Source organism: Ostrinia furnacalis, unplaced genomic scaffold (assembly GCF_004193835.3).
Source record: "Ostrinia furnacalis isolate ACB-3 unplaced genomic scaffold, ASM419383v2 OfSCF2514, whole genome shotgun sequence".
Lineage (NCBI taxonomy): Eukaryota > Metazoa > Arthropoda > Insecta > Lepidoptera > Crambidae > Ostrinia > Ostrinia furnacalis.
Window position 1 is genome coordinate 1 of NW_021132753.1, and position 248,858 is coordinate 248,858.

General features: G+C 36.8%; 5 protein-coding genes across 9 annotated transcripts; 1 reads left to right on the forward strand and 4 right to left on the reverse strand.

Annotated features, from left to right (window-relative positions):
• Nucleotides 1–1,958: 1,958 nt before the first annotated feature.
• LOC114355794 (protein D2-like) lies at nucleotides 1,959–12,186 on the reverse strand. 4 transcript variants are annotated; one of them, XM_028308814.1, is made up of 5 exons: nucleotides 12,068–12,186; nucleotides 10,282–10,378; nucleotides 7,676–7,799; nucleotides 5,553–5,766; nucleotides 1,959–2,439 (listed from the first exon to the last, which is right to left on the reverse strand). In XM_028308814.1, exons 2-5 carry the CDS (start codon nucleotides 10,360–10,362, stop codon nucleotides 2,301–2,303), a joined length of 558 nt encoding a protein of 185 aa, XP_028164615.1. In that variant the 5' UTR covers nucleotides 10,363–10,378; nucleotides 12,068–12,186; the 3' UTR covers nucleotides 1,959–2,300. The 4 variants fall into 4 exon arrangements, with proteins under 4 accessions (XP_028164615.1, XP_028164613.1, XP_028164612.1 ...); XM_028308812.1 differs by having other exon boundaries at nucleotides 10,282–10,400; XM_028308811.1 differs by having other exon boundaries at nucleotides 10,282–10,403.
• Nucleotides 12,187–15,215: 3,029 nt separating this feature from the next.
• On the reverse strand, nucleotides 15,216–21,792 carry LOC114355797 (uncharacterized). Of its 2 annotated transcripts, none has more exons than XM_028308818.1 (5): nucleotides 21,418–21,792; nucleotides 18,670–18,796; nucleotides 18,129–18,236; nucleotides 15,760–17,687; nucleotides 15,216–15,463 (listed from the first exon to the last, which is right to left on the reverse strand). In XM_028308818.1, exons 1-4 carry the CDS (start codon nucleotides 21,583–21,585, stop codon nucleotides 15,910–15,912), a joined length of 2,181 nt encoding a protein of 726 aa, XP_028164619.1. In that variant the 5' UTR covers nucleotides 21,586–21,792; the 3' UTR covers nucleotides 15,216–15,463; nucleotides 15,760–15,909. The 2 variants fall into 2 exon arrangements, with proteins under 2 accessions (XP_028164619.1, XP_028164618.1); XM_028308817.1 differs by lacking the exon at nucleotides 21,418–21,792 and adding an exon at nucleotides 19,706–20,003.
• A 1,377-nt stretch (nucleotides 21,793–23,169) lies between these two features.
• On the forward strand, nucleotides 23,170–28,596 carry HDAC3 (histone deacetylase 3). Its single transcript, XM_028308809.1, has 5 exons — nucleotides 23,170–23,705; nucleotides 24,117–24,305; nucleotides 24,880–25,154; nucleotides 27,059–27,246; nucleotides 28,452–28,596. The coding sequence occupies exons 1-5, from the start codon at nucleotides 23,465–23,467 to the stop codon at nucleotides 28,594–28,596; spliced, it is 1,038 nt and encodes a 345-aa protein (XP_028164610.1). The 5' UTR covers nucleotides 23,170–23,464.
• A 4,614-nt stretch (nucleotides 28,597–33,210) lies between these two features.
• LOC114355796 (uncharacterized) lies at nucleotides 33,211–36,482 on the reverse strand. Its single transcript, XM_028308816.1, has 2 exons — nucleotides 36,128–36,482; nucleotides 33,211–35,452 (listed from the first exon to the last, which is right to left on the reverse strand). Exons 1-2 carry the CDS (start codon nucleotides 36,301–36,303, stop codon nucleotides 34,183–34,185), a joined length of 1,446 nt encoding a protein of 481 aa, XP_028164617.1. The 5' UTR covers nucleotides 36,304–36,482; the 3' UTR covers nucleotides 33,211–34,182.
• A 2,838-nt stretch (nucleotides 36,483–39,320) lies between these two features.
• Cngl (Cyclic nucleotide-gated ion channel-like) lies at nucleotides 39,321–223,354 on the reverse strand. Its single transcript, XM_028308815.1, is given in 27 exon segments — nucleotides 39,321–40,381; nucleotides 40,758–40,958; nucleotides 41,351–41,469; nucleotides 41,891–42,021; nucleotides 42,278–42,413; nucleotides 42,889–43,079; nucleotides 43,452–43,852; nucleotides 44,021–44,243; nucleotides 44,323–44,422; nucleotides 44,497–46,369; nucleotides 46,456–46,566; nucleotides 46,841–47,008; nucleotides 48,432–48,508; nucleotides 49,090–49,256; nucleotides 49,653–49,791; nucleotides 49,980–50,079; nucleotides 50,428–50,589; nucleotides 51,200–51,353; nucleotides 66,037–66,122; nucleotides 75,623–75,757; nucleotides 84,411–84,563; nucleotides 95,545–95,685; nucleotides 96,105–96,212; nucleotides 106,342–106,539; nucleotides 106,973–107,114; nucleotides 137,642–137,802; nucleotides 223,220–223,354. Coding segments are annotated over 27 exon segments (5,859 nt in total). The 3' UTR covers nucleotides 39,321–40,234.
• Nucleotides 223,355–248,858: the final 25,504 nt, after the last annotated feature.

A 248,858-nucleotide genomic window follows, 5' to 3' on the forward strand; every position in this document is an offset into this window, starting at 1 on the left:
CTTGTTTACAGTGCCGTATTATCCATAAGGCACTTTAGGCCAGTGCCTAGGGGCCCACTATGGCCAGGGGCCCACTATAAAAAAATGAAAAAAAAAATGTTAAAGATTTTATTTTTATGCAACAAAACTCAAACCACCTCAAAAATTCGCCATAATTTGGTTTACACATTCAATCGTCATATTTCGATATTGTGGAACATAATTCATTTTCGTGACGTTGGCATTACTGCTTTGGTTTACATGACAGGTCGACGGTCGACGCCCTTCAGAGGCTAAAAAGCCTCACTGCGGAGGCTAGGAAGAGGGCTGAGGGTGTGTTGGCTGTATCATTCGATATAGCCAACGCTTTTAATACCATCCCTCATTCCACCATACTCTAGGCTGGGATGGCGAACCATTGGCACGCGTGCCATCGATGGCACGCGCCACCATATTTAGGGCACGCCACCAATCACAAGATTTAATTTGTACTATACCTCTCATTGAGAGCATTAGATGTTATTTGATGGCACGTCTATGTCTACATCAAACGTTTTTTTTTTTTCGGAAAAGTGGCACGTTGATACCTAAAGGTTCGCCATTCATGTAGGCACTTCAACATCACAGAGTGCCTCAGTACCTTCGAGCGCTGCTGGCCGATTACTTACGGGACCGCGAAGTCCTGTATGTTAACAGAGACGGCCAGCACAAACGGCGCGGTGTAGCCAGCAGGGTTCCGCAGGGTTTGGTGCTCGGTCCCGTCTTGTGGAACCTAGGCTTCAACTGGCTCCTCTGGGGCGTCCTTCTCGCGGGCATTAGTGTCATATTATGCTATGCGGATGACACTCTGGTCACTGCCCGGGGAAGACATTTGGGGCCGCGGCATGGCTGGCGTTGGCGGGCGGCATATTAGTTGCTCGCAGAATACGACGCCTCTGCCTGAAAGTCGCGCTGGAGAAGACTGAGGCCCTTTTCTTTCCGGGGCCTCGCCAGCGCGCCCCTCCCGACGCGTTGAGGACATTAGGATTGACGTCAAAGGCCAAATGATATATCTGGGCCTCACGCTTTACGGGAGGTGGCATTTTAGCCCGCACTAGCGCCACGCCTCCTCAAGGCTGCCGGCGCACTGAGTTGGCTCCTCCCGAATTTGGGAGGGCCACAAACGAGGTGGGTGCCGTCGACTTTATGCCTGCGTTCTGAGGAGCATGGCGCTGTATGGCGCCCCAGTCTGGGTGGACGCACTCAACAAGAGGGAGAATGCTTCCCTTCTGCGCAGACCCCAGCGGGCCATAGCGCAGAGGGTCGCAAGGACCTACCGCACGGTAGGGCACTCTGCGGCGTGCGTCCTCGCTGGTACTCCTCCTTAGGAGCTAGAAGCTGGGGTCTCCGGATACTCGCGACACCCCCACTCGGCCTACGACGGAACGCCGCGGAGGTTTTAGTGGGTATACCCCGTCCTTTTCCCTTTTTAGGGCGCCGGGAGTCCCACATACCACCCTGTCCCCCGGCAGTGGTGACGGTGCGCAAAGCATTTCCTCCGCGACAAAAAAAAGGGGGCCCGAAACGAGCTGTGCCTAGGGGCCCCGAGATGGTTAATCCGGCCCTGTAAGTAACACAGGTTAACAATGTTGATAAAATATAGTGAGGAAATTAAACGAACAACCTGTGCCGGGTTTTAATGCTACCAGCGCCCTGGGCTTGACTTCTTTCTATGGCGCCCCCTAATAGTCATCTTCGTCAATCGACATTAAAATATGTAGCAAAGCATGATGCATTAAGAAGCAGTTCTGGTTCTTTGATACGGTAGACTAAATAGTTAGTTTAGAATCAGTCAAATGGTTTTTTTATCTAGGGGCATGTATCAAAACCACTTTCCTGATTTTTGCAGTTAAAGTTGTTTTGACCTGTGTTATGAGGTTTGACTATAACATAAACAATCGACCGGATAAGGTTTTAGATGTCAATAAAACAAGCTGTAGGTTTGATGCATTTTTATTTAACATACGAATTTCACTTACAAATCTAGATTATTGACTGGTCACACCAGATGACACGGTTGTTTACAACCAGATATTGCGTGGAAGTGTGTTTGGTTCTTTATTACAATCTAACAGTCTTTGCGTTGGAAACTACAGCTTTATAAATGCTACTGCCCAACATTAGTTACACACGTGACAAATTCCTTCAAGAAAAAAAATTACAGCTGGAAGAATTCAAGTTTGAGCAGAAATGTGTAAACAGCCAATCTAAACCTTAACCCGCTGGGTTAAGTCACAATTCGCGCCAAACACACAACGCCAAAGCCAAGTTACGATGCCAAGTTACGCGCCAAGTTGCTTGTAGAGCAGGGGCACATAGTCGTCGTACTTGGCCTGGTAGAAGTTCCCGGCGATCGGATCGCCAAGGTTGTACTTCTTGGCGAACTTGGCGATGGCGAAGTTAGCGCGGTTGTCACCGGACCTGCAAACGATATTAGAGTTGAATGGATTGGTGTAAGGTTTTAATTGTCAGCGTAAAGTGAGCTCTATGACGTCGCAATACAGTAGACTCAAATGTACGTTAGGCGGGGCTCTTCGAAGCTCAGAGCGTATAGGTATTAGGTGTGACCATTGCATAGTTGTTGTAGGTCAAAAGCTGTATCGTCTAAATGTTAGAGTAAAATTAAGTCTGAAGACAGCCTAAGTTCCTCGAAGGCTATTGCTCAAACGCTGCTTATATTTTTGCAGACAGTTGTCATCAACAGGCAGCGTATCAATCAATGCATTATCAGCAGGCCCCTCTTTCCCACTGGGCACTTTGGGCACGTGCCCTGGGGCCCCGCGAACGAAGGGCCCCTCGTCTACTCAATATACCTTTCTCAAGATGATATGGCCCCCCCTTGATCCTTAAGTGCCCAGGCCCCCTAGTAAGTTAAGGACGGCCCTGATTATCAGCTTTGCGCCGACGCTATAAAGATGAAACTTACCTATTAGTGAGGCAAGGCTCGCCACGTTTTCGCCAGGCAGCATATCAACGGATAATACATATTAACTTACGTGTTGGTCAGGCGGGGCTCATCAAAGTTCAGCTTTCCGGGCTGCTGGTACACCAGGAAGACATATCGGTGGAGACCAGTGTCTGGTGGAGGACCAGAGCCGACGTAGGCAGAGAGCGTCTCGCCGCTTGCTACGTTCGCTCCGGGCAGAACATCAATGAATAATGAGCTCTGCACGTGTGCAATAGGGGTGAGACTCGCGTGTCAGTGCCGGTGTCTAGGTCAACGCATAATGAACTCTACTCCTACGCTATAAGGGTGAGACTCACGTGTTAGTGAGGCGGGCCTCGTCAAAGTTCAGTTTTCCGGGCTGCTGGTACCCAAGGAAGACGTAACAGTGGAGACTGGTATCGCCAGCGCATAATGAGCTCTGCGCCGGCGCAATAAGGATGAGACTCACGTATTGTTAAGACGGGGTTTGTCGAAGGCAAGTTTGTCGAATTATAGCAAGACGTAGTGATGCAGAAAGGTATCACCAGCGCAGTGTATAATGAGCTCTGTGCCGGCGTAATAGGGGCTATGATGTCTACTTACGTATTAGTAAGGCGGGGCTCGTCAAAGTTCAGCTTTCCGGGCTGCTGGTACACCAGGAAGACATATCGGTGGAGACCAGTGTCTGGTGGAGGACCGGAGCCGACGTAGGCAGAGAGCGTCTCGCCGCTCGCTACGTTCGCTCCAGGCAACATATCAACAGAGGGTGAGACTCACATGTTGGTAAAACGGGGCTTGTCGAAGGCAAGTTTGTCGAATTATAGCAAGACGTAGCGATGCAGAATGGTATCACCAGCGCAGTGTATAATGAGCTCTGCGCCGGCGCAATAGAGTCTAGACTCACGTGTTGGTGAGGCGGGGCCCGTCAAAAGTGACATTGCCGAGTGTTAGTACAGCAAGACTTAGCGATGTCACCAGCGCAACGCATAACGAGCTCTGCGCCGGCGCTATAAGGATGAGACTCACGTGTTGGTCAAGCGGGAATAGAGGTCAAACTTACGTATTAGTCAGGCGGGGCTCGTCAAAGTTTAACTTTCCGGGCTGCTGATACACCAGTAGGCCTAAGATGCGCGCCGCGATAAGCGGTTATCACGCCATTTTATCGATTTTGCCCATACATTTTGGCGTCGATAAAAGTTATCACGGCGCGCATCTTAGGCCTACAGGAAGACATAACGATGCAGGCCGGTGTCGCCAGCGCATAATGAGCTCTGCGTCGGCGCAATAAAGATGAAACTCACCTATTAGTGAGGCAGGGCTCGCCACGTTTTCGCCAGGCAGCATATCAACGGATAATGAACTTTACTCCTGCGCTATAAGAGTGAAAACTCACGTGTTGGTCAGGCGGGGCTCGTCAAAGTTCAGCTTGCCAGGCTGCTGGTACACCAGGAAGACATATCGGTGGAGACCAGTGTCTGGCGGAGGACCGGAGCCGACGTAGGCAGAGAGCGTCTCGCCGCTCGCTACGTGTTTCCCTTCAGGCAGCATATCAAATCAACGGATAATGAGCTCTGCGCGTGGGCAATAGGGGTGAGACTCGTGTCAGTGCCGGTGTCTAGGTCAACGCATAACAAACTAACTCCTGCGCTATAAGAGTGAAACTCACGTGTTGGTGAGGCGGGGCTCGTCAAAGTTCAGCTTTCCGGGCTGCTGGTACACCAGGAAGACATATCGGTGAAGACCTGTGTCGCCAGCGCATAATGAGCTCTGCGTCGGCGCAATAAACATGAAACTCACCTATTAGTGAGGCAGGGCTCGCCACGTTTTCGCCAGGCAGCATATCAACGGATAATAAACTTTACTCCTGCGCTATAAGAGTGAAAACTCACGTGTTGGTCAGGCGGGGCTCATCAAAGTTCAGTTTGCCAGGCTGCTGGTACACCAGGAAGACATATCGGTGGAGACCAATGTCTAATGGAGGACCGGAGCCGACGTAGGCAGAGAGCGTCTCGCCGCTCGCTACGTTCGCTCCAGGCAACATATCAACAGAGGGTGAGACTCACATGTTGGTAAAACGGGGCTTGTCGAAGGCAAGTTTGTCGAATTATAGCAAGACGTAGCGATGCAGAATGGTATCACCAGCGCAGTGTATAATGAGCTCTGCGCCGGCGCAATAGAGGCTAGACTCCCGTGTTGGTGAGGCGGAGCTCATCAAAAGTGACATTGCCGAGTGTTAGTACAGCAAGACTTAGCGATGTCACCAGTGCAACGCATAATGAGCTCTGCGCCGGCGCTATAAGGATGAGACTCGCGTGTTGGTCAAGCGGGAATAGAGGTCACACTTACGTATTAGTCAGGCGGGGCTCGTCAAAGTTCAGTTTGCCAGGCTGCTGGTACACCAGGAAGACAAATCGGTATAAACTAGTGTCGCATATTGAGCTCTGCGCGGGCGCTATAAGGGTGAGACTGACATGTTGGTAAAACGGGGCTTGTCGAAGGCAAGTTTGCCGAACTGTTGGTATAGCAAGACGTAGCGATGCTATCACCAGCGCAGCGCGTAATGATCTGTATGCCGACGCGACGCGAAAGAAAATCTATTTATACTTACGTATTAGTGAGGCGGGGCTCATCAAAGTTCAGTTTGCCAGGCTGCTGGTACACCAGGAAGACATATCGGTGGAGACCAGTGTCTGGTGGAGGGCCGGAGCCGACGTAGGCAGAGAGCGTCTCGCCACTCGCTACGTTTGCTCCGGGAATGTTCGCTACAAGCCAGTGGTGCCATTCGCGGGCTTTGGGCTCAGTGCGGGACGGCGCGTCTGGATCTGAAGAGTGGAAGATTTTAGAGATGATTATTGTTAAAAAAAATACATAGGTACTGTCGCAGATTGCATTTTACAGACAGCAAGTCGAGTGTAGCATCTTATTCAGTTGCAATAGAGGCGATTTTACAACAACTATGAAGTCTGATGCTGTCGTCTGTAGTTCCTCTACATCCAACCATTTAATCTCCTTTTTTCTCAGACGCGTCACATGTATGCAAAGTGAGTGAGTAGGTTTCTTTACGAACGTAAATGTAGACAGAACCTTGACCGGAATGGGCATTATGATATCAAAAATGTAAGTGATAAGTTTTAGATTCACTTTCTTATCACTTACATAAATTATTTCATTCGAGTAGGTATTTGTAGTTTTACAATACGAAAACAATTTTTCGACTCGATTTTGTACAGCATTAAAAGGACCTATGAAATCATCGGTTTGCAAACTCAATTGACTATTTTTATTAATTATATTTTGGATGCGGATAGCGCAGGACCGGTCGCGTCGTTGTGAAAACCCTTAGGGCTATATTCTATAGCAACTCTATAGAGTTACCCGGTGTCCGTTTGGTTGCGCAAAGCTGCATACATTTTGTTGGTAGCCGGCGATTGGTTGAGCCGCCATGGTGTCCCGGTGAAACATAGCCCTTAGGGGAAGTCTTGGTCCAGCAGTGTCGTAATTTAAAACGAACCACTGGTCATTGTGAAAATCCTTGGAGAAGGCCTTTGTCAGCAATGAACTTAGCGAACCCAATTTTATTCAGGTTCGTGGGTTATGCCTTCGAAGTGGACGCCTCCGATTTCGTTCTACTGCGATAAAATGTATCAGGTACAAATTACTTTTATTTCAAGGAAATCAATCGAGAGGGTCCACCACTGGGGCAAAATACATCGGGGGCATAACCCACGGATTCTTTTATTACAGTTCTTACCAGTCATAGTCAGTGTATAAAACTTGTCGTCACAAGCATCCCACGAAACAGTGTTGTCCTTAGAAACGAATGACCGGTCATTGTAGAAATCCTTGAGGGAAGGCCTTTGTCCAGAAATGAACTTAGCTGAAAGAAACGAACGAACCCAAATCTAATTCTTACCAGTCATAGCCAGTGTGTAGAACTTGTCATCGCTAGCAACCCACGAGACAGTGTTGTCCCTTAGAAACGAACGATCATTGTGGAAATCCTTGAGGGAAGGCCTTTGTCCAGCTATGAACTTAGCTGAAAGAAACGAACGAACCCAAATCTAGTTCTTACCAGTCATAGCCAGTGTATAAAACTTGTCGTCACTAGCATCCCACGAAACAGTGTTGTCCCTTTGAAACGAAGGACCGGTCGTTGTGGAAACCCTTGGGGGAGGACTTTGTCCAGCAGTGAACTTAGCTGAAAGAAACGAACGAACCCAAATCTAGTTCTTACCAGTCATAGCCAGTGTATAAAACTTGTCATCACTAAAGCCTGGTCGGTGAGCACGTAGAATCCTGTCCAATGACCCCAAGCTACCCATCTCTATCGCTCGCGTGCAATTATATTGCTGTCGCGACTGTGCGACGGGCGCCCGCAGTGAGTGTGCGAGCGCGACAGCAACATAATTACGCGCGAGTGACAAGGATGGGTAGCTCGGGGTCACCGGACAAAGTTCTACGTGCTCACGGACCAGGCTTTAGCATCCCACGAAACAGTGTTGTCCCTTTGAAACGAAGGACCGGTCGTTGTGGAAACCCTTGGTGAAGGCCTTTGTCCAGCAATGAACTTAGCTGAAATGAACGAACCCAAATCTAGTTCTTTACCAGTCATAGCCAGTGTATAAAACTTGTCGTCACTAGCATCCCACGAAACAGTGTTGTCCTTAGAAACGAATGACCGGTGAACTTGGCTGAAATAAACGAAGTAACGAACCCAAATCTAGTTCTTACCAGTCATAGCCAGTGTGTAGAACTTGTCATCGCTGGCATCCCACGAGACAGTCGGCACATCCTTCACCTGAGTCGGGGTGAGCTCGTTGCCTTCCTCCACCACCACGCCGCTGGGGTATTTCACCTGCGAAGGGTACAGATAAGTATAGTTATTGTACACCATATGCGTCAAGATGACATTATGTTTATTATACTTTAGGCTGCTCAGATATTTGAAATCTTTACGAACTCCTCGTATATTTATTTATTTATTTATACTTTCGCACATAAAACTGTACAGTGGCGGACTTTATGCCAAGTGGCAAGTGGCAGTGGTATATTCTTCTGATTAAATTCACTGTTCGAAGACAGTAAGCTATCCCCCGGAAGTCCGGGACTCAACGGCCTCAAGGCCTATCTAGATCCTGGCTAGACAGGAGTTGGAAACAGCTTGTTTAAAATAAAAGGTTAAGGGCAAGTATCGATCGATTACAGTATACATCCATGAATTATTTGTCTTACTAGAGATAGAATTTGAATTTGTTTTTGCGCGTATGTAGACCGTTAATCAACCTGTTTCAGCGTCACATTTCAAGGCCCGAAATAATGTATTAATCGCTTTTTTCTGTGGGTACCTATAAGCAGGAGTACTAAACTAACTAATGATCATTACAGTCAATCATATAGCGAAGTAAAAATTACACGTTAATCAGTTGTTTTGATCACATGTCACATGTTGGTAATGATACATCCTGCGACAATCGTCGGTTAACGCGACATAATTCCGTGATTGTGTGTTATTCAGCTGTAGTTACGTCTATTTCCATTGCTAACAAGCAATTTTATTCTCGATTAATGTATCTTGTTAAGTAACCACCCATAAATTTTCTAATATCGAATACCAACGATAATGTGTTTTATCAACTTACTTATTATCCCAGTTTAATTAAGGAAGGTAAATGATGATCTAAGATATTTATAACTATCAACACGCTTTTGGTATTTTATAAAGAGCACCCCAAAACCTAGACTCTTGGCTTGTGTTGTATCAATGTGTTTTATCAACTTACTTATTCTTTCTTTTCTTTCTTTTCAGCCAAATGACGTCCACTGCTGGACAAAGGCCTCCCCCAAGGTTTTCCACAATGAACGGTCCTGCGCTGCCCGCATCCGCATCAACTTACTTATTACCCTAGTTTAATTAAAAAGGGTAAATGATGATCTAAGATCTTTATAACTATCAACACGCTTTTAGTATTTTTTAAAGAGCGCCGCAAAATTTAGACTCTTGGCTTAGAAAAGTTTGTATTTACTCTGCTCTTGGCTTCGACTCCTCCCTAAGAAAATGTATATTATAAGGAAAGATGTTGATAATGCTCATTGCACATGATTTTTCCCCATAAATAACCATGCCAGAACCAATGGTTTAAAGTTGAGTTTAAAGTAACCTACAATACAAGACAGATTCTTCTCAAATGAGAGACAATAAATCTGCGACGTTTTATATAGAAAAAATTATCACGGAAGTGTAGAGACAATATCCAAGTTTTTACTTGGATATTTAAAGTTCTTGTTCGTTAACAATGGCTAATTGGGAAAAAAAACCTTCAGTTGTATTGAATGAGAAATACCTATAATGGCTATTCGTTTATCGTTTAGTTTTTTATTGATACAAGATTTGAGTAGGTTTAACACGAAACATTTTAAATATAGGCACGTATGGACCTATAAGTTTCTTCAGTTATTTTCGAACCCCAGGACGAGTTCAATTCTCAGTGGGAATATTCATTGAAAAATCACTGCGAAATTGGTCCCGTTTTGACTATGCCACTGCCTAGGCCTATACGTTGGAAGCAATGTATCTTTCCGATAATAATTCTGTGCATGTCAAGGGTCAGATAAAGGTCGACAGAACGCAAGTAGAACTAAACAAAATGCCTAAATAATATTTTGATCCTTCGTGCCGGGTCGCGCGAAGCGCAGTTGAGACTTGAGAGCCTTCTAACTAAAGCAAGAATGGCCGCTGGCACAAAAAGTTTTCGAGTGACGTGTGGGCAGGCCCATTCGGTGAACCAACGATCTGGTGAAGTAAATTAATTAGAAGTGAAGGCTGTTGGGGCAAAAAGTTCTCAAGCGGGCGAGGCGTGGCGTGTGGGCAGACCTATGGACCAACGATCCTTTGAAGGTCATGGGAAGCACCTAGACCGACGGAGCAGGACCGATCGTCGTGGAAATCCTTTATCCAGCAGTGGATATCCTTTAGGTGAAACGGTAATAGTAATTACAGTATTACAAAGTGAATAGTAATTACATTATTAAAATAGCTCGCAGAATTGCTAAAATCAAGTGGCAGTGGGCGGGACACATAGCTCGTAGAGACGATGGCCGTTGGGGCAGAAAAGTTCTCGAGTGGCAACCACGGGCCGGAAGACGTAGCAAGGGCAGGCCTCCTACTAGGTGGACCGACGATCTGGTGAAGGTCGCGGGATGACCCTGGATGTGGACAGTGCAACGTTATAAGGCTAAGGTTAAGGTTTTCCATAAACCATTTGGGGAGATCTTAGTCATCAAGCAGCAGTGGACATCCTTTAGCTGAAACGGTAATAGTAATCACAATATGCACTCACCTGAGCCAAAGCCGCCGGCGCCTTAGCCACCACATCGGGCACCACTTGGTGCGTCTCGAACGCCTTCGCCACGGTCGACATCGCTCTCGCTAGCACCCTAAAATTGACCATAGTGCTGTCTGCTATTAACAAAACGAGCGCACATCTCAATATTGTCTTCACTCTCAACATTTTTAATCAATAACGCGTCAGCTACGACCAGCGTATGTTGAGTAACTGAGGTATAAGCCTCGCTGGACCGGTTGGCGCGTTATTTAGAAGTACATGTGTGTAGAGAAGTGTTTTAAGTGCTTTTATCTCGCACTTTTTTGCGCTAAGTTGATTTATCTCAATGTTGTGTTCAACTGTTGCTAGCTTGTTTGTAGTGATATGATAGTCAATGCAAAAGTAACTAAACTAAAGCTGATAATGTTGATGCTAATTGCAATATCTTGTCTAGATAATAACTAATGTATGTTGTGTAATCATAATGTCCACTTGACGTTACATATGGAGCGAAACTTCAAAAAACATTGTTTATGTTCAGCAAAAAATATTAACATTAAAAAGGAATAAAGCATTCAACAAGTAGCTATAGTATTATTTTAAAACATGAATAATGTTTAGTGCAATTTCTAACATAGAAAAATCTTTCAGTAATTTCATAAAACCACTTTTCTACATACAAGTACTGGATAATGACAACACATGAACAAGTTTAAGCCAGTGAAGGTAGACATAAGAGAGGTGGGCTCGGTCACACACACAAGGAATAAAAAAAACAAATGAATAAACATTTCACACTTAGACAAAGTTTGTTTTGATTTTTAGCGACTGATTATGTAACTTTGGAAAGTTTTTATAGCTAAAGAACATTATTTGCATGTATTATGTTGCCTAGTATTGAAACTGGATATGATTCTTGACACATTCAGCAGCAAAAAGGTGACCCAAAATATGTATTTTTCAAGAAGGATTACAAAAAGTATCAATGGTTGAATTTAAATTATTAAAAAGTAGCAGTATATTTCTGAATATGGCACCTATTTTTACATTAGATAAAGATAAACCATTTTGCTTAACTGCTGTTTAAAAAATAGTTCCTAAACTACTGAAACATCTTCTATTACAGTTTTACAGTGTCATCCATATGTGAAACCAATTTCTTTATCATTTATTCAGTTCTGATAAACATGGATTGTTTTGTAAATAGGCATCATTATGAAAAGTACTCATGTGACTTTTTCTTGGTTATGGTACACACAATAAAGATAATTAACAAGATTATAGTGTAGCAATTGACATACAAAATCATAGCAAGGATGAAACTGAATTTTTCTAAAGTTTTAATGGGGTATATAAAACTAGAATAGCAACTTAAACTTTCATACATACTAAAACAAATCCATATGGATATAGTATAATATAGCGCAAAGGACTCATCTAAGTTGCAATTTAATATCCCAAAATAATTTATTTACGGGACATACTGTTGTCCTGATTTCTAATTTAAATTCTGTGTTGTTTTGTTTACCTACGTGGTTCATCAGTTTCGAGCCAATTTCAAAAACTTTTTAAGGTTTTCTTGTCTAGATAGCAATGGCAGCGAATGCAATAAATTATCTTCATGGAAACATCGATAAAGAACCTACAAATTACATAATGCAGACGCGAACAAATACAACAGAAGGTAAGGTTAGTCATCATGAGGTTAGTATTGAAAAGGGACATTCGTTCGACTTAGTTGGTTGTAGTTGTGGCACAATTTTATTGCGATTTTAAAAACACTTTGGTAAAAAAAACTCACCGATTCGATAGTGATGAATTAACAGAAGAAGCAGCTGTTTATTTGGCAATTTTTATCAACTTTTAATCGCCACACAAAACGTCGAGAAAATCGGCCGGCAATTTTTGACGTTTTACTTTTTTTTAATACCGTCACGCGTCACGACGTCTTGTTATTCAGTTGTTTGAACACTTTTTTTTTTTTTCTGGCACGCACGGCTTGTTTGAACACACAGATATGGATTAGAGTTTGAACATATAATTTTACATTTTTTTGTCGACATCTTTCTCTTTTACACCTTTACTGTAAGTTGTAACAAGGAGAAAAAGAGAGACATTCTGTCATGGAGGTGTGCCACAGGGTATTTCGCCAAAAATGGTCAATTTTGTCTAATTTCCTTGGCACGAATTTTATTTTTGTTTTTAACTATTTTTTGTTTCCCAATGCATTAAGTAGTAAAAATTAAGCTAATATATCTAGAAGGGGTGTCATAATTCGTTTTAGAAACAAAGTTATGAGGTCATAAATTTTTGGTAGCCAAGGAAATTATTATAAATATTTTTTTTTCTAAATTTTCTTCTGTGGTTTGCTTTTTTTTTCGACCCATTTTTGTGTACTTTCGCAAGCAAACATGCCAATGAATATTATATCATTACGACCTTTTTACACAACTAAGGAAGATAAATGCAGTTGATTGAGTTAAGAGTTAAAAAAACAGTTTTTCTGTATCTATTCTGATACCTATTTCTTAAAATGTAAATTTTAAACTTATTTCAATAAAGAAATACTCAAAATTTGACTTTACGCCGAATTATTAAAGGTCTTTTATAATTTCCCAGGTCATTTTATGCCACGGAAAACAAGGAAATTAGGACCAAAGAAATTAGATTTATGCCTAAAAGACACCACAGACAAAAACCTATTTACCCTATGCATTTACTATTTAAAAATCATGGGTTTACCCCTACAGACACTACATTTGTGTAAATAAACAATAAAATTAATCCATTGTTTAGCTGCAAAAAGCCGTCCAAAGAAATTGACTTTTTAGTAAACAAAAACCCAAGGAGGGACCTATTTATGCGATTTGTCGCGAAACTGATCAACGACGTACTGTCCTGCCTCAATGGCCTCTTGGGATGAAATGGCCGAGTGTAGTGGTGCAGTGCGTTACATTCTAAGTTTTTTCGTTTCGTTACAACAATGGTCGAAACGAAGACCCAGGGAAATTATACTTTTGACCTGGACAAGAACTTAACTTGGGACCTTACTTATCTAATTTTGCATAATGTTTTCTACGGCCGTTTACTGTAATCAATCCATATCCAAATCCGTCTGTCAACTGCCAAATTAAAATCTGTTTTCTATCAAATATCCACAGTTTTCGATGCCTTTACACTTTCTTAATGTTGTAATTCATCTTAAAACAAAAACATCGAAAACCTTTTTTCATAATCATATTAAGTGCACTTTATCAAGACACACTGTTTAAACGTAAATCAGTCTTTGTCGTCCTGAGAAAAATAAATAAAAGGTTACCCTACTTAGAAAGAGAGAGCCTGCCCACAGAGAGCGAGATAGTGATACATAGGTTGTGCTTCAAGTAGGTATTCTAAGTCTGGCCTCCATTTTTATCTTTAGCTTCATGGTGCGCGCACACCTTAATTAACTTTTAGTTAGAAAAGTAGAGCCCCGATTACGGTAACTTTTAACGTTTCCAATCCAGACGCGTTTCTGATTCTGCAATACGATTGGTCAAAACAGCTGACGTACGCTGTTGAACGACCAATCGTATCGCAGAATCGAGAAGCGTGTCTGGATTGGAAACGTTAAAAGCATTAAAAGTTACCGTAATCGGGGCTCAAGCAGCCACGCATGGTGAGCGTCACTTATGGTGGGGCAACTTTTCAAATTAATTGTACCCTGAATGTGCCCTGACCCTGAGGCAGTAGTCAAAGCCTGAGGCATAGAATTATTACTCCTCTATATTATTGTTTAAGCGACAAAAATAAGTAAAACAACTTCGAATATCACAGTATTTTTATTATTATTCAAATTGTTTAACACATTAGTATTCTTTGATTGATAGATCAACAATATTTTACACAGAATAACTTAATTTCAGTGCCTTCAATACAAAATCATGGTTTTAAACCAATTAATTAATCAATAGAAACAAATTGAGAAGATCGATAGAATCGCTCGCTTGCTGGTAGCTGGAGCATTCATTGAATCATATCGCTTGTATCAGCAATGATAGGTTTCATAATTTTAGTAAAACCTGGTGCCCCGCATCGGATACTTTTTCTCTTAAAACTATAATTATTTTTAATTTAAATAGTATTTTGTAAAGTAGGTAAAAAAGTTGGCCCCTTTTCTCTCGTTATCTGAAAAAAAAAAAGTTTATTTTCAACAACTTTAATAAACACATCAGATTTATGAAATAGACTTCAGGATTTTTTGTCTAATTTATAAAATTAAAATGTAATAGGTATGTACAACCCAGTCGAGTTAACTGCGCAACAGGCTGCCGTGACGTCACATCGACGTTTTTTTTTTTTTTTTTTTTTTTTAAAAAGATTATTAGTAATTTGTTATTACACAAATTACTAATATTCCCGTTAGCCCCTCGTACTAAGCTAAATATGCTTGTGTCACGAGTGAGCTCACCACAATAGTCGAGCGGCGGCGGGGACCGAACCCGCGTTCCCCGGATCACGAGTTGGCCAGTCCGACCCCTTCACCGTTCGGCTATCGTGGCTNCGGACAGACGGACATGACGAAACTATAAGGGTTCCGTTTTTGCCATTTTGGCTACGGAACCCTAAAAAGAGAGACATTCTGTCATAGAGTTGTGCCACAGTGACAAGTTATCACATATATATAGAAAAGCAGGCAGCCACGCATGGTGAGCGTCACTTATGGTGGGGCAACTTTTCAAATTAATTGTACCCTGAGTTTGCCCTGACCCTGAGGCAGTAGTCAAAGCCTGAGGCATAGAATTATTACTCCTCTATATTATTGTTTAAGCGACAAAAATAAGTAAAACAACTTCGAATATCACAGTATTTTTATTATTATTCAAATTGTTTAACACATTAGTATTCTTTGATTGATAGATCAACAATATTTTACACAGAATAACTTAATTTCAGTGCCTTCAATACAAAATCATGGTTTTAAACCAATTAATTAATCAATAGAAACAAATTGAGAAGATCGATAGAATCGCTCACTTGCTGGTAGCTGGAGCATTCATTGAATCATATCGCTTGTATCAGCAATGATAGGTTTCATAATTTTAGTAAAACCTGGTGCCCCGCATCGGGTACTTTTTCTCTTAAAACTATAATTATTTTTAATTTAAATAGTATTTTGTAAAGTAGGTAAAAAAGTTGGCCCCTTTTCTCTCGTTATCTGAAAAAAAAAAAGAGTTTATTTGCAACAACTTTAATAAACACATCAGATTAGTGAAATAGACTCAGGATATTTTGTATTCATAAAATGTAATAGGTATGTACAACCCAGTCGAGTTAACTGCGCAACAGGATGCCGTGACGTCACATCGACGTTATGGTACTGACGGGGCGAACGCGGTGACGTGTGTGGATAAGAGGGAGGCAATCGCATTCCAGCGAGGTGCGCAGTTACTCGATCGGTTTGTAAATTAAAATTACATTTTAATAATGTTGTTTTATAAAAAAAGTACCAACCTGAATATGCCTCTAAGGCAAGTAAATGTTCAGATGATTATCATTCTCACAGTAGATGTTATATTTAGCTCAGTTTATTGCTGAATCTGATTTTTCCCCCAATGCTAGCTCTGCGACCCATGCACTGTGCTCGATTTCCAATTATTCTGCCTATACCCATCGTATTGGTAAATTGTCGTAGTTTAGCAAGGTGATAGGTGAACCGTCAGGATTATTCGCAACTGTGTTCTGTGTATGCTGATGCACCACCTCAGATGGCCCACCAAAACCTGGACCACTCGCGACTTCATTAGTTTTCGGGGCATATGGATAACCAGATCTTTCTTCAGGAAGCTCCATTTGCCGTCTCAGTTTGCCCCCTCGCGAGAAAAATTCTCGATTAGCGTTATCTATACTAGAAACATTTTCAGATTGTTCGTGCGTGTGCTTACATCCTCCTAATAAATACGGGCTGTCACACACGTGCAATTCCTTAGTCGATTTCCCAGGCATGATATGAAAATCTGAAATCGTTCCTCTCATAACTGTCCCACTTAATGACATCGGTGAAGTGGGCTCATTGCATGGCTCTAGTATTTTAGGACGTCGCTTTTTTCCATGGCTTGGACGAGACTCAGTTCGATTCTGAGGTACAATTTCCCTCTCGAGGGTAGAATGAACTCTTTCATCATTCTCCTGTATATTAGAATCTCCTCCCAGTGAGAGAAGGTTCTGGCACGCGTCCCAAAGCAAAGGCATGCTAGGGCCCTGGGCACCTTTGGTAGTTTTTTGTCTTTTCTTTGGTCTTGGCTCGTGGTGCGGATCCGTATAAAGCGACCCTCTGCTCTCTCTGTTGTGTCCAGTTGAACCATTTTGAGATGGAGCGTTACTATGATCTAATGGAACACTGACTTTATTATGGCTATCGGTGGTTTTATGTAGCTTTTTAATAACGCCAGGCTTCCTCTTAATATTGACAACATACTGTATCTTTTGACAATGACTTATAGGCGGAGGATTGTTCGTTTCAACGTCGTCCTGTGTAGGCGGATTGTTGCTGTAAAATATAGTTTCACCTAACAGTTTGTCTTTATCTGAAGTTTGCGAGCCTGTATCTTTCTTTTTAACTTTATTTGCTGTAGAAATACCTTCTAATTCGTTAGTGTTAGCCTGAACTGCTTTCGAAGCTTTTCTTATTTTTTTTTGTGTAACTTGTGCAGCCTTATCTGATTTTTTAGGTAAAATATTAACCTGTATACCTCTATCATTTTTTTTCTGTCTTTTTTTCGTTTTAAAAACTTGGCCCAGGGTCGTATCTTGCAGTACATTTTTAAGATCATCATCTTTAAATAGAAGATTTGAGGTATACGGTATGTTGTTTAAGGTTTCTTTAAACTTTGGATCTATTGTTTTCTTAGCAAAATATTCTTTGCGCATTTCAGTGTTTTTGGCTCGATATTTGCACACTATTTGCAATATTTTAAAAGTGGTTTTCATAAAATTTCCATGGGAAAATATTTCTTCAATCTTTTCTGGTATACCTTCGATATCATAATATGTTTTATTTGCCCATTCAACGAAATTATGAATACATTCCTCAAGCAAAGCCTGTTGTTTTAGAATGCAGAATGTTATCGCAGCATATGCTCTTTCAGGGTACATTAGATATTCTAAAGCATCAACTCGCTTCAGTTCTTTATTTGTATAGATGATATTTGAAGAGAAATTATATGATTCAAGAGTATCTTTGAAAGATTCATTTGTTAAAACTACATCTTCTAGGGGTGGGTCCTCATCTCCTTGTTGAATTTGTTTAGCAAATTCATCAATGTATTGTTGAATTTCGTTTAATGTTTTACTTTTGTTCCTTTTCTCGTCTATTGGGTCATCAGGATCATCAAAATTGGTTTCTTCATAATTTGCTATATCATCCATTAAGTTTACGAATTCTGTAAAAAAGCACCATTAGTTATTTAAATATCCTTATGCGGACATAATTATTATTACACTGCTGCATCCAGTCCCGGCCCGTTTCCACCAAAGCAGAGCGGAAAATGTTTTGAATAACCAATCAGGTCATTCTGTCAAATTTTATTCTGCATTCATTCATTTATTGGAGAATAAAATCTGATTGGTTACTCAAAACATTTCTCTGCTTCACCTTGGTGGAAATCGGGTCTTAGACAAAGGGAAGGCATGGCAAGGGATTTTTAAGTGAGAAGTAAATTGCAATGAAGGCTGCCGATTTGGTATTCCTAAGCATTCCGTGCTTCCTTCGAGAAACATTGCAATTTCATCCATAGCACTAAAATTTTAAGGCACTTTATTATAGTCATCTAAAATTCCCTTGCCATAAAGTCCCATTAATGTGCACACAGTCTGTAACATACCTTTTAATTGTTCTTGATCATCTGGTTTACAGTAATTATGTTCAGCATAAAAATTTACGTCAGGACCAACTGAGTAGTTATGTTCACTATACAGTATTTTAGGCAATTCTGAAATTTATAAGAAAAATATGTTTAGTCACAGTACAGGAGACAGTATAGGGGTTAATCTCTTCAGAAGAATCATCTTAAGAATCAATAAAATAAAAAAAGTGATAATGAACTGAGTAGTGTTGTGGACATCATGATACCCATTGCAATGGTGAATGGGTGAAGTTAATGTGAAATGGATGATAACTAAGTAAACATTTACAAAACAACAGAGGAGTAATGTTTGCAGAATGTAGTTGTGGATTGTATTTTTGCAGCCAGGGTTCGAACCGATAATTATCCATCTGTTATTGATAATTATCCTTTCAAACCCTGTTTCCAGCAGATTTGACATTTTATGCTATATTTTTACTTCAATCACCACTTTTCCACCTGTCTCTGCACTTGTTGACAGGATTATACATACAGATATACTTGTTGTACATGTACTTACTACTAGGCAAAGGGGTTGTTGGTATTCCAGTTCTCATTTCTTCTTCGGTAAATAATGTCGGAGCACAGTCCATAGCTCTTCTATTATCTTTATTTATGTATTGGGCCTCAAAATGACGCACACAGACCTGAAACAAAGAATAAAAGTAAGTCGTCTATCCAAACTTTTTTTAACAAAGTTTACAGGGGATAGTATAATTTATGTAACCATTACTAAATATTTTGACTAGGCCATTGTATGGTATGTAATAAAAATCACCAAGTACATATTGATAGATGTAAGGATTTTGCAATGAAATAAATACTGTTAATGAGATATTGTTTCTATGGAAAAGTGGGAAAGAGCATAATCAGTGTAATGTACAGGTAATAATAAGAAAATTAGTTTAATTTACATTTTAACTTAGTAGTGTTACCTAACACAATTTGCCAACAGTTATCGGCAATGATGAAGGGTACTAAATTAAATCTAAAACATCTGCAACACTGGCGTTAAGCACAGATATGCATTTAGGTACCGATTTATACCCATAACTATGGACACTAACCATCTAGAACAGGAGTCTAAACTACCGGCCTGCCCGCAGGCCATATCCAGCCCACCACTGTCATCAATCCGGCCCGCGACAGCTTAAGACTTAAGCCTATGTTTGCATAGGTGGGCAGAAAATTTTAAATTATGGCACTTGCTACATACCGAAAAAAATATTATGGCCCCAAGGCTTCAAAGTTTACGTTTGGAGACACCTGATCTAGAAGAAAGTAAGAGCACCTTCAAATTAGAGGCGAGAAGACGCGCTGCAATGGCATATTGGCATCATTTGAAGGTGCCATAAAACTTGGAAATTATCATAACAATCACTGTAATTTTTTTATACAAACCAGGTCCACCTTCCTAAGGGAGGACCCTTAGAGGAGGGTGGAACGCCCTCCCCCTGAGTTCTCCTAGTCACTCATTCCTACACTGACTGGGTTACTACGACTAGTGAATAAAACGCTGTCTTGAGGTCAACAGTAGTATATATAAATAAAATTACCTTTCTTTGACATAATTGTTCTGGTGTCTGTGATTTTAGCTGCGGATTATATGGGAGAATATACTTTAACCATAGTAACTGCATATTAAATTTAGTGGGGAATTTGTGTAACATAGTGGTCTCCCGCGTCGACGGGCAACCGGGTATGATACACCTCGAAATAGGCATAATTCGTTTTTAAATTAATATTGTTTCAAACTCTTTATTTGGTTATAACAATAAAACCAAATTTTAAACAACAAACCAACCAAAAACCCCGTGCACAAAAAGAATCCAATGAAAATAACATGACAACTATGACAAGCCAACAAGTGCAATGACAGTGTTTTTTTTTTGGTTCGATTTGGCCTCGTGCGGTTTGCACGTAAAGCCACGAATATAGGTACCAATAACGCCATCTATTGAGACTATTCAAAACTTGATGTAATTTTAGTTAGTGAAATATTCCGCTAGGGGGCACTCCAAAAGCACTCCACAACAGCAGTTCACAGCAGCTCCACAAAATAATGTGAATTTTTTTTGCATACTTTTTGTATGTAAGATTATCTCCATTAAACAACTAGCAAATGTTCAAGTTTTTATATAATTTTACCTATATCTTTCCATTTAAAGGATCTGTTCCCATAACAAACATAGGACTTCTCAACTTCTGTAGACAAGGGCTAGTTGGTTTATACATTTATAGACCCTATTCACATTTTTAGGGTTGTTATTGCACTCAAATCTGAAAAATCTAGTGATAACCTCTTCTCCTGTGTCTTTTTTTTAAACAATAATAGGACCACAAGGAACAAATTNAAAAACACTCCACTCCACCACAGCACAGCAGTTCACAGCACTCCACAAAATAATGTGGATTTTTTTTCCATACTTTTTGTATGTAAGATTATCTCCATTAAACAACCAGCAAATGTTCAAGTTTTTATACAATTTTACTTATATCTTTCCATTTATTCCCATAACAAACATAGGATTTCTCCACTTCTGTAGACAAGGGCTAGTTGGTTATAATACATTTATAGACCCTGTTGATATTTAGGGTTTTATTGCACTCAAATCTGAAGAATCTAGTGATAACCTCTTCTCCTATGCTTTTTTTTAAAACAATAATAGGACCACAAGGAACTAGCCTTCCTGGTGGTCTTACTAGTAGGACAAATTAGTAGGACCATGAGGAAACAAGGATCTTAAAGGGGTGTGAATACAAGAATTATTATGTCTCTCATGAAAGATTTAAGTGGCATTATTGCTTTTATTAGCTAGATCTATTTAGTGTGCTAAACAATAACATCATCTGGGGTGATTCACCTCAAATAAAGGTATTAAAAAGAAAATGTTATCCATTTTAAAGTTTTGCAACACCTTCACGGGGCGTCACAATGAAAAAATAATAAATATTATGTTCTGTCAACCCTTACCCATGCCATATGATAATTGCAATAAAATAATTTGAATTAGAAAATGAATGTTGAGGGTTGGAATGATATGGCAAGGGAGTCCGGCAGACATTTGAAATTAATATGCAATAATATAGTGTCAGCTATTTTAATTGACTATTACAATGACCAAGATGTACAATCCGACTGCGACACATACATAACCTAAGCATTTGTTTTGATTTTGTATTATGCTCATTAATTATTTTAATTTATTATGTTAATGTTAAATTAGCTCTACAATCGCAGATTATGGAGGGATAGTGTAAAAATTACCTTTGACTGTCTGAGTTGCCTTGGTGTCCGTGATTTTAGGTGCGGTTCTACTGGGATAAGATATTGTAGCCATGTTTTCAACACACTATGTGACCTTGGGAAGTTGTATAACCTGGTGGTACTCAACGTTGAAGAGCAACCGGTCACAATGCACTTTTTAACAGGCATATTGTTGTTAAATGCTTGTGGAACTCTTAAAGTGCTTGCCAAAGATTTCTTTGGCCTACTTTTAACAAAGTTATGATTCCTTTTAAGCTGCTGTTTGTTATTTTGTATGATAATCTATTTAATGTAATTCACGGCTTATTACAAACACAACTTAGAGATTAATACAAAAATTATGAAAGAAGAAAACACAACAAAAACATTTTACAATTCTAATGACATCTGTGAATGACATTGACATTTTTTTTCAGGTGAAGAAACTTCCATACAACGGTCATCGAAGTGAAACTTGCTTCCAAACAGCGACATCGGTGAATAAATTCAAATACTTTTTAACTACCCTAAAACGCTCTAGATGTCGCTGCTCCTGTTTCCTTCATATTTTCTCTAATCCATATCTGTGGGTGGGGATGAAAAATGAATGAATTTCATCCTCACTCCACTGTTTTTTTGACTTGACTTGTCTAATTTCCGCGCAGTGTAAAAGCGGCATAAAGTAAAAGCGGCATATAGTTCCAAAATACTGGACTGTCCTATCGATGACATTGACAGTGGGGCGCCACCGTCAATACCGGATCGCTGGTTCCGACTTTTGACATGTTGGAAACCATATAGTTGAACGATGGTAGCGCCCCCCTGTCATTGAGTTTGGCGGGACAGTTCAGCGTGGGTCATCTATAATCATGAAGCTAAAGATAAAAATGGAGGGCAGAGTTGGAACAAAAACTTGAGTCAAATACCTACTTATATCTATCTCGCTCTCTGCGGCCCTACCTCTCTTTTTAGTGTGAACTGTAGTATTGCTATCTTCTGATTTAAATCTACTTGTAAATTCTTCGAAATAGCCAATACACTAACCAAATCAGAAGTTAAACAAATAAATAATTAATATTTGAAACTAAGATTTCCTAGTTAAATAAAAAATCATAAAATTGTCGGCCATTTAGGATTAATGTGTTGGCGAATCAGGGAATTACAATCCCAATTCCTGGGTAATCGGTACCATGTGGCAACATCGGCCCAATCCGGCCCATCATGGTTCATGGCGGTTGTTTACTATTTTGTTTATTAAGCAGTTAATTTCGTTTGAGATTGTTTACAGGAAATAATCATTGTTTTATCACAAGAATCAATTGGTACAAAATTTTGTAGTACGTGGTTGCGGTAGTACGTGGTGTCCTGGAAGTGACATAAGATTCCACGCGTAAGTGTTTATTTCGTGATTTCCGACATTGGATCATTGTAAACATTTTTCACATTTTTTACAGTAATTTCTTCCTAAAACGTTTTACCAGTAATTACACTTATCATTTTTAATGATACCTATGTCAAGAAATAAAGATTTTACATTGGTTTCATTGAATTTGAGCAATTATATATTTTTTGTTTATTTAGAACGAGCGAGTCTGCCCACAGAGAGCGAGATAGTGTTACTTTAGTTTGTGCTTCAAGTAGGTATTCGGAGTGTGGCCTCCATTTTTATCTGTAGCTTCATGTGCATAATGTAAAAGCGGCATGAGAGTGATTCTTGTCACTGACACATTAAGTTTTCCTTATCTGTGGTTTTTTTCTTTCAAATCTGTGATTTTGATTTTATAATCTGTGATTTTGTGTTTGTTGGTTGGTGCTGCACTGCATTTTCCATGCATTTTCACAGTTTTCTTCAGAATTTTTGTGCGTTGAAGTATTTTTTTCGGGTTTTAGGCAACTTACAAAGTACAATAGTTATTCCCACATTGTGTTAGTGTTTCGTGATTTCAATATAAAAGAATGGAGTAGCTGCTATGTTAGGTGACATTCAACTAACTAAACGTTTGATAGTGATTGCTTTAATTCTTGGTATTATTTACATTTTGAAGGAATACGTGTTTGTTTATCCGATATGAGTCAGCATCGGGTTGCTTATTTTTATAACGCGGACGTGGGGAATTTTCATTATGGGCCAGGGCACCCTATGAAACCTCACAGGTTATCCGTGACGCATAGTTTGGTCCTCAACTATGGTCTGCATAAAAAGATGCAGATCTACAAGCCTTACCGAGCCAGTGCCCACGATATGTGTCGCTTCCACAGTGAAGACTACATCGAGTTCTTGCAGAATGTCACCCCACAAAATATACAAAGTAAGCCACTTGAATTTTTTAGTTCACTGCTAAAGTATTATGAGTATTGTGAAATTATAGATTTGCTATGCATTACCTACCTAATTACAAACATAATACCTTGTTATTTCTTGAACTTACTCTATAAAAAGTAATGTTCCGTTTTAATCCTACTTAGGGCTGATTTTTCAATCGTCGGATAACTTTTAACTGAAGAATAAGTTTGGCACGTTGACAGTTTCAATATGGAAAATATGTCAAAGTGACAAGTTTATTCTCCAGTTAAAAGTTATCTGACGATTGAAAAATCGGCCCTTAATAACATATTAGACCCACGTAAACATTAAAAGATGCGTTTGTCACTTTTTTGTGCTAGGTCCTTGCTTCAAATATTTTTAAAGTATCATTACATCAAATTAATTTCTGTGTAAGGTTATTCAAAAGACTTGCTGCATTACAACGTAGGCGATGATTGTCCTGTGTTCGAGGGTCTTTTTGATTTCTGTTCGATGTACACCGGCGCTTCGTTGGAAGGTGCCATGAAGTTAAACAACAACTCGTGTGATATTGCTATCAACTGGTCAGGAGGACTGCACCATGCTAAAAAATTTGAACCTTCAGGTAAGTAGTAGAGTAGAATATTTTTTTGTAATATTGTTCACATTTTAAAAACCATTAAATGCAGGATGCCCTTTGGGAAAATCCCATTTAGGAGACTATATTTTTATTTACTTACATTACATCTACTTGATAAAGAGGAAACCTGAAGTTTTTGTGAGGACTGTGAACTCACTGTGGTTCGAAAATATCCGATATTTATTATAAATATCAAAATATCGGATATTTATGATATATATCAAGTTTGTATGAAAGCCATAATTATTTTATTGTATTATTCATGAATACTAATGCATTGTGTTACTCTAGTGTTACTCTTAAACATTTTTTTAATGTTTTTAAAACTTAAAATCAGACAAATAAAGCAAAAACATAAAATATTCTTTTAAATACGGCAAAAACGACTAAAAAAATAAAAATCTTTGTCAAAAAGTACAAATACAGTAACAATTTTTAAAAGTTGATATATATCATCAAAACCGGCTTGATATATATCGGATATATATCCGATATATATCTTGATATATATCCCTTGATATATATCCTCGAACCCTGCTGTGAACTTTATATTTTTCAGGATTCTGTTACGTAAACGACATTGTGATAGCAATACTAGAGCTGCTTAAATACCACCCTCGAGTTCTGTACATAGACATTGACGTGCATCACGGAGACGGCGTTCAAGAGGCTTTTTATCTGACGGATAGAGTAATGACCGTCAGTTTCCACAAATACGGCAATTACTTCTTCCCTGGTACAGGAGATATGTATGAAATTGGCGCTGAAAGTGGTAGATACTACTCTGTGAATGTGCCACTTAAGGAAGGCATTGATGACCAAAGCTATGTGCAGGTAAGATCATATTTATTAATCACTAGCTTTTGCCTGCGGCTTCACCTGCGTGAAATTTAGTTTCTCACAGATCATCATAAATTATAGCCTATATGTTATTCTGGGTTATAAACAATAATACTGTAAAGTTTCATCATAATCCGTTCAGTAGTTTTTGCGAGAAAGAGTAACAAACATGTTGACATCCCGACATCCATACAAACTTTCGCATTTATAATATTAGTAGGACGTAGGATAGGAGTACAATAACTTACATTTTTCTTTATGTGGTCCCGAACTAGAATAGCTTTCACTATCATATGAATAGTCATAGACCAAACTAATACTTTTTTTGAAAACTCCCAAACCAATTTTATTTATTTTTTATTTTTATTTTACAAGGAAAACAATACAGTGTAGAAACTATGTAGACTAACATTTTAGAAAACTTATAACTATTAACATGTTTTCACATTTAGAGCCTGAGTAATGCTTGTTTATCAATAAACAAAAATAGAAAAGAAGTTACCAAGCCAAAGTTACCTACTACTAATTAAATTAAAGCTTAATACAAAAAGAAAAGCACCTTTCAAGAATGCACATCAAACCAGTCTTTGAAGAGATTTCGTTTAACACTATTTATGCTGGAATTGATACATGCAGTTTGCCACTACAGTGATAAGCACGACGCGTCGCGACGTGCATTGTGCTTTTAGAAATTGTATGAAGTATTAGTGGCGCCACTGCAGTTCTTCCTTACGCCTCTAATTTGAAGGCGCCTAAGTCTGGCAGCTTTTAGGTAAAGATAGTCTATTTTCGAGATTCCACCAGCTTGCACTAAGCGTTTTGTTCTTTTATAATGCGCACAGCTAGGAACTGGAAATCGCTGCCTGCTTCTGTCTTTCGTTCACTATAATTCGGGCCTCTTCAAGGCGACTGAATAGGCACTACGTACCATTCTGGACTTCTTCTCAATAAACATTAGGTGTGGATTATGGTCAAATCCCTGTCACATGGTGACCACGAGCCGGAAGACGTAGTGTGGGCAGGCCTCCCACTAGCTAGATGGTGGACCGACAATCTGTGAAGGTCGCGGGAGGTGTCTGGATGCGGGCGGCCCAGGACCGGTCTTTGTGGAAAACCTTGAGAGAGGCAGGTGCAGCAGTGGACGTCTTTCGACTGAAACAAACGAACCTGTCACATACTGATTTAAAAAAAGTTTATTAAAAAGACAATGCCGGAAACTGGCGTCTTTTTTTTTTCGCGCGTCCATCGACCAAACCTTGTTTTTTGATTACAAAATAGTGTAATAAACCAAACTTACTATGACATGTAAACCTTTAAACTCAGTCTGAACTGAGTTACGAGCATTAGAAGTTTGATGATTTTACATACTAGATTTGCTTTTTGCGCGCAAGTTTTGTAAGAAATTGCAACAAAATAGTGACATTGTATGTGTAAACAAACAATACCATCCGTTAAAGGCTCCAGACATCAGTATGAAGTAGAATCAGCGCAATAAAAAAATAGCNTACTAGATTTGCTTTTTGCGCGCAAGTTTTGTAAGAAATTGTAACAAAATAGTGACATTGTATGTGTAAACAAACAATACCATCCGTTAAAGGCTCCAGACATCAGTATGAAGTAGAATCAGCGCAATAAAAAAATAGCGCAATATTTTGTTGCAATTTCTTACAAAACTTGCGCGCAAAAAGCAAATCTAGTATGTAAAATCATCAAACTTCTAATGCTTGTAACTCAGTTCAGACTGAGTTTAGAGGTATATATGCTATACTAATTTTGGTTTATTGCACTATTTTGTAATAAAAAAACAAACTTTGGTCGAGGGCCGCGCGAAAAAAAAAAGACGACACCTTCTATACAAAACCTGGCATTGCCATTTAAATCGAGCCCTCAATTTCCAGGTGTTCAAGCCGGTGATATCGAACGTTATGGAGTTCTACCGTCCGACTGCTATAGTGCTGCAGTGCGGCGCGGACTCGCTAGCGGGCGACCGGCTCGGGTGCTTCGCCCTGTCCACCCGCGGCCACGGGGAGTGCGTCAAGTTTGTCAAGAACCTTAACGTGCCTACGCTCGTGGTTGGGGGCGGAGGGTGAGATAAATTTATTTATTTATGTCATATAATTGGTACATAAGGCGAACTTAATGGACATTTCTTATTGGGCATTTTCTGCCAGTTAACCTTTATTACTATTGTTTACTAGCTTTCCGCCCGCGGCTTCGCACGGGGTTTTCCCGGAAATTATTCGAATTTTTCTCGCCGTAAAAACCATCCTTCTTCAACCATCCGACTTCAACAAACATTAAAAAAAAAGGAATTGGGAAAATTGGTCCAGACGTTGTTGAGTTTGTGCGCTTACCAGCACATATTGCGATTCAGTTTTTTTAGTCTTCATATTTACAAGTATTTAGTTTCTAAGGATGCGACGTAATGAAATAAACTGCAAAACTGATGGTCATTAGGGCAGAAATGTTCTCGAATGGCGAACACGGATTCTGATCCGTGACGTAATATAGGCAGAGCACCCACTCCCTCTTGGTAGACTGACGATCTAGTCGATAGCTAGGTCGCGGGAAGTGCAGGAGGCTTTTGTGCAGTAGTGGATGTCCTTTGGTCGAAATGAAAATCGGCAAAATAAACAAGCATTGTCAAGGTCGACGACGAAAAGATAGCTGGCAGTGGCATTGTGGCTCGTCACCGATTCGTGCAATAAAATACAGGGTGTAATTTTAACAGATTTTAGTCTGTGTAATTTTAACAGATTTTAGAAGGTTCGATTCCCGAGCGAGCGTGGCAAGCGAATTTTCGGAAATCTTTGGATGCAGTTTTCAAAAATAAAGTAATGTTTCCTTTTCTATCATACTGTGGTAAGGCTGGGTTGCACCATCATACTTTCCATGCCAAACGTCAAAAATTTGTCAAACTCCATACAAAAAACCTGGTTATCGTTATAGTTACAGTCAAAGTTAGGCGGTGCAACTCAGCCTAAGTGTACGTACTGTCCGTGACTCCCACTCGGCATGGGGCACACTGAAAACCAGCGTCGTGGCCTCCCTCATCGGGGGCCACGGCATATGCTGAGTGGGGTCCCATTGCGATGGGCATCGCTGTGCGACAGGGTGGCACTGCTTAGTTTACTTGCTCTTTCATTGTATGTTTTATGTCACCTCTGTCTTATTTGCTTTTTTTTTATTTTACTTCTTTTGTCTTTTGTGATGTCCATGGCAATAAATGTTTCTTTCTTTCTTTCTTTTTTTACTTTCTACTTAATTAAAGTTTACTGGTTTTCCTCACAGGTACACCTTACGAAACGTCGCGCGTTGCTGGACGTACGAGACGTCCCTTTTAGTTGACGACAACATATCCAACGAGTTACCTTACACCGAGTATTTGGAGTTCTTCGCGCCAGACTTCCAGCTGCATCCAGAGGTTGGCAAGTAAGTTCGTTTGTGGCGTCTGCTTCTTTGTTTTTTTTATTTGAGCTTAACGCCATAAGGAATTCTGTGCCAGTTAACATTTGGACTAAACAGAGTAAATTTGTTTTTGCATGTTTTATGACACTTATTTCTAGAGATGAAACGGATATCCGGTAACTATCCGGTAGGCCGGATATCCGGCCTAAATTTACTATCCGGCCGGATACCGGATAGTAACTCACTATCCGGCCGGATACCGGATATTAAAAAACTACAACAATTTCCATTAGGAAATTGTTGTAGTTTTTTATTGTTGTAGTATTAATTATAATAAAATGAAATACATTAATCTTTAAGCTAAACATCAACAAAATGGCTTATAATAATGACGGCTTTTATTTAAAGTCCAAAAAGTTACAAAAAGTCATATTAAGGCCTTTAAAAAAATATTCTTTTTCTGGATTATTCACTCTAATGTCGAATACATAAATAGTAAATATCTGATAAGGGGCCGTTCAAGTATTACGTAAGCACCAAGGGGGGGTGGGGGGGTCTCTGTTTTGCTTATTTTGGATGACATGGGGGGGTAGGGGGTCTAGATGATGATTACGTCATCGTTAGTTATTTACGTTTTTTCGGGGATTCTCGCAAATAATACATATGCGTAGGCACTCGCTTTGAGAACTGATTAGGAGAATTACCGCACATTAGGGAAATTACCGTGCGCTATTCANCCCACCACTAGCGGGTTGTAAACTTGCACAGAAAGAAATATACTTTATGTTACGTTAAATGGGGTATTCGTTAGATATTCAGCGAAAGTGGTGCCGACCTGTGGCCCGGACACGGGGGCGCCCAACCCGGACACCGACGTCACAGTGGTGCCCGTGCCGGACACGAGTGAGAGTGAACCTGTGCCCACCACTAGCGGGTTAAAATCTTTAGGCAGTTATGTACATTTACGTTAAATTGGGTATTTGCTAGACATAGTGAGATCGGTGCCGACGCGTCCGGTGGCCCGGACACGGAAGCGCCCGTCCCGGACACCGACGTCACAGTGGTGCCCGTGCCGGACTCGAGTGAGAGTGAACCAGTGCCCACCACTAGCGGGTTGTAAACTTGAGACAGAAAGAAAAAGACTATGTGAGATCGGTGCCGACGCTTCCGTAGACCGGACACGGGAGAAGCCATCCCGGACACTGACGTCACAGGTAGATAGGAAATTACTCTAAAATAGACTTAAGTAGTTAACTAACAGATATGCAATGAGGACATTATAGTGTTGCCAGTGTACCTGGACAGTGGACACACAAAATGAGAGTGAATTTAGTTATAGAAATAGTGATAAAGAGAAATTAGGTTTAGGTTTAAAGAACATTTATTTCTCATTAAAAACATTAGTCACATGAGAAATTAACAAATTTTATGTAGGTAGATAATTTACAAGTTGTCCAATAGCCAGAACAAGCAGATGTACTTCTTTAGAGATGACTCTTATTAGTAATTTATTAAAGATCTCATATTTAGGATATTATATTGGATAGAACTTGTCATAATTTGTGTTCGTTCGTTTCAGCCAAATGACGTCCATTTCTGGACAAAGATAGTGTACAATATTGTATTTTTTTCAACTTATTGCCATTATGAAATTACAATAGATTCTGGCCAGGAAAGCGCCAAATATTGAAGTTATACTAATGTCAAGCTTGAAATGTATAAATGACATTGGGAACTTTTTGCCCCACTTTTCGAAAAGTAGCGGACACAAACGAAACCTATCACAGATGAAACATACTAATATCCAATGAATTTCCGTGCATTTTTTTTTCTCTCTTATATGGAAATATTGAGAAAATGAAGTTTTAATATTTTATTTTATTTTACATTTAGGTAACATTTTTGACGACCTACGTGGCGGAGAGACGCACACACCGGTTTTCAAGGTGTGCCGGGCCAATCCTGAGGTCCCGGGTTCGATTTCCGGCCGGGACAATATAGAAAACGATCTTATCACATTGTCTCTGGTTTGGGTGTGTTGTGGTTCGTCGTTCCCAATTTCCATAACACAAATGCCTTAGCTACTTATTTTGGGTTGGAGTAATATATGTTGTCTAATATTAATTTAAGTATTTATTTTATAATATTTTATTTATTTATATTATTTTATTTACTTTTATTGGTTACTCTGCAATGCCAAACAACATAACGTGTAAAAATATCAAATCATTTTAGACAAATATATTTTCAACTTAGACTCGTCATATCTCAGAATTCCCATATAAATTTAATATCCTTAGACATTTTACACTGCGCTTCTAGTCCCAAACTAAGCAAAGCTTGTACTATGGGTACTAGCCAACGGATATAGACGTAATTAAAATACTTTTTTTTTGTAAATACATATTATACATAGAAAACACCCAGTCCAATACAAACAAATATGTTCATGCACACAAATGTTTGTACTGTGCGGGAATCGAACCCGCTACCTCCGTAATAGTAGTCCGTTTTCGAACCACTACACCAAACGGCCGACGTAATATCTCACAACATAGCGCTTCAAGTGAATATACCTACAAGTATAAAGCTTTGAAATAAAATACGTTTCATCTTTGTCCGCCGTGGGGCATTTTCTCATATTAAAGTTCCCAATGTCCTTTAGGGTTTAATTTCACGATTCGATCCTTTTTTTAAGAGTATGTATTATGAAAGATAAGTTTTTTAACAGTTAAGTTAGGAATGTTGGCTGTGTAAAGAAATATTCTGCTCCATTAGCTAATCTAATGCGTTTTCACCCTAATTTTTAAGTGACTCCTTTGAAAACAAAATTTCATAGGGGTCACTTAAAAATTTGAGGTTGATGGTTAAAACGGACATAATAATATTATATTATAAGGCTGCGTTTACACGCGCGTGTCAGTACTGACTTCTTGTAAGTGTAATTAACTGTGTCCATCTGTGACCTGTAAAATCGTGTTGTCTCTTTTCGCGTCAAGTTGTTATTATTAGAATCTTAATAAATTATAGTCTTGTAGTGCAAATAGAAATAATATTAATGTTGTTTGTTTACATTTCTGCAAATGTATCAAATGTTTGGGATTAGGGACTAGTTACACTTTTAATTTTTTCATTGGATAAAAAGTCCTAGAGTTTAACTACATTACCTACAGTCTACTAATCTACTTAANTGGACCGGACACGGGGGCGCCCATCCCGGACACCGACGTCACAGCGGTGCCCGTGCCGGACACGAGTGAGAGTGAACCTGTGCCCACCACTAGCGGGTTGTAAACTTGAGACAGAAAGAAATAGACTTTATGTTACGTTAAATTGGGTATTCGCTAGACATAGTGAGATCGGCGCCGACGCGTCCGGTGGACCGGACACGGGGGCGCCCATCCCGGACACCGACGTCACAGTGGTGCCCGTGCCGGACACGAGTGAGAGTGAACCTGTGCCCACCACTAGCGGGTTGTAAACTTGCACAGAAAGAAATATACTTTATGTTACGTTAAATTGGGTATTCGTTAGATATTCAGCGAAAGTGGTGCCGACCTGTGGCCCGGACACGGGGGCGCCCATCCCGGACACCGACGTCACAGTGGTGCCCGTGCCGGACACGAGTGAGAGTGAAACTGTGCCCACCACTAGCGGGTTGTAAACTTGAGACAGAAAGAAAAAGACTTTATGTGAGATCGGCGCCGACGCGTCCGGTGGCTCGGACACGCGGGCGGCCATCCCGGACACTGACGTTACAACGGTGTCCGTGTCGGACACGAGTGAGAGTGAACCATTACCGACCACTAGCGGGTTGTAAACTTTAGATAGAAATAGTTTTCTTAGGAATCATAATCCTCAGGTAGGTAGATAGGAAATTAAAATAGACTTAACTAACAGATATGCAAAGTGAGGATATTATAGTGTTGCCAGTGTACTGGACACACAAAATGAGAGTGAATTTAGTTAGAAATAGTGACAAAAAGAAATTAGAGATGACTCTTATTAGTAATTTATTAGAGATCTCATATTTAGGATATTATATTGGATAGGACGACTTGTCATAATTTGTGTTCGTTCGTTTCAGCCAAATGACGTCCATTTCTGGACAAAGATAGTGTACAATATTGTATTTTTTTCAACTTATTGCCATTATGAAGTTACAATAGATTCTGGCCTGTGAAAGCGCCAAATATTGAAATTAAACTAATGTCAAGCTTGAAATGTATAAATTTTGGGTTTCATTTCATGATTCGATCCTTTTTCTAAGAGTATGTATTATGAAAGATAAGTTTTTTAACAGTTAAGTTAGGAATGTTGGCTGTGTAAAGAAATATTCTGCTCCATTAGCTGATCTAATGGGTTTTCACCCCAATTTTTAAGTGACCCCTTTGAAAACAAAATTCATATTATAAGTGTATACCATAGAGCAGCGGTTCCCGAAAGGTGGTCCGCGGAACCCTGGGGTTCCGTGGAAAGGCCGCAAGGGTTCCGTAAAAAATATTATCCCACGTTTCGTGACTGACGTTGTTCGCGCGCACCGACTTGTTTACGCTCAAGGGAGGGGCAGGGCGTGCGGGCGGAGTAGTACCTACGGGGGTTCCGCTAGGAAAAGTATAATCAATTAGGGTTCCTTGGCAAAAAAAAATTGGGAAACCCTGCCATAGAGGTCACTTAAAAATTAGAGATTGATGGTGAAAACGGGCATAATTGTAACATTATAAGGCTGCGTTTACACACGCGTGTCAGTACTGACTTCTTGTAAGCGTAATTAACTGTGTCCATCTGTGACCTGTAAAACGTGTTGTCCCTTTTCGCGTCAAGTTTGTTATTATTATGGTGCGTCCACATTGGGCGAACGGGCTCGCTGGTCATCCTGCTCACCCTGCTTTTGAGTGAGCCAGGTTGTCGAGTTTGCCGCGCGAGCCCGTTCGCCCAGTGTGGACGCACCATAAGAATCATAATAAATTATAGTCTTGTAGTGCAAATAGAAATAATATTAAGTTGTTTGCATTTCTGCAAATGTATCAAATGTTTGGGATTAGGGACTAGGTACACTTTATATTCAATTTTTTTCATTGGATAAAATGTCCTAGAGTTAAACTGCATTACCTACAGTCTACTTAATTATAAAGAAGTCTTCTTCCTATTAAAAACAACGTGCAAGCCTAGTGTAAGTTACGATTTTATGTAAGTGCATTTAGCTTTAGGCAACAATTAGCAACTGTAAATGTTTTATGTATTATTGAATAATGTGTTCTTATGATATTGATCAATTAAAAATGCCTATCATTTGTGTATATAATTGTTTATTAAAATTACTGATGCTGCTGAGAAGCTGCTTTATTCCTATGAACGAAACTTTACTATTAAATCAATAATGACAATCATTTTTTATACATAAATTCAATGATTATGTTTAAAATAATAATATGTAACTTATTGCTTTAATCACAGATGTAAATATTCATTAATAAGTTAAGTAAAATTATATTTCTATACAAAACTTAGTCTTTTTATTTCTAAAGGTGAAAAATGACACAACCGTTGAGTAAAAAATAATAAAATATTTATTTCTAAATTATTTTACATTGAAATATACAAACAGTGAATGCTAATAGCTACCTAGCTTCAAATCCAAATTATTCTCATTAATATATTTAATTACATCTGTCATTTCTTCCGTAAAGTCCACGGTGAACATCTGTAACTTTTCGCATGTGTGAATCACATGTTTCACAACCTCTTTGGACACCTCCAGAGTGCAGTCCAACCATAGAAAATTTATGTTCTTGAAACTACCTTTCTCTAACAAATGCATTAACGTAGAATCTAAATTAGTAATCGTCTGATACTTCAAGACCAGTTTCTCTAAGTTCTGAGTACAATCGAGAAAGAATGTCAGTATTTGATCTATGTTAAAATTCTCATTCCCTATTGTTAAACTTTTGAGCTTAGAGAATATTTTTTCTGGTCGCTTGAAATACCTAGGTATAGCAAGACACTTTGACTGAGTCATAAGACACAAGGTACTTATATTAGGACAAAACTGTCCTATGGATAACACGGCATCCAATGTCAATGAATGGTCAATCTCCCAAAGAGAGAAGTGAGTTAAATAGTTGCCTTTTATACTTAAAAGTCGCTGCATTGAATCCGTATAGGAGAAGAATGATAAATCCAACCTGTTTAGCCGTAAATCACTCAATGATATCTGATCCAATATTGCATCTTTGTTGTGTTCTGACAGATGTGTGACTGATAATTCCCTTAAAAATGGGCAAATTTTTATAAGCTTTCTGATGCCATCTGCCGAAGCAAAATGGCTGTTAATTTTCCTGAGACTCAAAGGTCCAATGTCCATGACGGTACCTATCAACGTCGACCCAATATCACACGACTCTATCCTCAACTCCTCTAAAAATGGAAGCTCGCTGATTAACATTATGATGCCAGCTTGAGATACACAGCGACCGACGCGATTTGCTCTCTCATTCCGCGGCGGGTCCATAGCCAGAACTCGTAGATGTTTCAAATGTGCAATAGAACAAAGACCAGCATCGGAGACATTTCTAACTAGAACAGAAGCGTTGAAGAGATATTTACAGATGTCTACTCTAGAGACAATGTTGATTTCTTCGAGTAGGGGACAGCTAACGCCGATAACTTGGAGTATTTCATCGGTACAGATGAATTTGAGATCTAAGACAACTAAACGGCTGAAGTTAGACAAGGTCTCGATCCAGAAATGTTGTGGTATGCCGTTGTCAAGGTCGCATTTGCGGAAGACGGTCATGTTGGGATGCGTGAGGACATGGAGCTGGACTCGAGGGTCTCCTCGGTATTGGCAGCATGTTCTTTCCGAACAGAGGACATCAAATAACCTGGAAAATTAAAAATGCATTAGCTTATGTTATTAAAGTTATCAAAAAATAAGTTGGAAGTTATTAAATTGTAGTAGTGTACATTGAAATTGAAAAAATATCTAAATAAGCAAAGTTACTATTTCATTACCTACTTCATTTTCTACTAAGCACAGTTTAAAGTCAGCTGCGTAATAGGTAATGAAATGTGTACATTTCTTTTAGATTTAACTACAATATCTGCTGGGCTAAAGTTCAACTTTTATCAAAATATATACAGAGCCCCGATTACGGTAATTTTTAACGTCAACAATCCAGACACGCTTCTCGATTCTGCGATACGATTGGTCGTTCAACAGCGTACGTCAGCTGTTTTGACCAATCGTATTGCAGAATCAGAAACGCGTCTGGATTGTAGACGTTAAAAGTTACCGTAATCGGGGCTCTGTTTTGAGACTGCTATAAGTGTAACAACTATCCAAACAACTAGATTAAAATGTTCACTTCTTATTAGAAGTGAAATCAATGGATGACTGGAATGTTTTAAGGTTTCATACTTTATAATAAAGGATGGTTTCTTAGGTTGTTGCACTAGAGCAGTACAATAAATTAGTTAAATATGTTCGCACATTTCACAATGTTAAATTGGAAAATAAGTTTAGCAAACAGATGATAAAAACAACAAGTGTTAGATACCTGACTGGCAGCATTGACATCAGATGGCACTTCAAATCCAAGAAATGACTCTCATATTCGTCAAACATATTCTCTGGATAACTTTTCTCAATAACATAGCAAGCAGAATTAATTAAATTGACGCAGCTTTTGATGCACAACTTGAATAAACTACATGGCTGTTTACGAGGCGACATTTTGAGGACCGAGACTCATACAAGGGAAATAGAAATAAGGTTAATTCAATTAATATCACTAAGTATTGCAGCTGTAGAAGACAACAATCAAAATTCTTTGTTACATTTTCTTTCTGAAATGAGCATTTCAAGTTACACTGCAATCCACTGTTTTGATTCCATTTGCATAATTATATCGATTTGGCCTATGACATTTTGTTTTTTTTTTATTTTGATTAACTTTTTTTTTCTTGGCTTTCGCAGTTTGCGTTTGGTAGTTTCGCCAATGTCTTAAGGATGCGTTCACGTTCACGATTTTCATTTTACATTGATGTGGTCCTCCAAGAGTCATGGTCCGTCTTGATTTGTTGCCTGTTTATCTAATGACCTTTGGTTCAGCTAAAAAAACGTGCAAGTAGACTAGAGCTAGAGTCCAGACTACAGTCTTTTTACAGGCCGATAGTTATCGTTTAATCGGACTGTTAATTAGGGACGTAATGTGCGCACATTTGGTCGACACCGAATACACCGATTTGGTCATAAAGAACTAGAATTTGAATCAGACCGACCACGCCACCACGCCGCGTGTGTGCGTTATGAAGACTTTTTATGGAGGGTAGGTAGGGTACCAGGTAGAGTTCCTACGCTAACCATAAAAGTCATATTTTATATGAGGCACCTAGTCTACTCGACCCCACCAATTATAATATAAGTAAGAGAGGATAATAAAAACAAAAATTTTCTATTATGGAGTTTGATTCGTTAGTTTGTGTTAACAGTTTTCTACTGGGTCCTGGGCCAGGTGTTATAGGGTAGGTAGGTGGGTATTTTAAATAATGGACACGACTTAGATAATTATGAATTAATAAAAACAAAGTGAATTATCCTTTAAATTAATTTATTTTTCATTCTCCTCAGATGAGTTTTACACCTAAAACTAAATTTTGTAATGAAAAATGTTACATTTGTCATAGTAAGTATCTATCTCACTAAAGTGCTCTGTATCTTTATATTTATTTAATATAATATCATGCCTTAAATTAATTGGACTTTATTAAAGTCTAAAAGGTAATTTAGTTGAAATAATAATATTACATTACCTTGTGCTAAATTACAAGTTACTTACTACGTTATAAAATATAAAATTGTACCCAGTTATTTCTATTTTACATTATGATCATTATTAAAATTCGGTTTTTGTAGGTAGTGGAAATTTCAGAAGGGTTCTAGAACTTGTACGACTTTAATTTTATTAAAAGGACTTTTTTCCGGTGAGTAAGTAGGTAGGTGGCACAACGCTATACCTACCCTACCTTTTATTAATAGGTAAATATTAGAAATTTTGGCAAATATGATTTGGCATTTGTATGCTTTGACGAAAATATGAAAATTAAATAACTTCAACGAGCTTTTATGTTTCAGCACAGTCTTTCAGACCGAAAAAATTAGACAAAAAAAAACATACAGACCTACACTCGAATTGAGAACCTCCTTCTTTTTTTGGAGTTGGTTAAAAAGTAGTGAAATTTCTTCCTGAAACGTGAAAGAAAAAAGAAATTGTAGTTTTTCGTATCATTCACTTAATTTTGATGATCGATTCGGCGTAGTAGATAGAGCTTTTAAAATGCTGAAAGTCACATTGTTTTCGCCTTTAGCTTTCCGCCTGATTATTACTTTTTATCAGGTTTAATGTTAGGCCAAGAGCTGTAGCTTAAAAAAGTCTGTAAAGGATTTTATACTTGATCCTGAAAAGCCTGTTAGACCTCTGAAAGACTGAAATCCAGATAGGCGATAGGAGAGACGCTAGTTCATTATAAAAAGTAAAGGAAATGCATTTAATTTTTTTTCAGAAGTAGTTAAAATGAATCTAAATAATGCGTACCTACAACTACTTATAGTTAGTTACGCATTATAAATATCTCACTAGTTTATTTATATAGATAATAGTCGTTATTTTTTCAATAAAATTACGTTTTATGTGCCTTAAACTACATATTATTTACATAGTAACATCTTTTTTATCGTAACATCTATTAGAATTCGAAAAATTTCTACAGAATAATAATTTGTTTGGCACTAAAATCACTAAAATGGACATTAAATGCAGTTATTTTATATTTTCATAGAAATATACCTACCTATCTAAATTTTATGTTGTAAATTAAATTTTCAATATTTATTTGACATTTAATATAAATAACTGGAACAATATTTTCATGTTTTTAAGTTGTGCTTTTTACAGAAAATAAATTTGAAGTTCATAAAAAACTAATTTATGGATAAGTAAAAGGTAGAATCTGACTTTAATTTCCTGGTGAATTTAATTTATAATTTAGTTCCAAAATTTTTGTATTCATCGAATAAAGTATGATTCTACCAGAACGTATTTTTTTATCTTTTTAATAGTTTATTTTACTGTAGGGATTAAAAAAATAATCGACGAACATCCAAATTTCATCAATGGCATTATTTTTATTTGACAGCTTTTGGGAGCACCCTGGATTTTTGATAAAAGAGCCACTTTAGTTCAATATACCACTGAGACAATAACAATAAATATGATTATGTGTACGATAATTAATTATTTATCTAATTAATGTAAGTACTTATTACAATAACAAAATTCGAAAGTAGAAAGGAACTGACACATTTATAAACTTTATTAAATAAAATAATATTAAAATTCGTGACTTGGATAATAAGTAAGTAACATTATTAATTATATTTTAATTTAGTTAACATTTAACTGTTTTACAATTTAAATAGAAACATACAGATTTTTATGTTAATGCTATTATAATAAAAACTGGACTACACTGTTTTTTTGTGCTTTACCGCCCAGAAAGTATATTTGTAATACAAAACATATCAACAATATTCGTTCGTCTCTAACATAAGAAGTTAAACTTCTAAATTAATTACCTAAGGACGAACTAAGAATATCTATATTCGATAGTATTATTCGTTCAGCTAAATTATACTTAGAAGAGTCGAAAACTACGTTTACAGTCTAGATTTTAACTTAAATAGTTTTAGAGATTAAAAATAAGTATCCAGTGAGCTATTCTACAAACGTAACAAATATTATGTACGACGTTTCTTCGTAGAACAAAATGATCACCATTGATAATTGACCCACACCCAAATTCCCAGCGTTGGAAGTTATATTACCATTTCTTTCGTTACTTACAACCCTCAAATCTTGTCCGTTATTATCAATTTCATAATCACTAACGATAGAATCCCTTCTATTCATTGCATTTGGTCTGCGTTCACGATTTTCATCACTTTCAGATCTTTGATTCTTTACATGGACTTTAAATTTACCGAGTTTTCTTTGTCTAGTACGTTCGCTATGACAAGGTGGGGTAGGATCATTATTATAAGATTTTGGTTCTTTAAACGATTGTATTTTAACATGTCCTCTATTAGTCGAAATATTGCTAGATTCTGGCTGCAAATTATTACTTTTGTTAGCTTGGACCAAATGTTTATAATCCCTGTTCATATTGAAAGAATAAGTATTAAGACTTGAGCCACTGTCACAATTTCTTTTATTCTTTTCATATGGATTAAGCAAAACATCACGTTTTAGATGTTGTTTTTTATTACTATTGATCGTAACTTCTCTTCTGTCACATCTAATTTCCTTACTTTTATCTCCACTTAACCCTTGATGTATTTCTTCTCTTCTCAGACTGTCCTCAACATTTCTCTCTAAACAATTATCATTACTTAAACTAAAAGAGTATTTCGATTTCTTACGATTATTTTTGATAGTATCCTCTACGCTACAAGATGGCTCTTCGCCTTTAATGCGACTATACTGATCGTCTAGATGATTTTCAAAATCACGCGATATAGTGGTCAGTCTTGGCTCGACTGATTTGGAGTTATTAACTATACTTTTGTGACCATCGGGCCTGTGAGTTGGCCCGTGAGTGTGAGTGGATCAGAGCCTCTTATGAGAATCGGTGGATGAGCTCTTCAGGGATCCGAACCGGCGAGTTTGGGAGGGTGCAGGAGTGGTTTCCCGGTCGAGGCTGGCGGCTCGGAGGATCAGCCCTCTTGACTGGCGAAGAGTTAAATCTGGACGACTCTGAAGACAAAAAAACGGACGACATCGTAAAAATGACATTTTGCAATCACCTTGCTTATCAATACGTTCAAATTCCCAATGTAATTCCAACCCTAACACTGATTCAAGACAATAATGTGGGTCAGTGCTGAGGAGAATAGCGCAAGAAACTCAGTCACTATTGTGAGCCCCTTTCCAAAGGTTTACAAAATTATTTAGATCCAAGTTATAGACAGTTACCTACATTTTAAACATTTCTATCTTGTGAAAAAATAAATGACCTACAATAAAATTCTAGTCTAAACTCAATGCCATATCTCTTTCAATATACTTATCATTTTTACGACAAAGAGACCAAGAGAAGTGCTTTAAAACGATCATGTGTGAAACTTCATACCTGTTCCACCAGAGATCCACCCCGCTGCTGCCTGGTTTCCCTCCCAGATCTACTGCTGGCTTCCGTGAAGGAGGTCTCCATGGACCGCTGTGAGGGGTCGCTGATGGACTGAGAGAGAAGGTGCGTGGTGGATGAGGAGTTGGAGTCTTCGATGTTGGAGAATTCGTCCGCGCTGTCATCTCTTTGGAGCGTGTCGGATTCCTGTAAGGTCATAACTAGTTTTGTCATTTTTAATATTTACAACTTTAAGAACTTCCATACAAATTATGAAAGTTGTATAGCTAAGAAGTCTGAAAAGAGTTTAAGACTTCGACTCTCCTTCATATTTATTGAAACTGTCAATACATGATTTCATATTATACAATCTGAACCTCAGTTGAGTAGGTATTAAAGGTTTTTTTCAAGGGAAGGGAATATCCAGTCAATGTAACTTTAAAGCTAAAACCCAAACGGAGGAAGACTGCAGAAGTTTTGTTATAATTTTTCAGAATTGTCACAATAGATCGTTGGATATCCAATAAAATTTGAATGGTGTCGAAAAACCAGACTAAAAATAATACTCTAGCTACACAGTTTTCCTTTAATATCCTGACCTCCTCCTCCCGAAGCGTGGATGGGAAGTGGTGTCTCCTTACATCATCCCTCTCCTTTTCCCTCTCTCGCTTTTCCAACTCGTCTGCCAGCATCATTACCTCCCAGTCACCACCGCTACCTGCAAAAACAAAATGGTGGAACATTTTACTTACTATCTTACCTACTAAACTTTTAAATTTTCCAATATGAAATTCTTCAATTGTGGTTTACTTTACACATTTCTCTGAGAATAGAAACCATGACATCTGAGTGGAAGGAGTCCAAAATCAAAAAATCAAAATCAAAATCATTTATTCAGTTTAGACCACAAGTGGCACTTATGAACGTCAAAAAATAAGAAAAGGTAGCCCTTATGGGGCATTTTACATGTCTCTTTATCTTTTGGGCCCTACCAGCGCTTCGAGAAAAACATAATTGGCAAGTGCTGAGAAGAAACGCCGGAACAAACTCAGTCACCACTTATTGCCAGTATTGGTACGTCCACCTTGCTAACCATTGGAACACGATAAGTGGAAAACGAAATAACAGTAATTTATTACCTCTGATTGGAGAGACACTGCTGTGACTCGAACTGCTGGCACGACCTCTTCGCGAGCTGTTCTCAACGAACTCTTCGAACATTGGCGTGCGAGGCAAAGACTCCGAGTCACTGCTTGAAGATGTGGAGGTACTGTAAAGAAAGAANCAGTTATTTATAGAAGAATTTATTAGTAATTTAAGTAAACATACATATTATGTAGCTTACATCACACAATTCGAGGAATACGGACTTTAGGCGGATGAAGTTACAGGGAGTGACGTCCCATCTCTGTACCTATTTTTATATAAACTGATTCTATGGAACATGGTTTTGAAAGATCATAAAAAGGACTTTTATGCAAAATATAACTTTATCCAATATTTAAATGCCAAACTGTGTTACTTACGTGTCACTCCAGCTGTAATCGCTGCCCATATCGAGGACCACCTCGTTGCAGTTAGCTGGTGTCTTGTGCGACGCGCCGCGGTAGCCGAAGAACGAGCCCAGACTGAACTTGCGGTGTTGACGCTGCCCACTGGATTCTGTGATGGTGGATAGACAGGACTTATGTTTATTGTTACTCATAACTGGCATAAACTGCTTTTAGTTTATTGTTTGCTAAAAAAATAATGCTTTAGAGCCTGAGCTAAGCCTACTTAGCTCCAGGCTAAAAATTGTTTTCTGCAGGCTTAAAAAAACTTTTTCATCAGCACTCGTTCTTTCATGACTTAACTTCTCTACTCAACCACAACCACAAGTTTTATTGTAATATTTTTTAGTTTAGAGATGGCGAATGAGTTTCACCAGATACCTTTGGATGAGTAATCAACATGATTCTTCCAGTATGTCAAAGATGTTATGTGTTCGTGCATGATCTTCATCAATTGACTATAAAAGCACCAGTCTGATTAAAACAAAGTAAATATCACCTTGAATGAAGAAAAATAATGCCTAAATTATATTAATGTACCTTGACGATAGCTTATGATCCACAAAGGTACACGAAGAACAACTTACTTTTATCATTTCTCCCAGTGTGATGCATCCCAGTATCGACGGATAGCGTCTTCTTGATCTTCGACTTGGTGGTGTCGAGGTGGCTGCCGAAGAAGTGGAACGGGTGGATGCCGCGCCTGCTGCTGCGGAGACTGGACTGCTCTGGGCTGAGGAGGGAGCGGTCTTCGGAGGTCATTTGCGGGGAAATTGGCCTGGAGAAAATGTGTTGATAGATCCCTCTGGTATATTTTGGTAGTATGTCTTTATGTGTATGTGCAGTATAGTTGCATAGCATTAGTGTACCCTAAGTGCATTCTAAATCTAAGTCGTGTGCCATGTGAGGTCTAGATAATATTGATATAGTGTTTTTAAAATTTTATTAGTGATATGTGAGTAGTTGAGCTGTTGAGCATGAGTTTGCTATTTCTAATAATTTATTAATAGACACGCTTAACTAGAATATAGTTTTCTATGATTGTGTCTCTAAAGCGAATCTGATAATAATATCTACTAATAAACTGTAAATGAAACGGGACTAGCCTAATTTTTTGAGGTATTTAAATCTACTTTTAAAATGAATTTACCTTGTCAAATCCTGCATCTCCATGCTCTCTTGATCACTCTGGTCTTCCCAAGACTTCCTCTGCCGCAGCTTCGCCGCTCGTTTCCGCGAATACGTTCCCGCCTTCCCATCTAGATTTAAATCTAGCCTCTTTGCTTTACTTAGCGTCCATTCCTCCTTGCTGGAACTTGTTTTATCAGGTCTACTCGACAGAGATTCAGCTAAGCTTTGCAATTCTGAATATGAAAGCTTCCCTAGTTCAATGCCTCCTGTCAACTCTGATAACTTGTCATCTGTTAAGTCTACCGGTCCATAAGTTTCCTCTATTTCGGTTTCTTTCGCTTCAGTATTTTCTTTTTCTTCCTCATCTGCACTTGCTGTTGGGGGTGATGTGGCAAAAACTGTGTCCAGGGAATCTCCTCTCTGAAAAAGAAATTCTTTTCTGAGATCCATAAGACCTCACGTTTAAGAAAGACATTATACATGGTGCAAATTTAGCTCTACTTTAAATCAAGTGGCATAAATATTGTGCCCTTGTATTTACAAGTACTTAACGGTCTTCATCTCATCCATAAACAAAAAAGAAATTACCATAAAGCCTTCCTCAGCACCAGATATGTCTTCGCTGCCAGAGCTACCATTTTTAGACAATGGTTGGCTCACAACAGTGTCCGGGGTAGCTAATGGTGATACCTCTTCAGTAGGCAGAATAGGAGCCCCTGGGAGACCCAATCTTTCCAACTCTTGAATTCTTTTTTGCAGCTGGCTTATTATCTCATCGCGCTTTTTTACTTCATTTTCTAGGCTGTTAAATCTAGAACAATAAATAAGGATGTAATTATGGTAAGTTTAGTCAAAGAGTTATTGTTATTAGAGCAGTTATAATCAAGTACCTTTCTTGAAATTTTCCCTGCACATCATGTAGATGCCCTTGTATGACTTGTTTAATCCCGAGTAACACCTCTCCAAAGTACTCTTGTTCTTCTAGCGAACCTGAAACAGTAAATTAATCAATTTCCAATTTAAACAATTTTTTTTTATATTAAACAGTGAAATTGCTATCTTACCTCTCAGTAGTTTTCTTTGATTAGCCACGGCTGATATTATAGTAAGCTTAGGTTTTTCCGAAGGGACTTTGATTTCCTCAGGCCTTAATGATTTCAGGTCATACATTGGGTCTATATTTTGGGGCAAATCATATTCTGGTCTAATGTTTAATCCATATTCTTGTTGATTACTAGGAACAGTTTCACTTGGTGGCTTTGAGGGTGGATTGTCAAGGAAAACTGAATCGCTGTCCGGATCTGTCATTGATAACGGAGATAATTGCGGTTCGTCCGGTATTCTAAACATATCAGCATTACTATCAACGGGCGCACTTCCTGGGGGAGATGGTAACGTATGCCGATGAAACGTAACACTTTTGGCAAATTTCGAATGTCTAGCAGCATATCCTTCTAAAGTAGGTGCTCGTATTAACCTCCGTAGTTCATTAGTTCTTTCAGGGCTTTCACTTGGAGTCACATCTTCTGATAACTTCTTCAAAATAGACTTCAGGGTTCGCCTTTCTAAAGTTTCATTCGATTCATGGCATCCTATTGCATCACTCGATTTTCTTTTGAATTTCCTCTTATACATTGTGCTACCTTCAGAATGGCTCCTAGTTAGAGTATCGCAAAGCAAATCTTCAGACGAACTTGTACAGTCTAGACTTGAGCTGCGAAACTTTACGACTTGTTCTAGTTCAGCCAATTTTTGTCTCTCATTTAATATTTTCAGCTTTTTCACAAATGGTAGCCCTCCGTATTCGGGCGATAAATCGTCTATTGATCTGTATTTTTTTACTCTAGGTAGCAACATTCCTCCTGGTACATTTTTTGGGTCAGCTGTTTTCGTCGCGTTATTCTTTTTTGGGGATAAAGTTAATAAATCTAAAGACTTTTCTTGGACGGGTTCCAAAGGGCCTGTTAAGCAAATCTTAGGTTTATCTTGCTTAACGTTATCACTATCACTTTCAAGATTATTATTGTCTATTTTAACAAGCTCTGCCGTAGTAACTAGAGGCACACTAATATTTACAATCGCTTCAGTTTTACATTCCTCACTACCATCTTTAGTTTCGGTATCTTTCTTTTCTTCTAAACTAGATTTGCTTTGGCTCTTAGACTCCCCTAAAATAGCGGCCTTTTTTAGTTTTGTCCAAGGTTTCTTAGTTTTAACTTCCTCTTTACTCTCAGTGGTTTGTAAAGGTGTTATTTCAATGGAAGCTTTATCTATTGGAATTGGTTTGCTTCGTTCTACTGTAGCACTGTCATTGTCTTTTTGAACTCCAAGTAATTTCAGCTTATCTCTAAAAGTTGATCCTACAGCTTTAGCTGGTGATTTAATTTTGCTTACTACTGAATGAGGAATAGATATTAGGTTACTTTCTGTTTTAGGAGTGGGTTCAACCACTGCTGCGGGTTTTTCACTAACATCTTTATTTAGGGGCTGACATACAGCAGTGCCGTCACTTTGCACTTGTAATATCTTATCTTTAAAACTAACTTTAGGTCGAGAAGCACCATCGCTAGAGCCAGACGAATTCTTCCTGGAAGTTTTTGTTGTGGGACTATGTAATTTTCCTGGGCTACTTGATTCTGAACTTTTTCTGATAGGACTGAGGGTTTTAATCGTTGGACTTAGGGGACTTTTTATTGAACTGGGGCTGATGGTATCTGAGCTTGAAGGTTGATTGCTGGTTGATGGTGTCAGCTGATTCTTCTCTCTCTCTTCCTTGGCCTTCAGGAGTAATAATCTTTGAAGGAGAGGAAGGCCAGCTCCTATGACTTCTGCTTCTCCGTCAGGAGCAGAGCTGGTTGAGGGAGTGGGTTGTGCTGGAGGTGGAGATATGACAGAAGATGTTGAATGCCTTTGTTTCGCTACTTTTTCTTCACGATCCTGTCAAAAAATATCAGTATAAGTAATTGATATAGCATGATCAAAACTTTTATCACTATTTTATAAGAATGAAGTTGGATTTGTACCTGTTTTTCTTTGAGCAGTTTCAGTCGCGACAGCAAAGGTAGTCCAGCTCCAATTGGCGAGATGCACTTTTCTCCATCTTTACTGCCTGATGTGGTTTCCCCATTGATATCCTGTAACGTGAAAAACTAATTAGACCAGCTCAAATGTTTGACTGATAATTTATTGGTCTGTTGGGACAGAAAAGTTCTGGATTGGCAACCATAGGCCGGAAGATGTAGTGTGCAGGTCTCGCACTAGGTGGACCAACCAACGATCTGGTGCAGGTCGTGGGAAACACCTGGATGCCTGCAGCGCAGTACCAGTCGTGGAAATCCTTGAGGAAGGCCTGTGTCCAGCAGTGGACATTATTTGGCTGAAACGAACGAATTATTAGCTTTCGCCTACCTCATGGTTGTGAGGTTGTGAGTCGTCACTCTCAACTCTCGGCATCCTCCTGAGGACCTTGGCGTCGGAGGTACCAGTCCTTTCGGTCCCGGCTAGGGCTTGCAGTTCTAGGGATTCCCCGGAACGGCGGGTAGCTCGGGACCTACTACGGATCGCGTTGCGGATACCCTACGAATGACAGAACAGGTGAGGGGTCAGGTTGTACAATCATAATACTAAAAGGGTGAATGCAGTATCAGTAGGTAAGTTAGTAAAAAATATGGTAACTGTTTAGTTAGTTTGAGTACGATTTTCAGTTCTTATCATAAATGACTGAATTTTTTTAGGTTTGGATCATGCTGTAGTAATGAGTTTCTAATTTAGGTACTGCAAACAATATTAATGCAAACATTTGTCGATAGAATAATATTTAAGACTATCAATATTGATCATGGATAAACCTAGAAAATCTACCATATTTAAATAATGGTAGGTACCTAGTAAGTTCATAAAGTTTAAAAAAAAAACAGAAGACTACACAAGAAAATGGAAAACTGTTCTTGTTCGTTCTGTTCAGCAAATAAATAATTTATATCATCACCTTTTTACTAGCATTGTAAACAATACACGAAGGCAAGTCTTTCGAGACAATTCATTAATCTGTTTCGTTTCACCGAAGGGCGATTAATCTTGGCGCGGAAAGCGCTTAAGAGCGGTTTCAGACTAGCGTTTTACATGCGCGTTTAAGCTCGTTTTTGGAATGGGACTATTCCCACCTCTCATTCCCACTGCTGCAACTTCTGTGTAGCCAGAATCAAAACCCAACAAGTGAAGGTCAAGTTTGTCCCAGGGGAAAGTTAGGTAAATTGTCATTGGATCGGCAACGAAATTAGTGGGCATAGGAGGAGTTCGAAATTCAGGTTCGACTTCGAAATCAAAGGTAAATTTACTTAAGAGCGAGAGACCACTTTCGGTTCGAGCGAACACGCTGAAATATGCATGTGTAGGTACCTTTTTTTTTTTCGGGGGGCCGATAGGATTAGCCGGGACCATGTGTAGGTACCTACGCTAGTACAGTTTTTTGTAGCGCGTTGTAGCACGCGTGTAAACGCGTATGCAACGACCGTAGTAGGTATACGCGCAGAAAAAAACTCTAGTCTGAAACCGCCCTAAACTTGAGGGTAAACGAATTGTGTAAGATGGCCGCTGTAAATTGTAATCCCTCTCAAGTCGGATAAATGTAGGGTGTTTTAATTTACGGCCCAAAATGAAGTTTTGTTTTATAATGTATTTTTAATTTAATTAGAAGCGATGACCGAGATTTTTCGCACATGTGCTTTTGTGAATTTTGGTCAGTTTAAAAGTGCTCTATTAAAGCGAACTTTTTGAGAAAAAAAATTTTTTTTTAGTGGTAAGTTCAGAATATCAGACTCACGTCAGTGTTCCGAGTTTTCAATAGGTACACTCTAAGTATAATCTTTAAAATAGTTCTTTAAACTAAGATTTTAATTAAAAAAAAGTTTTGCTTGTCCTACAGATAATTTTGTAACTAACTGATATAACTGTTCTAAGTAACGTTTCCCAAGAGTATTAGAAATATTCTATTACAAACCTTAACATCGCTCCTTATTTTATGCACAATACGTTTTGGGCCGCTGTCGTCCCCGGCTATCTTGTCCGGGCTTAGGTCTCCTGAAAATCAATTTACTAGGGTAAAATACTAAGCAAAATAATAGAAATTTATGAGGAACTTGTAGATAAAACTGGCCTTTATTTTTAACTGACTTCTTTTAAAGTAAAATTATCCATTCTGTTAGCTCTAATAACGAAGAAACTAAAGCCATGTGTGCTTGTATTTTTGAAAAACATAGAAATAACAGATTTTGTATAGGTAATATTAGGCAGCAGTTACCACTAAGAAGAGTTACCCCAATTTATTTTGTACTTTGTTATCATCATCCACTGCAAGAAACGTCCTCTGCGATTTACCAAAAGCAAATGAAGGATTTGGTCTGCACTCCCCACAAAGGCGAGACGGATTGGGGAGGCTTTCGTGCTGTATAACTTTATAAAAAAACCCTCCTTTTGGCGCAGTCGGCTAAAAAGTGTTCAAAATCTATTTCGTTGTATTGTGTGGTGATTTTACGCGACTCTACAGTCTACGGCATATCAGACTATTAATTTTTGTTTTAAAATGGAACTTATTGCAACTGTATAAGATACCACGGTGCTTATGTTGATGTGCTGTTGTCTATACATCAATGACTCACTTTTCGCATGTTTCCGAGACATGTTCTTCGCCTCTTGCAGCCTCTTTCTGCCCAGGGTCTGGAGTATGTCCTGAGCTTCGGGGTAGTCCTTCATGGCTGCTAGGACATCTTCCCGGGACAGGGAAAACAGTTCCGAGTACCCTACAGATCGCACGTCTGCTGTTCGCCTGTGGACATGGAAGAAATGATAAAAATCAAGGTTTCGAGACCCTTATAATGGAGCCTCAAAGTTGTAGAACAAATCTCTCCTACCACTTTGAGAATTAAAGATGGAATGGTAATGAACAGATTTGAAATACAGACGGAGTGGTAGAGAAGAGAGAGATTGGTGCTATTGTAGTTGAATTCAGATTTAAGCACAGTACAGGTATGGCTTGAATTCTGTTAAGTTTATTGAAATATTGAAACTATAGTAGTGGGATTTCTTCAACATGTGAATATTTCAAATAAGTAGTGTGCGGTAAATTCAGAGATAGCTGATCTTCTAACAGGACACAATAGAAAGATCAGCCGAAGAGGAGAGAAAGGTCTTGAAATAGTTCGATTAAAAATTATGTTCTTACTTGTTAAGTCCATCCAGGTTCAGTATTCCTATTTCCCCGAAGAAGTCTCCAGCCTTCATAGTCGTCAGAACTCGTCCCGTTTCTGATATAACTTCTAGAATTCCGTCTGCTATTATGAACATCTCCCTGGCCACTTCCCCTGCAATTATAATGGTCTTAAAATAGAGCCCTGTAGGAGTCCTAGCATATATGAGTAAGTTAGTTGGTTATTTTCTTAAATGATACGTTAAATAACTGAAACACAATACGTTACGTTATAAGTAATTATACGAGGATATACAAAAAAAATCTAGTTTTACTTTCCAAATAGTTTGTTAGTTTACTCACCTTTCCTACATATTGAGTCTCCTGGCGTAAATATGTAGGCTTTCATTTTTAATACTAGATCATGAAGGAACTCTGGTTGACACTCTTGGAAAATAGTCACCTGTGAATGAGAAAGAGTTGACCATTTAGCTTTTAGGTCATATACGTCGTGACATTTTATCAAATCACAAATAAGATTCAAAAGCAATTTGAGATGAAATTACTTTCATGATCTGTAGTAGGGTTGACTGGTACGTACATAGGTATTTTTTGAGCCAATGGACTTTAGTTAATTTGTACACAAGTTTATGACTGAATTGTTACTTATCGATCTCAACTAATTACAATGTTCAGAGTGAATGTTAGTCTTATTCTGGTTTGCAAGAATGCCGAAGTCTTTTGGCGAGTACCACAACTTCTTTACCATAAAGGTAGAGTTGTACCAAACCTGGATATATTCTAACATTACCTTCTTCAGCACGCTCAAATTGACATGCAAAGCCAGCTCAGTCTTCAGCTTGTCAGGCAGCAGGCCTAGGGCGGTGTTGATGTCGCCGCCTCCCTGGATGCGCCCGCGCGACCACGAGTAGTCGTACCAGCGGAGGACCCTGCGCTTCATCCCTCCAGGGACCTGAGGAATTGAAGGGCGTCTTAGAAATTCCTTCGATTTCAAATAGTGAGCATCCTAGTAGTACCACAGGTTTTCGCAGGATATATCAGGGAACTGATGAGCTGAGAGCAAGCAGGATTAGGTTGGATACATCTGCCACCTGAGGAGTTGAGCGTTTTATAGAAGCATCCAAATTAGTGAAAAGCACATACTTAGGAGGAGTTTGAAAAAGGATTTCCTTGCGGATCCCAAGACTGTCAACAACAACAGTCAAACTTTCCTCCGGCCGGGACAAAGTTGGCCTTCATTGGTTGGGTCCTTATTGGCGGTCAAAGTGTAGATCCTGGCTACACAGGAGTAGCAGTGGTGGGAAAGAAAGTCCCATAGGTTTTGTTGGATATCCTAGAGACCTGAGGAGTTGAGTCCAAACTCTAATAGAGAGCAGCTAGGTTGGATGCACCTAGAATCTGCAGAGTTTAGTGTTTTATGAAGCATCCGAATTCTAATAGCAAGATTGGATTGTAATCGCAAATTGAGAGCAGGATTTGGTTGGATACATTTTTGGGTAAAACAAACTTGTTAATTTCCAGACTTGCAATATCCTTCGCTTCAGCCTCAACTTTCTACTTACCTTATGGTGTCTCATGTACGTTTTGGCGCCATCCAACAGCCGTTCGAACTCCAGCCGGTTGGCGTTCCTGTTCGTGATGACGTTGCCCACCTGCCCGACTATGGTCGCGAATATGAACACGCCGATCAGGTAGCTCACGATTGTGAACACGTATCTGTCGGAGAGCGAAATTTTGAGAGCCATAAGTTGATCTTCTGACGGCGAATAACAATGTAAATCGTCGTGGCCAGTAAGAATCGAAGATTTTTAAGCAAAGAATTACGTCTAATGCTGCTTTAAATTCACGCAAATCTTGGGCCTCTTATGAACAGTCCTTTGGCATGGTAATTTATGGCAAAAATCTCCGATGCCTACTTAATCGCCAAAACGATTTACATGCAGTTCATTTTATGAAGGTCTAAAAAAAGAAGAGCAGGAGAGTGAAATTTGTATGCCATTACTTTTTATTAAGTCTTCCTGTTAAAAGGATATTGATAGACAAATGTTATTCGTATCATTTCATGGCAAACGACATAAATGAAAATTAACACACAAGACACACAGATATTTTATGTTCTGTATTTTTCCTAAATTGAGATTTTAGATTTACTTGTAAAATAATTTTGAATGTAATTGCAATTAATTGTAAGTTAAGTAAGTGGGTAGATACACTTGTATTAAAATCACCTGAAAATCAGTTATAATAATAATCAATATTATGGCTAATAAGTAAGTTACCTAGATAAAATTCTTACAAACTATTTAACTTTAATAAATGTGTTGCAAATAAAACTTAGGACTCCACAATAAAAATCTTCAAAGATTTATTACTAAAAAAATATTTAAAGAGCATCAATGACAAAAATAAATCGACTAAATTAAAACAAAATAAAGAGTGCAAAGTTTTCGAACAGTTGCGGTAAGACAAAACACCCCAAAAAACAATTGAACGACGAGCGACTGACAAAAATGGCGGTTTCAACAAATGAAGGCTGTTCGAAAACTTTCGGAAATCCCGTCGATCCATCGATGAGTAACAAATAAAATGAACAAATAAAAAAACAGTTTCATGGTCAAGAACTTTTGTATTGTTGTTACCCTCAAGTCGCTGCGAGCGAACAGCCTCCAAATTTCTGCCGCCAATTTTATATCGGCTGTTTTCGTTCCACAGATATTGATTGTGAGTAGATAAAGTTTACAATGGTGTCATATAACTTTTGTTTTTTGTGCCTTCGCTTTCACGGTTTGCTTTCAGCCACAGCGGAATATAAGCTTTATTGGGACAGAATACAGTATTATGAAATTTTGCGTGAGATTCCATTTATGAAATTGCTTTTTCTCTTTTTTTTTTCAGCCAGGAGTAGTAGAGCACGCATTGTGCCAGGAGGGAAATCATTCTAATAAAATTATTGTTTATCCCCTTTATAATCTGTGATAATAAGGTCTATAACTCATCAATTATTAAACCCTGAAAAATATGTGTGGAAAGAAAACAGTATTCGTATAATGGAGTAAATAAATTAAGTACTTATAAATTGCGATTGGTCAGATCAATTCGCTATTGGACTGTAGGTGATTCCGAGTAAAATAGTGGGTAGATATCGAATCGGCGTCAGTTTTCCTTGACCTACTTTAGTTAGGTCTGTCTATGATTAATTCTGTCTTTTGTTTTGTATATTGCATGGGCAAGTTTGGTCGTTCATAGGCCTTATTGACGTGGTGTAATATTAAATACCTAATTAATAAATTAATACGTTATTAGTTCCAATGAATTAGGTCATCTTTACGAAAGTTTATCAACCTGTAAGAAATATTATTGGTAATTAATCCCTTATTGGTTTTAATAAATTAAATGTAAACGGACCACTTCGTTATAATAATATCTAAACCATTAATTTGGCTGTCAATTTGTCAAATACCCATCAAAACTCTTTGAAGCTACCAATCAAGGCTGTTTTAAATTCAAAACCACTTCGCAAGTTTAAACGAAGTGCCTAAATTGCTGATTTGGATGAAAAAGGTATCAATTCGACTTGTTATTTTTAAAACGGAGTACTAATAAAAAGGGTTTTAATGGTAAAAAATGCTTTTAATTAACTGTGTAGGTTTTCAATATCCTATATCATTTTCATGTGAGTAAAAAATAAAAGTGGTCGAAATAAAGTTCAAGTTCAAAGTTATACAATTAGGTAGACTGTGTTTGTCCTATTTGGGAATTGAACCCAGAACCTTACAAGCCGGGAGAGTATCTCCTTCATTAAACTAGACCTTAGATTGAGTCTAAGGCACCTGAAATTCTCTAACACAAGTTTTAACCCAAAAAATTACTTAAAATTTCGTTGTTGCCAATTTTTGTAAAATGAATATACCTACATTTTCTGTTATGTTCTGCGAGGTTTCGCATGCATGAAAAAAAATGGAATGACTGCGAACGTGATAGCGTTTCAAAAAAGGCATCCTTTCCGCACGTGCTTTCATGGCCATATCGAAAATTATTTTAACGCAGAATAAAAATATTTTTTTTTGTTTCTCATGGGAATATGGATTTACCGAGTTACCGTTATTCGTTATTCTAGCATTGACGTCTTGAGCTATATCGCCTTGTAGACCTTGTCTATTGCCTTCAATCCCGGATTAAGATTTATTACTGCTCAACTGGGGATGGATTACAGGTAATAACGATATTGATGGCTGGCCTCGAAGATTGGAGCTGTGTTTACTATTACTACCGAAACAAAATGTAGTACATAGGTACACACGTGAGTAAATACGATCCTTTATTAGACGTAGGCAATCTTGTAACTCAATAAGGGCAACTAACATTAACGTAGTAGNTGTAGAACTCTCTACGGTCAAAACAATTTGAGATAACCTAACTATATTTGACGACATAGTTAAAATATGAGATGAAAATTCAGACTACGAGTATAATAGAATTTTTTGTATTGTCTTATGTACAAAATTGAAATCTCAGTAGTTGTGTTCAATGGTTTAATGCGAATATCAAAGTTCCTCAATCCGTCTGGACAGGTAAATCTTCCATTTACCCTTATCAGGGAGATCAGAGGAGACTATGCCTGTTTTTACCGATAATCCTTAAATTTTAAGTGACCTCTATAAAAACAAAATTCCTGTGATGTGTTATCATAGGAATCGCTTAAAATTTGGTATTGATGGTAAAAGCGGACATAAATAACCAGAAAAAGTTGAAGCAGTTAGTGACTTTCAACCACTGATGTTTAGTTTCAGAACCCAGCTCAGACCCATTCGGTAAAAGCATTTCTTCAGGAATCATTACGAGTATCATATTGCTAAACTTTTCTACTGTTCCTACAGACAAATATTTAAGCATCAGTGAGTAAGTGCAGTCATGTGCAAGTCACAAGCTCAAAACTTCATCGATACGGTCGTTAATGGACCAACTTGTGATAGGTTCCACTTGTAAGTTCTTGTACTGGAAAATTGTCCACGATCACTAAAACCGTAGCTTCATTAGCGATGTATTTGTAATTAATCCAATGACCGCACTTTTGTAAAGTTTTAATTGATTGTGTTTCAAATTACAGTGTTGCAAAGTTTTAGGCTTTGTTTTGTTTAGGTGTTTGAAAGCTTTGAACAGAAAAACTTATTTAATCGATTAATATTATTTTTCGAGACTTTGCTATACTTAGTTAAGTTGTTAATTTGTTTATGTGGTAATTTGAGAAAATTTTAAAAGGAAGAATTATTAATTCTAATTATAACCCAAAATAAATCAGGTTTTAGGTAACTTTTACTTATCATTTACGTTACTAGAGAGCAAAAAAGTAAACTACATACATAGGATAAGTAAACAATAATATAGGTTTTTGTTTCCAAATACGATAACTAGCTAGCTAAGTCTAATTTGTAATCTCAGTGTTTAATTTGTGACCATCATCTATTCTTACATTTTATTTAGACAGCTTTTAAAGTACCTTCACTTTCCAAGAAAAATCCTGTAATCTTATTTACCGTCCTTTCCCAAGGAACAGTGTCTCTGAGATTAGGTTGTAAATTGAATTTTATTTGCACTAAGAAGGCTTTAAAGGAGTTTTAGTATTGTCCCCACACTCACTTTGTTGGTACACGGAACATTTAAAAGTAGTTAATACTATCGTCGGATGCGGCAGCACTTTGCTCTTAAAGCTCAGACCACACTGTGGTCGTAACTACAGTATAAAGTTTATTTAACTCTGTAAAACAAATTAACAGATATATTAGAGGTTGGAATAAACAACAACATAGCACACTTCTATAGTTTACATTTAATGAGAACTAGTAGTGACTAATAAGTAATNTTCATTATTGAAAATCATACAAACTTTTTCTTTTAATTTAAAGCGCGTTACCGACCAAAAATGCTGTGTTTATAAAAAATAAAATTTTATATCGCTAATAATATGAGAAATAGTGGGCATTTCATCCAAACTTCTGTGTTTATAAAAAAATAAAATTTCATATCGCTAATAATATGAGAAATAGTGGGCATTTCATCCAAACTTACATAAGTAAATACTCACTCTATTTTACAGCCTATAATATTGATACATATTTTCCAGCTTTCAGTATCTTTCTTTTTATAAAAATGCATGGTTCAGCGATTTGAACGTGATTGTAACTGTCAGATATAATATAGTTAATTTCGAATTTAAAGTATTTGCTTAAAAGCATCCAATTTCCGGGACAAACTTGACCTTCACTGGTTGGGTTTTATTTGGGACGCCGTTTGTAAAATGCGGAGTCATACAATTTGCCTGGGACAGATACACAGGAGTTGCAGCGGTGGGAACGAGAGGTGGGAATAATCCGGGGTTCCAATTCATTGGCGCTTCTTTTCCAGCTGCGTTTCGTTTTTCATTCCAGCTGAGGTGTAAATGCGCGCAAGCCGCAAACAAAGACAAAACAATGGATTTAATCACTTTCCATTAAAAGTCCGAAAACCTTATTTTTTCACTAAAACACAGCAAATGTTAGTATAGCCTGACCAGGAACATAAAACCCTGGCATNTAAGTAATTCATTTCATGAAAATCACACAAACTTTTTCTTTTAATTTAAAGCGCGTTACCGATCAAAAATGCTAATTTATTAAAAAATATTTCATATCGCTAACATGAGAAATGATGGGCAGTTCATCCAAACTTACATAAATACTCTTTGTTATTGATACATAATTATTTGTTACTTTTTGTATCTTTTTTCTTTCTTTTTATAAAAATGCTTGGTTCAGCGATTAAAACGCGTAAACGTGACTATGTAGGTACTCGTTAACTGTCAGATAAACCATTCATTAATATATTTCCGGGACAAACTTGACCTTCACTGGTTGGGTTTTATTGACGGTCAAGCTGTAGCTCACACGTGTTGCAGCAGTGGGAACGAAAGGTGGGAATAATCCTGTAATAGCATACACTCTGCCCCATCTAGGGGACATAGGACCATAAGTCAAGCATACACTAGTGTGGTCCCCCCCTTAGAAATTTATCGAGACGTGCACACGCTTTAACGACGTTAAGAGTTTAATAAAATTCCCTCACTAGGCTTCCGCTTACGTGATGGAGCCATTGTCAAGAAAGTAGACATCAGACTATACATTTTTGTAGCATAATAGCACTTATTGCCACTGTTTAAGATGGTCTAGTGTTTACCATCATGACATGTGCTAAGTATACTTACGCATGTATTCACATCTTGGACGGATTCACATACATTACTATGAGGTCTCACAGTGCGCGTGGACGCACAGGGTGACACACGAACCAATCACAGAGCTCTATTCAACGCTGTGTATGTAAAACATAGTAGTTAATTAGGTAAGAATAAGAGTTGAACTTGGGATAGATAATCATGAAACCTTTTTGGGTTTATAGTAATCGTTTTAGGTAAGCTATCGTTACGTAAATATCACTTGCGAGGAATTACGGTATCATGTCCTTTCAAACATATTTTTCCAGCCTTTTAAATCAGCAAACAAAGGTCAAAGTTTTAAACTTTAATCGGCTTATACAAGACCATTGATGGACGTAATATAGGGTTTTCCTTATTGTTGGCCTCCAGGGGATCGCCATAGCCTTAAATAGGTCATCGGTCCACTGGGTTTACTATCTCTCTATCTACCCGTGACACTTTTTTTGCATTTTTATTATTCATCTTCGGATATTCGATATTTGTGCTCTCTAGTGACTTTTTTCTTTTGCTCAATACATTTTTAACGAAGGTGAAATGTGATAAAAACGAGAAAAGAAAATTGGATTATTTTCTTCATAAAATAGTAATCTTGTAACGTCATGTTACTATGATAGTTTGACGATATTAGTTTTTACCAAAATCTTTTTTGTTTCGTTCTCAATACTCGCTATAAATTGAGTATCTTCTATATATAAAAGAAAGTCGTGTTAGTTACTTCACTTATAACTCAAGAACGGCTGAACCGATTTAGCTGAAAATTGTCAGGGATGTAGTTTAGAGCCAGGAGAAGGACATAGGATACCTACTTTTTATCCCGTTCGAAATTAAAAAAAAGTCTGCTTATTTATTGCCATTAAGGCGGAACAAAGTTCGCCGGGTCAGCTAGTTGTTTATAAAAACAATAATGTAAAAGTGGTATGATAAAATCAAGTAAAATGTTTCAATCGATACTGTCAAAAGTTATAAAATATCGTTCCCAAGTTACCGTTCCCAATCAGCCTGTGCCTGAGCAATGATATAGCCATTACCGATATAATCTTTTGTCTTTTACTTAACTTGGAGGGGCGCTAATGCGCCATTAAACAAGTTGTTTGAATTTCATTAAAATTCATTTTAATGAGAGGCCCGTGGCGCCATCTGTTGGCGCTTTTCCACGGTTTGCGGAGCGTGGAAGAAGGAAACACACAGGGACGTATTTGTTTCGAACTTTCTAATTATTTAGGCCCGATTCGACCAAACTTTTAACCAAGAATAACTTCTGGTATAACTGGAACATGGACAGTTTCAGTATGGGAAATATGGCAAAAAGACAAGTTTATTCTGAGATTATTATTTACTCTTATTTGGTCGAATTCACCCTTAGAGTGAGAATATTGTGCCTGTACCAATTTACATATAACGAAGTAGATATTAGGCTTGAATTTTTAAAAGCATGGTTGACGATTCCATGTGAAATTCGTTTATATAACATTTAGCCTGATCACGACTTTCCATCAAGTGCGATGCAGGCCAAAAGCTTCTAAAAGAAAAGATTTATTACTCAGTTTTCTCTGTCATAGTGAACCCAAGTATTTTTGTAACATTATCAAGAAAAAAAATTCTTGATATCTTATAAAGAATGATCAAACGAATGCCCGTATACATGCGTTCCAGTGAAGATTCCTATGTGTTTTATCACTCAGCCCGTTTAGGTTTTCTTAAAGGTCAAAGGGTCCCGTTTCAGTAACATTCCTCAATCCTCGTTCTTTTCATCCTTTCGCATTATTTGGGTCGCTTGTTTTCTCTTCATGTGGCCAATTAGTTACAATTATTCTATATCGAATACGAATTGACGAAAGCTTTACGTAAAAACTAAAAATAACCAGAATCGTGATATACAGTCAGCGTCATATAGTTCGTGATACTCATAGCAGCCAAAAAGTTCGCAACACGTCTTTGTTACAATTGGAATAAGGTCGCTGACTTTACCTAAGGCGGCAGCAACGTATACGTATTTTGTGTAGAAAAATCGGCTCTATTACAAATACATAAAGTACTGGAGTTCTTAGCATGATGTATGTACCGTCATCTGTACAGTCTTCACCTCATCAGACTGTTCATTTTTGCTCAAAATAGCATCATTCTATTACAACCAATATTAATGCCAAATTGTTCATCACGATCTGTTCCTATTCGGTACGATCGGTTTTTCCTGTCCCCCTAACTAGTATCATCAATCATTAATTACATATTCTATGGATGTCCACAGAATATAGGGTTTTTCATTCATGTATAGATGTCCCATCGATCACCTTCTGCGATTCATAGCGTTTTGTGGTATTTGAATTCTTTATCGTGTCATATGGCCAGTCAGGCAATCGGTATACATTCAATTCTAATTGATAAAGTTACGTAATAAATGGCATTTGGTAGTTAATATATTTTTTTACAATTAATTTCATTGAATCGAGGTCATGATTTAATATAACAACAAGATGGCTTTGACCGAGAAACACAACAGCTGCGACAGCTGAATACCTAACAGATCAACAATTTTTGTAATGAAAATATTTTAGAACGTAAAATTTCACATACATAGTTTTTTTACTTCTCTCTCTCCAACCTTTCTATTCATAATACGATATAAACAACAATAATTGAATACTTATTGGTCAAGTATTTTACCTAAGAAGCGCAGCATTAGACGTCCGTAACAACACTCGTATAAAATTCTTTCAAACTTTCGGTTCAATGCTTTGATCTCCTGCACCGCGCAAATGAAAAACCGATGGATTCAGCCAACTGACCCCATGTCCGACCCTGGTTAATGGTCTGTGGATCAATGTGAAACCCTGTTTTACATTTCCTATTCTTTTTCGTCTTCTTTTTGTTACGGTTTCTTGTAATATCTTTTCATATAACTATTTGGGACTTGATTCCTCGGGGGTTTCTTCATTAATCTTATAATTTTTAAAATTTTGAGCAAAACGGCCACTGATGATTGTTTATTTTGAAACATAATGTTTTTATAATATTAGTATGAGTATATGAAAACTTCAGGACCAATAACACAAAGTTTTATTCAGTTAAAACGGCTGAAAAACTTTGCTACAACTTAATAAAACTTTTGATAGATAGTCTCAAACGATCGACTCATTTTTCCTTTAATAGTTAATGCATTTTGCGATCCCCTTTCATTAATATTGAAAGTTAAGCTTATAAGTATTATTGAGTTAAAACGGTTGAACAAATTACTAGTTATTAAAACTTATAATTAGAGAGCCTCGAACGCATATCGACTCTGTTTTTTAAATAGTTACTTCATTTTGTGATTCTCTTTCATTATTATTAAAAGGATATTATGTCTTTATGGAATTTATTCGGTTAAAACTTTTGAAAATACATGCTTTTTAATGAGCCTCAAACTAATATCAACTCTCTTTTTTAATAGTTTATGAATATTACGATCCCCTTTCATTCTTAATTAATTGAAAGGGTAATTTATTTCGTTAAAACTATAGAAAAAATGCTACGAGTATAATAGAGAGCCCAATGCCCGTTTTCACCATCAATACCTAATTTTTAAGTGACCCTTATGAAAACAAAATTCCTGTTATGTGTTACCATAGAGGCCACTTAAAATTAGCGATTGATGGTGAAAACGCGGGCATAACTAATATCGACTTCGAACTCTTCGACCCTCTTTCATTAATAATGGAATATTATGTCTAAACTATAAGTACTGTCGGGGTTTCCCGTCCCGTTACTTTTCCCAGTGACCCCGCGTTTGACCTCCGATGGTTTATGACGACAGGGGTCCTGGCCGTAACTTACAGACGAGTATAGAGGATAGTCCAGACTCCATGATGTTATTTATTGAGCCCCTCCCACCCTTATATTGCCAGGGACAGGTGACGGCCGTTTATCATCTAACAATCGGAGATAGGCCTTTAAGCATTGTCTGTTTATTTTCCGTGCTTTTTAACAGAGAAAAATGTCCGATGTTTTTCGAAAGCCACCGCCAATTTTTGTTCAGATTTCCTTCCTTTAAAATAGGCCATTTTTAAGCCATTTGAGGTCACTTGATTAAACTTTCAAGATAGCTTGACTCATCACCATTTGCTTGGTTAGTAAGTGATGAATAGTCAATGATCTTCGTCGTGCTTAAAGTTGACTGATCAGATTAATCGGGTCAGTTATTAATGGATGCTATAATATCGAATATCTAATTATTCGGAATTAGGTAAATGTAAAATAACGTCTTATGATCTGCAAACTGATGAACTTTCTTGACAAAATATTATGCCATTGTTGCCGAGAACTTAAATTCCAAACTTCATCTTTTCAGCTTTCAAAGTACATGTTTGTATTTCACGCTCCAATACAAGCAAACATTAAACTGCTACCCAAGACTGCTACCCATACCCGAGTGTTTACAAAATCTTGTTCCTTGTTTTCTCATATTTGCTTGTTGTTTCCTTGTTCGGATAAAGGACGTAGCACACTTACCCACCGGGAAAGGGATCGTAACCGCATCAACTCGAGGCGGTCAGTATTCTTTGAATGATACTCCATACTGCAACGCACACTTACCCGCACAGTAACGTTTATTTATTTTATTTATTTATTAATGCAAAACACTTGTAAGCTTACAGAGCAGGTCCAAAGCGCTTACAAGCTTAAAAATAAAATAAACATATCATAGGTACACTTAGGCCACAAATAAAATAGGTACATGCAGTTTATAAATTAAATGGCCCATAATGTTCTAATTTTAAGAACATAATGGATGCAATAAAATACGACGTAACGTTGATGCCTCGAGGTGACAGCGCGCGAAGGGCGATGACAGCTCGCGAAAAGCGATACGGTGTTGATCCCTTTCCGAGTTGATAAGTCTGCTATGACCTTAAGTCGGTCAGCGACTGAAGGAAAAATTCAACAAACTCCATCGGTCCAGTTATGCGCTCAAGAGATAAAAGATGAAAATTTTGGTATAAACGAAACGTAACATCGATTTTGAAGAGGGTATCTTCTAGTTACAGCTTCACACTCAGTGGCGTGAGTTTTGCTTCTGACGTCTCATTTGATGCGTGAAATTCTAAGAAACAAGTATCGGGTGTCTGGAACAAAGGTTCTCAAACTGTTCGTGTTGAAAGATTTCTCACAGAGATGCCACACGAGCGTTGACATTGCATTTTGACGGCGCTGCGGCGACTGTTCTACAAATGTATTTTTTATGCAGAAAAAGGCAGGTATTTGACCGCAATCACACCTGATGTTAGGTAAGATGCAGTCTAGAATGGTAGGTATAGATGACCCACGCTAAAATGTCCCACAAAACTCAATGACAGGGGGGCGCTACCATCGTTCAACTGTATGGTTTCCAACATCACAAAAATCGGAACCAGCGATCCGGTATTGACGGTGGCGCCTCACTGTCAATGTCATGCATAGGACAGTTCAGTATTTTGGAACTATACGTACCTATAGTTCCAAAATACTGGACTGTCCTGTCGATGACATTGACAGTGGGGCGCCACCGTCAATACCGGATCGCTGGTTGGTTCAGATTTTTGCCATGTTGGAAACCATATAGTTGAACGATGGTAGCGCCCCCCTGTCATTGAGTTTGGCGGGACAGTTCAGCGTGGGTCATCTATATAAATCTGAACGACATGCTACACGATCCTTCAAAATGACGTGCAGTACGTCGTAGAATTTTTTTTAATAACGAAGGTGCCAGCTGTCAGTGTCAAAGACTGACATACCATTTACCAACGCTGCGACGTCGGAGTGGAGAGCAAATGTGTTGAAATCGCGCTGCGTCTTCGCAGCGAAGAAGCCCGTATGGCATCTCTTTTAGACTACCGTCTATAAAAATTCTAACGCAATTTTATTACCCAACGCAAACACGTTTTATTTCGCTTTGAAAATGAAATACTGCTCAAAGCGTTTTCCTTGTAAATAAATTGCTTGGTTAATGCTTTTGAAGTAAGTAAATAAAGCATGTTGTAGAGAACGGTTGACAATATTTGGGTTTAGTGTCGTGTTGTATAACAATTTTACAGGTTTAAAGGATTGTTACCGAAATAAAGGACCTCAGTTTTATTTCAAGAGACTATTAATTGTATTTTATGTAGAAATACCTGAAAAGTGAAAATACTAGACTATTTTATAAACTTTGGACATCGGTGACTCAATTATACCTACTTTTTTATTTGGATAACGAGAAATAACTTAGTTACATAACTTGTTAGATATTTCTTCAGGTACAGTCACGGAATGAAAAGGTTCGTCAGTTTTCAAAATGATTCCTTCAACGAATCGCGAGCACATATTACCTTTTGAAACTATGTTACAGAATTATCTCGAGTTAGAGAAAATCATCTTTAACTGTTCGTCAGTAAAGTTCAAAATTATTCAGATCAAAGTTGTTTGACGATTTATCTTGTCAAGAAGATTATTATGATTGATAAACTAAAACCTTCTTGTTGGTTCAAACTGCCATTATTATTTCTTATAGATAAAAAAAAAATATTGTCAATTGGTCAATGTCATCATTGCATTGCACTGATGGGATAGAAAAATAAACAAGTAAAACCTTATTCGTTAGCAAACGTCATATTTATTTAAATGTTAGCAGCACTGTTTCTTGCACTGTTATGTTGGCAGGTTTGACTCTCACAGTACCTAGTGCAAGCGAAAACCGACACTAAGGTGACGAACCTTTTCATTCCGCGACTGTACATTTTATTATGTTAAGTAGTTAGATATACCTAATACGATACGTGATAGAATTTCGATTAAGAGGATCGATAATACATCTACTGACTATTTCAGTTTTTAGATGGTTTCATAATTTTATTGTGGTATTTTTTTATTGTCTAACGAACCAAGTAAAAGTAGAAGAGGGTTTACCAATTGATGACTTTAGCTTCAAACGAGAAAAGTGAAAGTGACCCCTATGTCCTCCAACGAAACGCTTTAAAGTATGTCCCCTAAAAGCACCCAAAGTCATTTCACGAGCTTTCCCCTGAATTTGCAAATGCAAGGCTTTGAAAACTCATAATTTGGCTGTTTAAACTTCGGAACCCAATAACGTTCCACCACAATCTTCGTTTCAGACACTTGCGAACTGCTGCCGTATAAATCTCTGGCCATTAGTGATGTGCCAAGTTGAGTTGAAGGGCTTATCGATATTCAGGGTCTCGATACAATCGAGTGTTCTTATGTTGAAGAGTTTCTTTTTTGGAGAAAGTGAAGCACAATTTCTGAGACTGTTTCAGAGTGCTAAGTACGATTGTATTAAATGAAAATGGGGGCGGTTTTTTTATATTCCTCAAAGAGGAAGCTCTGTCAGAGTGTCTCTGTCTGAACCTGTCAGAGTTTCTCTTCACATATTTATATTTTATAAATGATTTGGTATTACAGTTGAGATCGTTTTCATAAGCAAGTCATTTTCGCTGTTGATCGTAAAAATGTACTATGCTTTATGCCTTGTGTTTGTACGGCACATCGTGTATAGTACGGCGTTTCACACGATGTAAAAATGTTGTTACGACTACTCAATTTAGTACTCTTCAGTCAATGATGATGATGAATGACGTTATTATAGACAGAGTCATCCTATGATCCGACCAATCATAATTGATTTCATCAAGCGTTGAAATAATACTCAAACGTATAAAACCGACCTACTTTTTAAACAAACTGGATGTTCAATTTAATCGAATAGAATCGAATGAACAGTCAAATGGAGCGATAGCACATCGCTACCGGCCATTTAATTAAAACAGATTTCGTACACAATTCTGCGAGATTACCATTTTATCTGCTATAATGCTGCCTGTTCTCGGTAAATTCAGTGCGCTCGGACATCTTCTAAGGCAGATTTAAATAAATTAGCATTTTTTATTTCAATCCATTCATCATTTCAATCCATAAACGACTCTTATTGATCATAATTTTGATTAGTTCGTCTCTCCTTTGGGCAGGAAAAGTATTACCAATAAAGCATTAAACCAATCGTCTTGTACTATTTAGCGCTTTTGTTCTGTTGGTAGTTAAGTAATAATAAAGAGTTATTTTATAGGGAGTACGATATGTTTGTGATAAATATTAATTTAAAATGATGATAGGTACCATCGGCAACAGTGTTAACTATCCATTGCCTGTCATGTCGTCTCGTTCTATCGCAAAGAATCACCATTTGATGAGAGTGAGAGCAAAAACGGAAATGGATAGTTGACAGTGTAGCCGTGTGTACGTCTAATGAGGAGGTACGAGAGCAATGATAAGTGTTAAAATTATAAACGTATTTATGAATACGTGTTAACATGCTTATTTTTGATTAAACACCAACACAAAAACTATAAACGTACCTACAGAAAAAGTTAGCAAGGATTATAATAAAATGATTGAGAGTTGATGACGTAATCCTCTCGTTCCCTCATCGATTTGTATCGTGTCAGCTTTAAAAAGCTCCCTGTTCCAGATCTATACAGAAATATTTACTTTGTACGAAAAAACAGATCACACGCGAGGTGAACTCAAACTGTCGGGTATCTCAATATACAGGTTATTGGATGTCAAACTTCTTGTGAATATTGAAAAACCCACATCTTGCGTGCGGTATTTGATATTTCTTATTATACCCTCCAGAGACTTATCGGCGCTTCACAGAGGTTTGATGGGTTAAGAATAATTTTAGGAGATACAATACAAGCTAAAGTAGGTCACGGTCCGTTTTACCAGTAAGATTAAGTTCGGTTCAGCAATTTTCAATTTTGTACAAAAATCAAAGTGTAGTGTGAAGAAAACCATATTATGTGCTCCTAAAATATAAAACACTTGTGACATTGGTGTCTAAGAAAAAAAGAACGAGACATAATACCTACTAGTGTTCTTTAATTTTACCTAAACTTACAAAAAGACTAAAAATAGATGACCACAGATCATTCCTTTGCCTTTTTTAACTTTAAAAAGTAACGACCATCGCCATCCTTCGCCCTGAAGCCTTATAATTATTAAAAAAGTAAACCACCCTGTTATCTGTGCCATAAAAGGCCTTGTGAGAAAATTAAAAAGTGAACCACCTACATTATCTGTGCCATTCGAATTTCAAAAAGTAAAACGTCATTGATCTGACCAATCGCGTTGCGAACGTACCCTCGGTTGGATCGGAACTGTAGTAGGCGCGACTTGAGTCCGCGGCGCGGCAGAAATTTGGGGCCTCCGTGTGTGCTAACAACAACCTTATTGTTAATACTACACTCGCGAGCAAAAATATGGAATCACCCTATTTAATCCGAGCGATCATAAGAACTAAATGACTAATAGAAGATCAATAAAAATGATACCATTTTAAAGGAGATATTATAAACTTAAAATTGATACCATAGATACATACAATACATAGTCATTCAGTTCTCAAGATCGCTTGGAACACAAAGGGGTGATTCCATACTTTTGCTCGTAAGTATAGTATGACCATTACAAAATATATCTTATATTATGTATTTGAGGTACTTGTATCAGAGTAAATACAAATGAGTAGGTCATCTTCATAGAAACGCACCGAGCGCGGTTTGTTTTTCGGCGCAACCACGACTGGCTCCCCGCTAATACCCGCTAAATTTTGTCAGTGCGTGCGTGCCGCATACGTGTTGGCGCGCTCACATACAAACCGCGCCCGTGCGTTTCTATGAAGATGACCTACTCATTTGTATTTACTCTGTTTGTATGATAAAAATTGCTACAACATAGAGAAATGTCGACTTGGCGTGACTTGGCGAAAGATATTTACTTAATTTTTAAACTAATCGCGTCGTACGTCTACATAATCGAAAATGACATACTTTTTATGATGTGTCAAAACAATGTTTTAGAAAGATGTAATATGACGTCATCCTTTATGTTAGTTATCAAAAAGCTTAGTCAAAAAGGTTGTAGAAATTGTTGAGTTCTTGAAGCAAAATATTCGAAGACATATTACTTACAGACTCGCCTTTTTATAGCATTTATTTAAAACGAAGATATTATTACAAAGTTTAATTCGTTACAATATTGCTAGTTTCTATGGACAAAGTAATCCTATAAGTTTAATTAAATAAATTGAGATAGACGGACGTCTACTGAATTTCTCGTGAAGTTTATGATTCAAGCTCAAGTTGTCAAACTTTGTAATGTAGGCAATGTAGAGAGGTTAGCATTGTTTGTAAGACACACGGGAATCTTGTAATTATATTTAATTTGAAATACTTGCTCAAGTAAATGTTTTTTCACAAAAATACGCCACACTGCGTGAAGTTTCCAGCTTGGTGGCCTATTTATAAAACAAATAATTACATTTGAAGGAGTTCTTCGACTACAACTTTATAAGAAAACTCAAATAAAAAGACTCAAACTCAAAGAAAAACGTTAGAGGATTCAAGACTAAATTGACTCAATAGTCAATACCTTATAAATATCAGTAGATTTCTAGTAAGAATAAAAAAAAGAGTTTATTGGGTATTTATTTTATTTTTGACGATGAACTTTTTTTAAATTTAATTATTGTTCTTATGTAATGATTGACATCTAATAGGTATTAATGAGAATAAATAAAAAATAACTTTTGTGAAAAGAAGTTTCTAGTAGTACGAGTATAGTTGTTTCGTAGCTGTAATTCGTAGTCGTAGACTACGTCGTAGCGCTATGCCGTAGTCACAGTCGTAGTCGTAGTTGATTGTAGCATTTCGTAGTATGGAAATTATTTTGATTATTGGTTATCTATGATTTTGCTATCGAAATCTTTGATAACAGTTGAAACCATGACAGTCAAAACCTTTTAATAAATTGATTTTAATACGTCTTCATTTAATTCTATTCTTCACTCATCCAGCCACAACCCGTTTGCGTTTCACAATGACATAACTAAATGACCATTTTTCATAAGGGCTTTCGAAAGGGTTTCGAAGCTCTTCTAATAGCAAGTCGTTAACAAACTTCTGTATTCGGGGTTTTAAATGATCCGCGGTTTTATTAATCATTAGGAAATACCAATTGGATTTCGCACCCGACTTAATGAGACAATTTCTCATTAAAACGAGCAAGCTTCGCCTGGAATTCTCATGATGGATGTAATGTACAACGAAGGACCAGACGGCTCACGTTATAAGAAAGATCGTTTATTAGTTTTGCTCGTCACAAAGGTATGGACTACAATAGCTAGTGGCGTATCGTGCCTGTATAAAAATTTGTTATACCATCCCATCTAACAAAAGTATAGATCATGAGACCCTTTTCATCTAAAAAAGGTCATTGTAAAATTATAGAACTTTCCTCGTTGCCTACATATCTAAAAAACCGGTAACCCGGGGGCCCCGTATCATTGATATAGATTGTTTCATCCACGAAGACGCGCCCCACCATTCTTCCGCTAATGTTTGAGTGTTATCGGTACACGCTAAATTATCCATTAGTGCGCACGCACACTACAATAATGACGCTCGGATTGCTCGGAGCCAACTTCCCGCACTCCGCGCTTCCCTCGACCAAATATTGGTGGGACGCGTCTTCGTGGATGAAACGATCTATGCCTACCATTGATACGACGATAACTACGTCCCTAATAATAGCATGAGTAGGTATTTGAATAACAATTGATAAAAACTCAATGCAAAGATGAACAAAGAAACGTAACGATTCGCACGTTGGCCCCCTTACAAAAATTGTGAATTTGAGAAAATACATTTTTGGCTGTCACATCTTTCAAGTCAATAAATGTACTCGGTGTTTCGTTATTAGAAGTAGAAGTAGAATATTGTATGTTATTAAAATTGATCATATTTTCTTTTGAGTAACATTATGTTACCTTTTGTGATAAAGGCTCAGTTGCTTATTGAAATCCTACGTAAGTACTTATGAAAGTAAAGAAATAAATTTTATTTAGCATTCATGTAATTACCTAATGTAAATTTTGAGGTTTTACCTCAATTTTTGATTTAAATAATATAAACATTTTATTTTATCAATACACATCATAATTTTCTACTGGATTCGTCATATTATTATTATCTTCAATGAAAAGTGAGAAAATGTTTGTGATAAGTAGTTAGTGTCTTTTTCCGTTCATCTGTAAAGTGCTACGCTATTATAATATTATGGCTTAACTTAATAATAAAATTGTAACTTCTAAAGCACCTACAATCCAAAATTAGACATTTAAAATTAACGGTGCCTGCTCGTAACTCCAGACACATGAAATCAAAACGAATTAGCCCGAGGAAAGACAAACTTTTTCGCAGAGTAATCGCGGGTAATCTTCTTAATTGAAAAAGCTCTGGCTCTAAACAGTTAGACTTAGAGCTAGTAAATGCCAGACGTACGCTATTTTATACAAGCTGTGTCTGCGCATGCTCCCAACATAGGTAAGATCGTGGTGCACCATGAAGGTTGGGTGCACGATGATGCACAGAAAAAAATGTTAGGTTACGCCGAACACTTATGAGGAACAAAATATTGTGTAAATTAAATAAACAATTTAGTAGTGAGCTAAACTTGTTTTGGTTATAGTTAACACTTAGTTCGCCAGTCACTTTTTTGTGTAAGCAATAACCAAACATTTTTTTAGTGTGGCTTTGGCAGCTACTTGTCTGGCAAAGGGTTGGAACGCTCAAAACTCTCAGGCTGATGAGGAAACAACTTCTAATTATTGCCCAACCTATTTTGGGAGCACGCGCTGAAAAAAATTTAGCTTTTATAAAATGACGTAGGTATGGCGTTCACTAGCTCTTGGTCTAAGTTTGATAGTAAACAGAGATGCTCAGACGGGTGTATTAACGGAATTGATACTTGGTTCGTCTGAGAGAGATAAGAAATAGACGAAACTTCAAATCTTGGACTAATTACTTTGCTTTTATGTTTTTTCTTTTGTTTTTGTTATATTCCTTTTGATCGCTGGTAGGTAGTAGCTTACTATCCGTTCGCTTTAAGTTTGCCGCCGGCGATATGACGTCACTCTAAGGGAAGCGTCTTTATCTATAACAAGTTTGTTAAATATATGTTTGTAAAATATTTTAAATATAGTTATATTTAAAATATTTTTTATTATTGATAATAATCGTGTATTTGCGTAAAATAAGACACATTAATTGCGTTTAATCGAGGTTGGGGGAGGGGACGCGTATTCCACAGACCGGAAAACATAGCGCGAACGGGTAGTATATTATTTTTCTATTTATATTATAGTTTTTTCCTATTATAGTAATAAACAATAAGGTCTGTTTTATTTATTTTGTGACTGAAAACAGTAGTTTATTATAAAATAAACCACAGCAATTAATCAATTTACACACAATTTGATTAGTGTTCTCCTTTAAATAAGTTCATGTAAAATACGAGTGAAACCTACCTACTTATTACCCACTAAAATAATAAAATGTTTTCTGAAAAGAGCTAGTAGCTGATAAATATCCAAATTCAATTAACACTACTTAAATAAAACTTGTGAGGATTCATCATAATATTATCTTTCTAGCAAAATTAAAAAGTAATAATTTGAATACGAAATTAGTGTCCTAATTTTGTATTTCATACAAACTCCAAAATTAAGCTATAGTATGAATATTTCAATCCTAACTAAAACATGAACTTTGAGCGTGTTAATTTGATTTCACTGTAAGCTCGGAAATGTTCAGTTCGAGCTTTAAGCTCTGTTTTTATTTCAATTTTAATATATTTCCATCGCAATTCAGTTCTAGAATTCTGCGTAGAATAATGAGTTCAGTGTTTTTCAATATAGTCTAATATAAACTTTTATAAAATGGTAATATTTATTATAATTTTCACTGGTTATAGTTTTACAACTAGTTTTAGATATTCAATTTTGGAAACAACTAGGTAAAATAAATTTCGTTTCCTTTGATTGATTACTTTAATGAAAATATATTTCACGATACGTATTATAAGGGCTCTCGCGGAAGACCAGTTTCTTGACAAGCCCTTACGAGCATGTCATGATAAATACAGAGCGGGGCCTATTGACATAGTGGTCCACTATTTTCTATATTCGTTTTGTGTTGTTATTGTTTATAATTTGTGCTTACTGTGATCAATAAAGTCTACTCTATTCTATTCTATTATGATTCTCTGTAACTGAAAAATATTTAACATTTATTTACAACACAACATGATGAATTATAATCTAATTTATTGATATTTCTATCTTTGTCACGAATACATGGTATGTTATATTATTCTCTCACTAATTTAAGGTAAATACAATAATAATTTAGACAGTAAAAAAATTCAAAATAATAAAGTTGCCTAAGTTTTGATGTACCTATTTTTATTTTGTTTTAGCACTTATCACGTAAATGAGCGTAATAAAGGCCGATGGTAATATGCCTCTAAATCATATCAGACATCATTATTTGTACATGTAGCGTATTCTTCGTGTACGTGCTTTGTGTCCGTAATACAAGAAATTCTCAAATACAGTCAAATACATCAATCTACCACAATGTTGTATGTTCAATTTGCTTTGCACTTTATTTGCAGGACCAGTACCTCTAGTACGAAAAACTTTCGAGTTCGTTTCGTTGCGTATTCAAAGTGTCATCGAAAAATTTTGTATGAAAAATTAAACAGCGCCCCCTATATTATAGCCGCCCTAGGGGGCGCTGTTTAATTTTTCATACAAAATTTTTCGATGACACTTTGAATACGCAACGAAACGAACTCGAAAGTTTTTCGTACTAGAGGTACTGAAGATCAAAATGAATTTTTATTTTGTGATAGGCTGATGTGTTCTCGAATATTTAAAGTAAGGATGGTTTAGAAAGTGACGTCATAGCTCGTTGTACCTTCACGTTTTGACAGATCAAAGTATCTCAATTGATTAGAATAGAAGAGAGTTTTCGGATATGAATCTAAAATTAAACGAAGAAATGCTTATTATAATAATACCTGTGACCCTGACCACCGGTAGCTTGGGCCCTGCTCCGCTACCAGCGGATTAACTATTTTTAAGTTTTTTTTTATAATGTATTTTTAGTTTTTTTATAATTTACATTGTAAAAAAAAATATTAAAAATAAGAAGGAAAATGAATAAAGAGATAATAATGTATAACAGAAGAAAAGGAACACACAAGGTACAATTAGGCGGTCTTATCGCTATGAAGCGATTATTTTAATATTATTTTAATATTTAGACATGGCTTAAAATTTTATTTTGTTTTTAATGTATTTTCAGCCCTAATTTGAAAATGTAATGTAATCAGGCCTCGTGTCACAGTAGTAGAAATACAATTTACAGCCAGTTTTATTTGTTTGTCTGGGACATGCGAATTTTCAGTCGTATGAGCAACAAAATAGCCGTTAAAATGACAAACTGCTTTATAAAAACGGTACATGAGCATGAAATTATTTTAATATTCGGTTATAACTATAAGTTTGTTTACGCGCAATTAAGGAGACTACATAAAAATATCGTAAAAGAGTCGCAATGTTTAATTAAAACAACGCATTCCAAAGAGTATTGCGATACAAGAGCCATCAACTTTCATTTGTCCTTGTATGTACAAGAAATTGTGTTAACAAAGGTCATAGTCACTTTAACCGAAAATATTTGGTGAAAATGAACTGGAAGTCGTTTATAATATTTGAAGCTCTTTATTTAGCGTGACAAAAATAAATGTCTGTAATTTTTTTCCTTTCTCTAATAAGGTTTCATAAACTGGGAATTCAAACTCTCAGAGGTTCACCAGTACGAAACACCAGGGTACATGGAACGATTATAGTGACTCGTTAGTTCTTGAGTGTGACAAATTCCATTATGTAACACACGTCATATTAGCTAACACCTAACATAAATATTTTTTTTTCTTACTATTGCGTTTCTAAAAACGTTATTTTATTTGAAAATTTGACTTTCTATCTAATTGGGTAGTTGACACCATTAACCTAAAACACAAATTGTTAAAAAAAAGTCAAAACCTGGCTAGTTTTTGATTCTGAAAAGTTCAAATTCAATTTTGAGTAGTTTTGAAATTAATTATTGAGGTCATTATACAACTTTTATTTGAAGTCACGATTTTACAGTTCATAAAAAGTATATCAAATGACTAGCACTGGTGTCAACTACCCATATTGAATTTTACTCTGGAATATTACGTGGTACATAAAATAATAAGTCTAAAGAACCTTAATCTATAAGACTACTCACTCAGCGTTGGTTTCTGGAGTCGGCAGGTCGCCGATGGTGGTGAGAGTCAGGGTCGACCAGTAGAGGGAGCCGAGGTACTTCCTGGTGAGGGTTGCGTAGTCACCAGGACGGTGGGGGTATGCCCAGTCACCCTGGAAGTATAACGCCTTTTAGTTCTTGGGGTTCTGTTCGTCAAAAGGAAAGGGACATGACAGGTTGACCAGGAAAGATAGTGAATTTGAGTTTTTAATGTTAGGTAGGTCAAAAAGGAAAATAGATACATTCATAGGATTACTCCGTTGTCTGTCTGTCAAAGCAAATAAGGGAATCAAAACCTAAAGGGAGTATATGGCCTATTTACAATGATGATGGTAAGAAGATAAGTAAAGGGAACCAGTTAGTGTTGTTATTTGTTTTTGTTTGTGGGCAAATAAAGATGAATTCTATATTATTTTACTCAGTATTTCTGCGCATATACTGAATCAGTGCCAAAGTTATGAGTTTGTTTACAGACTTTCATTTGTAATCCAGTGATTTGATTACACATCTTTATTCTGTGGTAGAGAAAGGTTAGAAGAATAGTGATATTTACCCGACTGTGCCAGAAGGAGGATTATGTTTTTCGAGTGTATGTATGTATGTGGGTATGTATGTATGTATATTTCTTTGGCACGGCCTACAGCCTAAACGGCTTGACCGATTTTAGCGTGAGTGGTATCGTTAGAATCGTCTTAACCGTGAGAGTGACACTGGCTATATTAAAGTTGGAAAAAAAAATCATAATGGCGGATTTTAGGCGCCATAATGTCTTAAAAATAGTAGGGCTTTTTAAGTAGTTTACAAAAACGCACGTTATTAGTTTTTTCGTTCATTTTTCATTTTAAATTCAAATTCTTTATTCCTCCATGTTGATATACAAAGGTTCATACTTAATTAACATAGACTCATAACATGAACCCTGCTAGGGTATTGCAACATGAGATTAATTACATTTAGCCCCTGCCTAAACTTTTTATCCAACAAATAGGGCTGGCTACCGTAAATCTAATTACTGCATAAAATAGAGCATCACCCGAGGGCTCTTAAATTAATTACGCTTTATAATTTGCAACTTTAATTATTTCTTATCTCACTGTGTTGCCAAGATAAGGTATTGTTGAGTGTCAGCTCTCGAGAAGCTGGGCGACAAACAGAGTCTTTTGTTTTCTTAGAATTAACACCGAAACTTAATAAAGTTAATAAAGACGCGCTGTTTTGATTAGCAAATAAATAGTTTCAGGAATTTGACGACAATTTTACATCTTAGAGATAATTGAATGAGCTTTAATAATACAGGTTGTCACAAAAAGTAGTGTCAAGCCGAAGCCCAAAGGTAGCCTGCCTGATAACATGCCTGATTTTTTTATTATATTGTAGCGNTATAGTAAAATGTATTCAAAACTACACTTTTTTGAAGACTTTCTTGTTCATTTACCACAAATTGCATTTTTTGGATTCGGTCACTTTCATTCTAAGGGTGCGATTTGTACATGTAGCGTATTCTTCGTGTACGTGCTTTGTGTCCGTAATACAAGAAATTCTCAAATACAGTCAGATACATCAATCTACCACAATGTTGTATGTTCAATTTGCTTTGCACTTTATTTGCAGGACCTGAAGATCAAAATGAATTTTTATTTTGTGATAGGTTGATGTGTTCTCGAATATTTAAAGTAAGGATGATTTAGAAAGTGACGTCATAGCTCGTTGTACCTTCACGTTTTGACAGATCATAAAAAGTATCTCAATTGATTAGAATAGAAGAGAGTTTTCGGATACGAATCTAAAATTTAACGAAGGAATGCTTATTATCTTAATATTTAGACGTGGCTTAAAAACGTATTTTATTTTTAAATGGTATTTAATTTAAAAATGTAATATTATAGCATTCGTAATCAGGCCTCGTGTCACAATACTACTGTGAAAGAAATATACTTTACAGCCGGTTTTATTTCTTTGTCTGGGACATGCGAATTTTCAGTCGTATAAGAGCAACAAAATAGCCGTTAAAATGACAAACTGCTTTATAAAAACGGTACATGAGCATGAAATTATTTTAATATTCGGTCATAACTATAAGTTTGTACGCGCAATTAAAAAGACAATACGAAAATATCGTAAAAGAGTCGCAATGTTCAATTAAAACAACGCATCCCAAAGAGTATTGCGATTACAAGAACAATCAACTTTCTTTTGCCCTTGTACAAAAAATTGTGTTAATAAACCAAAAATATTTGGTGAAAATGAACTGGAAGTCGTTTATAAAACACAAATTTAAAAAAAAAAGTCAAATCTGGCTAGTTTTCAATGCTGAAAAGTTCAAATTAAATTTTGAGTAGTTTTGAAATTAATTATTGAGGTCATTATACAACTTTTATTTGAAGTCACGATTTTACAGTTCATAAAAAATATATCAAATGACTAGCACTGGTGTCAACTACCCATTAGTACCCATATTGAATTTTACTTTGGAATATTACGTGGTACATAAAATAACAAGTTTAAAGAACCATAATCTATAAGACTACTCACTCAGCGTTGGTTTCTGGAGTCGGCAGGTCGCCGATGGTGGTGAGAGTCAGGGTCGACCAGTAGAGGGAGCCGAGGTACTTCCTGGTGAGGGTTGCGTAGTCACCAGGACGGTGGGGGTACGCCCAGTCACCCTGGAAATATAAATGCCTTTTAGTTTAAGATCTAAATGCGCAGATCGCCGTCGCCGGGTGCCGCCGCCGTCAATGACAGGTCGCGCGAACTGTCATGGGTCGCGCGGACTGTCATGGGTCGCGTGACCTGTCATTGGCCTATGGCCGCGCCGTCGATGGCGATCTGCACGCGTTGGTGTAGTTGAAACTTTAGGGTTCTGTTTGTCAAAAGGAAAGGGACATGACAGGTTGACCAGGAAAGATAGTGAATTTGAGTTTTTAATGTTAGGTAGGTCAAAAAGGAAAATAGATACATTGATAGGATTACTCCGTTGTCTTTCTGTCAAAGCAAATAAGGGAATCAAAACCTAAAGGGAGTATTTGTCCTATTTACAATGATGATGGTAAGAAGATAAGTAAAGGGAAGGGAAGCCCTATGTGCATAATTAAGAGTGATTACTTACTAGTATACAGTTGTACAGAAACCAGTTAATTTAGGGTTCAAGATCGATTGTACCAATTTAGGACTAGTACACAACTAGTTAGTGTTGTTATTTGTTTTTGTTTGTGGACAAATAAAGATGAATTCTATATTATTTTACTCAGTGTTTCTGCGCATACACTGAATCAGTGCCAAAGTTATGAGTTTGTTTACAGACTTCATTTGTAATCCAGCGATTTGATTACACATCTTTATTCTGTGGTAGAGAAAGGTTAGAAGAATAGTGATATTTACCCGACTGTGCCAGAAGGAGGGTTATGTTTTTCGAGTGTATGTATGTATGTGGCTATGTATGTATTTATATTTCTTTGGCACGGCCTACAGCCTAAACGGCTTGACCGATTTTAGCGTGAGTGGTGTCGTTAGATTCGTCTTAACCGTGAGAGTGACACTGGCTATATTAAAGTTGGAAAAAAAAAACAAAATGGCGGATTTTAGGCGCCATAGTGTCTTTAAAAAAGTAGGGCTTTTTAAGTAGTTTACAAAAATGCACGTTATTTGTTTTTTCGTTCATTTTTCATTTCAAATTCAAATTCTTTATTGCTCTATGTTGATATACAAAGGTTCTTACTTAATTAACATAGACCCGTAACATGAACCCTGTCCTATATTGCAACTTGAGATTAATTACATTTAGCCCCTGCCTAAACTTTTTATCCAACAAATAGGGCTGGCTACCGTAAATCTAATAACTGCATAAAATAGAGCATCACTCTTAAATTAATTACGCTATATAATTTGCAACTTTAATTATTTCTTATCTCACTGTGTTGCCAAGATAAGGTATTGTTAAGTGTCAGCTCTGGAGAAACTTGGCGACAAACAGAGTCTTTTGTTTTCTTAGAATTAACACCGAAACTTAATAAAGTTAATAAAGACGCGCTGTTTTGATTAGCAAATAAATAGTTTCAGGAATTTGACGACAATTTTACGTCTTAGAGATAATTGAATGAGCTTTAGTTATACAGGGTGTCCCAAAAAGAGTGTCAAGCCGAAGCCCAAAGGTAGAGCATCACTAGGGAGGGCTACCCGAATCACTCCATGTATGTTCCGTGATTTTTGATAGTTTTCGAGTTATGATTGTTTTAAATTTCTGTGCGTAGACACTTTTTTGGTCACTGTGGCGCGAATTGTTAAGGTACATGTCTGATTTGATGTGTACTAGGCCTAGCTGATTTAGAAGTATTTACATCCATAACACGAATGTAAACTAAAGAAAGTTAACACATACAGAATATGTTTTAAAAAAATCATAACTCGAAAACAATCAAAAGTCACGGTGATTCGGGTAGCCCTAGAGATGCTCTACCTCTGGGCTTCGGCTTGACACTACTTTTTGGGACAACCTGTATAATTGGTTACGAAATGATTGAGAATTCACCAATTGTGTGAGGGATAAACAAAGTTAACCTTTTTAGCATACAGCGGTAGGTATAATAATTATTATCACAAAAAGAAGTTACTTCACTCAGACTGATTCCATGAAACCTCTAGGAAAGTGACAATGTATGAAATTCAAGAAGCAGAGTAGAAAGGAAGTTACTCAAGTTACGTAAAAACTAGGGAATGAAGCAATTTTGAAATTAAAATTGAAAATTTTCATGAATGTTACCTTTATGCAACAGAATATTATGTTATTGATTTCGGTTTGATAAAATTTTATTAGTACATTTCTGTTTTGTGCCCAAACGGAGTTTGTAGCGAAGAGATCTTGATATCGAATCAGCAATGATTGATATTATCAAAAGGCCCTCATATGAGAATGGGCATGAAGATTTGTGCGTATATTGCGGCTGTTTTTACCGCATCATTTAGTTTTGTATGGTAAAACAGCAATGTCTCTAAATACTACTGTATATTATTTTGCTATCTGTGTAAACATCTTTACTCGTTCTATATTATGTACAACTCGCAACCTTTTTAAGCTGTCCATTTTTTAATTAGGAAAGCATTGTGAAAAGTAATAAAGTTGAAGATTGTATTTCAAATTTTGTGCTCGACTGAGATGGTTTGTTATTTTGTACAGAATACAACAGAACGACATAAATGTCATCTAAGGACTAACGCCCGTATTCACAAACATTACTATGAGGTCTTACAGTGCGTGCACGCACAGGGTGACACGAACCAATCACAGAGCTCTATTCAACGCTGTGCGTTCGATTCGCAGCTTCACTTAAGCAAGCATCGTTTGTGAATAGAATACGAGCGTAAGTGTGTTACACCGAACCAAAATATACTTTGCATTATAAATGCCAAAAGCGCAATCAACGTTGTAATTAATCACAGATGGAACGTAACAAGATGTAATTAAGGTCCAAATTGGCAGCTATTCGGTTTCCTCGCACTCTCATACTCAGATGCTAGTCACGTCCGTCAGTATTCACTCCCTAGAGTGGTTTTACGGTCATATAAAAGGGATACGAAAGGTCACGCCCTGTACTAGGGTTTGATTTCAGCTTTGATTTCATCGCTGAATTATCCTTAATGTTGTAAGAGTAATTGTTAACGGCTTGCCTGAGGTTTATTGCTATGTTCTTTTGTTTTTGTGTAAAAGTTAGTAGCTGACGGCATCTTATCATTACAAAGATCCAAGATTTTTGGGGGACATTACCTAAATAACCATAAAGGTAGCAGGAAAGCGCTAGACGCAGGCCGCTACCAACCCGGTAGCATGGAAAGCATTGGGGGAGGCCTATGTTCAGCAATGGACGTCCTATGGCTGAGATGATGATGACCTAAATAACCGTTTGAGGTTTGTTTATGTTTGAAGCTAATTTTTATCTTGCAAATCTCAACACATGAGCCAAATTTGACGTGTTAATGTGTAGTTTTTGAGTGATGAAGGGTCAAAGTGGCTCCAAGTGGTTCATCTAAATATACAAACGGTGTACTTTCCCTCGCTGGAACTTCGCTTAACACGCTCCCGAATGTGTAGAATGTTTGCTCAGTGTTGATTTAGTCGATTTCCTCATGATGTGAATATGTGAGACAAATTAACATGTTTTTTTCCAAATTACAGACAGACCTTCTGGAGCAGATGTTTCGAAACGATACAAGATATAGAAAAACTTGACTAGCTCAAGTGTAACAAATGTAATCAGCTTTTTTTGGTTCATAGTGGTCATATCTCTAGGTCGCATAGTTTGTAAGAATTAAGCGAAAAACCGAATAAAGGCACTTTCGAACCCCGCCGACTCAAAGGCTAAGGGCGGGGACTTTTGATATGTTCACCTCCTAACTAGTCTAATAAATAAAGTCAAGAAGTCAGAAATTGTGTTCCACACATTTCCCTCTAAATAATTTATTGACTGGACTAAAAAGGCACGTCACACATATTATTTTTCAGTATTATCAGAACAGTTTTATATAGCCAACAAAACTTGACCCTAGGCCAATATGAGAGTGATTTAAGCTCGCTACTTTTTTTTTATCCACAACGAGGAAGCTCTTGGCCTATATCTCACCTGATGGTAAGTGATGATCAGGCCGAAGGTGGAAGCGAGCTTCACTCGGAATCCTCAACCACGGAGGAACTGGCTATCTTACCTCACATGCTGCCTGCCTCAATGCTGTTAACATTGTTGTTATGGCGACAGACTTAGGTAAGATGGTGGTAGCTAGCCAGGCGGGCTTAGAACAAGCCCTACCACCAACCAAACCGAACAGAAAAATCTGCCCCCACTGGGAATCGAACCCGGGACCTCTGCGTCTGAAGCAGGTGGTCTTACCAATAGACCACAGAGGCGGTTAATCCCCACTTCATGCCCCATTTAAGGAATCAAATCCCGAACCCACACAATAATGTCAACGGTCCTACCCATTGACCATTGATCACTAACTGTTCATACTGATGCATAAAAGCAAGTCCTCATTAAAGACCCTTACCGTAATTACAGTTACAGATTACAAATTGAGTCTTGAGTGTAATTAATTACGATTGAAATTAAACTGGACTTTAGCGCCAATAAATGTGGAATAATGAGGGAACTTTACGAGGGTTAGAACATCTAGATAGGTACATGATCGTTTTTTAATTGTAATTCCTGGTATTATGGGAAGGTACGATTTTCCCACTCAATCTTTTATACGGCGTGTGCAATAAAGTGCGTTTTATCTTTTGACCAATCAGCCGTTAGAATGTAGAGAGGAGTGGTATCACGAGATTTAGATCCCATATAAAAGATATGTAGATAGTATTGGAGAATCACTCCTTTCAGATTAAATTCGCTTTTTTTCAAACTGTGTGAAGACAGATTCGTAGTAATTTTCATAAGTACTGAGAATAGGTAAAGTCAGAAGGTACTATCGTTCGTTCGTTCGTTTCAGCTAAATGACGTCCACTGCTGGACAAAGGCTTACCCTAAGGATTTCCATAACGACCGGTCCTGTACTGCCCACATCCAGGCTCTTCCCGCAGAAGGATATACCATCATCATCATCATCATCATCATCATCATCATCATCATCATCATCATCATCATTTCAGCCATAGGATCATTCGTCCATTGCTGAACATAGGCCTCCCCCAATGCTTTCCACGTTGATCGATTGGTAGCAGCCTACGTCCAGCGCTTCCCTGCTACCTTTACGATGTCGTCGGTCCACGTTGTAGGTGGACCGTATATACCATAGGATACAATAAATAAAGACACAATTTAAGTTTGCAGCCACAAAGACGCGTTGCATCTAAAAGGAAACGAAGAATAATGCTTCAACACTTAAGTTTCTTATGCACTGCTGCCTTAGTTTTTGAGCGAGTCTATTATAAAAGTGATATATTTTGAAAAATATAAAATATTTTCTCCATGAACAACATTTGAATTTTATTTTTTAGTTTTTCCAACATTTGCCAGGATTTGCCATCATCAAAAGAAAAAACTTCGTAAACTCCCGATATTTCAGCGAAATTGAGTTTCTTCCCGGACATCTCCGGAAAAATATTTTTTCAACAAAATAGAAATGTCTTTTTATTGGGGGTTACCAGGAATCTCAGTCTGCTCTCAGATGCCCCTTCAAACTAGACGAAATCCTAGTTTTTTGTAAGACTTTTACGTGTATGACTAAGAATTTCGCAGTCTCACCTACAGAAAAATTTTAATATGAAAATAAATAATAAATCCTCGCCAGAAAATAAATATTTAGATTGTAGTTGTTTTAAATTATTAATTTCGACCACTCCTGTTGAATGAAATCTGAGTAATGTTACCTCCGAAAACGTAATAAACGCTAAATGGGTCATATTACGCGGGTAGTTGGATAATGTAATGAACCTAACTGGCTGACATTTGTCTGGGGCATTTAGGAAAGGCCAAATCGGCTGTAGGCTTTTTTATTTGAGCCTACGTCTAGATGTGAGTAATGTGTACAATTGTACATGGATGCAGACATAAATCCAGTGAATTGTGCTCGGATTTGCGAATAAGTGGTATTAGTCAGACAGAATCTAAACTTTTCTTTCTTCTTTCTTCTTTCGAGTGTTGTGTTAATAATAATCTTTTTAAAACTGTCATAACAAGATTCTCCCACAGATTTTGTATGGCAATTACTACTAGCCAGTTATGTCACTATTTTGTCAACTCAATTAAACTACTTTTTTCAATTACAATGCAACCAAAAATCTTAATTTGCAGGTAATTTAAAATTTATTTAGTTTTTAAGACCAGAATGAAGTGCCTATTTAAAAAAAAAAGATATTTAGAATTATTGGAGAGTGGTGGCAAATACCCAATTTGGTCGTATAGCCCTGAAGTCTGGGATGGACAGGAAGACGCAGTGTAGACAGGCGTGCTATTCGGTAGACCGAGGATCTGGCGAAGCGCCTGGACCCCGGCAGCGTAGGGTCGGTCTTTGTCCTAAATTCCTAATCCTATCGCTCGTATTCACAAACATTACTATGAGGTCTCACAGTGCGCGTGGACGCACAGGGTGACACACGAAACAATCTCATATCAACGCTGCCGCGCTGTGCGTTTGATTTTCTGTTTGTGAATACGGGCGTATTATCTAGCATAGAATATTTTTGGTTTAAACGAAAGCTTCCATGCGTCTGATTTGACTCGAAGCACAGAATCGTATTTTATATCAGAAAATCAGATAAAAATTAAGCCTTCATGTATCATTTCATTCATAAAAATTTCGGACTTATAAATAATTTGAGCATGTCACTTTTAACTTTATAGAATTTCTTTCTCAGTCTGATTATTCCGGGGTTAACACACCCAAATTACGTTCTATTATTAAATGCACATACATAAAAATAGGCCCGTCCAACCTCACCGCGGTAACCTCTCGTCTGCGCGATTTAGCACACCTCCCGAGTAGGGTGACCATGTTTCTTATTTAAACATGGATTCGACTTTGTTTACCTACTTCTCTTCTTCATTACTTTAAAATTGATTTGTCTCATTCATCTCCGCCTTGATGATTTTGAATTCATACAGTAGGTACATTAAAATAGTAAGACACGGGTCTTAACGCGACGTATATTATTAATGAGTTACATTATGTACTCACGGCTTGGCGTCGCGTTAAGACCCGTGTCTTACCTACTATTTTAGTTGAAATGGAACGCGAAAGTTTAAAATCATACAGTACAGTGAAGCCTAAAGAGTAAAATTTTGCTATAAATTACAACAATTCTTCGAGTGAGACTATTACTCATTATTGTACAGTCACGGAATGAAAAGGTTCGTCAGTTTTCAAATTGATTCCTTCAACGAATCGCGAGCACATATTACCTTTTGAAACTATGTTACAGAATAATCTCGAGTTAGAGAAAATAATCTTTAACTGTTCGTCAGTAAAGTTCAAAATTTTTTTTCGATTTATCTTGTCAAGAAGATTATTATGATTGGTAAACTAAAACCTTCTTGTTGGTTCAAACTGCCATTATTATTTCTTTTAAATAAAAAAAAAACTATTGTCAATTGGTCAATGTCACCATTGCATTGCACTGATGGGATAGAAAAATAAACAAGCAAAACCTTATTCGTTACAGCACTGTTTCTTGCACTGTTATGATGTTGGCAGGTTTGACTCTCACAGTACCTAGTGCAAGCGAAAACCGACACTAAGGTGACCAACCTTTTCATTCCGCGACTGTACTATGGTGAGACGAAGATCAAAATCCCAATAAAAATAAATTATTAGTTCCTTCTTTTAACTATCCCACATGCGTAAATTGAATAATATTTTTAACATTCTTCTGGAACACCCAATGGCACTTAGTACACACAAATGTACGAATAGCTCGCTCGATCGATATGAAATGCCTAAAGTACATATTTTCTACTACAAGTATTAGACTATCGGATTGATTTATCTCTACAATATCGATAGATATTAGTTTTAGCAGTATTGTAATTATAGAGGTCCAGAAACTCAGCGTTTCCAAACTTTTGGTGTCCCTACTCGCGCTCTATTTTCGGGCGCCATTTGTCCCGGAACCCACGTTTATGTCCCTGCATACGAATGTGCAGCTTATATCGCTATCAACTTCTCCGTCTACCCCCCTTTTTGTTCGTAGCGTGATATCGATACGTATTTTGGCACTATCTATTATCTACAGTGTTTGGTGTTGATCCAGATAGGGTATGACGGTAAATCATACTTCCTTGGTAATGACGTTACTCATAAATTGAATTTGCAATGATGGAAAATTCAGAATTCAATTTACATTTTCAATTTGAAGTATAATTTATTATAACAAGGGGTGTTCCAAGTTTGAATGTTTTAAAAAAAAAAGAACCGTACCAGTATAGACTGTAGTNTCTATACTGGTACGGTTCTTTTTTTTTTACTCTCTCCTTTATTTTTTTTGGTCCTTCAAGCCGGATTGAACCAACGACCACTGGATACAAATAAATGTAAAGTACGGATGACAGCACATCAAGCTAAATAGATAGAGTTGTGTTTTATTATCTCGTTGTAATTTACGTCATTTTGATATAGATTCTAGTTGTCGTCTTGTTTCTTTTATTCACGTAGAGTTAATTAAAATTTAATTTAAAGAATCTTACGCCCGTATTCACAAACGAACGCTTGCTTCAAACGCATAGCTTTGATTAGAGCTCTTGTGTCACCCTGTACGACTGTACGTCCACGCGCACTGTGAGACCTCATGGTTTGTCAATACGAAGGTTAGTTTAAAGAATAAAACACAGTACAAACCTGGAAGCCCTCAGCCTCCGACAGCAAGAAGTAGAAGCAGCCGAACCAGTGCGCCAGGATCAGCAGGATATGGATCAGGTTGATGACCCGCCAGAAGTTGGGGTACACCGTCCGCGACTCCACGATGTAGTAGAAGTTCACCGCTCTGTACACCTGCAAGACAATTTGGATTTTAATACATTAGCACATTGGGTGCGAACTTGACCTTCACTGGTTGGGTTTTTATGGCGGTCAAGCTGTAGATCCTGGCTACACAGGAGTTGCAGTGGTGGGAACGAGAAGTGGGAATAGTCCCGTATTGGATGCAAGCTTGACCTTCACTGGTTGGGTTTTTAATGGCGATCAAGCTGCTGTAGGAGTTGCAGCTTGCAGCAGTGGGAACGAGATGTGGGAATAGTGCACATTAGTACCCGTGAGTTCTCCGGTAACCCTCAAACAGTTAGGTTTCTTCTCTCATCATCATACTTTAATTTCAGGAAAACCGATTCTCTCTAATTTATCAGAGACAAATGAAAGATTTGGCCTACAAGTCCCATACAAGTCCCATGGGTTAGAAAGGTTTTTCCGGTTTTCTATATTGATTATCATTCGCAATCTTCGATGAAGAATGTAAAGTCGTATAAAAAATGTTTATTTGCCGCAGTAGAAGATGAATGAATCAATAGTCAATTAATTTTACAATTTATTTTGGACACACGAATTCTAAAACGTATATTCATAAGCGATTTGGAAATGGGCATGACATCACAAAGGCCCTTAAAAGGCTGGCAAACACAAAGCTTAAAAGCTATTCTATTGTGGTTTGCTTTTACCTTATTCAATTATTTGCTCAATTATAACTGAAAGTTGTCTTTGTTCTGTTGAAATAGATCATAAATATATTTATTATGATACTGTTGTCTTAGGTTATAAAATATAATTGATAAAGGTAGTAAGGTACTAAGTGAAATTATGCTTGAGTCAGAAGTGAGGTCACCAAAATAGCGGTCCACCACCACCCCAGCGGTCGTTGGGGTTCGAAGTTCGAACCATAGGTTAGAGTTATGTTACTTTTGGTTGTCTATTTGAAGTTTTAATTTGAAAGAAAAAAATATTTGGTACCAAAACAAAAAACAATAAGTACAAATCATCATCATCATCATCATTTCAGCCATAGGACGTCCACTGCTGAACATAGGCCTCCCCCAATGCTTTCCATGTTGATCGATTGGCAGCGGTCTGCGTCCAGCGCTTCCCTGCTACCTTTACGATGTCGTCGGTCCACCTTGTAGGTGTACAAATCAACTATAAATAATTTCATGTTTGTTTGACCTGTAGAGTTCGCAGGAGTGAAACTAAGTTACTGATTTTATGTACCTAAGTCTAAATTACAGAACGAAGCGCATTTTCCTCAATCTGTTTTTCGCTACGAACTAAATTCAAGAGCGGCACAGATCTAATAGACATGTTGACACCACCAATCAATTGACGTACTTTTTAAATCTGTCAAAACGAAACTCTCCCATAGATTTTGTATGGCACTACAAGCAAGTGACGTCACTATTTTGTCAACTCAATTTAACTACTTTTTTCAATTACAATGCGAACATAAATCGTAATTTACAGGTAATTTAAAATTAATTAAGTTTTTAAGACCAGAATGAAGGGTATTTTAAAAAAAGTTATGGTTTCGAATTATTGGGGTATGGTGTCAAACTGTCTATTGTGGTCAAGCTATAGCGTTCCTCAAATCTCAAATCTAAGGACGCTATTGTCGCATTATATTTTTGTGAAAGTGTTTTCATATAGACCGAGACTTTCACAAAGCCTGTCCACAATTACACTGACCTCTCCCAAACGTGATAAGTGGATAGAATATCAATTTCACTGAAAAAGCAGCAGTAATAACATCATTTTCCGTTATTTTTTCACGACAAAAGCCTCATTGTGGCGATTGTAAAGGCATTATTCCGCTTTGAACATACCTAATACACGGTATATGTGTCTTCAAGGGGATCGAAAGGTGCCAGGAAATAGGCTGTGGATTTATTGGCTAAGGTTAAAACCACACTACGGTTACTTTGAACTTTTGCGTTGTATTTTTTAACTAACTTGGTGCTTTGACTTTAGGCTAGTCGCACATGACATGATGTTCAATTAGGCCATGTTGAAACCCAACTGTTACATACGATGTTATATAATTATGTTGGATGTCATATTATCACAATAATTGATTTTTGTAATAGGTATGTGGGTCACTTAATAAATAGGTGATAACCACCAACCATTGCCAAAAACGTTTGGACATTCTTTCCATTGAACACAACAGTGACATCGCGGCATCGTTAAAAAACATTGATTCTTTTTGCGATTTTCATCATTCATTCACTGTCTTAAATTAAACGTAATAGGAATTGGATAGATTGATCATTTATTTAATCGCTAAGCCTGAATCTAGCATGGTATAGTTGTTCCAATTCACGAAGGCGAGTCAGCTTTACATGGCTCGCTACTGTTAGTTTTTCAAAAATTTTGATAGACATTACACTATCGTTATGTGCATGTACACGTACGTACACACACAAGATACATAATTTGATAACTTCATCTTGTATTGTAAATATTCGTGAAATTCATAGATACATTTTGACTGAATTTAAACGGGTTTCAATTTTAATGAATTGATTGATTTATTTATGAGATAATGTGTGCGTCACCTTTGAGCACGGCACCGAAGTGTGGCTTCCGCGAAACGCCGAGAGGGAAACGTGTATCGTATCGATTTGTTATCTAAGGCAAATCCAGAAAAAGACGGGATGAGAACGTTTCAACATAAAAGTAAGTGTGTGGTAAGTAAAAAAACTTTTACTGTGAACAGACGATCTTATCTGCAGTCTTCGAAAAAGTATCGTAAGTACCAAATCTATGTAAGACCACTTATGTACCTGGAATTACGCAAATAAAGGAATTTCAAACTCCATACAAAAACATCGGTTATCGTTATGGTTACTGTTAAAGTTAGGTGGTGCAACTCAGCCTTAGTGTGCAAATAAATTATGAATATCTGTCTCACAGGAAAACTAAAACGCACGTGCCCAATCCCCTTCAAAAACCGGAATAATAAACTTTCCTATGCTTTTCTCTGGGTTTTACGGTTTAAGACATTTATTTCTCAAAATCAGAAAATACATTCACTTACATAGAGAAACACTGGTTTTTATTTTTACTGGTAGTTATTTATCAAATTATTCATCATGGAGTGGATATGTTGCAGCTTATAACAATATCAGATTAATTACACAGGTACAGTTTAATCACATACACTTCAACCAAGAACACATTCACAATTCATTTAATACACATACACATTACACTTTGTCGAGTGAAATAAATGTTGTTAGTTTAAGTTTTAAACTGTCTCTATAATTTTATTACAATTAGCCTAGTGGTTTAAACTTCACAAGATAACAGACAGATAATTACTTTCGTATTTACAAAATAGTAAGTACCTATTTTGAAAGGAAGTATATTAATGGAAATAAGCCTAAACAAATCATGGTAATAATGGTATTCCCGTTAAGAATAAGGCTTTTTCAGTATGTCTTCACGAGTTTCAATATTTCTTACTCAACCACGCATGAAAAGGGACAGCTCTGGGACTTTTTCATATGTTAAATGATTCTTGTGATGAAATCTACTCCCCAAAGTCGTTTGATACTTGTTCACGAACCTAACATAAAATGACAAGTTGTTTTATTATATTTTCAATTTTATACGAAAGGTTTTATAGTCTATATCAGGGGTTTCCAAACTTATTTGAGACGCGCCCCCTTTCGACCATACAAAAATTCCGCGCCGCCTCTCCTCCAGTCAAGATTATTCATTGGTCGTATCGAGCAGTCTGTGATGCATTACATACATTACATTACATACGTACACAGATGGCCCGCGCCCCCCTTTAAAGGTCTTTGCGCCTCCCCTGCGACTTTGGGAACCAATGGTCTATAATATTCAATATTCGAGATTTCAATCATATTGGCGACGAGATTTCAAGCTAAATAATACTGCGGTCGCGGAGTTGTATCTACACTCTCTGTTTTTAAATAAAAAACTGGCCAAGTGCGTGTCGTGCCACGCGCAGTGTAGGGTTCCGTAGTTGCCCAGTATTTATTCTATGTGCTGGCGACGGTAAAAGAGTAGTAGTTACAAGTTGTTAATCTAAACAAATATTATAAAGCTGAAGAGTTTGTTTGTTTGTTTACTTGAACGCGCTAATCTCAGGAACTGCCGGTCCGATTTGAAAAATTATTTCAGTGTTAGATAGCCCATTTATTGAGGAAGGCTATAGGCTATAAACCATCACGCTACAAGTAAAAGGTGCAGAGCAAAAATGAAAAATGTTGCGAAAACGGGTTTTTACGCGTACGAAGTCGCGGGCACAGCTAGTTTCCAATAATAGTAACATAGATTGTATTAAAATTACATCAACTAGGTTCCAGTTTGTACAAGCATCTAATTTGATCCCTAGAATAGCCCCAAGGGAGCGAGCAAAAGCTTTTAAGAGCAGAATGACATGCATAACGCTTGCCACAAGTGTATGGAGGGTCGAGTAAATCCCAAATTATAGTTGAATACAAATTATACACGGTTTACTAAGTGTTGATTCTGAATATACTCTTAGGTCATATTTATAGAGGTGTTATATTTGATGTGGGGATTTGGAAATGATTTTGCGTGTATCATCGCTCTATTTCGAAGAAAGTTTACCCTTCCGATGAATAATAAAATAATACTAGTCAACTCTACACTAAAGGTCCACTATTATTTGATTGTTTGTATTGAATAGGCTCCGAAACTACTGGATAGATTTAAAAAAAAATCACCTATAGAATCCTATATTATCCAAGATGAACATAGGCGGTACACAGTTCGCCGGGTCAGCTAGTATTACCTAGCGAAAGTAACTCGGTTTTGTCTCTACGTTAGCTAAGTTTGCATACTTATCCGTGTTTTCTATGAATAGTTAATAGTGATTTTATTGTGCCAAATAAACTTTTACATCATTATAGAGTTACATACAAATATAGACTGTTTGCCAGTCTGAAATAGATAGCCGAAAGTGGGGATTGTCCACTGATCGGCCACATGCTCAGCAGGACGAGGTCGGTTTTAGAAATAAGATACTAATATTAGCCTAAGTTTTTACAATCATTTATGGATCTCTGTTATCTGAATTAAATACTTTTTATTTATTTATTTAAACCTAAAACGGTAAAAGTACGCAGACAGTAATCTAATACCAAGTAAATACAGTGTGAGTAGATATTGGAGAGCACATTTAACTTCGTATTTGCGCAAATTGAATCCAATACTATTCAACCCCGCTTTACCTATGCATAGAGAACTATCTTACCCTCAAGTTTGCCGATAAATGAACGTCCTTCTAATTTACACGCTCTCGTTCTAAGTATTTAGGTATACAGTAAAAAAAGAATTGTAGTAATGCATTTCAATTAAGATAAATTATTCGTAAATGGATTGAAACTAATGTAAAGTAATAACAGTTGAAAGAAATTTCATGCGATGCGAAACGATAAATATAGGTACTTAGTTTTGAAATATTATGTTGGTTATGAAATATTTTTCTATTTATTCATTTTCATGAAATATTTTGCTTATGACAGAAGTTAGTAGTAGAATTAATATAATTAGTTACTTCGTTTTTTTGTTTATTAATAAATAGTGAAACAACTCCGAACATCCTGTATTAATTATGGGTTTGCTCCGTTGTAAAGTTCATTTATCAAGTCAATTAACGCTGGCGTTTACAGTTATACAAAAATTAAAAGTAGATACTGTCATTATACGGTAATCGCTACTCACGTGATGTTGGTCAAATAAATAAATAAATTGTCGAAAAACAGATTACCATAATTAAGATTTTAAACTTTCGCTTTCCATTTCAACTAAAAGAGAAAGAAACGCGATGTCTGTTAGTAGTTTGCCTGTGACTATGGCCTGCAGCATAACAGCTGAAACGTCAAGCCGTGAGTACATAATGCAACTCATTAATAAACGTCCCATTAAGACCCGTGTCTTTCTATTTTAACAGATTGCCATCGTTTAAAAAAAAAAGAAAACATGAAGACTGGTTGTGTAAAGCAGGTATCCAATTATGCCTTCATTTAATAATCTTACTGTCTTCTTTGACTATGTCCAGCACCTCGTGATTGTGAGATCGGTCGACGCTCGCATTCGACTGATGCATCTCAATGCTCTGAATCGGAGATTGGATTGACTTCAATCGGGTTCCAATGAGATTTGTGAAGGCAATGCTTACAAATAAGATGCATTTCGTTTTTTGGGAGCTGAGGGAATGGAATTAGGTTCAAATTAATTGAACTCTCTGGGCATTTCAAATAAGTTGTTTTTTGTTTAGAGTTAAGTTTGCGTTAGTTATAAAAATGTGTTTATTGTAAATAAAGAAAACCAAAGGCATTTTTAAACAGTTGTTACTTACTAGCTGACCCGGCGAGTATCGTATCGTTTAATGTTACAGTTCGACTTATACCATACTAGCGACCCGCCCTGCTGACTTCGTATCTGTGCTATGTTTTATACATTTACACCTTCCTTTTTCTCTTGAATCATACTATCATGTAAACATAAAGATTATATTGATTGATTTGTATTTCTGTATGTTTGTAAGATAAACTCAAAAACTACTGGAGCTATTTCAAAAATTCTTTCACCGTTAGAATGCTACATTGTCTTTAGGTAACATAGGCTACAGCAGGTCAAAATTCACGCGAGCGAATCCGCGGGCAAAAACTACTACACTAATCCAATTACAGCGTTCAAGTTTATCATAACAGGATGACAACTATTTACCATCAAGTTGTCTAATAAAAGGAGAACGACCTACAAACGACAGACAAACTAAGCCCTCAAGTAATGTGGGCGAATTCATTTCAGTGTACTATTTCTACTGCTTCACCGCTGTGCCATAGTGTAGGTGGAAGGAGTAGCCTCGCTTCTATAGTCCGGTCGAGGAGTACATAGAATTTCGTCATTATATTGCTGTCGCGACTGTGCGACCTGTTGAGTGTACGGCCGCGATAACAACACAACTACGCGCGAGCGGTAAGGATGGGTAGCTTGGGGTCATTGAACAAAATTCTACATGTTCGGCGACCGGGCTTTAATAATGCTCTACTTTAAAAAAAGAGAGTTTTACGTTAGATTTGGCATGTATTTTGTTTTATCACCTTATGGAAAGTGATAGTCAGGCAGAAGATGGAAGCAAGCTTCACCTAGAATCCTCAACCACTGATTATCGCTTACCTCTAAGTGTCGGAACATAACAATGCTGTTATCATTGTTGTTATAGCGACAGACTTAGGTAGGATAGTGGCAGCTAGCCAGGCGGATTTAGAATAAGCCCTACCCCCAACCAAAACCGGGCAGAAAATTCTGCCCCCACTGGGAATCGAATCCGGGACCTCTAGTTCAGAAAGCTGGTGTTCTACCATGTTTCCAACTTTCCATGCTTTATGTTATAATGGAAAAGTGGACCTACTGTATTCGCCCCTACCTCGGAAGCGTGTTGTGCTGTTCGTAATTGAACAATGTAAATACGGTGTAAACATCTACCTATATGTGCGTTATGCGAGGAATGGAATATATGTGCGTTATGCGAGGAATGGAAAAATTGGAGTAAGCAGTTTGCTTAGAAGCCTACCGATTGTAATCGAAAAAGTTATGTAGGTAGGTAACGAGTAACTTTAATTTCGGCTTCAAGTTATGATGCTTCCCGTTTCGTTTTTTGTACTAAAAGAGTATGTTTTGGTCTTAGAAACCTTTATCACCAATCCAACGAAGCACTTCAAAACAATATTTTACTCTGCCATACGTATCATTGAATTTAGCTTAGAACTTACTAGCTGTGCCCGCGACTTCGCGTGAAAATAATTTGAATAATATTTCCCGTTTTTGCTACATTTTTCTTTACTGTTCCTCTTTTATTGGCTGTTGGATGATGAATATAGCCTTCCTCTATAAATGGACTATCCAACACAAAAATATTTTTTCCAATCGAACCAGTAGCTCCTGAGATTAGTGCGTTTAAGCAAACAAACAAACTCTTCAGCTTTTTAATATACGAGTAAGTTTGTAGAGATAGTAGTGATGATGTACAGTCAGCAGGTAGCATAATAATTGTTGCTAATATACAAATTATAATCTTTCGCCCTTCTCTATCTGTACACTAATCTGACACCAGAGACTTTGATGCCTTTGGTGTCTAAATAGATAGACCGGCAAAACATCAATTACTTAGCACCAACTTAGACAAGGGGCTGTTAAAAACATACGCAATTAGGGGTCTATCCATCTTCGAGTACTAATAGGATCCTTTCGTGTTGAACAATGAACCTAGTAGCTTTATATTGTTGTTCTTTCCAGCTAACTCTGGCGATTTTTAAGTAAAATTTGGTGATTGATACCATTAAAAAATTTAAAAAGCTTTATAGTGCTGATGTCCTTTTTGCGTTTCTCAATTCAATAAGAGGTTGTTCGATACAGATAAACACTAATGGAGGCTTAAAAGAAAAAGTAAATTGCATACTTAACTACTTTTCCTTCAGTTATGACCATGGAATGACCTAATAATTACTTATAACACAAAAGTAAGTCTTTTGGTTTGCCTATAATGGATTTTGTTAGAGATAGGAAAACATTCTGTCGAAAAAATAATCTTAGATATAGATTGAACATTTATTTATAGAGTTAAACATAACTAATTAATTCATATTGATATTTTGAAAGGTTTTGGATGTAAAAAATAGCATTTTCTTAACATCCGAAAATAAGGAATAATTTTAATTTATCTACTCACTATAAAAATGCTAGCGTGGGGAGGGACTTCCCCAGACACACTTTATAGTCTTTTTCACCTAAGATGATCCGTATGACACTTCAAGGTTATCCATATTACGCATACTGCATATGCAGAATATTTTTGAAAAAATATTTGTATTTTATAAGCAATATAATAAAAAAAAATTAACTACTTGTCTTGAAATATTTAGTAAAATCTGAGTCTATTGATTATATTTTAATTAAATACGATGTAAAAATATTTTTTATTTAATGTACGCAATGTGTGAAACGGAATAGATTTAGTGCTGGGGTATTTGTTGTATAACAAAATCGATTATTTCCGCGGTTCATTAATCGATTGCAGTGAATATTTAGTTATTAAAAACATCACAAAAATCAACTATATTATTCGATTGTTGACTTTAATAAACGCATTGAAAATAAATTAATAATTTTTAATTTAAATAAATAGAACCAGTACTTTTTAGGAATCGTTTTTTTGAACACGAAGTCCATGGAATTTGAATATTATCAACAAAAAATTGTTACATTAATATTTGTAATTAAATAAAACATGTTTTTTGTTAAATAACACCTATACAAAATATTTCTCTGAAAGTAGGTTTTACTAACTCTTAGAAAAAAATCGAGAGATAAATCGCTATGGTTTAGTTATGTGACATCTCTATTTTCAAACTCGAAACGTCATACGAATCATCTTACGTGAAAAAGACTATAGGAATAAAGGGGTAAGCCACGAATAGGAAAAGAATAAAGTTACCATTTCAGTACCTTTGAACATTTCTGTTGCCTTATTGAATAATGTATCTATTAGGTACTTCCAAAGGCCTCTTTAGGCAAATGTGATTTTTACGTGCCTTTTTTACGAGCGTGTAGCCAAAACGTTTGGGCAGATAGGTAATAATATGATAATGTTTGAAACAATATTACATGCAGGGTTAACCGTCTTACTTGAAATTTGTACTAAAACATTAAAGGTATTGTGTTGGAGCATTTTTGATAGTCATAACTTGCTTGGCATTTATGTAAGTCTATATTCAAGAATATTATCTAAGACTTCAAAAAGTTTTTCGTCTTCGAAGATCGACTTCTCCAAAGATTCTTACTGTAGATTTGTAGGGCAAGGAGTAGCTAAGTATGACTGCAATTTATTGTTATCAATATTATTAAAACGTTTGTCATGTCAATCAATTGGATTTACTGGAGCTGGAATGTTGTGATAATCTCTAGATTTATTGGTTAACAGTCTCAACTTATTATTAGTTTAAGTATCTACTATAATAATACATATTAGTGATATATTGTTTGAAGTAATCACAGCATTACTTGTCTGTGGGAGTCAGCAAAGATACACCCGCAAGATAATGGACGCGGGCGCGAATGATTTAGTGCCGCCATCTTGGGGAAATGAGGGTATTTCCGGAAATTGTGATGTAATTGCTCGCGTACTTAGCTTTGATATCTGGGCTTGGTGATTGGGTAGATGACACCATTAAACTTATTAATCAAAACACTATTTAGCTTGCAAATTGAATAACTACAAAGTTTTCAATTTACTGTAAAGTAGCTTTGATAAGCTGTTATTATTTTTTGCTCTGTAGAAGTGATATTCTATTAACTGTTAAAGAACCTAACCTAATCTCTGTACAATCAAATCAATTGTTGTACTGTGGGATAAGTCAGTACCATTTATACCACCAATACCTACTGTCTAATGTTACACGTAGTCCGGCCATGACTGGTATCAACTAGAGAGCCAATATAGCGCCGAATGTTGGCAGAAAGTGCTTAAAAAAAAGGTTTTTTTAGAACAATCTTTTCCTCTTATTTCAGAGAAAAAACACTTTTATTACGTCTTCTGTGTGAAAGATGCTTTTGCATTATTCAAGTGATCCGGCATGAAAATATAAAGATATCGCCGGATCGGAATCTAATCTATTGCCAAAACCCCTGAATGATATTCAGGGGGTTTGGCATTCAAATACAAGTGTCGGTATAAAAAGGTGTAGTTTTTAGTTTATATTACTTTCTTAATGACGGTATTTAGCTCTTTTCAAAGAAGGAAACAAAATGTCTACAATCATCGGTCGGCTTTGCCAGTGACAAAAACCCACAAGGTTGGCAGATGACCTCATAAAGTTTGCGGGAAGGCATTGAATGCGGGCCGCTACCAACCGGCCAATCTGGGAACCATTGCGGTAGGCATAGTGGACGTTCCATGGCTGAAATGATTATGAAAAGATGGTGGGCGTACCTTAAGGAACCTGGGGAACCTGATGATGGGGTTGGTGCCGATCTTGAGCTGCAGCAGGTCTAACGGCGTCAGCGAGGCGATGTCCAGCAGAAACGGCCGCGAGGTGAGGTAGTGCTTGGCCAGCTTCTTCGAGTCGTATACCTGGTGGAAGAAAAGCGAAAGTATGGTTGAAAGTAGGTACATAATAATACATAATAATAGTCTTTATTTTATGATCAGCATCAAATCAGCGTCAAGGTGTTTTAGTTACTTAACTAAAGCTATAACTATAGTATACCTACCTAATTATCAGCATTTTTTAAACCAAACCAAAATGGACTGTAAATGGAAAAGGACGACGTAAATCAACTAGTTTTTTCGATCGAACGCACAGCGTTGAATAGAGCTATGTGATTGGTTCGTATGTGGGTGTGACCCTGTGCGTCCACGCACACTGTGAGATCTCATAGTAATGTTTGTAAATACGGGCGTAAGTGTTTAAAAAAATGAATCAATGTGCAAGTTAACAGTCACGTAACAAGCTTCCATCATCATAACAATAATATGTCCATGTTACCCACCATCAAACCCTGCTCCAGGTAGCCCGTCCGCAGCTGAACCACCAGGTCCAGCGCGAACACCACGTCGCTGATCCCGTCGCACGTCAGCCAGAAGTAGTGGCACATGATCTGGTGGCAAGAAAAAGAAGGCATATAGCACACGTCAACCAGAAATAATGGCACATGATCTGGTGGGAAGAAGAATTGATGAAATAAACGCGGCCGCAACACTTGAAAATTTCGACGGGTTCATCCAGTGTCTTAGTAGCTCAGATAAAAAATCCGTCGCCCGGCAAGTGAAAGGTCGTGTGTTCGATTCCCGCCTTAGGCAGATCAATCTTTTTAAGTTGCTTATTTAAAATTTAGTTTGAGAAGCGACTCTAATCACTTAGAAATTTTAATAAGCAGAAGTTTATTATATTCATAGAGTTCCTGGTTCCATAATTATTATGGTACACGTCAACCAAAAGTAGTAACAAATTCTGGTAAGAAGAAGAAAGAGTTTCTACTTCCTCGTTAAATACGGTTCTAAAATATCAAAACATATTTATTTGTGTGGAATAATTGAATTAATTCTTACTGGTTCTTAGATATCGTTAAATTAATCTTGCTCTTATGAGGTAAACGAAATACATAACCGACACTACGAGAGTTTTAAATAATAAATATTGCATTAGAATAGTATTGGTTAACTCGTAAGTTCAAGTAGAAAAGAAGAAAACAACAGACAATCGAAATAGAACAAATCAATTGAAAAGAAGTTTCTCGCCAGCCATGCGAGCGGCCAAGAAGTTTGGTCATATGCAACCTTTACAATTTTCATAGGCTATCATCTGATAGATCTGTACAAGAATATTCGCTCTTACTTTTCCAATTTTTCTTTGAAAACCTTCGTCGGACTTCAAAAATTGTTTAAAAATAATTTAGAATATGGCCAGACATTCGAATTTTGCTCCCAGCTTCACATCAAATGATTGATTTTTATGAATAGATGATGGATGGATATCTACTTTGTCTGTAAAATATATTCCTTTCAAGTCTTAAAGAATATAACATCTTTTCACCGGCGCACTGACTTAAGAATGGTAACCCTCTCCCAACGGAAAGAATACTTTTAATGAACGTTTATTAAAAGTTTCAAAGGAAAATAAGTTCTGCAAGTTATAAATGATACTTTAAAAGAAAAGAAAGACAATGTCTAGGATATAAAGACTGAATCTAGTGATTTTAAATGATATAAACATAACATTTAAGATTTTGGAGATATTTGAAACTATGATTTTTGTGGATATTATAATAGCTGCCTTGTGGGACGTCCACCCACAAGGTGGACTGACGACATCGTAAAGGTAGCAGGGACGCGCTGGACGCAGGCCGCTACCAATTGATCAAGATGTAAAGCATTGGGGGAGGCCTAAGTTCAGCAGTAGACGTATTATGGCTGAAATAATGATGATGATGATGAATGGCTACCTTTATCAAATAGCAACAAAACACTATGGCAGTGACATCTTCTTGATATAATTTTAAATCTGTGTACGTAATGTATATGTTAGGCTGGTAGTGTTCATCAACGATTTTGTGCAGTTACGCGTTGATGATATTAGGTATATTGATCTGTACAACAAACTTACTATTGAATGCATTGTGGACAGTTTGAAATATTAAAGTTTTGAGGCAAGCGTTTCTTTTTGTAATTAGGTGTCTAGGAATGCAATAAGTATTCGGGAATATTTCAACCAGTCTACTTTTGCTAGCCTTAATGTACGACACGATCTGTCAAGCCTGGACTTAACTTAACTTATTGTGTCTTGGATTAGTCTTTAAGACAGTTCTAAATCTTTCGTATTCTTGAGAAATGGTATTCATTTCGCGATCGTTGAACCTTTATGTAAGTCCTAAAGCCGTACATAATTTAACGTTATGTTTTTTTATACTAAAATTATTAAATATCTTTCATACCTGCATTATAGCAACTTTTTTGGATAAATTCTATCAACAAAGAAACATCGTCAGTCGTACCTTTTACTTCCTTAATTTGCTGCTAATGAGAACTAATTAACAGAGTTCCTTTGTACCTAACGTCGAAACTTACTTCGTATTTGTTGTTTCAATTAACTCCTAATTCTTCACTTAGATAGTTGTAATAGCTTCCGTCTACGCCACCGAGTGAAGTTTACTTCCATTTACTAAGAAAACAGGTTCCTCCCGTTCGATCCACGGAGGAATCTTGTAGAACACTTCTGCTTTGAAAATACATCTAAAGTTTATTTAGTGTGAAATAACTGCACTTGCAAGGACAACCTTTATTTCCCAAGAGGTTTACAGGGTAAATACGAAGAAAAAGGTTGGGCCCAAAATGCTCCCTTGGGCGACCCCCGTAATGAATTGACACGCGTGGTGCAATGATACTGATGGAACCGGACTCTAAAGGAAACTCTTGAGCCGAAAAAGGTGAACGATTCGAATTTTGCCGAAGAAAAATACTTAGATAAAATAAAAAAGCACAATAGGATTATGGTTTTCTGTGTTACATGCATCGAAAGATTCAGCCGATTTGTTGGTTTATGTATATTGTAATTAATTTGTACTCTTTGAGTGTGAAGGTCATGCAAAGAAGGGCTACCAAAATAGATTTTTTTCAATAATGTCCTGGATTTATTATTCTTTCAATTTTTTTTCTTACAATAGTCACTAGTTCCTAAAAAAAGTAATTTTATTAAGCCAACTGGTCAAGCCCAATAAAAGCATATCACTGATAAAGGATCTATAGATTACACAAAATTGCGTCCCTGCAGAAGATGAAATCCACGAAATATATTCGCAGCCAAATGTTGTGGAAATCTACTACAAAAACTTGCCGTACCCTTGAGATTGGCAATAACATAATTACTGCGTAACATCCGTTATTGGTCAGCCCCAGTTATTTCGCTTGGAAGGTTATCCGAGACGTATTAATATTGGGAAAAATCCAATACTTGGTCAAATAGCGTGTTACTGTGAACCTACATATATTACTTACCTATAAGACTAGTATAATACAACTCTTCTATTTATTACATTACGTGAATTCAAAATTTATGAAGAAGCTTATACCGTATACATATTTCAGTGATCATAAGCAGCTTTTGCGTTGGAAAACGTGAAAGTGAGACTTTTAATTTAATTTTAGTTAATGTAAAGTATAAGCAATTAGTCCAATTTACTGGTAATCTGGTACAGTTGACAGTTGTGAACATGCTTTTTAATTAATACAGTTTTGACTGACTTTTTTGGCACCGTTTAGTTTGAAAAATAGGATTTCCTCAAGTATCAATAAATTAAACCTTTACAGTTTTTGAAAGGTTGGCTTGCTTGTTATCTTTACTTATTTCCAGATTCTTATAAAATTTTATGAGGAATATTTCTTCCATCTAATATTAGCATGCTTTATTTGTAAAAAAATGGATTTTACGTTTTCCTGCGCATTTTTTCTCTTCACTTTCTTTGGACTTCATTGAATAATGGAAAAACCCCAACAATGAAGATTAGTATATAGACTACATATTGACCCCCACCTCATTATAAGCTTTGTAACTCAATATGCTTGAACTAAAATTGTGTAAGTCGCAGTTAACATGTCTCTTGGCTCGTTTATAACGAGTAAGTATGTTTTTTTAAAATCTGATTTTGTTTTTTCCTTTGCTAAATGCGAGTGAAATTGTATTTTTTATAACAAAAATCGATTACACAGATATTCAATTAAGGGACTTGTTGGCATTAGAGTAGTGCCAAGAGCAATACCAATGAACCATCTTCTGCATATTGTTATGGTAAATACAAATCTTCATTGGAAGCCTTTTTTATATTTCACACAAATTAGGATCATTACTGATACTATTATTTGTGTACGTACCTACTATTAGGCATTAATGCATCAATTCATTATTATGTTGCAGTTTTTAAAATTAAGTGANGATAAACAGACAAAGTGAGTGAGTGATATCATTAGATTTAAAATAAATATCTGTCACAAAAATGCCGATTTATAATGAAGCTGCAAGCCAAAGGTACTGAGATTTTTTTTTACGTTTAGGCACTTGTACTTATGTGTAAATACCTAAAGAGTGGAAAATTTACTGTGTCATAGGTATCTTCTTAAAATAACTGACGGGTGAACCCACTGAATCAAGTTTTACAAATCAATAGTTATTTCAATAACCCAATCAAATAACTGATACATATCGCCAATCCGTGCGTTATCCGATCTCACGGCTGGGTGGTTCTAAATTTTAGATAGCATCGATTCGCTCTGTTGGTGAGTGACTGAGATAGAAACATTGTAGGTACAAGTAAATTATATAGGGTGCAAAAAGATACATTTGCCAAGTGGAAATTTTAATATAGACTAATTATGGATTTCCGCAAAGAAACGCCTGATACTATATAGCAGTGGTTTTCAACCTTTTTCATGACACGACCCCCCTAGTATGAAAAAATGTTTGGCGACCCCCCCGACCGTTCGCTTATTTTTTCATGCATTTTATAATGTTACAAATGTTTGTAGGGACCGAATACTTCAATCCATACACCAGCATCTGTCTTTATAACTAATGTTTATTTTACTGAGGTAGTTTTTACGACCTCTCGCGACCCCCCTGTAGAGGCTTCGCGATCCACAGGTTGAAAAACACTGCTATACATAGGATGGTTTTACCTGAAATATCAACTTTAATAATCAACTTTATGTAGAAATCTTTGTAATTTAGCTTACGGATGATCTAGATTGCTAAACAGTAAAATACCTAATTATGGGTAGAAGTCCATGTATGTAAAATCTTTTAAGGCAAGCTACTTATTTTAGATTATTTCAAATATATTATGTTATAGCACCGAAAAGGTTTCCGAAAAGGTTATAGTACCATAGACCACATCCATACGCTGCGGCAGGTTATACAGAAGACTGAGGAGTATAACTTGCCACTATGCTTGGCGTTCGTGGACTATGAGAAGGCCTTCGATTCGATTGAGACTTGGGCAGTGTTACAATCTCTCCAGCGGTGCCGTATTGACTATCGGTATATCGAGGTGCTGAAGTGCTTGTACAAAAACGCCACCATGTCGGTCCGAGTACAGGAGCAGAGCACGAGGGCGATTCCACTGCAGCGAGGCGTTAGGCAGGGAGATGTTATATCTCCGAAACTGTTCACCGCTGCATTGGAAGACGCTTTCAAACTCCTGGAATGGAAAGGATTCGGCATAAACATTAATGGCGAGTACATCACTCACCTTCGGTTTGCCGACGATATTGTGGTCATGGCAGAATCGTTGGAAGATCTTGGCACAATGCTCGAAGACCTTAATCGAGTTTCCCAACAGGTAGGCCTGAGGATGAACATGGACAAAACGAAGCTTATGTCGAATGTCCATGTTACGCCCTACCCAGTTTCAGTTGGGAGCTCAATTCTCGAGATTGTCGACAAGTATGTCTACCTCGGACAAACGATTCAGCTAGGTAGGTCCAATTTCGAGAAGGAGGTCAATCGTCGAATCCAACTCGGCTGGGCAGCGTTCGGGAAACTACGCAACATCTTTTCGTCCAAATTACCTCAATGCCTGAAGACTAGAGTGTATAACCAATGTGTGTTACCAGTGATAACTTATGGCTCGGAAACGTGGCCTCTCACTATAGGCCTTATACAGAAGCTCAAAGTTGCACAGCGTGCTATGGAGAGGGCTATGCTTGGTGTTTCTTTGCGAGATCGAATCAGAAATGAGGAGATCCGTAAACGAACCAAAGTCGCTGACATAGCCCGACGTATTAGCAAGCTGAAGTGGCAATGGGCAGGGCACATAGTACGCAGAACTGACGGCCGATGGGGCAGAAAGGTTCTGGAATGGAGGCCCCGTACCGGAAAACGCAGCGTGGGACGTCCACCTACAAGGTGGACCGACGACATCGTAAAGGTAGCAGGGAAGCGCTGGACGCAGGCCGCTACCAATCGATCAACATGGAAAGCATTGGGGGAGGCCTATGTTCAGCAGTGGACGTCCTGTGGCTGAAATGATGATGATGATGATGATAGCACAGAATAAGTACTTAATAGTTATACTTTCTGGGACGTGTATAAGCGCTTTTAAAATGTATTTTTTAAAATTTGTAGATGTAGCATCGTTTTATTTTATTAAGATTCAGACATTTGGGCACAGAATAAATTGTAAAAGCACACTGAAAAAAATCCTTAAAACTCATTTTTGCCGAATTTCAGCACTGCTCAATAAAGTTCTTTTTCCTACATACAAACTTTATACCACACCCTGTATTTGCTTTTTCTATAAACTTCACCCTGTATAAAAAACAGAGAGAGTAAAAAACAAAAGCCTGCGTCTGTCGAGCACTTATTGGAACCGTGTCAGTGTCAATCACTCGAGATCCTCCGGAGACAATAATACACAAAGGAATATTTTATTTTATTTTGTTCGGAAAACATACAGAAAATAAAGAATATTGTTTTACTTCTAAAATCACTTTTGTCATCCTAAACAGTTATTTATTCCACTATCACTAGGCACTTTATTTTCTATTGAAGCGATAAAAAGCAGCCGTTGCGTTACCTACGGCATCTGTTTTCTTTTCGAATTTACGAGCGTAAAATAATGAACTAAATTATCACAATATCATTTTGAGTGGCTTTATTTGTGTCGTACTTAAAAAATTAAGGTCGTCGGTACATTGAGCAGGCAGGAGGGGTTAACCTACACTATGTGTGCTAATAAGACAAATGCCGATTTTTTTACCGTAATATTTGTGAAAAAGTAAGTACACTGTTTGTTATTAATACGTGATTCTTAATTCCGAACCCAAGACATGCAGGATACATGATATTTCCTTGTACGGTCATCTCGTACCTTTGTCATAATTAATTACTGGATGAAATCGACTCCCGTTCTTGTCTATTTAGTAAAAATATAGTAGGTCCTTTATAGTACATAATATCTTTCTTTATATCTAAAAACCGGCCAAGTGCGAGTCGGGCTCGCACACCGAGGGTTCCGCCGTACAAACGTAGCGGTTTACAATTTATGACGTATTAAATCAAATTACTTACTTGATTCCGTTGCGAGTAGTGGCGAATTTCAAAATATGCGGTATGATTATTTTTCCTATATTTGCATTATAGGTAGGTACCTACCTCAGCGTTTTGAATTTTTGCGTTGATTTAGAATTTCTCACAGTTTAGAGGCAATTATTGATATGAANCCTTTAATAAAGACTAATTATGGATTTCCGCAAAGAAACGCCTGATACTAATAGGATGGTTTTACCTGAAATATCAACTTTAATAATCAACTTTATGTAGAAATCTTTGTAATTTAACTTACGGATGATCTAGATTGCTAAACGGTAAAATAGTAGGTACCTAATTATGGGTAGAAGTCCATGAATGTAAAATATTTTAAGGCAAGCTACTTATTTTAGATTATTTCAAATATATTATGTTATAGTTTCTGGGATGTGTATAAGCGCTTTTAAAAGGTATTTTTTTAAATTTGTAGATGAAGCATCGTTTTATTTTATCAAGATTCAGACTTTGGGATTCAGACACTGAAAAAAAATCCTTAAAACTCATTTTTGCCGAATTTCAGCACTGCTCAATAAAGTTCTTTTTCCTACAATACAAACTTTATACCACACCCTGTATTTGCTTTTTCTATAAACTTCACCCTGTATAAAAAACAGAGATAGTGAAAAACAAAAGCCTGCGTCTTTCGAGCACTTATTGGAACCGTGTCAATGTCAATCACTCGAGGTCCTCCGGAGACAATAACACACAAAGGAATATTTTATTTTATATTGTTCGGAAAACATACAGAAAATAAAGAATATTGTTTTACTTGTAAAATCACTTTTTTCATCCTAAACAGCTATTTATTTTACTATCACTAGGCACTTTATTTTCTATTGAAGCGATAAAAAGCAGCCGTTGCGTTACCTTATCTGCTTTCTTTTCGTATTTACAAACATTATAATAATGAAGAATTGTCACAATATCATTTTAAGAACTCTACACACCAAGCCAAGCAAGTGGCTTTATTTGTGTCGTATTTAAAAAACTTAAGGTTTTTAGTACATCGAGCAGGGGTCAACCTACACTGTCGCCCGTATTCACAAACATTACTATGAGGTCTCACAGTGCGCGTGGACGCACAGGGTCACACACTTACCAATCACAGAGCTCTATTCAACGCTGTGCGTTCGATTTGCTGCTTCACTTATGCAAGCATCGTTTGTGAATTACGGGTGTAAGTTTGCTAACAAGATGCCCGTTCACTCCATTTATTGAGGGATTTTTGTACCGTAATATTTGTGATAGTGAATTAAGTACATTGTTTGTTATTAATACGTGATTCTTAATTCTGACTCCAAGACATTCAGGATACATGATATTTCCTTGTACGGTCATCTCGTACCTTTGTCATAATTAATTACTGGATGAAATCGATTCCTGTTCTTGTCTATTTAGTAAAAATGTAGTAAGACCTTTATTGTACATTTATTATTTTTCTTTATATCTAAAAAAGATAAGACACATTATGGATATATATCTCATCTTTACAGACAATCTACGACATTTTTCCAGCTTTTGTAGTTTGAGTGTACTCTAATAAGTCGTCACTAATGCTTACGGTACCAATGTAGATGTAGCAGGTACCTTATGTGTCATTTAATAATGCATTTTGGTGTTACTTGTTGGATATTAATGTTTATTATATTTACGAATGAAATCGCAAGAGAACAAATTGGTTATGACTTATAAATATGTAACGAATCCTATTGGGAGGGAAGAGGGTCGGCACAGGTGTCGTTATTCCTAATAATATGAATATCAAAGCCCATCTGTGATACTTGTGAATTATTAAATACAATCAACCAATGTTGAAAATGATTTATATTGAAAACTTTGAACATAATATTGTAGACGAAATTAATTTGATAAACGCGATAGGTACGATATTCGTGTAAAAACAAACTTATTCGGTGTAATTTTTGTTGGTTGATTTATTCAGAAATGTTACCTTTTTAAATCTCTGACTGATAAAAACTGATATTGATGTTGAATTGCATAGAAAATCGCTGTCGTGGTATATAAAAGACATCACTACACATAGGCTTCTAATAACGTCCATTATCTGGTGGTTGGACTATGGTCCGACTATAACTATTTCTATAGAAAGACCCTTCTTATTTGCAGACGACCTCTATTTAAGTTTCGTACGACGTTTATTTTGTAAGTTACGTGATTCGTTTCTTTCTCTCTTTCAAAATAAGTATTCTAAATAAAACCGGCGAATAAACCACGGAAAAAATCTGGACACCGCGGTACAGCTTTTCGCACCTCAAAGAACAGTGCCATCTATTGGCAACTAACACAAACAAGTTTCATGGAAGATTTATACAACCGGTCCACTCGTAATATTCGCGAAACAAGTATCGATTGCCATTACAGAAAACACAGACCCTGAGTCGTAACTGAGTTATGGTTCAGGGTAAACAATTTTCTCAACGGAAAAAGGCATCCCTTATGAGGGTCATAGAGATAAGAGCTGTCATAAAAATATTAACCGCATAAAACGTGTATTACGATAAAATTGAGAGCGCGAAGACGACGGGCCATCGAGGAAAAATATAACTGATATAACACCAACAAAGGCTCCAGGTAGACATACTGTAATGATTTATTAAGAACAGGAAAATAATATGTTCCGAGATAACAGGTGAGTTCTTTCGGATGAAATACGGGATGGTATTGCCTTGAACTATTGTTTGTATTGGTATCATTACAGTCGGTTCCTTTGCCACTCCGTTTGCGAGTGAAAACATCGTTTTCAGTTCTTATCTTTTCGTTAGAGCTTTTCTATAGGAACGCCTACAGGCTGTAAGGACCTTACTTGAAGAATAGAGTGTCTGTGGAATATAATTTTGGATGTAAATTACTCGCATTAGAAATACACACTACAGCGCATTCTGTCAGAATATTACGAATTTCCTCATCGACCCTTAATAAAATAACCTTCTAGTTAGGGAAATTCATCATAATATTGTTCTGCTGACGATTTGTTTACACGGAGTCATACTTATTTTCTGGACAGTGAATTTGGTGCAAGCCTATCTATACATGGGACAAATAGATGCACAGTTATCTTGGTATTCGTTCCCAACCTTCAAACTCCCTTACCACTTCTAAAGGAATAAAAACTGTAAAAAATAACCTCTCACCTGCAGCTCCGGGAAGCTCTGCCGTACAATCAGGGTCCACAGGTTATACAGAACGAAGATGGTGATCAGCCACAGCCAATAAAAGTAGAAATTCTCGTCAGGATTGACGACTGTCCTTGGGGCTCTGACTTTTCTTCTCCTCGTCCGGTTCGTAGTTCTGTGTTCTCCCGTCGCTCCTTCTGACCCTGTGTCCTCTACCTGCAAAATGAAGAATGGTTACTGCTTCTGTTTTACTATGAAAGTGTTCCTTTGTTCTGTTCGTGGGAACACACAGATGGTATGGTGAAAGGGTCTTAACTACTGTTACATAGCATTCCGCCTGTCTCTTAAGGGCTTTTAGTGTTTCGTAGATTAACAAGAATTTGCATTTTATTAACATAATGCGTAGATGATTTGAATTTTTCTAATATTTCAAGTAATTTTTAGAAGTTGAAGTGGAATATTTTATTTACATTTCAAAATCAGTTTTATGGTAATTTGAAGTACCTACTTAAATAGCTCATCAGACTTATTTCTGAGAGTTGCTGAGGGTGAATGTGATATACTTGTACCTTGATATACACCATGCAAAAAAACTAATTAGCTACTAGGAAAATGATCACAACGGTAACCAAACAGTTTGTATTCTCACAGTTTCCTGCGTGGCCGGCGTCTGCCTAGTCGAAAACCTCTTCAAGAACGAATCTTCCCTTTTCAACGGCGGCTTCTTTTGTATCGCGGAGCTCAGCTGCACGGTGGTTCGAAGCTTCATCCATCTTTGGTTCGATTTTGTTCTGGACATTTACAGATACTGGTAAAGATACACACTTTAAAATAACTATAGCGTTGAAGGGATAAGCAAAGGAGCCATGCTTCCAGAAAGTTAAGTCAAAGGTAGATAGTCTTAAAAAAGTGTTTCTCAAATTTAATAAAAAATATTTACTATTTTATTCAAAGCTAGATAATTTACTGGGAAATATATTTCAAGATATTTTTAGATTTAGAACTTTATAAAAACTATTTTTAAGAAAGAAAAGGCAAAGTAATTCAAGTCTCACAGATGCTTCTATTTAATTTAGTGCTTTTCACACATTTGATCGTGAACTTAAATGTTTTAATAACGTGCAAACAAATAATCTACCTTTATCTACATGCGGCATGGCAGTTTATTCTAAAACTAAAAATTCAATTCCATAATATAAAAAGTATGTTTGTATAGTGAGATATCAGTGAGTCGAATCTAACGCATCTAAAACTAATTCTAATAATCTAAGAGTTAGGAGTTCAAATCTAAATAGTCAAATCTATCAGTAATATTAGAAACGTTCATACAAATGCAAGGAACGAATAACATTGAACACGTGATCTCCCAAGTGATAGTAGGAAAGTAGAATGTCGTCAAGGTGAGCTAGTAAAGACACAATATTCACAAGAAAACACACAAAATCCAGTGAGTAAAGTACCATTCCCGAAGACCTATACACAGACGAAGGTAGCACATAAGTGGGAAATCATAAACAAATAATGAATAAAACAATTGACAACGATAGGCAGTTTACCGTTGTCCGCGTCATGTGTCGAACCTTTTAATTTTCCTGAGTGCCTGGTAGTATGCCATGACTGCCTGGACGTGTCTCCACTTACGGCCTGGTTTGTCTGAGTCAGAGCCGGGCCTCTCAGTGTCCTGGACGGACCTGCGAGAGCTTGACGAGCTCGATGCAATGATCGGTCGCCTACAAAGGATGCGAGTGTTACATGGAGACGGTGTGTGTTGGTGGAAGCCCCGGCATCGTGAGTTTCATTGCTCGCTTGATCATGTCTTGTTCAAACTAGTTATTAGTTATTAACTTTACTACCGAAGAGAATCAAGAAATAGAAGATAGTGACGCTAATTCAGATCCAAACGATCTAACGACTGTTACTATTGAGTATGGCAAAGATGTTGATGATAAAAATGCAACAGTTTTGTTTGTGAATGATGGCACAGATGATCATAGCGAACAAATGCAAACTCCCGGCCTCGTGAAACATACTCGAGACTCCACAAAGAATAACATGCAATAAAAAATTAATCATTATTTCACTAGTGTCGTTCACGGACAATATAACAGAATTAAGTGTTTCTCTTAGCATTACTGTGACTCTATGGTCTTCAGGCTGTGCAGGGACGTGATCTAATTGCAGTAACTATAGATTATGCACAAATTTCTCGTATGAGGCATTGGGTTACAGATTACGCATTGCTGATTTGTGGTCAAGTAGCGTACAGAATGATATATTATTTGCTTTCAATCCTCGTATTCATTGCTAAAATGCCGGCATTCTACTTTTTGATTCATGGATTTATAAACTACATTTTATTTTATTAATTTGAGTGGAGACTTGACTCCGTAAAAAAATTTCCATAATCCTCCAAAACATAGCTACTTAACATCTTCAATTTGGAGAGTAATATTCTCATCTTCAATTTGGAATTCTATTTCAATATGGTAATCTTGGAATTGAATGGAATCAATCTTGGTTCACACATGAAAAATCGACTGCTTAGGTGAAACTTAAATCCAAGATCTTTTAGTATCTTTTCAATAATTTATCGCAATTGAATTTCAACGCAGCGATTAATAAGTATCTCATTAACTCAGTGATAAGACCTGTCACTTAAAAAGTGGAAGATGGTTTACAGTTTCCTCAAAGTTATTGAATATTTGACCAGAAAATGATATAGGTAGATAGATATGGAGTGGATATCGTAATAGCAACTAACCATTCTGTACGTCACTTGTCACGCGTGTCTACGTATACGTAATCGCACAGGCGGGTCGTGCGGGCTAAGCATCCTCGAGCCATGGCTACTGCCATCTTTGGTCATAAGAGTTACTGATTACGCATTGCGGATTTGTGGTCAAGTAGCGTACAGAATGACATTTGCTTTCACTCCCTCATATTCATTGCTGAAATGCTGATTTTTATACTACATTATATTTTATTATGTGGAGACTTGACTCCGTAAAAAAAATTCCATAACACTCCAAAACATAGCTACTTAACATCTTCAATTTGGAGAGTTATCACCTTACTGGAATTCTATTTCAATATGGTAATCTTAGAATTGAGTGGAATCAATCTTGGTTCACGCATGAAAAATCGACTGCTTAGGTAAAACTTAAATGCACGATCTTTTAGCATCTTTTCAATAATTAATCGCAATTGAATTTCAACGCAGCGATTAATAAGTATCTCATTAACTCAGTGATAAGACCTGTCACTTAAAAAGTGGAAGTTGGTTTACCGTTTCCACAAAATGATTGAATTTTTGACTAGAAAATCATGCTAGTCGTGGTAGTGGATATCGTAATAGCAATTAACCATTCTGTACGTCACTTGTCACGCGTGTCTACGTATACGTAATCGCACAGGCGGGTCGTGCGGGCTAAGCATCCTCGAGCCATGGCTACTGCCATCTTCGGTCATAAGCGTGTCTACGCTCAAACTTACACGTCCTCCGGCCGCTCATTCGCGGTGAATGGAGACAGCTTGCTCAACAATCTAGACAATTTGGGAAAATACAGTTCAGTTCTCTGGTATTTATAAGGATGCGCCAGTATTTGTCCTTTTTAGGCGTTTGGGGGCACTATAAATTTATTATACAGGCAATTAGGTATTCATAAATCTGTGGTGATATAAAATATGTTCTGAAGTCAGTATTTATGTATGAGGATGCGCCTTTTGTTAGTGCTTTTGTGGCGTTTCAAGCAGCATTATCAACAATCTAGACAATTTGGGAAAATTCAGTTCAGTTCGCTGGTATTTACAAGGATGCGCCAGTGTTTGTCCTTTTTAGGCGTTTATGGGGACACTATAAGATCATTGTACAGGCAATAATAAAAATTGAAAAATAATTAATTTGTGGTAATTTTAAAGTCGTATAAGGTAACCCTAGGGGACACATTAAGTTATTATCCAGATAATTAAGTACCTAGTCATTCATCTATGGCAATTATTATGAAGCAGTATATTCCTAAGTCATTAGTTGAAATAACGTGCCTTTAGTTAGTGCTTTTGTTTCGTTTACTTTAAGGTAACTCTATTAACAATCTAGACAATTTGGGACACTATAAGATAATTATACAGGCAATTAATCAATCTCTGGTAATATGAAGTATGTTCTGAAGTCAGTATATGAAATGATGCGCTTTTTTTTGCTAGTGCTTTTGTGGCGTTTAAGGAAGCACTATCAACAATCTAGACAATTTGGGAAAATACAGTTCAGTTCGCTGGTATTTACAAGGATGAGCCAGTGTTTGTCCTTTTAAAGGCGTATAAGGTAACTCTAGGGGACATTATTAAGTTATTATACAGATTTAATAGAATTAAGTACCTAGTCATTCATCTAAGGCAATTAATTATGAAGTAGTATATTCTTAAGTCATTAGTTGAAATAACGCGCCTTTAGTTAGTGCTTTTGTTTGGTGTATAAGGTAGACCAGTGTTTCAACAATCTAGACCAGTGGCTTCCAAAGTTTTCTGGGCTACGAGTACGACTCATCTAATACAAGTTCCCAAACTCGGGACCCACCTACAGGAAATTTCGCCCGCTGCCCAGCGGTTGTATCGGTAGGGTGGTGTGTCGTTCTATAGGCAGGGCCCACTCAATGTTCGCTCGCGACCCATAGTTTGGGAAACCCTGATCTAGACAATTTGGAAAGTTCGCTGGTACAAATACAAGGATGCGCCAGTGTTTGTCCTACTGAGGCTAGGGGATACTATACGGTTTATATTAAACAGGCAATAGTATTCAAGTAGACGAAGAATTAATTTAAAAGGAAGTATTTTCCCTCGCTTATTGGATCAGCTAAGGTAATATCAATGGTATTTTTCAATATAAAGATTTATGATAGAATTTTCCTCAGATTTATAACGAACATTATGATTTAAAATTACGTACGACTGCGGGTTCATGTTGTATGTACATAAGAGTATTATGCTGTTATTGGTTATTAGTAACCAATAACCAAAAGCGCTAAAATATGACATTAAATAATGTAAAATAATATTTATCTCATTGTAAGTGAACTATGTATAATGTTCTTATGAGAATAACGTCTTTAAACCTATTGGTTATTGTCGGAAATAGTTATTGCGGCTTCTGATAAAAGCTCTTCAAACATGAACATGACCGAGGAAACTCTGTGCAGATTCTGCCATACAGAAGAACAAACGGCCATGCATGTTCTTTGCTCATGCGGCCCGCTTATGAGCAAAAGAAGTATCCATCTCGGGCGACACATCATGCACCCGGATGAGATAGCAGATTAAATTTCCAGATTCTTTGGAGCGTGATAATATCACGCTGAATAGAATCTGGAAATTTATAGACTCAACGGGACTAAGCAGTGAACTCTAAAGACAAGGGCTGCCACAATAGATCAAACCTGGTCGAGCTGGCGCAAATAAAGGCCCAAAAACCAATAATAATAATACTGATAAAATGTTTGGTGCGATTCCGACTAAATTAATTGAGTTATTTAATAAACAGATTCCACTGTCGAAGAGTAGCTAGGTAATATAAGATTTTAATAGCTATTTAATTAACTAAGTAAATTTAATTAAGCTTTATTAATTCCGATGGTTTTGATATTTTACAAGTATCAGTAGATCCTACGCATGTTTACAATTATACTAAACTTAGTATTTATATTTTGCAATAGCAATAGACACCAGTCGGTCGCCACCGGAAAATTCTATGTATAAAAAACATTTCTCGCGTTTTTACGGCGATCGCATAAAACAAACAAAATAAAAGTAATGAAACTAAAAAGAATTGGAAAACAAAACCCAAGGTTTGGAAGTGGAATACAATACCGTGCCTTGTGAATGATTGTCATGATGTCTATTACTGAATCAATGTGTTCTAGAAAGATTAGTTGTTCATAAGGCTACGGTCTTCTATAAACGCTATACAGGGCGTTCGACGTCAGCATCAAAAGTTCCAATAGACGTCTGAAACCTGACGTCAACGTCTGAAGGAGACCACAGCAGTACATTTCCATAGTAAACCTTGTGATGCGGCCAACGGCGTTACGCTGTACGTGGCCTACGGTGTTACACTGTACGACCATCATCGGGGAACCAGACGCAGGTTAGCGTACCATCCCTATATTCTTGACATTCCACCAGCTCGCACTAAGCGTTTCGATGACTCTTTTATAATGCGAACTGCTAGGGACTGGAATTCGTTGCCTGCTGCTGTCTTTCCCGAAAACTATAATCCGGGCCTCTTCAAGGCGAGAGTGAATAGGCACTTACAGGGCAGATATGTACCATCCTAAACTGCATCCCACTTAACATCAGGTGCGATTGTGGTCAAATACCTGCCTTGTTATGCATAAAAAAAAACCTTGTCCAGACGGGCGAATTCGTCCCGAATCCTACCCGCGTAGAATCATACGCGCATTGGCGAGATACTAGCAGCCAATACATTGCGTCCACAAGATACGCGAGTTGTTAATTCGACTTGCGCGTGTCTTGTGGACGTGGACAAGGTCTACAACCTACGGCGTTACGACATACGCGGTCTACCGCGGTTGGGTTTTGTACATAAAACTGCGAATCACCGCGATACGAATAATTCGCAACGCAAAAAACTGGGACCAAATTGCATTGGGAGTTTATAGTTTTTTTACGTGACGTCACATCATAGTTTTGAGTACATGCCCTTTGTAGGAGACCATAGCCTTACGTTCAATCGCAAAATACAACTTTTTTAGAAAGCTTAATATCTGATGTTGTTAAATACCTTCGGGAGCTTTTATAATCTCAGCTTACTAAAACAATTTAAATTTGAGCCTGAAAATTGGAAACTCATGTTTTATTTATAAATAGTTAGCTTGTATTGTATTTAACTGAAATTAAGTAATACAGCCTTATAATTGAGCGCTCGTTTTGATTGCTTAAAGTTCAATAACCTTGCTTAAGATAATTATTTTTATCAAAATTACCTATTCCTACTTATACAGGATGTATGGAAAAGAGTTAGATAAACTTCATGGGTGTATAGTAGAGATGAAACGGATATCCGGTAACTATCCGGTAGGCCGGATATCCGGCCTAAATTTACTATCCGGCCGGATACCGGATAGTAACTCACTATCCGGCCGGATACCGGATATTAAAAAACTACGACAATTTCCTATTAATAAAATGAAATACATTAAATCTTTGGGGTAAATAAATATCAATAAAATGGCTTATAATAATGACGGCTTTTATTAAAAGTCCAAAAAGTTACAAAAAAGCCATATTAAGGCCTTTCAAAAAACTAATTTCTTTTTCTGGGCTATTATCTCTAATGACGAATACATAAATGGTAAATATCTGTTAATGTCAAAATATTGCCAAATAAATTTTCGCTATTCAATCACACACTCACGATGGCAACCAAAATCGCCCGAATTAATCTGCCCCCTAGACAAGTGGCAAAATCTGACATTCTATTCGGATGAATTCGATTTTCGAAAAGTGACTAGTCTAGTCTACTAATAGACCCACTGATCGCGTTCGAAACACCTGTGCGGCGCTAAACTCGTCACGACATGCAACGAGACAATGGGCCAACTATCCGGCCGCCGGATATCCGGCTATCCGGCCTAGCAGCTAACGGATAGTTGTTTGGCCGGATACCGGATACCGGATATCCGGCCAAACAACTATCCGTTTCATCACTAGTGTATAGTAGAGTCGAATATCTGATATTTCAACTATAACTATTACTAAAAGTATACCTAAAGTCCGGTCGCCGAGACCGATATAATTTCGTCGCTCCTAGCGCTCGCACAGTCACTGCGGCCACCCGTCGCACAGTCGCGACAGCAATAATTATAATTACACGCGAGCGATAAGGATGGGTAGCTTGGGGTCATTGGACAAAATTCTATCTGCTCGGCGACCGGACTTTAATATGCTTTCTTCAATTCTTTCTTTGGTCTGTATTACTAAAAGTATAGTGGCAAATGCCCTAAAAAGGTTACATTGATTCCATTTTTATATTGATTTATAAAGATTTTATTAAATATCACTAGAACATATCTCTAAGGAAAATCCATAAATGTTACTACCTATACATACTGTATAAACAATGTATATTGAAATAACAAGATGGCTCTCTGATGGATCCCTAGCCTAATTAAACACCAAACGTGGCATTAAAATTGTTATTTCAGTCACAGCTTTCGTTAATTAACCAAATAATACATCATTAAGAGTGTCACAAACTCGGGGAGGCATGTTTATATTGACAATACATCTGATAAAGTTACTCACACAACTTCTTGTCAATCCCTAATTGTTGTTTGAAGTTTGACTTCTTAGGCTGGCCACACATGTTGCCCCAACATTGGTCCCAACGCCACTCGTTCAAGCGTTTAGTATTGGCACTAATATTGGGACCACCTTTTTCTAGGATCCATTTAATATGTTGGAGGGACGACGGATTAACAAGCTGAAGAGGCAATGGGCAGGGAACATAGTACGCAGAACTGACGGTAAATGGGGCAGTAAGGTTCTGGAGTGGAGGCCACGTATCGAAAAAAAAGCGTGGGATATCCACCAACAAGGTGGAGTATCTCATAAAGGTAGCAGGAAGGCGCTAGATGCAGGCCGCTACCAACCGCGCTATATGGAAATCGTTAGGGAAGGCCTATGTTCAGCAGTCGACATCCTGTGACTGAAATGATGATGATGATAATTATGTTGATTTCAATAATAACCTTAGGACCAATGTTGGAGCTAACGTGTGAAGCCGGCCTTACACGTGACGCCAACGTTTGAACTCATTATATGAAATCTGTTTATTAGGAGATTTGGGTAAAGTTTCTTGAAGATATCTGTAGGTAACAAACTGCTAATTATTGACGTCGTTAGATTGATATTCCAAGAAAGTTAAAATAAACTTACACTGATGGAAAAGAGGCGATATTTTTCTAAATATTTTGACCTTATAAAATTCCTAATTGTGTTTTTTTTTTGTCAGTCCAAAACTGTCTAATAGCCTAAAAGTAAACAAACTTATTTAAAGACGCTGAGTTGCGTTGTTTTGTTATCAGCATAAGCCCATGGCTATATTATCTTGAAGTTTATAACGATATAAAAAACTTCAATAAAGTAGAGTCAACAATTTCTAGGCAATCATCACTTCTTATTTACACCGACCAAAAGCTTTCAACATCTAAAACTTGTCTCCAATTTCGAATAATCAAACAGTAATATAGATTTATCACCGTTAATTTATTCGGCACTTCAAATTCGAAACTGTTGGTCTAACAAACTTTCTTGTTTGACCGAAACTAATTAATTCCATCAGGTAATCCAATTAGCTAAACAATTCGGCGGCATTTACGTGGGTCCGATGCATTTGAATAAGCAATTGAATAAAGGGTCCCTAACGAATAAACAACGATCAAAACTCGATTCAATGTCAGCCACCTGAGATCTTGATTGATCTAAATGTTTAAGTTCAACTAAATAAAAGTCTTAGGTACGCCCGTATTCACAAACGATACTTGCTTTAGTGAAGCAGCAAATCGAACGCACATCGTTGAATAGAGCTCTGTGATTGGCTCGTGTGTGACTCTGTGCGTCCACGCGCACTGTGCGACTTCATAGTAATGTTTGTGAATATGGGCGTTAAAGTATTGTAGGGCAAAACATAAATCCCCTTATTACAAAAAGTTAAACTCGCGTTGATCACTAGTATATAATTGACATGTGTGAAAATTCATTTAACCAGTGATCATTGCGCGTTTTTTGTAAAAATATGCACAATGAGACATGAAAAGGCTCTAAAGATCAAGTCACGATTTGCAAGGACTAATTTAATTAGTCCAGACAAATGAAGTCATTTTTGATTTGATATTCTTGAAAATGAATTTAACTAACTATAGTCCGATTTTTAATTCGACGGAATTCTGACAGCTGTCATTTTTTGACAATTCAGATGTAATAAGCCTTTTTTGCTTTGAATTATTAATAAATAATATGAAATGAAAGGACATCATTCTTTTTGGGCCTTTTCTAAAAGTGCCGGCCAACAAAAAATTATGGTACGTATTGTTAGAACTAGCTATTTGGAGCAATAGTTAATATGGCACAAAAGTTGTAGGACCACTCAGAACAAAGTCATACAAGTTCGATGATTCATCATTTTCATACATTTATTGACTTTTAAAGTGTTGGCAAACTTGAAAATAATTACATATATATATGTTTTGTTAGAAACTCATGATCCAAAACAATTATCAACCGACCGCTCTAAGTTAGCGATCAAATGACGCGATGACGAAACGAAAAAGATACATCCGTGGCCCGCGCTAGCAGTGTCGCTGTGGCCGGGAAGAAACGAGCAAACATGCCAGCCAATAGGATGGCTCGGAGCATACCCGTCAGTGAATGAGACGGGGACATTGAAAACTGAAGTGAAGGTCATCCAGTTATCCATGCGACTCGCGTTACATCAAACGGCTACCTGCTTGCGTTATCGTTAAACATCATTGTTAAAGCCCGGTCGCCGAGTACGTAGAATTTCGTCCAATGACCCCAAGCTATCCATCTTTTTCGCTCGCACGAATCTATGTTGCTGTCGCGCTCGCACACTCACTGCGGCCGCCCGTCGCACAATCGCGACAGCAATAGGTATAATTACGTGCGAGCGATAAGGATGGGTAGCTTGGGGTCATTGGCCAAACTTCTACGTGCTCGGCGACCGGACTATATGTGAATATTCGACTCAGATTCCGTTTGTTGTGTGAAGTGGCTAATCATTTGTGTATAAGCTGTCGTGGAGATATTGGTACACGGCGTAGATACACCTGGGCTTCGTGAGAGGAAGGTTTTATAAATATTGCTCAGATTATAATGGATGAACTGGTGGAAAATGAAGTAACATGAAAACTACTTTTTTGTCACTTAAATAACTGAACAGACAATGAACCCACACTTTCGCACTATAATGACAGATGCTTCAAATAACTAGTTCTATCAATATCAATAATCATTATATGATTCTCTGCACTTTCAAAAATCAATAAATGCATGAAAATGATGAATCATCGAACNGAGATAAAGGGTCTTGACAGACGGACGGACGGACAACAAAGTGATCCTATAAGGGTTCCGTTTTTTCCTTATGAGGTACGGAACCCTAAAAAGACTCAAGCATCTCTACGTTCGCTACCCCACTTTAACAACGTTTCGAAATGAAGTCCGAATTAATGTGTATTTAAGAAATAAAATATTTAGATCGTAAAACACGTTATAAAGACTAATCTGACAGACGTCCACGTAGCAGCTAAAGTTTAATATAATCTTCTAATTATTTAAATGTATAAGTATTTGATAAAATAGATTCCGCAGAGTGGGCCTGGTGACCTGTAATACAGATTTTCTTAAAATCTACAATAGGCACCAGCTCTCACAATGCAATCTATAGTTTAACGGATATATTATAAGAAATGTTTTTCATAATTTATGTTGTGAGAGAAATAAATAAATTATTATTATTATTATTATTAATAACCAAGTCATATTTATTTTACTACACTCCCCCAAGACTCTATCCAAATGAGATTTTGCTTTAACTACGTCAATTGCGGTTTAGGCCCGGTTTTCACCAAGGCGGAGCCGAGGGGAGATGTGCGACGAAGTTGGCAGGCTATTTTCACCAAAGCGGAGCAGAAAAGAGGAGCGTATAAGAGCGCAGAAGAGCGGAGAAAAGCGGAGAGGTGCGGAAACGAGATGAGATGTGTGAGCTGTGGGTCTAGACAAAGTGCAAATTTTAATCGCAAACCAGTCGAAAAGTGGTCGAAAAGCCCCTTTTTTGTATAGAGTGTTGACGGATTCGATTTTCGATTCGATCAAAAAGTGCGTTTTGTCTAGGGGGGCTGTGCGTAGCTGTCAGTCTATTGGTGTCTTTGAAACATCGCACCGCTCGAGCTCCGCATATCTCCGCATCACTCCACTCTTCTCCGCACCGCACCGTCACCGCTGTCAAATCTATAGAAAAACAAGAGCGCCCGACACTTCTCCGCTCTTCTCCGCTCGATCCATTTCCGCCGAAGCGGAGCGGAATGGAGCTGTGATTAATGGAATCTGGTTGGTTATTCAAAAAACTTTTCTGCTCTGCTCCGCTTTGGTGAAAACCGAGCCTTACTGAAATAACTGAAAAACTCAGTGTCTCTAAGGAGTTACGTTTTTATTCAGAATAAAAAGTAGCTTATTTCTAAGGAGTGTAACTTTCAATCAGTGAAATAAGTTAATATTCAGAACACAGCCTCATAGCAGTCATTTGACATTTTGGTAACTTAATATTTCAGGGGTAAAAGTGACTCAGCTCGCTTGGGAAAAATGAGTGGTGTTCATACATAATAAACATGATTTATAGTGGCAAAGAGTGCTACAGATTTTCACGTGTTGAGGTCATGAGTAGTAAGAGTAGTAAGAGATAAATACTACAGTGTGACTTGTAATGAGGGAACATTTTTGTAAGGAATTATAGTGCCGGTCATTTGCAACCAATTTAGTAATGTATTTTAGTAGGCGCACACCGTTGATTTTTCGTCGGCCGATAGTTTAGTCGGGCAGTTGATCAGTATGGGCATGTATGGGAGTGCGCACACTACGCCGATTCGATTTGCCCGATTCTTCATACAATTTAAAATCGGGCACAGCTATCGGCCAACTAAAAATCAATAATTCTGCACCTGCATCAAATAAATGTTATTTTTAGTAAAACTTTAGTACTTATCTAAAGTAAAGTTTGTTGAGACTTTGCATCTTTCAGAGAACTCATTTTATTCATTGATTCTACAAATGACACTACCACTTTTCTTCCTACTTTTACGAGCTCTTTGTACCTCACGATGATAATAATTGAATTATTTATATTCCAAAATATTCACCCTCCAGATAATATTACACGCCCGTAAATTTCAAACGGCTTGAGCGTTTTATTTCACTTGTATTTCTACAAAAGAGTTGGCTCTATATCTCAGACACAAGTGCAATATTCGCAATGAATCTCAATAAGAAACATTAAAGTGGTAGATATAGACGTTAGCAGTATTTAGATGGAGATAAAATACTTTGGACACTTAGAGGGGTTTACAATAATATTTTATTTTGCGAAAGCAGTGTGTGATTTTAAAGTTAAAAATTTAGCTTTTCTTCGCTTTATTTTCGATCTACTATAGCTTAATATGTTACTCAGGGATAGTCTAGCATTTTAACAGTAAAAGAAGTTTTGATACCGATTTTGAATTTATTCGTAATAAACATACAAACTTTCTTCTCTATAATATTACTATTCATGAAGTATGACTAGCGTCCCATCCCTTCTACACCCGGGTAAAATCCAGTAATACACAAAAGGTTCTATTGTTTAGTTTGTAACAGACATAACGTAGGTTTTACAACTCCCTATAATGCTTCTGACATGACTGGTCTCTCTGCAATGAAACGGCTGCAAAATGTGTCAAATGGAGATATCCAGGCGCCAGGTTTTCGCTTGCACCCCCTATTTATCCGGGGGAATGTATTATGGTGGCTCGGTAAAATAAACAGGCCATAAAACTTGCAATATCTCCACAACTCCACATGCACATGCAGTAACGGAAAGGCCACATAAAATCCTTAGATCCAGGTCACAATACGTTTTAAGCTGGATACACAATATACTGGATAAAACACAGACTTGTCTTGGCAGGTAGAACGTGACAAAATACATTTTGTAAGTCTGTACTTAAGGCATTAACAAAAGGCCTGTGCCTTTTGTCAATTCTAGTTTGTGTGCATCAACTTTGTGTAGCCAGGATCTACAGCTTAACCGCTTAGAAATCCTACTGGATAATGTTAATAATAATACCCGCAACGAAATTAGGAAGAGTTTAAAGCTATACTTCTTGGAAGTAATAAACTCAATGGAGACTAATGAGTCTACGTCATCATCTTAAGTTGTACTAGAAGCTCTAACTAACCTCGAGGACCCGATAGAGAGTAAACTAACTGTTCAATGGAGTGTAAATTAACCATTGTCAGAGTTGGCGCTCTGACAATATCAAGAGTTCCGATAATAAAGGTTTTTTTGGAAAAACACTAGAATTGTTCGACATAAAACTGTAAAATCACGCGGAAGAAGGGAGAGAGAAAATGACCCACTACGCTTGTTCAGCATAAAACGGAACAAAATCACTCGGAGGAAGGGAGAGAGATGACCCAACAATGAGGGGTGTGAGAGACAAATTAAAGGCAGTAAAACTCATTCGTTACGTATTGGTGCATATACCTACGTTTATTTAATAAACTGGAGATCGTAATGGAATGAATTCTGACCCGTATCGTAACCATTCCGTATTTGGTTCGATTCTGGAACTAACCCAATGTGTCCTCGTCCTTATTTTTTGTATCGACACGCAGCTTGAGGTTGAATCTTCCTCTATTATAACAGTTCTTATGGAGTGAAAGGAAATATGTAATAACATCTTTTGATGGCGGTTTTCCTTAAGATTGACATCTTGATGGGATATGAAAAGGAAGCCTTGGTGATTTTAAAATACGAGACCGATTACGGACTCTATCTGTAACTGTAATGGATTTTACTTTTTATTTCAAGGCTCTTGATTTTCTTGTTTTCTGTGGGTAATTCAGGGACAGATATGCAAACATCGGTCTCCTCAATCCGTCTGGTCAGCGTGGGTAGTGTTGGTAGTGTATTTTTGTTAAATCCCGTCTTAGTGAGCACCTAAGTTCTAAAAGAAGAAAGAAAGAACCCTCATGCAATATTTGAGACTACGCACTTGTAGTTTCTGAGATTTCGTGATGAGTGAGTGAGTCAGTCAGTCAATTAGTGACTTTAAGCTTTTATAAATATAGATATCCCTTGACACATCAAACAACTTCTGAGTTTGTATGGTCCTCCTTAATGTCAAGGGTCTTATAATTACATAGAATGAGACACCAACGACTCTCTTAGCATTTTTCAAGTTGTTTGGCTCTTCGTTTCACAGACAGCTATTATGCACAGATAAAAAGACAGCATCAAGAAATTTTATGTCGTGTCCAGAAATCGTAATGTTTTTTTTACAAATCTTGATGCAAGGAAACTGGCAATGAAGGTAATCTTGGTATTATATTTGACTTTAACTGACCTATAGTTAAATAAGCATATTCATATTAGTTTTACAATCAGATTGGGGCATAAAAGCTGTTTTTATGGATATGGCACCTATGTTTCTTGTTTGACACTAAAAAATCTTAAAAGAGAAGAAAAAAAGAGACAATATAAAATAGTCAAGGCATGTCTTACTTCGTTAACGATAATAACAACTTTAATTAAAAAATACTCTAGTAAGACCGAGGGCCAAGCTGTCAAAGGAATTTATTCAAAAATTACTGAGCTTTGTCTCCAACAATTTACCTCTTTGTTTTAATTATCCAGTCATTTATTTCAATTAAAAGGGTTTAGGTGGTCTTTAAGAGAGTACTTTGATGAAGATAATCTTGGTTTTTATAAGCTAACTGCCTTTTATTGTCTGACGGCTGAAACGAAGAAGCACCGTTTAATTTAATGAACAAATAAATACCCTTGATTATTTTACACAGCGCTAAGGTGACTGACTGACTGACATAGTGATCTATCAACGCACAGCCCAAACCACTGGACGGATCGGGCTGAAATTTGGCATGCAGGTAGATATTATTATAACGTAGGCATCCGCTAAGAAAGGATTTTAACAAACTCCACCCCTCAGGGGGTAAAACGGGATCCACGTGTACGAAGTCGCGGGCGGCCGCTAGTTTATTTATAAATTAAGCAAAGCTTTGGCCTATGGGTATCAGACGAATGTAAACATAAGATCCTTTCCTTGTAATTTATAGTTAGATAGATAATTAGTTAGCTATTTTATAGTTAGGTCTAGAGGCATAACATAACCTAACTTATTAGATGGTATGTATAAATAAATACCTAAGTGTTTCTTGAACAAAAAATATTGTGTTTTCCGTCGATTGTACATACTTGCGAATTCTGGCATAGTAATCGGGTAAGGTAGGCTGTTGTTAATTTCATAAGAACCCCGATATAATGGGCTTGACCTGTCCTTGGAAATCAATATAGACTTTTCAGTGTCAGCCTGAATCGTCAATTAGATTGCCTTTTAGTGTAGACATATTTGTATTTATTTCGATAAAATATTTACTTTTTCATCTGTGACTCCATTTGGTATATAATTAACCTCTCTCTTTTAAGTTGTCCTAAAATAAACTCTACCTTTTCCAATGTACAGCTCAAAATTCTTCACAACCTTTTGTTTTCTTATTTCGTAGAGGCGGAAAGCATCCTGAATTTTTGATGTATCGAATCTTGGGGTATCGATTCATATTTAATTCACTCGAAAAGTGAGAAAGCATAAGTAGGTCATGATAATACCGCCTTGACATTATAAGCTGATACTTCAATGTCATCTAGCGCCCCTTTTCCAAGAATAAAGCAATCGATAAAGTCACTGACTCGATAAAAAGCATCTGGATGTATCGATAGTGTTATGCTTGATCGAGTTGCATTTTATTTTTATACCTATTAAATTGTGTCTACAATATATTTTAAATTGAGAATTGAGTAGGTAATTCGTATCAATTTCTATATCTACAGGCAGGTTTGGCATTTAAACCAATTTATACATGTGGATCGATGATTTTTGTTATTCCTTCTCGCAAATATTGACTGATCTATTATTGTCATCTATACTTGTAATAAATCTGTAGAGATGTCAATTCTGTACATGAAATATATTATTTGTCAGGGGGTGATTAGTGATCGATACTGATGCCAAAAATGAAATCAGTAAAATTTTTGTCTGTCTGTCTGTCTGTCTGTCCGTCTGTATGTTCCTTATAGAAACAAAAACTACTAGACGGATTTTAACGAAACTTGGTACAATTATTCTTCATACTCCTGGGCAGGTTATAGTATACTTAGGAATTCCCACGGGAATGGGAATTAGCGGGAAAATCCTTTAGTATGAAAAATCTAAACCGCTTAAGTTAGACGCTTGAAATTTGGCATGCAGGTACCTTAGTAAACTTAAAGCTTGGTTACAACAGGATATTGCAAAATTCCCACGGGAACGGGAGTTAGCGGGAAAAAACATTTGTATGAAAAAAATCTAAACCGCGTAAGATAGATGAAGGGGGTAAAACGGGATCCACGCGTACGATATCGCGGGCGGCCGCTAGTTTATAATAATTATGGATCTTCACAAAAGCAAATTAGCGGCCGCCTCCGACTTCGTATGCGTACGAAACTTCGTTGTACCCCCTTAGGGGTTTAATTTTGCAAAATCCCGTCTTAGTAAGCACTACCTTGTAAAAGGAAACTCATGAAAAATTTGAAAGTCCCTAGCGCTTGTAGTTTCTGAGATTTCGTGATGAGTGAGTCAGTCAGTGACATTTCGCTTTTATTTACCAGTTTACATCAGAATAAAACATAAGCTACAATTTATTGAAATACACGCAGATAAGCTGCGATATTATGAAAATGCGCTTAATAGTTCTTGCGTGAACGAGTAATAGGTAAACAAACACCATCCATCTTTACCAAGTTTAGCAAGTGTAATAAGTAATAATATCAGTATAGAGAATAAATGCTTTTAACTTACTACTATTTTGAACCTTCTACAAAGAAGGTAAAGTCCAAAATCGATTAGGGAAGCCGGTCAATTTGTGATAAGTAAATGCTAGCTGTACCCTATATACTGTATCAATAAAAGCCTACATTGAAATTGCAACTGTATTTTTTTTGTTTATAGAAAACGAATTTCTGGGAAGCCTTTATAATGTCCCCGGAAAATTACTGCTATTTGGTTCCCGGAAAATATTAATTCGTTCAATGAACGATGAACGAAAATTGTTGGAAACGAATATTTTTAGAATAAATTTTAATGTTCGTGTATGTTTACGCAATGTTCTTTTTGAAATATTGGTACTTTTGAATTCGAATAATTCTGGTGCAATTTATCGATTAATCGAATGTTTTCTAGGCATATTTTATTTAATTTGAAAGATATTAATTATTTGTTACAGTTTATTTATGTACAAAAACACGCGGTTAAGTGATTTTTACTAACTAGATTTTGCGGTTTTGTCCCAGCATTTTTCTTCTTATGTTTGTACGCTTTGGAGCTCACGGGGCAATTCTTCTTATTATTTTTTTTTTATGTGATAGGAGGCAAACGAGCAGACGGATATTAGATCCGCTCATGGCTGAGCAATCTTGGTCACGTTGAGGCCTAGTATTAGAAGCTACGCCCGTATTCACAAACAATGCGTGCTTTAAGTGAAGCATCAAACCGAACGCTCAGCGTTATACATAATATGTATAGAGCTCTGTGATTGGTTCGTGTGTCGTCTGTCCTGTGCGTCCACGCGTACTGTGAGACATCATAGTAATGTTTGTTTATACGGGCGTTAGAGCTTGAGCGACGATTATCCCATTATAATAATCGCAAATCCTTAATGTTATAAGTTTCACGTGCAAGCTTATTGCATAAAGACACTTGCAAGTCAAAGGTCACCAGGTCATGACAATAAAATTGGGAACTTTCATTTTCAGTTGTAAGACTGTTGAATAATTTAGCCGTTCCCGACGCTGAGGGCTTTGAAGCTGGGGTCTATGATAATGACGTTGCATTTCATCAAGTATTGTATAATAATAGACTTCTTTAAACTACTAGAGATGCTGTTTGCTTAATACAGAACCGTCTCAGTATCCGCTGTGGTCTTGTCTTGAAGTAGTTGTAGGGTCAGCTATATTTGAGTCAGTATAGGTATCCTGAAATGGGCTTACATAATTAATTAAATAATGCACTAATCAGACTTCTTGGCATCAACCGCTATGTTAACCCGTCTCAAGGTATTTGTCGGATAAGTACGAGTATAAAAGCTCTAAAATAGGCTTACACACTTATTAATAATTCGAATTTGAAGAAGCTGTAAGATAAGAGAAATTGTTGAGACTCAAAAATTCTGTAGGTACTTGACAAATTTTACCTGCGTGACAGCACTGACAGCGCTGTAACACGATTTAATTCTGGAAAATATTTGACAATAAGTACCTACATCTTTTTGTACCACTGGGCGGGTAGTTAACCCAGCTAAAAAGTGGGTGGTTGGATAGGTGACATCAGTCTATTCATGTCATTCGCCAAAAGAGTCACATAACCTGTCGCTTCTCCAAGACGACAGTTCTGTAATATTACCTAACGTTACATTTCCTACGAAAAGTATTTAAATAAAAGTGTAATATCCTAACCGAGCAGATTTAATTTTGAAGATTACCATTTGCGAATATCAAAATACCATTTGCGTTTCAAAGAGAATATCCGTTTTATTGTGTAAGAAAAGATAATCATTTAGAATACAATGCAAAGTGGCAAGAATTATTTATTTTCAAGACTGGCTCAGCCCCTCTTTGGTAAATGACCGGCTTTGGTTAAGTGAGGTCTTAGACTTAAGTATACGTACTTATTATGCGAAGCAGTGATATATGCGAGGAGGAGATCAGTATTTTATAGGATACTTGCGGCCGCCCGTGACTTCGTACGCGTGGATCCCGTTTTACCCCCTTAGGGGTTGAATTTTGCAAAATCCCGTCTTAGTGAGCACCTACGTTCTAAAAGAAATCCCCATGCAAAAATTGAGACTCCTAGCACTTGTAGTTTCTGAGATTTCGGGATGAGTGAGTGAGTGAGTCAGAAGTTTCGTTTTGTATATTAGATTTTTGCGAGTGAGGGATTCGTACGAAACGATCGATCATCTCTTGACAAGTTGTTTTTGACAATGAAGTGATCAGTATTAGTTCAGCACGTCTTAAATTGTTAGTATATTGGAGCGCACTACATCTCTGAAGTCTACCTATTGAATTCTGACAAAATTTATTCGACATCCAACCTAATACTATTGACATAAAGTCCACAATCTGTTGCGGGAATATGTTATTTTGTGGTGGGCTTATGTGCTGTTAATAGTACGTCGCCGGCACTATTGTGATGTAACTCCCGACATCGAATTTTGCATTGTAGCAGCAACGAACACTGGTCATTGAGGCATTGATCGGGACTCGAGTGATCGTCTAAAGCTTCGACCACACCAACGCGTGCAGATCGCCATCGCCGGCGCGATCATAGAGAGAAATGACAGGTCGAGAAGTGTCATAGGACGCGGGACCTGTCATTTTCCATTGACAGTGACCGCGCCGGCGATGGCAATCTACACGCGTTGGTATGGTTGAAGCATAATACTCTAGCTAGTTGTACAGTCAGCGTCAAATAGTGACACCGAACGAGGCCAAAACGTTGACTACACAACCTTATTTTAATAGTAACAAAGACGTGTTGCGAACTTTTTAGCTACTTTGGGTGTCACGATCTATTTGATGCTGACTGTACCTACATGCCAGGTCAAGTTAATCAGCGGGATTCTATGCTGTTGTAATTGGAGCGATTTTGCAGCGAAAATTCTGAATTGGTGACGTCTGTGCTTGACCCAGACTGCAAAACTGAATCCGCGAGTTCAAATCCCAAAATACACTCCGCGGCCATTTTTCATTTTTAATTAAAACGGGGGCAAATCCAGCTGTGATATCTTTCTTATGTATTTGTAATTAGAGCGTAATTTGTCTACAGGTATTATGTTTATCTTACTATTGAATTGAGTCAAGTTATTTTATAAATTCAACACTGAGGAACACGGTATTTTAAATTTAGGGAAATACAACAAAATGTAACAAAGGAATTAGTATATTTTTTACAAAAAATGTGGTTACATTTTTAAATAAATATTAGTATATAAATATTCGTGTACTGCAGCAAGCTTTGCTTAGTTCGGGACTAGATACCGTTATTTAAAAATGCCCGAGGATATAAAATACATTTTTATGATAGAGACGACGAGGAAATGCAAACAAAAGCTTTCCATCAAAGTTTTCGGATGTCGAAACGGAAAGTAGCATGTTATTTAAGTAAAAAAAGCAATATTAAGAGAACGCCAGATGCAAGCTATCGACCGACATCGGCTTATGTTCGTAGGGCTGCCTTTTACTCTTTAGGTATTTAGGGTAAATAAATAATGTAAAGCCCGGTTTTTTGATTCGTAGTTAAAGTAACCAATGGTCAAATGGCAATGCCAGATTTTGTATGGAAGGTGGCGTCTTTTTTTTTTCGCGCGGCCATCGACTAAACTTTGTTTTTTGATTACAAAATAGTGTAATAAACCAAACTTACTATGACATGTATACCTCTAAACTCAGTCTGAACTGAGTTACGAGCGTTAGAAGTTTGATGATTTACATACTAGATTTGCTTTTTGCGCGCAAGTTTTGTAAGAAATTGCAACAAAATATTCCGCTATTTTTTTATTGCGCTGATTCTACTCCACACTGATGTCTGGAGCCTTTAATTGATGGTATTGTTNAATTGCAACAAAATATTCCGCTATTTTTTTATTGCGCTGATTCTACTCCACACTGATGTCTGGAGCCTTTAATTGATGGTATTGTTTGTTTACACATACAATGTCACTATTTTGTTGCAATTTCATACAAAACTTGTGCGCAAAAAGCAAATCTAGTACCTATGCAGAATCATCAAACTTCTAATGCTCGTAACTCAGTTCAGACTGAGTTTAGAGGTATACATGTCATAGTAAGTTTGGTTTATTACACTATTTTGTAATAAAAAAACAAGGTTTGGTCGATGGCCGCGCGAAAAAAAAAAGACGCCAATTTCCGGCATTGTCTTTTGACATATGTCAAATGCCTGTCAGATTGTGGAAAAAATATTGTAAAATATGTCAGTATGTAGGTATTTCTTATCAATTGTCATAGATTGAACTAGTTTGATAAATCAATTAAGAAACCAAATTATTAATACAAAAAAAAACTTTTATGGCTTTATTTGCTTGCAAAATGAGGCGTCCACGCATAGCGGTTTTTTAATGTTCTGTATTATGTTCAAAAGGATGCTGTTGACGGTTAAATAAAACTAAATATCATCATCATTATCATAAGGTTTCCACTAGGAAAGGTAGGAGCACGATCCTCTCCAATTTACCCAAGCAAATGGATGATTTGACCTAAACTTTCCACGTTGGTTACACAGTTTAGACTTTTAGAGCATTGGTTCCCAAAGTGGGGGGCAAAGACCTTTAAAGGGGGCCATCTGTGTACAAGTATAAAAATCCTGCGACCGCTGAGAGAATGCATTCCAGGTTGCTCGATACGACCAATAAATAATCTTGACTGGAGGAGGGAGGGCGCGGAATTTTTTTCATGGTCGAAAGGGGGCGCGTCTCAAATAAGTTTGGGAACCAATGGTTTAGAGAGACGGAACTAAAAATTAGAGATTTTTTTGCATAACAAGACACTATTTATTATTTGATCACAATCCAAGTTGCCAACCCTATTTAGCTACGAACACTGAATTGTTTATCCATATACACACACCGGCAGATTTAGCGGAACGCAAAAAAAAGTATGAAAATAAGGAAAATTACTACTGATCTATGAAATATTTATTATACAAAATAAAGAGATAATTAAAATAAAATAAAATAACATATATTTTTTAAATATTTAGTCGTTTTTATTTAATAAAAAATCATCGAAACGAAATTTCAATTTTTCAGTTTTGAACAAAATTAGAAATTGTGGCCAGATTAAAAATTAGGGTAGCTCATCACTATCCAAATGAATGAATTAATGATGGGTATTTCCCCCTCTTGCTCTGATGATGGTTTCCATTCATCTGAGCATGCTGCAGTTAATGATATGAAGGGTATTTTGGGGCAATGTCTGCCATTCCTCTAGTANATAGATTAAGATATTTATGATAAAGAGGAAAGGAGAAAATACACTGATAAAAATAATATAAAAATAAAAATTATGCAAATTATGCCAGGGTTCAACAAAACAACCACGCATGAAACCACTGGACCAGATCAGAAACCACTACCAAGGCGCAATCAGGTTACAGGTTTTTGCGACTCCAATAATGCAGATTTAAGCAGAGTCTTAAATGCATGCTTTGATTTGGCTGCTCTTATTGGAGGTGGTATATTGTTCCAACACTTAGTAGCCTGGTAATAATATAATAAATACAACTTATGTAACAAAACTAACAAAGCAAATTATAATATTTTCACAACTACAGCAAGCTTTGCTTAGTTCGGGACTAGTACCGTTATGTAAAAGTGCCCAAGGATATAAAAATACATTTTTATGATAGAGACGACGAGGAAATGCAAACAAAAGCTTTCCATCAAAGTTTTCGGATGTCGAAACAGAAAATAGCATGTTATTTAAGTAAAAAAAGCAATATAAGAGAACGACAGATGCAAGCTATCGACCGACATCGCTTTATGTTCGTAGGGCTGCCATTTACTCTTTAGGTATTTAGGGTAAATAAATAATGTAGTTAACATGTTGATTGAGGCATGGACTAATGTCTGGAATGATGTTGAAATTGTGGAAATAAATATTGTAAAATATCTCAGTAAAAAGTAGGTATACTTATTAATTGTTATGGATTGAACCAGTTTGATAAATCAATTAAGAAACCAAATTAAAAAAATACTGCTATGGCTTTATTTGTTTGCAAAATAGGGCGTCCATGCATAACGGTTTTTCAGTGTTTTGTATTATGGTCAAAAGGATGCTGTTGACAGATAAATAAAACAAAATATCATCATCATTATTGATGGAAACCTGATGAGGTTTCCACTAGGAAATGTAAGAGCATGATCGTCTCCAATTTACCCAAGTAAATGGATGATTCACCTAAACTTTCCACGTTGGTTACACAGTTTAGAGAGACGGAACTAAAAATTAGAGTTCTTTTTTGTCGCGGAGAAAATGTTTTGCGCACCGTCACCACTGCCGGGGGACAGGGTGGTGTGTGGGATTCCCGGTGCCCTGAAAAGGCGCTGCTCCATCCTGAAAATGACGGGGTAGGGTATACCTACTAAAACCTCCGCGGCGTTAGGTCATCGCCCGAGTGGGGGTGTCGCGAGTATCCGGCCGTAGCCTTTGCCAACCCTATTTAGGTACGAATACTGAATTGTTTATCCATATAGCTTTTTGTTGCGTTTTCCGATGAAAAGATACTGGTTTATTTGCTATGCCGGATTGACATGGACAGATTTGCTTTTGGACACGTGAATATCGACTTTTTAAAGGCAGTTTGATATGTGATATTTTAGACTTGTTGACGACTGACAGTTGAATACTTTGGTAGTTGAATATCCGTGTCCCGTTGGTCTTTTTCTTCTTTTGTTTAGATAAAAAGGGACTGTATTGGCTGTTATTCAATATACAGCTTCAAACTACTGATCGGATTACGCTGAAAGGTATACAGATGGTTATTAAAGACTTAGGAATCCTTTAAGAAAGGATTTAATGGGATTTAAAACTATAGAGTCGGGGCTCAGAAGTTTTTTAAAGAATCCTGTGGTTAGGTAANTCAGGTAACCGTTCGTGGTCCGTTCGCTTGCTTGCATGCTTGTGTTATAATATGAGTGGTCTCCCGTGCGTGTGGACGTACAGGGTGACACACGAACCAACCACAGAGCTCCATTCAACGCTGTGCGTTCGATTTGATGATTCAATTAAGTATCGTTTGTAAGCGTTAATCACAATAGTCCGGTGGGGATCTAACTCCATTCCTCGGATCACGAATAGGCCTTCACGGTTCGGCAAAAGCAAGTCCTGTAATATAATGGATCCACAAGCGTTCTAATCACAAGGTGCATTCGAGTCGACCGCCGATAGCTACGCCTTCTATTGATTTGCAGTCAAACTGGCCATGGCTATCTATACTTTGAAGATCTTTAAAACACAATAAGACTTCCATTGTAGTTGTATTAGAATATTCGAGCCTTCGTTAAGAAATGACAGTCAAAACTCTATAATGTAGATAGTTTCAAGCCTTTAAAATTAGTTACACTAGTTGAAAGACTTAAATCTTTACTTGGATGTGAATCTATACTTTTTTACTGTTATTCTACATTTCAGGGACTTAGTGCGATCAGTTCAGACCTGCAAAAAACGGGATATCTCCATGGGGACAAGTCCTAAGTTTACCAAAAAAACTTATCACTTCCGATTTTCAGGAATAGAATAGACAGCATTGGTCTTGAAGTTAATATTTGGTAATATAGTTGACAGATACTTAGTTGTCAAGACTATTTATGTATTTTGAAGCTTGAGTGGGTTGGGCTGACATGCTAGCCCATAGCTTAAAGTGACCCAGCAATCAATTCCCCTCTCGTTTGGCAGGCACTCGGCTCGATTAAACCATTACTTCTAATGGCCTAACCTATAATAATAGATCCTGACCATACCGAAAATGTTGGTTATAATGGCTACTGTATCATTATGATATTAAAGTAGATTGAGATTTAAATAAACATTAATGAGTTCATTATAATAATCATCAGATTATTTATTTAATTCAGTCTCTACTTTTTTATTTGTAATTTTGTCAACAATATGTACCTACCACATCTCATTTTTTGGAAATAAACAATAAAAAAAATATTTAGATTTAACAGTAGGGTAGTGCAAACCCTAGCTAGTCAATTGACATACTTTTGTGAGCTGTCAAAAAGCGACTCTACCATAGATTTATAGAGCAATGGGGACTATGACGTCATTAGGTCACGAACTCGATTGACTGTCAATAATTTATTGATTTCAAATCTACTAAAAATAGAATTTTACAGTTAAATTAAAGCTAACTCGGTTTTCAAGGGTAGAATGGAGAGTTTTATTAAGACATTTTGTCTTGGTTTTACTTTAGTTTGCCCTTATTAATTAAACAATAATCAAAATTGTAATTAATGTATAATTACTTTCTCATATTGTGTCTCAAAATTTGTTTATATGCCGCAAGTTTACATTGGGGCTACGGAGTTAGTAAGTGATTAAACTTTGTCAGAAGTTACATTTTGCGAAGTTTCGAAAACGCGTCAATATTTGTGCCTAATGTCAACAACGACATCAAAGTATGAGTACCGACAACATCAAGTTAAGCAAAGTGATATTTTATGTAGTTGTTTTAAAGTAGATTTTGCAACAAATGTATTTAGATTATGTGCTGCACAAAATAAATGAGTAAATATGTCTGGATGTTAACATGTTTGTTACTCTTTCACGCAAAAATGATTGAACGGATTTTGATGAAACTTTACAGTATCATTGGTTATAACCCAGAATAACATATAGGCTATAAATTATGTAATACTAATATTACAGTAAATAATGAACGCATTGAAATGATAAACTCTACTGTCTTTCTAGGTATTACCCTAGACTGTAAATTACAATGGGGCCCCCATATTGCTGCCTTGGCGGGAAGACTTAGTTCAGCTGCCTTTGCGGTGAGAAAGATCAGAAACTTGACTGATGTTGAAACAGCAAGGCTTGTATATTTTAGTTATTTTCATAGTATTATGTCTTATGGTCTTTTACTGTGGGGCTCAACAGCAGACATAGAATCAATTTTCATTTTACAGAAAAGAGCTGTTCGGGCAATATACGGTCTTAAACCAAATGTATTACCATATTTAACAAAATACCACACAACCTTGTCGAATTGCCAATAAACAAATTTAAGATACATATAAAAAATACCCTTATGTCCAAAGGGTACTACAAGGTTCGAGACTATATTGATGACAAGGATGCGTGGTCAGTTCAGTCTGCACATATTTGATGTACTTAAATTTGACTATTCTTACCGTTAGATAATTCCTGGCAATAAGTGGTGACTGAGTTTGTTCCGGCGTTTCTTCTCAGCACTTGCCATATGTTTGTCTCGAAGCGCTGGTAGGGCCCAAAAGATAAGGAGACATGTAAAGTGCCCCATAAGGGCTACCTTTTTCTTTTTTTATTATTTTCTATTGACGTTCATAAGTGCCACTTGTGGTCTAAACTGAATAAATATTTTTGATTTTGATTTTGATTTTGATTTTATGAGATTATGTGCTGTGACAAAATAAATTTCACGCGGGTGAAGCCGCGGGCAAAAGCTAGTTATAAATAAATAAAACTTTAGACAATTTCACACAGCGAAAGCTAGCCCCACAGTAAGAAACTTATATGCTTGTGATAAGGGTAAATAAATAAGTAGTCAAAGGACCACACGACGTAAATAACAGTTTTACAAGACAGCAGTTTTTATTTTAAGTAAAAACCATTTCATTCACATTTCAAAGAAATTAATATTGTCTTCGATATAGAAGTCCTCTGTCAAAGGTAGACACATCAAATATTTGTTAATTCTCTTTTATTACTTTCGTAAGTAAACATAAAACATAATTTATTTCCTTAATAAATAAATAAATTGCCAAGTCGTAGATCTGCTTGTCTCGAAAATAGAATTTTGATTTGTTTGATGCTAAGTATATAACTTTATATACAAAGTTGTGTATATGTCGCAGCCACATAGCTTAATTAGCCGTTCAGTAAACAGTCTATCCTCATCACTAAATACCGTTGTTCAACTAGCAGCCTGAATGATATTCAGCTATTTGATCAAACGGCTAAAGAAATGACTTGGATTGATGAATTTATATTTTTTAATGCATAACAAGCATACACAATTTGACCGCATTCGCACCAGGCGTTAAGTGAGCAACTAATAACTATGTATAAGTAACATTATTTCATATAGAATGCCGAAGTAGAATAACTGGAATACCCTATGGAGTATTTAAATAGGTAACTGTATAAAGCAAATTACATTGTATAACATTGAAGGCTTTGAAGGATCGCGTTTCAAGTGTATATTGTATAACCGAATAACAGTCGAGTGAGAGTACACTTTGAAACCAAATATTTCCGTCGTGAATAACAAAGTAAGTGTTAAGGTAAGTATAGACTAGAGCAGTGTATTTCAACCNTTTCAACCTTTTTCATGACACAACCCCCCTATACTTATGACAAAAATATTTGGCGACCCCCCGACCGTTCGTTTTTTTCATGCATTTTATAATGTTACAAAAATGTTGTAGGGACCGAATACTTGAATCCATACAACATTTACGCATTTGTATAATTAGATTTCAGATAAATCTATCTTTAAAACTTTACTATTTTTTTACTGAGGTAGTTTTTACTACCTCTCGCGACTCTCCAGGCTGACTTTACTTGTAACAAGGCAACGAGCCGCTCTACGATACGTTTTATTCATTTATACTAATTGGGAACATGTGGTCGTGGCCTAACAACTACACACTGGAAGATGAATAAAATTGATGAATGCTACTGACAACGCCACTCTTGTAGCGGAGTTTTGGGCTGACATTGTATAGGTTTGTTGTCGACACGACAAGAAAAAGTATTGGGAAATATACAGTTTTGTACAATATAATTTTAATTAGGTGCAGAAAAATAATGTTCTAATGTATCACCTTCAACTAACAAAATGTCGTACATTTTAACTATATNGCACGCCGCGATGGAAGATTAATAAAATTGATGAATGCTACTGACAACGCCACTCTTGTAGCGGAGTTTTGGCCTTACATTGTATAGGTTTGTTGTCGACACGACAAGAAGAAGTATTGGGAAATATACAGTTATGTACAATATAATTTCAATTAGGTGCAGAAAAATAATGTACTGGTGTATCACTCTTTCACGAATCAAATGTCGTACATTTTACCCATATTGTACCATTCGTAAGAACGTTACATTAAAAAGAAATGCTCGAGAAAATGCTCTACTAGTCTATACTCACCTTTACGTACTGACATTTACTGAGCTTGCTCGTGGAAAGTTTTCAAGCACTTGCCTATTTTTTTGTATTTCACTATCTTGTTTTTTTTTTCATGAAATAGGCCAAGAAGAATAGACTGTTCTGTAGTTAATTGAAGATTGAAATCATATTTTTCTTTCTTTAATCCATAATGTAAGGACATAACTAACAATGATATTTTGTTTTTGTGAGTTATAGCACAGAATACTGAAGTATTGTTATAGGCATTTGACATGCATCAATCGACCTATAGCTTATTAGGTAAGGGTTGTATTATATTGCCCTTTCAAATAGAAGATAGTCATATAATTTCTGTTACCAGGGTTGTAGTCTTAAGAGTTTTTTTTAAAGATTATTAGTAATTAGTTAGCATGCTAAGCTAAATATGCTTGTGTTACGAGTGGGCTCACCACAATAGTCAAGCGGCGATATTGGGATACGAACCCCCGTTCGGCTATCGTGGCTTCTTTACAAGGTTTAAGATAGAAGAAGATTAATTTGATGACACATTTTCAATTTAAGGACTAAATCCTATTTGTATACTCGTAGATGTTACTACCTACGCACTTCATGTATGATCATCATGAGTAAAGTTGTAGAAATATGAATCAGTCAAGGGTAAGTAGGTCTTATTGCAGTGTGTGCATTTAAAGCAGGGTACTCATCTAGCCGTGTAGCATGTAATGTATCAGATCAGATACTGTATCAAGTGAGTACACATATGCATGAGCCCGCTACTCGCGCGTGGTTCGCAGGGAGATCGTAGCGATCCGCCGAGTGGCGGTATCACTGCGAGCATAAAGGCGGATTCAGGAGCTCGCAGCCAGATACGCGATGACCGTGGACGAGCTGTACTCACTTGAAGGTTGGTTACGTTACATGCTACGTTACGTGCTACATGGCAGGTGAGTACCTTGCCTAAGATATCGTTTACATTAATCGTTCAAACATCTGAACTTAAATCCCTACCATAAAATGATAGAAGATTTAAAAAGATGTCACGACTCTTGATGCAAAAGGACGTATCTGAGATTAGCTTGAATAGCGCTAGTGCACTAGCTCTTTAGTGATCACTTAGAATTCTAGAACAGATTACTATTGTGTTATAAGTTGTATGTACAATTATTGCACATTTTGGTAAGGTTACTTTAATACATTATTTATAATTTTCAGTTATATCTACTAAAGGATAGATGAGTGTCGTATTTGAAATGAAAATAACGCATTTTGTGAGTCTACGCTGTCTTATATTTTCAAACTCTATGATATTTTTTGATTTGAGATATATTTTGAGTGACAGTCATAATTCCTTTAGTAGCTTAATCTACATGTTTTAAAAACGAGGTCCTAAGAAATTTTTAAAGTAATAACTCTGCTATAGGTATTTAATTTGACCTAGATCATTTCAAAATTAAAAACTCGTTTTTAAAACGATAAAGCCAACCCTAAATCCATTTTTTGTTCTAGTAAATATGAACCATTTTGTACATTTGTATAAGTATTTATTGTTCAAGTTCTTTAACAAAATAAGTTAAGTTTAACTCATTTACCTTGCGGGCTGTATATAGGGTTACTTTGCAAACATTTGCCAAATTAGGAGCGACTCAGAATCAGTAATACGCCCGTATTCTTAAACGATGCGTGCTTAAGTGAAGCAGCAAATCGAACGCACAGCGTTGAATAGAGCTCTGTGAAAGGTTCGTGTGTCACCCTGTGCGTCCACGCACACTGTGAGACCTCATAGTAATGTTTGTGAATACGGGCGTCAGAATCAGTAACTTAATTAATTTCGGTAGTGAAAAAAAAAATCTAAGCCACTACTGTGGATCCCAATCTCGTTCAAAGAACCCGCCCTTTAAACATATTTCACTTTGCAGGCCCCTGGAGATCACAATCGAGCACCAAGGCGTTACAAATGTCAGTAATATTATGTAATGTTTATTTCCTAAACTTCTCCTGTATTATTGCTGTGTCTTAAGAAGTTGTAATCAAAGTTGTGTGAACAAAAGCAATTTTGGGAATAATGGATATTTTTATACTTAAATAAACCATAAACTTAAAAAAGATCGCCATAAATCATCATATTTTTTATGCGAAAGAAGTAATATTAAATTTTTCTTGCAAAAGAAACATTGCATTTTATTTTATCACGTACGAAATGAAGACGTTACTCATATTTTCCTGCCAGTAGGTACATATTAATGAAAATAAACAGTAGTTACATTATCTATTGAATTTTTCTAGCGTTAAAAGTCGCATCTCGTTTTTTTCATTTTATCGTATTTATTCAAGTTACTTCCAAACAGCTACACATTTTTTTTTGTTTTTGGCTTGAATTTGAGATACTAAAGACTAAGAGGTTTTGAATCTATTCTCGAATAATACTTTTGTTCATGGATTTAGAGAAGGCATTTACAGACTAGCGTTTAGTCTAAAATACTGTTCTAAAAGTTAAGGACACTGACCTTTGCCCAGGGCTTTTGCTTTCGCTGCTGGCATTGTTGCTAGAGTCCTCATCGTCTTCCCTAGACGTGGCAGCGGAGAGCACCCTGGATGACCCCGCGTTGACCTCACTACCATCGTTGTCCTCGACCTCGGAATTGCGACGACTTGTGCCTTCTTCTGCCTGAAGAAAAAGAGGTATACGATGTTAATTCAGAGGTATAGGGTGTAATTTAAGAGGTATAAGATGTAATTTAAGAGGTATACGATGTAATTTAAGATGTGAATAAAGTGATGAGTGGGTATACGATGTTAAAAAAAGTATTTTTTTGTAATAAAGATGTCTATGTTGGAATTACGAGGTCTGTATTTTGTTTGAGAGAACTTTAAAGTACTTAATATAAGGTTTTTGTACTTAGAAACAATTAATTAACTGTCGAAATGATTTGAAGAATGTGAATTTCATCGTTTTTAACACGGCTGAAAATTACAGATTAGCAAACATATTTCCCGCGCAAATGCTGCCCCGGATTCCATTTTTTTTATGCAGAAAAGTTTTACAGTGACTAAACAGGTTAAATATCTGTCGTAGGCATATCCACATTAACTGTAGTTCAATTATTATCTGTAATGAATGCAGTTAGGTTCCACATTATGTTGCATTATGTGAGTGTCGTGCAAGTAATTTGCCATGATTGGTACATTTGTATGTACATTATATTAATTTACATTTAATTTTCATGCGTGCAAGGGATTTTGGCGGTTTTCGTGGTCATCATGCATTAGGGGGTTGAATGACACATAAAAACGTGCAGCATTTAAATGACTTGTTTAATCTAATTTATTAATGGGATTTTAATTAAGTAGGAACATTTTATGAAGAGTTATCAAAAAAAGAAAGTAACTTTAATTAGAATGAAAACTTAAACTAAAAAAAATGCAATACTTACTTGTATTGTTATAAGTGGAATAGTTTCTTCGATATTTTTGTACATAATACAAAAAGTGTGTTTTGATTTTTATGTGCACTTTTATACAAAAATCGTGTTGTCTGCCTTGTCTATTGTTTTTACAGGAATTTACATAATGTCATTAGATATGCTTTTTTTTAAAGCTTTGTGAAACTACAATGGTAAGCGAGGTTTCCTTTTTTATGAAGGTTTCTAATAATGTAATAATAAACTATTAAACTATTTTTTACTGTTTTACTAGTTATGTACCTATGATATAAATAACTAGTTAAAGACATGGGCAGTGATTACATTGAAAAAAAAAAACTATTAAAATATATTTTATTGTTTTTTTTAGAGCTTCCTCGTTGTGGATAAAAAAAAAAAATCTAATTATATTTACGAATTACAAGCTAAAGGAAATTTAAGCATAAGTAAGTAAAAACTACAAAAGAAACAAAAGCTGTAATAGATAAAAGATAAACTAGAAGCATAAATATAAAATTTAAATTTGCACACGTGACAAAGGAGATAGGTATAAGCATAATTTTTCTCTACTAATTTATCTGTTATTAAAAAAAATAGCGAAATACTTTAAATAAAGTAATAAATAGGAGACCTTTTTAAAGTCTAGATCGACATTCCCAGCTTTTCCTAACCGAAGCTCTTCAAGCGTCCAATCTTTGAGTTCCACTCTGTAGGTATATGGGAAATTGACTTCCCATACTTCATCGCCTTGCCGGGAAGGACGGAAACCCCCACTCTTTTGTAATTACCCTCCCATCCGCAATTTTCCCGGCGACACGATCCTCAATATCATGAGTGGAGTGGCAGTCAGTATGCATGTATTGTAGGGTGGTAGTCCTTTGCTTTAGCTGTGCTAATGAGAAAAACTATTCGAGTAAGACACCCCAAAGTAACGGACAGACATGACGTATGAGTAACATTAAAGCCATGTATTCATTAGCCAACATTTTTGATAAACTGTTTATGACTAGACTAGTTTACCATAAACACAGGTTTCTGAAACTTGGCCGTCCACACTTGCTCTCCACTCATAGCGGGGAGCACTGCAACATGTATCTTAAACAATGTTTCATCACCTATGTTTATGGACTGTTTATAAACTGTTTACAGAGATAATAAAACATTATGAAACATTGTTTATAAACAGTGTCTATCATCTTATCAGTGGCTTTATTCTTTTACGCCCGTATTCTCAAATATTACTATGAGGTCTCTAAGTGCGCGTGAACGCACAGGGTGACACATGAACCAATCACAGAGCTTTATTCAAGCTGTGTGTTCGATTTGCTGGTTCACTTAAGCAAGCATCGTTTGTGAATACGGGCGTAAGACTCTCATCTAGGAACCTTACCAAAGAAATTGTTGGACGAATAAACAAAAGTCATATTTGAGACCTAGCTAAGACAGTCGGTTTTTACAAATAAACGAATTTTGTAAATACGTCTACGTATCTACTATTTCTCGCTGTAGTCGGTGGACGCAAAGCTTTAAAGCGATTGGCAGCATGCATTCTCGACTCTCTCACCTAGTATTCTCTCTCACTAACTACATAGTATTGGTTAATTTTGACCGAAGAAAATACACAAAAACAGTCAATAAAGCAATCATTCGTTCCCAATTTGCCTTGTCGAATACAGATAGAAAGGATAGTTACTACGTTTTTGCATTGAGCTAGGTTGTGGGTCTGCTCAATAACACCTAGATAGTTAGTCTTCATACAGCTAAGTAGCTTAGTCGTCAAGTTAGGCAATAATCATTTTTGTTATCCAATATCCACTTACATAGGTTTTCACTAGTGTGTTACTTGGTCATGTTAGAATGTATGGGGTAAAAGCTAGTGGTCTAGTTTGAAGTGTTGCTGTCCTTGAATTAAGCTTTTAATAAGCATGTTGAAATCATTCACAAATTATTCCTAAATAGACAATTTGTGAGGGATCTACGACTTTTTTTACTCATACGTAAGACTACGGTTCTTGGGTCAGCAGTTTGGCTATATTTTTCAGTTCAGCAAATTTCTACTGGCCATTACTAAGAAAACTGTAATCCAGTTATACTACGACCTTATTAATGGATTCCTTCCAGTTCCAGAAAAAAATCGTGTGTCACGGGATACTGTATCAGATTTATGTAAAGCAGAAGCAGTCATAAAAACAATAAAATGACATTTTCGGTGACTAACGAACAAAAAATGACAAATTGTGCGAATCTAAATAAAATATTCGTGGAAACAAATTGAATAATGCAAGGGGAGGCTTTTTCGTGATACGGTATCCGTAGGTGTATTCTTCTCTGTCATTTACTCTGGTATGGTGTGGTGTGCGAAAGAGATAGAGCAGTGCCGGTATACAAGGTAAAAATACTTCGAAAATTTTCGACCCTAAATCGGAAACTACCTACGAGTAACAGGCTAGCATCTGACTGTACTACTACAGCAAAATTACGAATGTCCCTATGTGTTTGGAATATTATGTCCTTCGAGTCAGAGAGAATCTGACACATGGTGGTGGTGGTAAGTTGATTTGCTGTCAACTGTGCAATTCCTTTCCAAGTCACATCATCTACAGAAGTCTGGAACACAAATTGAATCCACTTGAAATACCTACTTACATTGTCTAACAAGTGCTGGAAGGGAAGATACATTTTGCGTATAATTTTTCACTGTCACTAAATTCCCCGAGGTAGATAGGTACTTTGTACCTAATAATATGTAAAAAGGCTCATCTACTTCATATCGTTTTCCCGGAAATTGAATTTTTATCTTCGGAATCTTTCAGAAGTTACTGATACGTAAAAAGCACCAACATTCGTTTATTTATAACGTATATACTTAACTAGCGGCTGCTCGCGACTTCGTATGCGTGGATCCCGTTTTACCCCCTTTGGGGTGGAATTTTGCAAAATCCCGTCTTAGTGAGACTGAGCACCTACGTTCTAAAAGGAACCCCCATGCAAAATTTGAGACCCATAGCACTTGTAGTTTCTGAGATTTCGTGATGAGTCAGTGAGACAGTCAGTCAGTCAGTGACCTTTCGCTTTGATAGATAAAAGATAGATAAATAAACGAATGTTGGTGTTACGCGTATCCACATCAGCAAGCAACACACAAATGTTTTTATAGCATCGCAATTACAACCTTTTGTTAAAGTACTCAGTTAAATATCCAGCAATTAAACCTTTTTCTTAAAGTACTTAGTTAAATGTCCAGCCATCGTTACATTATTCGCTAAAATGTAAAAGATTTTCACCAAGCTGCAGTGTAGTTAAGTGTAGGGAACCCTAATGAGTGGGCTAGGGGCAGCCCCTAGAGTACCTCTTGTGGACGAGTAGCTTATTGCTACACAGAATTGCAGATTTAAACTGGTGCTCTTAAGTTCTCGGGAAATTTTTATTCATGAATTTGCTTTAGTGAAATCTTTCGGGACTTGGTTGATGTATATTTAACGACTGATTTGGCCATGTTGAGTTGCACCACAATATTTTAACCGTACCATAACCATATACGGTGTTTTTTGTGTGGAGTTTGATAGACTTTTGACGTTTGTTAAAATTAAAGTGGTGCAACCCAGCCTTAGTGTGTAAGAAATAATATGAAGTACAGCCGAGGGTAAAAGTCTTGTATAGTAGGTATTTACACGAACTTTTTGGAGCTACAACTTATCTTACATGGTTCCTATTTATTTCGATACGAACCATTAAATCCATAACAGCCCTATCTATTACATCACTATGTATGTATTTTATTACTTTATCCTTTATTCTATCTCATGTAGATTGAATCAGCTTTACGAAAACTATGAGATTTGGTACTCGCTACAATGTAACCGAGTATAGCTTTCAACGTTTGCAAAGTCATTTTATACCCATCTCAAGTTTGTGTGGCCCAGAAATGTTTTATTGCATGTCATAATAAAAGCTTGAAGTATAATAATAGGACAGGATTACTTAGTATTCTCTTAAAAGTATTTTGTTAGCATCAAAGATTATAGCAGTCACTTGTAAATGTAATAATGTACGAACTTATTTTTAAGCAGCTAGGAAACTCTTTAATTGGCTCAGATTTAATGCTCATCAAACTAACATGAATATTGTAAGACAGCTGTTGAGTTTCTGAATAAATAAATAAATATTTACAATGGTAGAGAAATTACAATGACTCTACATAGTAAGTAAGTGCTAGTAATTTAAATAAATACATAGATAATTATTTTTGATTGCAAAGTGAAATAAGGCAATTCAGTCAAAGTATCCTATTTTTATTATGTTAAAATACAGATGAAGCGAAAGAAGTCAAACACTGTGACATCTTAATACAGTAGCCATTTTAGAAGAAAAATAACTTTGAGAATTCTAATTATTATGTCATAAAAACAATTGCCTCAGCAAACGCCAATAAAACTCCGTTGTTCCGTCAAAATAAGGAAAATTTTAACCACTTTTATCACGAGTCAACTTTCCCTGATAGTCCGATTTTGATCCTTAAGCCTAAGAAGATAAGGCGGCAACGTTCACCAGACTTCAAAAAGTAACTATTGGATTACGCTTAGAAGGGCTTTGAGGGCTGTGCACAACACAACACGAAAACTGGGTCAGGTTTGTAACCAAAGTTTGTGGAGGATAAAAAATAGACAACTGCCTTCTTATTAAAAGTTGGACAAGTAGATGGTACAATCTTTCTACTTATAAAAATCATGCTACATACAACACAAAGTAAATTTTTACTTTATCCTTTTTAAACCGCGTTTTAATGTGCCCCTTTTAGAGGGTCGTAATCCCAGTTTTTTTTGTTCTGCAAAGAAATTACAGGATGGAAACGATAAGTGATCTCACTCGATTATATCTAAACTATACAAGATATCGAAAAACTGGTTATTGATCCTGAAAGTGCTTCATGAGCTCTATGAAACAATGTCAATAATACAGTTACAGAATAAACTGAATCTATCTGAAAATTCAATGTCTCTATACATTTTTTTTATTTTTATTTATTTAACAAGTTAAAGACAGTTACATTGAGACAATTACATTTAGATAGCTTTAAAAACCACTAGGGTTTGATGTAAAGCTAACGAGTTTGCAGTGGGTACATGTTGCTTCCATACCTACAAGTTGCGGGTATTAGTAGTTTATCTGGTTTTTCTTGTAGGGGGTTTAATTACCAGATGAACACTGGAATATTTTTTATGACTGTTAACACTAATCAGTATTAGTGTCTGCTCAAAAACGAAACTGCAAATGCAACAACCAACTCGCATTAAGCGTTTCGATGACTCTTTTATAATGCGAACAGCTGCTGTCTTTCCCAAAAATATACTTAATCCGAGCCTTTTCAAGGTGAGAGTGAATAGGCACCTACAGGTCAGATATGAACCATTTATGTACCATCCTAGACTGCATCCTACTTTACACCAGGTGCGATTGTGGTCAAATACCTGCCTTGTTGTGCATAAAAAAGACTTTCATGATAATTTTCCCAATTGCATGGTCACTGTTTAAGTCAGAACAGCAGTCTAAGACTTGCCCAGTCAGCGCTTAGAGACAAGATACTATACCAAGCTCAACTGTTTTGATCTAGCTCCTTGATTCTCAGTGCCAAGTTCAAAGGTGAATGTTCGACCGCGAATGTTCGGTAGCATTCGCCGAATGCTCGCTAAAAATATCTTTAAATTATTAAGAAGTTCGTAGGATTTGTAGATTCCATGCAGAAAGTTTTTTTTATGCATAACAAGGCAGATATTTGACCACAATCGCACCTGATGTAAAGTGGGATGCAGTCTAGGATGGTAGGTACATATCTGCCCTGTAAGTGCCTATTCACTCTCGCATTGAAAACGCCCGGATTATAGTCTTCGGGAAAGACAGCAGCAGACAACGAATTCCAGTCCCTAGCTGTTCGCATTATAAGTCATCGAAACTATTACGAAAGTAAGTCAAGTGATACATCATAATAATCAAATCGATAGAATAGTCGAGTAACTATGCGCCCTTGCCTTTATCGTAGCAAGTGAACCTTTCCGATGCTAAATTTTAAAAGCCTAGGAGGCACATTAGAACGAGACAATCAATCAATCATAAGTTGTAATCTATCTATCTATACTTCTATACTATCTACTATACAGTGTGAGTCACGTTAAAGTGTACATATGAAAATATGTGAAACTAGACCTATTTTTATCGACAAAAAAGAGGTCAAAAAATTTTTGAGATTTTTTTTAAATTTTTTATAGAATTTTATTTCTTCCAAGGTATATCCTGATAAAATAAAAACAGTAATAATGCTAAATAACAGGCAATACTAAAAACATACATAAAATACCCAGAATATGCCAACAAATAATAAAAAATGATACTTTTTGAAAAAAATCTGCTTAAAAATTCGTATTTTTTTGGTTATTTGATAAATTTCTCAAAAAAATGCCCCTATAATAGGTGGTTTTTATTACTTTGTATTATTCTCTATCGTATTATCTTTGTAAAACCAAAAATCACATGTCTCTATCCCTATCACAACATTTGCTTCGATCGTTCGAAAAGTGATGACCACGGCGGTCTTTCTTTTTAGTTCTTAAATTGTTCGTACATTTAAACAATACGAAGAGGCTGCGCTCGTGTAATGCGTAGATAAGACCAATTGTTACCTGTCAAAATGATTATTTTGTTTTTCAACATTTACCGTGCCATTAATGTAAATCCTAAGATTTACCAAAGAAATGGTGGTAAGAGTTCGAATCGCAAACCTTTTGGGACATTTACCATTAGGAATTGGTAGATCTTAGGTTTTACTGGAATATCATAGGATTTACTGCAATTCGAGCTTTTACAGTAACATGTACACTTTAACGTGACTCACACTGTATAAAAATAAGTCGGGTTTTCCTCCCTGACGCTATAGCTCCAGAACGCACGAACCGATTTCCACGGTTTTGCATTCGTTGGAAAGGTCTCGGGCTCCGTCAGGTTTAGGTATAGCAAAGAAAATTCGGGAAAAGGGGGTAAAACGGGATCCACGCGTACGAAGTCGCGGGCGGCCGCTAGTTAATATTATAAATGCGAAAGTAACTCTGTCTATCTGTCTGTCGTCTTACTTTCACGCCTGACCACTGAACCGATTTTGATGAAATTTGGCATAGAGATAGTTTGAGTCCCGAGAAAGGACATAGGATAGTTTTTGACCCGGTTTTTGAAACAAGGACGCGCGCGATAAAGTTTTTCTCTGACAGACAAAATTCCATGCGGGCGAAGCCGCGGGCGGAAAGCTAGTAAAACTATACATGGACAATACGGACATCCAATTTTAAGTCATTAATCACATTATTGTTATTTGTTTTTGGGTTAATAGTCGCTCGTTTGTCCACTCAGAGCTCGACGAGACGTGGTCTCCACTCGAGAACTCGTCGACCCCATCAGTCACAGATTACGAGGTGCAGTCCTGTTGTCCCCCCTGGCTAGGGGAGACAACAGGACTAGATTTTTAATCAATAATTTGAAGACTGTTGTCCCCCCTGGCCAACATTAATTTAAAAGCCATTTAGTTTTATAACATAATTTATTAAAGACTGAAGTACTTGACTGAATGCCAAATTGCCAAACTGAATTAGATTATGTTTGTCAAATAATACTTACCATTTTGATAACGAAAAAATAAGGTGTTGGTGCCGCGTTCCGGTAAAACTTGAAATTTTTCAGGTAGGTTCCTTGTAGGGTGTAAACATCCGCTAAGAATGGAATTTATTTATTAAGGGTAGGAAATAATATGAAGGATTTATAATAAGATTTTATGAAATTCCACACTTATGGGGGTAAAAGGACTCCACGCACGCGTACGAAGTCGCGGGCGGCCGCTAGTTCAATCAGTTGAATATTATGATTAGTTTTAAATTATGCAGATTTAGCATCTTACCTACAAATAAATTACTCGTATAATGCGGAAGTTTGTGAGTATGGATGTTTGAAACTCTTTCACGTAAAAACTACTAAACGTATTTTTACACTTACAGTAGACAATATTTTTTATACATGAGAATAGCATGTACCTACTTAGCTTTTGCCAGAAAAAATTATAGAGCGCATCCCTGTTTCAAAAACCGGGATAAAAGCTGTCCAAAGAACGTCTTTTCCTAGGATTCAAAACTACATATCTGTTTACCAAATATTAAAATCGGTTCAATGGTTTAGGGTGAATTCGTAATAGACAGATAGGTAGGTAAAGTTCAGAAATAGTACCGGTACTAACAACTTATTTTTTTTTTGCTATCAAAATGTTTGACATACGTTTAGGTATTTAGTTTGGTAATATGACATTCAGTCAGGTACTCTACTAGTCCTTAAATGTTACCAGGGGGGACACAGTCCTCAAATCATTGATTAAAAATCTAGTCCTGTTGTCTCCCCTAGCCAGGGGGGACAACAGGATTTCGAAATCCTGTTGGCTCCCCCAGGGGGGCCAACCAGGGGGGACAACAGGACTGCACCGATTACGAGACCACTGCCACTTCAGTTTGCATCTTAAATCCACAGATTTAGTTAAAAATGTAGACCACTGCCACTTCAGTTTGCATGATTTGCATCTTAAATCCACAGATTTAGTTAAAAATGTAGACCACTGCCACTTCAGCTTGCATCCTAAATCTATTACTTTGAGTTAAGGTAAGTTACCTACTTTCTGTAAGTTAAGTAAGTGACTCAACGCAGCTTCACCTGCTTGAATTTTGATTGCGTTCTATTATCACTTTAATTTTAATCAAGGGCATAACATTTTGTACTAATTCTGCTTAAAAACATTTCGGTTTTAAGTTTTTACTGTGAGAAAAAGCCTATAGCTTAATTAATTCTTTTCGTTGGTCCATACATTGCTTACGATTCTCATAATTTGTCACGAAAACATAATAAAATATTTCATTTGTTTCATCAGAACAAAAGAACAAACTGATATTCAAAATTGTATGATGTTTATTGTTAACGAAAAGCTCACTGACATAAATAGTGTGTTTTGAAAGTTTAAATAAAAGCTTTAAAGTGGATACGAGTGTTTGCGAGGAAACGAGAATTATTGTTATAAATGAGTTTTGTTCGCGAACTGTTTTGATACTTGTTTACCGGTTTTTGTATGCGTCTCTCCCAATTTCAGTCTGCCGAGAATTTTTCCTAAATTCATCAGAATATAGAATATTTTTTTGAAATAAAAAGAAAGAGCCTAAGTTACTCTTAATTAAGATCAACTGACTGTCAGTAAAGCTCACGCTACAATCACGAAACAAACTTGAAAAGCTGATTTTTGAATTGCAAACAGAATCTTCAACATTATTTTGACCTAGTAGTTCTATCCCGTCCAAAGACCAATCTAGAAATCATTTTGGGAGGCCTATGTTCAGCAGTGAACGTCCTGTGGCTAAAATGATAATGATGCAAAAATATCTTCATATTCTTACTTAACAGTTGCAAAACATACAAAAATCCGATAAAGGAAAAGAAAAGTCAAGTTCAGTCAAGAGTTTCTTCCCCCACTTCTTCTCCATACATAATTATTATGTTATTAGGTATCTAAGTTATAGTTATACTGTTTTGATAAAGGGCCCAAGTACTGAATAAATATTTTGAGCTTGATTTTGGAAACTATATAAATAAATATGAATTATTTATATGTTATAGATTGTATAGTACAATTAAGCACTAGTTCCTTATTATTGCGCTAATCAAGTGTTATGCTCGCATAAACCTACCTCTGAGAGTCAATCTGTAGCCGCCCTACTTCCGATCCGACCTAATTTGTCGCTACTTCAGGCTGGAGACATATCTGGATCGACCTTAAGTATAATAATAGCCAATAATAGGCTTTAGCAATTATGTATATTTTATTTAATAATTGACGTATCAAATAAACTATCAAATACTATTTACCAACTTAGGCTGGGTTGCACCATCTTACTTTAACTTTGACAAACGTCAAAAATATGTCAAACTCCATACTGGCCAGAGCAGTGTGATTTTTTCAGCAGAGGAACAGATTTGTAAAAAAATATTTGTGTAGCTTAAGTTTTCTATACCGCTAAAACATAACCCTCCTTCTGGTGCAGTCGGGTAAAAATTAAGACGGAAGATAGACATTATAAATAGATTATGTTCTTTGATCTTTCCTAAACATAATCATAAAATTGGCTCTGTGTTTTGAGCGTGAAAAGGTCAGAGAAGTAACTTTGACATTATTATTATTTTATTAGTACCTATGGATTAACTTTGCCATTGCTATTTGTTATGCTATTTAATTAAAATAATTTGGCGCCTACTCCGACTTATTTTACCTATTTTATTAATAGCGCTTGCAAATTATTACCATATCTGTTTACACTCAGTCAATTTGCCAAAATCGGTTGTGGTTGTTGATTGCTGTTCAAATTAGTGTATCTGGTTACACTGGATAGTTATAAAGTGGTAATAGAGCTTGGGTAAGTAGGCCCTTCTTCATGGGAATTATTAAATTTAATAATGTTAGTTATGTACTGCGTTTTAAATAATTTTAATGTCCAGTGATGGTTTTTGTACATCGAAATACAATGTGTAAAAGATTATCATTAATTATTATGAAGTGAAGGTAGTTGATTAAACAACTCGTGAAAAACAACCTTTATCCTTTGTAAATTAATAGATAGACTTAAACTTTTCAAAAATCTTAAATACGATAGAGAAATATCGTTTTAATTACCATAAAAGTGTAGGTCTTCTTGTAGTGGACACTAAAATTACATAATGAAGAGATCATAAAAGGTATGTCAATTTATTGGTGAGGTCCACATGCCCATAATAGGCACAAACTATAGCAAAATAAGTTCAAATTTCTACACCTTCTGAGCCTTCTTATTCTGTGCAGTAGGCGTACTCTTCACAAATTGGCCAGCAATTTGTGATGGTCGCATGTTACAAAAGTGCTAACTACTTAAATAGGTATTTTACTATGCGAAAACCTGTTATGAAGAAGCATTTAAAATTAAATTGATTGATTCGATTGCTACTGCTGCCTAGTGTCGTAAAAACACAGTATGAATTTGAGTCTTTCAATGGAATGTAAAGTGTATTTAAAGATTAAATCTGATAATTTTAAAATATCATCCGGGATTACATACTCTGGACAAAGACAATTTGAAGCTACCCGACTGCGCCAGAAGGAGGGTTATTGTAGTTCTTAACACAGACTAGTCCGGACCACAGTACCATAACACAGATCTATGAATGTTTATGTGTACAAATGTATATATATAAAATATGACATGTACCTATACAAATGATTAATTACCCAATACCGTTGTCATAGTACCATTTTACCTTTTTATGATGTTAGCCTATGATGATTGTCGGAAAAATTGCTTCATGATCGCGATAAAATATTAACCACATGATAAGTAACTCCCCAAAAAATTAATGTCTATTTCTCGCCCAAACACGGCGCAAATACATCTGACACAAATGTTCCCCATTTAGAGGTCTGCTACCTCCCAGTTTTTACGAACCCGGCCTTTATTTGATTTCGACCCCTTTTACCCGCGGGACAAATGTCTCCAGTAATCATCGACTCTATTGCTATAGCCATAAGGGTATGGTGACTGGAACGTTCCGCACATAGGTATGATATAGCGTATCAATCAGTATAAAAGAGTTACCTCTTCATGTATAATCTACAGTGTTGATCCGCACCCGCTTTGCACGGCGTAATGAATGTTTACATAAAGGCAAATCCATAAAATAAAATAAATTAGCTGAACAATTTCATGAATAAAAAAATTAACTCTGCTCACTTAGATGTTTAGAAGTGATGCGACCTCCTCAGATTCCTTGCACGTAACTGGCCGTCAAGATTTTTTTAAAATAAAACTGATGAACGTTTGACGTACATGCACTCTATGACGTTGTGCCTATGTTTTAAATAAAATATCAATCGTCTTTTGTTTATTATTTCGAAATAATATTTTTTTATTCCCCTTTTGTACTCGTATATTATTTTAAAACTCGATCATTTACTTCTAGAATTCTAGATTGATAAATGAAAGTAACAATTTCAAGAATTCCCAACTAACTACTCTTCATTCATTTCAATATTGTTTCCCAAATAATTTTCAGGTCTTGTATCCTCCACAACATCAAGAATTGTACGGATTGTACCAACTCTTTTTCATCAACATCGTTTACCATAAATAATTTAAATTTTTTAGGACTTGTAAGATTCTTCGACCTAACCATAACGATCTTGTATTTCGACGACGTACCTATCTGCTCTGTGGTTTATTACCCCGTCACGTGGAAACGAAGGAACATCTTTATAGCATGCTTCAGCAGATTTTGCGCTAAGAGCTTTGGAATGTCGCGGCCGTGGGCCAGACGTAAATCTCGGGGTATTAAGGGTCTTTTGAAGATATACGCCCTTATAGATTTTGTGCGTTTTTAGGATATAGGTTTTTATGAAAGGATTTTGACCTCAAATACGATGGTATAGTTCTTGCAACTCACGAAGGCAAGTGAGCTTTACTTGTGTGAGTACGCGTACATGCACATAACGATAGTGTAATGGCTATCAAAAACTTTTGGAAAGCTCACTCGCCTTCGTTAAATGCAACAATTATATGCGAAGATGTGGTCTAAGATATAGTAAACTCGTGTTTTAAGACCCCCAGGTTATAAGAGAGAGGGTAAATAGATGAAGGTTAATTGAAAATTCCATTGCTTTGTAGTCCGCTTAATAAACGTAGCAACGTAGAGTTGATTCGTTCTTAATAGAGCAGTTCAATTCAATATTAGCAGTTAAATTCAGTAACAAGCAAATAAACATAAATTCTATTAAATATCCTACAATATAATATCTTGTTCTGGACAAATTGGATCTATTACTAATCGTAGATTTTACTCGCCCGTATTCACAAACGATGCTTGCTTAAGTGAAGCAGAAAATCTAACGTACATCGTTGAATAGATAGAGCTCTATGATTAGTTCGTGTGTCACCCTGTGCGTCCACACACACTGTGATACCTCATAGTCATGTTTGTGAATACGGGCGTAAGGTATTCAAAATCTTTCAAATTCAGTAGTTATTTTTAATACTTTTCTAAACTTTTCACAGTCGTAAAAGCTATGCATGAAAATTTTGGGATTGAGTCAGTTTTATGATCTATGAACTGCATACTAAATCGAAAGTCGTTTTCCATCAACGATCCCTGCAATTTTGTTGACATTGAAGCGAGTGCAGTATTTAAGTAATTGCAAGTTTTCATGCAAAAGTTTACTTACCTTGAATTCAGATATTTTTATCCTTAAATTAAAGTTATGATACCAACTTGTATAATATAAAGAGGAATGTTTTTGTATGTTTGCAACGAATAAACTCAAAAACTACTGGATCGATTAAAAAAATCTTTCACTATTAGAATGCTACATCATCTCTAAGTAACGTAAGTTAAAGCAAACGTGAGAAAAGTCGCAAACGTTTGATTTATTAATTTTGAATTAAAAATAATTACAATTTCATCTCCATGAGTATAAAATTTAACAGAGTAGGAAAACTTTTTGTACGAAATGTACCTATAATAGAGGGCTTAGTGTGAGTTTACATTAAACGTTGTCACTAGCGAGCGCGTAAAAAATGACATTAAATGTATGACGTACAGCGCCCCTAGCGGAAACTTTGAAGAACTAAAATTTTCATATATTTTTTAACGCGCTCACTAGTGAGGACTTTTGATGTAAACTCACACTACGCCCTCAGCTCTATCACAAAAGTCATAAATCCTTCGCAAGTCATAAGGGCGGATATTGGATTTGAGAACTTTCAATATTACTATGTTAGAAGAAATTGATACATTTTCGCGATATGAAGACTGCTTTGGAACTGCTATCTGACTGTCAGCACTTCAACAGGCTACATCTCATGAGATGCAATTTTAATACTTAGCTAGGATTTAAGTTTCGATTATAGAAAGTATATTTTTCTTAAATCAATTCGTTTCAATTGTAGGTTTAGGTTAGATCGAAACTGGAAATCAGATTTACGCCCGTATTCACAAACGATGCTTGCTTAAATGAAGCAGAAAATCGAACGCACATCGTTGAATAGCTCAATATGCACATTGCTCATGATTCGTTCGTGTGTCACCCTGTGCGTCCACACACACTGTGAGACCTCATAGTAATGTTTGTGAATACGGGCGTTAATTTCAATCTAAGATTGGGCCTTCTTTATGGTCTATTCCACTTTGATCACCTGTATTAGATCACCCAGTTGATCATAGGTGACATTTTGGTGTCCTTTAATGGATGAGGTGCTCTCTAGGTGATCTAATCCATGGGTGATCAGGACACCTAAGTGTCGCCTTGGTGAACTTGGTGATCTACCTAATCCGGGTGACTAATGCCAATTTTCACCATCAATCCCAAATTTTTCAGTGACCCTTATGGTAACACATAACAAGAATTTTGTTTTCATAGGGGCACAAATTAGGGATTGATGGTGAAAATGGGCATAAGTGAAATTTACCTTTTTCCGTCTGTAACTAACCTGATTTTTATGCGTATTTTTAACATAGTACCTAAGCCACAGTCACAGTAAACAACATAATAAAATCCTATGTATTTAGGACAAATGTAACGCATTATGTAACGTGTTTTGCAACCCGCCTCATTTCAATCAACACGTACATGGAATCCTTACATCTTCATAGGTCTGTATGCAGCTACTACACAACTATAGGCTGTATAGGTTTGATATACGGCTACTGTACAGCTAAACGTGTTGGCTTATCAATATTATGCGAGGGAATACTCCAATTAATCCCTCACTGACAATACCCCATGTGTGTGAGGTCAGTAACCAATAATTGGATAGTGTAGCTTTAAACCTATACTATATCAAAGAACAAAATTTCACTAGTTGACTCGGCGACCTTCGTACCGCTTATGTTCATCAAAAATAATGTCGGATTCTAATGGTGCTAGATTTTTTTAAAAATCCAGACCAGTTTCGGAGCCTATTCAATTCTTTTCTCCTTATAAATTAGTGTAGATTGAGTTTATTCAGTTTGTCATCCAGTATAAGTAAAACGAATGATGACAAAACTTTCCTAATATTTTGCGACTCCCAGAATTTATCTCTAAAAACATAACCCTCCATCTAACGAGTCATTTTAGTAAATTCCATACCTAATTTAAGCAGGAATTATAATAATATAATATGAACAATGTTCTTGTGATTTTAGAATGAAGAGACGTCAAACGTTAGGCTGGTTTTAGTGTCAAGCGGACCGTCCAGTGCGGATGCGCTCCACACAGCCGATCTGTTTAAACTTCCAGGGAGAGTTTTAGAATAATGCGGTCCGCAGGAACCGCTCGCTCCCTAGCAGTTCATACAAATCGGCTGTGCGGAGCGATCCGCACTGACGGTCCGCGTGACACTAAAACCAGCCTAACGATTGACGTTAACGTTACGAGAACATTATTGTTAATATTAAAATATTATTATAATTCCTGCTATGGTATGGAATTTACTAAAATGACTCGTCACATATACGCGAAGTATTTCACCTCGTAATACTTAAGTATCGGTACAGCGTAGAGTAGATACCTACCTCGTAAACGCTCGTCATGTTGCGTAGATGACATGTTACGAACATTCCTTTGATAGAACTGTTATATACCCCTCCGGTTATAGAGGGTTAATAATAAAATTATTTGAATATTTCGTTGTCGAATTGCAAAAATTTCATCATTTTCAAAAACAGCGCCTGTTTAAAGCAAAGTATTTTGGTAATAAATTTCTGGTTATTTTAAAAGCAATTACGAAAACAAAATTTTCCTGAAAATACTGTAATTATTTTCAATTATAACTGTTATAGAAGGTTTTCGTCAACATTTAGATATTTTGAAGTCAGTGAATCAAATTAAATCAATTAGGCTTAAATGCGTCAATTGATAAACTGCTGAGGAACTTCCTTAGCTAAACCGTTATTTCAAACTTCAAATGTGTTAAAAAGATACTAAAAAGAAAAACTAACCAAGAAAATCATCAACGCTGTTGCAAGAAAATTTATAAACGTATTCCCGAAGTTGCCTTTAAAAACGTACGGAAAGTCACCCTTGACAAAATAAAAAATGATATTTTAAGCCGACCCGGACATAATGGGTGCTCTCACCCGTACCGCTACGAAACCGGGAATCCCCCGACGTCAACGATGGGATTAACCATTCGCGTCCCGACAGTTCGAATCTATCGTTGTCCCTAAAGAATTCACGATAATTTAGAACGATAGGCATTTGTTTACATAGTGCTTTATCCAGTCTGGATTTTTAAAATCTAAAATAATCATATTTATTTTGTTAGATTAAAATGTAAGTACCTAGATACTTTTGAGATTTGATCTTTGGTCTGATGAAGAGAACGGTAACTGAGTATTTTTTTTAAATTAACCATTTAACTGGCTCCAAAACTTTATACCTACATCAACTTTATGAGTCACATTAGAATCACGTGACCAATAAGTTTTAAACATCTTGAAAATACAAAGAACAAAACACTTTTTCATGCTAATATTTATAAGGCGGGTACTTTAGTATTTAACATTTTTTTTCATCCATTGAAATACCCAAAACAACAGGGCAATGTCAAAGACCTCCCGTGTTACTGTCACTCCAAATTCCCAGATGTCAACGGCGGGATTATTACCTACCGGCAGCTTAAATCTTTCGCTCGCCAGTTTATTTGTTTATTTATCTGAACATGTTGTAGTTAAAGTCTAAAGTCAGGCATTCCTAGTTAAACTAGTTTTTTTACATAACTAGCTTCATAGAAAAACTCTGTCAAACGCATCCCTGTTTAAAAAATCGGGATAAAATCTAACCTTTGTCATTTCCCGGGACTTAAACTATCTCTATACCAAGTTTAATCAAAATCAGTTCTTTAGGCTGAGTTGCACCACCTAACTTTGACCGTAGCTTTGACGATGACCAGCCCCCCTAGACAAAACGCACTTTTTGATCGAATCGAAAATGGAATCCGTCAAAACTCCATACAAAAAAGGGGCTTTTCGACCACTTTTCGACTGGTTTGCGATTGTAATTTGCACTTTGTCTAGACCCACTGGGTTTTTTGTATGGAGTTTGACAGATTTTTGACGTTTGTTATACCTACTTAAAGTAAGATGGTGCAACCAAGCCTTGGATGTAAGTTTACTTGTACCACATCATAATCTAATGTGAAAAGTTATTATTATAGAGATTTTAAAAATAGGAAGTAGAAAAACAATATTTTCTTTTTCTTAGCGTATCAGTGTTATTAATAACATAAAAAGCTTCAACCGATATTATTTTATTATCTCAAATTTCCTTTCAATAGCTTTTCTTTCCAGTTCAATATTTCTCTGTAAAAGTGTATTGGTGATTGAATTTTTCTACACTATAGAGATTTTTCACATTACTGGCATTTCTTCGAGAACCTTTTTGCAGAATGCTTTTGATTTGTTCATAGCGTTTAAAATAAAAGGATTGCTTATGAGACAAAGGCTTTTTTATTCGTCTTTCTCAATGGCATCAACATTCCAGTGTCAGCGCGAAAGATGAGTAGGTATAATAAATTCAATGCGTTAATGGGTTAATAGTTTTTGCAGAAATATGAAATCCAAAATGGTGTCCTCGCACTAAAAGAAAGCGCCTTAAGAGCAAGATTTGACGATTTGTAAGTACTTACTTAATTTTTTTTTTTAATTTTATTTAATTTTTTTCACCTCAAAATTTTCAAGTCGCGTATTTACCAACCCAAGAAGTGGCTACGTTTCAGTTCGTGAAGACCCAACGAAGCGTTTCTCTGACGACCGACGATTCTCTTTTATGCCTACAGACAATGTTGTAAGACAGCGATTTGGGCACTTTATATTCCGAAAAGGACGTCGCTACGTGACGTGTAGATAAGGGGTTAGACTTTAAGGATGCGAAACTTCATGCAGATTCAAGATCAAGGGTGACAAGCTAAATATGGTGTGACCACTTTTTAGACAAAGACCGTATTGAAAAAATTGTCTTTTTCTTGTAGGTACACTTTGACGTTAAAATAAGGGAAAAATGACCGTATCTTTGCATTGACTTAGAAACTTGATTTTTTACCTAACTGCGCCAGAAGAAGGGTTTTGTTTTTCAGTTTGATTTCAACTGAGAAAATGGATGTTGACAGATAGTCTAGGCGGATGGACAACCAAGTGATTCTATAAGGGTTCCGTTACTGCTTCTCAGATCTCGGAATCCTAGGAAATGAACAGAAAAGCTAAGAAAATCGTTAAAAATATTTTGGAGCCATGTCCAAAGGCTATAAATAAGTTTGACACCGGAGCCCCACGGGGTCGTGAAAAGGCACAAATATTTCTATTTCTATTCTTTTACTTATCAAAACTATAGGCCTGTTTTTTTCTTTTTACACTATACTACTATAATGTGCGTTAGCTGGTGATTGATGAACGCAATATTTTGCTTCGTCAAGTAACAAGGATTGATTCTAGAGGTTCCGGATTGATCCCGTTGGAATTTTTCACTTTTCCGTGGAGATACAAAGACATCGGGCGTCCCTTTTATTTTCTTTTTTACGGATAAGCAGGATTATCTGTGGGATGATGTCTGGAAGTTCGCCGATGTATATCTAGAAANTCTAGAAAACATTAGGTTTAAATTTGATAGATCGATTCGGTTTTCTTGTCATCGTCTTTATTTTTTTCTGCTTGTGAGTCTGGGGACAATGAGACAGAAAATCAAACTGTTATTACCTAGGTATTTCTTATGTTTTCTTAAGCGAAATAATTATTAATATTGAGTACTACCCTATTAGTTTCATTGCGGCCCCTAAGGACGTCCATTGCTGGACACAGGCCTCCCTCAAGTATTGCCAAAACGATCGGTCCTGCGCTGCTCGCATCCAGGTACTTTCCCCGACCTTCACTAGGTCGTCGGTTCACCGAGTGGGATGCATTGATCCGTGGACTCGAGAACGTTCTGCCCTACAGTCAGCATGTAATGTACATGTCGTTATGTCAGGTTCTGCTCGGACATCGCAACGCGGTGTAATCCAATTTGACGTTCTTATGGTTTCAAGACTCTTCAAACACCTAGTCTGCCAGAAATTTCTACTACAATGTCACATGTTATAAATAATGTTATAAAGATGGGAAAAGTAAAATTTTATAGCTCGTTATTCGAAAGAATAAAATTTTATTTGTTGTATTTCTTGTAATAGATATCATGTTGTTACTATCTGTCGTACTACATAGTTTCATACGCGAGAAAATCGTTTGAATAATGTTGCCCGTTTTCGCATAATTTTTTATTGATGCTCTGCTCCCGTTGATTGTAGCGTAATTTTAAAACCTAAGTCCTTCCTCAATGAGTGGACCTATCTAATACAAAAATACTTTTTCAATTCGTACCAGTTAGTTCCTGAGATTAGCGCGTTCAACCAAACAAACATACTCTTCAGCCTTATAATATTAGTAAGTATAGATTTCCCTTCCTATATTTTTCTCATTCCCCATAACACGTAAATGGTCCCTGAAATCACGGGCCTAGTAAAATAATCCGTTAATTAAAAGGTATATTTTTGCGTTCCCGATTCCCGTTCCTAATCAACGGGCAAAACCCAATAATCCAGGAATCAGTGTCCCGTAAAAATAATTACTGTATAACCCTATCAAGAGTTAAGCTAGTGATGTACGCAGAGTAATCAATTAAGCTTAATATTATTCGTTGACTTACATTGTTTCAAAACGCTTTAATATTTTAATCTTTCTGCTTTACCAATTTCTTTTGTAAATCATTATAATCAAGTTGAAATTATACTGGAGCAAAATCAAATAAAAGAAAATAAGTCTTAAGTCGTGGACTATCTGAGGTGGAATTGTGTAAAGCAATCGTAATCGTTTGACAGTTCATAACGTACGATTATTCTGTCAAACGCTTTGTTTAACTGACTTTATCGTACGTTATGAACTGTCAAATGATTACGATTGCTTTACACAATTCCACCTCTGAAGTCATTATTAAAAATTTCAAAACTTTTTTTTTCGTCATTTAACTTAGTTTTTAATTGTTAAAGCCACTTTCACAAAATGTATTTAACCAATACAAGATGAATCGATCTTTAAAAGAGAAACCGAAGTATTAACCGTCAGTAACAAAAATAATATCGATAAAAATGACATCACTAATACTAACGCGACCTGTTTTGAATCTCTTGGTAACTTTTAATTGCCATTGTTGCTTTTAATGGCGTGTAGAGCAAAAAAGTACGAGAAAAGTTAATTAAAATTCAGCATTTAAAAACTTATACAGTCTAACAATTATTTATAACAGTTCTGATATGATTAGTCAAAGTCTACCGTATTGCCTCAAGAATAAGGGCTAATGGTGGTACAATAGATTTAAACCAGTGCGTCGACGGTCGACTGACGATGTCAATGACCGATTATTTTAATTAGTCGACTGTTATGTCACCTTTTAAGCCGTTAATCTACTTTTGCCATGTCAATAATTTCCTGATTCTTTTGTGATGTTGCTTTGCAATAAAAATCTAAATCAAATAAAAGAGACCAAGGGCTGATTTTTCAATGGTAAGATAACTTTTAACTGAAGAATAAAATTGACACTTTGACATATTTCCCATACTGAAACTGTCAATGTGCCAAACGTATCCATGAGCTAAAAGATAACTGACGATTAAAAAATCAGCCCTAAGATATTTGCATACGAGTAAACACTTTTTGGCGATCTTTTCTGTATTTTAAGGCTGAGTTGCACCACCTAACTTTAACGGTAACTATGACGATAACCGGTGCATTTTGTATGGAGTTTGACAGATTTTCGACGTTTGTCAAAGTCAAAGTAAGATAGTGCAACCCACCCTAAAAGTCAGGAAAATTACAAAAGAAAATGGGATTAGTTAGTCTTTAGTTCTTTACCGTCACATCTGGCTACATTTTTTTTTGAGAAGGAGCGTCAATCGTTTTTAGGTTCTTATCGCTTAAGAAAGACCATTTTGTCCTGTTTTGAAAAAATAACTGCCACTACGTACCTACATAAAATGCTACACCGTTTTAGCTCAATAAATAAGGCCGTCCATCAAATGTAATTTAACATAAATTAAATTTTAATGAACACCAAAGTGTCTTAAAGCAAAACAATGAAATTACAAATGTCTTATACAATTCCATGATATTAGGTACTTACGAACATGAAAAGATATCCAATCCGTGTAACGCAACAAAGTGTAATGATAAAATGTTGCTTTGTTCTGATAATTAGGTTGGAGTTAATTAAATACAAGCTCACAGCTTCTGACGTATTTATGTTTATGTTAGGGAGCGAATGAAACAAATAAACACTTTCATTGGAATTAATGTGGCGTTTAAATATTTTACGTTAGTTGTTTACTAACAAATTGCAACAAACTGGATGACCTGCACAAATTAGAGCGAGGATTCATAGACAAAAAATACAATAATTTCGAAAGTGTTCGTGACGTGAGCATTTGCTAAAGATGGCGGATTTCCAAACCTTTATAAATACGTTCGTAATTTTTCCGATATTTTTAAATTTGAAGTTAGTTTGAATTTGAAGTTAGGTAATTAATTAGTATGTTTTCAGTTATTAGTTCAATATTAATTTGTATTTAATTTTCAGGACCAGAATGATGGGTTTTCATAAAGTTATATTATATTAATATATTTTCAAATATACTGTGCTTCATTTGACAGTAAATAAACGTACAAACTTGCAAGATAACTCATAGACAAAGCTTCGAACGAGTTTCCCGCGATCACACACCTCGGCGGCGGAAGTGACGTCACAGTTTTATCTGACGACACAAAGTTCCAGCGGATATCGACGGGAGTGGGGATAATGTCAGCTTATTTGCTGAGAAAAACACAAACTTTCAAACGTTGTTACCGTGAAATCTGAGATATGTATTTATATTATTTGGTTTAAGTTTTGTGTCATGTCATGTTTTCGTTATAAAAAAACGAGAATTATTACAAAAATTTATATATTTTCGTTTATCAAAAAACAAAGTTAAATTCAGGAAACTCTGTTATTAATAAACACTTATCGGATTCGAAGGCGCACCATCTTAATTTAACTTTAAAAAACGTCAAAAGTCTGTCAAATTCTACACAAAAACATCGGTTAAAGTTATAGATACTGTTAAATTAAGATGGTCTAACTCAGCGTAATTCTTCGAAATTCCGTTAGAGATTTTTGGTACACTCTGAAAATAGACATTCAGATCTGTCATTATTATCATTATCATTATCATCAATCATCGACAAAAATCGATAAAACGGTCCTATAAATAAAAGTCATGTGAGATGAGAACAAACGACGTAAGAATAATACGATAAGGATCAACCATGGCAAGAAGGATTTCCTGGCTTATGGCGGTATATCACGGGAATTACATCACTTTCACTTCATTTATAACCATTTATTACTTAACTGGCCTTATTTACAGCTTTACATGCTTTGTGCAGGGCTGCCACAAACTTTTAGGCTGGGTTGCACCATCTTACTTTGACTTTAACAAACGTCAAAAATCTGTCAAACTCCTTACAAAAACACTGGTCATTGTTATAGTTTTAAAGTAAGTTGGTTCAAGTTGGTGATTTAGTGTAGAAAGTGGAGTACATTAACATACATTTCTTTCTTTCTTTTAAATGTAACCTTTGTATTGTCTTGTTATTATGATAATAAATAATAATAATAAATCATTTATTTGCCAGAATACGGTTACAAATGGTTATAAAAAAAGAAGTTTCCAACATATTCTATCGTACATACGATGTGCAAATATTACAAAAAAATACGGTTATGTNTTCTGTAAAATGAAAATTGATTCTATGTCTGCTGCTGAGCCCCACAGTAAAAGACCATAAGACATAATACTATGAAAATAACTAAAATATACAAGCCTTGCTGTTTCAACATCAGTCAAGTTTCTGATCTTTCTCACCGCAAAGGCAGCTGAACCAAGTCTTCCCGCCAAGGCAGCAATATGGGGGCCCCATTGTAATTTACAGTCTAGGGTAATACCTAGAAAGACAGTAGAGTTTATCAGTTCAATGCGTTCACATACATAAAATGCTACACCGTTTTAGCTCAATAAATAAGGCCGTCCATTAAATGTAATTTAACATAAATTAAATTTTAATGAACACCAAAGTGTCTTAAAGTAAAACAATGAAATTACAAAATGTCTTATACAATTCCATGATATTAGGTACTTACGAACATGAAAAGATATCCAATCCGTGTAACGCAACAAAGTGTAATGATACAAAGTTGCTTTGTTCTGATAATTAGGTTGGAGTTAATTAAATACAAGCTCACAGCTTCTGACGTATTTATGTTTAAGTTTATGTTAGAGGGAGCGAATGAAACAAATAAACTCTTTTATTGGAATAAATGTGGCGTTTAAATATTGTAGGTACGCTAGTTGTTTATTTTACAAATTGCAACAAACTGGATGACCCCGCGAACTTCGTACTGTAGGTAAATGCACAGATTCGAGCGAGTAATCATATACAAAAAAATAAAATTGTGTATTTTTTATTTTGAAAGTGTTCGTGACTTGAGCAATTGCGAAAGATGGCGGATTTCCATATCTAATAGGTTATTTGTCACCACCAATCAATTGACGTACTTTTAAAAAAAGTTGTGCTATAGATTATTGGTACGGCTTTGATTGGTTTTCAGGACTAGAAATTAAGAGTTTTTTTATATTATATTAATACAAGTAGTTTCAAATAAACTATGCTTCATTTGACAATAAATAAACATACAAACTTGCAAGAGAACTCATAGACAAAGCTTCGAACGAGTTTCCCGCGATCACACACCTCGGCGGCGGAAGTGACGTCACAGTTTTATCTGACGACACAAAGTTCCAGCGGATATCGACGGGAGTGGGGATAATGTCAGCTTATTTGCTGAGAAAAACACCAACTTTCAAACGTTGTTACCGTGAAATCTGAGATATTATGTACTTATATTATTTGGTTTAAGTTATAATGTTTTCTTTATAAAACAACGAGGATTATTACAAAAAATTATATAAAAAATAATATACATATTTTCGTTTATCAAAAAACAAAGTTAAATTCAGGAAACTCTAAACACTCATCGGATTCGAAGGCGCACCATCTTAATTTAACTTTAAAAACGTCAAAAGTCTGTCAAACTTCACACAAATACACCGGTTATGGTTATAGTTACGGTCAAATTAAGATGGTGTAACTCAGCCTAATTCTTCAAAATTACGCTAGAGATTTTTGGTACACTCTGAAAATAAACATTCAGATCTGTCATTATTATCATTATCATTATCATCAATCATCGACAAAAATCGATTAAACGGTCTTATAAATAAAAGTAATGTGAGATGAGAACAAACGACGTAAGAATAATATGATAAGGATCAACCATGGCAAGAAGGATTTCCTGGCTTATGGCGGTATATCACGGGAATTACATCACTTTCACTTCATTTATAACCATTTATTACTTAACTGGCCTTATTTACAGCTTTACATGCTTTGTGCAGGGCTGCCACAAACTTTTAGGCTGGGTTGCACCATCTTACTTTGACTTTAACAAACGTCAAAAATCTGTCAAACTCATTACAAAAACACTGGTCATTGTTATAGTTTTAAAGTAAGTTGGTTCAAGTTGGTGATTTAGTGTAGAAAGTGGAGTACATTAACATACATTTCTTTCTTTCTTTTAAATGTAACCTTTGTATTGTCTTGTTATTATGTGTGTTAATGAAGTTATTCTTATTATTTCTTAGTTATTCTTACATAACGTCTACACTAATATTTTGATTTGACTGTTTATTTTTAAGTATTGGATAGGACAACTGAGTCGATTTGGAAAAATCTTTCATAAATAGAACTCTAATTTTTTTCTGATGAACATAGGCAGTACGAAGTTCGCCGGATCATCAGTACATATTAATATATAAATAATAATAAATAAAAGCAATGTGCACCAAAAAATAATCGATGCCATAAATAAGCTTTAATTTTTATAGACAACAGCCCATCAAGTTAAACGCTTTTAAGCAGTTCCACTCCATTACAGGTGAACAAACTTTGTAACATCACAAAATGCATCTTAAGAGCGTATGACCATAACTTTCACTCATACAAGGACCTACTAAAGTGCATCGTTAGGGGCTATTTTGTAACATAAACAGATTACTTAAAAAAATGCATAATCTGAGTACTGGGGCAACCATCGATATTACGAGTATATTATGAAATGTACAAACACTAGATTTCGAACACTCGCTTTAGTGCGACTTTTACATTCTACATTTGACAAGTAAGCGATCTAGCGCTGCATGTTTTAGGTTTGTTTAGACGTCAGAACTAATGCAGTAGTTGCAACGAACTTTATTTTCAATTCTTTCCTATATAGAGCAAGAATTTTGCTTACGACAACTTCTCATAATGCTGCCCCCGAAAGTTAGAAGGGCGCATTAAGCACCAAATCAAAACTGAGATGAAAAGTTTTAAATAATTTAAATGGGTATTTATTAGCTGTCCTTGATTTAAAAAACTTATATCCGAAAAAAAGTTAGGTACGCCCGTATTCACAAATGATGCTTGCTTAAGTGAAGACGAAAATCGAACGCACAGCGTTGAATAGAGCTCTGTGATTGGTTCGTGTGTCATCCTGTGCGTCCACGCGCACTGTGAGACCTCATAGTAATGTTGGTGAATACGGACGTTAGATGCGCCCTTTCAACTATCGTAGGCAATGTGGCAACCCTACTTAAGACATAAACAAAGGCGGGAATTTTCATATCCGGACTATTACTTACCCCTAACTGCCTGCGTAATAGAAAAACTACGGCTGGCCTTTCCAACTTGTAGTCTTATAGCTTTACAAGCAAGAAAACTAATTTGAACTTAAGAGTTTTATTAAGTTTAAGATCACCAACGGGCAGAAAAATGAGAATAGATTTGTTTATAAACATAGGAGCACATTTAAAAATGTTTATTAAGGAAAAAGAAGGAAAATCATGCTTGATTGCGCTTTTTGAAGTAACTTACGGCCGATTAGAACTGTGTCAGGCGATAAAAATGATGATTATAAATAAATAATAATTATTAAAAAAAATAAGTAAGTGTTAGAGTAAATTGTTTTGTCTGTTTTTCTTTCAATCTTCTGGTTTTTACAACAAGTGCGGTTTTCCCAGCTGCGAAAATTCTACCCGCATCTCACAAAAAAAATCAAACTGAATTAAATATTTCAACTTGACATGAAATTATTTAGGGCTGATTTTTCAACCTTTGAAGTATTTCCTATACAAAAACTGTCAAAAGGTCAATTTTATTCATCAAAAAGTTATTAAATTAAAAAATCTAATCTTACTTTCTTATATGAGAGATCGTTTTCTGGAGGTACAATGTATATCTTCTGGTAAAGCAATTTAAACTTGCATTCCAACCAGACACTTAATACAATGAGGCAATGACTCTGGTTACTTGGCATTTAGTTAATTGCTCTATTCGTTTAATTGTTTCGCATTGTCAAGATCATTACTTGAAATTAAGGAAACGATTCCAGGGAAATTTTCATTGCGGCTGCCTTCTACAGTTACTTCACCGATAACTCAGTAAGAGTAGGCGCACACCGTTGATTTTTAGTTGGCCGATAGTTGTGCCCGATTTTAATTTGTATGAAGAATCGGCCAAATCGAATCGGCGTAGTGTGCGCACTCCCATACATGCCCATACTGATCAACTGCCTGACTAAGGCTGGGTTGCACCATCTTACTTTAACTTTGAAAAACGTCAATTATCCTGTTTTCGCCTCCGAGATTTATTTTACCATGTAGTACCCCTGTACGACAACCCAATCCGCACACAATATTCAGCGTAGTAGTAGTAAAAAACAAAAGAGCGGGCAACCCCACCCCTACCACGCTGTGGGCTCGGTGTCCGAGCGGTCTCATTCCTTTGTGCGCACGCGCAACGACCGCACGCAGTATAAGAAAAATGCTTAAGTGACGTCACCAGGACGTTTTTACCGACAAAAAACGTAATTATTTTAAGTTGTACAGTGAAGTGACGAGAATAAATCTCTTCGGCGAAAACAGGATAATTCAGATCGAACTTCACTTGGTAAGTTCGTTTGATCATATAAAAATCTGTCAAATTCCATACAAAAATCATCGGTTACCGTTAAAGTTAGATGGTGCAACTCAGCCTGAAAATACAAATAATAAAAATACTAAGAAAGATTTAAACTTTCCACTATAAAAATGAGCTATGAATTTTTAAGATGATAACATTTTTTATTTAAAAACCGTAATGCACAAAAATGGATTGGTTCAATTAAATGAAACTGCCTGTTATTTTTTTTTTCTGGATGTATGACGCAAACGTTCATGAAAAAGAATTGACTTGTAAAATTATTAATATTTATAAAATAATTTCGGTTAAGTTAAAGCAAAACTCAAGCACTAAGCAGATACAAAACAAGCTGTTGCCTATCTGGAAAAAGATGTTTTATTAATTATTACTTGGAAAGTAAGTACTTGTGTAATACTCGATTCAATTCCAAGCATAGATCCTTCCTCCATCCTTTTGGTTGGTTGAATATCAAGAGAGCAAAAATATGCAGGTTCGATTCTTGCATGGGGAGAAATAGAGGATGTAATGAGTACTAAAATTTATTTCTGTTTTGAATTAATACGTAATTAAATATTCTTATCAGTTGTTTGAAATTAATTGATTATTGTAAATACTTTAACACTATTAATAGGTTGAGTTACACACAGTAACGTTGAGGTTTGAATTATGCAGACACGTAATCATTATTTATAAGTAAAATGGCAACACAAATGACCTTACCAGGAGCTAAGGAAGATATAGTAGGTATAATCAAACGTGCAAACTATCGGTAGTCGGGAAGACACCATAAAACTTAGAAGGTCACCCCATAAAATAAGGGGAACGGACCATTCCCGCCAGAAACAACAATTTCATTAACATGAACATTTTTGTTTACAAATCCTGCCCCCCTAGACAAAACGCACTTTTTGATCGAATCGAAAATCGAATCCGTCAAATTCCATACAAAAAAGGGGCTTTTCGACCACTTTTCGACTGGTTTGCGATTATAATGGCACTTTGTCTAGACCCACTGATAAATAAATACTCTACTAACTTTTGTTTAAAAACATTCAGAAAAAAAAAACACTTGAAAGAGCACAGATAAAAAAGTTTTAAATGCACAAAAAATACACTTCGGTTCACTGAAAATATTTGCACAAAAGCTGTGGATGTTACTTACTCACTTTCACCTATTTTAAAAGCTAACAATAAGGTGAGCTAGCGGGGTGAATGGATGCGCAATATTCAAATGCACCAACTACGTTGCAATATGTAAAAACCTGTAAACATGCCACTATAAACCATCATTTAAAACATCTTGTGCATCCTGCATTCACATTCCGAAATTCTTACCACTGACGGCAAACGCACTACGTTATTTTTTTTAGTTGCCATTTGTATATGGCAAGTTTTTTACGCATATTTTTTCACAATCACAACCGGCCAGTGCCGTGAAAAAAAAAACACGCGCGAAAATCACACGGTTGACAGTTGTCACTGCGCGTTTGGTTTGTTTATGGGGCGTTTGTTTTTTTATAGGTTTGTTTTCGTCGGCGCGACGGTTCCGACGCGTCGGGTGCGGGCTCCGCCTCGTGCCGTGGTCGAAGTTGTACTGAACGTTCTACTTATAAAACTGTACAGTCGCGATCCGAAGTTTCAGTGTCTATTCAATTAGCTTGTTATGACTGGATTGAACGGATTTAGGCTGTAAAAAAGGTATTTCAGATAAGCTGAATACATAAGATTAGTGAATTTTCTACTTGTTGGCATTAATTTGTAATTTTATCTAAGATGTTATATTAAGCATATCGTTATTTATTTCTATTATGGGATTATGTTTTTTTTAAAGACGTTTAGGAAAATACATGATTTTATTTCGATTGAGTAATTAATATGAATAGGTTCTAATAACTACACAACGCGTAGCACATGAAAACATAATTCGTATTATTACTTTATGGAAAATTTTTGTGAACCAATGAAATAATAATGTACCTTACATTATAATTTATGTTAACATTCGTAAATGCACAGGCACATAACGAAATATGAGTAGTGTCCACAGTTGCAAAATATGTCACGGTAATTTTTCACTCGCCTGTACAGATTTCGGCGAAGTGACAAATGCTGCGAGCAGATTCATTTTGAATTTTGAAACTTTGTACATTTCACTGCTATTGCGTGTATTTACGTGAACTTCAAATAAAACTTTGCATGTGAACTTGTACATGTATGAAAATAAATAGTTTATGGTATTTATTAAAAGTTTGTAGAACTTTATTAATAACTAGCTTTTGCCCGCGGCTTCACCCGCGTGAAATTTATTTTGTCACAGATCGTCATAAATTATAACCTAGATGTTATTCTAGGTTATAAAGAATAATACTGTAAAGTTTCATCAAAATCCGTTCAGTAGTTTTTGCGTGAAAGAGTAACAAACATCCATCCAGACATCCAAAATTTCGCATTTATAATTTTAGTAGGATTCCTACTGTGACTCTAGGTATGTGACACGCAACTTCTAGTCTCCCTATTAAAGTATTTTTAATTTTAGTCATTGGTGTATCTTTAAGATTTAATGATAGCATAAGTTCCTTTTGCATGGATAATCATCTACGCTGCAAGTGTACGACTTTTGCCCTTAGTCTTGATAAACACACTTCAAGCTTAAAAGCATCACCGTGTCGTGTCATATCGAAGAAAAAAATCTTATATTTTATCTGCGATTTTATCAAGGAAGCAAAAATCCATCGTTTGAACAGTATAGTCTATTTAAATAAAATATATTAAGTATCTGAAACGTTTTCCATGGCTTGGGAAGTGGAACCATGACGACTAAAGTGGGAAAACGGGATTTCTGGGAACATTCAGTGAGACTGAACAAATGGCCAGTGAGCTAATGCAGTTCCTTTTTCGTCATTTACTCGTATAGGTACAGGGTGGAATTTTGTAATGCAACCTGGAGGGAAAGTACCCTTAATACTGTAGATAGACAATTTTACTCAAAGAAAACATTCCTTTAATTTTGAAAAGAAAGAGAACTGCATTCGAAGATTTTCGAAAAATTTCGAAAATTTACCACCATACCATAGTGTGTATAGGTACAATTTCCTGTAAATAATTACAATAATTTAAGATTTCATGATTTTCCTTTCATTTGATTTATTAAGTTTGTTAGAGAGATTTTATACTTATACTTAACCCTAACGATCGATGCAATAAAAATACAGGGTGTAATTTTTATCATTTTTTAGTTGGTTCGAATCCCGGGTGTAGCAAGCAAATTTTTGGGAATCTTTGAATGCAGTTTTATTTCTTTTCAAAAATAAAGGAATGTTTTCTTTGAGTAAAATTTTTTATCTACAGTATTAAGAGCACTTTCCCTTCAGGTGGCATTACAAAATTCCAACCTGTATATACCAAAGTGATTGGATATGATTCCTTTGCGAGTTATAATTGAGCTGCTATACGACTGCTTCGTAGTGGAATGAAATAAAAGAAGCTTTTGCTAAAAGAGCGAAATCTAGTGAATGAACTTTTGCCACCATTTTACCAAGGAAAGAGTCGATTGATACAAAGTGCTTCGCAAATTGGTGCGAATTGAGGCGTCTAGTTTCAAATCCCGCTAAAACGATTTTGATAAGATTTCGAGAAATTGAAAAAAACCGCTTATCCATATAGCTTTGGCCTTAGGCAAAAAAATATATGATACGAATTATTATTGTCATCTGGCAATACTAACAGTAATTCCTATTCACCTTTAAATTAAATATAATTTGAATTATAATGAAAACTATTTTCATTTTGGCGTACTTTGTTACGAACATTCCGTTTTAATGGGATTTGAAACGGACATGTTGTATTTTAGCGGGATTTGATAAGAACAAATTTTAATGCATGAATGGCGTTCTACAATAAAGTCTAATATTAAATAACCCAAAAAATGATAAAATAAATAATTGTCCGTATAATTTGTCCNCAATTGTATAATATAATCGAATTGCGCGCTGTTATCAAGGCAAGGCAAATTGCTTTCTTTGTAATAATATTCTGTATTTTCTAGTGTGCAACAAAAAGAAAAAGATACCGGGTTTTATGAAACTTAATATAAATTGGAAAGACTGGGAGATGGGTTTTTTTACTGTGCAACTTAGGCATTAAAGGTAAGGGTGATTTTTCTTTATTAAACTCGACATAAGTTGAAAAGATTGAGAGATAGATAAAGAAACTGAAACTTATCTATATTTGTCTTAATTATATCATAAGCCTCTGGGGGAAAGTTTGATCAATAGAGGTATAATTCTATAGAGGTATATAGTATAGTAGGTAGGTATATATCTATAGAGGTAGCTTATGAGACTTCACAATTTCTCGACTTCTATACGTTTTCGTGGACCCCCCGTTTTACCCCCTTAGGAGTTGAATTTTGCAAAATCCCATCTAAGTGAGCACCTACGTTCTAAAAAAAATTCTCATGCAAAATTTGAGACTCCTAGCACTTGTAGTTTCTGAGATTTCGTGATGTCGTGAGTCAGTCAGTGACCTTTACTAACATAGTGTTATCTGTGTTGTTACAATAAGTACTTACATAGGTACAACACAATCATAACCCTCCATTTGTAGTCGAGTAAACCGTTTCCGTCCAAGATTTTGTTTCGCTTTTCCTTATTTTGTTAATTAAGTGGGAATTCCAGCACTTAATTGTATAAGCAGCGGGTTCCTATTAGGCTAATTCTGTTACGATTCCTTAATGAACTGCCTTAAGTCTTTGTTGGTAGTCATCGGACCTTTTACTTTCTTAAGCACTTGTTACCAAAATGGTAATTTTATTTTATTTTTATTTTTCAGTTCATAATAAGTACAATAGCTGGTTATGTCAAATGAAATACTTTTAAGGGCTATCTAAATGCGATTCTCGGTTAGATTAAGATACTAAAACTTCAATAAAAACGTAACTCGATACCTGGAAAATTAATCCTTCAAACTCCGCGAATCTAGACACAATAGATAATCAATTGTTATGACATTAATTAATGCCGTCTGGGACTCAATCGGTTAAAGTATGATATTGTACCACCTAACTTTGACCGTAACTACATAACAATAGACGGCGTTTTTTGTATGGAGCTTGACAGATTTTTGACGTTTGTCAAAGTTAAAGTAAGATGGTGCAACCCAGCCTTAGTAAACCGTGTATAAATTGTATTCAACTACAATTTGGGGTTTACTCGACCCTCTATACACTTGTGGCAAGCGTTATGCATGTCATTCTGCTCTTAAAAGCTTTTGCTCGCTCCCTTGGGACTATTCTAGGGATTAAATTAGATGCTTGTACAATCAGGAACTTGGTTGATGTAATTTTAATACAATCTATGTTACTATTATTCGAAATTAACAACTTGTAACTCTACTCTTTTGCCGTCGCCAGCACATAGAATAAATACTCCATGCAAAAAGCACCGGTTGTCGTTATAGTTACGGTCAAAGTTAGGTGGTGCAACCCAGCCTTAGAATTCTACATCCAATGCTAGTTGAAAATGATCCACTTTCCGTAGCATTATCATGTGGCAATAATATTTGTAGTTGAGCTACGAATCACTACGCCGTAGTGCCGTAGCAAATCGTAGACAAACACCTCGTAGAAGGACGCTACGCATCTTACGCAAGCAAAAAACATGACACGTCATGGGTGGGAGAGAAAACAAAAGGCCAACGGCACTATTTTTAGTTCCCCACTGTTTCCTAAAGCTAAGTACCTTGTAAAGAAAGTGGCTGTGTCGTGAGGATAGTTACGGTCTATCTATACATCTATACTAATGTTAAAAATGCGAAAGTAACTCTGTCTGTCTGTCTCGCTTTCACGCCTAAACCACATACCAGATAGTTTGAGTCCCGTGAAAGGACATAGGATAGTTTTTATCCCGGTTTTTAAAGCAGGAACGCGCGCGATAAAGTTTTTCTGTGACAGACAAAATTCAAAGCGGGCGAAGCCGCTGGCGGAAAGCTAGTATGATATACTCGTACTTACCTGAATAAAGTTAGGTACGGTTGATAATTATACTCGTACTTACCTAAGTAAAATGTAAAACGATTGAATATGCATAGTATTAGATTGATGATTAAAGCTTCAACCACACCAACGCGTGCAGATCGCGTCGTCGTCGTCGCGCGACCTATGACAGTTCATGCGACCTGTGACAGTTCATGCGACCTGTCATTTTCCTTTGATCGTACCGTGATCGCGGCGTCGATGGCGGTCTGCACGCGTTGGTGTGGATGAAACATAAAAGGTACGAATATTGGCACTCTATTTAGTTAAAAATAGTCGCGATTTTGCAACCACTGGCGGTTGTATATTACTCGTATATACCCGCTGGAAACTTCAGTAATAAAGAAAGAAGGAAAAATAGCGAAGCATTTATTATTTATTTGTACGTGTAACACTCAGGTAACTTTGTTGCTTGTACTTTTGACATGGCACCAGATTCCCTAATGTTTCTATGAAGGAAAGTATCACAAAAGAATCTTTCCACTATTTTTGAAAGAAAAAATATAACAACCGTGTTATGAATTATTAAATAGACTTGAAACTTCGCAAAGAAAGTCAATGTAATGTCGTAAGTAGGTAATAACATTAAGACTAACGCCCGTATTCACAAACGATACTTGCTTAAGTGAAGCAACAAATCGAACGCACAGCGCTGAATAGAGCTCTGTGATTGGCTCGCGTGTAACCTTGTGCGTCCACGCGCACTGTGAGACCTCATAGTAATGTTTGTGAATACGGGCGTTAATCTGAACTGTATGTAAACTCACCAATACAACTTGATAAAGCTGCGAGCAGAGGGTAGTATTAAAAATGCTATGAAAAGTCTTGTGATAATGAATGTTTGTGTTGGTAATGGAACCCAAACTGATGTAATAAGTAGGTACCTAAACTACGCAACAACCCAGGAGTGCGGGTAAAAAGTATGGAGTGCCATACATTTCACTAGGCTAAGAACTCATGGTGCGATTTTCACCATGAGTTGCGGGCCCGCAACTTCTGTAGAATGCAGATACTTATGTAAAAACGAATGCACAACTCATGACGCGGTTTTCGCCCGCAGCGGGCGCGGTTGTAATGGGGTCCCGCTTGATCGGCGGGCGACCATTTTGTACCAGTGACTAAGCACGCGACGCGATTTAAAATCGCGCCGTGAGTTCTATAACCGCGCAAATAACCGCACCCGTGAGTTTTGAAATAAAACCGCAATTCCACAACCGCCGCGGGCGCGGGTGAAAATCGCGCCGTGAGTTCTATAACCGCGCAAATAACCGCACCCGTGAGTTTTGAAATAAAACCGCAATTCCACAACCGCCGCGGGCGCGGGTGAAAATCGCGCCGTGAGTTCTATAACCGCGCAAATAACCGCACCCGTGAGTTTTGAAATAAAACCGCAATTCCACAAACGCCGCGGGCGCGGGTGAAAATCGCGCCGTGAGTTCTATAACCGCGCAAATAACCGCACCCGTGAGTTTTGAAATAAAACCGCAATTCCACAACCGCCGCGGGCGCGGGTGAAAATCGCGCCGTGAGTTCTTAGCGGTTGTCATGAATTGATATTGTTTAATTCTTTACAGCTTACCTAGAATTGCTTTGAAATTGCGTGAAACAAATCCATACCTGAAACAGAGTAAAATTACTTAATTAATAATTACGTTTTGAGCTTCAAAATGGTGGTATTCAACGGTATGATAGGGTACAGAGATATTCAGATAAACAAAACAATAGACTATAATATCTATTCGACAACGAAATTTGATTTAGTTTCGTATGACAAAACGCCGCTCGAACTAGACTTAATTTCGAACATAGATTAATGCTATTGTTTGCTTAATTTCAATTTGGTATTTATTGCATTAACAGGAACTTTTGACCAATATTAAATCCAGTTTCAAGCGTTGTATTGTAAAATAGAACTTAGTGTGGATTTTGAATATAGTAATTAACTAGCTGATTTAAGTGCCCGCATTAGTCGTATGCATAAAAATTGTTTGAATATTTTTTCCCGTTTCCGCAACATTTTTCATTAATTCTCTACTCCTGTCGCAGCGTCATGGTATATAGCATAATATAGTTTTCCTAGATAAAAGGGCTATCTAACACTTAAATTATTTCTCATATCTTCCAAGTAGTTCCTGAGATTAACGCGTTCGCTTTAATGAGTATAGAACTCTTATACCTATCTGTGTCTAAAAAGCGAAAGGTCACTGATTGACTGACTCACTCACTCATCCCGAAATCTCAGAAACTACAAGTGCTAAGAGTCTCTTATGGGGGTTCATTTTAGAACGTAGGTGCTCAATAAGACAAAATTTTGCAAAATTCAACCCCAAAGGGGGTAAACGGGTCCACGCGTACGAAGTTATAAATACAAGCACAAAACTTTTTCTCCAAATGCGTTAAAACAATTTATCATATACTAGACAGGTGACATCTCAAGGATGTGTACTCCGCCCACTGGCGCCCTCCTCTAGCCCTGTCAATTATTTCGGCACTATCGGCATATCCGACGACCTGTCGCTTGCAGGGCAACGCAAATATAGAATATCTCACAGATGAGGTCAATCATTGCGTAAGAGACAGATATAACTAGTAAAAAAAGATTGGAATAAAGTTCATCATCATCATCTTTTTAGCTTGCTGAGGAAAAGTTAGGTAACTATCGTGTAACTTTTGTATTTGGACAAAAGGCAAGTGTACTAGGGGTTGTGGTACTTTTATACATATATATAGTAATTTTTTGAGGAAGATACTAAAAAGCTCCCTTTTAAAAAATAAAAGTCTTGAAATGTTCCTGTTAGAAATGTTCTGGTTAGCTGGAAGAGAATGCCACATGGCATTAAGCTCGTCTGTTGTACCACTGTTTTTATGTGTGCAATAAAGATTTTAAATAAATGAAATAAAATAAATAAATGTTCCTGTTAAATATCGTACCTATCTATAATAATTAAAACAGAATTAAAGGAAAGCTTTTTATGTAGAGTAAATGATTCCCAAATGGAGACTACGACTCGAGTACGTAAGTAAGTATGCGGAATATTTTCTACTTTCTATGTAAGTCCTTTTCTAGTCCATATTATAATCTCAGAACAATAAGTAAGGTTGTAAAGACAACAAAATATGATATAAATAAAATCAAATTAAATTACTAAGTACGAGTAAAACGGGTTACAAAAAATAAATGACCTAGTTATCGGTTTGAATAACCTGTATAATTCAAAGGTGGCCAAGTATGTAATATGGGAGGAGGAGGCTTTGAGCCAAATTAATTTTATGCATAGCGCTTGTGAAGGGACAACGCAATAAATTCTCGCTGGAAACCTTTTTTTACTTTAATATACGGGATATTTTACAGGTATATTACTTGGAATCAGAGCAATAATGGTGTTTTTAAAAATCACAAAGGATGTATTGAATTGTAACAACTTGATACAATTCCAGGGTCAGTTTTCATAGGCTTTGAAGAATGGCTTAATCTACATCAACTTTAAAGTTTAAAGACTCATCCTACCTAAGCACAAAATTAATATCATATCTTTTTGACAGATTCAAAATTGCATTTTCTACGCATTACGTAAAATAGGTGCGAAGATAATAAATAATATTTTGTGCCCTACGCGGGAATAAAACCCAGATTTAACCTTTAACCACTCAGTCACGGTTTCCGCTAAAACATCTTTGAGTTAAGTCCTATTTTCCAATGACTGTGATATTTTTATTTACAGCGTGACATATTAATATAGGTACTCCTCTCATCTAACGGTGTACCTAATTTTTCAAAGAATGGCCGCATAATAATATTTATATTGGAGTACATTTTTAAATATTGTGTACCCTCATCTTTATAACAAAAGCGTTTGGCTTAAAAATGAGCTTTATCAGGTTGCTCACTTAATTATTGTCACTTTCATTTGGGTATGCAAAATTAAAATTAATTGGGTTGTCTCGGAGAGGAATTGCAAAAGAGCCATTTTGTTTTTAAGGGTGCAGATAAAGATACTTTTTATATGCTAACGAAAACTTATATTAACAAGACAAGTTAGAACGGTACAATTCGGACGGTTTTATCTTTACACATTCTATCAAATAAGGCTGAAAACAGTTATTTAAAATGGGGGAAGGGCAAATCAGTGAAGATAATCGAAATATTTTGACCATTGAAAAACACTTTAAACCCCTTCGAATATACGTCTCAATGTTGTATGTTGTAAAAACAACATAACTACGAGTAGATTGAATTTTATTAAACCTATGACTGTGTGTTGAAATAAATGACTTATTATTATTATTTACTAGCGGCCGCCCGCGACTTCGTACGCGTGGATCCCGTTTTACCCCCTTCATCTATCTTACGCGGTTTAGATTTTTTCACACAAATGTTTTTTCCCGCTAACTCCCGTTCCCGTTGGAATTTCGCAATATCCTGTTGTAACTAAGCTTTAAGTTTACTAAGGGACCTGCATGCCAAATTTCAAGCGTCTAACTTAAGCGGTTTAGATTTTTGATACAAAAGGATTTTCCCGGTAATTCCTGTTCCTGTGGGAATTTCGGGAATTCCTTTCTTAGTGCACCTCTACGGTACCTAAGCTACGTCCCTTATAAAATTCAAGTGCCTACGTTTAGCCGTTTACGCTGTGCGTGGGTATGTCAGTGAGTCAGTCATACAAAAGGAATTTCCCGCTAATTCCAGTTCCCGTGGGAATTTTGCAATATCCTGTTGTAACTAAGCTTTAAGTTTACTAAGGTACCTGCATGCCAAATTTTAAGCGTCTAACTTACGCGGTTTAGATTTTTTCATACAAATGTTTTTTCCCGCTAACTCCCGTTCCCGTGAGAATTTAGCAATATCCTGTTGTAACTAAGCTTTAAATTTACTAAAGTACCTGCTTGCCAAATTTCGATAGATCGAAAAATACGCGTCCTAACCAACTGAGGGCCCAGTGTGAGTTTTTATCAAACGCGCTCACTAGTGAGTGCGTCAAAAAATGACATTAAATGTACGACGGATTGTACAGCGCCTCTAGCGGGAAACGTTCAAAAACTCACACACAGCCCACTGAAGAGAAAATTACTGTAGATGTTGTCACAAAATAATTATTTACCTATTCCGTGGGTGGTGTGGGCGGAAATTAAGTGTTTGTCGAGTAAATTCGACTTGTGACTTGGGCCTAATTGGGTATAGATAAGGCGGTCCAATTTGTGCCTGAATGCCTCGTGTTTACAAGTTTTACATAACTTACTTAACTGTCAACTACTGGGGAATGTTATCAAATTGAATGCTAACAAATATTAAGGGGTGGTTTAGTGTAGTTATTTATGTGTAGAAAGCTTTTAGGCTCACTTGCTTTAGTATATTAAGAAAAAACTGTTGCCCGCGGCTTCGCCCCAGTGAATTTCGGGCTGTAAAAAGTCTTGATCGCACGCGCGTCTCTCTTTGAGAAATCAACATAAAAACTATCCTATCCTTTTTCCTGGGTCCTAAACTAAATTAACACAAAATTTCATCAAAATACATTCTGCAGTTTTTGCGTGAAAGAGTAAGAAATACATCCCATGCTCACAAACCTTCAGAGAATACGAGTATATAGGTACTATAGCAAACATACTTTACATACCTACATGAAATCTTTCTGTGGCAAACTGAAATGATTAATGTGGCAAAAATTAACTACACTCGCGAGCAAAAGTATGGAATCATCCTACTTGTTCCGAGCGATCGTAAGAACTAAATTACTAATAGAAGATAAATAAAAATTATACCATTTTAAAGGTAATGTTTTATACTTTAAATTGATACTACAGATACATACATATTCATTCAGTTCTTAAGATGGCTCGAAACTAAACACAACGGCGTGATTCCATACTTTTGCTCGTAAGTATAGTATTTTTTTCATATTGTACTTATCGTAGTAAAAACTGTCATCATAAGACTGTTTTTCGATATGATTTCAAATCGACAATAGCCAGTGTTTTAGTGTACGACAATCAGCAGAGGAAATCAGTTTATCTGAACATAAAGGCGGTTTCCAGCGACAAATCAAATTAAGGCCGTCTGCACTCGTCCTTAAGTACACTCAGCGACTAAAGTTGTAGTGTTTTATTCTCTTTTCCAGAGACAAAAGTTGTTACTGTTTTACCTTTTTTTCGCCCTAACTATTACGTCCGCGACTAACTCATTTAGGTCTGGTGAAAGTTAAAAGTGTAGTGGCGAGTTTCAATGAAGGTAAGGTTTCTGTTGGATAGAGCTGGTATTGTGGTTTATTTTTTGGCCTTTGTGGTCAAGTTCTAGAAGAGAACATCATGTTCTCTTCAATTATTTAATGATGAGGCAGGTAGAGATCGTTATAGACAACCTTGGATGTCTTGTGATTAAAAAGAAAGGAAGAACGAACGCTAGTACTCGTAAAGGTACATGCATTTTTTTTAAAGGTAGTCTTTAAATAGACTTCGCACGCAGGTTGGCCGAAGTAAGGACAATCTGGTCAGGTGGGGATTCTTGGATGGCTTAAACATGGAGTGCAGGTGCGGTTTGGTTCCCCAGTCGATGAATCACCTGATGTCGTGCCCTGAGTGCCCATGCAATTGCACTCAGGAGGATTTGATGAGTGCTGCTGACAACGCCACTCTTGTGGCGGAGTTTTGGGCTGACACTGTGTAGGTTTGTTGTCGACACGAAAAGAAGAAGAAGAAGGTAGGTAAGAGTTGTTATATCAATAAGACCACATCCTTTAAAAAAATATATGTAGGTATTTATCTATTTTGTCGTCGAATGTACACCCCTGCAAATAATGTGGAGACAGTAAGGCGCAGTGCTCAACACTCCCGGACACTCGTCATTAACGAAAAGAAAATAAACAAAATTAAACAATAAAACCTTTTGTGCTGTTCAATATTTCCACCGTTTGAAGGATTTATAAATTACTAGCTGACCGTACTTCGTACCACCTATGTTCATGAGAAATTATATGGGATTCTAATGGTCAAAGAATTTTTCAAATCAGTCCAGTAGTGTCGGAGCCTATTCAATACAAACAAACAAAAAATCATCTACCTATACAGGGTGTTAGGTAAATGGGTATATGAGCCGACACTAGCCTATGTTAACATGGGCATATAAATGGTATGGTGAAGTCAGAAAATTGATATCTTCATTTTAATTATTTTAATTTTCATACAAATCGGATTTTATAAAATGTATTTTGTATGAAAATTGTATTTAAAAAAAAGTATACAAGTAGTATATCCGTTAAGCTAGCACCCACAACACAAGCATATTAATTGCTTACTTTGGGGCTAGATGGCGCTGTGTGAGATTGTCCAAAGATATTATATATCTGAAGTCTCACTGACGAAATTCCGATCTACCAGCAGATCAAGCGCCGCAAGTGGAACTGGATTGGCCACACTCTCCGAAGGGACCCCGATCACATCCCTAAGCAGGCTCTGGATTGGAATCCCCAAGGAAAACGCAAACGTGGTCGACCCAGGCAAACTTGGCGGCGCACTGTAGCGGACGAGGCGAAGAAGATCGGCAAGACCTGGAGCGAGATAAAGCGAGAAGCTCAAGACCGAACGAGATGGAGGACTGTTGTGGACGCCCTCTGCCCCATCTAGGGGACATAGGACCATAAGTCAAGTCACTGACGTTTGACGTTTCAAAAACCACCTCTCATGCCGCTTCCAATTTTCAGGCATTGACTGGGTTAATCTCTAGATTTATAGTAAATAATACTTATTCAAGATTTAGACAATAACGATGCTCCAGATAAACTTTATAGAGTTGTAAAATTTCACTCGTTACTTTGGCAGTAAATTTTATAACCAATCTTTTTGGATACTGCGCGCTACATTTTAACTGTATTAAACTGTCAGAATACGCTTTAATGTGCCTAGTAAAGTTTACTTTCAATTTACTGAGATTTTATTAGATAAATGTCTAGAATTTAGATGTACCTAAATAAAGTGATGTTCCATATGGAGAGATACTTAAAATGTCAGAGTAACATTGTCTGTTAAGTACTTTATACAGTTTTAATTAATTTTGGAATAGAAATATTAAAGGGACCTAAAATAAAAAATAAATAAAAAAACAAATGCGTGTCGTCCCACGTGCAGTGTAGGGTTCCGTGTAGTCCGTCGTTACCACAATATGTGTATTTTAGAAGCAAGTAATTACTTCATCTAAAGTCTCTTTTAATATTTCCTTCCAAGGATTTTTTATTACATATGAAATTTTCTAATACATGAGATAAACGACTATTACTCTTAAACTAACTGATATATCTTAACCGATATAGTTTTCTTTGAAAGTTCATTAAAGCTTTATTAGTATGATTTTTTTCCAGATTTTTCAAGCCAACAGTTTTGTTTTTAGCAATCAAAAAGAGACCGTGGTAGTGGTAGTATCTTAGTAGTTGTTGTACTGTAACGCTTTTTTAAATAAAAAGTATAGAGCTATCCTAAATTCTGTCTAACCTCTGTTGTTCGTTATAAGGAAAACAATGATGATCGGGCTTGTAGATATCAATATCTCGATAATTTTGTCCACAAAAGTAAAATCGATCTAGAATAGAGTACTCGTTTGAAAGCCAATACGAAGCTAATGCAAGTTGGTAATCGAGAACTGGGAACCGGATAATAATATCGTGACTATTCGATTGCACCGGGTAATCCGGGTCGTGCCCGGGTATATCTGATTAAAACATGTCAGATGGAAATAGTGTGAAATCCTATTAACATGTAGGGTCATGTTACCTATTTACGTCCACCGCTCTCTCATAAAATTAAACCGACACGCTAACAAAACCGAGAGCCTTATAAACGCCTGGATTCTCCTTATTATTGTCTACCGTTTTAAAAAAGTCGCTTAGGTCAGAGGACGCGAACAGGCGACCGTACATACACAATGGCGGCTTCCCTGGCTTGGAATCATGTGTCAGTGATGGAGTCATGTTTCATTCCGTTTGGGAACGTTAGGTCTTTTAATTCAAAAGCGGAATGGAAATAAAAGGGAATTGTAAAATATCTTCGTGCTAGTGCCAGGATTTAGGACTTATTGACAATTACATAGATATAGAATCGATTTGGCTTGCAATACTCACGCTAGTCATTCACTCTCATACCTTGGCCAGAGGAGTTATAGAGGTCTGATTTTTTCATATATTTATCTATTAGTGGCTTCTTACAACATCCATGGAAAGAGTGGGATTGGTGTTACTACTCTACTTGAACCACTGTCCAGTTTTGATTGAATAATGCCATGGAAACAATGGAAGAATCAGATTCTATTCCAGTCTACCTGTCGCGTTGGCATCGTTTGTCCGTCGGAGCTAACGACCCTTATGACGTAAAAGCTCGTTCACACTGGCATTTAATAACGCCTGAAAGTTACGCAAGAAACTTTTTTTGTAGACCCGCACTTGTGTTTGTACTTTCTAACATCCCCGCTAGATGGAGCTGCCAGTACTTTCAATCGCGGTGGTGAGTCATTATTTAAGCATCAGATTAGTTACCTCAGTTATTGATTTGGGACTTGATTTGATTATGTAACTAATGTAACATGAGTAACCTACCATTTACGATTCTTAAAATATGGAGATCGCTGTACGTCGCCCGTATAAGCCACTAAAGTACCCCTCTTCTACTTCGGATTGCTATAGCAAGTAGCAACACATTGAAAGATAATTTTGCAACGAAAAAAGTATTAAAGGTCTCGCTCCGAGTAAAAAAAGCTTTTATCCCAATACGAGAATACCTAGAAAAGCGAGGTTTATGTAGAACATAACAAATTATAATACAGCGCACAATACTTGTTCCAATCAGTCAGTGTACGCCGTTCTCGTCGTTTGCCTCGCGCTAACGACCGACGCCCCACTGCGCTGAGAGACGCTACCTACTACACGTATATTGAGTAGGGCTCCTTATGTTAGACATCTTCATCTTCTTCTCAGCACCAGCCCATATTATGTTGTCCCGAAGTGGTGGTAGGGCAATCTATATTTGGGACGTGCGTGTATAAGTGCCCTGGAAAGGGCCTATGTACTGAATAAAATATTTGAATTTGAATTTGAATCTATTAATTTTGTCCTGAAGTAATAGTTAAGTTAAAATAATATTGACACGTGTAAAAGTGCCTTTTAAAAGCCTACTTGCAAAACATAAGAGTTTATTTGAGTCATCCCAACTTCCCAACTTAATATTATAAATGCGAAAGTAACTCTGTCTGTCTGTCTGTCTGTCTGTCTGTCTGTCTGTTACGCTTTCCCGCTTAAACCTCGCAACCGATTTTGATGAAATTTGGCATAGAGATAGTTTGAGTCCCGGGAAAGAACATAGGATAGTTTTTATCCCGGTTTTTGAAACAGGGACGCGCGCGATAAAAAAATTCTGTGACAGACAAAATTCCACGCGGGCGAAGCCGCGGGCGGAAAGCTAGTAAATAAATACGGTACCACACAGAAGGACGGATACCAGAAGAGTGACCTTACTTTTAGAGTCCTAGAAGAAGAAGAAGAAGAAGGTTCGTTTCTACACAATGCAAACAATATCATAGTTCCGATAGACGATTGTCACAAACATATACTTACTATTATTTAGCTGGAGGGGTAATTGGGTGGGTAACTTGTGCACTACAAATAAATTAGTAAATTTTAGTGCTCACTGTTAAAAAAATACTTGTAATACGGCGTAACCCACTGTATGGCACGTTCAAAGATGTACGAGTATACCTATGTATGTATAGCATACGTCTACACTATGAGAGATTATTACCACGAGCGTAAGATTCATCAAAGGTGAAACGATACACGTTTCTACGTTCCGATGCAATAATTATGTACCTAATTTACAGACGACATGTCAAGTTAAATACTTGCATCTTATGTAGCTGTAAAGGGGCGCGACATAAATGTGTAGTCTGATATGCTATCTTATGTAGGTACTAACCCACTTTTTAAATTTTAGTTCTTGAATGTTTCCGCTAGGGGCGCTGTACAATCCGTCATACATTGTAATTTTTTTACGCGCTCACTAGTGAGGACGTTTTGATGTAAACTCACACTAAGCTCTCTGGTCGCCTAACACAGTCTACCAAACCCGTCGCCCCTCCAAAATTAGACGTCGATTTTTGACAAGTCATAGAAAGTATAAGTCGTCGATATGATTCTTTTGAGATAAAACCTTAGTTTGCCCCCTTTCATTCATCCAAGAAGCGAGTTTCTTCTAAGCATAATAACTTTGCTTCGCAGTGCACGGTTCGCATCATTTGCTAAAGCTAACGACTCTCCCTGCTGCGCTGGGAGCCGTCCCTCGGCGGATGATACTAATTTATTGGACCATTTACTGTTTAGTATACTTAGTTCTTAATTCCAGACATAAAATGAAAAGCAGAAGTTTAGGATGAAGACTTCTAAAAGATTCAAGCCACATTTGAAAGAAAATAAATCAAGTCATCTATTTGCAAAAAACTAAGGTCGCTAACATAGCAGTCAGAAAACTGTGTGCTTACCATGAGTTGGCGTTATGTGTGCTCGCTAGCGAGTACGTTTGAAGATTTTAGTTCATGTAAATAGCCGCTGTACAATCTGTCATACATTTAGGCTGGGTTACACCATCTTACTTTAACTTAGACAAACGTCAAAAATCTGTCAAACTCCATACAAAAATCACCGGTTATCGTTATAGTTACGGTCAGAGTTTGGTGGTACAACTCTCAGCCTTAATGTCTCTTTTTACGTACTCGCTAGCGAGCACACCTAACGTAAACTCATGGTAAGCACGCTGAAGGTTCTGCAAAGGAGGCTACGTATCAGCAAGCGAAGTTTGGACGTCCCACAAAGTTCATAGACGACCGCATAAAGGTTACGGGAAGGCGCTGGATGCAGGTTCCTAATAACCCAAGCTGGAAATCATTGGAGGAGGCCTATGTTGTGTGTATGTGGCTGAAATAATGATTTGCATACGCATATAGAAATAAACTTGGGTTGGTTTTTTATTGGCGGTCAAGCTGTAGATCACACAGGAGATGCAGTGGTGGAAAAGAGAGGTGGGAATAGTCCCGTATATGCACATAGAAGACTTCGTATACAGCCATGATGAAAAAAGTGATCTTCTTTGACGACTTCTATCAATTGGATCTTTCTGAAAAGTTCTGTTTTTTATGTTCAATCTAGTATAGCTTTTTCATAGGACTTAAGGGCTGTATTGCTGTGTCACTGTGACGTAACAGAATATTGAGGCCCGTTTTCGTAATGCGAAAATAAGGACACGATAAAAGGTATTAAGCGGGATTTACACGATGAGGATAGGGTACGACTTTGTCGGGTCCAATTTATTTTTGGACCTTAAAATTTATGTATAGAGATATCAATAATTTTATTTATATTTACATGTACATAAATATTACATCAAGTGTAACTTACTATAACGATTACTATTCCTACCGGGCTAGGATGAGCGCCGTGACAAAATATTGTCGAAGATTTTACACGACAAATGTAAGTATTGTAAGTATGGGCTTATCAGGTAAAATCGATAAAATGGCATGATAAAAGCTTATGGAAAGAAAGAAAGAATGAAAGAAAGTGGAAGTGGAGTGAGAAACTTCTCGTGGCGCGCACTGGTAACTATTACAGTTAAAGTGCCATCGAGTGTTGTATTTGTATTTATGTGTTTTGGATATCAATGGGCAGCTGTGATCGGTTACTTACACAGTTCACACCCACACACCCACAACCCCATTTTCGGTTATAGAAAAGCAAAAGTTTTTTATTTCAATTAAAGCAAGTAAATATTAAAAAGTACAATCCCAAACGTGCCGTGTAAACGCCACTTCTTGGATTAGATGTCGTACGTTTGTCTTCGTCGTCAAGCATCATTTTTCGTTGTATTATGAAAAAGGTTGTCTATTTGAGATCGTAAGTGCATGTGAGTAGTTGAGAGATTGGTCCATCGAGGAAGGCTGGAGATTAAAACGACCTTTTGTTGGTCTTTTGTACGCTGTAATGGCAGATTTGGACTATTTTTTTATTATATAGGAGTGAATTGCTTAATGTATTAAAACATTTGATAAAAAATAATATAAAAAGTATTTTTCTTACAGGTTTAAGATGAATATGTCCTTCCCTTATGCCTTTTTAAGGTGTCCGAAATCTATACCTTCAATCTCTATACGGGTACGTGCAGTGTGCATATTTGAAACCATAGGACTTCGATTGAAATCACATCGACTTTTAAGTTGTTACTTTTTGTCTTGTCTTCTAACTGATTATTTTGTTACGATACCTACCTTATGTTCGCTATTTAGTTCACATCTAAAGAAGGATCACATATTTAATTCTGCGCAGTACAGTCAGCGTCAAATAGTTCGTGACACTCAAAGTAGCCAAAAAGTTGTAAACAAAATTATAATAATCCAACTAGCTTTTCGCCCGCGGCTACGCCCGCGTGGAATTTTGTCTGTCACAGAAAAACTTTATCACGCGCGTCCCTGTTTCAAAAACCGGGATAAAAACTATCATATGTCTTTTCCCGGGACTCAAACTATCTCTATGCCAAATTTCATCAAAATCGGATCAGTGGTTTAGGCGTGAAAGCAAGACATTCAGACAGAGTTACTTTCGCATTTATAATTAGTATATATTTTGTAACAAATGCGTGTTGCGAACTTTATGGCTACTTTGGATGTCACGAATATTTGACTGTACCTACCACAAACAAAATGTCTTTTACTTGAATTGGATTTCTAGATTTGCATAGAGGTCTGACACATATGACAAAATACCTCTCTCTTTTTAACCGACTTCAAAAAAGGAGGAGGTTATATGTTCGGCTGTATGTATTTTTTTTTTCTATGTATGTTCACCGATTACTCCGTCAATTGTGGACCAATTTTCAAAATTTTTTTTTTGTTCGATAGGGTACACTTCTGAGGTGGTCCCATTGTCACCAAGTCAGGATCTGATGATGGGATCCTAGGGAAATCGAGGGCAACCCTCAAATTTTATAGGCACGTATATAGTTTTTCATATTTTTTCTTAATTTATTCAAGTATTTGCTCCTGAAAATCATCATCTCATATTGATGAGCTGATGATAGAAGGTACAACTCCTTAATGCTTGGGAGTTGGAGGATAATTCTTTTAATTTTATAGATAACTATAGTTTCTAAATTTATTCAAGTGTTTGCATCAGATAGTCATAATCTCATCATGACGAACTGGTCATGGTAGGTACAACTCCTTAACGCTTAGGAGTTGGAGGATAATTTTTTAAATATTATAGGTACAATTAGACCCATAGTGGTATTATTTCATGTTTTTAAGGTAGGCTGACGGTTTAAGGTCTTTTTAGGTTGCCGATATGATAACCTGTATTTTGTAGGGAATATTATTTTACACTTGACATGAAGAATATAGTCTCAATGTACTGCCTACCTTCAGTGGTAACATCAAGTTAATAATTAGTTAACTAAAAAGCAAGAAATAAGTTAATTTTTATAAAAAAATAAAACCGACTCCAAAAAACTAACACTAAAAAGTAGAAAAATAATTACCTACTAATTACTTATTTATTAGGACGAATTAATATTAATGTTATACCATGATTGATACTTTTGGAGTCGGTGCTAAGATTATGAAACGTGTGAAGTTTGCCTGCACCGACTCCAAAAGTATCAATCATGGTATAACATAAATATTAATTCGTCCTAATAAATAAGTAATTAGTAGGTAATTATTTTTCTACTTATTAGTGTTAGTTTTTTGGAGTCGGTTTTATTTTTATACCATTCCATTTACTACAATAATAATTTTAAGTTGAAGTACAGTAGCTAACATAAACGCTAAGCAATAATTATTTCATGTATCAGTTATGTCTTATCTCGCTTTACGACGCCGTAAATGGCCGGGTCACTCAATAGTTTATTTATGGGCTCTATAAAGGCGGCAGTGCGCGCTATTACCGATTTGTTCACATAAAAGTAAAATATTATTGTGGGGTGACCATGCGTGGGTTTATGAAGACGGTACCTAAATACTGTAGCTTTTATACAGTTGAAATAAGTGACTTTACTTACAGACTGCTGGCTACTGTAGAATGTATTCGTCTGTGGCATCTTATTTAATTATTTTTTTTTAAAGATTATTACCGTACCGGAAAACGCAGCGTGGGACGTCCACCTACAAGGTGGACGACATCGTAAAGGTAGCAGGGAAGCGCTGGACGCAGGCCGCTACCAATCGATCAACATGGAAAGCATTGGGGGAGGCCTATGTTCAGCAGTGGACGTCCTGTGGCTGAAATGATGATGATGATGATGATGAAAGATTATTAGTGATTTTTTATTACACAAATTACTTATAGTCCCGTTACGACGACGAGTGAGCTCACCACAATAGCCGAGCAGCGGCGGGGACCGAACCCGCGTTCCCAGGATCACGAGTCGGCCAGTCCGACCCCTTCACCGTTCGGCTATCGTGGCTTCAAATTGTAATAGTTCCGGCGTTTCTTCTCAGCACTTGCCATTTGTCTCGAAGCGCTGGTAGGGCCCAAAAGATAAGGAGACGTAAAGTGCCCCCTAAGGGCCAATTTTTTTTTTTGACGTTCATAAGTGCCATTGGTCTAAACTGAATACAATATATTTGATTTAAGTCGACGTGACAGTGTATTCGTCTTCTATGCACAGCCGATGACAGTGGTCTAAAAACTGTAGCACTTCATGCTGTCTTTATAGATGCGATTGATTTTGCAATGGATAGTATGACGCGCTGGCACAACCTTATTCCAACTGGAACAAAGACGTGTTGCAAACTTTTCGGCTACTTTGGATCCCACGAACTATTTTACGCTGACTGTCCATAACGGTCGATTAATCTTCCTTTATCTTTGGTTTTGTGATACTTCTTTTTTTATAGAGTGGACAGAAACTAATATCATCTCGGTTTCGTAAAATGTGGACTAATCCAGGGTATTGGGACTTTATTTACATGGCTAGAATAATGCCACCATAATTTTTACTGTAAGTAGACGAAAAAAGGGGAAGGAATGTGTTTTTTCTGTACAGGTTTTTTAAGCTGATTTAACTCTTAAAGTTAAATCAGCTTAAAAATTCAAAAATATTTTTGTTTGGTTTAAAGTTTGGTTTAGACTAATCAAATTAGTTTTTACAAATCATCAAAATGCTTTTATGAACCTTTTAATTACGTATCTCATTATTTTTTTGCCCTACCAATCAAGTGTATCAAGACAATCATTGGCAAGTGCTGAAAAGCGCCGCAACAAAATCAATTGTCACTGTCCGCTAGTTTAAAAAAAAAAAAAAGCTGTACCTTCTTTTTTATATTGGCTACGACTGGATTTTGAGAACCATGATTTCGCCAATGTCACGTTCACGGGTGTTCAAATCATGACAAGTTCGCTAGGTGCAGGGGAGTTAAGTTCCCCATAAAGGCCGTAAGTGGAACACCCTGGCTTTCACCAATAACTTGGGTAATTGCCTCCTGGAGCCCTATTCTGTTTGCAGGGCTCGTAAATTGCTTCCGAGAGTCTGGCTGTATGTTAAGAGACACTGCACACTTGACAGATATACTTACTTGTAGATAAACTGGACCTAGAGTTATAAAAAACAGATTTTTTTCTGGCGTGTAAAAAGAAGTTGAAAAAAAAACTTTTTTTTTCTAGATCCAATTCTTTTCAAGGGTATGAAATACCAAGCAACTTTTTAGGCTGCTTAGGCAAATACTTAAGGCCGAGTTGAACCAACTTACTTTTACTGTAAATATAACACACCGGTTTTTTTGTATGAAGTTTGACAGGTTTTAGACGTTTGTTAGAGTAGGCGCACACCGTTGATTTTTCGTCGGCCGTATATCTGTATGGGCATGTATGGGAGTGCGCACACTACGCCGATTCGATTTGGCCGATCCTTCATACAATTTGAAATCGGGCACAACTATCGGCCAACTAAAAATCAACGGTGTGCGCCTACTCTTAAAGTTAAAGTAAGATGGTGCAACTCAACTTAAGAGTGTATAATATAGTTATCGGTTTATTATTGACTCTGGTGCTAAGTTTTATTTAATTGAAAAAAAAAATTTTTTTTCATTTTCCTCACTAGCTAGATCATCAGTTATGTGTTTCAGATGCTGCGATAGGTATGTAAAGCGTCTAAAATACACCAAGTCTTTTTCCAGTGTCGGGAGTATTAAATAAACAGACAATAAACACGTTTTAGTTATTTCTCTATCAAGGATTCTGTGAAAATACGAGTAGTATTTCAAAGGGTTCCTCGAATAGGAGTAGTTAGTATTCCCGTAATAGCAGGATTATATCTGTGAGCAGGATTCAAGTCAAAGCGAGTTGTTTGTTCAAGAGAAATCGCTTGACATTTGATGCGCGCTCGAATTCCAAATATTTTGCTTAGAAGACTCACAGAACACCGGATTTTGCATATTTAGACAGAAGATAGGATCTTATACACGAGTACCTACAGCAGGGCTACTCCGAAACGCTGTCTAGTTTCGAGTCCATCTGTCACCGTCGCTCATGCTCGCATCTCCCTTTGCGTGAAAGAGATGACAACATTCGAAACTTCGGATAACGTTTAACGTAGTAGCTCCGCAGGTTTAGCCAAGGCAACGCGTGCAGCCTGCGAGCGCGATGGCGATGGCAATCAGTAGAAATCAGTAGGATTCCCATCGCCATCGCGCACACAGGCTACACGCGTTGGTTTCTACGAACCTTACCTTAGAGTAGAATCTTCGATGAACAATACCAACTGGATTATCGGCGTAAAAATTACGTGTCGGGAATAAGATAAGAACGCATTTGAGAAGTGAGTTATTTTATTCTAATTAATCTCTTTTTCGTCTGGTATCAATGTACACCCCGTTAACTGTAAGTTGGCATTAATTAAATAAGAACGTACCTACTTCTTAAGTGCACTGTTATATATACGGAACGTAATGTTTGCGCTGACCCGATATCTAGTTGGTATTGTTTATTAAAGAGTAGAATAAAATAAAATATCTTGATGATACTTTGCAGAATAGCGCTTATTACAACTGCGTGATGCCACAGTGATTTAGCTCGATGTGCAAAAACCGACACATTATCGTGGAATTATTCATGCTGGAAGCCGGTGATATTGTTATAAGCTGCCCCGCAGTTGCGAAATTATTTCTGTTGTACACTTCCTAAAACGGTCACGGAAACGCAGGACCGTTCACTATGGAAAATCTTGGGGGAGGCCTTTGTCTAGCAGTGGACGTCATTTGGCTGAAACGAACTCTTACTATTACATACAAAATAACTGACTTATTCAATAGATTGTTAATCTTAGGGCCCTTTCCCTCGGTAATCCAGTTTTGCCTCGATATGTGTGTTATGACTCCAACCCAGTCATGTGGAATCCCGTAAAACTGGACTGTCGTGTGAACATACGTGTGTTTGAAATTCTAATTCCAAATTCGAAAGGATCGGTTTTTTGCGGAACACTACAAACAGTTCCTGCAAAAATCGGGATGTTCCCATAGGAACAAGCCCTTCCAGATTTTATTAATCGGTATAATTCTGGTAAAGCGCATTATTGCCTAACAGAGGGCTAAATAAATACTTCCCTAAACCGACACAATAATTTTCACTGTCTCTAAACCGCCCTTGTTTAATATTAAGGTCTTATTAGGGCTTCCTCTGGGACCTTAAATACACCCAATGTAATTTTCTCTGGCGCTATTAAGGTCTCCTGTATTACTACTTACCAACTTACATAGTTAGGCTATATTGGGTTGTGATAAACACAATCAAGGTTTCCGAATATGAACTCTCCAATGTAGGGGCATATTTTGTTGTACAAATAGTTCCCAGTTTAATTTCATAAACAGATAATATTGGCTAAGAGGATAACTTTTTAAGATAATATCTATGGGGTTTTTAAGATTGGACGTTTTTTCAACTATGATTTTATGCTGGTCACATTAAAATGTTAAATGTTTATTCTAAAAGTGCTACAAATAAAAGCAGTTTCTGCTGCATATTTATTTATCTACAATCCAAATGCTTATAGATAAGGCTTTTTATGCAGTTTAACAAACTGCATAAAAAACTGCCTTTTAAGAAAAATCTATGTTAAAGCTAATCAGTTCAGAGCTCCTAAAGATAGTGGATCCCTGTGTATATGTCTATATTCCAAAATAGTCAGAAGTCAAAATTATCTGTGGCCTGACCTTCGCCCGAGCAGACTACCGCATCCGAAATAGGCCCTGCTAGTGATGTGAAAAGCACGAATGTAAAATATATCGATTAAATGAATGTTGAAATTTTTGAGTACGAGTATTTACGGGACCATTGCAATGGTCATTGCCATCTCTGACTCCAGTCACTGGTACTCTTGTAGTTATAGCCAGGATTGCAGTTGTTTTTTGCCGGGTCTTTAAATATATATGAATTGACAGCCGATTGGTCTGGGTTTCTCGATAAGAAGTTCACGTAGCAGAGTAAGCCAGAAGAAGTTGCGCATTCAATCCCATTATAGAATATTTTTTTTGTATGAACAAATCTATGTTTTAAACAGAAAATTGGGTGTATTGTCTATAAGGGTATTTGCGGCCATAGAAAAGACATAGCCCGACGGATTAGCAAGCAGAAGTGGCAATGGGCAGGGCACAACGCAGAACCGACGGCCGATGGGGCAGCATGGTTCTGGAGTGGAGGCCGCGTACCGGAAAAAGCAGCAAGTGACGTTCACCCACAAAGTGGACTGATGACATCATAAAGATAGCAGGAAGGCGCTGGACACAGGCCGCTACCAACCGGGCAGCATTGAAAGCATTGGGGGAGGCTTATGTTCAGCAGTGGACGTCCTATGGCTGAGATGATGATGATGATGACAGAAAAGACATCAAAGTTTGACGGCTTAATCTTCCTACGACCCTCTTCACTTCGAATCCTATATCGATACTATCAATACATCAGCATCTCTATCCAATCTAAATCCATCCTGATACATCCAACCAACTTTAACGTTTATGTACTTGTAGTAGAGTCGAATTTCGATTAGGTACTCGGTAGTTGACATCATAGTGTCAGAGGTTGTTTTACCAATCAGAGTGCTATGTGGGTATGTAGTAATTCCGGAGATGCGGTCGTATACTGATAGCACGTGGTTAGCCCTCTGTCTTCAGAATTGTTTCGAATTACCTAAATGGTGACCCTTATGGAAAGGGTGTCAGGAAAATAGCATGTAAAGCTGAAATACGTAGTAAATAAAAATTATGTATTTTAAGATTAAGAACTTTTGAACACAACAAAACAGTTACTATGGGTACCTAATTCTAAAAGATTAGAAGAAAACCTTTCTTTCTTTCGTTCGTTTCACTGCTGGACAAAGTCCTCACCCGAGGATTTCCACAAAGACCGTACGCCGCCTGGATCCAGGCACCTCCCGCGACCTTCACCAGATCGTCGGTCCACCTAGTGGACCTAGAAGAAAACCTTAATGCCCCAGAAAATCGTTCTTTAGTAAATAATGGGATAAATAATCTTTAAAAAGAAGACCAGTAAACCGAACGAACCAAGAAAGAAACAAAAGGAGAACATTGAAAAGTAACTTTACCTTCAAATCCGATGTTTTAAATTAGAAAGAACTTAAAACTAGGACAAAGTTGCTGCAAAGTTTTTGGTTGTTCTTCAACAACTTCCCACTTAAATAAATATTTCTAATTAACTTCAGAATGTCAACGGACCAGATTGACCAGTTTTTTGAAACAACTCTTCAAAACTCGGGTCGAAGTTATGTTTAAATTCAAGCCTAATATTGAAACTAAACTAAGCTTCATAGGTTTTCAGGATTCCGTACTTTAAATTCTAGAATCTTCTTCTTTTCGTGTCGACAACAAACCTACACAGTGTCAGCCCAAAACTCCGCCACAAGAGTGGCGTTGTCAGCAGCACTCATCAAAACCTCTAGCATTTGTAATTAGATCATTTTCAGTATGCTGATGGCTTCACAATACGGGCCTTATGGTCAAGAAGACATTACAAGACTATTAATTATTTATTTTATCCCAAACGTGGAAGCTCTTGGCCTGCATGTCACCTGACAGAAAGTGATGATCAAGCCAATATTGGAAGCGAGCTTCACCCGGAATCCTCAACTACAGAGGAACTGGTAATCTTACTTTCAACTGCCGGAATACAACAATGCTGTTAACATTGTTGTTATGGTGACAGACTTCGTTAGAATCTTTTGAAATTATTAACTTTGTAGCAGGTACGAGACCACAACACGTGGAATATCATTTATCGTCAAATGATCACCATGATATTTCCCTTTATTATGTATGCTTAATGGTTCCACGTAATAGACTATTTGCCACCATTTATTACAATTACGTGTTATTTGANATACAATTTGCCTGCGACAGATACATCAGCATCTCTATCCAATCTAAATCCATCCTCATACACCCAACCAACTTTAACGTTTATGTACTTGTAGTAGAGTCGAATTTCGATTACTCGGTAGTTGACATCATAGTGTCAGAGGTTGTTTTACCAATCAGAGTGCTATGTGGGTATGTAGTAATTCCGGAGATGCGGTCGTATACTGATAGCACGTGGTTAGCCCTCTGTCTTCAGAATTGTTTCGAATACCAAAGCATTTGTTACCTTAATGGTGACCCAAGGAAAAGGGTGTCAGGAAAATAGCACGTAAAGCTGAAATACGTAGTAAATAAAAATTATGTATTTTAAGATTAAGAACTTTTGAACACAACAAAACAGTAACGTTACTATGAGTAATTCTAAAAGATTATAAGAAAACCTTTCTTTCTTTCGTTCGTTTCACGTTTCACTGCAGGACAAAGTCGAGGATTTCCACAAAGACCGTACGCCGCGCCGCCTGGATCCAGGCACCTCCCGCGACCTTCACCATATCATCGGTCCTCCTAGTGGACCTAGAAGAAAACCTTTATGCCCCAGAAAATCGTTCTTTAGTAAATAATGTTATAAATAATCTTTACAAAGAAGACCAGTAAACCGAACGAACCCAGTACTTTAGAATTGAATGTAACTTACAGAATTTTAAGTACTCTCAAACAAAATAGGAGAACATTGAAAAGTAACTTTACCTTCAAATCCGATGTTTTAAATTAGAAAGAACTTAAAACTAGGACAAAGTAACTGCAAAGTTTTTGGTTGTTCTTCAACAACTTCCCACTTAAATAAATATTTCTAATTAACTTGGAATGTCAACGGACAATTTAGATTGACCTGTTTTTTGAAACAACTCTTCAAAACTCGGTTTGAAGTTAAATTTAAATTCAAGCCTAATATTGAAACTAAACTAAGCTTCATAGCTTTTCAGGATTCCGTAGGTACTTTAAATTCTAGAATCTTCTTCTTTTCGTGTCGACAACAAACCTACACAGTGTCAGCCCAAAACTCCGCCACAAGAGTGGCGTTGTCAGCGCGCTCATCAAAACCTCTAGCATTTGTGATTAGATCATTTTCAGTATGCTGATGGCTTCACAATACGGGCCTTATGGTCAAGAAGACATTACAAGACTATTAATTATTTATTTTATCCACAACGTGGAAGCAACAGCATCTCACCTGACAGAAAGTGATGATCAAGCCAATATTGGAAGCAAGCTTCACCCGGCATCCTCAACTACAGAAGAACTGCAATCTTACTTTCAACTGCTTGCTGTTAACATTGTTAATTGACAGACTTCGTTAGAATCTTTTGAAATTATTAACTTTGTAGTACGAGTAGTATCACAGGAGAACCGCAGGAGAACCAAAGTGACCGACATAGCTCGCAGAATTGCTAAAATCAAGTGGCAGTGGGCGGGGCACATAGCTCGTAGAGATGATGGCCGTTGGGGCAGAAAAGTTCTCGAGCGGCGACCGCGGGCTGGAAGACGTAGCGTGGGCAGGCCTCCTACTAGGTGGGCCGACGATCTGGTAAAGGTCGCGGGAAGAGCCTGGATGCGGGCAGCGCAGGACCGTGCATTGTGGAAAACCTTGGAGGAGGCCTTTGTGGACGTCATTTGGCTGAAACGAACGAACGAACGAGTACCACAACACGTGGAATATCATATCGTTAAATGATCACGTCATGATATTTTCCTGTTTTATATGTATATGAGCTTAATAGTTCCACGTAATAGACTATTTGCCGCCATTTATTACAATTACGCGTTATTTGACTAATCACATTCACATTTGCTTGATTACATTCCGGATTATTAAAACAGTCATCATTATGGCCGTCCATAATCATCATGATAACAGCGGTGGCCATAACTTTTATAATCAGTCATCAAATTAAATGATACCTCTCATTTATTTAGGAAAGTCTAATTAAAATAAATATTAGGTAAAAAATATTTTTATTAGCTTTTAAGGCCTGTCACAATTTGTAAATATCTACAAATAGACACATCAATTTGATCCGACCTATGAATATACGAAATTCACCGCAGACTATTCCCTATCGCTATAGGTCGCGCAACAAGAGTAGAGGCTATCAACACGAGCAAAGATTTGTGTGCGTTGACGTCTTGCGTAGTTGAACTGACAAGTGCTTTCTGTCTCACTTGCAGTCATTTAAAAAGAGCGTGGTAGAATGTCTGAGCCGAGGTCCGAGCCTACCGTGGCGCCCTCAGGCCGCGTCCGTAGTCCCCCTCGATCGGGCCCACTAGAGTGAGCCCGCCGTAGGCTGGACTTTGGTCCAACACTGCGGAGGGCAACCCTCTAGTTGGGTTCGCCACTGATCGGGCGCCTCATCTTTCCTTGAGCGACCTATACCACTTATTATGTTATTGACTTGTTTTGTCATAGAAAATCCAGAAGATAAAACGGAATTTAAAGATGAGTATAGACTAAAGTATTTACTTGTAACAGAACAACGAGCCGCTCTATATGTAACAAACCAAACGTCGTACATTTTAACTGTATTGTACTATTCGTAAGAACATTACATAGAAATGCTCGGCTTTAAATCAAAAAGTACAAGAACTTGATTGTTGATGTCAACCCGCCCTGTTTGAAATCCACAATCCTGTCAGACCCATTCTTCGAGGTTTTCAACTTATTTTAACATCCCCCGAGGAGTGTATCAGCATAATATTTGGAGATCAGTCTCCAGTCTAGACGGGTCTCAGTAAACAAGATTAAACTCACAATTACTATATGTCAGCAAGTTATAATACTTTAGCAAATCACCATGAATTAACTAATTTTTCAGGCAATTTATGCAAAAATTANGAAAGACAAATTAACAAATTGAGGGAATTTGTCGTTGTGATGACAGCAGCTTATCTAAAACCTTAACGCTTGAAAGCTTATGTAGGACTATCTAAGCTCGCGGCTTCGTCTGCTTGGTTTTCATTCAGTCTACGTTTCAAAAACCGAGATTAAAACTATCCTATCCTTATTATTGGGTTTCAAACTATCTCTGTATTTTCATTTAAATTAGCATAAATGGCGTTAAAGGTAGACTCATACTTTCGCATTTACGAGTATAATATTAGTTTAGATATTCATCTAATTGCAATTTCGCTGCAAAATCTAAAGTGCTGACGCAAAGTAGTCCCTTGTGAACATTATCTGATCTACCTATGAAATACGGAAAACAATGCATAAATATCAGATTCCATCATCCCTTTAAAACAATTGATTTATTTTTGTCACAATAGAATACCGATACGTGCTGAGAAAATAATTCCCACCTAAATAAGATATAACAAGGGACAGGGAACTAGGAATGTCGAAGTTCATATCCAGGGCGACGAACTCGAGGAATCCACTTTATTGGCACTTGCCGTAAACAATAAATAACGCCATGGTGTACAGTCGGCGAGAAGAAAAACAAGTTAACGGCTTTTACGGTATTGCCTTAAGCTATTAACTGTCCAAGTGTACCTTTAAGTTAAAGATAATAATTTTTTTTTTGAGTTTGTGATTGTGGAAACGCAAATAATCAGACTCATGTTGGTAAAGGTTCAATAATCTAAAAATCTAATTAGGTACTACTAATTAGGTACTAGCTGACCCGGCGAACTTTGTACCGCCTATATTCATCAGGAATATCAGTATTACTGTAGAATTCTAATGGTGAAAGAATTTTTCAATTTGGCCCAGTAGTTTCGGAGCCTAACTATTCAATACAAACTAAAAATCCAATATTTCCTTTTTTTTTATTTGATATCAAACCAGTGAGACCAAGTATGTCTTATCTAATCATTTAAAATAAGTATACCTTCAAAACCCTGCAAACTATTGTTACAATGTTTTGTTTTCTAAAACATCTTCTAATTAATACAAAAAATACTCGAGTAATCTAATAAATATCCGCCTTATTTCTAAATTCCTCCAATAAAAATCCGAATTCTAACAAAAGGAAGATCGTTAAAATTCCTGTCTTTACGATAAAAGCCTATTTAAAAACATTAAAACGTCGAAAATATGAGCAGGAAACCCTTTGAGGAAAAATTTTACCGAGGATTTTTCGAGATTTTGTCGATTTTTAACGACTCGAGTGATGGAGTCACGTATTGCAAAATTTTCGATTCGATATTGATTTCTCGATTGTGAAATTTTTTTCTTCTATCTGGTTGAGTCAACATTGGCAGCAGTGCCAGTAGTGTACTTACGTCATTTGGCTGAAACGAAGGAACGAACGATAGCTGCAACCTTTAGGAATGAGCAAAGGAGTTAAATTATTGAAATTGGTTTCAATCCAGTCTTCTAAGTAGAAACAGAGCCAAATAGTCTTAGCTATTTATGCTGTGATCTATTCACAATAATACCTACAAGTTTTGTTTTCAAAAACATAGTTTAAATAAACAAAATACTATGCTGCGTTTACACTGACTGCGTTTACGCGGAAATGGGGATGAAATTCATTCATAACTCATCCCCACTCCACTGTTTTTTTGACTTGACTTGGCTAATTTCCGCATAGTGTAAAAGCAGCACTAGGTATAAGGAAGGTGGAAAACCTTGGAGAGGCCTTTGTCCATCATCTTTGGACATTTGGACATCATTTGGCTGAAACGACGACGACGACTAGGTATAAAATAATATTTGGTAATACTCCTTTTTGGGAACCGGTTCACAAAGTGGTTAGATTTCGCTATTCCATTGATAAATCCCTGGGTTCCGATATCAGCATCTGGCGGGATGCCAACTCAAATATTAATTTATTCGATAATGCACTCGGAGGCGATCTGCAAGCATGAGCACATGAGCCTCTTAAATGCGGTTGGGGTATAATCCTGTTTGGTCTAGCGTCAGTCTCATATAGATCAGCTATAGTTGCTAGCTAGCTGACCCGGCGAACTTTGTACCGCCTATGTTCATGTATGTAGAAATTAAATTAATTTAAATCGGAGGCGTCGACCACGGGTGCGTCGAACACTGGGGGACTCGGCCACGGACCCGAATTCAAACGATGAAAGAATTTTTCAAATCGGTCCATAAGTTTCGCAGCCTATTCAATACAAATAAACAAATAATAGAAGATAGTTAAACAATAGTATGTAAGTACTCGTAACTCATTAGGTTTTTGCAAAATATGCCGAAAAGTGAAAGCGCTTTTTGAAGGCTATTTGCAGAAATGACTTTTATGATGCACAGTGGCAACCGTTTATTGCCTAAAAAAGTTCTTTATCCCTCTTCCCATAATAACAAACCTTTAATATTGTTGATTTTGGCAAATTGATAGTCCAGTCAAATTAGCGACCTACATCGAAATGTGTGACGATAATGAGATAACCCCACATTCAGAGATTGACCACTTTTTAATGCAATAATGACCGGTCTTAAGTAATGTGGTCGTGTTTTTATACACAAGCAGTCACCTCAATTTATCTGCTGAGTACATTATTTTAATGTAATTTTTTTGTGTGCAGTCAAACAAACTTATTACCTACTACTATCTTACATGTTTTTTAAATACAGCTTACTGAAATTAATTCTCCGCAACAAAACTATTCCTCAAATGATTCAAAATTTGGCATGGACTCCAAAACTTGGTCCATAAAGTGGTTAGATTCCGACAACTTCATTCCGATAGACCCACTGGATCCGAATTAGCATCTGGCGGGTTGCCAGCTCAGATATTAGGTAATTCCCTGACGAATTTATTCGAAAACGCACTTTGAAGCAATTTGCAAACATGACTTTCTGCGGTTTGGATGTTGTTTTTCATATGTGGGACATCACTATTGGCGTCCACAATGCTCTATGGTCTCGAATAGAAAGGATGAAAAAAGTTATAAATAGGTAGGTAGCTATTCTAGAGGTGTACTTATTACAGAAATAAAATAACCGCGAAAACTTCACAGTCGGCTGGTTTTTTAAGCTGAGCTGTGTCGCACTTAGGCTGGGTTGCACCATCTTATTTTAACTTTGACAAACGTCAAAAATATGTCAAATTCCATACAAAAAACACCGATTAACGTTATAGTTACGGTCAAAGTTAGATGGTGCAACTCAGCCTTACTACTGATTGAGGTATTGCGCGTAAATATTGTTACTCTTCACTCCAAACAACATATATCCCCCAATAAAGTGAGCAGAAGATTATGCACGAAAAATATACTCGTAGAAGCAAGTCATTATTTATTTCGTATCAACAAAAGATCATTATTTTAATCTTCATGCGAACATTGTTAAACTCATGAATGGAATAGTTTCAGACTCATTTAATACCTGACTTGCTATTAATCACTAGGGCAACCACACTTTCACTTTACTTTATCTGGTGAACTTTACCGAACAAAGTTAATTTGTCGTGTAAATTCATAAGTTCGTGATGTTGGCGGTAATTGCGCGATATACCAGGGCTGTACCTATTAAGGTATATTTGAAAAGCTATGGGAACACGGGGTATGTCCAGTATGTGACATACATATCCACACGGAAAAAATGCTTTGATAGCGCGAATGAGAAACGTGTAGCGCCATTTTTTAGTAACGCTAGAGAAATCAAGAAAATTAATAAATAAGTAGGTTCAACTTCTTGGAGGAAAAGTACAGTGTCAATTTTTTTGAATAAGCCATTCAGTTTATCGTTTATTATTTACATAATATTGTTCTAACAATTTTTACAATAAATAAATATTAAAGAAGATAAATTAATTATTGTGAAAATAAACAAAACCCTACAAAATTAACCCACGTACACAATACATGACAGCACATTATAATGATTAAAGACGACATTTTTGTAGCAAACTCGCCTCTATTACAACCAATTACGACTTCACAGTATTTAACCTGATGTACCGCTGTCTGTGCCTATCAGCCTAAACGCCTTTCAACCTATCCACTGCAGCACGGGTTAAATTTATCCAGTCCGACAGATAATGCTCGTCGGGGGATTATTCTCGATCCAGCATTGACAGAATCCATTAGGCTTCCTATCCACTGCCTATATGTACAAACAAGCCGTGCACTTTAGTGAAAAACGTGTGTTCGCAATATTCGAAAAAATTTAAGGTTTAAACCACCCTTAGTAAAGCCTTACTCTGGTAAACTTTTAGGTCGTCAACAGACTTAACAATTGCCAGGTATTTTTTTTATATTTACATAGTATTTGTCTTTATATTTAAGAAGACAACATGCTATGTAAATAATCAGGAAGTTTTAAAGTTAATATCTGCGGTTTGAATATAAAAACATTTATGCGGAATAGCCGAATCTTTATCAGGTTAACCTTTAATTTTTAAGGTTAAATCAAAAGTTGCAAACTTGACCTTATAAAATTATTTGAACCTGTTATACCTACTTATACTCATATAAGGGATGTATGAGACTTACTATAATAGGTACAACAGTAAAATACACAGTCGCATTGTAAACCTCAATATTTAGAAACCCACCCAGAGTAACGATTTTTTCCAATCAAACAAAACTTTTAATTTATCTGCGACCACGTCCATTAAACGCCGAACGCACCGGCACGAACCAGACGTACGGGGCACGCGCCGCCGCCCCGTATCAATGTAAATGCCCCTTAATCCGTCCCTGTGTACTCAATTAATGTTCGCGAACGAAGTTTGCTTTTAAAGCGGAGGAAATTTCAGTCATCTCATGCATTAATGGCATCGATGTAACCTTCATTAAAGGTGATACACATACATGCTAGTAACTGTTACACTCGCATACGAGTACCAGCCCCCCTAGACAAAACGCACTTTTTGATCGAATCGAAAATCGAATCCGTCAAAACTCCATACAAAAAAGGGGCTTTTCGACCACTTTTCGACTGGTTTGCGATTATAATTTGCACTTTGTCTAGACCCACAGTTCTTTGCACGTGCCACCAACTGTCATGTGTACGCTTATGCTTCAAGCACACCAACACATGACAGTCCGCACGACCTGTCATTGGCCTATAAACGCGCCGACTATGGCGATCTGCACAGTGCACACGTTGGTGTGGTTAGTAGCGAGTAATAGATATCAAAAATTTTCTTAGTTGGAAATAGAGAAACACAAGTGCGGTTAAAAAGTTTTACAGGTACGTGTATCGCCTTCTTTAAATTCACGTCAACTAACTAAAAACTAAAATAACAGCTAACAATGATACAGGTAGGTATAATGTCCTTTGTCCAGCACTGCCGTGCTAGCTATATCAGCAGTAACTCCAATTTTTTGCTGTTTAAAAACGCCTGTCAGCTCATCTGAAAAGTCAAAGTCAAAATTTATTTATTTGTTTAGACTAATAAATAGTTCTTACAAATCGTCATTTGCTCTTAAGGAGCCTCTACATGTCTCATAATCTTTTTACCCTACCAGCGCTTCGAGACCAACATCTGGCAAGTGCTGAGAAGAAGCGCCGCAACAAACTCAGTCACCACTGTCTGCCGGTTAATATAAATAAATATAAATAGCAGTAGTAGGTACATTCGATTTAGGAGCAGTTCACTGAATTTACCATGCATTCTTATATAGTGTATGTATAATGGGTATACAAAATTGCGTGGTATATTAAACAAGGTAGTGACGTGCTAATATCTAGACTTACAGATTACATACTTAAATACTAGTAGAAATGACTCGCATACTGTATAAATTCACCAAATTTAATTTTATAGTAATTAAAAAGTTCGTAAATAGTACCTAATTAATATTATTTTTCTCTTTTTCATTCCACTCTAATTACAATTTCTTTAAACAAAAAATTATAATAAATTTTTATCAACATTATTAATTATTATAATCGTAGGTTATTATCAAACCAGTACGAAACTACGACATCTTGTCCAATTTACCCATTTGATTTTCATTCAGAAATGCCCATTTTCCAGACAATCTGACGAAGTGCTTAAATCAACGCCATCTGTGTTTCATGGTGCGAACCGCAATCTTTCAGGCGAACGGCGTGTGAAAACCGTAGCGGCGGAAAATGGAACTAAATTGTTGCTTTCTTCAGGCAACGTGCATTTTCCTCGGAAAATTATTCAAAGAGTACCTAAAATGAAAGCATTAAGATAAAAATTACATGGCTTTACGTGCTTAGTGGCGATAGCTTGGATTTTACTTTGTCTCAAAGATTCTACTATACGACTAAATAGTTATTATGTTAAACAGAACCATTTAAAAACTCCGGATTTTGATTTATCAAAAACTTATGCACTTATACTTATTATTTTGTACCTTTGAGTGTATGTTGTAATAAGCCATCGTTTAATCACTTAACTAACTATAATAGAGTAAAAGAAAGGATGATGGGCATATTGGGCGTTAAACCAACAGAAACAAAAAGTTTACTAAATTAAAGCTTAATACTAGTACTTCATTTCATAGTATGACAACAATCCTGAAATACGCGGGGATACGGAGATAGAGGTCGTTGAATATGCAAAGTTTCCATAGTATTTCACATCACATTAGGGTAATAAAAATAGTATTAGGTCAATTAGATTGCTTTTATCGATCATATTGAGAGTATTTTATCATATCTTACTATCGATTCTATCGATTTAGTAAGTATGTATACCGAATAAATCATAATCGATTATTCGATTGCAATAATCGATTATATTGCTGAAAATAAGGAATTGAATTAACAATCAAATGATAGTAATGATGGTAATCAATAAAATCGATTAATCGAATTGTTAATCGATAAATCGCTATTTGGCAATATCGATTAATAATCGATCCGTGATCAACACTACAACTTAACTGGTAGAAATCCCATTGAAACATGACTGTGTTCATGTCATTTCTCTAAATGGTGCCTAGGTATGGTCCTACGCTTACAATGTAGAACATGGTTTAAATATACCATTTGTTGGCCCCACTCCTGAACTGTTGGACATAACAATGGATAAATAACTTAAAGTATTTAAAATGTAAGTAGATAAGTATATTAATTAATAATATTTTTTGTTTGCGCAATAAAGCACCTATTACTATTACACATTATGTCAATTTTCAAGCAAACCCGGGAGTTTTTGGTAGTTATTTATATGACAATATATTTCTGATATTAAGTCCTAACAAATAATAGTAGTTACATTTCTGTTGGTTTTACGCCCAGATTCCATAGAAAAGTGCCCATCATCCTTTACTTCGCCATCTTTACTGTTGGCGACAGATCTGGTAACACCGGTGCTAGGCCGTGGTCTATGGACTGCAGCCTAGCAACGGTGTTAGCCTTCTTGTTTTTGGATAATAATTCTGTTGCTTTGGCTTTTGTGCTTTTTATGTGATCTGAATACAGTTTCGTATTTTAAGCTGAGCATTTTCCATTTATGTAGCTAACATTTACCTTATGTTTACCTACAACATTCAAATGGGAAAATGACGGTGACACTTTCACCGTAACGGAAAAAGAGTTTTGATTAAATGTTTCCTTAACTGTAACTTGAAATAGTTATTTAAATTTGATTGCGATTTACGACAAGCGTTTGCCCTTAACTAACAGCGATTAAATCTACTTAAGTTTGCAAACTTCTGAGTTGAGGAATGATCCTTCTCAAAACCCAAAAGTTTCATATTAAATTCAAACAAATTTAGATTAATTCCAGGATACATGCCCCAGTGGGATCGGAGTCGGGATTCAAATTAGATTATTAACCTAGGCCTATCATACCAGGCATAAGGTTATGAATAACGAGCCGGAAGACGTAGTATGGACAGGCCTCCCACTAGGTGGACCGAAGATCTGGTGAAGGTCGTGGGAGGTGCCTGCATAGATGCGGGCTACACAGAACCGGTCTTTGTGGAAATCCTTGGGGGAGGCCTTTGTTCAGCAGTGGACGTCATTTGGCTGAAACGAACGAACTAACCGTGGGTTCCACCACCGTTTTGCGTTATCTTTACTAAACGTGAAAAGTCTGTCAAATTCCACACAAACACTGGTTATAGCTATCATCATTTTCAGCCATGGGACGTCCACTGCTGAACATAGGCCTTTCCCCAATGATTCCAACTTGACCTGCATCCAGCGGTAGCGGCCTGCATCCAGCGTCTTTCTGTTACCTTTATAAGGTCGTGGTTATAGTTACGGTTAAAGTTACGGTGGTGCAATTGAGGCATTTTTTATGCATAACAAGGCAGGTATTGGACCACAATTGCACCTGGTGTTAAGTGGAATGCAGTCTAGGATGGTACATAGGTATCTGCCCTGTAAGTGCCTATTCACTCTTGCCTTGAAAAGGCCCGTTATTATTAGTAGTTACCATTTTTTCGATAAGAATGTTTATTTTATAACCGACTTCAATATCAAGCTTAAAGATATACCTAGCATCTTAGAAAATATTTCGTCTCATAATATGTGCTGTGAACGATTGAATCATAAAATATGTATATTTCAATCGGCATGTTTCGGATTAAACTGTATGGAACTGAATTAAGAGCGTTATCAGAACTATTTACAAGGGTAAAGTGGCAACTGTCTATAAAAACAAATAAATCAAAAATAGCTTTGATAAACTACCTACTATTAAACTTTAACTGTGGATACTAACTCTGACTATTGTATCTGAAATTCGTGGGTATCTTTTCTATAAAAAAATAATAATATGGAGATCGTTTATTTCAATACGAAGAACAAACAGAGTTGCTTATATCATAAGTAATTACTGAGACCTGAAATGTTGTTGCAATTAATAAAATGATGATAAAATAAAAAAGCTCCATTAGTCCTAGAGTTTACAAAACGCAATAACTTTCACTTTATATTTTTCAGCAATAGAAATCAGATCAATTCAAGGAAAATTCGTGGTCATATTTAATTCGGCCAATCGCTCCCCTGTTTGGTATTCCGCTACGAACCAATTAAATTAGGATAATCTGCTAGAAAACGGGGAAACGTTTTGCGTTTTGCATAAAATATAAGTCGGAGAAATACAGTTTCTTGGTTAAAACAAGTGAAGTTAAGGTTATTTAAAAACAAGTTCTGTTTAACGATATTTCAACTCTATCATCAGACTAGTGATTTAGCACACATATACTTTGCCCGCGGGTTTGTCCGCATTGGCTTCGTTCTATTTCCTTGCCTGAAGTGTTTAACCCTTAACACTAGAAGNAATTTTCTACAACAGTACTGATCCTCATTATGTGAAAAACTACTATATGTTCACTACACAAACTTGTGTTACTTAATTTGCTACTCTAAGTTCTAAAAAACAGGCTATGTTCTTCTCTCAAGTCCTATATGTCGATGCTTAAATCCATCAAAATTGATTCATCAGTTTAGGCGTGAAGACGTAACAAACTGACAGAGTAACTTGCGTTTATATTGTGTTGGTAATATATATGCAAGGTCATCGCGTATGACCATGCATAGTAATTGGGACTATCAAAGTTTGTGTCGCGCCTTTGATATTAAGTTCAGTAATTGTAGTTTTATTAAGCTTCAACAACACCAACGCGTGCAGATCGGATTACTAATGTTTGGCCAAAAAACATTTCCCAAATTATCACATCGCAAACAACGTTTCGCAAATTTTCATTTGGCAAATTCTCATTTGGCAAATCAACTTATTGCAAACTTTTAATTCGCAAATGTCGTTTTTGGCATATTATTGTTTAGCAAATTATTGTTTGGCAAAGTATGTTTTGCCAAATGTTTCATTTGGCAAAAATATTTTACGATAAACTATTTACAAAATAATTTAATTGGTGCATAGAATGGAATACAAATTAGCTTGTGGTTATTATTTTGTTTAGTGGGTAGTTAATATAAAATTTTTCTAAATTAATTTTCATATTTCATTCTTTTTATCGAAATTTCCAAATGATTCATTAACAATAGAGGTGATTCTAGCGCTCGGCGGCCGCTGCCGCGGCACGCTCACTTCGCTCGCTTCGCTCGCTCCGTTCGCTCGCCTTCGCGCGTTAAGGATCACTGTTCTAACCTAACCTAACCTACTGTTTTCTGCAATACCTACTTTCTGCAACCTTACTATTTTCTGCAATCTCTTTGTTTTACATAAAATTCTTGTGAAAACCATGATCATCTGCATATGCTTTGATTTGTGGGTAACGGTGGGTAAGTATGTGAAATGTCAATTTGACCAAATAAATTATTTGGGATATAATATTTGGCAAAATAAAACATTTGCTATATAAACATTTGCCAAGTAAAATTTTGCCAAATGATAATTTGACCAAAAGAATTAGTTGCGAAAAAGTACAGTTGCTAAAAGTTCATTTGGGAAATGAAACTTTGGCGATAAGTTGTTTGCGAAGTGAAATTTGGCGAAAAGTAATTTGGCCAAACGGAAGGATACCGTGCAGATCACTATCGCCGGCGATGGCGATCTGCACGCGTTGGTGTGGTTAAAGCTTTAGAAATCCAATGTGTTAATATTTTTTTTTGCGAATAGAATCACTGCTCATTTTATTTACCATAATAATATTAAAGCAATGATTAAAGTTGTCGGGGATCAAGTTACCGATCCTCAAATCAGCAGTCTGATGAAACAAGAACTTTCTTTCGAAATTCAAATCTCGATATGCGCTCGGTATGCAAAAGTCGGGGGTGTCGCGAATGGCCGAATGGACGTCGCGTCGGTGGCCAAGTGTTAAAAATGATAAAACTGATTGAATTTGACTGACCGTCATTTACTCAAAAACTATTCAAATTGTCATTTTCAGTCAGTTTGATTTGAAATGAAAATTATATTGTATTAAACCAGCTTTTGCCCACGACTTCGCTCGCCCGAAATTAACGTAACAGATCATTGATTATTAAAGTTTCAAAATTATTTAAGTAGTTTTAAATAAATTAAATCTACTAATCACAAAACAACACACATTTTTAACCTATTCCATTCACAAAGTATTTTGTTTGTCTAACTAAATAAAAAAATACAATCACAAAACTAGATAGAAATTCTAAGTGGGCAGATGTAATTAAACTGGGTACTGTAGGTGGGCAGCCCTATCGCATGTTGTCATACTGTGACGTACCGCGCGACTGTTGACATTTATTTCAAAAATATGGCCGAGTTGGAATACTGTATAGATAGTATTACCGTGCCTCTAGCATAAGTAATGTGCAAAGACATAAAGTTCAACGAAATAACATCGTAACATCAAAATAAGCTCAGTACTTCTTGTTTCTTGACTCCTTCTCAATATGTAAACCTGTAGGTAACATACGAAACGCTTGATAAATAAATTTCTATATCAACAAACATCCCCACGAAAAGTACACAGTAATCGCTTCATAATACTCGTAGAAAAGAACTTCCGAACAGATCGCAACAAATTCGCCGGAATTGAATCAAATATTCGTAACAAAAGGAATTTCTGAAAACAAACTCAAACCAGCTCGTAGCGATATTGCCGAGTGGATTCGAACTAACTTCGCGAATTCTCGAGTCACAGACAAATTAGGAGAGGCAAATATTTTAACAAACGTACGAAAACTCTGCCAGCTTATGACTGTGTGAGATTTAGTAAAAACAAATGTTTCCATTTGAGAATTTACCCAACGGTGAAGGTGCCCAACGACAGACTCAAAATCTGAGGAACGCTCGTTCGAACCCCTGTTTTTTGTAGGTACGTACCCTGCCGCCTCTTGACTATTGTGGTAGTACTCATAATACACATTTACTAAGAACGTGACATGCCACGCCACGCTAGTTTATACCTAACCGCCTTATGCCACGCCAGACGCCACGTTCCACTTATACAACAGATTAACGCCCGTATTCACAAACATTACTATGAGATCTCACAGTGAGCGTGGACGCACAGGGTGATACATTAACCAAACAGAGAGCTCTATTCAACTCTTCGCGTTCGATTCGCTGCTTCACTTAAACAAGCATCGTTTATGAATACGGGCGTAAGTACGTGGCACTCCTGTGGGGGAGTTTTGGGCTGACATGTAGATTTGTTGTCGACACGAAAAGAAGAAGAAGTAGGTACCTACGTGGCATGCCACGCCACGCTAATTTCTACTTAACCGCCTTATGCCACGACAGACGCCACGCTCCGCTTAAACATCAGATTATAAGGCTCAAAGACATTCAAACTTAACGTTAAAAATTTACGTTCAGTATGAATCTCGTTCATAACCGACGGAAGCACCGTAAAAGGTGTCGGGCCGTAGAAAATAATGGCCGAACGACGTCATTTAAAATCTGTCTCATTTGGCTACATTAAATGATGGCTTTGTGAACGGCATAATAGACAGCAGATGCAAAAATAATCTTATTTTCAGAGAATTTGTGAAGTTTTTTCTACTTTAAACAGGTCTTTATAAGCTGGAAACAGCCTCTGGCCCAGTCAAAAATATGTTTGCATAGAACAGGGTAGGCAGGCAAAATGCCACGTCATGGCATTCTCAGTCAACCATTGACAGACAAGACAGATAGAGCACACTTTTATTGTACACCACACAAGGCAAAAAGAAAAATAAAGTTAACGTAAGTTCATTTAAGTAAGTAAGTCGTAAGTCTGATAAGTACTAGAGTAGGTATTATTGTATCTACCTGGGAAACAAACTTAGGACTTCCAAGCCAAGAATCGTCCATGCACCACTGAGGCATTGAATCGTGCTGATCAGTTAAAATTCGTATCATTCTCAATTTTTTATAGCACAGAAAGGATTCCGCTCATAAAAATTATTGGCGTGTGCTCTCGTAAAATCATGTTTTATTTCCTTTATTAAACTTAAGTTACAGGCGAGAGCGTTTTCTTATAATAACAGGTAGGTACATAATAATTTTATCGGGTTATGCAAGAAAGCCAGGAAACCATTGCTTTTAATACAATATTTTTCACTAGAAAACTCTGTTTCGAATGTGAATGAGCCCACGACCTTTCACTTTCTGGGAGAGTATTCTAGCCACTGAGTTGTCGAACCATTTCAGTTGTCAGCATGTTCGAAGTCATTTAATGCTATGAGTCAACAAGATCATGAAAGCACATAATTATTTCAATAATATTTGGATTTTAAGCAAATAACGTAATCGCTCATAAATTGTTCACATTTTTGGACCAAAATACACAACCGGTGTTATTTCACACGTTTTATCGTATTGTTGTCTTTGTATTAAAATGAGTTTGTACCTCCTATGTTAATTTCAAAGAAAGACAAATATACTCGTACATGACCCGAAAATGGTATGTCAAAACCTATGAAGATAAATAGAATAAGAGAAGTTCGACTACTTATAAACATAAAGTAAAATCATTTTGGACACTGACACCTTTAGTTTAAAAAAAAATCTCATGGTTAATCAGTGGTGTGGCTAATTGCTTGTTGTACCAAAATAGTCAAGAAGTCTCACTCAATTTTCTTTATTTACACAGCATGCAATTTTGTGACAATTCTTATGTAGAGGAACAGTAGAATACCAAAAATTGTGTATAACAGTAAATAGAGCCTGACACTTCTTCATTTCCTTCTTCTTTCTTCTATTGGTGATTTAGCCCAGTTCCTCAGGTCATGGAGGCGAGAGAGTACAAAGTGGTATGCACATATTCCTTCGCCTGCATGGCCTCAGGAAAAGAGCATCGCTGCCATCTTCTCTTCTCTTCTTTTCTTTTTTTCTTTTTTTCTTCTTTTCTCCTTTTCTTCTTTTCTTCTTTTCTTTTTTTCTTTTTTTCTTTTTTTCTTCTTTTCTTCTTTTCTTCTTTTCTTCTTTTCTTCTTTCCTTCTTTTACCAAGTCTGTGCCAATGCTCTGTGGTCTCACAACTCAATGAACAGATGACAATACATCAGCACTTATTTGGTTATTTTGTGATAAAAATGTGTGACTGTACACTATACAACACAACTTCTATTAGTTATTAAGTTTCTGAGCAAGACAAAAGCACTATACTGTTAGGCTGAGTTGCACAATCAAACATTGGCCGTAACTATAACGATAACCGGTGTTTTTTGTGTGGAATTTGACAGATTTTTGACGTTGTTACAGTAAAGTAAGATAGTGCAACCCAGCCTTAATATTTATAAATCAGTATAATAAATGAACTTAAATTATGACGTGTAAAATTATATTTTCGACTTGACAAATTGACTTGACTCTTGCACAAATTTCCCCAAAATGTTTTTAAAATACGGTAATTTCTTCGAGCATTCGCCTGGCATACGAACAGTTGTAATATAAGTTCGTAGTTATCTCACCATATGCAGTATTCTTTTTCAAATGCAAAGTTTTTTTTATGCAGAACAAGGCAGGTATTTGACCGCAATCGCACTTGATGTTATGTGAGATGTAGTTTAGGATGGTACATACTGTAAGTGCCTATTCACTCTGGCCTTGAAAACTCATGTGTTTTATGGCTTTCAGCACGTTTTATAGTCTAAACCTAAATATAACAGCTATGTACCATTCAAATCTAAATAAAGCTTTGTTCTTATTTAGGGTAAACGGTCGAAAACTTTGTCTTAACGCATCAAAAGCGTAATTCGTTGTGGCACATTCATCCGGACTCATCAGAGTGACGTGTACGAGCACAATGCCTTCTGGGGGGCAGGGGCAGGGTTGGCAGGTGTCCGGGTTTAGCCGGACATGTTTTACTTTTTACGGACGACAGCCAAATATTCTCTCGTCCGGCCTGTCCGGCTTTTGTTGGGCTTTTATGTGGCTGCAGGGGCTTATGTGCTAACTTTTGAATGAAGCAATAACGCAGTAGACACTGGCGAACGGGACTTTTCCCACCTCTTGTTCACCGCTGCAACTCCTGTGTTGCCAGGATCTACAGCTTGACCGCCAATAAAAACCAACCAGTGAAGGTCAAATTTTTCCCGGAAGACAGTTAAACATAAATATACCTATTGTTTCATGCAGGCATTGCCGGATTAGCTACTGCTTAGTTTGCTAGCACATAAATAAAAACGCCAATGCATGTACGGCTTTTAGGGTAAATGCCCATTGTCCAGCCAAATTAAGCATCGAGTCTGGCTTTTCTGTTTTTTACGCCCGTATTCACAAACGATGCTTGCTTAAGTGAAGCAACACATCGAACGCACAGCGTTGAATAGAGCTCTGTGATTGATCCGTGTGTGACCCTGTGCGTCCACGCGCACTGTGAAACCTCATAGTATTGTTTGTGAATACGGGCGTTAGTTTGTTACCAAATAAATAAAAACGCCATGGATGTCCGGCTTTTAGGGTAAGATGTCCGGCTTTTAGGGTAAAATGTCCGGCCAAATTAAGCACCGAGTATGACTTTTGTGTTTTTGATTGTGGCAACCCTAGCTCGGGGCCTCTCTAGTGGGGGTCCCGGGCCCCCCTCCCTGCAATTTGTCACTTCCGCTCGCGCTCGCTCTCACTACGTCTTTCATAATTGGATGAATTTAAATGAAATTCCGAACTACCTTGATTGCTTTGTAATTGCTATAAAAATTTACTAGCCCGAGATGGTTATGAAAGAATTTTAAAATACTGTGGTTTATGTCTTGGTGTATAATAATCGCAGATAAAGCGCTAGTAGGGTTAAAAGATTATGAGACATGTAGAAGCTCCTTAAGAGCAAAATATTTGACGATTTAAAAGTACTTTTTAAATACAATACCTACCTACAAATAAAGTGACTTTGACTTTGATGATCAGAATTGTTTTCATTCTGCGTTTTAAAAACATAACTCTCCTTCTGGCGGAGTCGGGTATAAAGAATTAAACTTTTATAGTTTTACTACTTTGCTTTCACAGCGTCACTTTAATTTTGCCAAATGTCTATGTCGAAGTATTAACAATAAAATTATGAGATGGGCGGTCAATATTTTTGTTTTCTTTTTTTTTTTTAAATCATAACTCTCCTTCTGGCGCAGACGGGTAAATAGTCTTAACGACTAGAATTTTGGATGCCTTTTGGTATAGATAGTGATATTTGTTATGAATTCCCTTGATTTCGACCGAAAGTAACGTACTAATAGAATCTATGTTTATGTACATAAGTATTAAGCATTCGTATAGGTAAGGCTCAGGTCAGTCAGGTCAGGTCAACTTAAGCCCAAAAATATGAAACAAAAATATAAAACATTCAATGACAGGTCTAACTACCTTTATTGGTTTGCACAATTACCAAATTCTATCTTACTATCGGACTATCCAAAGTCTCCACGATGTCCGTCCCTCACACACAAGTGATTGGGTTTCGTTGATACAGCAAGTTTTCCTATGAGTCCGACTTTCCAATCCATAAGCAGGGGAAATCGAAGTAATAAGTAACTTCAGCTTATAATAGCAATGATAAGAAAGTTCCATCAGACATGGGACTCCATGAATGGTTGGCAATGAATCTGTGTCTGTTCTTCTTACACTAACGTTTTACTGTTAACTGTAAACATTAAATACTAGGTACCATATGGCATTATTTTGGACTCCGATATTGTGTTACCGAGTTTTATTAATAAGTAAAGAACTCCGAACTTAAGACATCATAAGGTTCATTTCTTAATGGATTTCTAGGTAAGTGGATAATTATAGTCTATATGTTTAATAAATTAGTAAAATTAATAGCGATCTGCAATAAAATCCCATACTTATTTACATCATAGCTTTCTATTAACTTATTATATCGGATATACTCAATAAACAAATCGGTATGTTAAGCTGCCTAGCTTATTCATCTGGTAAAATTTTAGAAAAACACACTGACAAAGTGACCGAGTTCCTTTTGAGGCTGTTTCTCATCGTGCTACATGCTTGTGTGACTTCTTATTATGTACAGTACCTACCTAGATGTAATCACACTGAATAAATTATATTTATTTAAATTCTTTCTTTCTTTCATCACTAGCGATATTTTGTCCTAAAGTTATAGGTTCGTTCGTTCGTTTCAGCCAAATGACGTCCACTGCTGGACAATGGCCTCCCGCAAGATTTCCCACAATGAAAGGTCCTGCGCTGCCCGCATCCAGGCTCTTCCCGCGAACTTTACCAAATCGTCGGTCCACCTAGTTAAAAGTTATAGGTTCTCGTACCTATTTGCGACGTATTTTAAGTAACTGCCATTAGCTTTTATCTCGAGGCACTACAAATACTCAAAAACCATTGATTTTGAAACATTTAAAAGCATTACAAAGACCAAGTCTACTTTACATCTGCCTCAAAAATACCTAAATCAGGCCAAAGTCACGAGCCTTATTAATACAGGTAGCACTTTAACCTACAAAGCGGTCTCAAATTAACCCTTCAACGCAAAGGCGCCGTTAAGCCTCTAAGGCCCTGTTTATGCTCATAAGCGGAGCTATAAGCGGAACTTTTTTTTATCCACAACGAAGAAGCTCTTGGCCTGTATCTCACCTGATTGTAAGTGATGATCAGACTGAAGGTGGAAGCGAGCTTCACCCGGAATCCTCAACCACGGAGGAACTGGCTAACTTACCTCTAACTGCCGGAACACAACAATGCTTTAAACATTGTTGTTATGGCGACAGACTTAGGTAAGATGGTGATAGCTAGCCAGGCGGACTTAGAACAAGCCCTACCACCAACCAAATCGAACAGAAAAATCTGCCCCCATTGGGAATTGAACCCGGGACCTCTGCGTCTGAAGCAGGTGGTCTTACCTCTAGACCACAGAGGCGGCTAAAGTGGATCGTGAGACTGATTTTTGAATGCATTTTGTGTGTATGCAAAGGAGGACAAATCCGTATTAGCGCGATAATTTCAGCGCCAAATATATTTTCGTAACAATCAAAATAATCACCTAGCTAGTTATTAAAAACAGGTAAAATAAAATACAAACTTAACATTATACATTCTTGATACATGAAACACGTCACTATCGAAGTTAGCAAATGTATCCTCGACGAAAACTGCCGTAGCGATCGCCATTTTGCTTAAAAGCTCTTCCGAAAGCTTTTTTCCGCCAAATTTTCTGACTACCCCCGCCCCACTACGCTCCGCGCTAAGCCTCTTAGTAGAGTTCAAGTGGTTATTAGTTGGAGTCTGTAAACTACCCTCCTAAATAAAATACGCAGAGTTTGTTGTTCAAAACGCTATTTCGTAGCGATAAAATACAGAATGTACAGTTAAAATCAAAAGTGTTTACAATTTTATTAGAATTTTTACATGTAAAGCTATAATGCTCAAATTTTAATAATGTTTAGTAATTGACATCAGCTTAATAAGTATCAAGATTAACACAGTAACTAGTCGCGTATGTAAGTTGTAGTGAGTGTGACATTGCAACAACGATTTGTTATTTCCAGAAATATTTTTTAAATGTAGTTTTAGTACGATTTTGTAACTAAGTAGTACAATGTAGTCTTATGCCCGTTTTCACCATCAACACAGTATAATATGCTATCAATCCCAAATTTTAAGTGACCCTATGAAAACAAAATTCCTGTTATGTGTTACCATAGGAATCACTTAAAAATTAGGGATTGATGGTGAAAACGGGCATTAAAATCCGCTGATGCAACTCCTTTATAATTATTACAATTCAAGGTATTGATTAAATGTTACCCACTGTACAAGAAACTGGACCAGTCCTTGCTACGGCTGACTTGTTTCCCGATATTTGCTTGTTTTTTCAGCTCCCGTAGACAATATAAAGCAGGTTCCACACGTGTACCAGTCAATGGGTCAGAGCAAACGGGCTGGAGAATTTCATTAAATAACATGAAAAAGGCTCGAGGGCTTCTACAAAATTCGAATTTCACGATTAAAAAAAGTTTACTAAGTAGTAATTTGGTGTATCGCAGATTATATTAATCATTAAAACAAACTCGCTGGGTTATCGAAATACCGATCTCCTGATATTAGGTAAAACCTTTGAGATATTTTTATTTTTATGATTAGTACACGATACACAAGTTACCTATCTGAATTAATTTACCATAGGCAAATAGAGCATCCGGCCTGCATTTTCTCCTCTGAACTAAATGGAAATTAAACCTCTTTAGAAGGTTTAATTGTTTGATATAAAGGTTTATTTTTTAGTAATTTAACAAATTATTTACTAATTATATAATTAACTAGCGGCCGCCCACGACTTCGTGTACGCGTGAATCCCGTTTTACCCCCTTAGGAGTTAAATTTTGCAACATCCCATCTTAGTGAGCACCTACGTTCTAAAAGGAACCCCCATGCAAAATCTCTGCAAAATTTCTGAGATTTCGTGATGAGTGAGTCAGTCAATCAGTGACCTTTCGCTTTTATAGATATAGATTTCTAGTAAAATGAAAATAGTCTGCTCTACGCTTTACTTTTCGAGTCCCCGCTTCTATCTCGTCGGCCGTTTGATGTAGTGGTTCAGAACGGACTACTATGCCGAGAGGTCGCGGGTTCGAATTCCGGCCGGGCAGAAATTGAAATGATGAATTTTAATTTCTGTGACGGGTCTGGGTGTTACTATGTATAATATGTATGTGTTTAAAAAAAAACATACATAAACCCATAACACAAGCATATTAATTGCTTACTTTGGGGCTTGATGGCGCTGTGTGAGATTGTCCAAAGATATATTATATTATTATATCTGTACATTTATTTAATCTGAAGTAGAAACAGGTGCTTCATCACCACCCTTTTAGGAAAGAGGAAAATTCCGTTTAATAGACAATTAACTATCATTTTCAAAGGCATTCTGTCCACTCATGGATAGTAGCTACTCAAAGCTTATGAAGCTTTTAAAGTTTTAAGGCTTTAGTTTAGTATAGTAGCGACAGTAAAATACCACTTTTGACTTTGACAAAGCAAATTGATGTCCTCGTGTGAAATGTTATAGTCCTCTATGAGTCCGAGAATTTGATACGAGTTGAGAGCTTTTATCAGTCTGAGTCCTCAAGTGTCCAACATATACTTAGATACAATATTATTTATTACAAGTACTTTTATTGTTATTTATTTTTTAGCGTTAAGAGTTGCATCTCAAACTAATTTGAAAATTATAAATAACTTAAAAAAAACGAACTGCCTAAGGCGGGAAATGAACCCACGACCTTCGGCTTGCCGGGCGACTGCTCTTCCAAATAAAGCAACTTCCAGTGGAAGGTCGTGGGTTCAGTTCCCGCCTTAGGCAGTTCGATTTTTTCAAGTTGTTTATAATTTTCAAAATTCTTTTATTGTTACCAATTTAAAGAAGGAGATACTACGAGTAGTACTAAGTTTGTTTTCCATATAATTTAACACAATGAGGCATTGGATTGCTTTTCCTCGATTCTATACCTAAGAATAAAAAAGTAGCAGCTCATAATCATTGTCTTCAAATTGAAAATTCGGCAGCTGATATATAAATAAATATATAATAAATAAATTAATATCCTTGGACATTTTACACTGCGCCGCTAGTCCCAAACTAAGCAAAGCTTTGTACTATGGGTACTAGACAACGGATATAAACATACTTTAATACTTTTTTTTGTAAGTACATACATATTATACATAGAAAACACCCAGATATAAATGAAAAATATGTATTAAGAAACAAACGATATCATTTAGCGATTATACAATCACGAACACCAAAACACTCTTTGTAGGCAATAATGCATCGTTTACGACTAAATTTACCTTCACTTCAGAAGTGCGATTGGATTGGAGCTCACAAAGGGAAACCTCGGTGAAGGGAAATCCGACCAATTTCTCCACAAGACCAATCTTTAACCACGAATTAGGGTTGGCAATTTAAACAAAATAGATTTTGTAGAGTTTAAAAAAATTTAAAGGCCAAAGTTTGCATCGTAATTTCTTTTCGAAAAATTAGGTTGCTTGAAGCCTGCAATGTACTAACAAAACTGTGAATTTACAAAAGTGTAAGCCCTTAGGGCCACGGGCCGAAGGACGTGATGTTGGCAGGCCCACACTAGGTGAACCGACGATCTAGTGAAGGTCACGGGAAGTATTTGGATGCTGGCAGCGCAGGACCGGTCATTGTGGAAATCTTTGTCCAGCAGTGGAGTCATTTTGAATCAAACCCACCTACGGGTATAATCAAATCCCATCAAAAACAATACTTGTCAAAAAAACCAAGTCGCGCAACTCAGTTGTTCTACGGTAAAAAGTTGTGAGATCCATGTAATACCAAGTCCAGGCCAGGAAATCTTTAACGTTTTACATAAATTATTGACTTGGCCATCGCACTAAATAATTTAATTTACACGTGTTTTCATGCGATGGCCAAGTCAATATATTGCCGTGCCGTGCCCCCAGATAAATCATCATCATCATCATTTCAACCATAGGGCGTCCACTGCTGAACATAGGCCTCCCCCAATGCTTTCCATGTTGATCGATTGGTAGCGGCCTGCGTCCAGCGCTCTAATAAAATAAATATTACGTAATATTTAATACTCTATCAAATATAATAAACGAAGCAAAACAAATGGCGTGATATTGGAAAATTGTAATTCACACTTTCAACTGAAAATTGCTTAGAAATTGAGCATAGGGCGCCAATAATTCACTATTTATGTCCTGTTAACGCAACGGTTGGGGAAAGCAAGATTACGTGGCCCATAAAACAAAGACGGGGCTTACCCTAGCACGTAGTTTGACCCAAAACGCTTTACTTTAGTATCGTTGGGTACATTATTCTATTTTGTTGTATTATTTCACTGGTCATATACTGTTGAAAGATTGCTAGTCCAGTAATGTGATTCGATCTCAGACCTTTTTATCATGAGAATAAAGCCCGGATTCCACGAAAGCGGAGAGAAGAATAGAGATTTTTATTTGCACATCACATCTCCGCTCAATTTCAGAAAATCTGATTGGTTAATCAAACACATATCCTCTCCTCTCCATTTTGGTGGAAATCGGACTTAAGGCCTACTCAAACCTGAGCGATATTCGCTGCCGCTGTGGGTAGAGGTACATACCGCGCGGGTTTCGCTCAGGTATTTAGTAGGTATCAAGTATCGCGGCTAGAGCGACCTGAGCGATATTCGCTGCCACAGTGGGTAGAGGTACATGGCAGACGGTAGCGATTACCGCTTAGGTCTGAACCTCAGAACAGTATTATTACCGCATACCCTCTGGGTTTTCTCTGCCGCAGACGGTAGCGAATACCGCTTAGGTCTGAATAGGCCTTTAAGGTCTGATTCTGAAACGATGCGATACTCAAAACTGGACGTGATTAAAATGCTGAGTTTCACCACCTAACTTTGACCAACTATAACGTTAACCGGTGTTTTTTGTATGAAGTTTGACAGTAAAAGTAAGATGGTGCAACCCAGCCTTACTGTTCAATATGTAGAGCAATTACAAATTGAATGTATGCTACGAAACGACATAAGCATGAATGTACGTACGAATTGAGAACCTACCCTTTTTTAAGTCGGCTAAAACAGATTTAAGCATTGGTTAGTTAGATTATTTATATTGAGCAATACACCTGACCACGACCTCCATTGATGGTATTACGTCTAAAAGCAATTCGTTTTCTCAGTAAATTACAATTTATTCGCGATTTATGGGAGTTCTGGAAGATAAATGCTGGTAGAGAATGGAATATTTACATATTAATTAATCAATATTACAGTTTTTACTTGATTTTAGCAATTCTGCGGACTACTATGTCAGTGACTTTGGTTCTCTTGCGGACCTCCTCATTTCTGATTCGATCACGCAGGGAAACTCCGAGCATAGCACGCTCCATCGCCCTTTGGGTGACCTTAAGCCTTCTTATGAGGCCCATAGTAGTTAGGACCCGATTCTGTGAAAATATTCATTAAACTAAACTTTTTTTAACTAATTAATTCCTGTGTCTGAAATAAACGAAAAAGCAGTCAATTGAATTTACAACTATGTGTTGTGCTTTTTAAATTAAATAATATAACACAAAACTCATTTTAAAAATAAAAATCAGACGATTAACATAAATAAGTTTATTATTCTTTTAAAGTAAAAGGGTAAGTCGTTAACCTTATTTAGTTTATTGAAGACTAAAAATGAATCACCATTTTCAAAGTTAGTTTCTAAGGTGGTTTACCACCGAATCGGGTTTTTCCTAAAAGGGTCCTTCGCAAACATTCCCGGGTTCGGTTACCGATCGGGACGATGTAAAACAAATATCAAATGTCCACTAATGGCGCTAACGAGATACAGAAGGGTAAATCAATAACATCAATAATGTCAATAATTGTGTAATAATAATTTTAAAGATGAACTTTTCCATAAGATTTACCAGTAGCCATATTATTAATCTATTAATGAAAAAACCTACTGAACTGATTTTGACAAAACTTAACTACTTATTTGTTTAACATCAGAAGAAAATTCACATGAAAATGACGAATGAAAATGAACATTATTTGTATGGAGGCTAGCATACTCACATGTCATCCATTTTTATTTTTTTCTTAAAGTTTCCAAGATTGAAAGCGGTAGTGGATTTATTATGTCACCTAATAGTAAAAAAAGCTTATGAAGAATATTTGCACTGACCCTTAACACGACCGATATCATAAAATAGCAGGAAGGCGCTGGACGCAGGCCGCTACCAACCGGGCAACATGGAAAGCATTGGGGAGGCCTATGTTCAGCAGTGGACGTCCTATGGCTGAGATGATGATGATGATGATGACCCTTAAAACTTCAGATTCTTTTATAATGTGAGCCCTTTTTCAGGGCACTTATACACGTCCAAAATACAGGGTGTTAGGTAAATGGGTATATGAGCTGACACTAACCCATGTTAACATGGGCATATAAATGGTATGGTGAAGTCAGAAAATTGATATCTTCATTTTAATTATTTTAATTTTCATACAAATCGGATTTTATAAAATTTATTTGGTATGAAAATTAAAAAAATTAAAATGATGATATCAAATTTCTGACTTCACCATACCATTTATATGCCCATGTTGACATGGGCTAGTGTCGGCTCATATAACCATTTACCTAACACCCTGTATAGCTTGCTCTTCCGCCACTTCTGGACAACATATCGGCTGGCGCTGAGAAGAAGTGGCGGAAGTAACTCACGGCCGTATTCTCAAAAGATGCTTGCTTATGTGAAGCAGAAAATCGAACGCACAGAATTGAATAGAGATCTGTGATTGGTACATGGTGTCACCCTGAGCGTCCACACGCACTGTGAGATCTCATAGTAATGTTTGTGAANATTGTGAATACGGGCGTCAGACTAGAAAAAACGGCTCTGTGTATTTATAACTCTCTGTATAACGTTACGAAAAGCCTATCAAGTCACCAATAATAGCGTCCCAGCAGAAACGTATCAAAAAATAAAATCAACGCGCCCTTCAATACATTTAATAACGTCTTCGGTCGTGAAAGAACTTTTCCTCGTAAGCTGTATTTTGTTAAGCTATCATTTTCCCATTAGGCTATACGGGTCAGTGGTGGCCACTATTATATTCTATACTTGGGTGGAAAAATCCGCTACCACTATTACAAAAAAGTTAAGTAAGTAGATAGGTACATACGTAAATTATTTATGGGTGAAAGTCTGAATGGATGTAACTTTACTGATTTTAGAAAAAGCTACTGGACGGATTATGTTTTATCTTCAAAACTTAAGTATATCAGCACATTGATGTAACTAGCTTTTGTCCGCGGCTACACCCACGCGTGAAAGAGTAACAAACATCCAGACATCCAAACTTTCGTATTTATAATATTAGTAGGATTAATCAAGCTATTTGTTATATTACATTCTACTAGGAAGAAGTCGCGGAAAATTCAGCCATAAGTAGGTAAAACGTATTCTTGAACCTTTTTTACACACTTGCGAGGGGAAATTTTCTTGTAAGCTGTATTTTGTTAAACAGGCTATCATCTCCCCATTAGGCTTTACGGGTCAGTAGTGGCCACTATTATACGCGTATTCTGTACTCGGAAAATCTAGTACCAGTACATAAAAGAATGTACCTAGTGCTAATATTTTAAAGGCGAAACCTTGATGTTTGCTATTTTACATGAAAACGGGTCTGGATGGATTTTGAAACTTTCCAAGTTTATTGTTTATACATCAGAATAGCACATGCCACATATATATAATAAATAATAAATAAATATCTTTGGACAATCTCACACAGCGCCATCTAGCCCCAAAGTAAGCAATTAATATGCTTGTGTTATGGGTGCTAGCTTAACGGATATACTACTTATATACTTTATTTTTTAAATACATACATATTATACATAGTAACACCCAGACCCGTCACAGAAATTAAAATTCATCATTTCAATTTCTGCCCGGCCGGGAATTGAACCCGGGACCTCTCGGCATAGTAGTCCGTTCTGAACCACTACACCAAACGGCCGACAATTAATATATAATTAGTTAAACACCTTTTTACTATATTCTACGAGAACGAAGCCGCGATAAAAATCTAGTAATAAATATTTAGAACAAAGCAACACATACTAAGATATAACTGACAACGGATGTAAGCTATTGTTTTATTCTACATAGTATAAAGCAGAGTTACTCGGTCTGTCTGCTACACTAAGATCTTTTAAAGGTTTTTTTAATGTGGTTTTCATACTCCTACTTCTCATTAAACGCAGAATTTTTTTTTAAAAGGTAGATTTAGATGTAAACACTGAAGTTGTTGGTTTAAAATTTTGTTGTAAATGAGTGCCATAATAATACAAAATCCTTTTGGACTGAACTGTTTTACATGCTGTAGACCCACTGAACTTTTATCAACACACAACTGTATAAAAATGCGTTACAATAGTAACGTCCGGGGTCCGGGAAAACTCAATAAGTCCGCACGTAGCTCGCCGGCCGGAACTTACGGAGATATTGCACGCGGCGCCTACACGGGACATTTGGGGACACGATGGTAGGATATTATTTTGTTTCGTGAAATTCAAAACGGAAAGGGATAAGCGTCAAGTTATCAATGCTTTATACGAGTACATAAACTTTGGCCTCTCATATCTCTTTCTTTTTTAAAAAAAAATATTAGAAAGAAAGAAAGAAAGATACATTTATTACAATGGACATCACACAATCATTAGTAATTTGTTATTGCACAAATTACTAATACTCGTACTCTCGTTAGCCCCTCGTACTAAGCTAAATATGCCTGTATCACGAGTGAGCTCACCACAATAGTCGGGACCCGTTCCCCGGATCACGAGTCGGCCAGTCCGACCCCTTCACCGTTCGGCTATTGCATCTCATCTCTTTGTTCGGCCATACAGAAGAAGAAACGGCCATGCATGTTCTCTGCTCATGCGGCCCGCTTATGAGCAAAATAAGTATCCATCTCGGGCGACACATCATGCACCCGGATGAGATAGCAAATATCACGCTCCAAAGAATCTGGAACGGGACTAAGCAGTGAACTCTAAACACAAGGGCTGCCACAATAGATCAAACCTGGTCAAGCTAGCGCAAATGAAGGCCCAAAAAACCAATAATAATAAATATCTTTGTTGTCATAATAAATTAGGGATTCATATTTTAGTCTTATACCTAATTACTAATTGATGAATATTTTTGCAAACTGTAGGCTCGCTAAACTTTGAGCTACTATAAAAACGCGTTACAAGAAAACTCAATAAGTCCGCACGTATATCGCCGGCCGGAACTTACGGAGATATTGCACGGGAACATTTGGGGACATGACGGCAGTCCTTTGGCATGATATTATTTTGTTTCGTGAATTTCAAATTGAAAAGGGAAAAACAGGTTTAATTATTGTTTACTATTCCGTACCTAATCGTTTGTATAATGTTGATGATTGATGTTTTCCGTAGGTATTTATTTATGGTAGGTACTTATCTAACTTAGAATGTTTACTTCTTTCTTGCATACCTGTGCACAATCATAAGAATATTTAATCGAAATATTACTTTTTATTCACTTAACCATATAAAGACGGCGATCAGCGATCGTTGGAAATTGAACTAGTGTAAGTGGGTCTGAATTCAGCCTTATTACCAAGAATCCTAGATGTTTACGTAAAGACTGATGACGAATATGAGATATTCAATCTTAACTAACCACTAACTTCAATAGATCACATACCTGTGGTGTAAAGTTGTGCTGCAACGGGCACGCGGGCGGCGCCGCGGTGCTCCCATAGTGTTGCTGGTACGATGACGTCAGGATCTTCTTGTGCGCGGACGCGTGCGCGCGGTACGCACTGACACTCAGTTTCATTTTTATATATATTTATTTTTTATTTTGCACCCATATTTTCACTACACTTAACACTCGTTTTGATGTACACTACACGTATGTAACACTAGTAACACAGCCTTTCGCTCCCCATTATCTGGAACAATATAAAAACTCAGATAAATAAACTGAAGTTATCAAGGTAACTAGATACTAACTACTTAAGTTGATTAATGCTTCAAATAAGTGTGGGTTGCACCATCTTACATTAACTTTAACAAACTTCAAAAATCTGTCAAATTTCAAACAAACATAAGGTGGTGCAACACAGCCAAGACTTTTAGTGTTTTTCTGTAACAAACTGAATTTCAAACGGGCAAAGCCGCGGGCAAAATGTAGCATATTCATAATTTTAAGATTAAATAGTTAGTTCCACTTAAAACAATGGAGAATTAACGGCACGATTAAATTGCCTTGAAAGCAAATAATTAGTATTTGTTTCGATTCGTCGTGGAACCAATTCAGAAAACGGGAAAACTTTTTGGGATGGGCAGTTTTTTAAACAATTTTACAAACTTATGCCCGTGTTCACCATCAATCCTTAATTACCCCTATAGTGACACATAACAGGCATTTTGTTTTTAAAGGGGTCACTTAAAAATTAGGGATTTCAAATACTGTTTTACTCATATTTACATTGTACAATTAATTATACGTTAGATGGCTTGTCTGTAGCACCAGTTTGTCACTTTCTAATTGCTTTACGCATGCTTCTGAGTATATATAACAGGATAGTACAGTCAACAGCACATCAAACTTTACATTTTAGTTGCAAAATAACTCTTCTTACATTGAAATAAGATGTCACAGTATTTACAACGAGCCTACCTCGTCCGGACATCGTCGTTCGATAGAGTATGACAGCACATCAACCTATACATTGTTATTGCAAAATGACACCTATTCCAACCACATAAGATGCCACAGACAAGCTTGATGTGCTCCGTACGTCGTTATGGTTATGTTCACAGAAACCTCGCTCCACTCGACGGAGAGGCGCCTCTCATTAGGGCGGCTCGTATATCGATGTCGAGAGATTTTATTTTAGACTGCTGATGCATTGATTTAGCTTTTTTCACAATTTTATGAGGTTTATTTTTCGTAGGGAATCCTAATTTCTTCATTTTGTAATAAATATCTATATATATAAAAGAAAGTCGTGTTAGTTACTCCACTTATAACTCAAGAACGGCTGAACCGATTTAGCTGAAAATTGTCAGGGAGGTAGTTTAGAGCCAGGAGAAGGACATAGGATACTTTTTATCCCGTTCGAACTAAAAAAAAAAGTCTGCTTATTTATTGCCATTAAGGCGGAACAAAGTTCGCCGGGTCAGCTAGTTTAATATGAAATAGCATTTCACCTTTTAACTTCCAAAAATCCTGACATACCTACCTAATCGATGCAGCCGTTCAGAATTTAGCTGAATAAACTCACTGCGTATCGTAGAGGTCACCTTATCACGTATCTGTCTCTCTTTAATTTATTCGAAAATTTTATGAATTGAATTTCAATGAGAGTTTTCGCGATTGAAAATCCGCCAGATGGCAATACGTAGACGGGAGGTCCAAATGCTGCACGATTGGTGGATTTTGACATTATCTGTCAATGTCATGTCAAAAATAAAACGAAAACCCTCATTGCAAATAAAAACTCGTTTAGTATTTTAAACATAAATTATATTATGTACCTAAGTACAACAACATTAGTGCTATTAAGAATGAATTATACCCACTTATATTGTTTGAATTACGGCTTAAGTAGAATCTTGTGGTTACGCGGTTTATGCGGTTACTAAATCAGAAGTAGACTAGTGGTTCCGCCTCTAAGTAAAGCTGAATTCCCACTACCTTTGACAAAAAGTCCATAAAATGTTTTGACTATGAACGATAAAAGTAAGTAACATTACTATTTTGACGACACTAGTCATTTTCATATTCATTTATTCACTTCCAGTCGTAACATAACCATAACATTGATCTTGAATCATTTATAGATAAGATACCAATTCCAAACTAAATCCTCGTATTCGCCGCGAAAAATAACGTGCGAACCGTTTATCGTAATTCTTACAGATCGTGTATAGAGCACGTTTACCTATCGATGTATCAGTGGAACAACACTAAGGAAAGTGAAGTAAAAATCACTCAATTTTTTAATATTCATTGTTTATTTTGACATCAGGGGATCCTATGGAGAATCTTCTTTATTTTTTTAATAAATTGCGACTCAAAGTAATTGATGCCCCTTTTTGATTGCCATTATTATAATTATATTATCTTCTGACACGGCATTATCAAGTTTTATTTTTGGGGAATATTTTTCCTTTTTCCGTGAGCTCGTTTGCATGGTTTCTTTCATGGAAATGGGAGGGTAGAGGAAATTCACATAGCGGAATGCATTGCTGGAAGGGGGTTGGGGTCTCCATGATTTTATTGCCACTATCCTGGCGCCATTTTGGCGCGAGCCAGTTTTGTTTTTAACCACCAAGCTACGCAAAAAGAGGATTGTTATAGGTATGTTTGTTGTAGGTAATCGTTATCATTTGATTTCAACAATTATTACAAAGCACAACTTTTCTAAAAAACATACTGGTCTGATCTTGGTCTGGTCTTAAAAACTCTATAATTTTCAATGAACTTTGAATGAGACTTTTAAAATGGTGACGTCATCATTTAGTATTGCCATTCACAATTATTAATATCTTAGTAGAGATAATATGTACGTACCTGCACAATTGCCATTTGTCATCATGGTTTAAATGGATATTAATCTTGATACCAGAAGTCAACTGCTATAATATCAAGGAGTGAACTTTCGGAAACTAACTATGAAGTTTTGGAGCTAATTTAAACCAGGAGCTTTGCTAAGAACCCTATGTAGCTAGACAAAACTACAACTGAATCAAAAAACAATAAATATTTAATAACAAAAACTTACGTCTTAATTAAAATCTAAAGAGGCTACTCTGGCCAGTTTCCAACAGGCTAAGAAAGTAAAACCTAAGATCTGAAACCTGTTCACACTAAAGTGAAACCTTTGTCTATGATCCTAAGACCTAGTATACACCTGTCAGATGTCATCAAGACTTACTTAATTAAGAGTTAAGACTCAAGCAACATAACTTAGTTTCGCCGAGCGTGAACTGTAAGCAAAGTTGTTTAATTTGTGAAGAATTTAAGCCGGCTTGCTTAATCAGGCAAAGGCTTAATGTTTAAGCAGATAATTAATTTGTGTAATAAAATTTAAGCGCCCGCCTAATTCGCAGTTTATTATCACGTGGAATGAGCTTGTGTGTTGTTAATGGTTAACGTTTTTTAAGCCGGGTTTAAGTGAGGTGGATGAGGTATTAAGCCAGAGTTCTTTGTTGTAGTTAAATGCACATCAATTCGCTGCTTCTACTGGCTACTACCTACTTAAATATTTTTCATAATAAGATTCACCTATTGCTGTGTAGGTATAAACCATTCGTGGGTCGAATCACGATTGTATTCCAATGCCGACATCATTGGCTTTTATCTTAGTTCTTTAAAGGCTATCACGGATTAGCAAGATTAAAACGGTCCGTAACTTTAAGGGCACCTTCTAATTTTCAAAATAAAGGCGTGAGGAAGCGCTAGAAAACGTGAACTGTGAGCACTAACTAGTTTTCATACAAGAAAAGCGCAGTTGCAGCGACACTACCATTTTGTGTTTGTCACGGGTTTTATTTTCACGTTCAACTGCAGCGCTTTTCACGCTTCTAATTTGAAGGCTCCGCCTTCAGGAGCTTCGGCTTCTAAAGAATTCTGAAATAAGGTGGCCTAAAGGTTTTTTTGTTGTCTTTAAACATCTATATTCTTCAGTAGTATTGTGTTCATTTATACAGCTGTAGACACCAAAATCAGTAGTCCGATCAAGTCACACTCGAACCAGTAACCAGCAACCGTTTGAAGACATTTTCAGCACGAACGTACATTTGTGACGTAATGAGAGAGGCTGTAATGACGACACTACGACGACACGAGGCCTTGAGGCTTTTACAGATTACAATTACCTCCGATATCTCCGTATTTCAGTGAGAGCTGTTCTTTCTTAACTGAAAGGTTCTGGATTTTTTTATAAAGATTATTAGCAATTTGTATTGCACAAATTACTGATAGTCCCGTTAGCCTCTCGTGGTAAGCTAAATAAGCTTGTGTTACGAGAGGCTCACCACAATAGTCGAGCGGTGGTGGGATTCTAACCCGCGTTCCTCGGATCTCGAGTCGGCCAGTCCGACCCCTTCACCGTTTGGCTATCCTAGCTATGTTTCCCAGTTTAAATTCTCAGATAAAGCACACACACATCTTACTAATATTATAAATGCGAAAGTTTGTATGGATGTCTGGACTGTTTGTTACTCTTTCACGCAAAAACTACTAAACGGATTTTGATGAAACTTAACAGTATTATTGTTTATAACCCACAATATAAAGGCTATAATTTATGACGATCTGTAACAAACTCACGCTGGTGATGTCTGGAGTGCTAAACTGCGAGCAAAGTAACAAAGTGGTTTATGTCAAACTTTGTTACTTTGCTCGCAGTTTAGCACTCCAGACTGGACTCAACTCAATTACTATCATGACGGTAATGACTTACCATCAGGTGATCCGTCTGCTCTTTTGCCTCCTGTCACATAAAAAAAAATGTCCGAAAACTATATAATTGTGCTTTGAAAGGCAGTTTGAGATGTGATTGTTAAATCATTAAATCTGACATCATGATAGTGACCTCAGTTGTTACAGCTCACACGATAGAAGAAGACAGTTCAAAACATGCAGGTCTGTGTCAAAATGACAAACAGTTTGAGCAGCCTTATGCCCGTATTCACAAACGATACTTGCTTAAGTGAAGCAGCAACTCGAACGCACAGCGTTGAATAGAGCTCTGTGATTGGTTCGTGTGTCACCCTGTGCGTCCACAAGCACTGTTCGACCTCATAGTATCGTTTGTGAATGCGGGCGTTAGCAAAGCAAAGCCCTATTAACATCCCTGCTATGCACCTACGGAGCTCTATAAATAAGTCAATACTCAATACTCAATATTTTATTGCATCCATTATGTACTTAAAATTAGAACATTATGGGCCCTACTCTCTACTTCAATTTATCAAGCACTTTTATAAAACCAACATTCCCAAGAAATACGCATTTTTGCTAACACGAGTAAGGTATACGTACGACTCAACTCCCTTTAAAAATGTATGTAGGATCACATTAAATAACACTATAATACGAGATCAATGAAACAAATATGAAGACAGCATAAATAATACCCCTTCAGGTTATGCGGTAACTTATACAACACATTTGTACAGTAAGTTCATTCTTTTAACTATGCCCACTAAAGATATGGATAGCAGCAAATATCATCTTTACTAAGCCCACTAGGTAAGATAAATGGATAGCTGCAAATATCATTTTTTTAAAGGTATTCAACGTTGTACTCTTTTCATCATCATCATACATCATACAGAAGTACCATCTGCATCATCATCATCATTTCATCCACAGGGCGTCCACTGCTTAACATAAACCTCCTCCAATGATTTCCAGATTGGCCGATTGATAGCAACCTACGTCCAGCGCCTTCCTGCTACCTTTATGAGGTCGTTTGTCCACTTTGAAGCTGGATGTCCTACGCTGCGGTGTCTCTCAAATTACCAAAAGCAAATGGAGGATTTGGTAGAACGGCTGATGACCGTATATTTTTCCCTTATTCGCCTTTTGCGATATCCGTGGAAATGGTCCTATTCTAATCTTTTTTTATGCATATTATGGCAGGTATTTGACCGCAATCGCACATGGTGTCAAGTGAGAAGCAGTCTAGGATGGTACATATCTGCCATGCAAGTGCCTATTCACTCTCGCCTTATAATGGCCCGGATTATAGTGTTCGGGAAAAATAGCAGCAGGCAGCGAATTCCAGTCTAGCCTAGATGCTACGACATGCTGAGTGGATACCTTTTCAGTATCATTGTAATTACCTACTCATTAAATAATTTTAAGTATTGTTGTAAGTGTATTGTCGAGGATACTGAATAAACATTTTTTCTTTCTTTATTTCTAGCTGTTCGCATTATAACAATCTCTCTACATAGCTGGAGTGCCTACTACAATCTATTTGACTGTAACAAAAGGTGTCTTTATCAAACTTATTTATGCACAAACCGTATTTCGGGTAACATCTTCAAACAAATCATACCTCCGTCTGTTTCCCTAGTAATATGATATTCCTTTCGATTCCATTTGACGCAAAAAGAAGGTATTGGTTACGTATACTTTTTTGCAGGCTTTTGTTTTACTAGAACAAACAATTGGAAGCTTTTTAGTAAGCTTTGATTCTGATTTTTGTCATGGTTACTTTTGTATTTTTCTGTTTATGTAATTGTTGTCACCATAAAATTGTAAAATCTAACCTAACAAATTACAATCTCACGTACTACGAGTATATTATAAACTAACGGAGTTTACAAATTTCTCGTTGACATAAGTTTTTTATTACGACACCAATCATTATGCAAAAACATTTTTTAAATCTTTTCCTTCAAAATGGATAACAATTCATAACTCATTCCAAATCAAAATTCTACCCTTACAACTTGCGCATTATACTTAACTAAAATCAACAAATTAATTAAAGTAGCTTAGTTTTTTGAGTTTTCACTTAGCAAAGTTGGGATCCACTTCTAATTAATGAAGATACCTTCCTTGGAGATAGCATCGGGTCGTGTGGTATCTAACATCGTGAGCCACTCACAAGGGACCCCCAGCCTTGCAAAGATCCGATTGTGTTTTATTTGTGAACTAACATTTTCTCGTAAAGCAGATTAATAATGTTTTTGATTGGAAACAAGGATATCAGTAGAATTTTGTAGTAGTAGTAGAACTTAACTGTAAAATGTTAAGTGTGTACGAAATAAAAAGATACAAATAGTGATACGAGTATTAGGTACCTACATAGATTTTGTATAAGATTTTAAACTTTCGCGTTCCATTTCAAATAAAATTTTAACATAGATTTTGTGTCGTGTAAAATTTAGAATTACTAGTGATGTTATTCCATAGATCCTGGCATTTTTGTTCTTGTTTCAGATACATTTTCTGTGGCATAATAGTGTGAACACCGTCTCGGTTATTTTCTCCTTGCCCCACCTGTGCGTCGCCCATACTTCGGCGTTCGATCTAGCTAGACCTTCGTCTCGATCAATTTTCCGTATAGTAAAGTACTTGCCCCACTCGAAATATTAGGAGGGACAAGCGTATTCTCACTCGGTGGACTGATGAACTGGTGAAATCAAGGCAGTGGTTAGATGCAAACAGGACTGGTCATTGAGGAAATTCTGTGTTTGGCATTGGAGGTGTTTATTTATGTAGAAAAGAAATAAGCTTGTATTATTTTAGGGACCAATTCCACACCATCCTATTAAATAGTGCAACATTGCACAATGCGTTTAAACAGATTCAATCTAAAAGTATGACGATGCTAGTTGAAAAAGTTGTAACCCAAGCTTGATGGCGACTGGCACGCCGCCAGCGCAGCTGATGACTTTCTATCCATTAAAAACAAACTAAAGCAATAATAAATTGTAGTCTTTGAAATGGTGGATGAGGTTGGCCAGTTTGAAATTAAACCTTTTTGGTGTTATTACAAAAAACTTAAACAGACCTTAAACACGTGTTCAAAATTACATTTTCATACTGAATGTAAATTTCAGCAAGTGTTCAACACTCGTTTAACTTTTAGTGGTAAGCCCCTTTTATTTTTAAGTTATTTGGTGAAACAATTGTATTAAAACAATCCAGAATTCTTCTACTTTTTTATTCGTTGTATTATATTTAAATGTGAAAAGAATACGATGTCTGTTCTTTGAAAATAAAATTAACAAGAATTAAACGCAAGAATGTCAGATATTTATTATTACAGAAAGCTTTAACAAACGTCAAAAATCTGCCAAACTCCGTACAAAATACACCGGTTATCGTTATAGTTACGGTTATGTTAGATGGTGCAATTTAGCCTAAATTAAAACATGTAACCTCCGTGGTGACTTTTCAATTTGCGGTCCTACATTACGAGTGTTTAACAAAGTTGAGAGAAATAGCAGTTCGAAAATACGGCATTACCTTACTGAAAAGGGCTAATAGTAAATTTAAATGATATTGATCTCATTTCTCCATTAGAATAAGTTTATTTTCGAAGGATCGCCACGCAATATCCTCGGCGAAAACCTTTTTCAACGTAGCTCACGATTCCAGTCACGGATATCTTAGGATACCGCCATCCGTCGGATAAAAATACGATAATATTATGTCGCGGTCAAACTTTCAGACTGTCGTTGGAAAGACTATGGAGCTTTTCGACAAGAGTTACTTCTATGACTCTATTGAAAACTGTTTATTGATTGTTTTAATTCGATTTGACCTACATTTGCATAATGACATTAAATTAACCTCGTAAGTAAGCCTTGTTGTACCTAAGTGGAACTAAAGCTTGGTAGTCAGTAAAGCCCAAATATTTACGAAATCAGTTTGTAAGTAACGCCGAATGTGACTTCAGAGGAACTAAAACTTTAAATAATCTACTTACACATTTCTTTTTTATAATTTGTGTGAAAGGCTTCTACAGTCCAGTGATAAGAAGGTGGCTTGCCAGGCGACTGATGACTTTTATGACCGATTTTTATTAACCTATGATTTTCTTACATACTACTTATTTCCCTAACTGCCAGCCACACAGATTCGTCTAGCGATAAAACGCGTTCTAAATTGTGAAATCGAGAGCTTGATTGAATCAATTTGCGAAGATTTGGGAAAATAAGCTGTGTATTAAGTTGATATCGGGTGTCTTGGCCGTCTAATGAGGCGACTTCAGACTTACCGTGGGAAGGACGTTTGATAATTCAACTAATGACCTTAAAGATAGAGTCTAGTTTTGATTGTATTTAATTTTACCTCAATGGCAGATTTTAACAATGTCCTTTAGTTATAAATACTTTAGTCTACGCATGGTGAAGATCTTTCTAAAAATATAACGAAAAAAAATGGACGAATACTTATGTTTGTCTTACTTAAGGGTTTGCAGGGGTAGTCAAACACTATTACTATAACCTAATTATGTATTCTGTGCTATAACTGAAATAGCTAGTAGGGAATCGAGCTTCCAAACGCAAAAAGTTTAAGGACCTGTTTCATCACTTGCGAAAAAGACCCTGATAGTATTAAAGAGCTTATCTGACAGATATAGTTATCCCAATTTGAGATTACACTCAGATAGAAGTCTGACTGATGATGTTATGGAAATTCAGAAATAATGTAGTCCAGTACGGCTAGCACGAAAAACTTTCGAGTTCGAATCGTTTGCGTATTCGAATCGCCATCAAAAGATTTAGTACGAAAACTACGACTGCGCCCTTGTAAACGTGTCGTAAAGTGAACTTAGTATGAGAAATGGGTGCACGAAACTTATTTTGAGAATCAAAATTGTCACGTTAGGTATCATTTAATTAGAAGGTTGAGTATCGAGTTTTGACGAATACGCAAACGATTCGAAGACGAAAGTTGTTCATGCTAGAGGTACAGTAGTTTTCGAGTCTATTCGATACAAACAAACTCTTAAATCTTTCCTCTTTTAATATTAGTGACTTAAAAGGCGCCGCGATACAGACGTAAGGTTCTGAATGTATGAACTATTTGAAAAGAGTCACTTCTAAACACAACATGGCAGACATCAAATACACTGCAATCCTATAAAAAAGAGCGTACATTTTCACAGCCAGAAGGCCAAGTGCGAAAACCCACCAACGACTCTTTCGGCGATTTTACTAAATTGATTTCGCGTTCCCTCCGCTCCACGTAGTTTCTCGCAATGTTGTAATTTCGTTACGTTGCGGGCAGACGAGCTCGGCCGAGTTGCTTTATTGCAAAGTTCCTATCAATCAATAGCCTTTATTAGGAACAATATACCTTAAAAGCAAATAAATAGTAAATAAAAATATGGCGCTATTTCACCTCATATCGATAGGTTGTAAGGGAGTTATGAATTGACTCTTTTTATAATTATTTTGACTTATAAAATAATGTGAAAGTTTGTGAGGAATGGATGAATAGATGTTTTATCCCTTGACGCAAAAACTTTTGAACCGATTTTATATTTAGTAGGTAGCTTTCCGCCCGCGGCTTCGCCCGCCTGGAATTTCGTCTGTCACAGAAAAACGTTATAGCGCGCGTCCCTGTTTCAAAAACCGGGATAAAAACTATCCTATGTCCTTTCCCGGGACTCAAACTATCTGTATGCCAAATTTCATCAAAATCGGTTCAGTGGTTTAGGCGTGAAAGCGAGACAGACACAGACAGAGTTACCTTCGCATTTATAATAATTATTAGTAAGATGACTCGAAGACATAACATTCATCCACGTTTTAAAGGAAACGCGCGTAATAGTCTCTCTGTAACAAGAAACAAAACAGAAAGTAATAGCTTGTTATCAATAAAATACTTACCCCTTTTTAAATTATAGAGGGTTCCCCTAAGAGGAAAATATTAATTGATCTCCATGAAAAGATTGAACTAACTGAAAATATCTAAGCTCTCATTATTAGACGTTCCCGTTATAAATAACGCCAATAATTAACGTCTAGGCTGTTGATTGGATAATTCGATAACTGTTAATGGTTGATTAACTGGCTGTGAAACATTAATACTTTGAAATAATCAATATAATATTTGGAAAAGATCCAGATTGGAGTGTAATTCAAATCAAAATAACACTGATATTTAATGATAATATATTTATGAAAGTTTTGTTGCAAAAATAGCATCTATTTATTATCTATCATCACGTAAGTCAATTTTTGGCGGATTTGACATTTTTCAGTTTCGTCCAATCTCCTGAAAAGTTGCTAAAAATGACTTATGTGGTCATAGAACTTAACCTTTAACTATGGACGTGAAAAAATAATCACACTCCCATGGACGTCGCGTCTCACAGACCCCTGTCTAACATTCTTCTTATTTTCATATATGAATCAATTTGAATTTATTAAAGAGTTAAAATGTATCTAATAACTATTAAAAAAGGATTTAGTAGTACATGCAATAAAATGTTAACCATCATTTAATATTACTTTTTGCAAATTTAAAAAATTTAGACATTTTTCAGTCCAAATCGACTTGCCATCACATATAAACTCCTTGATTACAGTCGATCATTAATAAATGAAAGTAATATTTTTTTCCATCATAATTAATAACCATGTAACATAAAAACATGAACAAAATTTCTGAAGGACATAAAATAAAAAAATTGACAAGGGTTAAAGTTACTAAAATTATACACAGTGGCCTAGAACACTAAAGACAAATTATTTCTACAGGCATGTGTTATCTTTCTTTGAGATCTTTAGTAGGCAAAATGTACACCATTCAGAATCGGAATCTGCAGCAATGGTGAATTCTAAGACATCTAAACTCAAAAGCAGAATCGTCTACAGGTAATACCTTACTCCTGAAATGTTCTTCAGATAGTTGGCCTAATAAATAGCTGATGTACTCAGATACTTTCTGCCATTATGTATTCTTAAACTAGAACAATTTACTTAAGATTATAATAATATAATATAAAAAAAATATAGGTGACAAGTCACATCCATACAAGTATGTTTGTATGGAAATTATAGTCATCGGGTCTCCCAGACCCGGACAAAATTTTGAATGGTTATTACTCACGTAATAAGTGCCGGAAGACGCTATTTTATGCCTCCTCGGTCCAAACACAGTTAAAACTGAAGCTACTGAGATGGTCGAGAGCACACATGGCGGGAAGGTGTTTAAACCGAGAAATCGGAAAGGGGGGTGGGCCTCTAAAACCCGACGTCCATAGTTAAAGGTTAAACGTCAATATGCGATTTTTATTTGATTTGAAATGTATTGTATAATTTCAAATTTTAATTGAACACCTACTACATTATGTCACATCCTCTGTAATTTATTGCAGTCTAAACTTTCATATTGTTTTATAATAATCCTGATTATTTCATGGAAACGTTTTAATTATTAAACAGCGTTTCACACCTAAGCCCGAATAATAATTAATGTTAAACACGAGGCTTTGTAATAATTAAGCAAATTGATATGGCCTGATTTACATAATGTATGAATTAATTGTAAGTAACTGCCACATGAATTATATTATCATTAAGAAGGAATTATGGCATCTGTGGTCTAGTTAATTTCCCAAAGCGCTATTTTCTTTTCTATCTTTTTATGCACATAATTTTCAATATCTTTTTATGATCAATGTGTAACGTATGCACAAATCACACAAACGTTACACTTTAAAATGGTTTTATAATACATTTTTTATGATTTTTCCAAGTAATTTTCACTAATCATAATACTCTGTAACGAATTTTGACTGTTCGAAATGATTTTAAATCAGGCGGCAATAAAAGTGGTTTTGACCGATTATGAGTTTTGGCTGCAACATTTACAACACTCGTATGGAACCCATTCTAAGTACACACTGTTACTGTATATTTTTCATGGATATCAAAGTTTTAATTGGCCGCAGAAGTTCAATCAATACCAGTAGCTAGCACTTTTGGATACAATTAGCCAAAACATTAGCTATTAACAGCCGTCCTATTTTGTGGCAAGATGTAGATGAACCCTAAAAGACCATCCATTTGCCCGCGTCTTAACACCTCAGTGCTCGAGTGAAGAGCGAACCGATGTCATTCGAAATCGGATCACGAGCGAATAATCCATCGTTTTTGGATCGATTTATAGCCTTACGATTTTCTAGCGGACCATTTTGTCCTTTTAAAATAAGGATCTTACCGTATCGGATGGTAGCTTACCAAGCTAAACAATGTGACATTTTTGAAACAGGCAAATAGGAAAAAAAATGAATCATCAAATTAAAATTCATAGGAAAAAAATATTCCTCGCATAATCTTATTTATTACTGTAGCTGTCTTTTTACTCGATGATAATAACACAAGCACCATTAGGTATGTACAATTGTACATCTAGTCATAGCTGTTACCTGTAGGAATATGATGCGCGCGATATACTTTTACCGATTTTACGCGATAAGCCCACTCATTTTTCGTCTTATCATCGATAACATTTTATAATGGTACGCGTTCTAGCTCGAATGTAAGTACGATGTTTAATCAATATTTTGTATCGATTTGCGAAGCGAATCACAAGTCACAACACACCACGTCGCACCCCTACTGAGTGGGCACACATCGGCAACGTTAACCGTCGCACGCCGCATTCACGCAATTTACCTTTCAATTTTTATAATTATCTGTTACTTGTTACTAATTACCTGTCTGTGCGATGTTTAATCGATTTTTTTATCGATTTACGAATCGGATCGCAACATACCACTTCGCATCCCTACCGAGTGGGCACACATCGGCAGCGTTAACCGTCGCACGCCGCATTCACGCAATTTACCTTTCAATTTCGATTTCCCACTCCGATGGCTCGCAAATGAAATGACATCGCTTCGTTCTGCGAGTGGACTAATGAATCGTGATGTAACGATTATATTAAATCGATTTATCATCAGGCGTTAGACATGTTGACAATCACTAACAGTTAATTCAAAGTATAGGTACAGGTGTAGTTGAAATACAGTTGAATGTTCGAGTACTTAAACTTCTACAAAGTTGGAAAACAGTTTACCTAAAGTTCGCTACATTTAGGCTGTGTTGCACCATCTTACTTTTTTTTAACAAACGTTAAAAATCTGTCATATTCCATTAAAAAACCTGTTATAGTCACAGTCAAAGTTAGGTTGGTGCAACTCAGCCTTAATATTTTAAAGTCATTTTTTTATTCCTCCTTTTATTATTTTGTGAATACAGTACAAAGTTAATAAGCATGGATGTTTGTCTCCTTCCACGCAAAAACTGGACCGATTTATAAAGAAGTTTGGTATAACAATAGTTGAAAAACCAAGGAAAAAAATAAGATAGTCTCTGAGCTAAAACTCTAAACTGTAAATTGAATAGCAGAGCTAAAGGTTTGCTACAAAACGGTTTACGTAGAATGCGACGCAAAGCCAGAACTTCAAAGGTATCAATTTTTGCATAAGTACAAAGAAAGTTCTCCCCACTCGCGTGTTCACGGCTCTGAGGACTTAGGAATCGCTTGATCCTTACATTCCACAATCCTACAGAAGTATTGCAGGTTTAAGATGAGATATTTTAGTAAAATATCGTTTTGAGATATCTAATGCTCTTATCACACACAGACACAGAGGAAATACAATCTATACTAATATTATAAATGCGAAAGTAACTCTGTCTGTCTGTCTGTCGGTCTGTCTGTCTTTCTTTCACACCTTTACCACTGAACCGATTTTGATGAAATTTGGCATAGAGATAGTTTGAGTCCCGGGAAAGGACATAGGATAATTTTTATCCCGGTTTTTGAAACAGGGGCGCGCGCGATAAAGTTTTTCTGTGACAGAGAAAATTCCACGCAGGCGAAGCCGCGGGCGGACAGCTAGTTACAAACAAATGAGAGCTAGGCAGGTAATGTTCATACACTCTTGACATTTACGAGAAATCATAAGGTCTTTCTTAAGATAACCCTTATTTAACACTTATAAGGTACATAGTACTAGTAGCATAGAAAATTGTATGTAGTATGATTATTTTTTTAACAGGCCAATGAAATGTAATACTCGTACCTATTCAGAATCTATGCTTAAGATTGAATAAAGTTTTGAACGTCGTTTTGTAGCGGCTTCATATTATATGAAAAACGAGTGAGAATCCAAAGTAGCTCCCACACAATTGCCACCATTTATCACCGTACTCAAATGAGTCATTTGAAAAGAGAGCAATCCGGTGAAACCCCATATTCGGCGCGATAAGTACATTCGGTTCTTTTTCATCGCGGTTTTAAAATGGATTGAGTTGACAGGGTTCAACAGACAAATAGAAAAGATTACACAGTTTGCAAGAACAACTTGAAGCAGCTAGTATCGACAGCTTCAAACTGCGACTACATAGCAAACTATAGTATTCTACGTACACACACATACGTAATACAACGTGCGTATACAAGTAATACTCAACTACGTATACATACAAGTCGCTGAAATAGCTGAAGTGGCAATGGACAGGGCACATAGTACGCAGAACTGACGGCCGATGGGGCAGCAACGTGGAGGCAAAGTGGAGGCCTCGTACCGGAAAGCGTAGCGTAGGACGTCCACCCACAAGGTGGACCGACGACCTCATAAAGGTAGCGGGAAGGCGCTGGATGCAGGCCGCCACCAACCGGCCATTGTGGAAATCATTAGGAGAGGCCTATGTTCAGCAGTGGGCGCCCTATGGCTGACAACAAATACACGAAACTGCTCGAGCAGTTGTGACTGCTTCGGGCAGCACGGTAAAATTTCAATTGACTATGACTGCGAGAGTGTATGTTAATTATAAGCTAACTGCTCGGCCTTAGACCGTTAGTTCTAAGAGGAATCAAACCTCCTTCAATGATTATGGATAACTTGAAGTTCAAGAGGGTCGCTATAACGCGGTCGATTTGCTTAAATCTACACCAATCAGCTGTCAATTGTCCGAACCCACCAACGATGATAATCCCGAATATTAATTAAGAACCATCTGGATTTCATGATTCATCTGGCTATAATCCAACTGAATGATAGATTGTCCANGCCGCACATTTTCACAGCCAGAAGGCCGAGTGCGAAAACCCACCAACGACTCTTTCGGCGATTTTACTAAATTGATTTCACGTTCCCTCCGCTTCACGTAGTTTCTCGCAATGTTGTTATTTCGTTACGTTGCGGGCAGACGAGCTCGGCCGAGTTGCTTTATTGCAAAGTTCCTATCAATCAATAGCCTTTATTAGGAACAATATATCTTAAAAGCAAATAAATAGTAAATAAAAATATGGCGCTATTTCACCTCATATCGATAGGTTGTAAGGGAGTTATGAATTGACTCTTTTTATAACTATTTTGACTTATAAAATAATGTGAAAGTTTGTGAGGAATGGATGAATAGATGTTTTATCCCTTGACGCAAAAACTTTTGAACCGATTTTATATTTATTTAGTAGGTAGCTTTCCGCCCGCGGCTTCGCCCGCGTGGAATTTCGTCTGTCACAGAAAAACGTTATTACGCGCGTCCCTGTTTCAAAAACCGGGATAAAAACTATCCTACGTCCTTTCCCGGGACTCAAACTATCTCTATGCCAAATTTCATCAAAATCGGTTTAGTGGTTTAAGCGTGAAAGCGAGACAGACAGACAGACACAGACAGAGTTACCTTCGCATTTATTAAGACTTGCAGATAAACATAACATTTATCCAGGGTTTTAAAGGAAACGCGCGTAAGTCTCTCTGTAACAAGAAACAAAACAAAGTAATAGCTTGTTATCAATAAAATACTTACCCCTTTTTAAATATATAGGGTTCCCCTAAGAGGGAAATATTAATTTATCTCCATGAAAAGATTGAACTAACTGAAAATACCTAAGCTCTCATTATTAGACGTTCTTGTTATAAATAACGCCAATAATGAACGTCTAGGCTGTTGATTGGATAATTCGATAACTGTTAATGGTTGATTAACTGGCTGTAAAACATTACAATATAATATTTGGAAAAGATCCAGATTGGAATGTAATTCAAATCAAAATAACACTGATATTGAATGATAAGATTTATAAATGTTTTGTTAAAAAATTCTGCGATTTTTATTTGATTTGTAATGTATAATTTCAATTTAATTCAATACCTACTACGTTATGTCACATCCTCTGTAATTTATTGCAGTCTAAACTTTCATATTGTTTTAAAATAATCCTGATTATTTCATAAAAACATTTTAATTATTAAACAGCGCTTCACACCTAAGCCCGAATAATAATTAATGTTAAACACGAGGCTTTGTAATAATTAAGCAAATTGATATGGCCTGATTTACATAATGTATGAATTAATTGTAAGTAACTGCCACATAAATTAATTATCATTATGAAGGAATTATGGCATCTGTGGTCTAGTGTAACTAGTATTTCCCAAAGCGCTATTTTCTTATCTCTTTTTGTGCATATTTTTTTCAGTCATTAAAAAAGATATTGAACATATTTATTTCCCCATGCACATATTACATACTCATACACGTAATAACCGATGTGGAAGTATAGTAACGAAGCTTGATGTTTAAAAACATCGAACAAAAAACAACGCAGAATGGTGTCGCAATTTTCGAAGAAGTACTGTGTGAAACACAGTACTTCTTCGAAAAGAACCATAGACCACCACCAAGACACCCGTTCTGAGTTATGTACTTTTACTGCGATAAGTGTTCGTGTCCATCGCCCGTATTCACAAATGAAGTGACGCAGCAAATCGTACGCACAGGGTTGAATAAGGCTGTGTGATTGTTGTAGTGATTGGTTCGTAGTTATAGTGTCTGTGAATACGGGCGTATGAATTTCAGTGGAATTTCAGATTGGCCGCAGAAGTCCAATCTTCAATACCAGTAGGTAATACTTTTGGCTGCTAAATTAGCCGGCTAGTTCAACATAGAAAATCTTAACTACTTGTATTAATAAGAAATCACAGTTTAAAAAATCACTGAATCAAATATGATTATCAAATATTTTAAAATTTATTTATTAAAAATGTTTGTAGATCTTTAAGTACATTCACGGGTTGATTTCTTTTTAAATACAAATATTGTTAACAAATTCATGTTTTCTTTTATTTCATTGACTTTCTGACGGTACTAAATCTCATTATGTTAAAGAATAAATTAAATAGGACGAAGCCAGAACGAAAAAATTTTTTTTTAATTCAGTGTTTCGTCCCAGTGGGACGAACCAGTTTTGGGAAGAATCACTGAACTAGCCAATTAGCCAAAAGATAGCTATAAACTGCCGTCCTATTTTGTGGTAAGATGTAGATGTACCCTAAAAGACCATCCATTTGCCCGCATCTTAACACCTCAGTGCTCGAGTGAAGAGCGAACCGATGTCATTCGAAATCGGATCACGAGCGAATAATCCATCGTTTTTGGATCGATTTATAGCCTTACGATTTTCTAGCGGACCATTTTGTCCTTTTAAAATAAGGATCTTACCGTATCGGATGATAGTTTACCAAGCTAAACAATGTGACATGTTTAAAACAGGCAAATGGGAAAAAAATGAATCATCTAATTAAAATTCATAGGAAAAAAATATTCCTTGCATAATCTTATTTATTACTGTAGCTGTCTTTTTACTCGATGATAATAACACAAGCACCATTAGGTATGTACAATTGTACATCTAGTCATAGCTGTTACCTGTAGGAATATGATGCGCGCGATATACTTTTACCGATTTTACGCGATAAGCCCACTCATTTTTCGTCTTATCATCGATAACATTGTATAACGGTACGCGTTCTAGCTCGACTGTAAGTACGATGTTTAATCAATATTTTGTATCGATTTGCGAATCGAATCACAAGTCACAACACACCACGTCGCACCCCTGAGTGGGCACACATCGGCAACGTTAACCGTCGCACGCCGCATTCACGCAATTTACCTTTCAATTTTTATAATTATCTGTTACCTGTCTGTGCGATGTTTAATCGTTTTTTTTATCGATTTACGAATCGGATCACAACATACCACTTCGCATCCCTACCGAGTGGGCGCACATCGGCAGCGTTAACCGTCGCACGCCGCATTCACGCAATTTACCTTTCAATTTCGATTTCCCACTCTGATGGCTCGCGAATGAAATGACATCGCTTCGTTCTGCGAGTGGACTAATGAATCGTGATGTAACGATTATATTAAATCGATTTATCATCAGGCATTAGACATGTTGACAATCACTAACAGTTAATTCAGAGTATAGGTACAGGTGTAGTTAAAAAACAGTTGAATGTTCGACTATACTTCTACAAAGTTGGAAAACAGTTTACCTAAAGTTCGCTACATTTAGGCTGTGTTGCACCAACTTACTTTAACCTGTTATAGTCACAGTCAAAGTTAGGTGGTGCAACTCAGCCTTAATATTTTAAAGTCATTTTTTTATTCCTCCTTTTATTATTTTGTGAATACAGTACAAAGTTAATAAGCATGGATGTTTGTCTCCTTCCACGCAAAAACTGGACCGATTTATAAAGAAGTTTGGTATAACAATAGTTGAAAAACCAAGGAAAAAAATAAGATGTTCTGAGCTAAAACTCTAAACTGTAAATTGAATAGCAGAGCTAAAGGTTTGCTACAAAACGGTTTACGTAGAATGCGACGCAAAGCCAGAACTTCAAAGGTATCAATTTTTGCATAAGTACAAAGAAAGTTCTCCCCACTCGCGTGTTCACGGCTCTGAGGACTTAGGAATCGCTTGATCCTTACATTCTACAATCCTACAGAAGTATTGTAGGTTTAACATGAGGTATTTTAGTAAAATATCGTTTCAGTAAGATATCTTATGCTCGTAACACACACATGACACAATCATGAATATGAATATAATGGATGTGAGATCCTTTATTCAAATTCGTTATTAGTGTGTGTAGGCCCTTTTAGGGCAGTTATACATAGGTACAATGTTCTAAATATTAAGTAGACTACCCTACTACCACTTTGGGACAGCTGCTTATTGGTGCTGAGAAGAAGTGGCTCAAAGATCTAAGTTTTGTCAGCCTTTAGAGGAAATACAATTACAAACAAATAAGAGCTAGGCACCTGCCTACATTACCTAATGTTCATGCACTCTTGGCATTTACGAGAAATCATTCAACACTTAAAAGGTACATAGCATAGAAAATTGTATGTAGTATGATTGTTTTTTTAACAGGCCAATGAAATGTAGTACTCGTAGATTCAGAATCTATGCTTAAGGTTGAGTAACGTTTTAAATGTCGTTTTGTAACGGCTTTATATTATATGAAAAACGAGTGAGAATCTAAAGTAGCTCCCACACAATTGCCACCATTTATCACCGTACTCAAATGAGTCATTTGAAAAGAGAGCAATCCGGTGAACCCCCATATTCGGCGCGATAAGTACTTACATTCGGTTCTTTTTCATCGCGGTTTTAAAATGGATTGAGTTGACAGGGTTCAACATAGGTACATACAAAAAGAAAAGATTACACAGTTCGCAAGAACAACTTGAAGCAGCTAGTATCGACAGCTTCAAACTGCGACTTCATAGCAAACTATAGTATTCTACGTACACACATACACATACAAGTCGCTGACTAGCCCAACGGATTAGCAAGCTGAAGTGGCATGAAGGGCACATAGTACGCAGAACTGACGACCAATGGGGCAGCAAGGTTCTGGAGTGGAGGCCTCGTACAGGAAAGCGTAGCGTAGGACGTCCACCCACAAGGTGGACCGACGACCTCATAAAGGTAGCGGGAAGGCGCTGGATGCAGGCCGCCACCAACCGGCCATTGTGGAAATCATTGGGGGAGGCCTATGTTCAGCAGTGGACGTCCTATGGCTGAAAATGATGATGATGATGACACATACACGGAACTGCTAGAGCAGTTGTGACTGCTTCTCGCAGTCATTGACTATGACTTGATTGTGTATGTTGATTATTAGCTAACTGATCGGCCTTAGACCGTTAGTTCTAAGAGGAATCAAACCTCTTTCAATGATTATAGATAACTTAAAGTTCAAGAGGGTCGTTATAACGCGGTCGATTTGCTTAAAGCTACACCAATCAGCTGTCAATTGTCCGAACCCACCAACGATGATAATCCGAATATTAATTAAGAATCGTCTGGATTTCATGATTCATCTGGCGATAATCCAACTGAATGATAGATTGTCCAACTATTTTATGAAATAGCGAAAAAACATTTCTTTATAACTTTAAATAAATAGAAAGTTTAGGTATTGCTTGATCGGAGTTTCAAAGTAAAGCTCTTGCCAAGAAAACTTGACAGTTTGCTTTAAACTATTGTATAATAATTTAAGTTCAGGTGGAAATCGTTTCGATTCAAATTCTAAAAGAAGTTAAAGTTTTACATAGGAACTTATTACGACCAAAGTAAGTTTAAAGAAGAAAAGATGAACACAATTTCAAATAGTCAAAGTTAAGGTAGTTATCACAATATTTAGTAGGTGTACTGACCATGCATCTCTATTCCCCTATTCCAAACTCTTTGTCCAGCCAAAAATGAGTAGGCTGTCACGCCATGAGAGGGCGCTGCTCGTTTCGAACTAGCCACGTCCAGTCAAGCACAACGCCGCGCGCGTGCGAGTGAAAAACCGCAATAACAGTGTAAAGACCCGTTGTGTTGAAGTGATAGGTATGCTGTGGATTGTGTATTGTGAGTGCAGCAAAACCCACTAAAACGAGATCTCAAAACGCTGGACTTTGCAAGTAAGCGTCGACCGGCAGCATTTAGCCAGGTAAGTCCCAAAACTTCCCTAACTGCAGGCCTGTCAACTTAGAAACTCTCCCAGGGTCAATCATTCTTCAGTAGGTAATACATATCATAAAATGCATAAGAATTTTTTTAGCTAGAATGTGTCTTTCGGGTAAGAATTACGAATATTTTTTCATGGTACCAGTGCCCAATGATATTACATTTCAGATATTCATTTGTCAAACTTCACGTGCCATCAAAAAAGTAAATTAATCTGAACGACGATATTAATCTTTAAAAATAATAATTTAATTTTAACTTTTTAAGTTCAGACCGACTGGCAAGAGATACTATAAAATGTACCTGATTGGGATTTTTTTTTCGTCTTTTGTAATACGATCTCAAAATCAAACCAAGCACTACCGATTTGATAAGCAAGATACGAAAGTCTTGGAACACTCATACAACTATACAAATACATACAACAAGGTATTACTCGTAGTCTTAAGACAAAACAATTTATTTTTCAAGGTTCGTATCACCGATCGTGGTTCCATTTGGCAACGAGTATGCAACGTTTTGCTGCGACCCAGCAGAAAACGGTCCGATATCTCGGACCGCGTTTTATCAGCAGGGATAGGCGTTGGCAGCGGGCCAGACCACAGATTAATAACCGAGATATCAAACAAGCTTGGTGACCAGCTTGCACAATTTTGTATTCAGATTTAAGTACATTCTTAGGCATATTTAGGCCACAATAGCCTTACCGTTTCGGTATCAGCCTGCCATGCGAGAGTGGTTAGTTCGATCCCCGATTACCTTAAGACTATTATGGTGAAACTTTGGGTGAAACTTAGCACAATATAATGTCTATCTTCCTGGAGGAGATAAATAAGTGGCAAACTTTACGAGAGGCGGACCGACTTCTTATCATCTAATTATTTAAATAAAATACATAGGTATTAATTAAACTTCACAATGTTACTTCAAGCATCAGAACAGCACTTTGATGCATGAGTAACATTGTAAAGTTTTGTCAAAATACTACCTATAATTTAAACGTGACGAAGTAACAATCATCTTTTCAACTTCACAAACTTTCACATATTTCTAGAGAAATGTTTACTCATTAGGAACTTTGGCAACTTAAATGTATACTAAAAAAATCTCAAATATTCTAAGAAGAACTTAAGATAGGCTCTGCTAAAGGTGACTGAATTTCTTGTAATATGAATTGATACATTCTTCCTTTAAACAATACAAGAAGAAAACAGATAAGTACTGAATAATTAATTAAAATCCATATTTACATAACAACATAAACAGTTCTTCATTACCCGATATATTGATTCATATAAACCGACTTCTATATACAAAAGCACTCAATATTAATCGCGGAGTTCAAAGCAAAAAGTATATTAAAGGTAAATCCCCCAAATCTCCCTCAAAAGGGTATTGCTCTCGTGTTTTGAATAAACTGGGTCGAATACAGTCGCTCACAGGTATATTACCTTTAAACCTGTGGAAATACAGTGAAAAACCCTAAAAACAAGTTTCATTAAAGCATAAATTAAATATTTAATTTAATCCTACCTTTGACAGTGTTCGTCGTTTTGTATGTGACGTGTACATACATATTTTGGAATTTTTGTTCGATTTTAATTATCCAATCTTACAACGGTACATAACCCACTGTGTACTAATCTGTCTCGTACTTGAACGGTTTCCCCAGTTTAATTTTGATGAAAATTACAATAAAATTGACAAATCATTTTTATAATTATTTTGACATCAGTAATTACGTACTCGTAATTTCTTAGCAGTTGTTTACCGAAACTTATTACATTATACTTAGAAACGTCTCATAAAACCAACCAATTAAAAACAATAATAAACATTTTGAAACAATTTAACTGTTATACTTTTGTTCTACTCTGTTTGTACTTTTGTACAAGATCCAATCAGCGTGGAGGAACAAAATAGAACAACAAACAAGCTCGACTGGGTTACGGCTAAGAGAGTAGTGGATGAGACTAAGGTGAGATGGGCAATCGGGAGCTTTGAACCATACAAGGCACCAGGCCCAGATTCGATCTACCCAATTCTCTTGCAGCAAGGAATCTCCATTCTGACTCCTCATCTATGCAGGTTATACAAGGCCTGCATAGCATTTGGATACATACCTAAGGTATGGAGAGAAGTCAAAGTGATCTTTATACCTAAACCAGGTAGACCGGATTACAACGACCCTAAGGCATATAGGCCAATAAGTCTACAATCTTTTCTTCTCAAATCGCTTGAAAAACTTGTAGATAAGTACATAAGACAAGGACCACTAAAAAGATTTCCTCTACATGAGCTTCAATGTGCATACCAGGCAGGGAAATCTACAGAAACTGCGCTACACTATGTAACCGGCAGGGCGGAGGCGGCTCTTGAGAGTAGGGAGGTTACTGTTGGGACATTTGTCGACATAGAGGGGGCATTTGACCGCACTACCTTCGTCTCTATAGGAGCTGCTGCTTCTGACCACGGGGTACCACTACCTCTATGCCGGTGGATAGACTGTATGCTTAAAGGCAGGATTATTCAATCAGAACTGCAAGGAGAGTGCATGAGTGTAAGGACTGTCAAGGGCTGCCCGCAAGGGGGGGTACTCTCACCCTTGCTATGGAGCCTGGTCGTGGACTCACTACTTGTGAAACTAAACAAAGGACCACTCTACACGGTTGGATATGCAGATGATTTGGTAATTATGGTAAGGGGCAAGTTCCCAACTATTGTGACAGACATCATGCAAAGAGCCCTCAACACACTGGAAGAGTGGTGTGACAAAAACCACCTCTCGGTGAATCCGGGAAAAACGAATGCTATTGCATTTACAAAAATGAGAAATACAACAGGGCTAGGACATCTCTACCTTTATGGTAANTAAAAAGCGTGACATTTACATATTAAGTGACAGTCAGGCAGCACTCAAAGCCATTGCCTCAGTGAGGGTTGGATCCAGACTCGTTTTGGAGGCAATCTTGGCACTGAATAAACTTGGAAGGCACAACAGGGTGACCCTCATGTGGGTACCTGGACATACTGGAATCGAAGGCAATGAGAGAGCCGACAGTCTAGCGAGACAAGGGTCAGAGGCGGCACCTATTGGGCCAGAGCCGATAGTGCCCTTATCTATAAGCACTGTACACATGGCCATGAGGCAATATACATCCAGGAAGCACAGAGCTGAATGGGAAAGCTCCAACGGCATGAGCCACTCCAAACTATTCCTAGTTGGAAACACAAGATCATGGGAAAAGCTCATACTCAATGGAAACAGAAGGCAAGCCCGAGTGATCACGGGTGCGCTAACAGGACACTACACTACAAACCACATGCTCCACAAAATGGGCCTAACTACGGATGACAGCTATCGAGCATGTGGAGAACATGCGGAGTCCATGAAACACCTACTCTGCGAATGTGACGCGCTAGCTAGAACTAGAATGGGTCTCCTGGGGTCGGCTTATCCGACGCCAGAAGAATATAGGTCCTTCTCACCCAAGCACTTGATCCACTATATGGATAGGATCTTTGTGGATGAGGGGGGATAAAGGTATAGGGAAGCACAAAAGATCCCAATGGGTCGACGTGCACTGCGCCCATGCGCGGCCCAAAAATAAGATAAGATATACTTTTGTTGCATAAACTCTACTTGACTTGAAAACCGAAGCCACAAAATTGGAAAATAGTCCAGTCAATGAATGCTTTAACAACGGTGTAGAGAGAAATCCCTGGAACACAATTTCTGACCTCGGGACTTTATTAAGACTAGTTAGGAGGTGAACATAGCAAAAGTCCCCGCCCTTAGCCCTTGAGCCGGCGGGGAGAGGGGGGTTTAAAGGTACCACTTTTCGGTTTTTCGCTTAATTCTCGGAAACTATGCGTCCTAGTGACATGGCTACTATGAACCAAAAAAAGCTTATTCAATTTGCTACAGATGAGACCGTCAAGTTTTTCTATATCTTGTATAGTTTTCGCGGCATCTGCTCTAGAAGGTCTGTAATATTGGAAATTTTAATTTTGT

Bases quoted from the DNA above. Each gene is read 5' to 3' on its own strand.
- LOC114355797 (XM_028308818.1), bottom strand. From the start codon at position 21,585: ATGCCTGTTAAAAAGTGCATTGTGACCGGTTGCTCTTCAACGTTGAGT. The intron at 18,797-21,417 runs GTAATTTTTACA...TCTTTGTTTCAG, and splicing joins GGCAACTCAGACAGTCAAAG to GTCTGTGTGCGTCATTTTGA. The intron at 18,237-18,669 runs GTAAGTACATGT...TATAAATTTCAG, and splicing joins AACAACCCCTTTGCCTAGTA to AATTGCCTAAAATACTGTAT.
- LOC114355794 (XM_028308810.1), bottom strand. From the start codon at position 10,452: ATGTTGAGAGTGAAGACAATATTGAGATGTGCGCTCGTTTTGTTAATA. The intron at 5,767-7,675 runs GTAAGAACTAGA...TCCACTCTTCAG, and splicing joins CTACACACTGGCTATGACTG to ATCCAGACGCGCCGTCCCGC. The intron at 2,440-5,552 runs GTAAGTATAAAT...TATCGTTTGCAG, and splicing joins GAGCCCCGCCTCACTAATAC to GTCCGGTGACAACCGCGCTA.
- LOC114355796 (XM_028308816.1), bottom strand. From the start codon at position 36,303: ATGTCGCCTCGTAAACAGCCATGTAGTTTATTCAAGTTGTGCATCAAA. The intron at 35,453-36,127 runs GTATCTAACACT...TTAATTTTCCAG, and splicing joins ATGTCAATGCTGCCAGTCAG to GTTATTTGATGTCCTCTGTT.
- HDAC3 (XM_028308809.1), top strand. From the start codon at position 23,465: ATGAGTCAGCATCGGGTTGCTTATTTTTATAACGCGGACGTGGGGAAT. The intron at 24,306-24,879 runs GTAAGTAGTAGA...TATATTTTTCAG, and splicing joins TAAAAAATTTGAACCTTCAG to GATTCTGTTACGTAAACGAC. The intron at 25,155-27,058 runs GTAAGATCATAT...CTCAATTTCCAG, and splicing joins ATGACCAAAGCTATGTGCAG to GTGTTCAAGCCGGTGATATC.